A 267,684-nucleotide genomic window follows, 5' to 3' on the forward strand; every position below is an offset into this window, starting at 1 on the left:
TCCATGCAATCCATGCATACTAATATATACTGTACACTCTATGTAATCACTTCGGAATACTTAGTTGGATATCATTTCAGTACTGTGTTATGTCGCAGTTTTGAATATGTATATATATCCGAGTAGTTGAATGAATGAATTATTTTTAATCGTCAATAAAGTAGAATATACCAGAAGTTTGTAGAACCGAAATATTTTCTTCTTTTTTTTCCTGTTTAACCTCCAAAATCACCGTTAGATATTGCTTCAGATGATGAGGTGAACGATTTTGTAGCGTGTGTGAAAATGCCATGCCTGACCGGGATTCGAATCCGGTACCTCCGGATGAAAGACCGAGACGCTACCACTCGCGCCACGGAGGCCAGCTACGTGGCGTAGAACTAGCTCTGTAGAACCGAAATCCTAACAGATTTTTCTATGAAACTGTGAGAAAAAATTTACAAAAAAAAAGAAAATTCAATTTTATACTATTTTTGTTATATTAACTGCTTAAAGGCAAAACTAACATAAGCTTTATTAACTCTGGGATTTAGATAACGCAGTTAAATAAATTTATCTATCTTCAAGAGCCGCTAATAACCACATACGTACTATTTTTAATCGACCGATACAATTCCTTGTTATTAGCGCAGGAATAACGTTGATATATTCGTTAATATTTAAAACAAAAATATTTTAATAAAACCGTTTAAATATTATAAAAGAAACTTTTATTGAAAAAAGTAGATAGACTTTCAGAAAACCCAAGAAAAAGTATACATTATTAGTCATTTAAATTCTGAATTTTATGAAATTTTTTAGTCTGTACATATAATAAAATAACTAGGGTCGTCCCTGCGCACACATCACTAAAAAAAAAACTACTGGACAGATTTTAATAAAACTTAGCAAATTTTTACCTAAGAGGCTCGCTTAGTAGTTATCTCGATTAAATTATCCCGATATCCTAATAGGAGTTAAGATATAAAAGAAATTCATTAAACGAAAAAAATAATTAATCCGTTTACTTCATTATATTTCTGTTACCGCGGTAAAAGAAAAAAAATCTCTCGACTTCAAATCTATATACTTTTAAATATTTTATTAAACGATTACAGTTAAATTAGGCACACATTATTACGTTCAGCAAAGTTTTATAGATTTTGATTATTTATTTTGCCTGCCGATATTGGATCGTCGAAAGTAAAAATATAGGAAGTCTTTTTTCTCAATTTCGAATCGGTTTTAATGTAACAGATACGATTGGAGTTCAACGTTTCAGATTCTGAAATCTCCAGAAATAAAGCTTTAAAGTTTGAATATTTCCGTACCTGAACATGATGAAATACGACAGTAATATTGAAACCGGTACGATAACTTGGATCATTTGAACAAAATATTATTTAATTAATATTCGATTTTTAATACAGTACCTACATATAAGATAGATTATTTAATCGGCCGATTCTATTATAATACGTTAGAGATTAAATTATATTATTAAGCATTTACCGTTTTCAGAAAAAAAAAATTATATATTTAACCATATATCTTCTCAATTTCGGAGGGGAGGGTTGTGCAGACACTCAAGAACCATGCTAATCCTTTTTTTGTAAATTTTTTCTTGTTAAATAGGAAAATTAAGGAATTTTCTTATTACATTTAAAATACTTTTAAGTAATAATTAATTTAACATGTAATATGATATATTCGATGCTGTGATTAGACAGGGAGTGAGAAAATCACAAACTCAATCATAATATAATGTTTTTTTAATGAGCATTTTTTATCGTTCGTGAAACCAAACCGTGAAGTAATTAACAAATTTTTTTAAGATTCAATTACTAAGTTATCCTTCGGCGGTTGAATTTTTCTAAAAGAAATTTGTTAAGTTAAGGTGGTTGTCAATCCAATATTTAACAAAAAAAAAAATTATTTAAAAAAAAATTTATTTATTCATTAACATCTGATTTTTATTGTGATGTAATTATTGTTTTCTATATTTTAACTCTAAATATAAAAAAAAAAAAAAAAAATATTGGTCGTTTTTAGGTGAAATTTCTTTCTCTTATTTTCCTCCGGTTTCAATAGTGATAAGCAGTTTATTTTGGAAAACCCGCTGGGTTGGTCTAGTGGTGAATGTGTCTTGGCAAATCAGCTGATTTGGAAGTCGAGAATTCCAGCGTTCAAGTCCTTGTAAAGGCAGTTACTTTTTCTCGGATTTGAATACTTGATGGCAGGTACTGGTGTTTTTGGTGGTTGGGTTTAAATCAACACAAATCTCAGAAACGGTCGAACTGAGACTGTACAAGATCGCACTTCATTTACACCCGTACAATATCATCGTCATTAATCCTCTGAAGTAATAATATCTGAACGGTAATTTCCGGAGATTAAACTGGATAAAGAAAAGTTAATTCCCGGAGGATAAACAGGAAAAAGTAGGAAGCTCATTTAGAACTCATTTTAAGCTTCTGTCTTCTTTTAGTACAAATTTTTTCCACCTGATAGTAGCACCGTACTTGAGTAGTATAGTTATTTGTCCTAAACTGTTGTTTACTGTGTAATATTTTGACAAATACAGTTGGATTTGTGACTTAAATTATTAACATTGTATCATTAGTTACTGGTTTTTCATTTTACTTTTTGTAGTTATTTGGAATAAATAAGGTGTCGTTTGTAAAAATAACATTGTTCACATGTGATTGTAGTATGTAGGTTATGTATTTGGCTATAGGTTATGTGTTGATAATAGGTAAAGACATTTGCTTTGCTTTTTTTTTTTGTTTGCGTTGTTATAATTTTTATTTGATTAGTTTATTAGTGAGTGTATAAAGTAAATTATAATATGGGGAAGAAAAAACAACGTGCTTCACAAAAACAAAATGTATGGACAAAATAAAAAAAATTAAATTATGAACGAAAAATGTTTGGCAAAAAATCTTGTTTTCTTGGTATTGCTTGAGATTTAAGATAATGAACCAAAGGTTGGCCTTTCTCATGTAAGTATAGATGACATTAGCGCAGAAAATGTAAGTATACGGTTGCCTGATTTTCAAAAAAACGAACTTTAAAAAATTCATGATGAGACTAGATTTTATTAATTGATTACCTACTAAAAATGTTTTTTACATAATCCGAAAATTTTTTTCCAGGATTTTAAAACGCTAGAAACGTTATAACTAAACTTGTATGTACGATATTTTGATGAATTTTTTTTAAATTGCACATAAATTCTTGATCTGTGATACGTAGAGAGGTTATCAGAAAAAAAGTTTTTTCTGACAGAGTGAAAACTGCTAAACAAAAACTTGTCTCTACAAGTCACGGAACAAAGCTTTATATTGGTTAAAGAATTAGGTTTCTAGGATAAAATTATAAAGGGTTTCTCGTAAATGACGATTATTTACTTCCACCCTCAATTGTAGGGGTTGTAAATCAAATATGAATATAATTTTTTGTAGCATAATTTTTTACATTTAGGTACGAATTCATTTTCAGAGTAGAACAACAAAAGAATTTCAAAAACAAACATTTTGGCTGCTACCCCTTTAAGGATGGAACTTAATTAAACTTCTCGGTTGTTTTTCAGTTTCTACGCTTAACAGGGAATGTTATATTGCTGTGTATTAATGAATTAGAGATTTTTATTACGTTATGAAACCGGTTATCTGCTGTTAAGTAATCTGTTGTCTGTGTGAATATGTAAAACAATAGAGATCTCAGTTAAAATTTCTCGGAACAAATTTTTTTCGATTCTTGTAATTATATTCACGTCGGCAGATCGTGAATTACCGATAAATAAACAGGATATATTTTTCCTTAACGTAATAACTTTGTTTATAATTTTACGTCTGTATATTTTTTCGATTGAATTTATATTTTTATATCCAGAACGTACAAAAATACATATATGTGGCTGTTACGATGATGGGTTCTTGTTCAACGGGATCGGTGTATAGTCGGAAGCTGATGTTATGTTTTCAGTTCAGTTCGGTGCTGCCTGCGGGATTCTGATAATAATGATGGATGGGTAGGCTATGTGAAAAACTTTTCTATACCCTAATAACATTATACCTCTCTCTGTTTTTCTCCCTGCCTTAGTGGTACCCCTTAACATTACCTCTCTTCTTTTTTAACCTTATCTTCTATCCTTTTTCCTCCTTCTATAGTTCCTTTCTTCTTCTTTTTTTTTCACCTCCCGTTCCACTTTCTAACCTTATCCTGGGGAATTAAGTTCTTTCACATGTCACATATTCCTTCTCTCGGTTTTTTTCCAATGGTTTTTTCTATATATATATATATATATATTATACGTGCAGGGACTCATATTACTTTAAAATTTCTCTAATTACTTTAGGAAATTAAAATTTTATCGTTAAGTTTTATCTTTGTTGCCTTTAATATAAAAACGTAAGAGATCTTAAAATTATACAAGCTACAAAAAATTATATCACGAGAATTTTTTATCTCGGAAAATTTTTTTTTTTTTTGAAAAAAGTTGGTAATTTATATAAATATATGTTATTATTTTTATTAAAAAATTGATAAAAAGAACCTTTGTTTTAAAAAATAAACAATTTCGAAGTGGCATTAATGTCATATAAAATAGCATCATCATTCATATGTACGATATGCAAAATGTAATGCAGTTAAAATATTTTAATCATATATATAATAACTTAAAAGAATTTTTTTTTTTTTTTTTTTTTTTTTTTTTTTTTTTTTTTTAGTACTGGAAATGTGTATACATTATTAATTCTTTTACGATAGGTAAATAATTATTTTAGATGAAAATCTATTTTTATTTAAATATTAAGGATATTACCGATATATAAAATGTTTAAAGTTCAACATCCTAAAATTAAACTTAATATTAAACCTAATACAAATTAGGAAACCCGTCTCTCTCTTTGATCTTTTGTCTGTACTGTTATTTCCTTAAAAAAAATTTTAAAAAAATTGTCAGCATAGGATTATGAATTATTTTTTTATCACTGTATTTATCGAATTTTGAGCAACGATTTAAATGTAAAATGACTAGTATCTTTCGATGCGGCTTAGCCAGCGCTATATCTGTGGAGAACTTAAAACATTGGAAATAGTCTTTTACTTCCTTGTACGAAGTAAAGGATCGTGAAAATGTCTGTTTTCAGATTTCAACGGAAATATCCATTTTGACCATCCCTGAATCAATTTTAACTAGTTTCGGCATGACGTTTGTACTTACGTATGTACATATTTATCTCGCACAACTGAAAAGCGATTAGTCGAAGGATGTTGAAATTTTGGAGTAACATCTAGTTTTGCACCTCTCCTTTTGATTGTAATCGACTTGACCAAAAATTTCCAAAAAAGCCCAGAATCCAAAAAATCTGGATTTTGGATTTTTCTTAATTGCAGTAATAAGCCCTCATTGAGATCTTTTGAACGATATATCATAAGTGGTATTCATTTTCATTATTTTCAGAGTTATAGGCAAATAAAACTTTAATTAATGAAATATTTGGATCTTACAAGGGGAAGAAGACACATCGGTTCGAATCAGACTTTATTTCCTTTTTATTTTTTTTGGACTTTTTTTAGTTTAAATATATTGATTTATTAATAATTATTAACGTCTGATTGTAAAAAAATTACGATAAATAATAATAAAAAAATATCAGAAATTTTCAGTGAAATAAATTTTATGTACTTTTCATTTAAAAAAAGTGTGTATATATAATTTAATAGGCGTACAATGAAGTCATGTGGTGACCACATCAGTTTTTAGTAATTATCTGAGGGTAATTGTTGTGAGAGTTATCGCTACTCGCAAATTACTCCGTAGAAGATCTTCTTTCTGTCTTTGACCTCGCCTTCCTAGGCGTTATGGAAGTATTAATATCATATTGAGTCAAATCTACGCCGATTATGTGTACAGCTTACATCGATGGAAGTTCTTAGTGTTCAGGATATAAAAGTCTACAGAGTGCTACTTGTTCGTGAAAGGACAGGTATGCATAATTTATTCCTGTAAATGCTTTTTCGTATTATTTTCAATATAACAGCTTAACAGAAACGTAAATGAATACGGAAATCTAATAATTTCATCATAGTTATTTACCTGTATGTCAGGGTATTTTTAAATACCCTGATTTTCTTTTCGAAAAATCTAAGTTTTCTATAGATTTTCTTAGAATTTTAAATTTTCAACTTGAAAGTACAAGGAGGTGAGGCTGTAGAGCAAGGTCATCCTCGGTATCTCGAGATTTCTATATTTTTATTAGGCTCATTTGTTAATAATTGAAGAATAACAATATTTGCAAAAAAATGTTTTTGCAAAATCGTACCCCCACCCCAAAAAATGCTCTAAACTACTGCTATGTTGTGAGGTCATAGGTGAGGAGTACAATTAAATAAATGAATAATATTTAAAGTAAAAAAGTAACTCGATCTGACTGGGTCTCGAACCGATCATCCGACTTGGTACCTGATGCGGTAAGCCTTGCGGCTACACCAGTCTGCCGACCATACAAGCGAAATTTGTTCTACGTAAGTTGTGAACTTACATTAGTTTAGGTAAGGCCGCCGGCCTCCGTGGCCTCAGCCTTTCATCCGGAGGTCTCAGGTTCGAATCCCGGTCAGTCATGACATTTTCACACGCGCTACAAAATCATTCATTTCATCCTCTGAAGCAATACCTAACGTTAGTCTCAAAGGTAAAAAAAAAGGTAGTGCCAACCGTTGCCGTTAGAACCGCTACACTCATGCGAATTATAAATACGGTATGTGCGCTCGCTTTACTTAGAATCATTGAATTAAATAAACGGAAAAATATTATATTTAAATAAAATGATAAATATTTTAAATTAAGTTGTGTGTACATGTATGTGTAAGCCATTTATCGGAAACTACCCACAGTCGTAGGAGTTTCCTGGAACACGGCTTTTCGAGTGACGGGGAAGTCCTACAACTGTGTTGTCAGCTTTTTTTTTGTGTATTATCGCATTTCACCGCATAATTGTCGCACTTTTGTACCCAAAAATTTCCCGTCAAACTTGGGTGCGACCATTATGCGAAATATTTTTGTAGCCTACATGAAAATTGAGGATTTTTGAAAAAAAAGACAACTTGAATAAGAGAAAACACGTCTATTTTCACATATTTGTAATAATTTTTCGTCATCTCATCAACTTTTCACTAACAGGAAACTGTCGTTCGGCAGCTCTGTTACCATGTTGTTCAGCATAATCAATCAATAATTGTTTGTTTAAAACCAACGGTATAACTGCTGCATTTCTCCATTTTGAAAGTTATAGAATCACATAACAAAACACTAAACACATTATTACGAAACAGGCAGAGACGGGTTGTTCACGGTACAATACATACTGAGAAACTGACAAATATGCAATAACGACCGGTTGTGAGCGTCAGTGACAACTTCCCTACGCTTTTTGTTAATTGACGGAGCGAGAGAGTTAAAGAAAGTTATGGCAATTATACCCGGTACAAATGTCAGACTAACAGCGTTGTCAGTTTCCTTTTTACAGTTCTGAGAAAACCTATGTAGTAGGTTATCTAAACCAAATTACATCAGTTTGTAACAAAAATTTTTAATACCAGTTTTCGACCTTAAGGATTAGGATGCGATCATTATGCGATGTCGACCATATACGGTGAAACGTGGTATTTATGAATCGTTGTTTATTTCCACACATTTTCTGAGTTTGTAACTTATGAGTATCTGAACACAAGAATAGCACTTTTCCAATCGCTCACTGCGAGTTTAAAGTATAGCAGGACAACATTTTTAAGTATTGTAAACTAACCTAAACAATACTTCGAATATTGGGAAATTATTATGCAGGCACATTAGTTTTTGTGCACAGAACAATGAGATATAACATTGCGTAGAAATAGACAATACCAGATGGCTACAGATGGCTATCTTACACACCGGGTTGGTCTAGTGGTGAACGCGTCTTCCCAAATCAGCTGATTTGGAAGTCGAGAGTTCCAGCGTTCAAGTCCTAGTAAAGCCAGCTATTTTTACACGGACTTGAATACTAGATCGTGGATACCGGTGTTCTTTGGTGGTTGGGTTTCAATTAACCACACATCTCAGGTATGGTCGAACTGAGAATGTACAAGACTACACTTCATTTACACTCATACATATATCATCCTCTGAAGTATTATCTAAACGGTAGTTACCGGAGGCTAAACAGGAGAAAGAAAGAAAGAAAGATGTCTATCTTGTCTGTAAGCCGTACAGACCAACAAAAGTAAGTTTTACAAAATTATTTATCTACGACATTATTTAATCGTTTAACATTATGATTTAAACGTTATTAAATCATTTTATATAAACCCACAAGATATAACAAAAAACAATGTGCGGGGCGCATACCAGAAAAGACCCCTTACGAATTCAACAATTTTTACAGGGAATTGTTTAATTTTTTTCATACAAAATATAATAAGTTATTTCTGGTAATTTTTCTTTTTATTTATTGTTTTTATAAAACTGTCAAACTTATAGTTAAAAAGTTTTACCGTAAGGTTTCCAGGTGTGTGTCTAGACAAAGGTGGAATAAATTTAGTAGTATTACAGACAGCCCGACAACTCATTTTTGGTTTCTGTGACATTCAACAAGTAAAATAACGGTCTTATCATTTATCGATAATATATAAAAGACATTCCATGTCGGAAAGAATTGAGGAGGTTGATAGTTAAAAAAAATGCCTCGTGAACGCGTCAGGATCGTAGAGATAGATTGTTGAACTAACGTAGGAGTTAACCTATAAAAGATATTATCAAAAGCAAAAACAAAGCCTATCATTTTCTATCTTATCTTTTCTACGTCACTTAAAAGTCCTTTTGTTTTTATTAAATTTTATTTATTTTTTGTTTTTCGTTATGATTATATTCAATCTCTTTTAATTTGAAATTAAAAAGGTATTTAAACGATATCGTAATTTGGGTATTACTGAATACATAAAAATTAACCTGAAAAACTGATAGTAAAAAATAAAATTACTTTTAAACGGTTTGTTCATCGGTTATAATGACTTACCTTGTATTATATTAATATTTTTCGGCTTGCAAAAAAGCAATCTCTTCCCGATTTTTTTCTAATTAAAAACGTTTAATAGAATCGTTTCTATATTTACTTATGTATTGAATAAAAAAGTGTTTTGTTTATAATCTACAATAGACTCCAGACAAAACGCATAAAGTTATTTTAGAATGAAATCATGAAGATGTATAATCATATAGATGTACTTAAAGCAGAAAAATTGCAGATATGTTTAAAAACATATCTTCCAGTAATCATTTTGATAAATATCAATATCAAAAATATCATTAGTAATTAATTCGTTATGAAGAGAAATATTTGTTTCCTTTTAATTTTTTAAAAATTTATTTTGATATATTAATGGGTAAATAACCTTTAAAGGAAAAACAATGATAAAAACAACATAAGCTGAATGCAAATCTACAAGATTTGTTGCAGGATTGGCACGGCCGTTATTTGTTTAATATGAATGAGATAATTTATTTGTGTATTTGTTTATACAGATGTTCCCTTACCTTTTTTTTTTTTGTTTTGTTTAACCTCCTAGACCACCGTTAGCTATTTCTTTAGAGGATGAGATGAATGATGTGTAGCGTGTGTAAAAATGCCATGCCTGACCGGGATTCGAACCCGGGACCTCCGGATGAAAGGCCGAGACGCTACCACTTGCGTCACGGAGGTCGGCGATGTTCCCTTACCTTTTCTTTTTCCTGTTTAGCCTCCGGTAACTACCGTTTAGATAATACTTCAGAGGAATAATGAGGATGATATTTATGAGTGTAGTCTTGTACATTCTCAGTTCGACCATTCCTGAGATGTGTGGTTAATTGAAATCCAACCACCAAAGAACACCGGTATCCACGATCTAGCATTCAAATCCATGTAAAAATAACTGGCTTTTCTAGGACTTGAACGCTGGATGTTCCCTTACCTAGGGAAGGCTGAACCGAACTATAATAATTGCATTTACTGAATTTTGAGAAATGTTTTTTGTAAAAATTTGTTCATATAACTCCGTTATTGGTTGAGAAATAAGGTTTAAAACTTATTTAATAGGGTTTTCTTTTGTAATAATCTTTTTGGTTGTAGATTAAATCACGTTCTGTTAGCTGTAATAGTACAAATTGAAACCTAACCGCTTAAGAACACCGGTATCCACAGTCTAGCAATCAAATCCATATAAAAACAACTGAATTTACAACCACTCGAACCTTAGAACTCTTTGACTTCGAAAAAAACAGATTTTGCGATAACGAGTTAAAACACTTGAGTAATCAGTCGGCAGGTTTTTATTTTCACGCGCGCGCGCGCGCGCACACACACACACACACACAAATTAAATATAAACATCGGTTTACAAAGTCAGACGCTAAAGAACGGCTTTTCTAGCGGACCGCTCTCAAAGAAGAAATTTCGAATGAAAACAACCTTGAAAATGTTTTTGATAATGTTATTTTGAATATTTATTAATAAACAATTCCTTAGACCGCTTTTTGTGTTTGCCGATAATTTTGAAATTTAATAACTAGCTTCGTTATAAAAAAAAAAAATAATAAAAATTATTAATAGAAGTTTACATCTTTCTTTACTATTAACTTTTGTATTTCATTTATTACTAAAAATCGTTTTTCTAAAAATAAAAAATTGATATCTAAAAAAAGAGAACATCAAAATATGCTAATGAAAAGCAGCTTTTTCAGCCGAATTTCAAAGGAGAAGGTTTATAATTTGATCCGTATGTAAAAAAAAAAAAAAAAAAAAAAAAAAAAAAAAACTTGAATTACGTTCAAGGGTTACTGTTCACCAAATTGGCCAAGTATTACTGAGGAAAGTTTTTTTCGTAATTTATTTGGTCAAAAATTATATAATTTTCATAAACTATATGAAGATATTTGCCATCACTTTTGAATTGTTAATTTGTGATGATGTATCCTAATGATATTCTTTTATTTAAAATACTTTGAACAAAAAATCCTTCTAAATTCAGTTAGTAAATTGCCTAAAAATGTATATTAATTTGTTGTTTTACGTAATCATTTTTTTTCTTTTAATGGTTGTGGTATATGTAAAATATCTTTTATATTAATAGTACTAATTAAGACTGATATTTTCTATGAAAGTAATGCTTTTTTTAAAATAGAAACCATTTCGCTAATATTACCACCATTTCGAATGGATTGGCATATTGAAATATAAAAACTATATACGTTTTTTGGGAAGACAGGAAATCATTTCATTTCTTAGTTAGCCTGAAATCAGATTTATGTTATTCTTACTTTCTTGTACGAAGTAAAGGAAGTATTGTGATCGTGAAATATTTCGTTTTTCATTTTCATTTTGACCATCCCTGAATCGATTTTGACTATTTACGGCGTGACATCTGTACTGACGTATATATGTGCGTATGTATCTCACATAACTCAAAAACAATTAGCTGTAAGAAGTTCAAATTTTGGATTTAGCCCTGTTGTAACATCTAGTATTTTACCTCCCTTTTTGATTGCAATTGAAATTAAAATTAATGAAATATTTAGATCTTAAAGGGAAGGCAAATTGGTTGGAATCAGACTTCATCTCTTTTTGTTTTTTAACTTTTTTTTAATTTATTTTTTTAATTTAAATATATTGATTTAATAATTATTAACTCGTGATTGTAAACAAATTTTTAAAATAAATAATAATTCATTGATAATAAAAAAAATGAAAATAACTATTAGTGAAATAAAATTTTATATACTTTTAAAAATGTGTAAATGTAATTTAATAGGCAATATGTATGTGTATGTGTAAAATAGATATGGTGAAACATCTGATTATTTAATATTAATTGAACACTAAAATTTAGAATCGTATTATTTTTGGATTTTCATGACTATCTAATAAAATCGTTGTAAGTGACCACAGTTCATCATTAAAAAAAATTGTATATTTATTTAAAAAAAGAAATAATTTTATTTAATTATCTGACAGAAAAATAAAATACGTGTTTGAATTGTATTCAATTTAAAGTGGTTGTTGAAACTTCTTTTGACTTGTGCGTAATATGCACAAGATTGCTGGTGTGTCGTATAAATAAAAGTTAATCATATTTAACTATTCCGTTTAGTGAACTATTGTATACCGGTTACAAATATTAATTTTGACCTTATGGTGTTGAATAATCAGTTTTTATTATGGGATTATTTGATAAATAATTTATTTAAAGCGTAATCAGAGACTTTTACTCTAACCTAATATTTCAGGTAAGATTGTTGAATTAATAATCGTATAAATATTTGATGTTAAAAACTAATATTTTAGCAATTGTGGAACTGTCCACTTTTATTAAAGAACTGGAGGATCGTATCTCACTTTCAAATGAAATAAGTTTAAATAATGTGCAGAAAAGTGTATATGTAATTTAATAGATGTACAAGGAAGACATGTGGTGTCCACATCAGATAGTTTTTTTTTATGTTGTTCATAAATACATACAAAGAATAAATGAACACGTTATAAAACAAACTATAACATATATATTCTACAAAAATTATAAGCCGCATTACGTGCTACTTGAGTCAAAAGAAATACTATTATAACTATTAGTTTTAATAAAAAGACAAACGCTATAACTTATTAAGATTTCAAGGGCAAGTGCTAGAATATAAAAGACTATCTAATAAAATCCTTGTAAGTGACCACAGTTCATCATTAAAAGGGGCAGTGAGGGATGTAAAAAAAAATAATAGTTATGAAAGTTTTTTTATTTTATAAACCAATACCGCTGTCTAGGAAAAGAAATTAGAACTACAAGCAACTTAGTATACAGTTAGCAATCGTTTACATCATTTATGTTAAAGTCACAAAGTTTGGTTTTTGCTTGAAGAAACGTTTAATTGATGAAAATTCAAAGTTTATATTAAAAATAAATTTACAAAAGAATTTGAATTACGATGATTTTTTTTAATACAGTTTAGTTTTTAGAAAACATCATTAGTTAATTTCCGTCATTAATGTGATATATTGCAGTGAAACAATTTTTTGTGAAGATGTTTTTAATATGTAATAACATAATGTTATAAATTGATAACACGGAAAATACAACTTTAATAAAAGAAGTAAGTGCCCTATACGATATATTAAGATTTGATTTATAAATTTAAGCATTACATTATTGACTCATATTATTTAATGGAAATTTCTAGATGTTTACTTGATTCGACCGCCATTATCAGATCCAGTTATCTCAGTTACTCCTGCGATTAGAGTACTTATAAATTGTTACGTAACTAATCACCAGAGAAAATGCATTATTAATTAGAACCAACTACGAAATAGTGATCGGAAGAATTTATATAGAAGCCATTAGTTTAAAAATATGTCCGGTCGAGTCTCGAACTATTGATCTCCTACGTCGAAAGGCTTATTCTAATATCTGCACCGTTTCGATACAGATATAGCATTTTATTATTTCGATTAATTTTAATGTATATTCATTTTGATCTTTTAATATTAATCGTTTATTTTATTTGTAGAATTAATAAATTTATTAAATCTATTTGATCATTAATCGATCTATTTATGTTACGAATCGGCTGAGGTTAATCCAAAATTTAATTACAATTTTATTCGGTGAAACCCAGTAATCTGAGCTAGCAATCTTTCGATTAAAAAATCAGTGATCTACCGTTTTGGTATCCTAATTTTTACGAAAGTAATAATTTCAATATTAAAACAAACAAATCTTCTTTTCGTAAGATTTTTATTTTTGTCTCTCCCCTCAGTGATTTTTCTCGGATTAATTTTAAATTAAAACTGTAAACATTTCTGAATTTTTATAAAAAATAAATGAAATGAAAAGTAATGTTGGTAGGATCCAAAGCACTACATTAACAAATATTTTAGCAGAAAATGAGAAAAATTTATCGAGGTGGTTTGTTATCTACATTATTATATAAAGAGGAAAAGGGTTTTTGTTTGTTCAGGATAAACAAAAAACTACTCCATCAATCGCAACCAAATTTTGATCTATGTTTCTTGGCACTGAGAAGGTTTTCAGATATATTTCATCTCGAAAAAAAATATATAAAAATATATGTAGTAATGGAGATTTGCCGGTTGAAGCAGAAACCTTAATGAATTTAATAAATGAACTGTGAGTCTCTTTCAGTGTGTGAGCTGAGTTTGAGCTGAATGATTCGAATCTATCGAATGAACAATATTACAAAAATAATAGAATTAAATTTACGTTTAAATAAAATAATATTAAATAAATTTAAAAAAAAATCTGCAATGGAGTGCTCTTATAAACAGTAGATATTTCTCTGCAAACAATCGTCCGATTTTCAAAATTCAAACGGGGTATTTGTTAGTAGGTTGAAGGCTAACTTTTGCATGCATCAGGTACACTCTCAATCTAACAGATCACGGTTATTCGAAAATGTATAAATATATAAAGTTTGTTTGTATTTTAAACATCACGCGAGAACCAACCGAGCGATTATTTTCAAATTAGCAGGATATTCGCGTTATCGGAGCGAAGGTTTTAAGCCATCAACTGAGGCCCTAGCTCCCTTGAAGGCTAAGATATTAAAAATATTAATTATTTCTTCGCCTCGGAGAATGAAGTTGTGAATTAAAGATATTCCATTAAGGAAAAAACGGATAAATCCTTTTACTTCATTATTATATTTCTGTCACCGTGACAAAGAAATAAGTTATAAATATTTCGTTTTCAAAGTTGTGTGTACTTTAATTACCACAGCCTACTATTATTCTCTCTTTTGTAATTTAGTTTCTTTTTCAGGTTTCTACAAAGCCTTAATACTATAATTATTATTTATTGATATTATTCTCATAACCATGAGGATAACGCACAGTGGAGGAGTTTAGGGGGGTGGAGCCCTCTGGGTAAATGAGAATGGCAACGGAAGCAAATATGGCGAGGGAAGCGTATGACCATGGGGGTAGGCTCCTTGGCCTCAGGAGTCCCCGAGAAACCCATGATCGGCTCCGGGATTCGCCTGGGCTGACCTGAGCCCCCGAGGGTCCAGGTTCTGTCTAGACGGGCCGGCTAGTATCTTCATATTAAGTAACGATAAATTTCACAGATCGATAGATCGATTCATAAATCAATCTTGTTTTGATTTTATTATCAAGTAATCTAACTATTCAAATAAATTGTCTTCCCAGCGAATTTTTTACCGACCCTTTTCGATGAAAAGTACGGTATTACCATCACTTGCATGGCGGGATAGTAGAGTGAAAATAGATTTTCTTTACGTTTTTTGAGATATGAGGCGTACTAAACTACCTTTCACTTAAACTGTGGTTTCCTTATATTATAGGCCTATATATAAAATTTTGTGACTCCAAAAATATATAAAATTTCCAAAACTACTAGATAAATTTCGTTGAAATATAGATATGCTGTAGGCGTGTATCTTAAGTTGTCCATGTGGAAACTTGATGAGGATTGTTGAGTCGTTCTTGAAATACGCTCAATTTAAGATAAAAAAAATAGAGCGGGGCAAGTGTGATTCGTGGTTCATTATGATACTGCAAATTGGATAGTTGACGTTTGCGGACAAGATATCTCGGTGCAACGAGGTATATGCGGTATCTATTGTTGAATTAAACATGACTTATTTATCCAAGTACTGTATTTTTATTTAAAAAAAAAATTATTGCAGTGCTTCTTTGATTTTTAACTATTTTTTTATTTTTACTATTACTTACATTTGACAAAAAGTCTGTCTCCTTGCGCAGAACGACGAAAGAATCTTTTCTCTGTTCATACTGTACTTTTCCCAGTTGCAATTAAAAGTTAATAATTCTTATTCGTTATCTTTTTTAAAATAACGAATAAGAATTGAAAGTTCTCCTTTCAGATAACTTAAAATTGTAGATGCTTAAGTTAATTTTTATATCATTATGACATATAGCCTGATGTATTTCTAGAAAATATTTTACAACTTTGATTGTTTACAACAAAAAAACGAAGGCATTTATGGAGAGAGGGTTTTCGCCATCGTTTTACGTCTAATGTTTTACATTAAAATCACGTAATTATATTAGATGTCCACTTTTCTGTATAAAAAAAAAATAGTTTCGATGTGGCGGATCGAAGGTGGCTGACAAATACACCATAAAATAGTAATTTGGTAACTATGTACATCGGCACTTTTTCTGCCTCCTAGTATCTCCTCAGTTGAAATATGAAACCGTTTCCATACTTTAATATCACTCTGTGTATAACGGAATTTTACGATCGCGTTCTTATCTAACGTTAAATAATACTAATCATTAAATAAAATAAATCTCCAAAAATTGAAAGAAATAGGTAAGTGCACAAAAAATATATGTATGTATGTATAAATAAAAAATATTTATATAATTCAATTCTTAAAATAATTATGATTCTTTAAATTCGGCTCCAAATTAAGAGTTGATAAGATTTCGTTTTAATTAATTCGTTAGCATCAATTTAAAAAAATATATATTTTCGAAATTTTTAGAATTGAATACTATTAATATAAAGAGTGGCGCACGAAATATCCAACATTTGTTTTTGTTAAAAAAATATTTATCCGAATCGCAAGACAGAAAAGTAAAATAAACGTGTTTACTATATACCTGGAGATTATATTCTGCATATTACATATTCAATATGACCACCATCACGTCTAGCAATTACTTCAACGCGAACTCCTATGTTGTAAATAACTCGATGACACATATTCTCGGTTATCTCGTTGCACGCCTCAGTGATCAGCACTCACAGTTCCAATGCTGTACAAGGATGTTAATGGTAAATCTTTTGCTTTAGAAATCCCCAAAGAAAATAATCACACGGATTCAAATCGGAACTGATCGGGGGCCAGTTCTGTCCACACACAAAACGATTAAGAAATCGGTTTGAAATGACGTTTGCGTTAAACTTTTCATGCAGAAAGTCTAAAACAACATTAGTTGTGTGCGGTGTGGCTCCATCCTGCATGACCACACATTTTCTAATTGAAACTCGTTTGTAAGAAACTGAGGAACAAAATTATTACGCAGCTTGTTTAGATAACGTTCACTATTTACTGTGTCTTCAAAAAAGAATCGTTCTATAACCCCGTGATTTGAGATTGCGGCCCTTACCGTAATTCTTGGAACGTGATGCATCTTTTCATAAAGCTCGAGTGGATTTTAGAAAGTCCAAAAACGTACATTTTGTTTATTAACAATCCCGCCTAGGTGAAAATGTGCCTCATCTGAAAACCAAATATTTTTCAACAATACGTCCAGAGCCCGTTCAGCGAAAGCTTTGATGTTTGTTGTCGACCGTTAATTTAAGCAACACTTATTTATACGGATACAAATGCAAATCACTTTTTTAAAATTCGTTGCACAGATCGCCAAGAAATCCCAAGTTGTGCTACTGCTGTTCTTGTTGATATACCCGGACTCCTCAGCAACGCTGCTGTGACGGCTTCGATATTCTATGGAGAACGAACATCGACAGTCCATTCGCGATTACTCTTAAATACTGAACCATCGCTATTAAATTTTTCGTAAAGTCTAAGTATTGTTTTAAATGAAGGCGACCACCGAGTTTGAAAATGTGTATGAAACCGTCTAATGTAAGGACCACGCTTTTCGTTTCATTAAAAAACAACGCAATCTTTATGCGTTGTTCAACAGTCAGTGTTCCTTTGTCAGCCATCTTGGTACGATACACAAACAGCGCACTTGGAAAGAGAAGAAACTAATATTCATGAACTGTTGCCAACATAAAACACATTAATAATTATTAACTAAACAATTATTGCCAAAATAAGTATTAGATCATTTCGTGCACCACTCTAAATTTTAATGAATTTTTTAAACATGGTTATTTCGTTAATTTTATTTTATTAACGATGTTCATACAGTGATTATTGTCATTTATCTAGGTGTGTATTTGGTCATATGGTTTTAATTAATAAATGGCTGTTACCTAGCTTTAAAACTTAAAAGTAGCTAGCTACTTTAATAGGCGGTTAGGTGGTATAATGTGAGAAAAAAAGCTTAAATTAAGGTTTTTTAAGCGTTATATATTATATAGATTAAATTTTAGTGTAAAGAGAAACATGTAATATTATAATATGGTTGGATTTTTCTACGAGAAAATTCTTATCAAAAACTGGATAATATGTTTCCTTTAATAAATTTTCTCCTAATGTTTTACTGTGATTATAATTTTTGCTATTAAAACTAGAATTTATTTAAGAAAAAATATCTAAATAAGTAAAATTCAGGATGACGAATTAACAAAAAAGGTGCTTTGATAATTATATATAATTAAGCATAGAAAATTATCAAATTTATACTACAACTTAAAATATATAACAATATTGTTGTTAATTGACAATATAACCGATTAAAAGATTTAGTTAAGAAGACAGTTACATCCCTTGGGATGTGAATGACAGGGAAAATAAAGGGGTTGAGCTAGAGAATCCCTGGAGAAGAAAAGGGTTGTACTATGTCCAAAGATGTCTACAAGGGTTGAACTTGTTTCCCTTGAGATACTCTGCCACAGGAAACGTGTTTCCTTCAACCCTCCCACAATGCTTTCTTGATAGTAGCAATTCTCTAAGGGTGAACTTTTAAAGTAAAATGTTTATTCTTAGGCTTTATATATATAAAATTTCATCATTAGACGATGTAGTTTATTACTAAATAAATTTAATCAGGTATTTAAATAAAAGTAAACTGGTGATTATTTATAATTTTTATTTAATTGTCTAATGAAAAATTAGCAGTTACTGAATGATAAAAATATCTGTGATTAAGTCAACTCATATTTTTTTTAATAATTTTTGTAAATTATTGAAGACTTTTGTCAAATTTTTAACCACGAAATTCTAGAAGTTGAATTCCATCTTAGAATGTCATTTTTAATAATTTCTAACCAAATTATTACGTACGAATATTTTCGGGACCTTTTTCGGTAACCGGGTAGAAAAAACTACCACTCTTTTCTTTTCTTTTTTTCAAAGTTTCCTGTAATAAATAACACATAATCATAACTAAAAAATGCTATTGGGTTACTTAGCAGAGATGTTATAAATATAATTTAACGAAATTTAACCTACGTCGCTCTGCTTGCTAACCAAGATTAATTAATAGTAATATTTTGATTATTTAAATAATAAATAATTGCATAATTACTAAATTTATTATTTAAATAATCAAAACATTAATGTTAATTAGTCAAGGTTAGCGAGCGTAGGTTAAGTATGGTTAGATTATATTTGTAATATCTCTGCAAAGTAACCTAATAGCATTTTTTTAATTATGATTTTTTTTTAAATTTATTACAGCAATGTTTCTCAACCTGAGGGGCGTGATAATACTAAATGGGGGGGGGGGGGGGGGGGGCACGAGCATATCGAAAAGAAAATATTATTTTAAAAAATCTATTAATTTACTGAAAGGAAAGCATAACAAAATACATTCTAATATAATAAATAGCAAAAGACACATTTACACTGATATAATACACTTATAAATAGGATTGTATCAGAACAAAAAAAATTATTTTTCTATATTTAGCTAAGATCTATATTTTCTCTTCAAAGCAACCACCGCAGAAAATCTGGTTTTACAAAGGTAGGATGTTGAAAATGGTAATAGTATATGAAATGATCTTGTTTTCAGTGCAGAAAACTCATCATCCACCCCTGCCAAATTTATTATTAAATTGTTTTTTGATTTCACCACTTGCCGTGAAGTTTATGAAGATTTCATCTTCGGCAGTTGAGAGCCCTTCGGGAGAATTTTGAAATGGATCATTAACCCACTCATAATTTGCTACCAAATTGTCAGCAGGAATAAAATTCTGTGCCAGCATGACTAAATGATTCTCAATGGTTACAAAAACAACTTTCACATGTTCTTCAGCCTTGTAAGTTTTAACACATTCAACCACATTTACAAACATTTCTAGGTTATTTGGTTTTAAATTTCTTTTCTACAATTCCAGTTTTCTACAAAAAAACATTAACTTTATCACTCGTATCCTACATATGTGAATTTGCTCCTTGGAATTGAAGATTTAGGGTATTTAATTTCTCTAATATGTCGACCAAGTAACTCAATTCAAGACTCCATCTCAAAACTTCTCCACTTCCGGTCGGTTATCCTGTTCTAGAAAAATGGTGATTTCATCTCATAATTTATAAACACGTTGCAAAAAATTCCCACATGATAACCAACTTGTCTCGCAATAAAATAGCAGTGCTAAATGTACTGCACCCATATCTTTACAAAGTGCAGAAAAGATTCTTCATTTTAGAGGTCTCATTTTTATATAATTTACTACAGTTACAACCGTCGTTAGCACAATATTCAGTCAAGGACTCATTTCTTTGGAAGCCAGAGCTTCTCTGTGGATCATGCAATGTGTCAAGATACACTGTGGAGATTTTTTATCATAAGTACTTGTATACTTTGGAATCTTCCAGACATTGAACGAGTACCATCAGTGCATATTCCGACGCAATTTTTCCACTCTATGTTTGCCTCGTTTATAAAATCATTTAAGATAGAAAATAATGCCAGTGCTGTTAGTTCTATTGGTTTGTATAAAAGTAGTTTTTCTACTGCTAATATACTATCACAAAATCGAGAATGGGCAATGAAATGACCATCTTTATTGCTATCTGTTCCCTCATCAAGCTGAATTGAAAACAATTTCTCACGCAACTTCCCGAAAAGCTGATGCTGTACATCTTCAGCTATAGCACCAATTCGACGGGCAACAGTATCATTTGATAGAGGTATGGACTGCAATGTTTTGGCAAAATTATCTCTAAACATAGTTTCTACAATCTAAATTGCAGGTGGCAAAATAAGCGCTTCAGCAATGGCGTGAAGATTTTTATATCTGGCTATTTTGTATGAAACTTTGTAAGAGGCAAGTAAAGCTTTTCCATTCACAAACTTTTTTTTTAAAAAATGATATTTACTTTTCGTATGATTTTAATTTTAATTCGAAGAATTCTCTGGGTTTGTTAACGTGCTCGCTATGAAGCGTTCCCAAATGTCGTTTATTAGGTTTCATGCTGTCTGTTGCCAAACGTTTTGAGCAAATGAACGGGCCTTTCTTCCTCATTTACTTCAGTACTAGTAAACCCAAAATTTAAGTATTCTTGAGAATATTTAGGTGATTTTATTTTTAGAACCACGCTCGTCTGTGCACTTGTTGGTGTTTCACTATAGTCTAATGCTCGCTTACGCCTACTTAAAAATTTATCCATGATTCTGTATATAACCTCTACCGTGAATCGCAATTAACACGCATATTACAACATACACATTCCCGACAGATTCGTTAGCGGTAGAAGGATCGACTCGACAGACTGGCTGGAATTGAAGAGGTGCAGCATTTATACACGTTTGCGCAGACGGTCGCACAGACGTCCCAGAATGTTCGATACAAATCGAAACTTCTCGCGAAGCCGCGAGAATGTCCAATATGGTGGACGTAATACAGAGAGCAATAGAAAAGGATCGATTCTGGTTTTTTCAATGCAGCGGATCGGTGTTGCCAAATAGTAATAAGTTTACTTATTCTTGGTAATTTATAAGGTTTGTAATTAAGGTCGTAGTGTAGCTTTAGCGTCAAAATACTCAAAATACATTATTATTGTATAATAGGGGGGGCGCGATTAAAATTATGATTGAAGATTGGATTGCAAATAATGAAAGGTTGAGAAAGCTGTATTACAGGAAATACAAGTATATTTCAGATTATTTGATTATTAAAGAACAAGAAAATATCGGGTTATTTTGTAAAAAAAAAAGAAAGAAAAAGGTGGTACCTGCTTACCGTAAAACATCTATATTCTATTTTACGCCAACAATAAAATCATTACTATATCGTGATAATACACTTCGTGGTACCCAGCGAGAGCACAGTTCCGATAATTTAAGCGTACAGACACAGTTTCATAGAGAATAGTTTGAAATTAAAGAAAATTCGTTTCACAGCGATGAATTCGTAAACCGATTTTCATGGACTTATCCATTAACTGTCTAGACCGTATAACCAGTAATGACAGACGGTCGTCCACTCCGCGTCACATCATATACGATTGTACGGCCATCTTTAAATGCTCTAGCCATTTTCTCCGTTCCATCGGACGTAACGTTATCCCTGAACTCTTCACTAATCTGTCGTTGAATTTCGGCCGCTTTCGTACTTCTTGCATTTAATAAACGAATTACAGGACGTGTTTTAACTGTTGGCGGTACCGTCTATAGTCAAGCGTAGGAAACAAAGATTAACAATCACTTAATGACGTCTGAGTAACATGTAGTTACTCAGTAAACATGCGCAAAACGACGAAGCCGCGCGGCAGCAGACATATATCAAAACGGTACTTAAAAAATATACCTCACATTTTACGTAACGTTTCAATAATATATTAGTTTTCCGTCTACATAGCACTAAAGCAGAGTTATAGCTCTAAAGGGAAAAGGATTGTAATTGTTTCAATCTGGGAATATGCTGTTTTCACCGAATTCTTGACGTTTTGACACCTAAGGAACCCAAAAAACCGGATGGAAATTTTCCGAATGTTAATGTTCGTATGTACGTGTGTGTATTCGGTTTCGGCTTCTAAATGATCTTATATCTCCAGAACTATTGGACCGATTTTGATCAAACTTGGTCAGATTACTTCTATATATTGGGCAATGATGCCATTAAATTTTCAAATTAAACGGTCAAGGGAGTGAGGCTGTAGAGCAAGGAAGCGAGATTTCGCCTAATTAAGGTCATATTTTTCTTAGGCACATTTGTTAACAATTAAAAAATAACAATATTAGCAAAAAAAATTTTGCAAAATCGCACCCCTATCTCAGAAAGATGCTCTTAACTAGTTGCTATTTTTATAAATGTTAGGATATTACAACGATGGTATCACCGCTAAAATCATAAATATAATGTGGGCATCACCCCATTAATTATTACTCTGAATTGTAAGTATGGTAGATGTTATCACCAAAACTATAGTAGGTAAACCAACGTGACACCATTTTATCTTGAAAATAGCCGGACCATTCTCATGTATAAGTATCTTCTTTCATGCTTACTCAAAGAAATTGTAAAAGTTAACTGGTTTAACTTTAGATGAAAGGTGTACCTTACTTCTTTTATATACACCAGATTTGTATGAAATGTTATAGTATAAGAGAACAAATTAATGCACTCCGTCTGTGGAAGATATTGATTTTTCTAGGCTCCACATTATACGAATATAACCATTCAGTAAGAAGAATGAAGAATTACAGCATTATGATTCTTTACCTGGATCTTTATTATCTTTTTTGTTTAATTTAAAAATAAATAAGTTGCTACTTAGGGATATATCTTTAAAAATTTGAAACCGTATTTATATTATAAAAGAATATATATATATATATATTTAATATTATGTATTGTTTACACTTAGTTTTTGCGCGACTTTAAATTACAACTAATACGAGATCTGTTCAAAAAATAACCGAACTCTTTAATTACGCGCCAATGGAGTTATTATGGTTACGTAATAAATCTAATTATAGTTACGTTACCGCACGTAATTATAGTTACGTGCGGTTGGCAGTGCTGCATTCCCCACAACCTCCTCTTTAATCAAATGATTAAAGAGGTCTCGTTTGTTGATATCTCGTTTAGTTTTTGTGTTATTGTTTGAGTACAACTTGTTTAAGTGTTAGTAGGGATTTTTGTTTGTTACGTGCGATTTTTTAGTGATTGAATCTTTGTCTCAGTGTCGTAGCCGCAAACCCGGCTTTCGTCCCCCGTTACGATTTTTTGCATGAATGTTTCATCGTCATCGGCTTGTTCAAATAGTTTCAGTCAAAATGTTATGGCGTAATCCAATCGAGATGCTAACCCTTTCTGCATGTTCTCTGACAGTCAATCGGCGATTTGCACGCACCAGATCGTTGATTTTCTGAACATGTGTGCCATCAGTTAATTCGAAGGCTTTCTTGGTCGAGGGTCATCTTTAATTGACCGACGACCACCTTTAAATCGTGAAAACCGTTCGCAGCATTGCGTACGACCCAGAGAACCATCTCCATAAGCTTGTTTCAAAATTTTAAAAATTTTTGTGAAAGTTTTCCCCAGTTTTACGCAGTTTTTCGTTGCATCTTTGCTCCCGAGAAACGCACATCATAAAAATAACACTAACACTTAAACATGTTACATTCAAATAACAATAACACGAAAACTAAACTAGATATCAACAATGCAAGAACATTTTCTTACAGAGTAGGTTATGAGGAACACAATGCTGCTAACCGCACGACACTAAATATCTCCGTCGGCACGTAATTAAAAAAGTTCGGTTACTTTTTAAACAGACCTCGTATTTTACTTATGCAGATTATTTAATTGACTCGGATTAGTTTTTTTATCTGTCTCCAAGTACATCAGGCCAATAGAAAGTGTTCCACGAGTTAAAGTGAAACTAGTCGATATGTTATAAAAAAAAATTGCGTGAATATATTAATACAAACCCAATTTGTTTTGCACGCAATAGTGTGCCTTATACAATATTAATTATATAGATTTATATTATACCAGAAAATTAGGTGTTTACTTTACCGGCTATAAAGTTATGCGATATAGCTATACATTTTACAACGTTAAGTATGCTAAATGGATCAATAAAATTTTGCACGTCAGGATTTTTGTAGATCTTGATGTTTCATGGCTCCTTCTAACCAAAAAAATTAATTTTAACAAAAAAATTCTGAAAGGATGTATATATAACATACTTATGCATTTATATATGTTGGCACGAGTTTTCTATATTTAGAGAATTGATACCGTTTAATTCTATTCACTATTGGTCAAGCGGCCAGGGAGAAATGGTTCTTTTACTTTTTTTTTTTTTTTTTTTTGTCTTCAGTCATTTGACTGGTTTGATGCAGCTCTCCAAGATTCCCTATCTAGTGCTAGTCGTTTCATTTCAGTATACCCTCTACATCCTACATCCCTAACAATTTGTTTTACATATTCCAAACGTGGCCTGCCTACACAATTTTTCCCTTCTACCTGTCCTTCCAAAATTAAAGCGACTATTCCAGGATGCCTTAGTATGTGGCCTATAAATCTGTCTCTTCTTTTAACTATATTTTTCCAAATGCTTCTTTCTTCATCTATTTGCCGCAATACCTCCTCATTTGTCACTTTATCCACCCATCTGATTTTTAACATTCTCCTATAGCACCACATTTCGAAAGCTTCTAACCTTTTCTTCTCAGATACTCCAATTGTCCAAGTTTTACTTCCATATAAAGCGACACTCCAAACATACACTTTCAAAAATCTTTTCCTGACATTTAAATTAATTTTTGATGTAAACAACTTATATTTTTTACTGAAGGCTCGTTTAGCTTGTGCTATTCGGCATTTTATATCGCTCCTGCTTCGTCCATCTTTAGTAATTCTACTTCCCAAATAACAAAATTCTTCTACCTCCATAATCTTTTCTCCTCCTATTTTCACATTCAGTGGTCCATCTTTGTTATTTCTACTACATTTCATTACTTTTGTTGGTTCTTTTACATACATTTAAATCATGTTAATTTAAACCAATATTTGTTTCGGTTCCGCCTGGCAGCTGATGAGCTGTTCGTCTGCGGGAAGATCCAGTCAAATTAACACGTGATATTTGACTGCCCTGCTCTTGGGGGGTCAGAGACTGGGCCACCCTGGAATTTAGAGGTCAAGGGGAAAATTGGCCACTCACAAGCGGCGAGTCAATCTGGCGAGAGCCGCATTGTCGGACCGTTTGGGAGTTCCTTGATGCGGTTGCTTTGTTCAACCGACATCAGTAGTTTACCTCAGGGGAAAAAACTCTTTCCGCACCTCTGCGGGAAGCTAACCTAGAGATATATATGACTGACCATCAGCCAATTAAGGTTCCAAGCGCTTTAATATGGTGGACAGGTACTTGCTGGCATTCAGCGATCCAGGCGTGACAGCGAATTGCTGTCTAAACGAAATGAATTTTATTTAATGTATGTCATATATAGTTTTAGTAGTTGACGGGGTGCGCCTACCCATTTTAGCAAGTATATCACAAGTGAGCGGTTGGGACACGTAAGCCGGTGGTGTATGGCACCGCACTTAGTTGGCTCACGCTATTTGGTAAGCTCTAGGAGCTATTTAGGATACGGACCGCTAAACTGTTTCGAGGCTCAGTAGCTTTTTGTGTCACAGAAATTTGGTCGTATGTTTTAAGGCCAACGAATGAGTTGGTGACGGGAGAAATGCCAAGCAAACCAACACATTTAAGTTTTGTTTTTAATAAACTTCAAAATTCTTACTTTTATATACAGTTTCTGTAGGCTTTATTCATACCATTTTATTCAGAATCAAATTCTCTACAAATCTTTTGTAGAATACTTTTATATATTTATTACTTATCAATGTTTTTGTATTTTAGCGATTGGTGTTATCATAGCTGATTTTTACCCTTTATATGTGATTATTCTTTGTTGTAATTAAAAATCATGCTTTAATATAATTTTGGAATCATCAAACATAAACCCGTTCTCAAAATAATCCATTTAAAAAAATTATAATTTCGGGTGATAAAAACCATCCTTGAGTACTCCATAGGCAGTCCATGACCATAAAGTTAAAAATGTTTACTCGCTCATACTTTTTATGACTAAATGTTTTTATTTTTGGAATATATTCCTGTAGTAAAAACGACTTTGGATTTAAATGAACGTATCCTAGTTAGTATTTATATAATGACGGCAGATTATGTAAAGCGCCGTTAATTAAAAGAATTTTTTTCAATAACAAAGATTAGTAAAGAATATAAGTAGGCCTATGGTATATAAAAATAAATACAATGTCCCACGAAGAAAGGAGAAACTTTCAAGACATGTTCTACTGGTGAAAATAATGAAAAAAGTTCACATAAACATAGATTTGGAAACGCTTTGTTTTTTAATTACGACTAGCAAGATTCACCGGGATTTCAGTTCTTCTAATAAAAAGAAGCCCTACTGTAATTTTTTTGACCAAAATTAAGGATCAAATTCGATAGTTTCTTATGTAATTTGAACTGGGAAATAGGATAAAACAGATCCCAGAAGTGTAACTCCAGTAGTTTTTAAGATATCTGACGTACAAAATTCGTTGTCGAAAAATTAAACTTTTTAGGTTTGTAGTACAGTAGCTTCGTTAAAGGAGTAATGAACACGGGATTGTAGGGCAGCCAAATGACTATTGAAGGCCAGGAAATGGATTTAATAGAAAAAAAAATTGTATACTAGAAGGAAAAATTCAATAAAAATAACAATTTATGAGACTTAAAATTTTATTTTAAAATTTATATCTTATATTAATTAGATACTGATATATCGTTTTAAATAAGTTATTCTTACACATAAACAAAGATATCTATCTATAAATATTTTTTTTATTAATTACATTATTCTATAACATAATTAAATTTTTATTATAATTAATTATCTGAAAACATAAATTTTATAATAAAACATTTATTTATTCATTTATTTAAATATACACATTTATTATGTTTAGGAACATTTCTGAATACCTATAAATATTTTATATATAATAATATATTATAATTTATTCATATTTTAGAAGTCGCATCCATATATCATTAATTATTATACGAATTTACACAACAGCTCCGTTATCACTTTTTCTAAGAAATCATTCCTCTTTGTTCCCGAATAAAAGAAATTTAAGAAAAACAAAATGTTTATAAAAATTACAACGTAGATATATTATACAGTAATTGCTTCCTTCCTTTAATAAAAATGCGCTTACCCAACTACCTTAAACTGATGTATTTCGGTAACAAAGTAGCTCGGCCAATAAAAAGAACGCGTCTATAACATATGTTACATCTGATTGTTTTAATAAATCACTTTCGCTTCAATTTTTTTTTACATATTTTTTTTTAACTTTGATTCTCCGCTTGTTTATTTAATAGATTTTAACATTATACAGTACTCTTTTAAATGAAATTAATACATTCTAAAGAATACAGAAAAAATATATTAAGTTATTTATTCTCTTAATAAAACTTTTCTCTATATTTCTTAGAGGCAGATCTGTGTGAGTTCTGTTTTTGTAAGATCTAATCTTTTTTTTTTTTTAATTTGGGAATTAGCTTTTGAAAAATATTTATTGTTCCTACTATGCAAAAAATAATAGTCATTTTTGTTTTTATTAATTGCATTATCGTATATTTTTTTTATAGTCGTAATCAACAATTAAAGCCATTAGCTACTCATCAATAACTGTGTGAATGTACCGGTAAATGTGTAGTCAGTGTGTAGACAGACTCAGGCCTATCATTACTGTTACGTTTGTTAACTGAAACGACCAAGCTACCAAAGAACACCGGTATCCACAATCTAGTATCTAAATCCGAATAAAATCATATTCTATGTTATTCTTTATTATTTCTATATACTATTATTATACTCTTAATATAGTAGAGGAGTTGAATTTTTGGCTTTCATCCGAAAGGTTCTGAATTTGAATCCTAGTGATATTTATCGTTTTTCATGTTTCACAAAAATTCACTTCTTTTATAAAAAAAAAGGACTAAGGTCCTTCCTATAAGGCTTGTAGTCAACGGAGAGAGAATAAAAAAATAAATATTACTATTTTTGGCTTTTGATATCATATTTTTAAGAGAAAGTACTACTTGACGAAACGATGCATTTATTCAGCTGGTACAGGAGTTATGCAAGATTGATTGTATACGAGAAAATTTTAATTATTACAAAAAAATTAAAGCAGTTTGTATAAATCGATCGCGATCTATTTTAAAACCTTAAAATACATTTAACTTCATGGAAAATTATTCATTCATCTTCCATCGGTCATATTCTTAATCCTTTTTAATATTTAAAGCGAAGTAATTTATGAGCGACTTCTAACATTTTATGTTACGATTAATTTTATATTTACAACTTTCAAAGGTATCTATTTATTTTATACATTATATAAATACTTTTTTTATTCTACACATTTATCTTGTAATTATAATTAAATACTATAATTATTTTCTGATGAATTGTGATTTTTCTAAATAAAATAATTAACCTATACATGTGCAAATGCTTATAAATTACGTTTTTATTTTACAATAATATTTTATTTTTACTATATTAATTAAATTGTATTTTACATTTTTTTGCGTTGCAATTAATTAATTAATTAATTAATGACAATTACTAGATTACAAAGTATTTTTCCTTTTATTACAGATTTCTTTGTTTTTTTTTCTTAGTATTAGTTAATGTAGATCATTTATAGAACATAATATTTATTTCTTTTTTATATTTTAAATAAAATTTATTTTTTAAATAAGTAAAAATAAACCGACTAAAAATATCCTACTGTTTTTGTTGCCATGACGTTCAGCGATTATAATTTAAAAAATTTAACTTTGTAACGACGATATAACCGAATCAAAATTTATAATAAAGAAAAAAATATTAAGGTTTTATTTTTATTTTTAAGTCATCTTTGCTATCGTCTTTAGAGGACAGTTTTCCCCTGGTTTCAACTGATATTACCTACTTTCTGGTGGTTTGCAACATCTGCCAACCATCTCATAAATACAAATTACAAAATCCAACAACAATTTGGCATTTTATACGCATACATACTCTCTCTCTCTCTCTCTCTCTCTCTCTCACTCTCTCTTTCTCTCTCTGCCTGTCTATAACACACACTGCATCTAAATAGGTTCAGCCGTTGAGCTGCTAAGGTGGAACAAACATACACACACACACTAAATACATTACACTCCAATTTGGGCAGTCGTGTAAAAATAATTATATCTTTACATATTTGAAAATTATGATATACTAATACACAACAACGAAATAATATAACACAATACCCAGTTCAGATCCAACATACACTTCCACCACATTCTAAATAAGTGTCTATCTTATTAAAAGTAAAACAATTCTGTTCACACTAACATCACCTGACGTCAGACTGACTACAGCAGCACCAGTCGCAGAAGATGGTTGTAAAAACGACTGATAACATACTGCAGTGAGTTATTAAATGTAATTTGTGATAAAGTTTGGTTCATTTTGTCATTATAATGGTTTATATTTTTAAAATAAAAATGCTCTAATAAAATTTCTGGAAAGTTTTTTTATGTTTATAGTAATTTTTTGTTTAAGTGGATATTTAGTGTAATATTAAAATATTGTTAAACAAAAACCTTTTATGTATAGAAGTAATCAAAATAATATCAGCCTTTCTAATAAAAACTAATCGTTTTATTCAGTATTTTCTAAATCTTGAAAAAAAAAATTATCTGTTTAAAGATATACGTTAAATGTAGGTGATTACAACCTAGCCGTTTCTTCTTTAATATCTTAATTTTACTTTAAAACAGTCTAAAGTAATACAAACTTTAGTTTACGTGAGTTTAACCGTTTTTATTTTTTTTTTTTCTTAAATATTTTAGAATTAATTTGTCCGTACGATAACAATTAGTTTAAAAATACGCGTTTAATTTCATTATTTTTATTAAAAATAACTGAAATATAATATGAAAATAATAATAATGATAATATAAAAATTTAGAAATGATAATATGAAAATTTCATATGATAGCGTATTTTCTTTGAATAAGTTTTAATTTTTAATTCTTTTTCACTTTTTTTTCCAATTATAAGTAAAGATGTTTTGTTTTCTAGACAATTATTAAATAAAGGTAATATATTACTTAAAATTTGAAAAATAAATTTCCTAGAGAGAAAGATGTTTTAAATATCGATAGTTATTGAACTGTGTTCAGAGAGAATATATCGATCAAGTTGATAAAAATACAGGTGGCGCCCGAAATGAACCAACATTTGTTCTGGAAATAATTGTTTAGATTAGTAAATTATTAATGTATTTTATGTTGACAGAAGTGGCAGCAGTTGGTGCTTTTACAAAGACTGTTTCGTACACATTTTCAAACTCGGTGGTCGCCCTCATTTAAAACAATACTTAGACTTTACGAAAAAATTTAATAGTGATGGTTCAGTATTTGAGAGTAAGCGCGAACAGACTGCCGATGTTCGTTCTCCACAGAATGTCGAAGCCCTCAGAGCAGCGTTGCTGAGGAGCCCAGGCATATCAACAAGAAAAGCAGCAACACAACTTTATCTGTTCCGCGAATTTTAAAAACTGATTTGTATTTGTATCCGTAGAAATAAGTGTTGCTTAAATTAACGGTTGACAACAAACATCAAAGCTTTCGCTGAACGGGCTCTGGACGTATTGTTGAAAAATATTTGGTTTTCAGATGAGGCACAGTTTCACCTAGGCGGGGTTGTTAACAAACAATATGTACGTTTTTGGGCTTTCGAAAATCCACTCGAGCTTCATGAAAAAATGCATCACGCTCCAAGAATTTTGGTAAGGGCCGCAATCTCAAATCACGGGGTAATAGGGCCATTCTATTTTGAACATACAGTGAACAGTGAACGTTATCTAAACATGGTAAGTAAAAAGGGTTTCGATTAAAAAACGAGTGGTTCATGCAGGGTGGAGCCAGACCGCACACAGCTAATGTTGTTTTAGACTTTCTGCACGAAACGTTTAATGCAAATATCATTTCAAACCGAATTCCTTGAATCCGTGTGATTATTTTCTTTGGGATTTTTTAAAGGAAAAGACTTTCCCTAATCATCCTCGTACAGCGATGGAACTGCGAGGGCTGATCTTTGAGGCATGCAACGAGATAACCGAGGATATGTGTCGTCGAGTTATTAACTACGTAGGAGTTCGTGTTGAAGAAGTTTCTAGACGTGATGGTAGTAATATTGAACATGTAAACGTAGAACATAATCTCCAGGTGTGTAGTAAAGATGTTGTATTTTATTTTCTTTATTGCGATTCAATTAAATATTTTTTAACAAAACCCAATGTTGAATCATTTCGTGCGCCACTCTGTAATTAAGTTGTATAGACTTCTTTTTTTTTACATACTTTTCTTTTTCTGTTTAGCCTCCGGAACCACCGTAAGATATAACTTCAGAGGATGATATGTATGAATGTAAATGAATATAGTCTTGTACAGTTTCAGGTCGACCATTCTTGAGCTTTTCTTTAACTTAGAATGGTTCAACCGTCATCAAATCTTGAAATCTTAATTAAATTCATTTCCCGTCGTCATATGACGGTGTAATTTTACACAGCGACGTAAGTCGGGTGACAATTCAGTATTCCAATGTTAATTTCATATATTTATGTATTTTATGTATAGAAAATTTATTTATAAATTGTCGTAGATACAAAGGAAGCATCTTTAGGAAGGCAGCTGAATCGATAAGATGTAGCTATCGATCCGATTTTAATTTTTAATTTTTACAGTCGATTCATTATGATTAGATCAGGTGGCTGTTGAAGCGAATTTTAACATAGCTACTGTAAATTTACCTTCTAAAATTTATTTACGCTAATCACGCTAATCTGACAGTTATATATAAACTGGAATCATTTATAATAATAATAGAAACTATTTCTCCAAGTTGTAATGTAGAATTAAACACCATATAAACATTTTTTCTTTGCTAAAGAATTAAAACAACTAAAAGTAAAAATTTACTTCTCAGTTTAAATATTTATAATTAAAAAAAAAAGAAAAAAAAATAGTGGTAAATTACCAATTTCCGAACAGATTTTATAATCTAATAGAATTTAATTTGTTAAAGTACGATTTAAAACAACTCAGTTCTGTGGAGGAAATAAAAAATGAATTGATATAATTCCTCGGAAATTTTAAAAGCGAGCTTTTCTTAAAAAAAAAAAAAATAAACTAAAAATAAATAAATAACATTAACAAAATAAACAAATATTAAAAGTAAAAAAAATAATTTTGTTTTCAAGAAAATTACTTTTAAAAAATTTTTCTTATTAATTGATCCTGGTATTTATTTCTTTCATATTCTTTTCTAAGCGTTTTGTTTTGAAGATTAGTTACAATTTTTTCAAAACATTTTTCTTTACTGAAACATGTTACAACGAATTTAATCCTACGTACACCTGTACTATAATATAATTACAAACTTTTTAAAAGTGGTAATTATCGACAAACAATTATTCTTTTTGAAAGAGATAATACTAATTTTGGAATAGCAATAAATTTAGGAAGTTTTATCCTTTGTGAATAAAACCATATTAAAACATTTCATCAATATTATAATTTTTTAATTATATATTTTATTCTTAGATGTAATTTTAGCATAGTTCTCTATTTAAATTATTGCTTCATTACCAGATATTACGATTTGTTTTTTGAACATACTTTTTTTTATTTAAGTTCAGAAAATCGAAGAGACGTAATTACACCCCAAAGATAAAATAATGAAGAAGTATACATTTTAAACTGTGATGTACATAGCAGTGTTACAATGTATTTGGCTAATAACAATAAAACTAGTAATGATTATTATAAAGTAATTTAGTAGTAATTAAAAAAAATATATATATATTTAATACATATATGTCATAAAATAATTTCTAGTAACGGTTTGAGAAAATTCGTATTTAATAAAATTTGTAGTTATTTAACAATTTATACGGAACGGGTACTGCTACAACTATGTATCTGGACAAATATCACTTATGTAATTCTATTTTACTGTAGGTATTAATTAGTTTAACTGAAAGTATATAAATTTTTAAATAAATACAAAAAACGAAGTTTTTTCCATATTTTGGTGGTTTTAGGATTACTAACAAAATACCCTTCTAATTTTGAATATCCGTCACGGGATTACTTTAATATGCTATAAAATTTAGCATTGTTAAAGTAATAAAGGTTTTTTCATTATGGTGAATGTAAGTATCATTTATATAAAATACTATCTATTACAAAATATATATTTTCAGAATATTTATTAGACTGGTATAATTCTGTATATTTAAAAAAATTAAATAATATCTTTAAGATATTATATATTTCATACGGTTTGGTACAAATGCAGACATAGTGGGTTAGAATTTTTACGGTAATGTATGGTTATTACAATATTAATAATCATACAATAAAAATTAATGTAGACATAAACCTATAAAGCTTCAGTATTTTTATAAATAAACTAATGCCAACACTAACGATTTAACATATTAAACGATTTCACTATAATTTTCACTGTGCGCAGAGTAAAATTATTTTTTACGATTTGCGCATTACAGTTTTTAATTTTCTGATCTTTATTATTGTTACATTTGTAATAATCTTATTAGTAGTTAATAGATTTATTTTGCATGAAACATTGATACACAACAAATTTCAGTGTGACAACTTATAAGTTAAAGCTACGTCACATCTGTTATTTTATTTATGATTTGTCTATTTTAATATTTATTTTAATTTTTAATACAGTCTGTTTCTGTTAATTTTTCATTTATCACATAGATGAAATTATGTTAAAAGTCTTTTTTTTCTAATAACACACAATTAACAGTAAAAACTATCCGTATATATTATACTTCACGTATCACGTGATTCTTCTTGAAGGTTCGTCGCAATAGGCGAATTACTTGTACTGCTCGTACCACTTATAACACAATTTTGAGCACTATTATTTAGACTTTCAGCCGGTACAAGACCTTCTTTCATCCTTTTTTTTTGCTTCATTCTTCGATTTTGGAACCATATTTTTACCTGAAACAAATTCTATTTTTAGTTACCGTATAATTATTTTATTAAAATTTTTTAACTATTTAATTATGTTTTTGGTTATCTAATTTCTATTTACTATTCCTTCAACCAATTAGGCGTAATTAGTTTATTATTTAATAGTATGTTTTTGTAAAGCTTTGCTTTTGAAAGAGGTTAAAAGCAAAACTTCTAACAGCTTTTAAGAGAGGTTAAATGAATTATTAACTTAGACGGTCGCTTCATTGTATTGTTTGCAGACAAACGTTAACTTCTTGTGGTTAGTAATTTAATAATATTAAAAACAAAAATTAATAGAATTTTCATATTTTATATTTCCGCTAGAATTATCATAATTATTTCCTGCCCTTCCTAGTTTTTTAAACATTTCGGGAGTACCTCCATTCTAAAAACTATTTTTAGCACTGAGTCTTCCTGAGTTGAAATTGTCGAATAAATAGTGATTCTAAGTTCCTCCCAATCACCACTCCCCTACTATCATGAGAAACGATTTTTGAAACTAATTCTTCTGATTTTTTATTTTAACAATTTAAAATTTTTAAATATTACATTGGATTGAGTGTTTACTTGCTCATTAATTCTTCTGATCTTTTTTTGGAATATTTGAAATATTTTAAAAAACATGAAAATACTCAAACTAAACTTAAAAGACAGGAGGGTATAATTAACGAGCAAATAAATATTCAATCCGATATAATGTTTAAAAATGTGAAATTTTTAAATAAAAAAACAGAAGAAATAATTTCAAGAAGCTGTATAACCGTTAGTTATAACGGGCAAAGCAGAAGAGGCTATGACAGTCAGGATTGAAAATGGGAGGAGCTATTCTCCTTCCATTTTCGGAAGAAGAGGAGGACATTCTTCGTCGATATTCATAGCGTAGTGGTAGCGTCTCAGTCTTTCATCCGGAGGTCCCGGGTTAAAATCCCAGTCAGGCGTGGCATTTTTCGTACCCTACAATTTCCATATTCCACGCACAAGCTTCAAGCTTATGTGGTGATATCATCAAGCAAAAAAAAAAAAAAAAATCGGAACTTACGAAGACTCAGTAGTGCTAAACGTAGTTTTGAGAATGTAGGTACTTCGAAAGTGTCAACTACGAATTTTAGTAACAATGCAAGGAAGGGCAGAAAATAACACTCGAATCAGAAATTAATAACTTAATATCTAAAAGAAATGAAAAAAACGAATGAAATTATTTTATTAGTAGAAATAGATTTCCAAACAATCATTTTAATGACGAAAAAACTTACCCCATAATATATTATGTTATAGCAATTTATACAGTATAGTTTTATTTTCCCAGCTGCAGCTCTATTGCTGCTGCAGATTCACAGCTATAAACAGAAAGTATTACCAAAAATGTTGGGTATTGGAATTTAGGCATACTTCGAAGTTTCATCCCCCACTTAATTAAACAAATCATAAAACAAGACACAGAAATATCTATGTACGTATGCGGTTTGGCCTTTATTTTGATTAATATCTCGGGACTGATTCAACAAGTATTCTTCGAAAAATGCTCAAAAAACCTTCTGTATATGGGCTACTGATGGCATTAATCTTTTTAAAAAACCTAAATAAGGGAGACGGGTATTTTTCGCCGCTTTTTAATTTTTGTACAGTAGAAGTAAGTTGAGTTTTAGAACGAAAGAAAGAACTTAAGTTATTTAAAATTTAAAGTTTTAAGTCAATCGTATATACGGGTGGAGATATTCACCATTATTTCTTAACAGCTTTTACCTTAAACTTCGAAAACCCGTTGAAAAAAAATTAAAATTTTGTAAAACCTTAGGCTATTTACCTCCTTTTTTAGCCTGACTTTTAGGCTAAAGCCTGAAAATCAGGTTTTCTGGAAAACCCATATTTTTTTTGCTCAATAGGATGTCAAAAAACAAAAATTTTCATGCGGACAAATCCCCTACCTCGCTTTATTTTCCCTTTGTTAGCCATTTGTAGATTTTAAAATTTATAATTTGTAACTTAAGAACGGATATAATGAAACTTGTACGTGAATCCAACAAAATTTACAAGAAAATAAGTAGTTTGCAAAGTTTACCTCTCAAAATTCAAAAATGGCAGCCAATTTTACTTCTAATCATTGATAGTTCTGTAAACATTAATTTTACTTATTAATTATTTTACTTGTATTTTTTTCTTCTTCTTTCGTTATGACAGCCTAAGGACCACTTGAAAATTCCATGTTCTTCTCCTTTGTTTCTTTACCTTCCAGTAATCTCATATTTTCGCTATGCGTTTTTTTTCTTTCCTTAGACCACTTTGTTCCTGTTCTCTTATCTCTCCTACCTTTGAATCCTTCTATTTTATACGAAACACATCCTTTTATGTTATTTATTCCTCTTTTCTGTTACTTCTTTCTAGATCTTTTTTTATCTCTTAGATCAACTTCTTTAACTTCTTTCCCCAAAGATACTTGAAAATCTGTTTTGTTAACCTGTTTACATTCATTCTACATAAGTGTCCAAAGAAAATCAATTTTATTTTTCTTATTATTTCCGAAATTTATTCTACATTTTTATGTACTAAATCATTACTTTTTATTTTCCAGCCTTCATTGCTTTTTAATGGACCTAATATTTTCCAAAAAATATTCTTCTCTCTAATAATTCTAATTTATAATTAAACGATAGGCATTTACAAGCATATAAATAATTTAATTAAAATATTCTGTTTTAATTAAATTGCATTTTTTGATAAGAATTTTGTGCAACAGATATCTTAGTTAGAACATACGCTCTTTGCATTCTATGAATCCTAATCTATGGCAAATTACTCTAATCCGTTTTCTTGGATTGTCTCTCCTAGATATTTAAACTCTTTAATCTTTTCTATGTAAATCGTATTCTTCTTCTCCAATTTTACCGGTGATATTTTGCATTCTTTTAGTTTCTCATTACAAATGTTAATTATTTTTTCCAACTAACAGTTAAAAAGAAGCGGAAATAAACCATCATCCTGCTAAACGTCTGTTTTAATTTTAATGGATTTAGAATTTTCTCCCATGAATTTAACTTTTGACGTTATGTTTGTGACAGTTTTACGTAGAAGGTTAAAAATATGGTGAATTTGAAATAAAAATAGCGAATTGTGTTATTGTATTAGATCAAATGTTTATACTTTGTTAGATAAAGCATTTTTCTGTGAACAAAATGAGATCTTATTTGTTTGAATCTGTTGTTAATTGTCTGGTATATGGCTAAAATCAAAGAAAATCGCTAAACTTTTGTGGGAAAACAGATACAGAATTGTCAGAATCCACATTTCACATTTTATTAATTTTCTTCAAATATCATTAAATATATATTGTATTAAAGCGACATATTTAATAAAAATATCTTCCTTATAAGGGAATGGTACAACGGTTTATTAATTTTTACACGAGATAAACAGTGTTACGTTCATTGCCCTCTAGTGAAATAACGCCAAAACTTCTATAAATACTCTGTATAAATCGATTTCTAAAATCTGTTATTGAATTGGTTATCTAAAATAGACTTTCAAAATTATTCTATGTATATTTTATAATCGATTTGTTACATTTAAATTCACGATAATAAAATCATGAATATTTAAAGAACCAATGGCGTATTTGAAATAAAAATCTGGCACGGACGAAGCATGGAAAATTATGTAACCCTGTTTGCCAGCGTTTTTTAACCTTGCACTGAACTAGATCTGTACAGGATGACCAGAAAATGGTATTTATCGCATAATTAGGGACTTTCTAGACATATCATGCAGTAAGGTTAAATTTAATGAGTCCCATTTTTTTACCGCAAGATGAATCTAAATATGGACCGAGCGTGCCGTTGAAAAAATTTTCAACTCTCATATCAAAAACACATATATCACGCAACCCTTTGTCGTCCAATCTTCTTTATGTTAAATTAATTACTATTAATTTCAAAGTAAATTAATAAAGTGAACTTTTATTGATAACTACAATCTTTATTTTATTTTTTGCTTGATATCGCCACATAAACTTTAAGCTTGTGCGTGGGATATAGAAATGGAATTTTGTAGCGTATGAAAAATGACATGCCTGACCGGAATTCGAACCCGAGACCTATAGATGAAAGCCCGAGACTCTGCCACTCCTACCATTTTGCATATCCGTGGCGAAATGGTAGCGTCTCTTTTAAATTTTTAAGTTTAAAAATTATTTAAATAATTTTTAAAAAAATTAACGAAATGATTGACGGGCTTGTAAAATAAATTTGTGATTTTTTTAATTTTAATTGTTGTAAATCGCAAATAAATGATTTTCCTTATTAGATATTCTTATAATTTCAATCGGTATTAAACCAGCTGAACTGCAGAGAATATCCATTAAACTTTATTACCAATTTTATTAAAGTTTAAATATTAATTAAACTAAATTATTTCATTTAATTTTAATCTTTTTTCCTATACGTAATAAGTAGGTTGCAATATATTCAACTTTGTGAACAATATGCAACCCCGTGTCCCAACGAGATGAGGCTGATGTGTGTAATATCAGCAGATGTGTATAACAACATATATATGTATAATATGTAAATGAGGTGGACTCTTTGAACAAACTCAGGCCGACTATTCCTGAGATATGCGGTTAATTGTAACCCAACCGCCGAAGTACATGGGTATTCATTGCTAGCATTCAAATCCGTATAAAAGTAATTTTACTAGGATTTGAATTTACCTTCTTCGATTTCAAGAGTCAACTGTTAATCAACTGATTTACGACGATGATTGTACCATTATTTATTGATATGAATATATCAATAATTAATGTGATTAGCTTATCAATATCTGTGGTTGTACCGGTAAACGTGTTGTCTTGAACAGATTCAAGCCGACCATTCCTGAGATGTGTGGTTAAATGAAAGAAATTTTAATTTTTCGTTGATCTAGTTATTTTTTTTTTTATAATTAGTTTACAATTAATATTTTTATAATATATTGTTTTTTTAACTATTTATAATACAATTTGTTATTTTTTGTTACCTTTTATTATTTTTTCCAGTAATACTCGTACTTTTTTTAAATAATTATCATTAATTTAAAATTTTTTAATTTGTAGGACGGAAATATTTAAAATATCAGTTATATGATAGACTACAATAATAACATTTTTGTTTATAAAAATTCAAGATTACAGTTTTATTTGCGTATGTATTTGTTCATTTTAATAATTTTTATATAGAAAGTTTATTATTTCTTTCACGAGATTTACAATTTTATAATGTTCTTTTAAAATGAAGTAAATTGTATATATACTCTCATTTCCTTGAAAAATGTTTTTTTACTTATTAAACGCAATAAGTCTTCACCTAAGCTGATTGAAATGGATTTTAAAAAACTTCTTTACAATGGGCTGCGAGTTACTTGTAAGGATGTTTATATTTATTAGCACAGCTTACGGTATTTTTCATTATAAATTAAAATTTTTCCTTTACAACAATATATATAACAGAAATAGTTTTTAAAAATTTAATAGATTAATAATTATGATTTTGTTTTTTTACATTAATTTAAACGATTACCTGAGTTTCATTTAATTGTAGCGCTGAAGCGATTTCAATTCTTCTCGCCCGAGTAAGATATTTATTAAAATGGAATTCTTTTTCAAGCTCAGTTAGTTGTTTATTGGTAAAATTTGTTCTTCCACTGTTGTTTAATAAAGCATTTGTACCTAATATTCCTCCTCCACCTCCAGGACCACCTAATAAAGATCCACTGCCTGGTCCACCTATCGTTCCTCCACCGTAGCTTGTACCTTGATAATCTTGTGTTGGGCTCTGTTTTGGTACTGAAACAATTTAAAAATATATATATATATATATTATTAAAATATTACTTTAAAATTATTAAGATTATACCTAAATGTTTCACTTTCAGATTAATCTAACTATTTTGCAAAACACATAACGGAGATAGACCTAATAATTTGTCAGAAATATCTGAAAACTGGAAATTTTACTATAGAGAGTCCCATTTTTACATGACTGCCCAAAAAGGAATCTAATGTATACGTATGTATGTTTTTTCCAACTTAGCAGCTCAACGAGTGAACCGATTTAGATGTATGACCCCGGGTTGAATCCTTATGTTATCGGGAGTGTCATAGGCTCTTTCTCGCTCTCTCTCTCTCTCTCTCTCTCTCTCTCTATATATATATATATATATATATATATATATATATACAAAATTGTCATCAGAACTCTCTTTAAATATCATATATTAGTATAATTATTCTCTATTAAAGAGAAATGTTGTCACCCGCACGCGTATCGCGCTCAGAATCCGCTCATTTGAAAATCAAATGCGAATTTCAAAATCCGTGTCCAGAAGTTTCCGAATTCGACCGTTAGGTGGCGAACTCTATTTGCGTTGATGCTAATAAAATAAAAAATGTGATGTGGACATCACATGACTTTCTTGTACGTCTATTATACATATTTTTGCTGCACTTCATTTAAACTTATTACATTTGAAAGTGAGACACGATCCTCCAATTCTTTAATAAAATGGACAGTTACACGATTGCTGAAATATTAGTTTTTATAAATATCAAATATTTATACAATTATTAATTTAACAATCTTAGCTGAAATATTAGGTTAGAGTAAAAGTCCCTTGATTACTCTTTAAACAAATTGTTTACTAAATAATCCGATAATAAAAACTGATTATCCTACACCGTAAGGTCAAAATTAATATTTGTAACCGGTATACAGGAGTTCACTAAATGGATTAGTTTAATTATTATTAACTTTTATTTATACGACACACCAGAAATCTTGTGCGTATTACGCACAAGTGAGAAATAAATATTCAACAATCACTTTAAATTGAATACAATTCAAAAATGTACTTTATTTTTTGGCAAATAATTAAAAAAAATTATTTAAAAAAAAATAAATACAATTTTTATAAGAATTTGCTAAGAAAATCGAAAAATAATACGATTCTAAATGATAATTTTCAATTAATGTTAAATAATCAGATGTTTCAATAAAAATATATTACATATACATATATGTAACGCCTATTAAATTACATTTACACATTTTTTTTTTAAATTACATAAAAAATTTTATTTCACTAATAATAGTTTTTTCATTTTTTTTTAATATCATTGAATTATTCTTTATTGTAAAAATGTTTTTACAATCACGGGTTAATAATTATTTAATCAATATATTTTAATTTAAAAAAATAAAAGTTAAAAAAATTAATTAAAAAAAACCTTCCTTCCCTTTAAGATCCAAATACTTCATTAATTAAAATTTTAATTTTAATTTCGATTGCAATCAAAAAGAGAGGTGCATAACTAGATGTTACAACAGACCTAAATTGAAAATTTCAACATCCTACGGCTAATCGTTTTTGTGATGCGAGATACGTACATACAAACATCATGCCGAAACTAGTCAAAATCGATTCAGGGATGGTCAAATTGGATATCTCCGTTGAAATATGAAAATCGAAATGTTTCGCGATCACAGTACTTCCTTTATTTCGTACAAGGAAGTAAAAAGGCGCTTCAATGGCTTTTACATAACACATCACTTGTATTCTAATGTGCAAGTTGGTTTCGAAATGAAGTGACGATATAAACGAAGCAATCTTGCAATCAGTCACCACGCAGCAAAATCAACTCGTCGAAAAACGAAATGAATTTCCAGTATATAGGCTCGGGAAATCTATAGTAAGTGGGCATTCTACAAACAAATTAAATATTTTAACCAAGACATATTAGCGTAAAACCTTCATGGATCTGACGGTAATGGTCGTAAATTTTGCGGTTCCGCATTTTTACATTCGTGTAATGATCTGCACTGGCCGGACATCCAGTTTTTTTTTACCGTCGTGTTTTTTTAATTTTTAACAAATTTAAAACTTATCATCAAAATTCTAATAAACTTTTGTAATTTGATCTTCATAGATTTTATTTGTGCATTACCATTATTTGTGTACTACAGAGGTTAAAGCTTAAATAAATATATAGATGTAAATAAATTCTACCACTAATGGTTTCTACAGTTCTGTCATCCAGCCATCACTTATAGTTAAATTAACGATACTGGCCGATTAAACTAAGCATGCAATCCATGTACATGTACAAAAAGGGATTTGTTTAATTTACTTAAATATTTTAGACAGTATAATACTGACCTCATAACTACAGAAATGTAGTTAAAAAAAATGAAATGTATTTTTCAAGCTAAAATTTTTGTTGAAATGCGTATAATTATTAAGTGGAGAAGGAAATATCAAATTAGCGGCTTGGTGAACTAAATACCATTATATTATTTTATAGTAAAATACCTTTTCATGATAAATAGACCGCAATAACATTTTTATAAGTCCCATCTTTCAGAAGTATTCGATAATTTAATTATTTTATTACTAATATTTGTTGTTCCGTTCAGATACACTACTTATTAATTATTTTAAATTATATACGTTGTTTTTATTATAAAATAATAGGGTAATTGTGAGCCTGAACGTCCTCAACCTTAATTTTTTTCAAATTGAATTATATTAAAAAATATGTTATACAACTGATAAAAATACAAGTATCAAAAGTCGGAAGAATGAAATTACCTCATTATTCTTCATCAGAATCTGTAATGGCAGTACCGTTGTTAATCCCTATTGAAATCCAATTGTTTGCGTATAAAAAATAAAATCACCTACACGTATCTTATTGTATATAATTTTTATTTTTAACGTAAATCAGACGAGGTCAGCGAGCGAAACGAGCGTAGGTTATGTTTGATCAGATTATGTTGATTCCGTGTAATGACGTATCGCGTACCATATCAATATAACCTAACCAAACATAATCTACGCCCGCTTCGCTCGCTAACTTCGTATAATTAACGTTAAATATACAAATTTTACCTATTTAGGTGGCCAGTAGACAGCTTCATTGTATCCTGACTATATGATGGAGTTGCCCAACAACAATACTGTCATTACACATTCTGAGGAAGAATTATGAGGTAATTTCACTCTTTCAACTTTTGAAACTTGTATTTTTATTAATTATATAACATATTTTTCAACATACTTCAAAAAATATTAAGGTTGACTACGTTCAGGCTCACAATTACCAGTAATAGTAAATTATAGTTTATTAATCATCAGTTCAAGTAAATAAAGAATAACATCTCAGTATTGCATATAATGACCATCTTAATTAATTATTAATATCAATTGACTGATTGAGCAAGTAAAGATTTCATTTATTTCAATAACTTTGATAGTCTCTATAGTACAATTATGATTAAGATATAATGTAATCGAATATAAACGGTAAAAGCAGCTGTACCATCCTGTTTAATATATTTTCCTAGCGCAACGTAAACAGAACTCGTACAATGTTTTAGTTTGGATAAATTCTTCGTTTAGTCGATTTATAATGTCAGTAAAACTAATCTTAGCATTAGCTTGTTCACTGTTTAATATAATAAACTCTACTTTGTTATTCAACGCATTTTTTTTTTTTGGATAGATTGCTAATTCAAGTAACTGGAAATTTAAATTACGTTCTGTTTCAAAATGTTTGTATTAATGATTATTTATTATTACTATTTTTGGTTCATAGACATATAATTATAGAAACTAAAGTAAAAAAAAAACAACTGCATTTCTTTTTTATTCCAGAAAACTTTACTTGTCATGTAAACAAAATAGAAACAAGATTAAACGATAAGTACTTGACACTAACTGTCTACGTTTAGTCACGCATATTAGATTAAATATATTACTAATGTTATTACTATATAGATAATCTAACATTTTTATTCTATATTATTATTAGACCAATATTACCATAAATAATATCATTTTAATCAAAAATTTAATTAAAAAGTTAATTGATTTTAATTTTCATTATTTATATTTATTAAAATTACTTAAATAATATCTAATACTTAAAAAAATTTGAAAAGTAAAATATGAAAGCCTAATTTCTTATAAACATGTCTTTACTTCATCTTATTACTTCATAAAGGTTTTGATAGGAATTTATAAACAACAAAACTTAATATTATCGTTATATAAGTAAAAATTAAATTTATTAAAATCTGATACAATAATCTATACAAGACAACTTCTTATTACATCTAATATTAACAGAATTTTTTGGAAAGTTATCGGCCTTACAAACAGGTAGGCGAAGACATGACCAAATGAGTACAGTATTATCAGATATGATCCTTTAGATGGATGCTGCAAAATTTCAAAAGCCTGCGTTTAGTTATTTGTTTTTGATGATAGAGTAAAACAAACAAATTTTGACATTTAGTGAAAAATGGATAAGATTAAAGATCAAGCTGTTATTAAGTTATAAAGTACTATAAACGTCTTAATAAAGGTTTATAAACGTTTAATTCAAATGGTCATACAAAAAGAGTTAGATTCCAAAATAATTTCCCTCCTTCGTTTTCGGTGGTATAAAAGTGGGCTGTTGAATTTAAACTTAACTGAATACAAGATGGTGAACGCTCGGGACGCTCGAAAAACCTTTACGACCAACGAAATTGTCACAAAAACCTTTTGGATCTTTTTGAAACTACGTAAAGCCTTTTTTCATCGGTGTTTTAAATGATTTTTATTATAAACTGGGTAGGAAACCGATTTTAAAATATCGTAAAAATGCCGTATTAAGTCATCGCTGACTGAAGGTGGTACGTTTGCTGAAATTACATACATCTCAGTAGGCCGGGTCCACTATATTTTACACGTCTTTTTGGTATGGAAAAGCTTTCCGCTCGAAGGGAGCTGCATTTATTAACAGTCGATGAAAAACGTATATCACTGAACACTTCTTAAGGTTATTTAGACTTATTTAAACGCGGTTCTCCTGAGTTTTTTCCACGTTTCATAACAGTATTTAAAATAAGGATAAACCGCCAGTTTTCAAACAGCAGTCCAACAATCGATAAGAGTAGATGAAAACGCCCAAGAAAACGGTTACATCTTCAGGAAGTCATGGGAACGGTTTTTTCTTGAAACTTCCTGAAAAAAAATCAGAACCATCACCTGGAAGCATTACACTTTACTATCGGACCATCTAATGGGCGGTATTAGGTTAAATATCTACATCAGACGTACCAAAAAGAAAGTGCTCATCGTAATGCGCTTGCACATACATCTCGGGTTGTTACTGCAAATCTTTATGACCTACGCTTTAAACTACTTTCACATGTGCCGTAATCATCGATTTGGCTCCTAGAGGTTACTCCCTCTTTCCAAACCTGAATAAATGGTCTGCTGCACTAAGATTCACTTCAAGTGATCAGGACAAAGCTGAAAAACCCGTTTATTTTGTAGAGTTGGACAGAATCATATTAAAACAGATGAGAGTTGGTTAGAATGAGGTTATTAAATAGTTGTAAATTTTTGATTTAAATATATCGATCTGCATTTTTGTTGAAAAATTTAAAAACGTTGTGAGAAATCTTGTATTTTCTTTGTTAAACCGAAAATTTTTCGATTTCGTATTAAACACAACTTTAAAGTGATTAATTTTTTGAATTCACGGAACGGTGGTTCCGGAGGCTAAAATAGCAAAGGAAAAAAATAAGTAGTTTTTAATCGGTAATTTAGTAGATGGTTTTCATCTTAAATCCATTTTAAGTATCTTATCTTAAATTGCTTTAGTCTGAATTTGGTCTGTGCAATGTTTACTCGCTAAGTTTATAAAACGAAAATATACGAATACAATATTATGAAACTTGGAAATCATCTCCCAGTTTTTTTGAATCAACGGATTTCATTATAAAAATCGACGAGGCTACTTTGAGAGTTATTTTTTAATACATTATCTCTCATTATATAACAGTCGGAAAAAACTGAAAGGTGAATTTTATCGTTTTGAATGAGTTTCTTCAAAATGATAAAATCTGAGGAAAAATATACCAAAAAAGATCAAATTGGAATTGAATTAGTCAATTCATAACTCTTAAAAAAAAGTCCAAAACAATTACTTTGTAGCATTGTTATACATTAAAAAAATATTTCATTAATGCCCCTTTACCAGTTAGTGGACAACTCTGTTAGAAGTTTACTCAGATATTGGCTACGGAAAATCAGTAAGGTAAAAATCGATTTTATAAAGTTTAAATAAAACTAATTAATTTAATGTAATATAATATTCATTTGAAGTAACAATCAATTTTCGTTAATTAACAAAAAATATTCTTTAGTTTTTTTAAATTAAAAAGTATATTATTTGAAGGCCTACTGCATTCTAACAGTTCTCGTTTTCTAGATTATTCTTATAAAAAAAAATTCCAAAAATTATTTTAATTTAAAAAAAAACTTGTAATCAAATAACCTTGAACTTTATTTACTAAATTTAACGTCCTTGTCAATATCAATTGTCATTGTCTACATCAATTGTTGTTTAATCTAAAGTTATTATGTGATTTACTAAATTTAAAATTATTATCAATAAAAGATCAATTTTTATTATTTTCTTAATATACGTAAAAGTAAATTAGTTTGATAATAAACTTGTAGGGAATGACGATTATTTACATATATAATAGTGTTTTGATGCTTTGAGATATATTGAATTTCGATATCAATATCGACTTGGAAAGTCATATGAGTTATAGTAAATTTAATGTGTCGTGTATAATTTGGCGGCGACCGGCGAGAACTTATCCTCACGCTGCGAAGTAGCACTCTGTAAATTTTTATATCCTAAACTAAGACTGTTCCATCATGCTAAGCAACACGTTAATTGGCATAAATTCGATTTTAAATGAATTATATATTTATTTAATTCAATATAATGTTTCAACGCCTAGGTCGGCTAGGTCACAGATAGGAAGAACTTCTAGGCTATTTGTGGTTAACATGAATATAATCTAAATGAACGTTCTCAGAGAGTTGAAGAGCAATGTATATGGTCAGCTCGGAATCGAGTTTAATCTTCGAGAATATGTTAATTCTCGAATCAGTTTTTGATTATCAATCTGAAATTAATATGTGAATTTGAAAGATGTTTAAATGGTAAAACGCTTAAAATATGTACCCATTGCACATCCCTAAAAAAAAAAATAAATAAAAAAATGGAATGATGAAACTCCTAACTTTGTTTTACTAGGATCAAAATAGTTCTCGAATAATTTTAATATCCTCCTGATTTCATTAAAAATTTGATTTTGGGTATACATCTTTTACCCAAAATTTTTTATTTACATCTTTATTTTATTCGGTAAGTTGTAAAGAGCTATAACTGTGAGAGCAGCAGACCAAATCCTATCCTACTAAACGGCATTTTTATGTGTGTCTGTGTGTGAATCTTCCTTGGCTTAGAACTGGAATGTACTATCACTAGCGGAAAATCCCGATTCGTTAGTTTATGCCTCGTGGTGGTCAGGTGTGTATACTTGTTATATTATTATATATCGATATACCGTGTATATATATATATATATTAAAACATAACTTGATGTTTTTGCCAATTTTTAATTTGAAGCTACGACTTTCACATAATCTTACATATCACCATCAAAACTTACTGTGAATCCATTCTGAGATACCGTCCTAAAATTATTTTTTACATTTTACTGCGTTTAATTTAATAGTGGTGTTTAAAACTTTTTTTTTACTTATTTTTTATTTATTTATGTGGGTCTTTTTCTTCACAAATCATGAACTACAACCAAAAAGTAGGCACCGGAATGTACCGAACACTAGTGGAAAATCCCGTTTCGTTTGTATCAATAAAAAGTTAAATTTCTAATTTAACTTTTGTTGCTGGTTTGCTTGGCATTTCTCCCGCCACCACCCCATTCGGTCGCCCTAAATCATAAGACCGAATGTCTGTGCCACAAGCGGCTACTGAGCCTCGAAACAGTTTAGCGAACAGTGCCCTAAATAGCACCTAGAGCTTACCTAACAACCGTGAGTGGACAAAGCGCGGTGCCCCGGTTTACGTGCCCCAACCGCTCACTTGTCATATATTTACTAAAATAGGTAAGCGCACCCCGTCAACTATTAAAAATTCTTATATGACATTCATAAATTAAAATTTACTTCGTCTAGACAGCAATTCGCTGTCACACGTAGATACCTGAATGCCAGCAATTACCTTATCTTTCTTCCGTGTTTAGCATCCGGTAATTACCGTTCAGATAATACTTCAGAGCATGAATGAGGATGTATGTATGAGTGTAAATGAAGTGTAGCCTTGTACAATCTCAATTTGACCATTGAGATGTGTGGTTAATTGAAACCCAACCACCAAAGAACACCGGTATCCACTACCTAGTATTCAAATCCGTGCAAAAATAACTGACTTTACTAGGACTTGAACGCTGGAACTCTCAACTTCCAAATCAGCTGATATTGGAAGAAGCGTTCACCACTAGACCAACCCGGTGGGTTGCCAGTAAGTACCTGTCCACCATATTAAAGAGCTTGGAGCCTTGATATAACTGCCTGATATAACTAGCCTGATATAACTTTCGTTATCAATTTTCATCATTCAAAAAAAACATCATTACTAAGTGGTAATCAGTTTTGGACACCTAATAATAGGATTCCGAGACGCCGCCCGCCCGGGCAATCCGCGTGGAGGGCCTAGCTGCGAAGGCGCACCGTAGACACGCCTTGCAGCTTGTATAATTACTAAAAGACTTTCCAATTTTTGAAGTTCAAAAGGTTCAAGACGGTGAATGTAAAAGTTATTTTTAAATACTTTTATTTATTATTATTAAATTATTTTACTTTTGAAATACTTATATGAATCTGCGTTTGAATATTTAGTCGCTACTGTTTGATTATTTAGATATTCTGTAAAAAAAATTAAAAATTAGATTTTCATGAAGTTAATATAGACTAAAGTCTATATTATATACATATTTTTTTTTATTAATTATATACTTTATTAATTATATACACATACTGCGAAGTATGTGTGTGAAGACAGAATTCATTAAAGTGCTAACATCCATCTGTCTCGTATTAGTTAGGAATTTAGAATTTAATTTATAAACTTATCCTTCATTTTATAGAAGAAATTTAGAAGCCTACGTAAGCCCTAAGATCTGTAAATGTACGTCTTGAAGATAGATAAGGTAGTAAAGTTACTGAAAGTTTTTTCTTGGATTTGCAGGTTTTCATTTATTAAGAACACCCATCCGTCTTTTGGGGATACAGTCAAGGTGCTTTTAGCGGACTTGTGAAGATCCGTTTAAAACTTTAATGTCTTTTTTCGTAGTTTTATACGTAAAAAAGTATTTATATATACTTTTTTATATTAAAAGATACAAAGCAAATGCATTGATTTAGAAATAGATGTTCCTTATTTAATAGAAATTCTTTTTTTTTAATGTATACAGTTCGCACACATTATCAGACATATGATAATAAGTTATTTTTGTGCCGGCTGAAAAGTCATTGATATTCATTCAAAAAACATTACGCAAATGTCGTAAATAAAGAAAAATTGAAACTTTCTTTAATATGTTATTGATAACTGTAACTCACGAAGAGGAATAAAGATTATTTTTTATGTGGAGGTTACTACCCTATAAAAGGCTGTAAGCTCAATTAATTATTACATCAAGTTAGTAATTAGGTTTTATCAAGTCCCTGAGACACTTCCGATAATTGAACACAAATAATTAGGAAATATTGACTAATCAAGGAATTAAATCTATTAAAATTACAAAAATATATAATGTTTAATTATAGTTTTAAGAGACAAAAATAACATCTCGCATATTGAACATTAGCGTAAAACATAACAGAGAAAAACGTAAATTGTGATATTTAATCACTTTATCTAGATCTACTTTTCGAATAAAACCGTGTCGATTTTAAAATTTGCTTAAAATTTCATTTGTCTAAAAAATCTATCTACTTTTGTAATTTTGAACAGGTCTGAAAAATACATTACAGAGGAACAGATAGTCGGCCGATAAATTAGAAATTTATATAATGAATTAAAAAAATTTGTCATAAAAATTTTGAGACAAATACGTATTAGATACTTTCTAGCTTATTACAATAGTTTCAATAAACTTATATATTTTAAATTAACGTGGAAAAGGATGTCGAAAAATATACTTCCACGCTTTCAGAGATTCAGTCGGTTGTTACCTCTGATTATCTACAAGAGGGAAAGATAATAATAACAAATGCAGCCTTGATATTCTATTGGTTAAATTAATTATATCAGTGTTTATCAAAGAAATAAAGTTTCTGTACAGGTAGTTGGTCAGCCGGAATTTCATTTGCTGTAGATTTATTATTTATTATTAAAACTTGAAATTTAAAAAAAATTACTTAATTCTTCCCAATCAGTAATTACTGACAAGCGATATAATTATAATTAATATTAATTTGAAAAAGGATGATGAGAAATCTGCATACAGAAATTAACTCTTGTGTTATCGTCCTCCGTTATTTTCAACTGTTACTAGTTTCTATAATAAGTTAATAAAATCACATGCATTTTATATTGCATTAAAAAAGGTCAGTAAGAAGTGTAATATCCGAAGAATGACTGTTACAATAGAAAATATTCTTATTACAATAATCAATATTTCTTGAAAGCTTACTGGTTAACCAATATTTATCAGTGTTTATCATTTGTTGATTTAGTTTCATATATTTTTACATTATCTCGTATCGGGAAAAATATTAAGGTGCTCTTAAAAAATCTTACAAAAAGGTCTTAAGTCTAAAAGGTCTTACAAAGTTGATCTGTTGCATTTTCACATTAAACATAAAAAAAAAATATTTCTGAAATCTTAATCAGTTTTCAAACAAAAATGATGTGAATCATGTGCAGTTTCCAATAACCTGAAAAAAGACCTACTCCACATTCTTAAAAATAAGAATTCTATCAACTTTTATTTTTCCAAAGTAACGACTTAAAAAAACAAATATGTATATCTACAGGGTGATTAAAAGAAGACTTCACAACTTCAAAAGCATATTAAAATTTATTGAAATAACTTACAGATGCGGTTGAGATCTCATTTCATAAAAAACGCATCAAGTTTGTTACCCAACATTCACTTTCTTTCGATACGGCTTCCATTTGTAATGCGACATACGTCCCACCTAAAGTCGATTTCATTCGACATATTACGAAAGGTATACATATGTTATTTATTAAGAAATGTAGTCAGCAATTTCGGCGTTACCTCTGCAGCTCCGGCGTTAATTCGAAGTCTTAACTCAACAAGATCAGCAAGCAAAGATGGTATATAAAACCGATCTTAAATGAAACCCTCAAGAAAAAATCTAGTGGGATCAAATCTAACGAGCGAGATGACCTTCAACAACCAATGATGACGACCAACAAAATCTCGGATTTCTAGTGGTAAAGAGATGGTATCCCGTCTTACTGATAATAATGTCATCCACCTTGGTCATCATCATCATCTAAATGAGGAATTAAACAATTTTGTCCAGATAAACGATATTACGGTTAATATACGATATTACATGTCCAGATATTACGGTTACTTCCTGGAAGAAGAACGGGCCGTTCTGTCTGGAAAAACAACCTGTCCCAAAGAAGGTTTGGTGCCAAGAGTAAATTTATGCCTACAAGAAGGCTCCCTACTGTACTCTTTACGAAAATTACGTTGAACTGGAAGTTGCTGACTTCAAATCGTGAGACCAAAACACAGCGAGCATGTTCCACACCGGTAAATGGATCCATTTTTAACAACAGCGGAGGCCGAATTCGGTACTAATGAATTACGTGACTCAAAACTTGGTGTTTTGCTATGAAATGAGACTTTAACCGAATCTGTAAGTTATCTCAATAAATGTTTATAAGCTTTTTTCAATTTGTGAAATCCTTTTTGAATCACCCGATGTACTTGTATATACGAGTATTATATATATATATGTATTTATGTTCTCTGAATGAAGTGTCATTTGCGTAAGAAGAGTAAAACGGAAGAAAGCTTAATTAAAAAGTTATAAATAATAAATCTCCACGTCTACAAAATGTGTTTTATAATTTTATTAACTTTCTACTGATTCAGTTTATTACAAAAAAAGAAGTTATTAATGAGTTATTAAGTTGAAAGTAGTTTTCAGTCTTTACTACAGAGGAAGAAGCAAGCAAATTTTTTAATCTAATAAAAATTAATAATTTTATTAATTAATAATTAATAATTCAGTTAGTTGCACTGTCATTATTTAAGGTTGTTTTTGTATGTTTTATGATATCGTAAGACAAAGTACTATGATTGGTTTATACCAATTTTACTTATGATTTAAGAAATCCTTTAAGGATATTGTTTTATTATTTTTCTTTTGATAAGGAAACAAGTAAAGTCATAATGGTAATTACAATTATCAACTTTATCAAAAAAATTTAATATAATTTTTTGGAAATACCGATAATTTTCATTATTTTTATTCATATTTGTAATCTATAAACGATTATGTGGTAAACTCATGTATCCCATATTCTGTACACAATTTTTCACTGTAATAATATTAAGAAATGTATGTCACTTTATAGATAACGTAGTAAAAATATATTATCTTACATTATTTTCTCTCCTTTTTTTACTTTATAAGTTGGCAAGAGTGATGTCCTACATAATAATAATAAGAATATAAACGCATTAGGGTCTACAATGTTTGCAGAACTGTAAGATGAGGGAGGAAAAAATCGCTTACTTACCGTATTAAGCTACTACCCTTTACGATGAAAAAACAATTTTTTTGTTTAACGATAATGCTATGCAAAACAAAATAGAAAATTAATGTCGTTCTACATATAAAAAAAAAAATATTAAGGTAAAAAAACAATAGATATTTCAGTGTTCCAGATACTTAGGATGGTTTACTTCATAATTTTCGTATTTTTATCAAGAGGTAGGGTTCTCACTTCTATACAACTTTTTAAGGTTTCTTTTTAAGTCAATGGCTCCTTTTTTAGATCTTTTATTTTAAATTAAAACAGGATAAACATTTTTAGATTAAATAAACCTTTTTAAAAAATCCGGCATTGCTGCATAACTTTTTCACCGGGGACATTTTTGAAACTACCGAGAGCTTTATCCTCAAAGTTATGAAAATTAAGTGGAACATTAAAGTATGTAAGTGTGCAAGTAAAAAATTATATTAAAAAATTATTTACTTTTCGAGTAAACGTTTGAGTTTTTGGATCTGTGAAGAACGTACCTCCAATAACCTTTTAAGTAATCATAACTAAAATTAACTGGCATTAATAACCCTTTTTCAGAAGTAACGTAACCTTACAAATATGATACAATCCAGTCAATCCAGTCTGAAGACATCAACAAAAATGATAACTGACGAAAAAATTGAAAATTAATAGGCATATTATTCCTGCAACCCTAAATGAAATAGTCTAAATATATTACCAAAGTGATATAGTACTGTAATCATTTAACTAGTACAAAAGTGTGACTTTTAGTCCAAAAACGATAAAAAAAGGGGTTTTTTGTCACTATCGCTCTACAGCGATTTGAATAAAGGAAATAAAATTATGTGAAAAATGTAGGCTTACCTAACCGTTTAGTAAAATTTTAAGGGATATGCATAAGATCCATATTTCCCTGCCCGCTTGAGCAATTGTGATCAAAATTAAACGGCATCAATGCTCCATTTTAAAAAAAAACTTCAACCCAAAAACGCAAATTTCACCCAAATTTCGTTTCATCCAGTTTGAAGATGTCAAGCAAACAAAAGGCCTACGTATGTAACGTGCTTCCAGAATGTTTCAATGATAAAGTGTGTTTTTTAACACATTAAAACGTTTTTTTTTTGCTTATAAAAAGTCATGATTTGCAAAAATCCAGACATGAAAAATTTAACCGATTAGTACACTTCCTCTTATACAGAATAAAGATATCCAACATTAACAGATTATATTAAGAAAACCAGTTTATATAATTTATAATTTTTTTTTTTTTTAATAAGCACAGAAACTTATCAAGTTTATATACACGTTAGTCAAGGTCAATATGTTCACCTTTTGTAGCTCGGCGACGTCTAGACGATAAGATGTTTAGGAGAATCTGAGGCGTTATTAGACCAACGCTTCAACAATTCTCCATTTTAAATCGTCCAAATTTCGAGCTTATTTTTGGTAAACAAGTTAAATCTTTGATACACAATTTAAATCCCCAAGCAAAAATGTCGAAAGGAGTGATATTTGAAGATCTAGGTGGCTGTGAACTTGGAACTCCTCGTTCGATCCAACGTTTAGTGTTCTTTCTAGAACTAAGGATTCTTCATCGGATGTTCAAGGAACACCTAACCAGTCATTGATTTTCGACGTGTCCTTTTCATTTCCGATTACAGTTTGGTGTTTTCAGTACCCTAAACTCGACAATAACTTTTCCGCACGTATGAAAGCTTGTGTCATCACTAAATAATAACGTTTCAAGATAATTAAGTTTTTTACTTAGCGCATTACCTATGTAGTAAACTGATATTGTAGGCGGCGGATTTGATGTAATGTGATGAAGGAGTTGTACATTGTACGCTCGCAAACGAAGCCGCTTATGATTAATGTCGTGAACAGTGGAACGGGGAATTTGCAGTTGGTAACTACCCCGCCTAATTGACTTTCCAGGAATGGGAGTGAATGCATCGCGTACACGATCCATAGTCTCATCATTAACTGGAACTTCGGATGATTTCCAGTTAATGAAACCTAGCTTCCAATCTCTCTTATAGTTGTCTCCCACTGATGAATAGAGTTGGATGTAGGAGGATCGATACTTTAAATTCAGTTCGTACAGCGTTGAACACGCGTAAAGCACGCACTAAATCTTCATGGGATCCAAATCTCGATTGACTCCAATTGCATTGTGAGTCGGCTTGCCCTGACTTGAGCGTATATAGAAAAGATCTTGGAGCTATTTCCTGTCGATTGAGCCTATCTCTAAGAGATTACAGCGACTGGTCTTCTAAATATAGGCCATTACTTTTGGATATCTTTAGCCCGGACACTCCGTATATATATATATATATATATATATATATATATATATATTCCAATATTCCACTAATTAAAAAATAATACTCTTTAATCTTTCATATTTCGAGTTTTTGAAGTCGCTACCCAATTATTATTTCTATGATCGAATGTTCAAAAAAATTCAAATCTAAAGAACAATTAAATACATTTTACATACTATTCAATAATTAAAAAAAAAACATTTTTATTTATATTTTTAATTTTTTTTTAATATTTTGATTTCTTTATTATTCAAAATCAAATGACAAACCGTAATCGGTAAAATTGAATGAAATTTGAAAATCAGTAGTTACATATAATATTATTAAAAGTTAAGCTTAAAAGATTTCATACAAAAGGCTACATAGTTCAAATTAATTGTTATTTTCTATTTTCATCAGGAAAATTACCAGAATGCAGAAAATAAGCTATAAAAAGTGGAATGTAGATTGATGCTTTAGAAAATGAAGAACCAAAATTCTTTTTTGCAGATTACACATTATTGATTGACATTTCATAATATTTAAAATATTATTTACTAATTTCAGTGGTTGAGAAATATATACATAGATTTGTCTATATTGCATTTCCTATTAGATTGTATACCAGGAAATAATTTAGTGTTATACAGCGTATTTGTTTGTTACATAGTGTTGTTTTTTAAAGTTTAGTCTAATAATAATAATAAAATGAGTACTAAACTGATTTGAATAATTACTTCCATTCTATATTATATTTCCTGAAGGGTACCACTAAATAATCATATACCGTCAGGAGAGCTTTTCCTAATACTTTCCCTTCCCCGCCGGAAAACATGTCAAGTTGTTGGCGTGCAACTTGCACGAGTACTTGAAAGACTTTATGTCGTTAACTTTTAACCACTTGAGAAGTGGAGGGTTGATTTTTAAACTCACCCGGGTAAAAAAAGAAAAACAATTTGTAGTATTAAATTACAATGATATGTATAACAGATAAAAACACAATACACGTACTTTTAAATATTGCAATTAGTTCATTAAGTATTAACAGATATAAAAATTTGATATCGAAGTAATGTTTAAATATAAAATATGTATGTAATTATATATATCAAAATAACAGTATTTTACAGTTTTAAATAAAAATAATTATATATATATTTATTTATATCCGAAGTATTATATGTAGCATCCCTTATTACCTAATATTTCCGTAAGAATTGAAAAATTTCAAAATAGCATCATGGAGAAATAAAGGACGTTTCATCCTTTTTACGATGATTAGTGAAGTATCATAGGCTCAAACATCCTTTGATTTTTAATGAAAAATTTAAGTTGGTTATAATGTAATAATTACTATCTTCTTATAATACAGTTTCCTTACGAAGATTGGTTAAAATTATAATTTTTTCCGATAACACTGAACGGAAAACGTGAAAAGGAATACATCCCAACCATTTTCGTAAATGTCTCGAACATGAAAATTTACTTCGTCTGACATAGTATATTCAGTTTTACTTTGATAATGATTTGTTTTACTATTTTATACTTTTTTCCTTACTCATTCAAAATAGCTTTCTTTATTGAGGTTAAGTATTAATTATGTTCTTTTATTTCTAGATTATTCTTTCTGTGCATCTTTGAATCCTCCCGGATTATTTTTTATGATTCGTTGAGTAATCAAAAGATTCTGTCCTTATAATGACTTTTCTTTAAAATTTAAGACTATCTAATAATAATTTATAGATTGGATGATGATGAAAACGTAATTTACAATTTTTTTTGGGTAATATTCAATCTGTCTTACAATAATGCAATGATATATTTGATGCAAAGGAAATCCTACTTAATCAAAATTAAAAACTTTTGTAAGGAAAGATTTTTATAAATTTTTTAAGCGTAAACTTAAGAAAATAGTAAAATAAAAAAAAAAACAGATAATTAAACATTACAGTAATTAATAAAATGTGCCAAAACAATTAATGTTACCGATCAGGTAACTATACAGAATATCTCACAAAGAAATGGAAAGTGTTTCAGGACACTTCTACAAGTGAAAATAGAGTAAAATATTTATATAAATATGCGTACGGAAAAAATTAATTTTCGAGTTATAGCTTGAGAAAAAATTCACCGTATTGAAATTCTGAAAACGTACTAAAATTATTGGGATTTTAATTAAGGGGGATTTAATTAAGGGGTTGATGATTTTTATATTTTTTGTTGAAATTGAATAAAATAAGGTCCACAACTATATTTAGTAGGTTTTAAGAAAATTATTCTTAAACACAAATATTCTTGTTTTGGTTTAAAATTATCATAAATTGCTTTTTTTGGTGTTTCGTTTTTAATAAAAGTAAAATTTCTTAAACTCTTCTGTAGTGAATTGATATAACTTAAATTAATTATCTCAAAATTAAATTAACAACAAATTTTATCGCGAAAATTTATTTTTTACTGCCAATTTTATAAACGTATTTGCAAGTCAAGCCTAAAAGAATTGTGGTTTGCGATATAAGTTTTTGTGTTCAGCAATAATTTTCTAAAACGTTACTTGAAACATACGTATGAGTAACTTGAAAAGTTAATTTTTTATTATTATATGAATAATTACTTAAAATATAGTTTTGTAACCAGTTTTATTCAATTTTTCAGATTAAAAATCAAATGAAACCATCAAATTTACCCCTTATTAAGTTCAAAAATTTTAGAATGTCTTCATTTTATCTTGGTGCACAAACAGGGAAACGTTTTTGCAAGTTACAACTGGAAAACGAATCGTTTTTTTCTTTATTTAAACTTCTTTCTTTATATTCACTCGTAGAAATATGTCCTGAAATAATAGGTAGTCGAAAACGTTGTAAGCCTTTTGCGCATGATATAAGATAGTTTTCCAATTCTAAGAGTATATAAAAGTCCATGAGACGAAGGCCTTATCCATTCTTAACCCACCAGGTTGGTCTAGTGGTGAACTCGTCATCGTAGATCAGCAATTTCGAAGTCGAGAACTCTAACGTTTTATACGAATTTGAATACTAAATCGTGGATACATTCTTTGATGGTTGGGTATCAATTAACTACACATCTCAGGAACGGTCGACCTGAGACTATCCAAGCCTACACTTCATTTACATTTGTATATATCATCCTCTGAAGTAATACCTTTCGGTAATTCCGGAGGCTAAACAAAAAAAAAAAAACAAACAGGGTATATGAGTCACAGTGGGTCAGACCAAATATCATTTGATAGCTGGCAGTTGAAGCTAGTAGATATGCAAAAAGTGTTGGGATTCTTATATTCAGAAATAAGATATTGCGCCGTGAAGATGAGTGATCTTTCCGAAAAATTGCGCTTTATTTTACAATTTTATTTCGATAAAGGCGTAAATGGTGTACAGGCCCGGGAAAAAATATGTGTTGTTTATGGGCAAGATACGTTATCAAAGACAATGGCCAAAAGATGGTTCAGTCGCTTTCGTTCTGGAAATTTAGATGTCCAAGATGCTCCTCGCAGTGGATATCACAGAAAAGTCAGAAAAAGTGAATGATGTTCTGGTAAAAGACAAGGAAGACTAGCATGTTAGCAGTTATGACATCCAGTGAAGCCAATCACCTAAACATCCATCACTAAACATTGTTAAACAGTTTGGAGAAAGCTGGTTACAAAAAGAAGCTCGACGTTTAGGTGCGAATCATCTGACTAAGAAAAATTTACTCGATCGAATCTCTATCTGCGAATATTTACTGAAACGTAATGAGCCGTGAGGTGTAGCGTCATTTTGACGAGTGCAGTTAGTAAATGAGCAAGCATCGCTGTCGGCGTGATGGTGACTGCACTGCCGAGAGCATGGATCCCCATGCAGCCGTGAGTTGTAGCGCCATCTCGACGATTGTAGTTTATGTGATAAAGTAGATGTTACGCGGGACTCTGCGTTGGAGCTGAGTGGGAATAGGAAGTCTGTCCCTCTATCCCTTGTAGACCAGATCGTAGTCCGTAGTTGCAATCAAATTAGGTGTTCCAACTATAAAGTTGAGTTCACTAAGAAGCTAGGGATAAATTCCGTTGTTGCGAACAACATTTCTTGTGGTATGAAATTTATTGAAATTACCTCGAAATTATGACACATTTACTCACAATAGCTCAATTAAAAATAGAAGTAGGCGCGGGGTTCGTGCTTCCATGAACTCGGTTAGCTAGTTCAGAGGGAAAAGAAGTAGAACAGTCAAGATGTCCGAAAGAAGCCTACAGTAAAGGCGAAGGATGAGTCATAAATTGATGTAAATGTTTAACGAAGCATTTACATCGGTGGCATCCCAATGAGGCCTGATTTATTACTGTGTGAAGGTTAGAGGGTCAAAATACGACCCCCGTTAAAGCCATTAGGGCTTTGGTGGGGGGGGGAGTCATCACAAGGCGGGTGTCTTCCCCTACATGGGTTGGGATGAATTGGAGCTATTTCTGAAGCGGTTGATCACGAGTGATGAAAAATGGATAACCAATGACATCAGTGCCCGAAACAGATCGTGGACGAAGCGAGGAGAAGCTCCACTGTTTATGGCAAAGTCCAGACTTACACCCAGGAAGGTTATGCTGTGTGTTTGGTGGGATTGGAAGGGCATCGTGCATCACGAGCTGCTAGATAGGCACATAGGCTCAGACCTGTACTGTCGTTAATTGCAATTAACGAAACGGCCTAAACTGGTTACCAGAAAGCGTGTCGTATATTACGCTGACAACGCCGACCGCATACATATTTAAACACTCGTCACAAATTAGGAGAACTTGACTGGGAGACTTTAACGCATCCACCTTATAGCTTAGACCTGCACCGTCAGACTATCATTTATTTCGGTCTCTACAGTACTGCCTTAATGCTGTTAAGTTATTTTAAAAAGAGGCCCGTGAAAACTTATTGACCAGTTCACTATTTATTGACCAGAAATTACAGAAGTTCTATAGCGATGGGATTATGGTGTTGAAGGAAAAATGCAGAAGGTAATCGAAAAAAATGATGCATATGTGGTCTCAATGTTATTTTCCAGTAACAATAAATATATTCTCAATTTTGGCTTCCAAAGGCTCATTACTTTCTGAAAACCTGATATTTTCAGTTTTTTCGTGAGATGCTCTGTATAATGTTGCCTCCACCCTTTAAGGTTCTTTCTTAAGTTTCCATAATGTAGAGAAATACATTTCTCCAACCTGATTCTAATGGAAAGACACAAATGACCTTGGTAATTATTACATTAATTTCTAACGTCTAATTACTAACTTATTTTATCTGTTCTACCGTATATTTAAATTTGATAACATGTCGATTGGCTCGTTAGTTTATGATGATATTTGGTAATCTTATTAGTGTTTTGCTAGCTATAAAATAAATACCTAAATATTACATACAAGTAAAAGAAATTTAAACTAAAATAGAAGTTCTTTATTTTTATATAAATCGTTTTCAACCTTAATATCAGCTATCATCATTGACACAACGCCTATTTACTTGTTCTATTTTGATATCAGCTGAAATTTTCTTTAGATTTTTTCACATTTGTCAAAAAAAAAAAATTATCGTAATTTTCACCGTCAAACATCAGATAAAACGAAAATGTTGAATTAAAAAAATATATATATTCCCTTTCTAGTATAATTTATTTGATTTTTCTTGTTTTTTTTCTTATTGTTATTAAAAACACTTAGAATGTATTAAGTTTTTTCACTAGTCGTTATGATTTATCAAACTTAGATAAAATATACTGTCGATAAAACTAATCTAAGAGCAAATTGTTGACTGACTACCTTAAAAAAATATTTTTGCCAGATTTCTATAATATTTAAAGGTAAATTTTATATTTAATTTATCCAAAGTTTAATTTAACCAGTTTATCTTGCTAACTGTTTTATTTAACATCAGCAGGGTAGATACATGGTTAATATTCTAAACTTGAACTGACTGCTTGCTTATGTGTATGTAGTAGCAAATTAATTCGTAACTGAACTATCTACCAACCACCTGTCTGTCGTTCTGAAGCGCGTTCAGGAGACAACTTGTATTTGGGTCTCTGTAATATTTGGGCAGGTTTATCTTTCATCTGAGACGATACGATGTCGGTATACAGGTCTACCGACCTCGTATTATTCAATACCAACTGTCTGTTTCAATATTAACCTGTCATTTATTTGGTTAGATATGTTTGTTATCGTATAATTGTTTACCGATATGATTGGCGTATAATTTGTTGATTCTAATCCGACAGTATCTTAAATTTATATTAAGAAGCTAATGCGGTTTTTTTATTGTCGTTTAACGTTATTGTTATTTAAAATATGATGTTAAAATTAGTTTTTAATAGATTTATTTGCTCTTAAAAGCTTCACATAAAGAAAAAACCTAGTTTATTATATTTAAGAAAACAAATTTTCCTCTGGTTAACTTTATAGTTTATTACATTTTAAAATAATAACAATAATTAGATCTATCAGGAAGTTTTACTGAGTTATAAAAATCGTATCATGAAATTCAACTTTGAAATTACATTAAAAAAAAAATTGTAATCATAAAATAAGTTTTTAAGTAGAAATTCGATAATAGTATTGAGGAAGGGTAAAATGTGCTTGATTTTAATTTTAATTAATGTAAAAAATGTTTTAATTAATGAAGTTCTAAAAGAAAAGGAGGTAAAAAAATTATTGGTAAATAATTAACATAAGTTCTATGTTGTTAGGTTATTCCTTAAAGCATACAAATTTAGTAAATCCAGTAACAGAAAGAAGTATAAAATGAAACAGCTGTTAAAGTAAATGTCACCTAAATTACAAGAAACAAATAAAGGTTATAAATGGGTGTGCAGTGATGATTCATTGGCACTCCTGCATTAAAAAGGCCGAGTCCCGGCGAGTATGTACTTTTCCGAGGCATCCGCGTTAGAGGCATTATTAGCATAAGGACCAAGCCCCGGCCTCTGGGGTGGAGGCCCAGGAACGGCATTGTCGGACCTGGTTTACCCCACCATGGTGGTTGGAGGCAGGCATGGTAACAAGATCCAATCGGCGGGCCAATCTGTCATGCCGAACGTACTGCCGGCAGCCGAGGAGGCCTGTTAGAGTTTCCTTGACACTCCCTTGGGATGAGTTATACTTGATTGTAGTTCCGGCCCAGGGGTGTAGGATAAAAAAAAATAAAAATAAATATTAATTTAAAACAATGATGTTTTTCTTCAGAATTTTTATGCTTCATAGAAAAGTGACAAGGTAACAGTTTTTTAAGTACTGTAATTTGGATTAATTGATTTGAATGATCAATTAGAGGTCTTTAGGTACCAAGTGCCTCTCCAGACGGGCTTCCAGCGAAGATAATAAAGGTGATGGTGGAGGTTATCCCGTTTACGATTTTGAATGTATTTAATCATATCCTGAAGGTTGAGCATATTCCACTGGGGAGGAAGTGTGCTAGGTTTGCTCTTTTCAAGAAGGAAGGTGGATGATCCAATGGGTTACCGTAAAGTTCTATTGGCAAGTTGTTTGAGAATATTTTGGAGAATCGTTTAAGAGAGGAATTGAGGTCTATCTGAAAATCAGTTTGGTTTTAGAGAAGGCAAATCGGCAGCGGACGCCATTGCAAGGGTTTTTACCAGAGCTGATAAGGCTGCTAGTGGGTCTCGACGCACCAGAAGGATAGCTGTTGTTGTCTTGTTGGATGTGCGCAATGCGTTCGGGAGTGTAACCTGGAGTGCGATAATAATGGAGTTGGAAAGGAGAAAGTTCAGTCCGTATCTTATTAGAACTGAGCAGTAATGGTTGCGGGACAGGTCAGTTGTGGCCTCGGCGGAAGGAGAAGAAATGGTTAGTAATATGAACATGGGAGTCCCTCAGCGGTCCATTTTGTGTCCATTGTTATGGGATATTGTGTATGATAGCGTGCTGGATCTTGGGCTACCTTCACGAGTAGAAGCAATCGGATATGCCGACGACTTGGCTCTGATAGTTACTGCCAGGGAGATTGATCCAATGGTGCAGATAGCAAATTGTTCGATATTGCTACTATGGTCAGTGAATGGCTAGCAAAGGAGGGCTTTCCCTGACGGCTGACAAAACCAAGGTGATCACAACGACAGGTCGTTGGATGCAAGATGACTTTGTCATAGCTTTATCTGAAACCTTATCTTCAGGTTTTTAAACCCCAATCTACATTTCATTAACACTAAACTATGGTCGCTATAAATGTCTGCTACTGAATATGCTTTGCAGTCGACGAGTTGATTTGTAAACCTTTGCTTACCGTGATATAATCTATGTGATACCTTGCAGTATAGCCCGGCTTTTTCCATGTGTATATGCTTCTATTATGATTTTTAAACTGGGTGTTGACAATTTCTAAATTATACTTCGTGCAAAGCTCAATAAGTCGGTCCCCTCTTTAATTCTTTTTGCCCAGCCCGTATTCAACCACAATATTTCCTTCCTTGCCATTCCAGTCTCTAATTATTATTGAATTTTCATCTCCCTTAATTACTTCGTCAATTTATTCGTATACACACTCTGCCTCACCTTCATCATGGGTGATGGTGATACCTCAGCTTTCTTCATCACCATGATGAAAAGAAACTAAAAACTAAAATTAGAGTAACTAAAATATTTAAAAAAAACTAAAACTCAAAATTAATATCACTAAAAACTTACGATAACATCACAGTCGGTATCTTAACAATAAGATAAATTTATTTAAAAAGAAACAGAAAAATATAAAATTTAAATTAACATAAATCAAATAAACAAAGTCAGAGAGGGGTGTAAAGGTCCCCTTATCGAATAACAGAATAAAAAATAACATAAAATTCGTAAAAAAAGAAAAAAACAAGTACATTAAAATAACTCTTCAACACCGGTACAAAATATTTACAAAACAATATTAAATTTTATGTAGAGTTTTAATACGGCATAGCAATATCAATATCCGGTCCCTTAAGTTATTTTAAGTTCCTTAAAATTGCCCAGGATTCGACGAATATTTCCGGGTTATTTTAATTTACGACGGTTGAATAGTTTTCGCGGTTATCGGGAACAAACGAAAAAACATATCTGTTTTTATACTAATGAAATAATACTTCAAATTTTTGTAAATCATACCTTATCTGAAGTTTTCTTAAAATTAGATTGTTAATTTAGTGAAAGCATGAAAAAATATAAATTAAAATTAGATATAAATAATCTTTAGATCTGTTTTATTTTCTAGTGTATTCTTCGCGTTCCGTACGTACATAACTAAAGCAAAATATTTTTACTTCAACGGGTTTGTTTATTTGAAATGGTGTTCGTGTCTAGATTTTTGTCTGGTTTATTTTTTATATAAATTTACGCATGGATGACTTAACCTGTTAAAGCTATTTACACGATTGAAATCTTACTTAACTTATGCTATTTCATAATTTGAAATATTTACCAGTTAACCTTTAGACAAAAAAATTATTTTTGTATTAACGAAATTTGCATGAATGACATAATCTATTAACCTAATAATTATATATATATGGTTAGTAGATTCATAAGAGACATAAAAAAATAACATTTTTATATATATACATTTATTTTGTTGTGCTTGTAACGGGATATAGGGTATATGAATTTCCTTATGTTTAAGAATGTAAAAAAGGTCATAAAAGATAATACATAATTTTCTATTCCTACATGACATATTATTTCACTTTTTAATTATTAAGTTGCATTACGTTTAAGAATGATTTAAAATTTTTTTAAGGTAATACATTAAAAATGTAAATGACTTTATTTCGTGTTATGTGATTTATATATATTTATCAACATGGAATAACAGCAAACTACGACTATAATAATAATAATAGTAAATTCAATTAATTTCATTCAGAAATCTATATTCAATTATCTGTTCATATAATATGTATTCATCAGTATAATCATTATGGCGTTATTGTTAATTAAATGCTTATTGACTATTAATTTATTACTATTGCTAGTATTATTAAACATAGATAGATACCGCGTTAATAATAATTTGGCAGTAGATGTCTATTTGGCATCATATATTTAAATTAATATAATTGCAATGAAAGTTAGGTAATTATTTATTGGTTTTGTTTATTTATAATTTATTAAATAGTAAAGTTAATTAGTACAATTAATTCATTAATTATAATCAACTAATTAATTAGTAAAAATTAAAAACAGTAATTTTTGATTAAAAGAAAATATCTTCAATTTGATATAATTAAACAAGGTAATTTTGTAAAATGTCTTGAAAAAAGATTGAATTATATAAAATCAGAGCAATTTCTTTCTATATTGTTTTATTAAGAAATTCATTTAAACAATAAGAAAAGTGACGTTTATATTTGTATGAAAGATTTTTCATAATATAGCTTCCTAACAATAATAAAAAAAATCAGAATTAATGTGAATTAAAAGATCGATTAATTTTATACTCATAAAATTTTATATCGTATTGTGTCGATTATTTTATCGATGGTAAATCTGTAAAAAACAATTCAAAATAAAATATCGATAACATTGTGTACACGTATTTTCATTTTCCTTCTAAATTCAATAAATAAAAACGTTAACAATGTAATCATATCTGTAAAACTAAAATTATTAATGATTTAAAAAAAATTAAATTAAGTAAAAATAAATCTGACAATTTTTTAAATTTAATTAAAAAATATATCTCGATAATTAAATTGTAAAGTTCAACTAACATTCCGCCAGGTTTGTTTGTATTAAAAATAAGCTTTGCTTAAAAGAATAGGAAGCAATTTAATATCACCGAATAAGGATGAATATTCATTATTTTTTGTTTGTTGATATCGCTAAATAAGCTTGAATCTAGCAATTGGGACATGGAAATAGAATTTTGTAGCGTATGAAAAATGCCATTCTTGATCGGGATTCGAATCCCGGACGTCCAAATGAAAATTCGACACGCCACCTCTCCCTTAATTTATAAGTTATTGTTTAAAAAGAACATTTAAGCTGTTATAAGCTAATATTAAAGCAGGATGAAATTATATTTGTTATGGTGTTATATGCATGTGAGCAACACCTTAATTAATAATTCTATTTTTTTGAGTGTTTTAAAATATGAAAAAAATTCATTTTTTTTCTCACTCACATCCCTTGCAATTTTTATACTCAAAATCGTCGGCGATGTATTATGTTGCCCTCACTCAGTTTTGGGGTTTCAAAACCGCCAAAATTGAGTAAGATAATGAGAAAATATTAATTTTTCAGACTTTTAAAATTAACATTTTGACATTAAAAAAAAAATTTATTTTAATCGTTCCGCGTGATACGTATAAAGTAGAGTCAATTAAAAACAAAAAAAATTAGTTTGTGGTATTAATTCAAGTGAATAAAAGAAGATAATATTTTTACTCTGGGTTTTTAAAATAAACCCCCACATTAATAGATAAATGATTTGAGAATGAAATTAGACTTTTCTGACCTTTTTCCAGTTATTTTTATGCAAGTTGTTAGTTTTTTTTTTAAGTATCAAACTCACCGGTAAATTTATAACGTGACTAATTTTATATATGAATACTTTCAGTGCTTAATTTAAGGATAAATTATTGGATTTTTTTACAGATCTTTGCTGTGGTCTGATTAAATTCAATTTTGTCTGAACGTAAAAGAAAATTATTTCTACACATCTATCGTTGTATGATCTTTAAGAAAATAACATACTCTATAATCGCCAATTAACTTTACTTTTACTGCTTATTGTTGTCCGAGAATACTCGTATGGAGGATTTTGTGAGGGGAAAGGGTTTATAATATAAGTTAGTACGTGCGTTTATATACATGTAGGCTAATCGCGTATCTGTGTGCGTGTATGCGTGCACGAACGTTAGACTAATCCTTTATATTGGAAAAGAAACACGCTGCCTGTTAACTTACCCCACTGGTCATCTTCATCTACCCAATATGTTGCTCATTTTTGGCGTTTTACTAAAAGGGGAAATTGACCCTTACTCTTCGTCAGATTGTGTATTCTCTTTCTTTCTTTGTTTATGAACAGTTTGTGACGACAATTTGTAACAAATGTTTACGACATGTCTTAGGGATTACAAAAAGAAATCTTATTATTGGATGGTAAATCTTGTTTTAAAGGAAAATTAAACTAACGAAAATATTTTCCAGTTTTTTATGTTTATTTCTTGGTTTATGTTTCTGCTACTTTTGTTTTTCCTTTATTTAATCATGCTTTTTCGCTTATTTGTTTACGGGTCGTTTTGGAAGGATAATTCTTTTTTCGTAAATCTTTGAAAAGTTTTTCAAATAATCTACTTTATATTGCATTTATGTAACATGACAAGTAACAATTAACAAGGCAAGAGATTGCCTTAGTAATCTGAAGGATAGATTCTACATCCAAACAAACCTATAAAATCTGTTACAAGTTTCTAACTATTATGACTGTTCAAAAAAATATATTTAAAAAAAAAAATAAAATAGATATAGTTAAACAATGATATAACTAAGCGTTATTGGAATAAAAATTTTAGCGTATTCTTAGATTCTTAAGAGTGATATTCTTGCAGAGGAAGATTAGTGAAGTTCTGGGGTAACAAAGCCTTTTAAAAATGAAGCCAAATTTCCTCAGTTCCTCGGTAATTTCGTTTTTTAAAATTCGATGTCCTCGCTGATAATTGTTTTTTTTACTGTCAAAAAAATTACTGCACCGCTTATGTAAACAATAATTTAATATAACTTTTAATATTATTATTATTTTTAATGTTATTATTAATATTTCTAAAATTATTATTGTAGTTTTTTAATATTAAAACATAGTAAATATAATGTTTTTTGCTACTCTATACTATAAATTGCAATATATATATATATATATATATATATATATATATATATATATATATATATATATATATACACAACGCCTTAAAGAAACTCCAAAAATACAAATCACACCCTACCACAAAAAAAAACTAAACAAAAACCCACTTTTTTAAATCTAAATGTTTTACTGATAGAGGATACCTCCAAATGTTGTTCTTTCTATCTTACCATAAAAATTCACATCCTTTTTGGGAAACGAATCAAGATTTTTATTTAGCAATAAATAATGTTATGTCGGAACCACTAAACATATACAAAATAACCATACGTACATTATCAAAAATGCTTGTATAATATTGAAAAACAATTATTGCTACGTCTTTTTCTTTTTTTTTACCAGTTTAGTCTCCGGTAATTACCTTTCAGATAGTACTTCAGAGGATGAATGAGGTTGATATGTATGAGTGTAAATGGAGTGTAGTCTTGTACAGTCTCAGTTCTACTATTCCTGAGATGTGTAGTTAATTGAAACCCAACCACTAAGGAACACTGATATCCACGATCTAGTATTCAAATCCGTGTAAAAATAACTGACTTTACTAGGACTTCAACGCTGGAACTCTCGACTTCCAAATCAGCTGATTCAGGAAGACGCATTCACCACTAGACCAACCATTGCTACATCTAGGATGAAATGATATTTATAAATAAAAATGTGGTTTTTGTATTTCTCATTATGACGGGAAATACAGAAGCACAGTAATTTTCGTAAAAAAAATGATATGCTGGTACCTTGAATTATATAAGCTACATCCACAGTAGCAGTTAGCGTAAGTCTTTCTACGTTGTTTTAGGAGTACATCCTTTCCGCAGCAGTTAATGTGGTATTTTTTTTTTAATAACTTTTTGAAATGATTCACTTCTGCCTTAATAATAATAACTTTTTATTATTAAAAAATATTTTCTTCTGCTGTTTATTATAAAAGTGTTTAGTTCTGGGTCGAGAAATTAATTAAAAATTAAAAGTTTCAATTCAACATCTTCAACGGTTAAAGAGTTTGGTAGGTTTTCAGATAGGTTTAATAATATGTTTACAAAGGAACCGATTTTCTTGTAGGTTTATCAATAAAAATAGCACGTTAAGAATTTCTGACTGACCTTTAATCTAATCTTTCATCAGTTTTTTTTTTTTTTTTTTTTTTTTTTTTTTTTTTTTTGAGGGGGTGAGGCAAATGAGAAATTTGTGTGGGATTTTCTACGAACAGATAATTTTATGGCTTCCGTGGCGCAAGTGGTAGCGTTTCGGCCTTTCATCCGGAGTTCACAGGTTCGAATCCCGGTCAAAATGGCATTTTCACACACGCTACAAATCATTCATCTCATCCTCTGAAGCAATACCTAACGGTGGTCCCGGAGGTCAAACAAAAACAAAAAAAAGAGAATTTTACGGACTCCAAGCTTCCAGAGAAAATTTTGTTTGGAAATTATAATTTACATTTGAGAAATACAATTCTGACTGCGATTCATACCTGGAACTACCGGACAAAGAATAGAAAAAAAGCTTCTGTTCCGAATTTTTTGGTCAAGTGGTACCTATCACCTACGTAAACATTTTTATTTATATTAGCAATAAAGCCTCTAACGGGAAACATTCAAGTGCTTTAGAAAACTATATAGTTTTTGTATAATTTCTTTCATTAAAATTTCAAATGAGAAATCGTTTGCAGGGTGAAATTATCCCAGAAAAAGGAACGTAGATACCCTTTCACTTTATTCTACATTTTTTGTTACGAATTTTTAAACATTTATATTTTTTTCTTAAGATGAATCAGTTATATTATAGTTATTTCCAAATAAGGGGTACAAGTTTTAGTTCTTTGTATAAAATATTCTTTGCAATGATTTTATAAAGAAGTAAATGGACAAACGATTGCACAAGTTGACTTCTGACCTCGCCCTGGCTTAGCTGAAATGTGATTTCGTCTGAAACGGTGGGAATTGATTAATGTGGAAAGAAGCCTATGCTTACAATCGAAAAAGGTTTATAAAATTAATTTTAATTTTATAAACACTTACAGGAAAGCGTTTGATATTACACATTCAAAATACTTTTTAACAAAGTTTACATAAACGACAAATTTTTAGTTTCCACACAAAAAGTCTTTAATTTTCGGATCGATTAAAAATAAAAGGTTCCAATTCGATAACGATTAAGAAGTTTGATAGGTTTAATAACATGTTTACAAGGAAAATTCATTTTCCAGTAAAATACATTGAAGAAAAGGTATCGAATACAAAAATTTCTTAAATCGGCCCGGTATAAGCCTAAAAATAAGAATATTGACATATTTTTACGAAAATCTCTAGATTTTAAAAAATTAAAATAAATGTACCTTTAAAATAGAATTTCAAAGAACAACATTTTACTTACATTTTAAAGGTTTTTAAGCGCTTCAAGTTCGTAAAAATTCACGTACAAATCAATGTTGTGTAAATGAGTTTTATGAATTTGATATAGGCTACAGGAAAAAGTTTACATATACGGAGTAACCAGGAAGGTGCGTGCTCAAATTTTATAAAAAATTATTTTTAATTCATTTTGAGAAGCAAGTGAAAACCGGAAGAAAATTGTCACATTGCATAATTTTTGCGACATATTTTAACCATTTCAGCCATATCTGAGCGCTTTTTATCAATTTATTTGAACAAATAAAAGGTGTTATTTGTTTTTCAAAATAAAAGGTTTAACATATTTTTGAATAAAAAAAGCATTAGTTGATATATCTAATATTTGTTAGTTATTAAAAAGTTTAATGGCCGCCATTTTGTAATTTCCAAACTGTCCAGTGCTCTTTCATTCGACATATTTCTATAGAAATTAATTATTCTGACATGTATTCCATATAAGCTTTGCATGTTTCTCCTCAATTTCCGGATATTTCGCGTTACCGCGAAAACATGAGAGAAACATCTTTTTAAAACATGAGAGCATATACGATGCTCTCCAAGAAAATCAATATACGATGTGCAGACTATTTTTTCCAGTAGTCTTCCGGTAGTCATTCCGGACAAAATGGTGCGAATGGTACATGGATGTATACGATAATATACAATGTTGTATATATTGTATATATATACATAATATACAATATATATATATATATATATATATACAAATCTGATTTTAAATTCCATGAAATTCTTTATTGAATGGTATATAAGCTTATATTTTATTCTACACAAACAAACAAACGGAAAAATTATTTACTTACCAGTATATTATTTCTGCATAGAATTTAAAAACTATAAATTCTAAGAGAATTTGGCTGATTTTCTAACTCGAATAAAATATTTGTGACGTTTAGGAAAATGTAATAACTGTCGGATAAACGGATTATCTCTTACGGAAATACTGTGTAAAACATTGAATGTCCGAACAGTTGAACTTACTGACTATTGTGACTCGTACTTAAGAAATTATTTATTACTGATATCGAAAAATTAATTGGAAAAATGAATCGGAAAATTGAAATATTTTCATACTTTCTTCCTTAGAAACAAAATTTCATTCAAAACTTGAGAAGTAGTATCCGAATTCCAATAAATTTCACTAAAATTCTTCCATTCATAGAAAATTACAATTTTTTTCGGACACTTACACCCGCACACATCAAATATTAATTTCCTTGTCTCCTGAATTCATCGCATTAAATTATTTACAATAAAATAAAGTGCTAGTATAATATGTTCAACGTTTGCTCATGTTATTTTTTTTCTACGGGATGAATTTTTTAAATTTAATTATGTGAAATTGTTGGTTTTTTTTTCATCTTGAATATCTTCCCTTATTTTGATAATATATTCAACAAGGAGGCAATTTCAGTAATGGTTTATGAAAACCTCCCTACTACCCTCTCTACCATAGCTCCGTGCTTCTTTATGTTTATTATGTACTTTCTTGTACGATATTCAAGAACTTGAAGCCTATCCTGTTACAGATGACATCAAGGGCGCCTTCTTTTTCTTTTTTGTCCTTCACTTTTTATCTTACTTATATTAAAATTATTGGGTGTGCATTAGGCAAAATGTTATTAAAGTTATTGTTTTTTTTATATTTTTTAATTGGTTTACAAAAAGTAAAATAAAAATATTGTAATCAGTGGATTTTTCTCTAAAAAAAATACATTAGTAAATTAATGGAATTGTAATAATTCAAAAATTATTTTAAATAAATATCGTCACTGATTTCTTGCATAACTGGTTTTAGAAAACATTTATCAAAGAACATTGTATGAAATTTGAGTTAGTCTACTTGTAATAAATTTTGTTAAAAATCGTAAGATATCATCACCCATCGCGGCGCACTGTATGCGTATAGAACTTTATTGAAAATATTTAGTAATTTATACATGCGCTATTGTTCTCAAGTGTTATCGCTTTTCACAACTCCGGATAAAATAAAATGTTTAGACAAAGAATGTGCACTCAAAATCAAATGTTTAATGAAATCAGGAGGAGATTGAAATTGTACAAAATTTGTTAGACTTTCAAGTTCAGGATGTTCATCATTCCATTTTTGGCATCGCAATCGTGACATATTTTAACCGTGTTAAGTATTTGAATACGTAACACGGCTTACCTTCATGGAACTTCTTAGTTCAGGATATAAAAATCTACAGAGTGCTTGCTACCTTGTTCGCGCGGGGACGAGTTCTCGCGGTAGGCTGCCGAATTATACGATAACATTAAATTTAGCTAAATACATTACATTACAACCTTTTGAAGAAGTAAATATCGATATTGAATTTCAATATTCCTCTAATCATCAAAAATTTGCTAATCATCGTTTCCCTTAATTTTATGGTCAGATTAATTTATTTTTACTTATATTTCGATAGTAATGCAAATTGAGCTTTTGTAGACGATGACATCAAATTTAGTAAATCCAATAATAACTGCCTGAAGCAGTAGATATTGACATAACTATTGATATAGACGATTACCATCGATATAGAAATACGTATCGTTAATTACAACGGCATTAAATTTACTAAAAGAAGTTCTAGGAATTTAAGAGTTTTATTTATTTATGATTTCTATGTTAGTGAGACCGGTGAGTCGGAACTGCGATAAACATACCGGGGGTTCATAAAACAGCTGTATTTACAATTCGTAATGATTTTTAAATAGTTTTGGAGGTTATCCGGTACAAACGAAAAAAAATATTGTCTCATATAGCAGTGAGGTAAATCAAATTTTTTATCAAATTAAAGTCCGTTCTCTTTCTTACATTATTTTATTGAGAATTAGTTTACAGAACAAAAAATTTGTAATATATATTACAAAAATGAAGAAACCCATTGTTTTTTCTTTCTCTGTACGACCTCTATAACGTACAAAAAGAAATTTCACTTACGTTAAAATATCGGTTTCCGTCTTTATTCTCAATGTATTTCAAGTTCATTATTACGGGAATGGTAGGATTTAAAAAGTCTGAATTTTCGTATTCAGGTATCAAATCAAAACCATTTTTCACAGTTTAAAAAAATATTTGTAAACATTTATAGATTCTAAATAATAATAAAAAAAAATTAGATATCGCATGGATTTGTATACCATACCAGCATAGCGTATCCATCATATTCAGTGTTGGTTAGTGGAATAATTTAACAAAGTTTTATAATCATCATTTTAATGGGTTACCGTTTGCTTGAATTCTCTCCCAAACATTAACGTACTATGAATTATAAAAAAATAAAATATATATTCCATTCTTTTATTACAATAATTCTAATTTTACAGAGGGAAACGTTTTTTTTTAATTTCTGTAGTAAAACTGCTCATCGTAGTAAAAAAATAAATAGTTTTTAAACTGCAGGCTGGGAGGTACATTATTTTTGCAATCATTATTATATAAAAAATGTTTATCGAAGTTATCAGATTTGAAAACTCTATAAATACATAAAAATCATAAACCCTTTCTTTTTGAATTTTTTCTATAAATATATATAATATTCATTAATTAAACAACGAATAATCATAAGAATTATATTATTTCTGTAAATGTGATATGTATTACATATAAAAGAAATCGGGCCGGTAAGAGATGTAACAATTTTTTTTTTTTTTCTTATTAAATGGAACGCTTAAATATTGTTTACTATCTATTATTGTATATCTATTGTCTGTTACATAATATGTATTAGGCCTTTAAGAAAACGTTGTTTTATTTCTGGAAAGCATCGAATTTGAGTATGACATTAATCACATTAAAAATAAAAAAATATATTTTATAAAGAAAATTCTGAGTGTAGTACAACGTAATTTTATAAATTTTTCCCAAGAACTGGACATTAAATCATATATCATCACTGGACGCGTGTACAATATTATCTGACATTACCTATGCCCGTGATCTTATTCAGTCATAGAAGAGAATTGAAATGTTTCATAATAATTGAGTAAAAACCTTTTTAATTCAAAATAAATAGATAATAGCCAGAATTTGTAAGTTTAATCTTTTTATCTATCATTACAATAATTATAATTTCTTATTTACGTTTTTGGGATTCATTGGAAACGATTTGACGAAATTTTTATAGCAGATTATCGTTCATAGGGCCAACTTAGTAGACTAAGTTTGCTTAATAAAGTGCAACGAACGACCTCCTTATGATAATTCCGTACATTAAAACGACTAAAGTAGTTTAAGAACCGATGTTTAATAACTTAATAATATATTTCCAAATATCTTAATTTATTAATTAATTGTGAAAAATTAATTATAAATGTCATCCCGTGAGGTGAGTACGTATAGTTTCAACCAGCCACAAAATTTCTCATTTTATTAAATAACATTTATGATAACAATTTTATTATGGAAGCCATGTTTTAGAATTACGTATAATTCTATTGGTGGATAAACAACTATGAAACCCCATAGTCGTCCATACCCTCCTTTTACAGTACCCCATTCATTCTTTGTATACAAAGCATTATTGTGATGTCTTTTGTTATATGTATATATATGTATATTTATACACAAAAAAAAACACATGTCCTTTTCTGGTGAATTAATTATAGATAGAATAGATATGTTAATTTTTTCTTAAATATAACCTAATAAAAGTCACTATTTCTCTATTTGGTTATATGCCAAGCAATATTGCAAATATAATTTAAAAAAAAATTTAATTAAATTTTTTAAGAAATTAAAAGGTACGAGTAATCCAGTTGGCAATCTTTCTTTAAACATCTTTCTGTTATAATTTTCATTTAGATTTTTCTGTACTTGTTAAAGTTAAATCATTTAATGAGATCACCGCGCTGGTCTACCGGTAAACTCTTCGTTGCAAATCAGTTGTTTAATAGCTGATTTTCGAAGTCCAAGGTTCTCAGGTTTGAATCCTAACAAATGATTGTTACTTTTTATATTGATTTGAATACTATATAATGGTTACCGGTGTTCTTTGGAGATTGTGGTTGAATTAACCATACGTATCACAAGTCTGCATCTCATTTACATATCGTACATATCATCCTCATCTTTTCGGCAGAGAGGGAGTTGCTTATTATTCATAGTTGAATAATAGTTGAACAGATTGCAACGTACACATTATAGAAGAAAAATATATAATTCAATGAATTGTTTCAATTATATAATAAAAAAAAAAATTATATCGGTAAATATTTACGATTAATTTTTTATAAATTTCAAATATTTTAAACTGCATTAAATGAGCTTGAAATAATTCACTGAGAAAATATTATATCTATAGAGCTTTGTTTAGCGATGAAAAATTTGATTTCCTATATGTTTCCAATAACGTTCATATGTTAATATCTTAGCTGATTTTAATTTTCAAGTCAGATCTATCGCCTATTAAGTAGACATAAGTTATATATTTAATTATTTTTCAAATAATACAGATAGGCATACGTTGGCCCTTACTTTATATACTAGTACCGATCTTTTTTTATATATGTGATGAATGTAAAACACCTGTTATACAATAGATAGTGATTAGAGTGACTTTCTCTGAGAGTAATGATATTCTAACCCGCCGGGTTAGTCTAGTGGTTAAACTCATGTTTTGAAGTTGAAAGTACAAGGTTCGACTGCTTGTAAAAGCAGTTGCGTTTAGATGGACATTGGGAAGGCAATGGCAAACCAACCACCCGTAAAAAAATCTGCCATGAAAATTCCAAGGAATTGGAATAGCCAACAGTCGAAATGACTGCATGGCAAATTTTTTTTGTTAATTATATTCATTATATAATCATTCGCTACGGTAAAATACGCTTAAGTGGTTTTTTGTAGAAATGAATAATCATATGGATTTCCATAAGCTTAGAATAACTATGTAAAAAAAAGTATGTCCTGCTCAGGGATGAAGTGAAGCCAACTGGGCTGGTTTAGTGGTTAACTCGTCACGGTAAACCAGCTGATTTTGAAGTCAAGTTCTAAGGTTCAAATCGTACTTTTTTCAAACGAATTTGAATACTAGATCGTAGATACCGGTGTTATTTGAAGGTTGGGTTTCAGTTAACCGCACATCTCAGGAACGGTCGAGATGTCTGAGACTCTACAAGATTACACTTCATTTACATTCCCATACATATCATCCTCTGAAGTAATACGTTACGGTGGTTCCGGAGGCTAAACAGAAAAAAAGAGAGAGATGAAGTGAACGTGGAACCACTTCATTCCTCACTTTTAATAGAAAGATTGGCACGTAATGCATATTATTTTGAGAATAACGGTGATATTTTTTAAAGTAACGCGTATATTATGTGAGTAGCAAGGTAATCAATCAGTCTTCCCGTAGTACCTAAGTTGCCCCGAAAGCTCTGTCAAATTTATTAAATTTATGTTTTATAAATATTACTACTTAATACCGCGAAACAATCACAGTGATTTTAATTTCAGAATCTTTACTGTTGTTCCAGAGAATCAAAATTCAGATAGATTTTTTCAGCTGTAAACAATTTCGTGAATTCTGTAAAACAAGGAAATTTTTTTTTTAAATTAACATTTTTAGCTACAACAAGAATTAACAATTTTATATTATTGGTTCAAATCAATATTGTATTCATTTTGTACTTGTTAAGTTTGTTGCGACGTTTTTTATTATTATATACCGATTTTCACAGTACTGTTCTCATTTTCCGAAGACAATGTCGCTCTCAAGTCCGTATCGAGTCGATTATCCTCTTCAGTAACATTCAACTTTTTATCTATAGTACCTAAAAGACAAACCAACAATGATTTTGTAGGAGAGTTGTGTTAGAACAACTGAGTGTACATAGATTTCGTGAATTACTTTGTACCGCTATGAGCGGTTGAACCGAATTTATTTAATTTGGAATCAAAATGTCTTAAAAATGTTGAAAGTGAAATACATTTGGTTACATTACGTTAAGCTCTACATATCGATGACAGGTTTATTTTATTGAACACGACGACTCGAATAACAAGTCGGTTTTTAATTTATTTCCTCAATAGATTTATGTTACTATTTTAAAATATATTCTATAAAAGATAAAAATATGCTGAAATATGGTTTGTTTGTCGTAGTCATGTTATTTTATTATCTTGAAAAATCTTAATTGTTTTGTTAAACAGTAAGGGGTATTCAAATTTCTTGCCTGATTTCGTTAAAATGATTGACTTAATAAAAATAAAAAAATTCACGGTTTAATTTACGCCATCGGTACAAATAAATTTTTTTAATCATCCGTTATCATTTTTGGTAATCTTAGTTTACGGATATCATAGCAAACGTTTTCATGTAACCTCAAAAACAAACTGTTGATAGTTTTTGAATAATAAAAATTAATCCGGACTTATATATTGTATATTTATATAATTCGTTGTAGAATCAGTTTCCTGAGGGGCTTATTAAAGAATCGCCATCAAAATTTCGTGTATTAAAATGACCGTGATATAATTACAATATGCTAAAATAAAACCTGATCCACGAGAAAGATCTTTCTTTAAATATATTTTCTGCATGGGGTAGGACTGCAGAAAATATATTTATAACTCGTATACCAGTAGTACCATGAAATATGATCTTATTTTACCAATATTTTTGTTATGATTAAAAATATAACATGTTCTATCTTTTTAAATTATAATAATGTATACATATTGTTATTTATGAAGAAACGAATTAACTGTAAATTGATTGATAAAAATAAAGTAAATGTTAAAGTAAAAAGGTATGAATTTTTACACTTTTTGAAGCTAAAAATTTTTTTAAAAAAATATTTAAAAAATTCATCGAAAAATTAAAAATAAATTACAAATGTTTTGACTAATACAAAATATCGCAATAAAATAATATTCGTTAGGTCAGTTTTTGTCGGTGTTAAATAGCACATTATTATCGAATATTAATTTCGTTAAAATGTTATCTTTTTTCTACCAATAGCTTTCTTTCTTTGTTTTCTTGAATCTATCAAACAAATTTTTATAAGTTTTGAGATCCGATACAAGGTTGTTCATTTGAAATTATGAGGAATGACAATCTAGCGCGTATTCAAATTTACAGTAATTATATATATATATATATATATATATATATGTGTGTGTGTGTGTGTGTGTGTGTGTGTGTGTGTGTGTGTGTGTGTGTGTGTGTGTGTGTGTGTGTGTGTGTGTGTCTGCTGCACACAACACTATTTACAGAAATTTGACTGAAAATCCCTTTCAATATTAACTGATAAATTATATTTAATAATACATTATTCAACGAGCCTATTATAGCCATTAATGCACGAGTGCGAGGTAAGTTGCGGCATGAGTCTTGGCGAGTGCCGTTATAGAGTTTCATATTGTATTTTTTTCTACGGCTGAGAAAATACTTGGATTATTCATTTAAATCAATTATAGAATAGATTATTTACGCAATATTTTTAAAACCTTTTTCTGAAAATACATTATACAAAACATTTCTTTGGCAATAGGCTATTAGCCTTAAGTTCTGTACTTTCTCTTTAATATCGATCGGTGTTAATGATATTTCTTATCTAGAATCCGACATAATTAACAAAAGATAAACAGTGAACTAAAGAAACTTAGTTACCTATCGGTGTAGTTTCATATTAACCTCTGCTTGCTAACTACTAAATCGGATTAATATCAAAGTAAAAAAAGTAGCCGATACATTAAACAATGTCTCGCTTCTGATCGGCCAGTGGTTGAAAAGAGTAGGTTTTTCATCGGTTGAATACTGAAGAAATGTTTCATCATAATGACCCTCATCATAGAAAAACCCGTTTAAACGTTTAGATAAAAACACTATAAACTAAATATTCATATTTCTTTAAAAATCAGGGTATCATAAAGAAGGCAGTTCTTTTATCCAGTAACTTTGTTTTAATATTTAGTTGATTCCCCACAGTGATAATAATAATAATTTATATACGAGGTTTCAAAAAGTAACGAACATTTTGAAATTTCACGGGTTGTATTAGACCGATTCTCGGGATTTTTTCGTTGTTGTTTTGGTAACATGTCTGAAGCGTATGCGTACATTTTTAGCCATATTGGATGTTCAATCTTTGTTAGCTGTCAAAAGGATAATACGTGTTTTGGTACGATCGGCGATTTTTTATTTGCATAAATAATGGATCAGAGAATTTGTATTAAATTTTGCTATAAGAATGTAATAAAGTTTAGCAATGTTTAAAAATGTTAAATGTTGCTTTTGATGAGTCTGCTATGAGTAAAGCAAAGGCTTACGAGTGGTATAAGCGTTTCTAAAAATTCGTGAAGACGTTAAAGATCACGAGCGCCCCAGACGCCCCAGCGCATCAACAACTGATGAAAACGTGGAAAAAATGAAAGAAATGATTATGAATGATGGCAGAATCACAACCAGAGAAGTCTCTGATGATCTATTTCGCTTATGCTATGAAATGTTTTTGGATATTTTGGGTATGAAAAGTGTGACAGCAAAATTTGTTCCAAAATTGTTGAATTTCGAACAAAAGCAGCGGCGAACGGAAGAGTTGCTCAGGAATCGTTAAATGAAGTCAACAACGATGCAGAACTACTGAAACGTGTTATAACAGATGATATAAACATAGTTGTACGGATATGATGTAGAAAGTAAGGTTCAATCGTCCCAGTGGAGGCATTCTGGATCACCAAGACCAAAAAAACTCGACAAGTACGGGAGAATGTGAAGGTTATCCTCATCGTATTTTTCGATTTTAACGGCATAGTGCATCATGAGTTCTTGCCACAAGGTCAAACAATCAATACGGAGTATTACCTACAAGTTCAACGCCGTTTGTATGAAGCAATCCGAAGCTGAAAGAGCAAAACACTATTCCAAAGATCGAGTTCCAGAAGTGTTTTGGGGATTGGAAAAAACGCTTGTATAAGTTTATAATATTTAATGCGGACTATTTTGAAGGGGATAACGTTAATGTAGACGATGGAATAAAATTCTTTCCAAAATACAAAAATTCTCGTTACTTTTTGAACACACCTTGTATATTGACTTCAACACTTGATAGAATGATACATGAGGTAAAATTAGGAAATAAATTCATAAAAATGTACGTATAACATTATTTTTAATAATAATGAGGACAATTTAAATAAATAGATAAATGTAATTTTCTCTTCAAAGTAAATAATTTAAAAAACTTATTTTGTCTAAAATAATAATTGAATTCCATTTATAATAATTAAATTTGTAAAAATAGATACAAAATAAGCCATTTAAAATTTATATTATCATTTGAAAACACTCTGATTATTTTGATTTTTTTCTTTTTTAGTTATTAGCACGATTTTAAATCGATTTCTCGTAAGAAAATACTTTTTTTTGACAATAAATTATGTACAGAGTGAAGTGTTGTAACTTTAGATAAATTAGATAGTGTAAGATAGTGAGATTGGTAATTCGTAATTTTTTTTTTGTGCAAAATGTATCAAATTAATAACACAGTGTCAAAATATAAATTTAAGCAGGATTTCAGATTTTTTAACTTATACCTATTTGAAAGCTAAAAAATGATTGAGCGAGGAAACATTTTAAGTGATAACATATTATTATTACATATATTCAATTCGATGATTTATCCATAGTGAAAAGAGGTGTATATATATATATATATATATATGCTTATTGTGGTCGTGATGAAATTTAAAGTGAGAGTAGTAAAAAGTAGGGACAGAACAGTCTTTTTATCTGATCAACAGAGGTGCTATAGGGTGGAAATATCGCGTGGACGCGCGTCTGTTAGCGTGCGTGTACTTTTGCGTCCACTCTCCGGCCAAATTATTTTATCAAGCCTGATAAAAGTATACTGATAAGAATAGAATGAAAAGAGACCCCCCTCCCTTTTAGTACCACTATGAAAACACGAACACTAAATATACTCTATTAACCGCCTTAAGGGAATTTACTTTTTTCCCGCACATTAAAACCGAATATTTCACCTTCCGTTTACTTTCGCATCACTGAGCAAACATTTTATGTAAATATTTTACGTAAAAGTATTATATATCATTGCATATAATTAAAATATTTGTAAAATATAAAAATAATATTATAAAAACACTTAAAAAATTGATAGTTTATATAAATCCATACATCTACATATTTATTTAACTATCGATTTTATTAGAACCTTTTGGTATATTTTTGAAAAATCGATAAATACTTTCTCATAATAATGAAATGCAAAAATCTAGTCGTTAAGTACGCTTTTTATTGTATATAAGACCTCGATATCTGGTCGGTAACTATAATTTACAGACATTAACAATAAACTGTTCAGGGAAATAGCAACTCTCGTGCTATTAAATGGATGGATTTTATAGTTCTCCTACCGGCCAATCGCGAGTGTAGTCAGTAATTAGAACAAATGAGTTATGTAGAAAGACTTTTCCTTAATAGAGATAAATGTATTTTATAACGTTTCCAATTTTGAATTATATACGTGTAGGTATATGATAAAGATGCTTTTGAATAATTACAGTTTCTCAGAACAGGTGTATGTTTATCGAAATTTTAACCAAAGTAGTATGTATGCTTTTACTTTCCTAACTGTATAGCTGGATAGTTTTGAAGTATGAAAATCGGATTTGAATATCAGGGTCTTTCCAGGTCTTGACATTTGATGAATCCCGTAGTTTTAGCGTAACAGTTATAGTATTCAAAATTCAGGAAAGGTGTAAATACATAACGTATGACTGTTGGTTTGTTTTTACTTTCTCGTTTAGGTAGCGCTATAGCTGTAGAATGTAAAGTATTGTAATCAGTCCAATTTGGGCATATGCGGTTCTCACCGGATCTTAACGTTTTGACACCTAAGGAATCCAAAAAATAGGATAGAAATTTTCCAGATGTTAATGTTCGTATGTGCTTGTGTATGTTCGGTGTTGGCCTGTAAATCACCTTATTACTTCTAGAATAACTGGACCGATTTTGACCGAACTTAGATTACTTCTATTTCAGGAGATTACTTCTAACATCAGAGCATTGATGCCATTAAATTTTCAACTTAAAAGGTCAAAGGGGTGAGGCTGTAGAGTAAGGTCACCCTCGCAATCTCGAGATTTCACCTAATTAAGGTCATATTTTTCTTAGTAACTTCTTTAACGATTAAAACATAATAATATTTGCAAACAAATTTGTAAACTCGCACCCCCCCCCCCCCAAAAAAAAAAGGCTCTAAACTACTGCTATGTTCTGACGTTAGAATTAAATAAATGAATAACATTTAAAGTGTAAAAAGAAACTCGATTTGACTGGGTGTCGAATTCGATCGTCCAGTTGATTCGGTACCCAGTACATTAAGCCTCGCGGCTACACCAGCTGCCGATCGTACAAGAAAAATCTGTTTTATGTAAGTTTTATGTTTGTAGTTTAGTTAGTGCCGACCGTCGCTGCCAGAACCGCCACACCCGCGCGAATTAAATACGTTATGCGCGCGTGCTTTTATTAGAATCATTGAATTAAATAAACGAAAAAAAATTATATTTAAATAAAGTGATAAATATTTATGATAAGTTGTGTGTGTGTGTGTGTGTAAGCCGTGCATCAGAAACAACCTGAATTTGTAAAGTCCTACAAATGTGTTGTCGGCTTTTTTGTTTGATATTTCCAGATTCGATGGAATTGAATTAGATTTTTGTTTCTGTATCTTAATAGTTTAGTCAAAGAGTATAATCATTTTATTACATAATTCTTTAGTTAAAAAAAAAAGTTAATATAATTTAAGATTAATTGTAAGATTTTTAATTTCATTTTTAATATATGTCTTATATATATATGTCTTTAATATATATATATATATATATATATATATATATATATATATATATATATATATATATTCAAAATAGATTTCGAAGTATATTCAGTTTTACTATAAAAAACTATTTCTCTTTAGTTTTTGAACGTAATTTTTTTTGTCAAACAAGTTGTGAATTTAAACTCGTTCCGATTAAGGAACCAGAAGTAAATTTCAATACAAAACCACGAGAAGATGGATTTCCAGCGAACACCTTGAATAAAGCGTACATACGCAAATAAAATACTTATACATAAAAAGTTCATATAAATAAACACACTTGCATTTATTCTGATCACAAAGATTCAACAGATCACAACAGTCTAGTGAAAAAATAAATCAAAAAAGAATCCAAAAAATTATTGGACAATATTTAGAGATAAACAAAGTAGTAGCAAACAAATTCAGGGAAAGAAATGAAATTGCACTAGGCTCCTCACTAAGGCATAATAAAGGAATATATCACATTTTTGATACCGAACCAGTTTAAGGGTCAATCAAATACACAAAGTCCAGCACGTATTGGCGTTTCAGTCGTTTCTCATGTTCACTGTCGTATAGTAGATGTCTAGAAAGTTCACTTGAATGTCTAGTCGCTATTTGTAACTTAAACCCAACTGTTTGATCTCGTCACGAACATAAGATAATCTAAAATGAAGTTACTCATTGTCGTGAAGTTACTCATTCCGTGCGAACCACGGTGCCTCTGCAATGGATTTCGCATTTTTTCTGAAAACGTTGTGTAATCTCAACGTTACATTTATTATTGCTATTAAAACAATAATAAAAGTAACGTATTAAGTTTATGGCGTGCCCCATAGCTACGATACATGTCCAAGCCGGCACTTAATATTTGTGTACAAGTTAACATCAGTATTTATCGATATAACTAATCGATAATTGTATGTCAAATAATTGTATATGACTAATTGAATTAGCTAGAGTTAGAATTATCATACACAATCGATATAGTTGTACGTCAATTCGAAATCGATATAATCTGCAAATTATTCAAATTCCTTCAAATTTTTACTTCCTTGTAAGAAGTAAAGGAAGTAAAAAGTATTAAGATCACGAAAAATTTCGGTTTTCAGATTTCAACGGAAATTTCCATTTTGACCATATTTGAATCCATTTAGACTAGTTTCGGCGTGACGTCTGTATATAGATATGTAACTCTCATAAATCAAAAACGATTAGCCGTAGGATGTTGAAATTTCAGATTTAGGACTGTTGTAACATCTCTTTTGGTTGCATCAACTGAACCAACCGTGTCCAAAAAATTCGAATTGTGGACTTTTTCAACGATGTATGATAAGCGATACTTATTTTCATTGGTTCCAGAGTTATAGCCAAATGTAATTTTAATTACTGAAATATTTGGATCTCATAAGGGGAAGGCACATCGGTTCGAGTCAGACTTCATCCCCTTTTTTTTAACTTTTTTAATTTAAATATATTGATTTATTAATAATTATTAACCTCTGATTGTAAAAAAAAAATGTACAATAAATAATTCAATAATAACAATAAAAAAATATATGAAAAATATTAGAAGTTATTAATGAAATAAAATTTTATATACTCTTCATTAAAAAAAAAAAGTGTATATGTAATTTAATAGGCGTACAAGGAAGTCATGTGGTGTCAACATCAGATTTTTTCCTAATGTTTACGTTGCAATCTGTTCTGCTAGAGAACAAGATTGCAACCCCTACCCGTGGCCCAAAAAATTGATTCTTTTTTGGTTCCGGGTTATAATATAGAGGACAAACTATTTAATTTTTAATTGTCCTTAAAGTGACAAAGAAAAATATAAAAAAAAAATTAATAATAAAATAGAGTTTGAGCCACAAAATATGCTTTAGATGTAGAATAAAGTTTTTAAAAAAAATTATTCAGATATAGGTTAAGCTTTCAAGTTGGGCTTGTGCAAAGTTTTCTCTAAATCTAAGATCGTCTCCAGTAAGACTAAATTAGAACGTGATTTTCAAAAACCTTTCTATATTTAAGGTCTCGGATTTATAATTTTAGAAAACCGTAGACATTTTTTGATACTCTATATATGATATTTAAAACACCAAAAAATGATATTAAATATTTAAATATATTCGGTTTTAAGATATTAAAACCGAAGGGTGAGAGAGCAAAAACACAAAAATATTTTTTAAATTAAGAGGGGGAATTGATTTTTTGGATTATTTATATTAAGCATTGTGGGTAATAAATGTTCTTTAATAAATTTGCAAAAAAAACGGCTTTTTTTACACAATCAGCATACTTTTCACTTTTTATATTCTAGTTATATATTGGCCGGAAAAGTAAATATAAAAATGGTTGGAAACCGTTAAGAAATATTAGTAAATAAGAAATAATAAGGTTAATAAGAGACCAAAAATATCATTTCTGATAAGTAACTAAAAAAAACAACAAATAAATAGTAAATAAAAAGAATAAATTATTTAATTTACATTGATTTAAACAAGATTATCATCCAATTTACGCCGCATAGTTTGTGTTAAACCTAATCTTATAAGGGTTAAAAAGTTGAGGTATTAATGAGACCATTAACGACGTCTTTAACAAATACTATTTAATCGTGTCTAAATTACCATCATTTTTCAAAGAGAATTAATTAATATTGAACAACATCAACGTGGATTATTTATGGAAATTAGTATTGACCGGCTGATTAAAATGGCACACTAGGATAATTACAGGGATTAATTTATCTATACCGTTTTACAGTTCATATGGATATTAGTTGTAATTGTAGGCTATTGTGACCATAGCACTGTTATAGATTATTCAATATTATTTTTGTTACAGCCCTTAATTTACTAATAAAAACTATTATTTCAAAAAAATTATAACTTTTATGATATTTTATTAACTTACAATTATTAACTTAATTTGTTATTTATTTTCGTGTTTGAAAAATTCCGTCTACTCTATGATCGAACTAAGTTCTGTACATCTATAATTTGTAATCTGGATTGATTTTTCGTATATTAGTGTCAGCGTCTATAAAAAAAAGTCGGCAAAGAGTTGCTAACTTTGCTGGTTTCATCAAGATACTAATGCAACTCTGGTTACCGCCATTGATCGACCACTTAAGAGAAATATTAAGCGAGACATTAAAGTATGTAAGTGTGCTAGCGAAGCAGAATTACTTGTTTATTTGTATGAATCGTTTCAACCGGTCTGGTTTAGTATTAAACTCGTGGCAAAATCGCTTGTTTAAGAGCTGATTTTCGAGTCGAGGGTTATAAATCCTTCGTAATAAATTAGTTAAAGCTTCTAATTTTTAAAGATTAGGTTTAACACAAACTATGCGGCGTAAATTGGATGATAATCTTGTGTAAATCAATGTTTTTTTTTTTTTTTTTGTTAGTTATTAACTTATCGGAAATGGTAAGATATACGGTATCGAGGAGTAAAACAGCAGATTTTTGGTCCGTTATTAACCCTATCATTCTCTTATTTTCTAATATTTCTTACATAGTTTCAAACCATTTTTTTTTTATTATTATATTTACTTTCCTGGCCAATACAGCTAGAATAGCTAGGAGAACGTATGCCGATCATTAAAAAAAGTTTTTTTTTTTTTTAATTTTTACGTTTTAGAGTCCAACTAGTTCATCAAAACCACAAAAAAAACATCTATTTGTGGCATTTATTTTGGTGTAGTATCTCAGGATTGACCAAACCGATTTTTTTCAAATATTTCTATATATAGGGGGTTATTGATCATATTAATTTTTTTTTCAAAGTTCGTTAACGGGTGGGGAATATTGTGAAAAGTTCAATTTCGATTTTCTTCAGAGGCATTTTAGAGAAAATTTATTAAAGTAAATTTATTACCTACGATGCTTAATAATATAAATAACCCAAAAAATCAATTACTCCTCTTAATTTAAAAAATATGATTTTGTTTTTATGCTCTCTCACCCTCGCTTTTAATATCTTAATATAATTTTTTGGTTTTTTTACATCATATATAGGGGTATTAAAAAATTTCTACAGTTTTCTAAAATTATAAAACCCGGGACCTTAAACACAGAAAGGTTTTTTGAAAATTTTTACGTTCTTATTTTAGTCTTATTGGAGACGGTGTTCGATTTAGAAAAAACTTTACACAAGTAAATTTGTAAGCTTAACCTATATTTGAATAATTTTTATAAAAGTTTAAAAAAACATTATTCTACATCTTTTTTTCCCTCTACTTAGAGAAATAATTCCATTTACGGACAAAGTGTCGGGCTCGCTAACAGGATTCGCTGATGTTACGGCGTATGTAGCCTGCGCCCTACCGACTAAACCTCACCAGCCCCGCTCCCGAGGCCGGCAACCGCATTTAAGCATTAGTCAGCCCTAGGAGGTGCCTTTGAGCTCAGTGTGTTTAGAGTCCCCGTGCGTCATCACTGTCGCCTATCCATGCAAGCACAAACGAATGCCAGCTCTGCAGAAGACTGTCTGTTCTTCCTTCGCTCTCCAGTCCGGTATCCTACACTTCACTACTTGAGGTTTTCGTTGGTCTTCTGTGTTCTGCTGAACGGTCCGCATGCTATTATCGGGGAGCCTCGCCTCCTCATTTGGGTTGAGTCAGCCATGGCACCCTAGACATGGTTGCATTCCATTTCTTCTCACTATCTGTTCAGGTGTCCACCCTGCTCCTTGTCTCGCAGAATCTTTGTGGCTAGTTCTGCTAGTGCAAGCCACTCTCTATCTCTCATGAGCATATATTCCAGTATATTGTCTGGTGTCAGTTGGAGGCCCTCGATTAGTTTATGCTAATGTAATTATTCTATTGTAGATTATTCTACATTTAAAGAATATAATATTCATTTTTTGGGGCAAACTATTTGTTATTAAAGAAATTTTTTTATATTTTTCTTTGTCACTTTAAGGGCAATTAAAATTTAAGTAGTTTCGCTTTTATATTATACCCCGGACCCAAAGTAAGAACCAATTTTTTTCATTGCTATCATAAACGTAATACATTATTTTTAAACAATTCTTTTTAATTTATTTTTCTTTTTAAGGGTCACTTCTTTAAAAAATATTATTAAATTGTCCTCCCAGAGTAAGGTAGCTTTCAAAACCAAATATTTTTATCATTAATATGAGGGGGGAATCTTTTAAAATTCGTAGATTTTTATCGAATTTTGCAATTTTTACCAAAATTTAAATTAAACTATTACAAATTATAATTTTCACCCCTACCTCAGCGTAGTATAATAAATTTTTGTCATTTTTGAGAAGAAAGTTTTAAAATATCTTACTTATTTAATGATAATCAAAACCCTTTGAAACCACTAATTAATGAAAAAATATTTAGACCAATAAATTAATGAAATTACATATTTTGATTAGATAAAGAATACAGTTTGAATGTAGCTCAAATCTTAATTTGATCTTGTTATTCACCTCACAATCCTAGTTTTAGGTCTTGAAAATTAGAGTATATTAATTAGAAATAAAAATTGCCTAAAATTTAAATTAACTAAATTAATAAGCAGAACAATAATTTGAAATTAATCTTAAAAGAATTAACTAAATTTCTATTATTAATAAAAAATAGTACGAGTAGAAGTATTAACCAAACAAAATGATTTGTAAAACATAATTGATTGCTGAAATTTGTTAATACATTTTCTAAAATACAACAAATTTGTAAATTGCATTATTGAAATTTTATTATGCCGTTTTTTAATTCAGATGGCATAATAAAAGTAACTGGTAAATTTCGGTAAAATCGTTAATTCTTCATAATGCAGATCGTTCGGAAAGTTGCTGTGCTCTCGATTATATTGGGAAGCAATGATGAAACTTTCTTAATTATTACCTTTCATTTTTATTTCATTATTTTATAGAAACGGATATTACAATAACTGAAATAGTTTATGAAAGGTGTTGAAAATGACCTCCTCAAACATAAATACGAAATTCACATGTTTCAATTTGTTTATAAACACTTAACCAAATGATGTACTGGAATATCTCGTATGCCGTTATTCGGTTTTTAATTCATCAATTGTCCTTGGTCTGTTGCGATACCTTGCTTATTTTACTGCCCCCCCCTCCATAGAAAGAAATCTGGGGAAATTGTATTGGGAGATCGTGCAGGCTGAAACCCCCTCGAAATGATTTGTTCACCAAAGACTTTCGTAAAAAGTCATCGACCTGTTTAGTTGTCTGCGCTTTGACGTCATCTTGTTGGAACCAACCCTGATTTATTTCAACTGACTAATGAAGTCAGTTGTGCTAATAAAACAGCATTATTATTTATTGTGCTAATAAAACAGCACAATAGCGATCACTATTGACTGTATTTTCAAGAAAGACTGGACCCACAATATGCGTTCTACTCACACCGACCCAGACTCCAAATTTCACTTCGTGAAATTCACGGAGGTTAGTTGTCGACCATAGTTTTGTATTCAGTGAATTAATATACCCTTCAGATAAAACCACGCTTCATCTGTGAAAAAACGTAAATGCCTACGGAATTTTTGTCGACAAAACGTTTAAACCGTTGAAAATAATTTAGTCTTTTGGCATGATGTGTAGGTTTCAGTTCTTGAACACGCATTACTTTGTAAGGGAAAAGTTTCAGTTCTTTTCTTAACAACTCGCGTGCGGTAGCAAGTCCGATATTTTGCTGCTGCGCTAACTAACCATCGACTTTGATGGACTTTCAGCTATAGCACCGAAGTATCAATCAGCTTCAGTTCGTTTAGTTTAGGTGTTCTTCCATTTCGATCAGACTCTTGTACAGAGTCTGTTCCCCGACAGTTTTTGATAAGAGTTTAAACTGCATTGCGTTGAGGTACAAAAGTATTTCCAAACTTTTCAGAAAACTTGTGCTTCATTAAATAATACTTGTCACCTTCACGAAAGACGTGCTTAACGAGAAAAATGCGTTTTTTTACCGAAAGAACGTTTCTCACAACTATTGATTCCGATAAACGAAACAAAATGAAGCACGTTCAATCACTGTTGAAGAAAGGACGTCTTTTTTTATTACTTAGCATCGTCCATCGAACCCACAGGGCAACCAACCTAACGCCGAAAGAACAGAATGCACTCACATAATTCTAAATCATTGCAGAGTGACTTTCCAAACGCGCTATATTGATGAAAAATTAATGAAATAAAATTAATTGAAATGCGAAATTACATCCTTTCTAAATCCTCTATCATTTTTGACTAAATTTTTCACTAAAATTCCATGATTAAAATTAACCCTATATGTAAAACAAAAACAAAAAAAAACAACAAACTGATACTGTCTGCTTTATTGCTCTATAGTTAATATGGTGTTAAATATTACAAAACTGTTCAATCCATAACGAGTAGGTTAGTAAAATATTAACAAAAAACCGACTGCTTAACTCCCTTCCCATCATTATTAAAGTTGACTAATGGAAATGTTCGAAATTAATCGGCTTTACTCAATTTTGAAATCGGGAATTCTTCAGCTTCGTATTAGCAGTATGAAAATGTTATAGTTATTGAAATCTTTCTTCCAAAATTAGAATTCATCCATTATTGTTCATAGAATATAAACTAGGAGTTTATTCATGAAAACATAAAAAATATTTTTATATCGATATCAAATAGTACTTATTAAGTGTAATTTATAATATGTGATGTTTTTGCCTTATGGTATTTTTTACGAACAATTTTGTTGTATTCGTAAAAAATCCAGAAATTCAGTATAAATTTATTTTAATTTACTTATTCAAATAACTTACATTATAATCTTAAAATTTATTTTGATTAATATTTTTTTTATTCTAATAGTAGTAACTAGCTATTCTTTTCGGTTACTGAAATGGAGCTATCAAAGATAAACTTTTAAAACAAATAAAAATATATAAAAATCTAGTTATATATAATGAATGTATATATATATATATATATATATATATATATATATATATATATATATATATATATATATATATATATATATATATATATATATTCAAATTGTGAGCCTAAACAATCATGGACCAGTCTGTGTAGAGGAATTACTAAAAAAAGAATAATAAAAAACTAAAACTTTACTACTTAAGAAAAGCTAACAATAAATATATAGCCTATGACACAACGCGGGGTCATACATTTAAATGGCTTCAGCCGTTGAGTTTGGTGGAACAAACATACAAACATAAGCTTTAAATAAATTTCATTCTTTTTTGCGCAGTCGTGAAAAAATTACTGCTTAACTAAATAAATACAAAAAAGTTGTTAACTAAAAAATCATATGGTAATATCCTACTTTGATAAGTCCAAATTGAAAGTAAAAATTACAATATATAGGCAATAATACTTCTTTTATTTTCACTTTCATTGGACATTACGGATAATAAATTGAATAACCGTACAACAAATTGCAATTCAAGTTAATCACGATAGGGAATCTGTTTAGTTTTTATTGAGACCTACTATTCCAGAGACAATGCCGTTAATTATATTTAAATCATACTTACATACACATATCGCGTTAATTTTGGTGGTGTATTCCATAAGTAATTTTAATTTTAACCGATAATAAATGAATTTAATGTGTATATTCTTGCAACGAGATTATAAAAGTAAGTAAACACTTATTTTTCCTTTATTTAGTAAAAAAAAAATTATATAGTAAAAAGAGGTTGTGGTTTACACTAGGGAATAAATATTAAACAAAAATCCATATCTATGGGATGAAAAAGTTGACTTTTCGCCCTGAACGAATTAGTCACCCCCCAAAAGGCATATCGAAAGTGTATATAAGCTTCGTCGTATTTTAAATGAAGGCGGACTGAGTTTAGAAATCCCCTTACAAACAACGAACGTGAACATTAAATCGGCTCCCTGGGGTCCATCCAAGTCGGTTTGCTTCAAGCAAAAAGGGGGTTGACGGGTGGAAGAGAACGGTATAAAGAGAACGAGTAAAAATTGGAAGAGAGATGCTGATATTTCCCTTAGTTCTCTGAAACGTTTTTGTAAAAATGTATCTCCAACTAAATTTTGGGTCCGTCGGTTTGAGGGTAGGCGGGTGTGCGTTCAGTCGAGAGAGAAAATATGAGTGCTGCTTCTGAATAAAGCGAACGTATAGTCGAGTTGTGAGTTACTGTATTCGCTTATCTCAGTGCCACGATCCCGAGCCGAGACTAATACAGAGTGATTGATGGGACACTGGACATTTCACCCCCGGCTGTACTCAGAATTACCCCTCTGCCCCTCCAACGACTACCCTTCATAACACCCATTCCTATTACAATCATCCATTGTGAATTCACTTTCCCTTACTACTCACTCGTACAAACGTGTGCGTGCGCGCACAAAATCAAAGAATAATGAAATCATCAGTTCTGCCACCAGCCGGCACAATAAGCGGCACAGGAATGAGTTATATCATTTAAACGTTAATAAATGCCTTTAAGCGTAATAATTGTGGAATATTCTTTAATACACGTACATGTTAATATCTATTATGTAACATTATAAGAACAAATGTCATATAACCAAATAGAAAAATGTAATCTTTTTTATTTGATTACTGGTAATAAAATGATTTGAAATTCTAACAGACTCAAAAAGAAAGAAATTTTGTAAGCCATCTATATTTTAAACAAAAGAACTAACATTTTTAAAATAAGCGTAAAAGTAAAATAGATTTCAAAAAATTCATTAAAATTATAAAATAAACCTTTTTCAATCGTTGTTTAAATTTTAACGGTTATACTCGTAAATCAGACTGATCAACAGTTAATGATTCCATTTTAATTATTGAACTTTTAAGAACGCAAAAATGGTTGAGTTTTCAATGAAAATCGGTACAAAAATACTCACGGATGTATTCTGATCTATTTTTAAAAACAAGGATAAACGTTATACACCCTGTTTAACTACCAGTTTTGATAATTGTTATTACAACATGAAAACGTAGAAAATTTAATTTTTCAGAACGTCTATTAATATAAAATTCGGGGCTCTCAGAACACTGTAGCTAATAGTAACAATAATTTCGATGTTACTAGTAAAATTATTATAAATATTTTATAAATTAACTAGAATTCTGTACAGAAGAATTGAGAATAGAGTGGAACAAGTGTTAGGAGAAGACCAATGTAGTTTTAGGAAAAGTATAGGGACAAGGGAAGCAATTTTAGCGATCAGATTAATATTAGAAGGAAGAAAGACCACCCATATACTTGGCATTTATAGAACTAGAAAAAAAGGCATTCGATAACGTAGACTGGAATAAAATGTTCAGCAATTTTAAAAAAAATAAGGGTTCAAGTACAGAGATAGAAAAACAATTGCTAACATTTACAGGAACCAAACAGTAACAGTAATAATTGAAGAACATAAGAAAGAAGCCGTAATAAGAAAGGGAGTCCGACAAGGATGTTCCCTATCCCCGTTACTTTTTAATCTTTACATGGAACTAGCAGTTAATGATGTTAAAGAACAATTTAGATTCGGAGTAACAGTGCAAGGTGAAAAGATAAAGATGCTACGATTTACTGATGATATAGTAATTGTGGCTGTGAATAAAGCAAATTTAGAAGAACAATGAACTGCATGGATGAAGTCCTACGCAAGAACTACCGCAAGAAAATAAACAAGAACAAAACGAAAGTAATGAAATCTAGTAGAAATAATGTAGCTGGACCACTATATATATAGACAGGAAAAGAAAAGATTACAGAGGTAGAAGAATTTTGTTATTTGGGAAGTAGAATTACTAAAGATGGACGAAGCAGGAGCGATATAAAATGCGGAGTAGCACAGGCGAAACGAGCCTAATTTAAAGGTTAAATATATTTTTTTTTATACAAACTACGAATTTTTCTATGTATCAAGTATATAGTTTTGTTATCGGAAGTATCCACAACACTATTACTAAAATCGAATAACTTAATAAAAACTAATTTTTCTGTATTATTATGTGATAAAATATTCTTTTATTTTGAGTTTGACTGACTGAGGATCACATGAAGCAACATTTTGAATTCAATTCTCTTTCTTATAGGCGTTTTCTTTCCTAATCTTCTAATAGTTCTTCAGGTAAAATAGTCTTATTATATCATAAAATAAGAATTAAAAATAAAGCACACTAAATAAGTAGTAATATTTTTTAAATTAAATTTTGATTCTTCAAATTGACAGTTAAAAACAAAATATTTTCTTTCCTTCATGAATTAATTTACCGCAGATCCTTGTAGGTTTGAATATGGAAATGGAATTTTTTAGCGTATGAAAAATGTCACATACGTGACCGGGATTTCAACCCGAGACCCCTAGATGAACGATTGTGACACTCCGCCACAAAGATTAGCAATTTTATAAAATTTAAAATATATTTATATTTAAAATATATTTAAATTAAGTAATTTAATAATTATTATTAGCAGTTAATTAAGATAAATAAATTTTAAATAAACTCACTCAAGGTTAAAAAGTAAAAAAGATTCTTGCACAGTTCTGCGTAAGACCTTTTTTTTATGTTTAACCTCCGGGACCACCGTTTAGATACTGCTTTAAAGGATGAGATGAATGATTTGTAACATGTGTGAAAATTCCATGCTCGACCGGGAGTCGAACCCGGGACCTCCGGATGAAAGGCCGAGACGCTACCCCTCTTGTTACGGTGGCCGGCTGAGTAAGACGTTTCGTTTCAGACACCTCACTATTTCGATCACAAACGTACTGATTTTTAGAGAACAACGCACTACAAACGTTTGATTAAATACATTATATATATAAATTCAATAATTTTTTTGCGAAAGAAATATACAAAATATAAATTAAATGAAAGAACTAAAACAGGTATAAATTTTTTTTAGCTTAAATATTTTCTGTTTTAAGAAAATTAAATTATTATAACCGTAATTTGATGAAATAATTATAAAATAACGAGTAGACGACTACACACAAGCTTACATCACCATTGTGATTCAGCGTATAAGCACGTATAAAAAATAACGTCAGTACAAAACCTCAATTTGAGGTTATGTTGTCTGATGTTGATGTTAAATTGAGCGTAACTCAAGAACGACTCGACCGATCATCATCAAAATCTCACATGGGCAACTTTAGATATACTAATACAATATATCTAAATTACAATGAAATTGATTTGTTTTGAAGATTTTCAGGTTACAAAACCTTTTACATGAATGGTATTTTTGTAATCCTCGTACGTGAAAACTGAGAGAAGATTCATTTTCACCGTCCAATCCCACCATACCACTGAAAAAAAAAACCTCAAATTTAAGTTATGTTTTCTATTGTCGACCTTAAATTGTGCGTAACACAGGAACGACTCAACCAATCACCATCAAATTATTTTAACATGCACAACTTTAGATACATTGGTACAACATATTTAAGTTAAATTCAGTAATTCAGTTAAATTAATTCAGTAATTTTAGAGTTGAATAATTTAGTTCAGTAATTTTAAGTGAATAGCTTTTTCGTACAACTTATACCTTAAAACGTAAAGAGAATTCAATTTCACTCGGTAAAAAGTCGGTAAAAATAATAATCTTTCAATAGCTGGATTTTAATTTTTACAGTAGACTGCAAATTAATTCTTAATAAGTAGTTAGTAATTAATTGTTAATTTAACTTTGATATTTAAAACAGAATTTTAATTATGAAAGATAATTATTATTATTTTTAGTACATTTTTTAAATCAGTTATATTATTTAAATCTATATATATATGTGGATCGTAAACAGTATCAGTACTTTCTAAACCGACTTAAAGTTGAAGTAAACTAAATAGAAAGACGGATGCTTTTTTCTTTGGAGTTATGATGATTAAATGACAATATCTACTAAAATATATATATAAGCTTTTTTTTTGTTACATTATTTGCGGGAGGTCTCTTTACATTAAGACTCTAGAATAAAGATTAAATTTTTGTTGTTTTATTGGTGATGTTTTTCTTAATAACTGTATTTAGCATTTACGTTTTTATATAATACAACAAAAAATAAGTAGCAAAATACAGAGTTTAACGGGTTTTTTCCTTTTCAAAGTTGACAGATAACCTTTCTTTAAGTGCATAGATTCTAATTTTTTCTAATAAAGAAAAAAATTAATTCACGTTCTTTGAAAAATGATATATTTATGACTTCGACGATTGTGTTTAAATTTTATAAGCCGTACAAATATATATATATTTTTTTCTTATCGCTGATATAACATGAAAGTAGATGTAAAACAATATTTACAGTATTTAATCATTAAACCTAGTATTATTCCATTGATAACATTCAGTCTAAAATATACATAAAACTGTAATAAATCATTATAAAATTGAACACTTTTACTTATTGCGTAACGTAATTAATAAATACACATGCGTAAGTAAGTTAAGCGTTATTAAATGTACGACTGTCATATTTTATTTTTTCATTAATTACAATAAGTTAATAAATAAAAACAAGTAGCGATTTTCTTTGAACTTACCTAGCATATTATTTTTTTACTTACCTAGTGTTAAAAAAACTACTTTACTATTACTAAAATTAAGACGCTTTTAATCTTATTGTATGTCATCAGGTATAGTAAAACAAATTTACCTCGAATAAAAATAATTTTAGGATATGTACTCGAAGATTCTTTTTTTAAATATTTAAAACGTTATTACCTAACTGCGATAAAAATTGAAAACTATTTCTACCATTATAAAATTTAATTTAATAAAATATAATAAAATAAAAAAAAGCTGACAACACAGTTGTAGAACTTTTCAGTCACGCGGCTTTCTGGTTCAAAGTTCTATAACTGTGGATTGTTTCTGACGCTTATACACACAACTTAATTTAAAATATTTATAATTTTATTTAAATATAATATTTTTTCGTTTAACTGAATGATCTAACTAAAGCGCGCGCATATATCGTATTTAATTTGTGCGGGTGTGGCGGTACTAGCGACGACGATCGGCACTAACTAAACGAGGCGTGGCCAACAAACGGCCCGCGAAAATATGTTCAATATTAGTTTTTTTATAAGCAATTGAATAAACGGAAAATTAAAAAAAACTTGCCAAGAAATAACTATTTAGTAATCTTCAGCTCAACTTATATTTTCTTTAATGAATTTAAATAAAAGTACAAAAAATTGCGTAATAAAATTTTGTTTACTTAAATGAATCGTTTTTATAAAAAAAACATTTTTTAATTTTAATATTTTGTTCGGCCCGTGAAAATTGTTTTCTTCCGATTCAGCCCGGAGACAAAAACTGTGGCCACGCCTGAACTAATCTAATCTAATTTCACATAGAACAAATTTCGCTTGTACAGTCGGCAGATTAGTGTAGCCGCGAAGCTTAACGCACTGGGTACCGAGTTCGAGACCCAGTCAGACCGAGTTACTTTTTTAAACTTAAAATATTATTCGTTTATTTAATTCTACCGTTCACTTGTGACGTCACAACATAGACTAGAACAACTCATTTTTTAGGGTGGTAATGCGATTTTGTAAAATCTTTTTTGCAGATATAGTAATTTTTTTAATTATTAACAAATGTATCTAAGAAAAATATGATCTTAATTAGGCAAAATTTCGAGATACTGATACCTTGCTCTACAGCCTAACCCCCTTGACATTTTAAGTTGAGAATTTAATGACATCAATGCACCATATATATAAATAATCTGACCAAGTTTGGTCTAAATAGGTCCAGCTGTTCGGGAGATATAAGATGATTTAGAGGCCAACGCCGAACACACACACACACGTATATACGAACATTAACATCCGGAAAATTTCCATCCGGTTTTTTAGTTTTTTGGGTTATGTGTGAAAACGACAAGATCAGGTGAAAACCGCATGTGTCCAAACTGAACCGATTACAATACCTTCCTTCGAGAGCTATAGCGCTATTTAGACGGGAAAGTAATATTCAAATCAAAATCATAAAAACAGATTTGAAAATAAAATATATCAGATAACTTCATCGAAATATAAAAGGATTCGAGTTATGTTTTATCATTCGCTGATCTCGCAAAAGAGGAATTTAATAAATTTTTTCTCGACGGTTTTTTTATTTCCCGTCGGTAAACATAAAAAATAAGCATTCAAACGAGTATGATTGAAATTCATGACGATATTGTCCCTCCCGATATAAGTTTTATAAATTAGTCTTTCATCGTCTGATTATTTTTCAACCGCCTTAAGAATTCCGTCGTTATCCCTAAGAACGGTTAATTTACTTTCTTATTCTTAATACTTACTTGCTTACACTTTACTTACACCTAATTCACAAAATCATAGGCCAATTTCGTTATTTTCCGTATTTTCTAAAATATTTTAAAAAATTATAAAAAGTAGACTTAACATTTCTTGAAAAGCATATCGTATTTACAGACGTTCAGCGTGGTTTCATGTAAAACATTATCTACAAACGCAGCAATTTTCTACTTCTTAGAAGATAATTTAACTAGAATAGATAAAAAAAAAAGATTACACTTTCAATTTTTACAATCTCAGTAAAGCAGTCAACTTAATTACATATTTCTCTTACTAAAGAAAACACTAGCGTTGTGTAGGGTTAATCCTCCAATACAATTGACCTCACCGAGCGGCGGCATAAGTTCTATTCGGTTAAGAGAGCTCCGATCAGAGTCTTCCAAGATGCCAATTTTGATACCAGATAGCGTTTGTCCCGTCAATCTTGTTTGTATTTCTTCCTACAAATAATCGATTGATCAACTATCGATTAACAGTGTAACCACTAATCTGCTAATTTTAATTTTTTATATTGGTCATTATTGTGCTTCTGTTTTAATTTAGCGCCGTTCTGAACCATTTTACCACCGGTCTTTTGGCTTTCTCCTTCAAAATTATTGACTGGGAACACTCAGTTTTTATTCCTAATCCAATCGAACCAAACGATGAGAACTGAATCGATAACAGGATTGTTTTTTAATTCAAAAAGAATAAAGAAAAACGAGATAGTAACAGAAAAATATAGATATATTGGTTTAGTAAATTATGTACATGTTGCGCTACAATTAATAATTCTATTATAAATAAGTATTGCAGTATCTGTAGTACTTTCAGCATGGTACTTTGTTGGTGTCTATTAGTGGTGATAGTAAGTAGTACATACGAAAATAAATTAAGCGTGCGATGAAAAATATTTAATATAATTAATGAAAAAAAATCGTCGCTGTTTTGCTTAGTATCATTTATTTATTTTTTGTTTGGTAAAATTATTATAATGTAGAAAAAAAATACTTTAATAAATTGAAGAACAGTAATGTATTTTTTTATAAACCGATCCATTTTCTGGTATATGACACATCGGGATATTAGAGGTCAGCCATTTTCAGAAGTGAATCGTATTTCATATTAATTGAGGTTGTAGTAACTATAGACAGAATTCAGGCTATTAATTTGAAAATAAGAAAATACTATTATAAAACCTTTTTTTTTCTTGTTATTATTTACTTAAAAAATTTTAGTTCTATGTGTTTACTGGCTCGTAAACATTTTTTTTATAGATATTCTTAACTTCTTAACTTAGTAATCAGTAGACAAATTTTGATATTATAAGCTTTGTCATAAAAATGTCAAGAAGCTTACAATGTATTTATGAAGAAACAATTTTAATCTGTCTAATACTGAATGACAAAACTTCACCGATCAAATAAGAAACATTCGTGACTTGCCGAATCTAAATATTTCCTCTTGATGTAATAGCTATGTCTGAAGACAGTGACTTCCGATAGGATACCACCAAGATGTGGACAAAGAATACACAGATTCCTCCTGAGTGGTCCATTGTTTATCGATAAAGCGTAGAATCTTAACCGATCTTAATCTCAAAGTAAACAAACTACATCTTCAACGGGATCGGTGATTTGAAGAGAGACCCATTATGTTTATAAATTCTAATCTTCTTCAGATTTGTCTGAAAGATTCACTTAATTATTATTGTGATCAGCTTGGCATTAACGCTAAATCAGTACACCGTTTTCATATTAATAATAATACTCTTTTGCTAGTCCACCGGTTTATATATTTTATTTTTTCTGAGCGTTTAAAATTCGTAAAAAGACATATATATGTAAAACTAAATATAATCCCTTAAATCCATGGATAAATGTTAATCTAGTACGTAGAATTGGAGAAAGGAATATATTTTCTAAAAAGATAAAAGAGCATGCAAATAATATAGATATAAAAAACTATTATGTAAAATATAAGAATAAATTAAAAATTTATTTACAAATCGTTAAAGATAAATATTTCTAATCTTACTTCGAGATCCAAAAATAATGCAGTATAATGGATTGCCATAAATATTTTATTAGGAATAGCCGTATCAAAAAATAGCGAAATAGAATGTTTAAAACTTATTGATGATGAGGTTATACGAGAAAAATGTTTAATCGAGGAAAAAATGTAATTATTACTTTTTGAATATAGCGGAGGAGATTAAGAAAGAACCAAAAGCAAGTGACATTCATTCTGATAATAAATAATAAAAAGTACATTTTCTCTGAAGAACCAAACAAATCGTTTTCTTTTTTATGTGAAACCTACCAGTAATGAGGAAATAATTAGTATAATTAAAAGCATGAAAAATAAAATATCAACGGGAATAGCTGTAATAGTTATTAATATAATAAAAGAAGTAGTGATATATTGTTATTAATGTTTTGACTCATTTATTTAATTTGAGTACGAGAAAAGATAAATTTCCCTCTATATTTATAAAGAGCGGTAATAAATGAAATATTAATAATTCCTGACCTATCTCATTATTATCTATGGTCACAAAAATTCTAGAAAAAATTATAAAAATTAGGTTAATAGATTTGCTTGAAAAAAAAATTCTTAAAAAATTCAGTAAAATCAATATGATTATCGTAAAGGAAAAAATACTGAAGATGCCCTTTTGAATTTTATGTCCAATATAATAACAGGTAAAAATAAAGCTCAGCAAGTACTGCGGTTGTAAAAAAAACTATTAACGCTACGTGTTTTATTTACTGTTATGTTACGAGTATTAATATATTTTAGCTTAATTTTTATTGTTTCTTTTTTGATGTTATACATAAGGCAAACACCTCGGACGGTTCATGTCTACCGCTAGTTATTATTTTGTAAAATATTTTGTTTGACTTATTATTAAACGATAACAGTTAAATAAGTCGATTGAAGCATCAGCTTGTTTTTTTCGAATTATGTGAACTAAACTGTTATTTTATTAATATTAAATTTAAAAATCAAAGTTTTGTAGTACCTTTTTTTTAACCTCCGGGACAACCGTTAGGTATTGCTTCAGAGGATGAGATGGATGACAATTTAGTGTGTGAAAATGCCATGCCTGACCGGGATTCAAACCCGGGACCTCCGAATGAAAGGCCGAGACGCTACCACTCGCGCCACGGAAGCCGGCTTTTTGTAGTACGTAGTTATTTAATTAACTATACATTTTATTTTTTAAATACAGATTTATTTATGTAGACGTATTTTGTTTAATTTATTTTTGTATTGAAGAGGATTTCATTGTCGACTCATCTCATTTGAGTTATTTTGTTTTTATCGGTTTCTCTGGAAATTACATACGTTAATATTTTGCAAGACATAAGAGCTTTTTTAATATGTTTATAATTTTTTTTTTTTTTTTTTTTTTTTTTTTTTAATACGTATACGTTTTAAATCTATAGAAATATATTCCGTTTTTATTATTGTTATAAAATTCTACTAATTTCTAAAATATTTTTTTATTTAATATCTCAATTGAGAAGTACCTAGAAAAATTGGTTTTTCAAATTATACAAAATATTTACTTTTCTCCATTTTTTAAAAAAACTTTATTTTTATTAATTCAATCACTAGTGTGATTATCAATAACTTTTTGATGTATTTATTGTTAAATCGGTTCTTCAGTTCTGAGCTTCCGGATACAAAAAACATTCAACTGATACATATTACCCGCTTAAATATAAATATTTAAGCGTTATGATAAATTAATATTTATAATACGTAGGTATATTTTAACAGCTCAAGTTTATTTTTTCAAATTTTATAGTCGTTTTAAATAAAAACTTCTACATAAAGTTTTTCTAATAATTTTTATTAGTAAAATTTTAATTTTATAATAAACTCAGAGAAGCTAACGTTTACGACTGAATAGAGGTTACGTAGCAGCCTTCAAACATTGCGTGAGTTTGTGCGTGTCCTTTTATATAAATTCGTTAGTTTTCTGAGTGTAAAAATATTATGCACGCGATTGACAATTTCCATCGTGCCTGATGGTCAACAATGATATGAATTTTATAATGGAAAATACAATGCGAATAGTAAACGTTTTTAAATATTTTGTTTTATTTTATTCTTTTTAATGCTGTAAGACTTAAGTTACAGAATTAATTCTGTAACCGTTTAAATAAATGTTATTAAAAATTAGATATCTATACTTCATAATATCGCTTTTAAAAATATCGTTAATTGATATTCTGTGTTTTAAAAATAGAATATTAAATAAGAAAACACCTTGTTCTGCGATTTTCGAATTATAAAAATACAATTGGAGAATAAAAACAAAATTCATATTTCCTTTATAATCTATTTTTCGTAAACTTTTCAGACAAAAAAGACATTTTTAACTATTACAAAAGCAAATTGAAACCGACTGAAAAAGTACGTTGTCATTCCTATTATTTGTATACAGAGTTATATAAAAATATGGAAACGGCTTCATATTTCAAAACTGTGTGATGGTAGGAGGTAGAAACAAGTAGCGGATCTACATAGTTACAAAATTATTACTTGATAGTGTGTTTGACATTTTTTCCGTCATCTTGGATCTGCCTTATTGAATCAAACTTATTTTTTAAATAGGAAATTGGACAGACTTATGGTGAATTATTCTAAGATAACATTTTATGAGCATAACGATAGCAAAAACCGTCTCTCGATAAACGCCTTCGATTTATATCCAATCAAAGTTGCAAAAACGGAAATAACGCGATAGTAATAAACGAGGTGAAACGCCCCTTAGTAAGTTTTAATTTCGTATTACCTTCAGACTTACATCCAATAACAAACTGTAAATAGTTTTATTACAATTTTAAGCGCGGGCGCGCACACACACAAAGTAGTAATTAAATATATAATATATAAATGCGAAAGTTTGTGGATCTGTTTGTAGCATCACTCAAGAACCGTATTTTCAAGATACATTTTTGTTATCCCGTGGAAGGTTTTAAGCTATAGATCAAGGCTGTAGCCCCATTTTGGGTTAAGATATCAAAGATGTTAAAGATATTCATTAAATAATAAAAGTTAATTTTTTTTATTTCATTATATTTCCGTCGTGCCAACAAAAATATAACGAAGTAAAACGACTATTTTTTTTCTTCTTTAATAAATATCTGTGAAATATTTAATATTCTCACAGCCATGAGGATAATGAACACGTCGAAGTTCAGGGAGCTCAGGCCCCTGGCTAAACGGTCGGACGAGCGAAGTGAGCCCTGACGGGCTATTATAAAATACATACACATATATATAAAAGTTTTTGGAAATTCAAATAATCTGTGAACTTACTGACAGCTGTGCAAATTAATCTCATTTTAACAATAACAAAATACGAGTATATACTAAAATTTAATTATTTAAATTTATTTATATATATATATATATATATTTAAGTATATATATATATTTAATTAAGAAGTTAAATGAGTTTTTTAATAAAATGAGTAAGTAAAGTATATATATATATATATATATATATATATATATATATATATAAGAAAAAAATTCATAATGAATTATGTTATATTGTAATTTATAATGAATTTATTGATTATTACAAATTTCTTCTCTTAAAGTTTTACGTTTTATCCTTTATGTACCGTAAAATGATTCAAAATTGGACACCATGGGAATTGATTTGCGAATATTAGTATAATCAAAACTGAAAGTTTTGATTATACTGATATTCGATAATTCAAATTTTCGAATTAATTCACGCTGATCTCTGCTTCATGGGTAAAAATGAAGCCATACTGAGATTCGAGGGATCCAAATTAAAGGAAAAATTAGATGTGCATTTTTGATCTGAAAAATTGATAAAAATAGTGTCCTAGAACTGCAAAAATTTCTGCAAAGCCAAAAAAAAATATGAATCGAAAAACGCTTTCTAGGTTTTTAAATGTGCTTTGTTAAATTAGATATAAATAAATAAAGATTTCTTAAGAGAACTAAAAAAAAGATTAGTTAAGAGAAAATTGATAGTCTATAAATAAATAAAAAATAAATTTCAACTTCAGAAATAAGATTTTAATTCAAAACAAAAGAGATCAAAAAATGTTGCAAAAAATTATTTAATTTTAAATAGAAAAAAGATCAAAATGTAAAAAAAATATTTCAAATATCTAACTGTATATCAAAAACAAAGAAAATCTTTAAAAACATATTTATAGAAATCTTTTTAATTATACGTTCCTTATCAGTTCCCGAAATTTTGAATCGCTAACATACTAACTAAATTATAATACTTTCGGCTTCTGAAATACACAGAATGATTAACGAAAAGTGTAACTAACTCTTAGGATATGTTCTACTGCCGAAAATAAAAAAGAAAATTTACATAAACATAGGTTCAGAAACGTTAGCGAGTATCGGCTGGTAAAGAATTTCGCTCTGATTCTGCGCCTTCGGTAAAATTAAGCAAGAGTTTAACTGTTGGGATCCAATCTAAGGGTTAAATTTTACTAGTCTTATATCAAAGCTGATTGAAAACACAATCTTAAAAAATAGCAATTAATTTACAGATTAATAATTTTTTTGGGTTTATTATTTTTTTTGTTCTGAGGTTTTTTAGTAGGTCTAAGAGCTGTATTTTTAGTAGTTTTTAAGAAATCTGGGGTAATATTTTTCCCAGACTTTGTTTGGTGTAAAATAATTTTGTTAACTGGGTAATAAATACATAAAAATTTTAAACAAAATTTGTAGAAAATTTGATTCTCAGTAAAATGGTATTAATAAAGTACATAAACTTAGAGAACGATCGTTAGGATTTTGCAGTTTATTAAAAACAAAACGCATCAGAATGTGACAGATCTTTTATAGGTATTTAACGATACAAAATTTTGAGTATTACAAAATAAAATATATAAATATTTTAGAAAACAATCAAAAGCTAAATAAAAAGAATAATCAGATAAAATAACACTTCAATATAAATAGAAAGATAAAACATAAAATATATATAATATATAATACAAAGATAAATTGTTATTCGTTAGATATCTTTAAAGGTAATTAAAATTAATTTTATCTAAACTTGTTTGAAATAATTTATTTCATTAGTTGGCAATACTAGTAACAACTGATACCTACAATTAAGTTTTTTTTTTTTATTGCATAGTAACAGTAACAATTAAATAAGTGATTTGAAGAGTTCGTGTATGTAATTATCTAACAATGCCTTATTAATTTTGCAATAAAAAATTTCAGAAATCATATTTCTTTACGGGTAATGGATACACACGAGCTGCACAGCGACAATATCATCAAAGATTTCCGAATATGAGGATTCCAGGCTACAGAACCTTTGTTTCAGTATTTCGGTGATTACGTACCATTGGAATATTGCTGTCTTCTTCATATACTGCTGAACGGTAAGAACAATATCCTATCAAGGAAGAAGAAAACGTTATTCAGGACATTGAACGTAGCCCGGGCATCAGTACCAGAAGAATTTCTTACCCAATTGGTTTAACACAAAGATACGGCGAATACTACAACAACCTTTTAATCTACAAAATATATTTACTTTTGACCACGTAATTGAGGCGGGGATAGCGTTCTTCCTTTACTAAGTTGAATATGCAATGAGGAAACTTGCCAATGCGTACGATTCTAACGGAATAAAGACTAAATATAAGCAAAAAGCTAACTTCTAATGTGAAAAAAAGCAAAGAAATTTTTTATGACGATGATTTTGGTATTTAATTGTATATAAATAATTTAATTATTAGAAGACGGCTACTCGAGGCAGGAAATAAAAATCAGGAGTGGATAAACCAGATAGGCTACACCAAAACTAAACGGCTTGTTTTGATTGAAAAATATCAGCCCAGCAATATTAAAGTCAGAGTATACTTATATAATAGTATAATGCAGAGCATATTTATGCATTATTATAACACAAGGAATGACGGAATAAGATGAACAGAAAATTAATTCAATGGTAATGGACATTTTGTATAGAAGTTGCTCTATGTCTAGGTTTAGAGCGGTTCAGGAATAAAATAAAATACAGAGAAACATGATACAACAGTTATGATATTCAGAATATAGCCGATATACTTGTATTTTACATGATCATGTACTAAGAATAGAAATGAAATATCCCCAAAACGGATAATTGGAGTCCACTAGAAAAAAAAAGATGTGTTAGAGCGACTTAGATGTGAAAAAGTATTGAGTGCAATAAATCATAGGAGTTTAAAGAAGGGTGAACGAAGAGGCAAGAAATAATATAGTAGAGTGCTACTCGTACAACTAAAAAAATTGGCTTCAATTAAAAAATTTTTTTTTTTCTATTTGTAACAAAAGGATTTTTCCAGTGTTTTTGCATTACACGTAAAGAGCATTAAGAAAACACAGGATTAGAATACATTCTTTCCCCTGAAGATAGTATCTGTATACCAAGTTTGAAGAAAATCGGTCAACGGTGTCCAGAGTTATAAGACCAAATACAGTACGTATGTTGATACCTCCGTCTCACAAAAATAGGTTTTTGGATTTGGCAACATTGGAATAAAAAATTATTTCCCAGATTATTTATAATTTATTTAAATCTATAATTTTGTAATTTTTTCTTAAATGTTTCCTTAACGTAAAAAAAGAAAAAAAAAAGAAAGACTAATTTTTTTAGATTTTTTTTTTGACCGATCTATATACTTTTTCGTGATGTAGCAGCGTATATCACTTTAACCAAATAAGTAAAAAAAAAAAAAATGTAGAAATATTTTTAAAAGCTTGGTAATTGAAGTATATATTTTTTTACAGGATTGCAAATTTGAAATGGGTTTTAAAAGCATTTTTAATTTAGTTTCAAAAATGTTATATTAATAAATATTAAAATTAATATCATTTATTTTTTGTTTTCTGTTAGTTCCAAATACGTAAGAGATTTATGCATTATACTTAATATTACATACTTGTATATCGCAAGTTTTTTTTATGCAATATTTTTGATCTTTTAGGTGTGTGATTAATGTAAAATAATTTAGAGTTATAAAACAAGATAAGTATATATTATTTTATTCCTAATGTGTGTTGCAATCTGTTCGACTAGCGAGCAATAAGCAAACCCACCTCATCTAAAAGGCCCAATGAGGTGATATGTATGGCATGTAAATGAGATGTAGTCTTGTACAGACTCATGCCGACCATTCCGGACATGTGTGGTTAATTGAATCCCAAGCACCGAAGTACACATGTAACATTTACTGTATTCTAGAAAATGACAAGAAAGAATTAGATCAGGTGCTGTTATTCCTACGGAGTATAAATATGTTTCACAAAATAATAATAATAAAAAAAATAATAATAATAATAATATTTACCGAGTTCGGGCGAAACTTTATTTTATTATTATATTTTAATCAACATAGTTTAAAACTTAGAACGTTTAAGTTTTGTAATCCGTGAAGGAACCCTTTACGAATTTTGTTAGATTTTATTTATGATTACTTTAAATTTTATTTATTTTCGTGTTTCTTTTTAAATAAATTTATATTATTTTTAAGATTCTGGCTGCGGTACTAGTTGTAAATTTTTAGTGATATTAGTTTTTAAGTTATGTTTTATCTCTAGTGTTAGCTTTAAGTTGTAATTGGTTTTTTTTATACTTTAATTTTAATCTACATTTAGTTTTAATTTTTCCCCTGTTATAATATGTTTGTTCCCAGCGATGATAACGCGAAAGCGTTTTTCGCCCTCCAAAAAAAAAAAAAACAAAAAACTAAACTACACCGATATCCACTGTCTAGTACTCAAATCCATATAAAACTTACTTTTTCTTACTTTTATTGTTTTTGCCTCTGTAACTACCATCAGTCACGTATTGCTTCAAAGAATGAGATGTAGCGACAATTTTTGTAGCGTGTGAAAATACCATGCCTGACCGGGATTTGAACTCGGTACCTCCAGATGAAAGGCCGAGACGCCACCACTCGCTGTAATATAAAAGTAACTAACTCTTATTAAGATTTGAACCTTCGAGTTTAAAAATCAGGTGTTAAATAAGTGATTTTCACGACGACGAGTTTACCATTAGACCGACCCAGTGGGCAGGTAAGTAGATCGGAATATCATTTTAAGAACTTCAATACAGTATTAAAAAAGGAAATCCCATAAAATTTCACTAAAACTATCTTTTCTCACGAAATTTTGAAGTTAAATATTTTTATTTTATTCTTTTGTTTGCAATATAATTTGTGCAAAGCATATCTCCGTGGCCGAATGGTAGCCTCTTAGTCTTTCATCCGAAGATCCTGGGTTCAAATCGGTCAGACATGACATTTTTCATAAGCTATGAAATTTCAATTCTAAATTTCCTCGTAACTTCAAAAGCTTCTATGGTAAATTAATTAAAAAAATAAATAAATAAAATACAGTAAAGTAAAATGAAATGTGGTAAAATATACATTCGCGTGTGTGTGTGTGTGTGTGTGTGTGTGTGTGTGTGTGTGTGTGTGTGTGTGTATATATATATATATATATTAATATTTTAATGTTTATGATTCTACGAGTTCTTGAAATTTTTTGCTGATTAATACGTATATATATATATATATATATTTTTATTTTTTTTTTCATTTATTTATTTAGCAAGGAATAGAATATACCAATTACGTGATATGGTGAATTTTTTAAAAAGAAGACTTATAGTAGTTTAGTTACACACATACACACCCGCACACACACACACACACACACACACACACATATATATATATATATATATTAAGCTTTGTTATTTTATTTAGTGTTTTATAACTTCAGTAGATATAAACATAAGTTAATTGACAGCAGAAAATGGATTTTTTAATTGATTAAAAAAAAATTATATTTATACATAATAATTATTGTTATATTTGACTAAAAAATAAAATAAAAAATTTAATAGAATTTTGACAAGTTTCTCTGATATTACCGTAAAAGAAAAAAACACACAAAAATGATAACGGAATGTCATCAGTTACATGGATAAACCATTAATAATATTTAAAAAATAATACTAATAATATAAAATGAGCAGACTAATGAATGAATCAGAAGGATATGTTTTTTTTTCAGTTTTTATTTTTCTATTATAGACATGTTTTTAAACTACAACACGTGTGTCTTAATTTATTATAAATCTTATACAGTATATTAATATATTATATAGAATCCTATTTTATATGTATTTGTATATACAGAATAGTGGGCATGTTGTTTGTATTATATGTACAGCAACACTGTACAAAGACACAAATCTTCTTTTATGTCTGCAGTATAAACTATAACTTGTACCTTGTAACTTTGTACGAATTCATCAAAATCTGTAAGTCATTCAGTCTCTCAATGGTATTTATTTCATTCATATAACTTGTGTGTGTGTGTGTGTGTGTGTGTGTGTTTGCGCGCATATATATATATATATATATATATATATATATATATATATATATCGCTAAACAGGACATGAACTATGATTAATGGTTGTATAAATCTCTTCACTACCTGATATACTTACATAGTACCATTGTGATGTTTATCATCACTATAATAATCTAACCATATATCTTTCTAATCGTACAAAATCTTTTAAGATACATCAACCAAATTGTTACATGTTTTTAAATTAATTTAATCCCTTTTTTCTCTTCAATTATAATATTTTTTTTTAGTTGTTGCTTACTAATATAAGATCAGATTGAATTTTTTTATGTAGCTTATATTCAAGGCTTACTCTTTATACTGATAAGGTGATTTTTTTCTTTTTTTTAGAGGAAGATCCTTCGTGGTCACATATAAGTTTTTTTTTCAGATGACCTATATGGAAAATTTGAAATTTTATACAGAGTTATCAGAAAAGAATGGTGCGGTTTCAGTAATTCATAGGAAGATTGTAGGGAAATTTCTAGATGTTATATGGGTATCCCTGAAAGCCTTCAACCCAAAAGTTAGTTTATCAGCAGTTGTAACCACAACGTCAGTTTTTGTATTGTTGTTGCGGTGAGTTTAGCGAGTTACTATGTTCTCGGATAAAGACAAAGCAAAATGTGTTTTATTGATGGCCAAATTAAAATCCGTGATTTTAGTTCAACGTGCGTTTCGACGTGAATTCGGAAGAGATCCACCACACAAAAATAACATAACACGTCGGTTCAAACGATTCGAAGAAACCGAATCGGTTAAGAAACAGAAATCAACCGGCAGACTAAGTGTACCAGAGGAAACGGTTGAACTAATTAGACAATCGCCAATTAGAAGTCCCGGGAAGTCCACCCCCGTCGAAGCCCCCCCGTCCACCCCCGTCGAATAGTCGAATTAGGTATTCCAAAATCAACAGTTCACAAAGTTTTACATAAAAAACTGAAATCACACGCTTATAAAATCCAGATACTGCAGGAATTGAAACCCGATGATGGTCTAACACGTTACAATTTCGCTGTTGAAATGTTGGACAGAATAAGTGAAAACGAATCGTTTTTAGACGATATAATTTTTACAGACGAAGCTACATTCAATGTGAATGGATGTGTTAACGCACACAATTCACGAATATGGGGCTCTGAAAACCCACACGCAATTATCGAGAAACAACGCGATTCGCCTAAAGTTAATGTTTGGTGTGGTGTGATGAAAAATCGTGTAATGAGCCTTTCTTCTTTGCTGAAAAAACAATTAATGGAGTTGTGTATCTTGACATGTTAACCGATTATTACTTTCCTCAGCCGGATGAACTCGAAAACATTCATCGACTTCATTTCCAACAAGATGGTGCTCCCCCGCACTTCAATGCATCGGTCACGGACGCTTTGAACGAAAAATTTGGAGATCGATGGATAGGCCTGCAAGGCCCCATACTTTGGCCTTCAGGAATCCCCAGACCTTGCGATTTCTTCTTGTGGGGTTACATCAAAAGCGTTGTTTATACATAAAAAATTCGCGACCTAAACCGCTTAAAAAACAGGATTAATGAAGCAATGACAACCATTAACGAAGAAATGTTAACTAATGTTTGGAGAGAAGTTGAGTATACTTTGGACATTTGTCGAGCGACTAAGGGCGCACATATTGAAATTTATTAATTATGTAAAAAAATGTTTGAGACGACAAATTTGAAAAATAATAAAACATAAACTGTAATTAATTCTGTTTTAATTTAAACCATGTTCAAAACCGCACCATTCTTTTATGATAACTCTGTATATACATATTACTTTCCCGTCTACATAGCGCTATAGCTCTAGAAAGGAAAGTATTATAATCGGTCCAATTTGGGCTTTTGCGGTTTTTACCGGATCTTGACGTTTTGACACCTAAGGAACCCAAAAAACCGGATGGTAATGTTCGTACGTACGTATGTGTGTTTGGTGTTGGCCTCTAAATCACCTTATTTCTCCAGAACTACTGGACCGATTATGATCAAACTTGGTCAGATTACTTCTATATATAGGGCATTGATTCTATTAAATTTTCAACTTAAAAGGTGAAGGAGGTGAGGCCGTAGAGCAAGGTCAAAATTCTCTAAAATAGTTCCGTGTTATGACGTCATGACGTGTTATGACGTGTTATGTGAGCGGTAGAATAAATAAAAGAATAATAAGTGTAAAAAAATAACTCGATGTAGCTGGGTCTCGTACTCGATCGCCTGGTTGACTCAGTACCTGGTGCATTAAGCTTCGGGACCAGTCTGCCGAACTTTCAAGCGAAATTTGTTCTACGTAAGTTATGAAATTACATTACATTAGTTAGTGCCGAATGCAGCCGCTAGTATCGCCACATCTCTAACCCATCGGGTTGGTCTAGTGGTTAACGCGTCTTCCCAAATCAGCTGATTTGGAAAGTCGAGAGTTACAGCGTTCAAGTCCTAGTAAAGCCAGTTATTTTTACACGGACTTGAATACTAGATCGTGGATACCGGTGCTCTTTGGTGGTTGGGTTTTAATTAACCACACATCTCAGGAATGGTCGAACTGAGAATGTACAAGACTACACTTCATTTACACTCATACATATCATCCTCATTCATCCTCTGAAGAATTTTCTAAACGGTAGTTACCGGAGGCTAAACAGGAAAAAAAAAAGTATCGCCACATCTGCGCGATTGAATACGATATGCGTGCGCGCTTTATTTAGAATTACTGGATTAAATAAACGAAAAGAACCAACTGCATTGTCAGCTTCCTTTAGATATATAATTAAGATTTTATATATATATATATATATATATATATATATATATGAGGTGGTGTTAGGCCAAAGTTAACGGACTGATTCAGGACATTAAAGCAAACAAAACATTGGTCACGACAAATGCCCTTATCTTACTTAATTTTTTCTTCTGTCCACCATTTTATGGTTGTTTTTTTTGTCAATAAAAATTTATATTTGAAAAAGATATTTTAATGAAATTTGATGTATGTATGTATGTATATATACCGAAAATGTTTTTCTACAAAATAAATAATTTGGAAAATTCTAAAATAGTAACCATTTAAATCATTAATAGCTCCGTAAATTATAACTTATTCCGATTATGTTTATTAGGTAAAAATCTTAAACCTTTTGCTACGAATAAGAAAATTTTTTATTCGTTTAAATCGGTGGATTGAACAAATGAAAAACTGAAATTGAAAATTTGATTTTCAGATGTAAAATTTTCATACTTATTTACCTTTTCAAAGATTTTGGGTACATGTACACAAATTTCATTAAAATATCTCAACCTGTTCTTAAAATGTACATTTTTAATGAAAAAAAAAACAAAATGGCGGACGGAGAGAATTTTTTATATATATAATTGGATTTTAGTTCCTTGATATGATGTATTGTCTAATTTTATTCTGATATTAAAGGAACTTTCACGTAAAATTTAAAAAAAAAAAATGATAAAACACTGATGGTTAAAAAATATATACATATTCCGTAATATATAGAGGAGCCTTAGTATAAGATTCATTATAGTTTCTTTCTCTGAATTATTATTCTTATTTTTATGAAAACGAGTTATTCATTGTCTTTTGGTTTTCTTACAAACTGCTTTTTTTTACACAATTGTTTTTTTTTTTGTAATAAACTTATTGAAAAAAAAATTTAGCTAAATAAAGTTAAAAAGATAATATCAAAATTATTTTAAAAACTTGACTAAAATGTAAAAAAATAATAATTTTTCAATTATTCCTCAAATAATGATTTAAAGTTGACCCCAAATTAATATACTATAGTAGTCATATATTGTTTACGTCGTTTGTTTATAGCTTAAATTAAAATTTAGCTTAATTAAAGTTTTTGAGATTAAATCTTTTGTTGTAATCAATCTAAAAAAACTATACTTTTTTTTTTCTTTATGACGATTTGGAAAGACAGTAGTAAACAGTATCACTTACTACTTGCTGGTTTGACAACTTTTGGAATGCCTTATTAATAACTATAGAATGCTATTAACTGAAACTATTTTTATTAACCGGCGGCTTTAAAAAAAGAGGTTATTTATTCAACCCGTATATACTCATGTATATATATTTTATGTTTGTTCGCTCACAACCTTTTTCCTAATAATCCGATAGAAATTAATTTTGTTACAATCGACACAGCTGCTTTTCGCGGTGGTACCATGATGTTGAAAAAAATTTTTACACCAAAAAAATCGGTCTGAAAATTGACAAAAGGAATATTTTCGCCGTCCTGCGGGTAGGTAGGGACTGTGAGAATCCTGATATTCTGGATGTATACGTCACGTTAGATGATGTTTTATGGTGTTTTGTAGGGTAAGTAATGTGAGTTTCTGCACATGATATGTAGCACCGTTAATAAAATCATTAAAAATCGAGATATCTCGTTTTTAAATATTTCAGACCCAATATACGTTATAAGTTTACAATATACAGTATCGATTGGCGCAGTGGGAATCTTATAATTCTATACATGTGCATCACATTACATAGTCTTGATGTTGGTTCCATTTTTTTTTTTTTAAATAATTATATGTTATAATGTTAAATTACAATAGATATAATTCTCTTTTTGAAACGTAAGTTTTTTGAATTCACCTTAAAAATAGTAATTAAGATGATTCAAGTATAAGACCGATATTTCACTCTGGAAAAAAATAATTAGGGGGGATTTCATGGTACTAAGTATGCTATCGAATTTACTGTACTGTTGCTCCTGCAACATGAATATTGAAAAGCATTAATTATTTCTGAAATACAAAGCTAATATAAAGAATATTTTTAATTTGAGGACCTATTTTTAAAATACCGTTATTAAAATCTTTTATTTCTTTTCTATTGAAATACAACTTTTTTTTTAATTTTCTAAATTAATATTTTTTTTTGGTACTACTGATTTCGGTACTCCATATTTAAAATTTCCTGAGAACATCTTGCTTCCTTTATCTCAAAAATTTACTCAAAGTGTAGTTAAAATGTTTCACCTAATCGATCGCCCCTTAGGTACATAAGATATTTTCCGAGAGGTTTTTATCTTATTCAAACCACCCTTTAGGGGATGGTTTGAAAGGCAATATATATTTTCTGCCGTTTTTGAACTCAAAACCATGTCCTTTTGCTAATTAGGTGAATACGTTGCATTAATAGGACACTTTTGTTAAAGGCTGGGCAATTTCATTCAGAGTTGGGGATAATAACCTTTTGTTTGACAGTTATCGTTCGGCTTGATATCTTTAGACTGGATGAACCGATTTTTATGAAATTTTGTACGACGACTTCTGTCATCAGTACATGAATATGAATCGTTGTTGCCATTTAATTTTGGTTACAAGGTAATGTAATAATAGTTTTATTAAAATTTCTTTACTTGAATATTTATATAAGTTAATTTTCTACTTAATTTTCCTCCTACGTAGTTATCAATGATGAAGTTCTTGGTCAAGAGTTACATAGTTTTCCCAGTAAAACCGGGAAAATTAACTCTTGCCGGCTTTTTTTGGTGGGTATTTTCACGCACATTATAGTTTTTCTCTTATGAAAATTCAAAATCAAAGTTTATACCATCAAAAAAAGTAATTTATGTTTCGTATTAAGTCTTCATTACTTTATAATAAAATTGAGGAAGACACAAAGAAGTTTAAAAACCTCTTCTGTTATTTCCACCTTTATCGAACGGATGGGCTTATAGCGACAGCCAAAATTCTGAGTTGTTTGCTGCGCAGTTGAGCAAGATCTTCCAGCTAGATGAGATATAGAGAGCTAATGAGGAGGAGTTACTGATTTCTTGAATAGCCCGATTCTTATGTATCTTTCAAAAAGACCCTGCTCATCTGTAGAGATATCACAAGGATTCTGAAAAATAGAGAATTTAGAAAAGGTTCCCGCATTTCACTCAGTTACTTAAAAGATATTATTTACACTGCCATCTAAATTCGTAACACACCTTTGAACAACGTATTTCCTGTCAGAGTTGAAAGCATCACAAATAACAATAGTCTTAAAACTTGGCAAACCTGTTCAGGATATATCCTCTTACAGACTTATAAGCGTATTGCCGACTATGTCTAAGATATTAAAGAGGCTCTGACCTATTTTAGCAAGCATAGGTGTAACATCCGACCATCAGTCTGGATTCAGAAGTGATTATTCAACTATCAAATTCTTACAATTATTAGTGTTATCATCAGGTTTCTAGAAAGGAAGGAATACTATTCAACGGCATTTTTGGACGTGCAGTAGGCCTTTGATTAGGTTTAGTCATCTGATCTTCTTTATAAATTGTCGAGCCTACCCCAACCATTCTATTTAATCCTACTTAGCTACTTGCTACTTTCGCAAGTTAGCTGTCTAATTTTTTTACGTAATTCAGGGGTTTTAAAGGTTCAGTTTTGGGGCCTATTTAATACCTAATCTTCAATGCAAACTTTGACAATTGGATCATTTGCGGATGAGATGGCGATTTCGGCGATTGATGATGACCCGAATCTAGCCTCGGGTAAACTGCAATCAGCGTGCAACTACGTAAATGGAAGATAAAACCCGGCAAAGTTTACTCACGTGACGTTTGCGATGAGGTGAGCAACTGCCCACGATTTGGCCTGGATAATACGTATATTCCGCTTACCAACAGTGTACGGTACCTAGGTTTGCACCAGGATCATCGTATGACATGGAGAGGTCTCGTAAGAGAGAAAAAAAGCAACTAAACATTTAAGGCGGATTGCTCACTGGGTAGGGGATTTCAGTAGTCTCTATCATAAAAAACCTATTGTTATACAAGATATTCTTAAAACCGATTTGAAACTATGGTATTCAACTATGGGACACATCTTGTGCAGGCTATCCAGCGGATCCAGAATAAAATATTCAGCAATAAAATGGAACCGTCATGGTTCGTGAAGAATAATGAATCCTCGAGCATCTGGATCCTGTACGCATGCGAAAAGATTCAGCGGCTAAACTCGAAATATATGTATATATATATATATATATATATATATATATATATATATATATGTGTGTGTGTGTGTGTGTGTGTGTGTGTGTGTGTATTTATATATATATATATAATATATATAGACTAAATACGCATGCGAACCATCTTGCTCTAAATTTGTTAGAAAATAGTGGAGGATGTTAGAAGGCTCAAATAGAACCGTATGCTGGACCCGGGTGATATAACCTTATGTTAAAGATGAAAAGTCTCTCGACTAGGATAATATCATGTTAACTAGGATGATAATGTGTTTAATGATAAAATTATAAATGTTTATTTGACTTAACTTATTTAACAATTGTTTCATTGTTTTAAAACATTTTTTTAGTTATTACTTTATTTATCAACTGTCTACTTATTGTAATTCCAGTAATTTATTGTATTTTTCAAATACTTTATTTATCTACTGTTAAATTGTTCGCACTTATAGTTATTTGTATTCTTCGATGTTCCTCCTTCAGTAAATGTTTTTCAAACGATTTTCACATAGAAGGAAGCAATTGTAAATAAGGCATTAGAGCAAATATATATATATTCAACCTCATAAAGTTTTTTTATTTATTTATAATTGTTTTATCTTAACGTTTTATTTCCGTTATTTTTATTCATTTATAGTTCAATGTGTAAAAATATTAATGAATTAATATTCATTACAATTATAACTTACGTGAACATATTACTGTAAAATTCTATTACATATTAAAAACGTAATATTATAAAAATTGTCATAAAATAAAAATTGTTAACTGCACTATATGAGTAACGGTGTAATTTAATTAAAACATATTAATTGTACTGAAATTAATTTCTGTTTCTATAGAAGGGGTGAGGGTTCTTTTCGTTCATAAAAGACGATGTTAAGTGAAGAGTAGCGTGATTACTAACCATGAAAACTGTTAAACGTAAAAAGAAAAAAAAAACACTTAAATCGGTATCGTGTATTCATTTATATTGTTTTATGTTTTGTACAACTTGAATGAACTTATTACAAGAACGCATCAACAGCTTTGATACAAAATTGTTTTCCATTTTTCGTGTTTTGTGTGTCATATTTTTATTATTAGTACTAATAGAAAATAAGAATTATCTCAAACTTGTAAGTTTTTGACAGTAGGAATTGAGAACGTCATACTCAAATTATTCTACTTAATATTGCCTAGTTTCATTTTAAATTGTAACTCGTTTTACTTTCAGTAAAATTTCTATTAAAATACACCTTATAATTATAAAATATAAAATAAATTTTTTCTCGTTAATAGACAGTACTTTTTAACGCTAAAAATGTTAGCGTATATTTTATTCGGAATTCTTAGAATTACGGATTATAGATAATTCAACGTTACAATATCCAGGTCAAATTGATAATTATTTTCTAATCTGTTTCAACTGTATATTTATTTTTTATATTATTATCAAAAATCAATTTTTATTTTGGAACATCAATTTTTATTCATTAACATGAATTTTAAATTTTGGAATACAATAAATAATTACATATTCGGACACGGATATATGAATTCTACTTTTCGCGTTATTTTTTTAATTAAAAAGATCAACATTATTTTATCCTTGTTGCCATATATTTTCAACAACATAGGAATTAACCGTATAATAAATGTAACGGATTGTAAATAAATCAATTTTGTAAAAAATTATTTTTTTTAGATTGTAAAAAATAAGTAAAAATAATTTCCAGCGCAATGGGTGTAAAACGTTTGTACAGCAAGTTACCTCTAGCCGGTGATTCCGTATCATATAAGCATATTTGAACTTTTTACGTAATGTTACAAACGATTCAAAAAGGATTTACAACTTTAAAAGCATATAAAAATATATTAGAATAACTTAAAAATTTGGTTGAGGTCTCATTTCAGAGAAAAATACGTCAAGTCTGTCATCATCCAACACTCCCGTTGGTTCAACATGGCTTTCATTTATAATGCAACATGCATCCTACCTGAAGTCGACTTCATTCCAGACAGCAGCCAGCAAGTCGGGCACCTCTGCATCTGCGGCGTTAATTCGAAATCTTACCTTAACAAGATCAACCGGCAAAAACCAAACTTTAATAAACCCCACCAAAATATTCTAGCGGGGTCAAATCTGGGGAGCGAGGTGGCCATACAACTGGACCTTCACGACCGATCCATCGACCTGGAAATCGACTGTTAAAGAAAATCTCGGACTTCTAGGCGGTATTGAGGTGGTGCCCCGATTTGCTAATAGAATTGATTCCATCTTGATCATCATCGTCTAACTGAGGAATAAAAAAATTTTGAAATATGTCCAGATAAACGATATCATTTACGGTTGCTTCTTGGAAGAAGAACGGCCCCTTCTGTCTGAAAGAAGAACAACCTGACTCAACAAAGGTTTGGTACCAGGATTGTAAACTGTATGCCTGTTAGGAGGCTCCAAACCTTACTCTGTACGAAAATTACGTTGAACTGCAGTTGCTGACTGCGAATTGTGAAACCAAAACACACAGCGAACACGTTCCGCACCAGTAAATTTATCTATTTTTAACAAGACTGGTGGGCAAATTCGATAATGAACTACATTACTCAAAACTTTTTTTCTATGAAATGAGTCCTCAACCGAATCTCTAAATTATCTGAATAAAGTTGTGTATGCTTTTAAAGTTGTGAAGTTTTTTTTTAATCATAGGGTATTACTGTGAAAGGAAAATACCAAATTTGTATAAATACTGATACTATAAAATTTCCAAATTTTCTATTCTTTTACCTCTGTCTATTTTGAAGTAAGAAATTTTTGACATCTTAGAAAGTTTAAAAGTAGAATAATTATTTTCCTTTGTTGTAAACTGGTGAAAAAAAAAAATATATATACATGATATAAATGTTTCACTTGAGGATACGAAAATCAGGGTATTTCAAATGGACTTAAATCTTTTAAAGTTAACTTAAAGCTTATTTATTATTACAGAAGTTTTACTAAAGGATTTATTTTTATCACCTAAAATCAAATAACTGCATATATTCAATAAATAATGCGTGGAAACTAGAAAACTGACAATTTTCAAATCAATATATACACTCTGTATGGTGTATGTATGTATGTATGTGTATATATATATATACATGTTACATTCAGAGTATATCGCGAAGTTCTCCTGGGGCTTTCGTAACCTATTCTACTTGGGAAAATAATGGAGAAGTTCGGATATACAAATGTCCTAAAACTCTTCGTTTGCGAGTGAAAATTTCGCTCGGATTTCTGATACTCCGGTGAAATGTGGTTGTACTGAAATTTTTAGGAAGTTAATAAAGGAGCAAAATCAATGACTTTTTATCGATTTTGACCTGAAATATCTAATAAAATAGGTCTCACAAGTGTACCTATTTATGTTCAATAAATTATTGTACCTATATGTGCAATAGTGACAGAGAAAAGTGGATTGAAAACCAATAAATTGGGGTCAAACTGCTTTTTTTTATGTTTGACGTACAATAAATTTGTTAAATGGATATCAAATGCTCAAAACTTTTAAACAAAACTTGTAGAGAATTTAATTTTAAAAGTAAGGTAAGTTGAATAAAATAGAGAAAAGTTAGAAAAATTCAAATATATAATAATAAAAAAATTACGTATTTGTGTATCAGAGAATGATGTTTTTTAACCGACTTCAAAATAAGAAATTATCATTTCTTTTCGTATTGTAGGTACTTTTTTGTATACGTTTTTTAGCCTTATAATTAACGCTTTGGTTTTGCTGATTCGTTTTTGTTTAACGTTTTTTAAAGGAACTAAAAAACGTTTGGGCGTTCGAATTATTTTTTGTATGTTTTGCGATTATTATTCGGCTTCACATTTTTAATACGCTTTAAAATTTAATTATTATTAAGTAACTATAATTAAGGAGTAAAAAAATAATTAATCTCTTAAGTATTATACATTTGTAATGCAATAATTAAAGTCATTCTGTTATTCGAAGTATTTTGAAGCAAATATGTAAATAAATCGATATTGTAAAACGTGAGGTTAAAAAATTTCAAATTCCTAGATTCCGTCGGCCTCTGTGGCGCGAGTGGCAGCGTCTCGGCCTTTCATCTGAAGGTCTCGGGTTCGAATCCCGGTCAAGCATGGCATTTACACACACGTGAAAATGCCATGCCTCAATGCTATGCGTGATAATGTCACTCATCTCATCCTCTGAAGCAATACATAACAGTGGTCCCGGAGATTAAACAAACAGAAAAAATTTCTAGATTCCAGATAGCTTTAGCTCATGGTCAGTGACAGTCTTTTTTATATTTTTAATTAAATAATATAAAAAATGCAAAAAAAACATTTAAAATATCTTCTTATTCCTGCATTCAGAAGTAGTCTTTATCTCATTTATGTTCAGTTTTGAAAATTTTATACTTTTAAAAATTTGTGTTAAATTAAGTAGGAAACTGTTGAAGTTTTATTTTAATTAAATTTTTTTTCTTAAATTGATGAAAATTTAAAATTTCGGATATTAAAGCAGAATATGTTTAGCTCCATTGTATAAGAGGAGTTTTTTTATCCATCTTTGCATTACGTCTTTATCCCCGAGATTTTTAAAGTCGATTTTATTTATTTTTTAAAGTTTATTTTATTTAGTTTCATAATTACCTTTTAATTACTTTATTCCAATTATTATTTATTTATTTGTTATTCATAATAAACTAAATAATTCTGGTTATATTTAACGTGAAATTGAAATCAGAAATCGCTTAAAAGTAGGTATTAGATTAAATTTCAAGAAATATACTCGTATAACGATGTAATAAAATATCAAAAAAATTCTGCTGTTTACGTGTATAAAATTATTTTATACGTTTCAGTTTTATTTTCTTCTTTTATTATTATTATTGTTTTGTTTTATTGATGGTAACGTTGCGGTATAAAACAAAGTTATTATTTTTATGGGATTTTTAAAAAAATGTTTTTATTACAGTGTATAATGATGTATTAAACAAAAACTCCCATTAACTTATTCAGATCGAATTAATTAATCTTGAATTACCCTAATGAATACCGACAATTGGAATAATTTCAATTAAATTACTCTAAATTTAAAAAAATTTCAGGTTTTTTTTTTTATCAATGTGATACAGTTATGCTTAGAAAAATTTTGAAGAACCTTTTATAACATACAAAAAAAAACATAAATCTGTTCAACTTTACAAGTTGTTCAAGTGCAAAGAAAAATGTTTATAGTAACTTTAAACTTTTAATATTTACAGAAATATAAATTAATGATTTCTTTTAATTATTTTTTTTTGCTAACGAATTTTGACGGGATTAAGGGGGGGGGTATAAAAAATTAATGTAAAAATTAAAAAAAAATGGCATTATGAAAAAAGTTTAATATTAAAATTAAATCTGAGGTAATTATTTAAAAATTTTTACAATTTGATTTTCATTGTCATCCTCATCATATCGTTTTTTAATTTACTTTAAATTAAAGATTGTATTAATTTGTATAATAATTATTACAATTGATTATAATTTTTTAAATAATTGTTATGCTTAAAAAGTTTTTTAATACCATGAAAAACGGAGAAAGTTATAAGTTAAGGAAGTGGAATTTAGTTTTTTTTTCATTATAACGTCATTATGCAAAATTGCCGAAAATTATTCGATTTATTTGCGTCTTAGGTAAATAAATCATCGAAAATTATTAGCAGCCTTGCTTTAATCCCTAAGAAAAAATCTGATGTGGGTACCACATGATGTCCTTGTACGACTGTTAAATTACATATACACATTTTTGTAAAATGAAAAGTACATACATTTTTTTTTTTTTTTTATTATTATTATTGAAATACTATTTATCGTAAAATTTTTCTTACAGTCAGAGGTTAATAATTATTAAAAAATCAGTATATTTAAATTAAAAAAAAAAGAAGAAGATGAAGTCTGATTCGAACCGAAGTGTCCCTTCTAAGAACCAAATATTTTTCATTAATTAAAATTTCATTCGTCTATAACTCTGGAACCAATGAAATTAAGTACCATTTATGATATATCGTTTAAAAGCTCTCAATGAGGGCCGATTACTGCAGTTAAGATAAAGTCCAAAATCCAATTTGTTTTTTTATTTTGAGATTTTTTGGACTCTTTTAGTTCAGCCGATTGCAATCAAAAAGGGAGGTGCTCAACTAGATGTTACAACAGTCCTAAATCCAAAATTGCAACATCATTTGGCCAATCGTTTTTGAGTTATGCTAGATACGTAAGTACAGATGTCACGCTGAAAGTAGTCAAAATGGATATTTCCATTGAAATTGGAAAACCGAAATTTTTCGCGATCACAATACTTCCTTCACTTCGCACAAGGAAGTAATAATGATAGTAATTATTGATACGTGTACTATGTAATTATGGAAGATATATTTACAATCTTTTTATCTTTATAGTGAATTTTTTATAGTGGATCTTTTAGTTGGATCTTTATAGTGGATGACAATCGATGTTTAAAAACAATGTATTTTTTTTATGCAAAAGACCACGTAAATATCACTTCTTTCTAGTTTCTTTTCTCTTCTTCCATGCGTTTCTCATTTTTCGGTAGGTTTTGTTTTTGTCCATCTATCCACTTTCTGCCACAAAAACGTTTTATATTGTAAATTATTCTTCGAGATTTATCCCTACAACAACAATCCTCTTCTTTCAAGCCTATCGTTTAGAGAGCCTCTTCCATCTGTTTCATGTAATTTGATCCGATTTGATTTTCTTGTTCCATAGCTTGGCAAAGATTTCTTTATTTCATCCTGAAATAAAATTTTGGGTCCATCCTTTTCATATGTTCTAAGAAATTTAATATTATTCTCCTTATCTTATCTTAGGTTTTCTTATTTCTGGTAAATTTCCTTGTTAGATTTCAGTTTGTATCCCTCTTTAACCTTTGAACCGTGGATTTCCTTTAGTAACCTTCTTTCAATCTTGAGCAATTTTTCAAGCACTGTTAGGTGTAATGTTTAAAATGTCACATATAAGATTAGTAAGTAATCTTAATAGATTTATTTATGTCTTAATTTCGCGATCTTGTTGTGAGAGATTCTTCTTATTGTAGACGTCATTAGCGATAAATCTAAGCTTCTCAAAATAATATTCTGCTTTCAATTGACGCCTTATCTATTCCTGTATTTCTTATAATCTCTTCTAGGTACTTAAAGTGGTCGGTGACATTTATCTTTCTGTATTTAATCCCTATTGTCTTTTGTGTGAATGATTTGATGTTGGTCTCGATTTCCGAGTTGGTAAAGGATACCTGTTGGCTTACGTTTTGGGCTGTTCCTGATAACTTTTCTATCTGTACTACTGTATTTTCCTTCGAGTTATCTAAAAGATCCAGGTCATCAGAAAAGGCTAGGTAGCTTATTCCGTCGTTACACTTTTTGGACCCTATCTTTGCATCCGCATCCTTCATCTGCCAAAATGTTTTCATTATTTTGTTCAAAACCAAGTTGAATAGGATCGCTAATAATCCATTATCTTGCCTCTACAATGTTGTGAATAGAATAGGTTTGCTTATTTCTCCCATAAATTTAACATTAAAGATTGTATTTGTGAGAATGTTTTAAATGAGATTCAAGATTTTCTGATCAACCCTGATTTTCTGATGTAAATTTATTAAAAACAATATTAATTATTGTTATTAAATTTTCTTAGAATTTCCTTTTCGCTATAATTTTGTTACCCTGTAATTTACCTATTGATTTCCGTGTTTTTTTGCGGTTTACAAAATACCTTATTGCCACTGATATTCTTTAGTTTATCTCTCTTTTACGACTCTTTTTACGTGTTATTCCTATAAACCGATTGATTAATGAATTACATATTAATGAAATTATGTTACTAATAATTAGCATGAGATATGGGATGTAAAATAATGCCAGAATATTACTATTGGAAATTTAATTATTTATTACTTTAACGGAAAGGAAAATTTTTACCTACAAAACATTTCGATCTCTTTTACAAAATGGAGTTTCATATTCATTGCATTCGAATACGAGATCATTTCAATTTTCCTATGAATCAAAGAATAATCGTAAAAATTTTCTTTGAGATCTTTTTCCCAGTTTACATATATACCAATATTTGTGCCGATTTTCACATCGAGGTCCGTAAAGTTTTTGTAGGAAGGTGTATTTTCTAAACGTCTTAATTGACCTTTAGATTAGAAACAATATTTATAGTTTAAATTTTAATTAATGTTTTCGTTAAAAATTTATTGTAATTAAAAATACCATAATAAAAAAAAATTAATAAAAACCCAAGATGAATCAATAACGAAATTATTTTAAGTTGAAATGAAAATTAAAAATAAATACGGTCTTCTGTTATTACAAATACAATACTTGAGGTAGATTGCAAAAAAAAGATCATTTATGATGTTAAATGTGGATTATATATTAAAAAAATAATTAAATTTTGTTACAGTAAACATAACAATAGAGGGAGTAAAGTAATATTATATAGATAAGCAAAGACTATCAAAATAAAGCAGGGTTACCAACCTCATCCTAAATAAACTAACCGAGTTTACTTTTCAGAATGCGTTTACGTGTTTTGGTTTCCATTGACGTAACCATCTGTATTTGTTTTTAACCCTTTCTGTTAACATAATGCAATAATAACATCAAAACATGATATAAAATCGCTATTTGCGAGTTGTATTTTGTTTATTAAAAATCTTCCATTTGACTGTATTTTAAATTAATATTTCACTTAAAATTATTTTTTCATTTTTTCTAAATTAAAAATAATGTATTTATATTTACAAAAAAGAATATGTATTATTCGTTTAAAAAAATATTACACTAATATTAATAGAACGAATTATAAGCGTAGATAATTTTGAATTAAATCTTTTTACGCTATTAAAAACAGAATTATGCCAAGTACAGTGATAAAAAATTGAATCGGATATCTTTTTAAGATGAATGTCAAAGAAATACAACTCGATTATATTTATTTATTTATGTAATACCTAGTTACATAATAACAGCACAGTGACAGGTCAACAATATTCTGGAGAGATGCCAAGGCATCTGTGCGCAGTCTGGCGTATAAGTGACTGACCGCTCCTCAGATGTGCGGTTAATTGAAACCCAACCACCAAATAACACCGGTATCCATATTCTAGTATTCAAATCCATACAAAAGCAACTGTGTTTACAAGGACTCGAACCTGAGAAATATTATCCAGGAAATATTAACGATTCCTTAAAATATTCAATAATAAATACGCCTAATTTTATAATCTCTTATATATTATTTTATTTATAAATTTTTGATGAATTTTCGATAGTATCTTTAAATTTATGCGGAATTTGCAACCGGATGGATTTTTCTTGATTTTTAATCGTTCTCTTTTTAATTATTCATTAATTTTTTTTAAATTTATTTTTAATAATGTGAGAGCAGAAGGATTGTTAATTTGATTAACGTCTCAGACGTCTTTTTATTTATTCAAGTTTTCACTGAAAAAATTAATATACAGAGTATTGACGAAGATGTAACAATATTTCAGAAAACGTTCTACTGATGAAACTAAAAAAAAAGGTTCATATTATAAACATAAGTTCGGAAACACTTCGTTTTGTCAAGTAAAGATAACCGCATTCATTGTCAAAAATATTGAAAACGGTTAAGAAAATTGCCGATTCAAAATTTTACATGGTTCATATCACTTTAGTTATTTTTTATCAAGACGTTTTTTCTTATGCGATACGCTTAATATAGTTAATAATATCTTTCATTAAATTGAATAAACAAAACATCAATGAAATGCCTCCTTTTGTCATTTACTTTTTATATTTTTCTAAAAGAAAAGTAGTGTATATGGAATGAACGCCAACCCATTATTCCTTGGTATGAAGGAAGTAACCATAATGAAGATACTCCATAGATGGTTCGATGGATACCATGATGCCGATATCCATAGAACTACGCGGGAACACATCTTTCATCGTCCTTGAAGGATACTAAATTTTATATATAAAGCTGTATAAGCAAACTGTAGACAATAAAGATAGTAGGTCTGAAAATTCATCGATTACTTTCATTTCACTCATGTTCTCGTCTTTCCAAGTATATTTCACGCAATTACTTCATTGGACGACTCTATAACCGAGCCTTCTAAAATAACAGTCATTTTTTTAAATATACGAAGTATATTTGTTACTAACTGGTAGTAAACTTTTCAGTTATCAAAAGAAAATCCTTTTCGGTACATCGGAAGGCGGAGGTAGATTTCACCGGTGCTAAGTAGAGGAAAAAATAAATTTCCACCTTAAAGTTAAGAAAAACTTCAAATCTACTTGGACAATGGTTGCATGTGAAAAAAGTTTCACATGTTTGGCATACGACAAACCCATCTTCTTACAATTCCAGCAACTTTTTGGTCATCCCTTGCCGTAAGAGTTGGTCATATAAAAATTGTTTCAGACAAACGTTTTAGGTAATGTTTAGAGGACTAACGACCACTTTAAACCGATTCGATGCTGTACCAATTAAGGTAGGTATGGTTATTTTTGTCTTCAAAACCCCATTTTTCCAACCGAAATTTTCCGGAAGTCTAATCATGTTATCTATTACAATAGATAGCTTTCTTATGAAATCTACCTAAAAGCTGGCGAAGAATTACATGACTTTTCCGGCCGTCGGACAACTCACAATTCTTTGCACAGGTTTTTCATTGTAAAATGTTTTGAAGCTACTTTAATTTTAATAGACCTTTAAGTAAGAAGAAAAACACAAAGATATTTTTTTAATAATATAAATGAAAAGAGTTAGAGCAAAAAAACAGAATATATATTTTTTTAGAGGTGGGGAAATAGAGTTTTAAAAATCTATCTAAACGTATTCACATGTAGATTAATCTTAAGTAAAGTTTTCTCTAAAAACTTTTCGCTAAAATAAGAAAAATAAAATTTTCAAAAAACCTTTCTGCAGGTTAGGTCTGGGATCTATAAGTTAAAATATTTTTGGACATTTGTTGAAAGCTCTATACATGAAGTATAAACTTTCGAAGAATTTTTAATAAGTATTTAAATCGAAGGAAAATAGAGGAATAAACATATATTTTGATTTTAAGAGATGGGGGATTGTTTTTTTTGAAAAAGTTTTTCCTATTTTTGGATTAGTTATATATAAATCGTAAGTAACAAATTTGCTTAATAAGATTTTCTATAAAATGCCTCTGAATAAAAAAATCGAAATTTGATAATTCACGATAACCCCATTTCCATAACAAATTTTGAATAAAACTTAATATGATACGGGAGTTCCCCACATATAGAAATATTTAAGCCAAATTTGAAGAAAATCGGTTTGGTTAGTCATGAGATATAAGGCCAGAATCAGTACGACAAACATTTTTACATTCGTATCCACATACGTACACATGTTTTGTTTTTTTTATCTAGATGAACAAATTGGACCCTAAAGCCTAAAAATGTACAAAAACCCGATACCACTTTTTTTGACATGATCACCATACTTTACCCTTTAATATTGCTATATGAGATATATCCTCCGGGAAAGTAATAAATAAATGAGAATGGAAGTAATCAGGATGACAGTAATTCACTCTTTATGGCAGAGATAGAAAATATATTTTATTTTTAAACTTTTTACAAATTGAGATTTGAGAAAATATAAGCAATATATCGCAAAAGGGTGTATGAAGGCATGGACAAGGGGAACGGCCAAGGAACTACTACGGCAGGAATGGCAAGAGGACCGGTCGGCGACCACGAAGGGTGCGTGGACGCACATCCTAATACCCCGGATGGAGAAATGACTAGACAGAAAATATGGAGAGGTGTCATACCATCTGACACAATTTTTAACGGGCCACGGGGAATTTAAAGAGTACTTCTACCGATTCGTGCAAAAACTATTCCCCAACTGCGTATACTGTGACGAGAATGACACCCTAGAACATACGTTTTTCCACTACCCAAGATGGATGGACCCCAGGAATGTTTCTAACACTCACCGACTGACACCAAACAACGTAGTTATACACATGATAAGAAGCCGAGAAAACCGGCAGGAAGTAGAACTGGCAGGTGACGTCACCCTGGTTCTAAAAACAAAAGAGGTGGAATCCTAGGATTGGATCGCCTGATGGACACAGAAACGAGAAGACGGGACTACATGACGGGGTTTCATAACGTTTGATTTGAGGATTGGTTAATGTAACAGAACAGCAGACATTCTGCTACACACGGCTGGGGTCGCAGGAACAGAGGAACCGGGCTCCCTCTTCCAAAGATCAGACGTGAGCAAGCGCATAGTGGAACAAAAAAAAATAAAAAGATCCAGACGATACGGGCTGACCTACCATGCCGGACGTACAGCTGGTAGGTGGGTAGGGAGGCCCGTTAGTTAGAAGGACACCTCTCCGAAATGCTATATTAATTGCTTCATTGCGGACCCGTCTCGGAGAGGCATCAGAAAAAAAGGCATTTTTTTAAAACTAATTTTTATGATAACTTTAAAATAGAATTCTTTAACTAGGATTGAAATGTCCTAATATTAGAATAATAGAATCAGCAAATAATTTTGTAAGTTCAGTCCTTGACTATATCCTTCCATTCGTTTTAGCCAACTTACATAATTTTCATACTTTACTTTACTTGCCTAGTCCTTAGTTTATCCCTTTCTATCGTTCTAGTCATCCGACCATCTTTCGTTCTTTCATTGGCTTTTATCACGTGTTCTATCCATAGTACCTTCCTTTTTTTATACTATCAGTAATTTTTATCAATTGTGTGATTCTTTCAGGGTTTTTTTGTTTCTATTTCTGTATATCTCCATCTCTTGTGTGTATTTCATATTTACAGGTATTTAAAAAGTGATGCAACCGTGTAGAAGAAGGTTTCCTTCTTTTGATGCACGTTTAATTGAGGAAAATGGGTTTACACAATGCAGCACAGATTATTCATTGTCTCCTAATATATTACACGTGCCAGTAATACTCAGAATTCCTTCACAGAAAATTATTATCTGGATCCACCAAACATGTCCTCCATCAAGCGGCGGTACGACAAGTTCCAAGAGACAGGGAATGCGTCAGATGTAGCTAAAAGCGGTCGATCGAAAACACCAGAAAAGTTTATCGATGTGCAAGCTACATATTCTGTTAGTCCCAAGAAATATGTGCGACGGCTATCTAGCCAGTGCGGTCTCTCCGTTTGTAGTGTCCACACGGCATCGCGCAAATGTTTAAACATGCATCCGTATAGAATTCGTGTTGTTCACGAGGTGTTTAGGCGATCAATCCGCCTCTCCCTAGTAGACCAGACCGGAGTCCGTAACTAACCTAGGTCAGGGGTTTATTTAAAGCGTAAGCTGAGTTTCACTAAGGGAACTAGGACTAAATTTCGTCGTTGCGATCAACATGTTTAGCGGTATGTTGTATTGTTTTTTTTTGCCTCGAAATATGAGACGTTCACGAAATTGGTTCATAATAAGTAGAACTAGGCGCGGGGTTCGCGCTTCCACCAACTCGGTTAGCTAGTTCAAAGGGAGAAGATGTAGGACATTCAAGATGTCCGGACGAGGCCCACAGCGAAGGCAATAAGCTGAGTTATTAAATCACCGATGCAAATGTCTACCGAGGCGTTTGCATCGGTGGCATCCCAATGAGGCCAGGCTTATTACTATGTGATGTGAAAAGTCAGAGGGCGATAGACGACTCCCGTTAAAGCCCAACAGGCCAAGTAACGGAAGGGAGTGGTGTGGCGACCGGAACGTCACTAGGCGGGTGTCTTCCCCTACGGGGTTGGGATGTTCACGAGCTGTTACCTGCAGACACTAGAAAACGTTTACATTTCTGTCAACGGTCGATGTCATCTGTCACGACAGATAGGGAAGAACTCGAAGATCGGTTTCGGTCTGTCGAGGCACGGTTTCACCTTGATTCGAAACGTTACATAGAATTCGCGGATTTGGTGTATGGAAAATCTCGATCAGCTGCACGGACAAAAAAATAGGTATTTGGTGTGCAATGTCATGTAAGCGAACTTTGATGACATTCTTTCACGGCACAGTGAACAGTGAGCGCTGTATACAGATGGTACAATAATTTACAAACACTATACTTGCAGACCGGCTGGACTACACGCGGTTTCAGCAGGACAATTCTACGGGTCGTTCAGCCAACTACACTATGACTTTCTTGGATCAGTGTTTTCATGGACAAGCGATTTCAAAGAGCTGTGGCTCCCTCGGTCTTCTGATTTATCCACTCCTGATTTTTTTTGTTGCTATTCCTTAAGGATGCCGCTTAAAAAACTCATCCTCACACGAATTCGCGAATTACAGATCAAAATTGAACGATGTGTCGCTGAAATTCTTCAATAAACATTTTAACATGTGTTTAAGAGCATACAAGATTGTATTCAACTATATGAATCGCATATAGGAGGCCAATTTCAACAACTATTATAAATTACTTTTGCCGATAAGATTGCGTCATTTTTTGAAAATTCTGTTTAGCTCTATCTCTTGTAAAGTTAACAATAATTTTAAATTTATCACTTTGGAAAGGATTACATCTTGAGTTCTATGAAAATATCTGTATACTTCAACAGTATTAGATTTTTTTTCAACCGATTTAACTCGTTCTGAATTGTCAACCGTTATTTGTGTAAGATGTTGTTACCTGAGACGTATTCGATTACACTGTATTGTGACATAATACTTTATAGCTTTTTCGGAAAAATTTATCGTCTAATTTTTTAGTATTTTCTAAAATATTGATGAATAAGTACCATTAAGAGTTATATGTTTTGTGACAGTTTCAAAAAGATATCTTAATTGTCTCGTTAAATTTTACGGAGCTAAAAAACTTTAATTTTATATTAATATGACAGACTTTTAGCTACTTTTTATTTTAAAACTTGTTTTTTTTTTTGCTTCACTTTCAATTAAACAGTATGAATTTTGACACGACCAAAACAAAACTATTAGATTAAAATCGTACATAATTGACAATATAAATAAATAATATTCTTTTTTTTTCATTATATGTAAAATATTCTAAAATGTCAGTCGAGTCGCTTATAATATATTTGATATTAATATGACAAGGCTGTTACTGAAAAGCATAAATTTTTAATTTGAAAACATCCATGTATTTTTATTTTATTATTATTATTCTTTTTTTTACTTTATTTACATTAAAATTGGTCCAGTCTTGGTATTATAAGACTAAATATTTTATAATAATTATTACAATGATACGCCTGACTGATATGTGTGTATATATGGTGTCTTGACTGTATAATAGGTCTGTATATTATATTATAGTAAACTACAAAAAGAAGGGTCCGTAAAACAGGTTTTATGGAGAAAAAAAAATATATATATATTTTAAACCGTTAACTGTGTTGTCTTTAATGTAACCACCTATAAGGAAAAAAGTCATTGTTGATATTTTTGACGTGGGTTTCGGATTGCTGAAGATGGAGGCATAAAAGTGACAGGGACATGGACACCGTTTTTACAAAATAAAGCATAAACAAATATAAAAAAGAAGACTAAACATGTCATATGTCTGTATAGTTTAAAATTATTTCATAAGCATAAAGATAGCGCTGTAGAATATCCTTTTAATATTACAATTAACCAAGTTATAGATTTACTCTTACAATGTCACTCTTAAGATATCACTCCCTTCTGTTATCTCATTCTCTCTCTTTTTGTTTCAGATGTAACAAATCTTATGAACGCTTATACGCGCACACGCATACATTTATGTCTACATCACGTATAATCAAGACCTCATCAAACGACAGGAATTTTTTGTATAAAAATTGATCATCGCGGTTTGTTATCTGTTACCATTTGTTTATAAATATTCAATCAAACATCTTTAAACTTTGTAAAGAAAAGATATACACTTTCAGGAAGCGATTTTGGGCAATAAAATAAATAAGAATGTTCCGATAACATACAGCAGTAAGTTACCTGTAAGTTTTTTTTTTTTAAGAGAATTCGAATCTCAAGAACAATTGAAATATTCAAATAAACTTACGTATGCATATTCAAATTTTTATAAAATATAAAAATTTAATTTGATTAAGACTATTTTCATTGTTAAAATCATTATTATATCGGTAACTAATATATTAATCAAAATATGTTTTTTGAAGTAAAATTTTATTCAGATTAATACGACTATCCATTTATTCAAATATAATTTCAAGTAATTGAATTATTTCGGAAATTTGTTTTAAAATTGTAAACTAAAATTCCAAAAGAAGGAAAAAGTGAGATCGTATTTTGAATTAAATTTGATTTTCTTCATCATAATAAATAATAATTATTAATAAATTATTTAATTAATCAAATTAACTGCTGTAAAAATAAAATTCAATAAAAAATAATAATAATAATAATAAAACCAACTGCTGATTTCCGTCCCGTCTCAGCTGCCTTTTAGCCGGAGGTCTTGGGTTTGAATCCCGGCCAGGAATGGCATTTTTCATATGCTACAAATTTCCATTCTCACAGGGCAAAATGACCAAACCAGTCGATACCCGTCATCTCAAAAAAAACAATTAAAAAAAAAAAATCTGCAGTAAAAAAACAGTAATAATTTATCAATCTTCTTCAACTCCCGGTTTTTTTAACCGTCATGAAATGTCATGAAATTAAAAACTACCACTAGCAATTTACTAACTGTAATTTGGCGCCAAACTAAAATTCGTTGAAATTTAAATAAAATAGAAATGTATTTAGCGTATTTTTTTTTTATTATAATGGATTCTATTTTGTTAAAAAAATATTATTTTATTTTACATTTTTTACTTATATTTTTACTTTCCCGGCGAATAGGTAAATATATACTAAGAATAGCTAATTAAAGGGAAAAAATGGTGATCATATAAAAAATGGGGTTTTTGGTTTTTTTAAATTTGTCCGTTTTAGGGTTCAACTAGTTCATCTTTCTTTTTTCTGTTTAGCCTCTGGAATCACCATAAGGTATTACTTCAGACGATGAATGAGGGTGTTATGTATGAATGTAAATGATACGTAGTCGAGTACAGTTTCAGGTCGACCCCCCTAAGATGTGTGGTTAATTAAAACCCAACCGCCAAAGAACACCATTATCCACGATTTATTATTCAAATCCGTATAAAAGTAATTGACTTTACTTATCAATTACATAAAAAAATGAAAATTTTATTTCGTTAAATAACTAGATAAAATATACCACATTTTGATGATATATTTTATTTTTAATAAAATCCGAAATTCTTACGTATGTATTTTATTTCTTTGGATATTATTCATAAAATTTTACACAAAATTAAATTCGTTCAAGTTCTGTTTTAACCATAAATATACAGTTGTGGGACCTATTTTTTCAGGTCTGATTTTATACAGAAATTAAATTAAATTAAATTTATCTGTTAATTTAGGTCCCAAGAATTATAGTCGGACTTAATTTTACTGAAGGCACAGAAATCAGAGCGAAATCTTTCACCAACCGATAATCACTAAAGAAGCAGTTTCCGACCTACGGCGTGTGTTTATTGAAATTTATTTTTCACCAATATAAACATGTCCTGCAAGTTTATTACATTCTTCGTGAATCTTTGTGCGTGTCTGCTGTATGTGTACATATATATATATTTTTTATTTCTTTTTTCAATTACTTTTTTGTGATCGTTTTTACGAGTATGTACATAATATTTTTGTTTCAATTTATTGATGTCACAGTGATAAATACTTATACACAAAAGAAGTTGTATTTACATTGAATGTAGGTCTATTATCATGTTACTTATTTTATCACATAATAATTGTTACACAATCCTTTTTGTCGGTTGATATATCATTTTTTATGTTATCTACCTATAATTATGATTACGTGTAGTCATTTTTTATCCTTACACAACAAGATTTTACGATAAGATATAATTTATCTTACGTAATTACATTTGTTAATATTATTGATATAATGTTATCTTCTTTTCACGTTATAACAGCTTATGTTTATTTTTATTTATATTTTATTAACGATCCTTTTTTTAATTTTTATTATTGCGCTATGAAATCAATAGTAAATATTTTTTATTTATATCTTTGTTATCATTATGTATATAAATGTATAAACATAGACGGTAAACTTATAATACCGTATGACTCATAAACGACTTCACTACTTTAAAAGCGTATAAAAATTTATTGAAATAACTCGCAGATTCGGTTGACGTCTCGTTTCATAGAAACATCAAATTTGTCACCCAACAGTCCCTTTCGTTCGATTGCCTTCCATTTGTAATTCGACATACATCCCACCTGAATTCGATTTCATTTCAGACTGTACCACCAAGTCGGGCGTTTCCTCAGCAGCTGCGGCATTAATTCGAATTCTTAACTAAACAAGATCAGCAGGCAAAGACGGTGCATAAACAGGAGCTTTAATGAAACTCCACAAGAAAAAATCTAGCGGGGTCAAACCTAGGGAGCGAGGTGGACGTGCAATTAGACCCTCACGATCATTTCACCGACCTGCGAAGCGAGTATCAAGAAAATCTCGGACTTCTAGGCGGGGTTTTGGTGTCCCACCTTACTGATAGTGATGGATACTGATACCGATCTTGTTCATCATTGTGCAACTGAGGAGTTTTGAAGGACGTCCTGATAAACCATAAACGATAAACTTGTCCTGATAAAGGACAAGTTTTGCAGCACAAATATGCAGAAAAATTTCGTGAAGGTTTTCGCTACCCCATATTCGGCAATTATGGATGTTCACCTTGCCACTGATGTGAAACGTTGATTCATCACTAAAAATTACGTCGTCTAAAAATGCATCGTCGTCCAATTCTATCCATCATTTCCACACAAAAATGCAGCCGAGCATTTTTGTCGTCATCTTTTTTGTGTTGATCACGGTTATTTTGTACATCAACAGATAAAGTCATCATTAGCGACTCATCAACATTACATTAAACCATTGCTATATAACTAACAAAATCTAAACTCAATCAAGAAAACGATTAGAATTCATGAGCAGTTCTTCAATTAAACAACGAACATATGCACTGTTTAACATCGTTAAACATCAATAAACGATTCCGATAATAATCTTTGTTGAGAGCGCAAAACAGTAATAATAACAAGCAAACATTAAAATGATTCAAACAGGAGCAGAGCAAGTAAAGGTAAAATTTCTAGATTTAAACATTGTTTCACACCAACTGTTGTGTAAACACAAAAGGAAAACGAAATTGAATTTTCATTTTTATAACGTAAACAATTTTAACGTTGTCTTGAAGTCACACTCATGACTAAGTAAATTCTTATTTGGGCTCAATTCTAGTTGCTGGCGTCCAGCTGAAAATTTTGAACATTCTAGAAGAATATTGACTACCACGTATCATGTTAGTCCATGGCACATTGCATATCTGAGTATAATCGTGTATTGCACTATCATTATCGATTAAATTATGCACAAGATCTGCCTTAAAATTACCGTTGATTCTATTAATTTTGTTCCAGTTTTTTTTTTAAAGAGGTGCGATATTAAGCGAAGAGATGAAAAAACACCGTGAATAATGCTTAGTTTGTATAGTTTTCTAGCGTTTGAGCGTTTTACTTTTTTTTCCTGTTTAGCCTCCGGTAATTACCTTTCAGATAATACTTCAGAGGATTAATGAGGATGATATGTATAATTCTAAATAAAGTGAAGTCTTGTACAGTCTCAGTTCGACCATTCCTGAGATGTGTGGTTAATTGAAACCCACTCACCAAAAGAACACCGGTATCTACGATCTAGTATTCAAATCCGTGTAAAAATAACTGACTTTACTAGGACTTGAACGCTGGAACTCTCGACTTCCACATCACCTGATTTGGAAAGACGCGTTCACCACTAGACCAATCCGGTGGGTTTGAGCGTTTTACTTTAAAGTTAAGTTATTTAAAATATAAAATAGTGTGTTTTACAACACCAGCCTTTTGTGTTTTACCCCAAATTTCTCAATAACTATTAAATATATAATTCTGGGATTTTTTTTTAATTTTTCATGTTAGATTTCATATAAAACTACTAAATTTATCTATTAATTTGGATTATAAGAATTACAGTTTGGTTAATTTTACCGAAGGCGCAGAAATCAGGGTGAAAGATTTCTCCCTGAAACGAAGCGTTTCCAGAAATTGAAAACGAATATTTTCCGAAACGGTTTATTTTCAAACCTATGTTTATAAGAACTTTCTTCTTCATTTTCGCCGGTGTAACAAGTCCTGATAGTTTGTTACATTCTTTATGAATTATTCGGTATGTTACATTCCAATTGAATATTTTTCATTTTCATTCTTCGTCTTCCTTTATAGATTTATCTTTTATAAATTTAAATTTATTATTAAACTTGTGTGTACACCAACCTAATTCGTCATTTTACAAAATTTTGTCACAAATTTTTTTGCTGTTTTATTTGTTTTAAAATTCGTTCATTTCGAATTTAATGAATTTAAATAATTTTCAACATTTTTTTCTATAACATCACATTTTAGTCATCTATTTTTCTTTCTTATTTTTCTATCGCCTATCATTTGTTTCCAAAACACCGCTACATTCTACACAAATATTTATGATTCTCTCTTTTAGGCTTAGATCCATACTAGGCATTAGCAAACTTCTCAACAGCGTGAAAGTTCTTTTTGCTTATACCAGTCTGTTTTTTATAACTGCATTCCTTCGACTATCCCATGCAGTTTTACTATCTAAACAATAAAAACAACTCGCATATTGTGTTCTTCTATTTTAATATTTAATTATTCATTATTCTCCTTTGTGTCTCATTTCATTAGTTTTATTTTAGTGTTATATATTTTTAGAATACTAATAAAATTTAGGAAAAACTTATAAAAAAAAAATTAATGTAATTTTGAACCGATATTATTGATTTTCTAATGTAAAGAAACAAAAAAGGTTTAACTATAATTTGAATAAATATAAATTATATGGAAATTTTATTCGATTATAAAATATATATAATTTAATGTATTTTTGTTTGTTTATTCATTTTTTTTGTATCTATAAAAATATTACGGTACTAAATTAAAGAGCAAGTTATATGAATGGATATTATGGAAGCTTGACCAAGTAATTATAATACTGGTTGCGTGTCATAGTTTTCTGTTAAGTTTATGTATGTGTGTGTTTTGTATGCGTCACTCCAGCAGTTAGTGGTCATTGCACACCAAGATATTATTCACTTTATTGATTTACGAGTTCTACATGCATCAACCCCTTCTATCCCTTACTTTCTTTACTTTACTGTGGTCTCTACCTTTATAAATTCACAATAAACTTATTTGTTTTTTTAAATAAAATTATTGATAATTTAATCTATTTTATTTTTTTCCATTATTTAAACGAAAAAATCTATAGATTATATAAATAAAAACTTAACATAAAAATAAATAATGTCAAATAAATCGATCAGTTACTTTATTTTAAATAACGTAATAAATTACTGTATTTAAGATTTTAAATGTAATCCTTACATAGAATATTGTAAGTAACCACACGGATAGCATTATTTTGTTAGTAATTTCCGAAGTATTTTTTAATTACCTTTACTAGTATTAATAATTTTAGTCTGCAGACATAGGCGTAAAGAGGGGAGATATAGGCAGAGTATAAATTTCAAAAATACCAAAATTTTTGTTTCTTATGTAGCACTATTTTTTGAAATATCGTTTGTTTAATGATATGCAAGGATCATTTAATAATTAAAGACTCGAATTGTTCTGGAGCTAAATCTGTTTATTTAATTAGTGTAACTTTTTTTTTCACTTTTAACAAAATCTCCAGCAAAATTATTACACTTACCCCACCTCTGATTCACTTTATTTAAGTCTACGGCAAAGAAACTTTGTGTTGATGTCGAAGCCAGTTTTGTAGATTTTCTTTGACGTTGTCCATGCCACTAAACCTCTTTGAAAAGACACATCCTTGAAAAGACAAAACAAGTGGAAATCCGATGGAGTCAAGTCAGGAGTGTACGGATGTGAGATAGTAATTCCGATACAAATTGTCGATGATCTCTCGACTTATCTGAGCTGTTTATGGCCAGGCGTTATCGTGAAGCAGAATGATACTTTTGCGCTGAGATCAAGGGGGTTTTCTCAACCACTATTGGCTTCACTTTGTTAATAAGTATGACACAGTAGTATGCGCTGTTTATTGTTCGCTGATCTTCTAGAAAATTGACAAAAACCGGGTCTTTTGCATTTCAAAAGATTATCATCATAATTTTTCCTGGTGACAGTCGGATTTGGAATTTTTCCTTGACAGGTGAACTCGTGTGCTTCCACTTTATGATCTCTCTGTCTTTTTGATGCCGGTTCATAATAGTGAATCCATGTTTCATCACAGGTTAGAATTTTGTGCAAAAAAATCACCTTTCTACTAATACTATTGTTTCAGTTCTGTGCACGTGCGTGGTCTTGTCTCCTTATGGTGATCCTGTCAACTCCTTGGAATCCATCTTACGTTTGTTTTACGGTATTTAAGGCTGTTGGTGATAATTTTGTTAACTGTTTAAATACTTATATATTATGTTTAGGTATAACACGACTGTAATCCAACTCTGATTTTAATACGATTGACTGTAATCCGTCCGTTCGACTTCTTGGATGGTAGAATCTATGCGAGATTCAAGAGCTGAAGATGAAACTTAAATCGAACGTCCAGAACTGTGCCGGTCAGTCACTGAAATTATAAATTTTTGTACCCGCTAGTAAAACTTTCTGTGGTTCATACAATTTTGTTTGGTATACAACAGTAAATGTTTAACTGGTTTTTCACCTTCGGAAAGCAAACAACGGACACTAAACGCTGTTCAACTAATTCGCAAACTTCAAGAGACTCAACATCGTAAAATGAGATTTTGAGGTTATAAAAAACCAAATTTACTCAAACAGCTGTTCAAAATCCACCTCAGGGTTACCGAATTTCTTTTCTGCAAGTATTGTAACTTTATAACCAACTGTTTTGCCACCACAGTTATTTGTTTCTTTAATTATTAACTGAACCTCCTAATTTTAATGAGTTAAAATTTTGTATTAATTAAAAAAAAAAAAAAAATGTTATACTGTATCGAAATAAATTTAATTATAAATTTAAGTAAGTTTATAAGCTTTTTTTATTTTTAACCTTCGGGACCAGTGTTATGTATTGCATCAGAGGATGACATAAGTGACAAGCAGCGTGTGAAAATCCCATGCCTAACCCGGATTCAAACCCGGTACCTCCGGATGAAAGCCCGAGACGCTACCACTCGCGCCACGGAAGCCGGCTGGTTTATAACCTTAATAAATATCATCTTTCCTCCATTTAGTCAAGTTAATAAAGTGAAATTTCTTTCAAAATTAAACAAAAATTTCATACATTTTCATTCATTTTTTACAAATATTTCTAGTAAGTATTGTATAAAAATTGAGATAAATAAAGTAAAAAAGAGAAAATTTTACATAGATGGATTTCCTTGATGTTTTTATAAATGGACTAACTTTTTTCTTTTTTTTAAAAATATAACTAAAATTAAAATTTTTCATATAGAATAGATGAAGTAGGAGAATATGTGAGAAATATCCTTTCCAAGACAAAAGGTTTAGCTTGCAATCTCGAATATTGTGTTTACTTTATTTTTTTCCATTTTAATAGTTATTTCGTTAAATCGTTTCTAAAATCGTGTACCTTTTTTTGATTTACGTAAGTGTAGCCTTTACAATACAGAGAGTTTTATTTTTTGTACTAGCGGATTCAAGCACATGGAAGAATAGGTGAAATATATAACAACATCAACAAACTATTTCATGGTTGTAACTAAAAATAAAACGTTGTATCGTGATTAAAAAAAAAGTCAGAAGTATTTTTACAATATAATTATAATGCCGAGTGGTGGTAGTATTATTTTTATTTCGAGAAGTGAATTATATGGAATTATTCACTATGGGATGTTGTAATGTACCACAAGCTTATGTTTGCCGTAAATTTGCTTGTAAAAATGAACTCCATTACAGCTACCCATCATGAATTTCGGAAACATTTTAATGCACGAGGCGTGCCTTCTACAGCCTCTTTGTTATTGTGGGTAAAAAAAATTCATAAAGAGGAGTTAATGAAACATTCACAATCATTTAGTTGTTTTATATAATTCTATATTTCGTTTTCCGTACGCCTGAAAATATAAACTGTAATGTAACCTATCGATTCCCTAAGTCCGTCAAGGCTTGACACCGCACCATGGCACTTCGCATATCATCTCAAAGTCTTTATTGTATTCTACATAATGAGTTTAATACTTCATCCGTATAAAATTTAACTTGTTCATGAGTTATAGAAAGAAAATATCAAGTCTCTTTTGCAAAAGTTCTTAGGACTGATAAATAGAAATAACAAATTGCTTGATTATCGTTATGCCCGATAAAGCCCGTTTTTATCTGAATGATTTTGTAAACAAGCAGATTGTCGCTATTGGGCATAGAACAACCCTCGAGAAATACACTAAAAACCGCTACCACAACAAAAGAATGACAATGTGATGGGCTTTGACTTGAATTATTGAACTTTTTTTTCGAAACAGACAATAAAGTTTGTGTTCCCGTCAATAGTAAACGCTAGTGTGCAAAGTTGGAAAATTTTTTATTGAATCAATTTCTTGATTAATTTTGTTATATCAAGCGTAGACTTTGGTTTCAACAAGATACCGTTCACAAAACCACCGAGTTGGTCTAGTGGTGAACACGTCTTCCCGAATCAGCTGATTTGAAAGTCGAGAGTTCCATCGTTCAAGTCCTAGTAAAGTCAGTTATTTTTATACGGATTTGATTACTAGATCGTGGATACCGGTGTTATTTGGTGGTTGGGTTTCAATTAACCACACATCTCAGGTATGGTCGAACTGAGACTGTACAAGACTACACTTCATTTAAACTCATACGTATCATCCTCACTCATTCTCTGAAATAACACCTGAACGGTAATTCCCGGAGGCTAAACAGGAAAGAGAAAAAAAAAGATACCGTTCTCATGTCGCTGAAATCATGTACACATTAAGAAGAAAATTACCTAGGTGTCTTATTTCATGATATAAGCTGAGCTAGATGTTTCTGTAACAGATTTTTTTTTCTTTTAGGAATGTTTGAAAACTGAAGGAATGTATTCGAGAAGTCATAGGTGACATTCCACAGGACCTCTTATGAAGAGTCATAGATTAGATTAGATTCAAGGTTAGAACAATGTGTAGGAAATGATGATGGATATCTAATGGAAATTTAAAAATAAATTCAATTAATTCAACTTCAATTCTATTAAATTTTATAGTAATAAATTGTAAGTTTCTGAAAATATAGTCTTATAATTTATAAAACAATTAGCTATTTATGCGTTATCTAATTACTTCTGTGGCGTTAACCAATTACTTATTTAACTTAGGATTAATTATTTTCACTGGAGAAAAATATCTATGGATCAAAAAACCCTCGTTGCTTCCTGTTGTAAATACGTTAGAAGATGTTTATTAAGTTAGTTAAAGCGTATCAATAAATTATTGTATTTATCTGGTTATAAAATTAAACTGATATGATTTAAAATACGTACTTTAAACCTTGCTGCTTGGCAACAACGCTCCAGTTTTATTATAACGGAATACCAATCGTACTTGGTTTTCTTTTAAAGTAGTTTTTATCTTTTTCAAATGTTTTAGGAATGTAAAACGTCGAAATTTTTTAATAAGTTACATACTAATGGCCACAACTAGTATATATATATATTATTTTTTTTAATTTACGTAGTTTGCGTATTGCAATATATAATTAAACAATTACATAAATTGTGCAATTTATAAATAACATAAATTTTTATAAATTACACATTTTCCAATTGAATTTTGCCTCTAAATCGTCTATAGTTAATACGTTTAATAGTTAACGTTTTGTGGATATTTTTATTAACAGCAACATCGGTTAATTATTTTTCGTTTTGGCCAACTACCGATCACATTCAAAACTTTTCTTCGCGCCCATTTCCTTCCTTTCCTTTTCTTTCTTTTTCCTTTTTAGCCTCTGGAAATTACCGTTCAGGTATTACTTCAGAGGATGAATGAGGATGATATGTATGAATGCAAATGAAATGTATTCTTCATTCATTTTAGTCTCAATTCGATCATTCCTGAGATGTGTGGTTGTTAATTGAAACCCAACTACCAAAGAACACCGGTATCCACGATCTAGTATTCAAATCCCTATAAAAATAACTGTCTTTACTAAGACATGAACGCTGGAACTCTTGACTTCAAAATCAGCTGATTTGGGATGACGCGTTTACCACTAGACCAACCCCGTGGTTTTCATTCTTTCCCTGCCAATAGTTTTCAAGTATATCACAGGCCCTATTCCTGAATTTCTCTGGTTATTACTTTGTTTTTGTTTTGGAGATTCTTCGAAGAAAACCTTCCATTCCGAGATTTGTTTTAATTTTATGTTGATTAATTCCCAAATTTTTAAGTTTTCTTTCTGCTTTTAAAGTTTAAATTTTTCTTAACTTTATCGCAATATGTGCTTTTAGTGTTTCTTTCTAGATAAAGGAGAAGGATTTTTTGGGGAATTCTGTTATCACTAATCATTAAAATTTAGCCTACGAAGTTAATCGTCTGTTATGCATTATTTATAGCATTTTTCGGGGGCGGAGGTTATTATAAGTATATATATATATTTATATATCAGGTTAATCAGGTCAAATAAGGATTTCAGCAATGTTTCTAAAACAATATTTATTGTTTTGCCTTTTTTCCATGTTTATTAGATTACTTTCACAAAGATCTCTCTTTTATCAGAACGTTTTATTATGGAATTAGAATAAAAAAACTAAATTAAAATATTAAAATTGTAAAATTACAGACTTATGTTTACCATCTCAGTTACCGATATAAAATCTAGATTTTTACAATCTAAGTAATAAAATTTTGCTTTTCGGTATGATAACTTAAATATATTTTAAATATAAATTGATCAAATTAAATTAAATATATTACTCTTGTTACTCTAGCATCATATTTAAATTTTATTTGTTTTTTGTGCGAATAGACCATCAGAGAGATTCACACAATATAATTTTTTTAGTTTTCTTTCTTTCTTCTCAGAATTTTTTCGGATTTAATCTTTTTTCAGCCCGTTTCTCAGAACTGAGCTTCTTCTTTTCCACATGTATGTTCACATCGTACAAAAACATTCTAAATTCATCTATGCTTGAGAAACTTTTCTGAATTAGATTAAAGTTTTCTGTATTTCTGTTTTTATTTATTCGTTTTTAACCTTGATGGATTTTTATTACAAAATTTTATCAAAGATTTGTTTATTTAATTAAGATTCGTTCATCCTCATCATATGTCCAAGAAATTTTAAAGTTCTTTTTCTGAAAACTGTTTCCAGTGAATTGATATCTTTTTAAATTTCTTTATTTAATCTTAATCAAATAAAGACCAATTCAAAAAGGACTTCACAACTTTAAAAGCACATAAAAATGTCTTGAGATAACTTAAAAATTCGGTTGAACTCTCATTTTATAGTTAAATCTGGGAAGGGAGATGCAATACAATTGGACCTTCAGGACCAATCCACCGACCTGGGAATCGAATATCAAGAAATTCTCTGATTTCTAGGCGGTAGTGAGGTGGTACCCCTTATTACTGATAGTAGTAGCATCCATCTTGGTCATCATCGTGTAACTGAAAAATTAGAAAATTTTGAAGCATGTCCAGATACCACTTGCCTTCTGGAAGAAGAATGGACCATAAAGTCTTTGTTTGCTTAGGTTACAAAAAATATTTACTTTAGGGCTATCACGAATATGCTACAGAGTTTCGTGAAGGTTTTCGCTACCCCATATTCGGCAGTTATGGATGTTCACCTTGCCGCTGATGTGAAACGTCGACTCATTAATAAAAATTATATAGTCGTCATTATATGTATCGTCGTCTCCGATACTATTACATCCATACAAAACTGCAGCCGAGCAGCTTTGTCGTCATTTGTAATGTCTTGAACCACGGCATGGCATTTTCACACACGTTACAAATCATTTATCTCATCCTCTAAATCAATACCTAACGATGGTTCCGCAGGTTAAAAAATAAAAAGTGCAATAATTTACATAGTACAGAGCAAACAGTCGTTTGTAGAATGCCAGTTTCACGTGACGCAAATCGAGTTGATTTCTTTGGACTACGTACAAAGTTTTTTCTGAGTTGTTCCATAATATCTTCGGGGACGAGTGGGTCCTAGTAATTTTGTATTTTTAACATAACAACCTGTCTCAAGTTTAGTGCCAAGAGTAAGTAGTACAAATATTAGAAATATGCTACCGTATTCTCCACGAAAATTACGTTGAACTGCAGTTGCTCCTTGTAAATCGTGAAACCAAAACACACAGCGAGCAGATTCTGACCATCAAATATATACACTTTTACGAACACTGGTGACAACATAACCAAATTCGGTACTAATAAACTACGTGAGTCAAAACTTGATGTGTTTTGCTATAAAATAAGACTTCAACCGAATCTGTAAGTTATCTAAATAAATTTTATATATGTTTTTAAATTTGGGAAGTCCTTTTTGAATCACCCGGTATTTTGTCCTTTTTATTAGTAATAAAAATTATTACTAATATATTTTGGTCCTTTTTAGGTCCTTATATGTTTTCTAAGGATTCTCCTTTCTATTAATTTTTTTTTATAAATTTTTAACGTGAACTGTTTCTATACTATAAATAATGATAGATTTAATTACTATATTATAATGTCTAATTTTGTCATTGATGAATACCTAAGTTAAATGAAGATTTTTTTAATTTGTAAGGAATATTTCTCTGATCCATTATTATTGATTTTTTCTCCTAAATATTTAAAGGTATTTGTTTTTACATTTATAAATTTAGTATGGATTATTTTCTTCTTGAAATTTTTAATGTTTGTCGTAAGATTACTTTCGGTACAAAAAATTTGTAAATCGGCCTGGTTCAGCTACAACTTTAAGGCCTTTAATTTAGGTAATTCTACTGCCTTAAAAGAGAATCCGAATAGATGTCAAGAGTAAGGGTTTAAATTTTGTTGTTTTTCTACTTTTAAATGCGTGTTTATTTTTCCTAATTCGATCAGTAAAATCAGATTTCTGCGTATTAAGTATTAAGTATCTTTCCTAAAGATTTAAAAAAAAATCTTTTTGTCATTCTTACGGATTTTTTTTGCAAATTTTCTCTTCCCGTTCTATTTTATGAATTTCTACATCATTTTAAGTATTTTAGTTAGATTATTTATTTAATATTTAATTGTAAGTTTAAAAGACAATTTATGAGTAGCTATATATATTTTTGAGATATTTATACATGTTAATATTATAATTTAAAGGACCATAAAAATAATTTTTACTTTCTTTTAATAAATTGTAATTTTATATATTTTTATATTATACTTAAATAAACGTTTATTAATATCTTTCATACTATAATCATTTTTTAATTGCTATATACTTCATTAAATTCTTTATTTAACTTAAAATTTATCTTCTATATAATTTATGAACGTTTAATCGGCACTACATTATGTCAGTGTTTTTGATACTATAGTTCTATTTGTTTTATTAATAATATTTGTTGCTAATGGTATATTACTTTTTTTATATTTACGTAATCTTAAATTATTTTTATAGATATAGTAATTCTAGGCAGAGTAAAAAAGATTTTTAAAAAAATGAACGGCATGGATGAATTCCTAAGTGAGAACTACCGCATGAAAATAAACAAGAACAAAACGAAAGTAATGAAATGTAGTAGAAATAATGTACATGAACCACAGAATATAAAAATAGGAAGAGAAAAGATTACGGAGCTAGAAGAATTTTATTTTGTGGGAGTAAACTTACTAAAGATGGACAAAGCAGGGGCGATATAAAATGCCGAATAGCAGAGCCTTCAGTCAGAAATACAATTTGTTTACATCAAAAATTAATTTAAACGTCAGGAAAACATTTTTGAAAGTGTATGTTTGGACCGTAGCTTTATATGGAAGTGAAACTTGGACGTTCGGAGTACTTGAGAAGAAAAGATTAGAAGCTTCTGAAATGCGGTGCTATAGGAGAATGTTAAAAATCAGACGGGTGGATAAAGTGAGAATGAAGTGGTGTTGCGGAAAATTGATGAAGAAAGAAGCATTTGGAAAAATATAGTTAAAAGGAGAAACAGACTTATAGGCCACATATTAAGTCATCCTGGAATAGTCTGTTTAATATTGGAGGGACGGGTAGAAGGGAAAAATTGTGCAGGCAACGTTTGGAATATGTAAAACAAATTGTTAGAGATGTAGGATGTATGGGGGTATAACGAACCCCCATACATCTTGGAGAGCTGCATCAAACCAGTCAAATGACTGAAGATAAAAAAAATTATTTTTATCCGTTTTGTGCTAATAATAAAAAAATATTGCAATGTATTTATTCTATTTATAAAGTTTATTCGATATTTTTATGAAAACTATATAGTATATCTGCTAAATTAATTTATTTAATGTAGATTACCAAACTGGCAACATATCTAATCCATAATTTCGGTTTTCATGTCAATAAAATATTACTATATATTTTGTCTTTTGTGTATCGTAAAAATACTTATGAATTATGCTACTTAAAGGTGAAATAAATTTTAAGTCGGCCATAAGTACTTAACATGAAAAAAAAATTAATTTTATAAATAATACATTCTTCCGCTAGAATGAAATTTGCTAAAACATTTTTTCCTGAAAAATTTAGGAAAATAACATTATAAAAAATATTTAATATATGTAATACATTGAATGATAGGGTTGAAATTAAAGTCAACTTTCTTGTAGGCTGAAAAAAAAGAAATAAAGCGTAACGCCCCTCATCCCGGTCCATTAACCGTTATGAATAAAAGCTTAAAGAGATTTTGATAGCCGTTTATAATATATAACACGCAGGATACATGCCAAGCCTTATTACTAGTGTGGTCGATAAATGTAAAAAAAAAAAAAAATACGAACACGTTTACCCCTTTATAAATCCAAATTCTTTTACGTTTCAGAGATTTTTTTTATCAGCTCTTTCATATTTTTTCTTAGAATAGAATATTGACTTTTATCAATTTTTTTTTATCATCAGTCATTTGATTGGTTTAATGCTTTTCTAAATTATTTTCTAATGCGGTATGAATATTTTAACCACAATAGAATTAATTACACTGTACATCCTCAATAATCTGCGTTCTACATTTTAATCTTTGTCTTCCTCGAATTTTTTATTCTATGTACTTCCTTTTATGAATAAATTAATTCATTTAAATGCTTTAAAATTACAGTCCACCAGTCTTTTACTTTGTTGTTTGGTATTGTAATCTACGTTAATTGAAAGAAAGATTTGCTATCGGTCAAATATTTTCAACCCTGCTGACCCTGTAAAATATGAGACCCTTGAGTGAAAACATACTAATTTTTTGGTTAAAAAATGGCGTTCATGTACGCATGGATGTGTGTGTTGGCTTTACATCTCAAGAATAGTTAAATGGTCGTATTATTTAATAATAATGATTAATTGTATATAAAGATATAAAGCCGACAAGCTGAGTGAAAGTTCTCGGCCTTTCACTCGAAGGTCCTGGGTTCGAATCCCGGTCAAGCATGGCATTTTTTACACGCTAAAAAATTCCATTTCCATATCCCACTCACAAGCTTCAAGCTTGTGTGGAGATATCATATCAAACCAAAAAAAAAAAAAACACATTTCCACGCGTACATATACGATACTTAAAAAAAAAACATTTTTGAACTCACAGGATTTCAAAATGTCGAAAAATAACAACAATCCATCAGGGGTAAAAATTTTGACCGATAGAATTCTTTCGTTCGTAATTAAGTACGGTCACCTTCTCCTGGACTTTGTCGGGTAACGCTCAGACCCGATTAAATTTTTTTTACCCGTATAGAAGGATAGATAACCAACCAGTTATAACTTCTATTTTTACCCGTTTAATGGAGGCAATTAATCTGAAACTCTCTTACTTCAGAAAGTTTCGAGTCCTATGCTGACCAAACTGTTGCTCTGAAGAAATTACAATACTCTGATAGTTTTTATAAATTTTACCGGTATTAATTGGTATGTATCAGTAATATTATCACAAGTATGAGGATAATGAATACAGTGGGGGTCTTCAGGAAGAGTCTCCCTGGCTAGACGGTAAGCGAGCCCTGACTGGCTGGTATATAATAAAGAAATATTTTTTTTTTAATCACCATTATAGATTAATATTATGCTACCTTAAATCCGAAATAGTAAAATTGGTGAATATACCATATAAAACACGGCATCATGAATAATATTATAGACAAAGTGTTATAAAAACAGATCTTCAGAAAACGCATTTCAGTATTCGTGATCAATAACTGAAACGCCCTTTTTTACAATTTACTTTTATTTTTTAATTTTAGCCACTTTTTTCACCAGTAACAGTGAATAACCTTAATTATTTTGCTACAGTTATGTAGCTATTGGTTAAAAATTCCCAAAATAAAATCTAGTTGATTTACAAAAGTTTTGCTTTAACTCGACCTTTTAGAATTTTGTGTGATCGTTATGTTATATTCAATCCCGGTTTTTAACTATTAAAAATATTTGTATTAAAATTCCATTTGCTAGTAAATAGAACACTGTATGAGATACAATTTTAAAAAGGCGACCACAAAATAGCGGTCAGTATACGTCTAGCCCATATAATTTTGAAACGTAACACCTTAAGGAGTGAATTAAAATTTTAAAAAGAATATTAAAAGTGGACTATTAAACTCTACAAAACTGCTTCAGTAATGATTGTTTATCACTAACACGTAAATAAATGAGAACTCAAGTTACAAATGTTGATTATATATACAATACAATCCCATTTAACCGGCGGACCACATGGAACCGGAAGTTGTCCGGATGAACAAAAGTCCGGATAATCCGGAAATGTTTAATATACGTACACTACAGCTTAATGTAATCATAACAGTATTAAAGTAATCTTCTCACTTCAGGGACGAAGAATGAAGAAAACCATTCTTTAAATATTTCGCAAGACTTGATATTTTTGTGACTTATATACCCATAGAAGTGCATTCAAATTACTAATATTCTTCAGTGCTCGAGGTTTAGCCGATTTTCCTATCACAAGAAGCGGGAGCTTCAAGTTGCCTGACTCATTACTGCATAAAAGAATCGTCACCATTTGCTTACAAACTTTATGCCCTTTAGCAGCAGAGTCCAATTTTGGGGCGAGAGTTATTATATGTAGCATTTTAAAAAATAATTCCGTCTCATCAGCGTTAAAAATTTGAGATGGTGACAAATTCTGTTCTGTTATAAATTTAGAAATTGTCGTTTTATAATTTTGGCTAACAGCATGATCCCCGATAAACTCTACTCTGTTACACTGAGCTGTCGTATTCCGTGGTAAGCCTTCTTTCTACCTATCTAACCAACCTTTATTTTTTTTCCTGTTTAGCCTCCGGTAACTACCGTTTAGATAATACTTCAGTGGATGAATGAGGATGATATGTATGAGTGTAAATGAAGTGTAGTCTTGTACAGTCTCAGTTCGACCATATCTGAGATGTGTGGTTAATTGAAACCCAACCACCAAAGAATACCGGTATCGGCACGATCTAGTATTCAAGTCAATTAACCACACATCTCAGGAATGGTCGAACTGAGACTGTACAAGACTTCACTTCATTTACAATCATACATATCATCCTCATTGATCCTCTGAATTATTATCTGAAAGGTAATTACCGGAGGCTAAACAGGAAAAAAGAAAAGACACTAACTGCCAATAAAATGGATGCATTATACAATAGGCCTACTGCTACTGTGTTTCTTTATTTAACCCTTAACTGGTCGCGTCGGGTCCATATGACCCGAGTAACTATTTTATATTTAATGTTTAATATTTTCTTCAATGGTATTAGGTTGGCAAGCCTGTAACTGCTAATCTCCTATCGTAATCTGTTCTATCAGTCAGTATCCAGCTTCCCTTATTTTGTGTAATATAAGTAACAAAAATAAGATATTTGACCCGACGCGACCAGTTGTGTTACACTATTGCGGGGTGATTTCCTTAAAAATGTAGGCCACATTCTAGTACAAAATTTGCTTGCTAAAAGGTATCTCACTCCGGGAAACCAAAAAAAAAACTTGAAAAAAATAAAAATATATTTTGAAGAACACGACATTACTGTATTTGATGTTCAACAACCAGAGGAGTGAGATGCGAAAGTTAGAAGGAAACGTAAACGCTGTCACCTCTGCCCGAGCACTAAGGACAATAAATATAACATTGTTTGTGTGAAATGTGGACACCATATTTTTAAAAATCATACTTCCTTTATTTTTTAAGATTGTGATTAATTTTAGTGATGGAAGTAAATAATTTCTAACTCTGAAATAATAAATTTAAGAAAAAATGTATATAAATGTACTGTTCAGGATATCAATTTGTCATTTAGACAAATTGTGCGTTGTTTACTCGTAGATGTTCGGCTCAGTTGAAATATTTTTATTTGAAAACATATTTACAGAAGTGTTGTAAGTTTGTCTTTAATAATCAATCGGTAATAATTATATTTTTACGCCAGCAAAGTTCAACTAAAATGATGATATTTATTTTTTACAAGTTTTTGTAATTTTTTTCTTCTCGCATCCAGATGTTTCATTACAGTATTATTTCTTAGAATATTTGATTAAAAAATATTAGGTATTAGTAATATGTTTACCAATTTCAGTCATCATAACATTTCCAGTTACAAATATATATAAATTAAAATCATATAAAAAAGTAGTTTTCAATTATTATTATTGTTATTTTTTTATAGATCCATTAGGACGAGTTTAATATTTTTAATAGGTTTTAAATTATTTCCATGATGGATACTTTTAATTTACTATTATTATTTTTTGCATAAGATATAATTTGTAAAACTTCTTTCAAAATAGATAAATGAAACACTTAAAAATATAACCTGAAAAAAAAAGATTAAAATTTTTTGTCGTAAATCGTGGTACATAAATGGAATTGTAAAAAAAAACTTTTAAAAGAAAGAAATATATATAACAACTCGGTTATTTAACTTCTTTTCTTAATCCTTATAACAGATAAAATCGGAAGGAAACCAATGTGATGACGTATTGATATCATAATCCCCATTTTATACCTACCTAGCCTAAATATACAAGCTAACATATTTACGGAAAGGGGGAGAGGTAGGCAGATTGTTAGGAACGAGTAGAAGTATATAAAATAAGAAAAGTGAAGCGGAATGAATGATAAAAGTAGTCGATAAAGAAGACAACTAATTCACTTATACTCCATTGAAATAGCTTAATGTTCTATATCACCTTTCAACACGTGTCAATATAAAATACTAGTAATGACTACGCGCTGTTTATTTATTTCATTTAAAAATTTTTACTAGCAGTTTTACATATTAAAAAAAAAAAAAAAAAAAAAAAAAGAAAAAAATTAAAAGCTAAAGGTATATACGTTTATTAATTTATTATCAGTTTTCTTTATTTTACATTTTATCTGTTTTATTTTCTACTGTATTTTTTATAGCGAAAAATAAAATGTTTTATTATGTTTTACTTTTTATGTTTTATTTTCTCGAAAGGTCTAACCCGTGGCTACATTTTATAATTTTAAACGATATTGAAGAGAAAAAAATGTTTGCAATCGAAAGCAACCTATTGTACCTAGTTCTAAAAGTCTAATAATCCCAGTGTAGTATTATAACTGAATAACAAGGAAAAAACTTCTCGGTATTTCATACTGTTGTGAACCTGAAATCATAGTTTTCTGAAAATATTAATTGGGAAGCAAATTTATAAATCCCATACGGATACGCTGATCGTATTAGCGTTAAACTTGTAATCAACTTATAAAATAATGTTTTTTAAATACCATTATTTTCAGAGAATGAGTAAATATTTATAAGAAGTTACTTTTTATTGACACAGTATGTTTCTAGTCACCTTGCTACCAATTTGCACAGTACACACAGAGTAATTTAAAATTTCTCTGCTATATTTTGGTTCCTTATTCCGGACATAATATAAGCAAAAATAATTATATAAACGATTGCCCGGATAAACTTTGTTTTCGAGTTACGGCTGGCGAAATAGTTTTCTCTGATTTCTTTTCTTAAGCCCTTGTCACCCGCTGGTCACTGTATTAACCACTGGTAATCAATTTTTCAACTTCAAATTTCTCATGAACCATTTAACATAGAAAAAAGATTTTTATATGGATTTAATCACAACACCTTGAATTATGAGAAAATGCAATAATCATAACAGCCGTGTATAGTATTTCACAAGGGATCAAACACACAGTACTTTATTTCACTGACATCATTGTTTAAGTCGTAGTATTTTGGTATTTTTTTATTTGATTCTTATATATATTTGCGTTTTCTTATCTTTTATATAATTGCTATGCAAACGTTAATTCAACAGAATAACGAGTGAACGTGACTTTTATGAAAGGAAGCAATCATTTTAAATTATTTTTTTTTTAAACCATACTTGTTCTTTATTCAAATTTTTTTTTACATGTATCAAAAGCAAAACAGTTTTATATATATATATATCAAAGTTAGATTTTATACTGTTTCAATGGCACAAACGTACGTACGTACGTACGTACGTACGTATACTCCTTTACCTTTACTGAAATCTCAATTTTTTTTAGTTACAATTTTCTGAAATGTAGTGTTTTTTTTTTTTATTTATATAATCAGTTTTATCGGATATATATAAATTTTACGTCAAATTAACCAGAAACGTCTATAGTTTATATAAATATAAAAAAAACAAAGGTCACTGAACATTAAAAAAAAAAAATTAAAAACTAAAAAAAAATTGTAATTTTTTTATACCATATTTGTACGCGCGCAACATAATCAAATATTAACAAAATTAATTTTTGTTGAACAATATAAATTAATAACCCACTGTTAACATACCCTAATTTTTTCAGATTTTTTGGAGGAAAAATAATTCAATAATAGCGAGATAAACAAACGTTTACCGAAATCTCGATTCGCGCGCGAAATAAAGCGGGAGGTTAAGGGTTAATTGTAAAATAAACGCGTATTAAAATGCATAGAGGTCAAGATGAGTTTGCATTTGACAGTTTTTTTATTTTCTTTTACCTGAAAAATGAAGTGAACAAGTCGTAGAACTGTATTTCTTGTAGTTCTGAAGAAATTATTATAAAGCCCTAAAATATTAATCGAAAAAAGTATTTTTAATTTTGCCATAAATTAGTTTTGTTGAATTTTCAATAAAAAAATAAACTTTTCTCTTAAAATTTAGAGGAAATTTAGTTCCGAATAATATTACAAAAAGTTTTCAAAATTTTTAAAAACTTCATACTTTTTAGTCGTGCTTTAATCAAATTATTATCATACATTGCACGAGTTTAATTAGTAGCTTAATTTCGAATTCAAAATATAACATCATATATTGAAATTTCTAATATATTTATAAAATATCAAACAAATTTTCAATCAAACATTGACTATACAAAGTAACGAAATAGTGAAGTTTTTATTCCATTTACTTTATCACAATTTTGTGATATTTAATTTTATTATAAATATCATTATTTTGTGACATTTAAACAATTTTGTGTACGTTAAATTATTGCATCTGCACCCTTAATTTATCCCTGTACGGGCGGATGTTTGTAAAAGTAATGGTGGAATATTGTATTGTCACCCGATCTTAGTAATTGTACAAAATTTCGTGAGTAGAAATTGTCAGGAAATATGTTAAATTAAGGATGCAAAATTTGAGGATAAGATGAAAAAAACATTGAAAAAAGCAAGTAAAAAATTGATGGAAGTGTAATCAATAAAAAAAGTACAAGTTTTAGAAATTCTACTTTAATTCAAAACAAATAACTCCTGAATTATTGGCGTACAATTTTGAATACCTGAACATGACGAATTAGTTTTGTCTCGACACGGTTCCCACTAAGATATTACTCAGAAATGTACTTTAACATTTAATTTACTAGTATTTATACAGAGGTAATTGTACCATTTTAATTGACTTAAAGTACGAAAAACATAAAATAAAAAATTTGGCTTTTCGGAGATAAAAATAAAACCCTTTGTTTTTTAAAACATAAAGTTAATATTTTTTAACAAATTTTAGTTTTAAAATAAATATTTTATTCGACGACTTTTAAAGGTTTTCTTGAAAAAATTTACTGTAAACGTAGAAATTTTTTCCATAATTTTAAAATCTTTTACTTCTATTTCTTTTCTTTAGAAAATTATTATAATCATAGAGCCACTGCCATTGTAACTATACATGAATTTGATTGAAATTGTTGGAATAATTGTTTAAAAATAAGTACAAGTATTTTGTTTAGAGTTTTAAATCCTTTTCTGAGGTAGTGTATCTTCTACCTTAGAAATTGTTTATGTATTTTTTTCACTTATTTTGTATCCTGTAAAAAATTATGAATGAATAAGAATTAATGTAGCTTTCGTATAAAAAATTGTTTTTCCATACTTTTTTGAAATCTAAAGTCGGGATTCCACCTGCACCTCTTCTATTATATTTTTTATAATTTTTTCAATATTTTATTCTTTCCAAAATTTTAATTAAAGAAAATTTGAAAGCCTTTTAAAGTAATTTTTATCCAAAATAAATTTTGATCCACATTAGATTAAGAAAACGATCTATAATTTTCTCGTTACTTTGTATTCGATCAAATACAAATACTTAATAAAAAAAACAATTATTTATCGTAAAAATATTTATTTTTTTCTTTAAGAGAGGACTTCATCGTATTTTGGATTAAGAAAAATATTCTCTTTTATTACGTGAAAAGTTTCGCAGATGGTTATTGATCCAAAACCAGGTAAACCATGTGGTCTAAATACATTTTGTCTAAGATGTTTGACAGACTTTTTCTTCGGTGGCGTGGCCTGTTTTTGAGCACGGTTATATAATTCCTGATAATCACTTCGGCTTCCGAGGTGATCACACCACTATGGAGCAGAAGCATAGACTTGAGGAGAGAGGTTGACCCACCGGGTTGGTCTAGTAGTCTTCCTAAATCAGCTGATTTGAAAGTCGAGAGTTCCAGCGTTCAAGTCCTATAAAAGTCGGTTATTTTTACGGATTTGAATACTAGATCGTGGATACCGGTGTTCTTTGGTGGTTGGGTTTCAATTAACCCCACATTTCAAAAATGGTCGAACTAAGACTGTACAAGACTACACTTAATTTACACTCATACATACATATCATCCTCATTCATCCTGTGAAGTAATACCTGAACGGTAATTCCCGGAGGCTAAACAGGAAAAAGAGAAGACTTGAGGAGAAGAAATTCTGTTGGACCTGCTGAAGAACAGGTCCAACAGTCAGGTCCAAACAATTCAAAGGCCTGTTCAGCAGGCCTTTGAAAGGCCTGACATCATGGCCTGTTATACTAGTTAAAAAAGAGCCTACCTAAACCGTAAAATTTTATTTTATTTTGAGAAAAAAGAATGTTGTTGCTTTGTACCTCATAAACAATTTCTTTCCGTACAGTTTTAAAAATTATACTTTTTTCAAACAAAGATTTTACAATAATACTGTTTCACAGGATGAAATTTTAATTATTCTTTGTGATTACAGGTTAGAAACTACCTATCACTCGATTATCAAACACAAATCATATTTATGTTATCAGTGTGGTAAGTAGATTAATGTTTATTATTTCTAATAAAAACTAATAACTCCGAACGCTGCTCTTTAGAAAAGCTCACTCTGAAATGAAATACTGGTGAAACACAATAATATAAATAATATATCTAATGGGGTTATTTTAAAATAAAAAATCTGTTGGATTTATAATCTTGTTTAAAAAAAAATCATTTGTAAAAACCTTTTTTTAGGTAAGTACATAACGTGTTTCATTATTCGTAGATGATTATTGTAAGTATTTTTGTGTTATTTTCTGTATTATTCGATTGATAACAAAAGAAGAAAAAGAATCACAGTTCTTTAGTTGCCTTCATTAGTTTTCAGTATTTAATAAAAAAATACTGGCAACGATTTGTTCTACTGTTAATATATGTTTAAAATTTTACAGAATAAATTTCATAAATTCATTTTTTGTTGGTTTTTTAAACTTTGGATTTTACTGTAATTGATTTTATTAATTATATTTTTTCCTAAAATAATTCGAACAATAAAATAAACAATAAAATCTATTTAAAAACGTATTAAAAACGCCTAATATTCTTTCTTTCTATCTAATGGGTGTTCTAAAAAAGGCTTTAGTTTTTTAAATGAATATAACTACAATTTTTTTTTTTGTTTCAGGTAAACTTTTATACACAACAAATTGAGTGGTGTATAAATCTAACTATGGCCGCGCCTTCGAAAAAATAGCGTATTTAGAGCATACAAACATATTATGAAAATGGTCAGTCCATAAAAGAAATGCATCGTAAAATTCCTAACTTTTTCTGGAGCTTTTTATCGTTCATCTGAACAAAGAGATCGAGACTTAATGAAAATATTTGAAAATACTGGATCTGTTCACAACAAACTTCACTGAAAGAGGCCTTAAGTTCACGTTGTGATGATAACATTGCTCTTGTAATGAGAAAGTGTCGCAAAAGAGCCATCAAATAAGTTTCCCGGTGATCTCAAGAACTACATATTCCACGGAACACTTTATGGATAATTTCAAAAAGGGTTTGCATTTACACGCATACAAAATGCAGCTGAATCAAGAGTTGACCGTGACAGACCGTGAGGAATTCTGTTATTTGGATATTACAGAAAAAAGCAAATATTCACTTTTTGTGCATAAAATCACTTTTAACAATGAGGGTCTTTTCTCGTTAAACGGTACAGTTAATAAACAAGACTGTCGAATTTCTGGGGAAGAAAATCTTTGAATAATTGACGAAGGATCGCCTTTTTCGCAAAATTATACGGTTTGGTGCGGTTTAGGTCTGGAGAAATCGTCGACCCATTTTTATTTGAAGACAATCCTGTTACCGTGAATACATTATATGAATATAAACGAATACGTTATAATGAGATGTCATACATGTAATTGAGGCCATACAAAGGTATAGTCTCAATTACATGAAATTAACACGATTGATATTTATTTCCAACAAGATGGCGCTACATGTCACAACACGAGAAAACATCCTGTTACTGGCACTAGATTGCTTGGAAGTGTTATCTCATGAAATAGTGATGTTAACTGCCGCAAAGATCTTACGACCTGACTCCTTTTAGACTTTTGTCTTTAGAGTTAGCTGAAATGTAAAGTTTATACTAATAATCCAGCAAACATTTTATTCCTAAAAGATCATCCGAGCAACTATAAGGGAGATTGAAGTTCCCGTGCTCGAAAATATCGTACGAAATTTTAATTTTCTCATCGATGCCTGCCAATTTAGTCAGTGGTGGACATTTAAACGATATTATCTTTCACGTTTAATTGTAGCCAGTATTACTTTAATTTTAAATAGAAAAACCCGAAATATTTCATACATTTTAATTTTTTATACACAAACAAAATCCTAAAACCATTTTTGGAACACTTAATATTTTTATGATGTTTAATTAGAGATTAATATTAAGAACACATTATAATTGCATTAAAAATCTGTAAATGTGATTAGTTTGATTTATTCTAAGGAAAAAATAAAATTATTTTTTCTTTTTTATTCTTAGATATTTTTCAAACGATACTACTAATTGACTAAGTCAAGTTATGTTTTATTTGAATTTTTAGCTATGAAAAATACTATGTCTGACTGGGGTTCAAACCCAGGACCTTCAGATGAAGACGGAGGCCCTACCTCTCCGCCACGGAGATTTTTATTTTGACCAGAATTTTACCTCGCTTATTTAAATACTTCTTTAACCGAGTCTCGATGGAACTCTAAAATAATATTTCAGTCTGTTTTAGAGAATTGAATTTTTTTTATTGTAAAAATAAAAGATAAAATGGCATAAGTGTGTTTTCGAAGATATATTTGTAATAATTCTTTTTTTCAAATTTTAACGTATAAAATTCAGTTTCCGATCTATGGTATTTATATCTGTTGCTATCTTTATTTATTTTCAATATAAAAAACTGTGATATCGGTATATCACCAACATTAATGTCAGTAGGTTGTTTAGTACCGTCTTATCAAAGTCCTTGTAAGAGAGTACAAGAAGATTATGGACAATCGAAACCTACCGATACATGAGGACATTGAGGATGCCAGTCATGGTCGCTTTCGATCTAGAAACCCACCTATCAAAACAGCAATTGCTGCCACAGAGGACGGATTTAACCTGACTAACGCCTGGCGTCAAGAATGGACCACAAAGCAGAATAACCAAATCCCATGTATTACTCAAAGACCGCCGGGTTTTGACTTGCTACGTAAGACATGGTGAACGCTAAACAGAATACGAACTCAGCACGATAGGTGCGCCTATTTCCTGTATAAATGGGGTAAAACACCGACGCCCCTTTGTGAAAATCAAACTGTTAAACACATCAGAGAAGTTTGTCCTAGGACAACTTATGAAGGGAATCCTGAAGATTTCTTGATGGCGACTCCAGAATCAGTAGCTTATATTAATTTGTTAAATCTTTGTTTGTAAATGGTGTTGTGTTGTGGTACCATACGCGAAATAAATAAATCAAAGTCCTTTCTGCATGTCGATCAATGCTAGTATAATTCAACAGAATCTGTTATTGAAACTTATAAAGATCTCACCCGTTAAATTTCAATCGTTTTTTCTTCTGTTTTGTAGTTTTATTCGGGTAAAAGTATTAGATACAGTTTTGAGTACTATAATCTATATGATTTTAAAACAATCAGAATTTTTTAACAAGTAGGACATGCTAAAAAAGGCATGACCCACTTTTAAATTTCTGGGATCTCTATTTTTTTTAAATATACTTTTTTAAGTATGTATTTATGAACTGTTGAATCTAATACACCGAGTACGATTCCCTTTATGAAAATTAAATATTTTTAGGAATGTTGAACTGCGTTTTAAAAAAAATTCAAATATAGATATAAACTGCATGCCTTAAAACTGATATATTATTACTAATGAAACAATTTAATAGCATAGTTACATATTTTATTTAAAATACAATTTAAATTTATTAATAAAGAAAAGCCAAGTCTTTTAAGCAATTATTATAAGCCATTAAATTTTTTAACATCTAGTATAATAATATTATTTAATTTTATTTATTTATTTATTTATTTTTTTAATAAAAATGAATAAAATTTAATCTCTTTGTAAAAATTAAGTTATTTGTTGGATGGTTTATGTTATCTGAAGTGTTTCAAATTAAGATAATCAGAATAAGACTTTAAATATTTAATTACAAATATTTAATATAACACGTGGTGGTACAATTTTCAAGGCTATACCGCTATACTATTTGATTAATAACACAGCCTATTGTTATGAAGTAAATAAAATAGTTCCGTCGATTAATCATTTATAATAACGTTATAAAGTATAATTCTTTACGTAAATTTAAACGGAACGTAAAATGAAATATATATCCTTGGCTTAAACCAAGTTACAAGTTACCAACTTATAATGTATAAGTCGAATGATGTAGGAACATTACGAGTCAGCTGAGTTGTATCCTTTTTATAAAAAATGAAGTAAATAAATACAAAAAATTATTAATTATTACAAATTTATCTAATTTCCTCAACGAAGTAAATTGTAGTCCAGTGTTCGCTATGAGTGGTGAACAATAATTCAGGAATAGGTGTCCTGCTGGCTACTGTTCTCTTCCTAAATTGTTTATGTGAGGCCTATATGAGGTGATTTCTAATCTTTAGAATGGCAAAAACAGCCTATCAATAATCCTGTTTCAGTTATTTTCATATTTGCAGCTGATTAAGTTTTTTTTTTTTTTTATTGAGATATTATACGTAACGAAATAAATCTGTCTTTAATTCTTGCTTTTTACACAAAATTTGTCTCTTGTTAATTAATTTGAATGATTACTGGCTTTAGTAAAACGATAAAATATTATTAATCAATAAATTTAAAAATAGTTTTCTAAATAATATTTCCTTTTCTAGTTCGAGCAGAACTACGGTACAAAATAAGCTATTTCCCGTGGAAAGTAATTTAATGTTACCGTATGTTCCAGTTATATAATCGACAGAACTGACCAGGTTGTACATCCTAACAGAAGGACAGTTTTCTAAAATTTAAAATAAATATATGTTTAAAAAAATTATTGTTTTAAATTTATATCAGAAGATTTGATCTATATTATAATTACATTATGTCTTTTCCATTGTGTTTGAAGTTTAATAATCAGCATCATAAAGATTGTAAACTTTCATGAACGGTTCCTTATTTCCTTTTCTTATGTTTTTGCTGATCATTTTTGAAATTTTATCTCATTTTATCACTGAAATTTTCCTTTAAAATAACAGATGAAAATTAAATAAAGTTTTCCTTTTTTATTACTTTTACCGTGACAATTTTACGCACATGTGAAACAAGCAAAAAAAGGATTTTTTAAAAATATAACCTCGAAAAATTTGAATGATTAACGATCAATTTGCCGATATCCGTGACGGAGTGGTAGATTCTTTCATCCAGAGGTCCCAGGTTTGATTCCCGATCAGGAATAGAATTTTTCATACGTTACAAAATTTCCATTTCTTATTTCAACGGCACAAGTTTCGAGTTTATACACTGGATTAATCATCAAAAAAAAAATAAAATCCTGCTGTCGGCTACCTTTCAAATTATAACATTTTAGTCGGGAATAATAATTCAAAAAAAAGAAAGAGAATTTGGAAAATTAAAATGTTCATTTTTACTTCCTTGTACGAGTGAAGGAAGTATTGTGATCGCGAAAAATTTCAGTTTTCAGATTTCAACGGAAATATACATTTTGACCATCTCTGAATCCATTTTGACTAGTTTCGGCGTGATGTCTGTACGTATATACCTAGCATAACTCAAAAACTATTGGCCGTAGGTTGTTGAAATTTTGGATTTAGGACTGTCATCTAGTTGTTTCAAAAATAAGAATAAAACAACAAAAAATATGAAAAAATATCAGAAGTTATTAATGACATAAAATTTTATGTACTTTCCATTTTAAAAGTATATGTATATGTGTAATTTAATAGGCGTACAAAGAAGTCATGTGGTGTCCACATCAGACTTTAATAAGGTGAATAAGATAATTCTCTTTACAAAAAATAAGAAAAAAGGAAAAAGAGAAATAAAAGAGAATAGGAGAAATAAGTATAGGTAAGTGAATATTTTATTTCTTGCCTCTAATATGAACTTCGGTTTGATTTCGTATAGTTGAAGAAAAGCTGTTAAAATATAAGCGCATCTGAGAGTTAAAACGCGTCATATATAAACAGGCTATTACATTCAGATATATTTATTTATTAAAAAGCTTTATATGAAATGAATCTAATACTTTCTCATTTAATTTGGTTGTTTTGTAATCCACTTAAATAAACCGCATATTACAGCTACCCATCTTCGATTGCATTACACAATTAAAATACAGATACACCAATTACCTCTTTTTAAATCTCATTTTTAATTCAAATAACACGTGCGTAATACTCTTCAAAAAACATTTCAATATCACTAGTAGTTGTTCTGGTAAAATACAAAATTAGTTTCTGGTGCTGAAAAATGTTACTCCGTCATTGTCTTTTTTAAAGATTTCAACGAATTTTCCCCCAAAAAATTCACTTTTATATTTTTCTATTATATTTTAATGAAATTATTAGAATAAAAAAATTATGATGATAAATATAATCCCAATTTCGAGGCTCTAGAGATGCCTGTTTCTATAATCTGTATAATCAGTTAAATAAAACAAAATATTTCTCTATGTTTTTGCAAACTTTCGCTTAAAATGTAACTACGCTCATCCAATTTTAATTATTCGAAATTTACTTTTGTATTTATTTAACTTTTAAAAGTTAAGTTTTTAAAAGGTAAGCTAAATTTATCGAAATAACTCTAGAATTAAATATAAAATATCCATAAACTGTGAGTTTGTTGTATTTTAAAACATTTTTTTTTCGTTTAATATTACATTAACTATATTATATTCTATACAGAGAAGTGCAATTGAAAATTTCCCAGTACCAGAACATTTGATTTTGTACTCTGATTCGTTTTGTAGAGTAGAATTCAAGAATTTAATCCACAGCTACAGGCGGCTACAAGAAGATTTTATGAAAAATACAAATTTATTTCAATCTTTACTTTGATAAGAAGCAAAAATTATATTTTTCAATTCAAATTTTAACTTTTTTCGTGAATTAGATTTTTAACGACTTTTTTCCGCCATTTGCCTACGGATATACAAAAGCAAGGACCATTTTCGTGAGGTCTGATTTTTATAATTTAGAGCAGTGTCCTTCGTCACGCACCATTTAAGGAAGCGATAAGATCTTTCATTAAGAGATATGATATCACTGAATACGTAATGTTAAAATAACTTAGGCCATACTTTAAGTTAAAACAAATTCTACGTGAAAGGAAAATTTTTCATTTCCCCTAAAAAGCAGTACCAGAACGGCGTTTCGGGAGCAGTGCACTTCTGGTTCTCTAGGATAGAGAACCATAACCCACCGGGTTGGTCTAGTGGTTAACGTGTCTTCCCAAATCAGCTGATTTGGAAGTCGAGAGTTACAGCGTTCAAGTCCTAGTAAAGCCAGATATTTTTACATGGGTTTGAATACTAGATCGTGGATACCGGTGTTCTTTGGTGGTTGGGTTTTCAATTAACCACACATCTCAGGTACGGTCGAACTGAGAATGTACAAGACTACACTTCATTTACACTCATACATATCATCCTCATTCATCCTCTGAAGAATTATCTAAACGGTAGTTACCGGAGGCTAAACAGGAAAAAGAAAGAAAGGATAGAGAACCATGGTTCCCGCAATGTCAATTTATTAGCAATTTTAACTTTTTCCTTTGTTGTTAATTTAATAAAATCGGGCTATCCGTTCTGAAACATCGTAATCGAAAATCGTTGTTAGTGCAATGCAATTTTTTGTAGCAAACACAATACAACATAATACTATTGGATTTGTTTGTAAAACGTTTTTGGAATATGTTTTTAAAGAAGAGTTATTAATAAATAGCTTTTGTTAAAGTTTTATAAAACAATTAATCGATTTTGTTGTTTGTTACAAAATAATAACAACAAACCTTTTTTTAGAAGTACAAATTATTTTACGTAGACAGAAGAATTAAGTATTATTTTGTGTCATAGGAGAAACCTGTTTATTTTAAAACATTACATACACGATACAAGAATTTTCCATTGTATGATTACTTAAACCAATTTAGTATTGTTAATAAAGAGGCAGTTAAATTGGAAAAAAAAACCTTTTTTATTACACTTTCTTTTAATACATTTTATACACCTTTATTATTTGTTTTTATTATCATGCACATTTAACCTTTCTACTATTAAACGTATTATAATTATATAAATATTAATGACAATTCTTATATTACCAGGTAAGGAAATTTCTGTAGCACTAATTTTACGTAGAAGATAACAAAAATGCTTAATACATTATAATTAATACTAATTTTTATTTTAACTAAAACTAGAAATGAATTAAAAGACATAATGACTGATATGAATTCAGTCCTGTAGAATAAATTCAATTTACATGCTCTTGATTACTTTTAAATTAAAATCAGGGGTGCGCTGGTACCGGAACACCGTTCCAGTACTGGCTTTGAGGAAATAAAAAATTCTTTTAATTAAAATTATTTTTAACTTAAAGTATACTAAAATAACTTAAGTTATGTTAACATTTAATATCCATTGTTATGTTTCTTAATGAAAGATAATTTTACACTTTCTTAAATGGATTCGTTAACAAATATTCATGAATTAAATAGATTTGTGGATATTAAAATGGTTTTGATTCCTAACCCTCACTTTACTTTTATTTTTATTGATTTGTTATTAAAAAATTATGAGGCGATAAAAAATGTAATCAAATTGTAAAAACCACACCCCACGAAAATGGTCCTTGATTTTGGATATCCGTAGGTAAACGGTGACAAACTAAGACATTAAAAATCTAATTCACGAAAAAGTAAAATATCTGACAAGAAACAAATAAGGCGTGCTTCTTATCAGTGTAAACATCGAGATGAATGAGTATATTTTATATCAATTTCCTGTAATCAGCCGACTGTGGCAGTCGACCATTTTCTAGCGGTCTGTTATAATACAAAATTAAACGTTCAGGTGCTGGAAAATTTAAAAACGCACCCCTGACTGAAATTTATCTATTTTTCAGGATAATAAAGGAAACGTCTCGGTCCTTTCATCCGGAATTCCCGGCTCGAATCCCGGTCAGGCATATCATTTTTCATACGCTACAAAATTTTAGTTTCATATTCCCATGCACAAGCTTCGAGGTAATCATTAATAAAATATGTTAAGCTTTTTTGGTAAATTAATTCATTAGTAAAAAAAAAAATGCTAAAAATAAAGAGAAAGAAAGATGTTAAATGTTGAAATAGAATGAAATACTCTAGAAAGTACAGAATTTTGATATTTAGTTATTAAAATTTCAAAGGACGGACGAAGTAAATAAGATATCAATAGCAGACTTTTGAAAAATTGACAGATTTTTTGTACAGAATAAATTTACTTTAATTACATATAGACTTAATATTCTTAGAAAATTCTTTAAAATATTTTTATGCAGTAAAGCGCTTCATAGCAATAAAATATATATAATTGATAAATCAGCAAAATAAAAAAAAATTGTGAATGTAGAAATGTGGTTTTACAACATTACATTGAAGATAAGATGGCTTGATCAAGGAAATTATGAGGTATTAAAAGGAATCGACTAAAAATACTGTATAAACGAAAATAAAACAGCAGATATCTCGGTTAGTGAATCTGGTTCAAGAAGGAAATATAAAAAGTAAATATACTAAAAGAAAAAAAAAAATTGGAATATATGTAGCAGATAATTAAGGATGTAAACTCTTTTACTTTTTAATCCTTTTACATGTTGTGACTAAAAATTAGCAAAATAGAAAGGAAGTTCATTTATAAAATAAGTCAGATACCTGAAGAAAAAAAAAATGTAATGTTCTGAGAAAAAATTAAATATAATATATTACAAAATTCTGATGAACATATTTGGTAAGTAAAAGAAAGGTTCAACGTAATAAATATAGAAAAACCCCTATAAATTCCTTGTTTTAATTTTTTATTTATTTATTACAACCAGTCTGATTTATTTTATCCAAAAAAATGTAATGATTTCTGCGAGACTGTTAGTCTTTCACGCAAAAACAACTCGACCGATTGAGCTAAAATTTTGCATGAACATTGTTTTTATACCTGGAAAAGACCTAAGATTATTTCCGTTACCAAACGTTTCAGTATTTAAAGATGGTAACCGTTTTTAACGGCTTGCGGTAACAACAAAATCATGTATGTTCCTTGCCAATATTGAACTTTACTATGGCTAAATCTATGGTTAAATAGAATTCGGAAACCACTTGTAGTATTTGAAATTAAATTTTCTACAATTTTTTTTTCAGGTTCTCTTTTGGTTATCGAAAAAGGTAGCTTTAAAGGGACGACGGTATCCCTTTACTTTCAAGCGGCTCCATTTTCCACTTAAAACGGCTTTTTTGTTAAATAAGTCAGAAGGACAGGCTCTCTAAGGAGCTGGTCTCCATTTAGAGTCAATACTTCTCGCACGGGCAACTATATATGGTTTGCTTCAGAGTCTCCTGTGGGAACAATCTGTATATATAAACTTCAGAGAGAAAAGCTGTAAAAATTGTCAACAAGTCCATTCTTTAGATTATATTATTCACAAACTGTTCCACAAAAAAAAAGTTAAAAAGTAAAATAAAAAACAAAACGTAAAATAAGAAAACAAAAAAATTAAAAAAACGAGAACCGAATTCCGCTTGCCTTCTAGTGATGTTTGTCGGATAATTCTAAGAACAGTGTAAAATACTTTTTTTAACCGTATGAAGGACGAATAACCAGTTGTAACTACTATTTTTAACACCAAAGCTACAATTCTGAAACCCTCATACTTCATAAAATTTTGAATTTGCTGACCAAACTGTTGCTCTGAAGAAATTACAATATACATACTTTTTATAAATTTTACAGGGTTTAATTGTTACTTATAAGTATTACTCTCGCATGCATAACGATAATGAACACAGTGGGGGTTCAGGGGACGGAGCCGTTTGGCTAGACGGGAAGGGGGAACCAAGCGAGCCCTGACCGACTAGTTATTATAATTTATTGTTACAATGTTATTACGGTTCAACAGAATTTTATAATTGTAAAAACTAAAAATTAATAAAAATTAGACTTAATATTTTGATTAGATAATAACAAAATAAATAATCTACTTGTATTGTTTTGAGACCTTCACTAGTTAAGTGTATATTGAAAGTGGGCTCATTTACCAAATAGCAACATCCTTTTAATTTCGCTTACATCGGTTTAAAGATAAATTAGAATAATGTTTGTTAATAAATACGTTTTTTAAACAAAACGACCTATGAAAAATAAAACCGATGTCAAATTAATTTTTGACATGCTAACTTAAATAAAGTAATTTATAATTAAAAAAATAAAAATATAGAATGTTATTGCGTAACCTTTGATCAACGCAACTTTTTAATAAACGGAACATTCCTTCGATTTTTATACAAGAAAAAAAATGCTATTTTAAAAATAACTAAGATAACTTTTTTGTGCCATGACTAATCGATCAAGAATTTTTGTTTAATATTTTCAAACTTATGCTTAGCATAATTCTGAACAATAATTTTTACATTCCTTTAGGTTTTAAGTGTTTTATTATTTTATCAGATTTCGTGTTGTACATATTGATCTTACAAGTCAACTGCACATAATTTTTTTTTTGGTTTGGAGTTTCATTTTATATATAGGTTATATGTAAGATTATTTAAACTGTTTTTTTTTTTCATTTTTTATATTTTTATAGTGTTGTAAAATTGTGTGCCATTGACGTCCGTGATAAAATTACTTTTTTCTTTATTAGTAAAAAAAAATCAAGTTACGTGACTATTTTCTCTTCAATCACGCAATACTTTGTATAATGTAGATTTATTATATTTATATGCATACTATTATGAATTCATTTTCGTTTAATTGGCATTGTATGGTTTTTTTTTAATATTATTACTTTAATAATTATTAAAATTATTATCTTGTAGTATTCATGGAATTACCCAGTACATAAGTCTTTAATTTTATGAAGAAAAAGATTAAACGATAAATTAACGTTCGCAAATTATTATTTAAAATTCTCTGAGATAGTTTTAAGTTTCTGTAGTATTTTAAATTTTGTAAAAATTATGTAGTATTAAATATAGTAAGTCTTCAGAATAATAAATAATTAAAACAATTACCCATTTTTCTCTGTTCACAAAATTAACATTTAAATTAAGTTGATTTTTTCAAATATGCCGCTAAGAAATTGACGTTGTTAACAATGAATTTCTTGTATTGTGTGTTTTCTATTACCCAGAACGTTCGGAAAGTTGCTGTGCACCGAAATTATGGACGTGCAACGACGAAACCTTTTTATTATTACTTTTTATTTTTATTTCATTATTTTACAGAAAAGTATATTAGAATAACTGGAATAGTTTATAAAATATGTTGAAAATGACCTCTATCATCAATACAACACCGTACACGTTTCAATCTGTTTTCAAAACATTAACCGGCTGATGTACTGGAATGTCTCGTACGTATGCCGTTATTCCTGTTTTTAATTCGTGAATCGTTCGTGGTCTGTTACAATAAACTGCTTGTTTCACTGTCCTCCATAAAAACTAATCTGGGGGAATCAGATCGAGCGATCTTGCAAGCCAAAAACCCCTCGAAATGATTCGTTCACCAAAAATATTTCGTAAAAAAGTTATTAACCAGTTAGCTGAGAACACTTGACGCCATGAACAAACCGTGATTGGCATCCACTTTAGTTAACTGAGTAATGAAGTTTGTTAAAACAGCACAATAACGATAACTATCAATTGAATTTTCAAAAACATTTGGACCCGCAATGTGCGTTCTACTCGCACCGATCCAGATTCCAATTTTCTCTTCGTGTAAAGATTGTTCGTATAATTGGGATTATTTCGACCATAGCATCCGAAAAATCTAGCAGCTTCTGTTCGTTTACTTAGGTGGTTTTCCACTTCGAATAGCGGCTTCAACGGAGCCTATTACTCGAAACTTTTCGATAAAAGTTGGAACTGCATTGCGGTGAGGAACAGGAATATTTGGAAATTTTTTAGAAAATTTGCGCTTCATTAAATCTGTATATGAAAGACCTGTTCAACAGAAAAATACGTTCCTCTGCCGAAAGAACCTTTACCTTTCTCGCAAATATTGATTTCGATAAACAAACAACACGAAATCACAACTCAACAAGTGATGTTTGGGTTTATTACTGAACTAAACCCAATGAACTCACAGGGCAACACTTTCACCTAACGCTGAAAGAACCGAATTCACCACTTAACTCTAATGCACACTGCACATTTTTTATTATTAACTTGTTTACAAATCAGGACCTGCTAGTATCTTTCTGTTGAAACCGTGTACTTTAATAAGAGCGCTGCAATTCCACGCGGTTTTTTAATTCGTAAAATAATTTCATATCTATGTTGTTCATGCGTTTCCATAATTATATTTCTATTTCCAATTGTTATATTCAAGTTTGTGTTGTACTGATAATTTATCGCGTAACTCCCGTTAAACCCCTGAATGCCTTTATTTTCTAGAAAAACTTCATGGAAGTATTAAAAGGAGTCATTTAACCGAACACTCGACAGAGAGATAAAGAGCATTTAGATGGACTGTATGTTAGGATAACAGATTTTTATTGTCGTCTGTTATTTTTTTATATCTGTCTAAATTTTACTTTCCGTAAATCTTCTACTTTCATGTTAATGAAAAAAACAAAACAAAAAATTGACATAAATTCTTGTTTTTTTTTCATTAAAAACCGAAAATGTAATGATACAGTTAATTTTTTTTAACTATTATTTTGGACGGCACAGTAACGCGGTAAAGTCATTGGCCAAATACATATGGTGTGAGTTTAGCGCACTCACGGTAAAAAATTAATCACGTATTATTGAATACATCTTACTAGTAGTTTCCTTCACTATTAATGAATAATAATTATTCGTTAAAACTGAACTAACAAATTAATAACAAAGCTTTCTTTTTCAAGTAATCACGCACGAATTGCTGCTTCTATGATTAATAAATTATATAACTTAATGCAAACAAATTCACAATGTGTATAATAATGTAATATTACTTAATTGTTTTCAGTCTGACTTTAAATTCATTGCGTTCAAAAATCATTTTCTGTAGTGGCGTTTGCTTTAATATTATGCGAGTAGGAATAATGTCTTATTATTTTTAAATTTATTTTGTTTATAAATTTTGGATCATTCATTATTGTTTTGTTTTGATTTTTGAAGCTTGAAGCGTACGTTATAATATATCAAAATTACCTGAAAAAGATTAATTCACAGACAGATAAATGAAATGCTATCTAATTTATTAGATTACATGATCTTATTGATATTACTGCTGTATAACTTAACAATTTGGTAAGTAAAAGTGTTTCTATACTATTGTCATACTTCAGCAGAATAATTATGAAATATATTATGCTAAGTAATTAAATACTACAGATTTATACTTCATACGTTATTTTTTTATTTTTTTTTGTACCAGTCGGCAATTACTAGCTTATTGAAATTTGACTACTTACGGCTGATACATTTATTTATTTGGTTTCAGCACTTTATATAACAATAATAAATTCAAGTAGTTAAACTGTCTAAGGACGGGCGGTGATATGTAGTATTCTCTATTGTTTGGTGTTCACTCGTATTAACAGTGTTTACAGGCTACATATATAAAAAAAAGCAGACGTCGCAAGCACTCTAGATGTAAAAACTACCATGTATATGACGATTTCTTGTTGTACTTTTCAGCACGTCCTCTCTAGACACTAATAATAAACATTCAATACATGCTCATTGAGACTGAAGACAAATAAATAAAGCGTCCCTACGTTAACATATGATAAATTATATTATGCACATTCTTTCTTTTCTTTTTTGTTTTTTTTTTGTATTACTTTTAGAATGTTAGCAGTTAAAAAATTTTTATTTTTGCATAAATAACGACGTAATCTGAGATTCAAGTAGAACTTATAATTTAATAACTCTTCCATTGAAAAAGAAAATCATAACTGTTATATTTACGTCCTTTTTATCTGTTTATTTAAATAAATAATAATAAAAGCAGATTCCATTTTATTTTATTAAACTTCTGTTACACCTTTTAAAAATTATAAAATGTATCGTAAAAAAAAACAAGTAAAATTAATTATTTTGTATTAAATGAACAATTTTACTTTTAATTTTAATTTACCTCTGTCACTATGGTACAAATTGAAGACTATTCTCACTCTGATAAGCTCTTCAAAAAAATAAATAAAAAATTCCCGATCTCCATGGCGGAGTGGTAGAAATCTCGGCCTTTCATCTGGAGGTTACGCTTTCGAATCTCGATCATTCTGGCGTTTTTCGTACGTACAAACTTCCATTTTTAAACCCACGTACAAGCTTCTTTTATAATTTTCTGTGGTGAATTAATTCGTCAATCGAAAAAAAACATTTTAAGACGATGTCTTGGAACTGCAATTTTTAGAAAACGTTTTTCTAATTAATCTTTTTAGACCAAAAATGCATTACACGTTATCTCTCTGATTATTTATTATAGAAAATTGTTCTTACTACAAGATAATTTCCAGTCAGAATTATTTTTTTAAATTTGGTAATTTGAAAAAGTTTAAAAATATTTAAGATTAAATTTTTAATGGTAGCGGTCTTTCAATAAAAATTTATATGGTTATTACAAATTATTTTTCCGATTCTAAAGTTGAATAATTCACGTTTAATAACACGTAGATATATGAAAATAGTATCAATGGAAAGGGAAATTCAAAACGTTTTATATTACATTTGGTTCACAACATTACATCACACGTTATCAATGTGAGCTGTCTATGTCACTCAACACACATTGTGCCTGTAGTCCAATTCCGGCCATATACGTTCTAACATTGAACGATTCACTAATGTAAGGCCTTTGCGGTGCAATCACAAAGATCCTGGATGATAGGTGGTAAACCAAGATAACAAGCTAAACTTGTTATCTGACAAAACCCCAGAGAAAAAAGTCGCAGGTCAAAAGATGGGAGAACGTGGAAGCCAACGTAAAGTTCACTATCGTCACAGCCAGCATCCTCAATCCTCCAGCTCTTTGGTAGTTGTGTATTCTGTTCACAATCTTCCATACTATTGGTTGCGGGATGTCTAATTCTCTGCTGGCTGTGAGGGGTGTGTGAACTTTTGTTGACTTTGTACCATTGTCTCACACGATCCGTAGAGTTACTTTGGTTACTAGTGGACGGCCTATTACTGTCGCTTGCAAATGCATTCTCTTGCTTAAAATCAGAATACCATTTACGGATACTGGGTGCATCTTCATCAAATTTCCTTATAAAATTACATTATATAGTGATAACAAACTGGCACACGTGAAAATCCAGCACACAAAAAGTCTTCCTGTCTTCGTTGGGAGTCATTTTCTCTCCTATCCCCCTAGCAACGAAATCAATAATTACACAATAGCTGTATCAAACACTGATAATCTTTTTCCTTTCTATTGATGATACTTTTATGTATCTGAGTGTTATTAGACGAGACTTATTCAAGTTTGTAATCGGAAAGATCATTTGAAATAATCCTAAATTTTTGGAAATTGTTTTATTACAACTATATTGCCAATGATTTTATATATATATATATACGCGTATACAGTAAAACCACGAAAAAGTGGTGTTGAAATAACAAAGAAAGAGGTAATTTTTTTACAGGTAGCATAAGCCTACTTTTTTAAAATTCTGTAATAGATGGGGGAAAAAGTAAATAATTAAAGCTCAGGATTAAACATAAAAGTTGAAAACTATTTTCGAGTTATAACAAAAAGAATCGATTATATGGAATAAAATCGATTTTTTTTATAAAAGTTAATAAAAGCTGAACTAACCACATAGTATTAAGTGTATTTAAAGAGTATATATATATCCTTAATAAATTAATATTGAATAGAAGTCTGAATGAATGAATATATTAAAAAATTTCTGAACGAAATGCAGTTTTTTAGATTGTTAAATTCTCCGGTAAATTTTATTATAATAAATAATAACAGTTGAGCGCCACCGGTAACTCCACTAAAAAAATGAGATGTATAATTTAATTTGAAAGATTTTCTACAAGAAAAATTTCCATACAATTTGAAATCGAGTTGTTTAAAAAAAAGGTCTTATTACTTTTCGTTAAACCGTTAAATGGTGCCATAATTAAGAGTTAATTTGTAAAATTAATAGCTTAATAGCTTAAGCTTAATCCTTAGCTTTACTAAAGACACCACAAATTAATTAATATTTCTATAGAATTCTCTTGAAAATCAGGAGAAATGCTCTGATATTTAATAAATTTTTATTGTCTTTCAATTCAACCGAAGTAAATTTTTACAGAAAATTTAATAACGATCGCATTTGATTGTTAATTTTGACCCATTAATTCAAAATCTATTCACATTGTGAATGATGGTAATTTTAATATTTTTTAATTGTGTGTGTGTGTGTGTGTGTGTGTGTGTGTATGTATGTTTATTTTCGCTTTGTTATTTTAACTTATTTGTTATTAATTTATTCCAATTTTATTTTTTAAACAAATTAAACTATTATACAATTTTATTCGTTACTAAACAGGGCTGTTAGATTAAGAGAAAACTCATTAAATTTAAGTTTCAATAAAATTTTTCTTAAAATTTATTCCTACCTCTAAAAATATATATTCTCTTTTTTTATTTTTCTGGCTCTTTAATAAGAGTTTTCTTATAATTTTTTCATCACTTGAAGCGTAGCCGGGAAAGGCATGCAACACTTTGTCCGCTTTTTAATCAGTACTCTAAAAATTATTTTTTTTAAATTTGAATGTTTTTAACCTTATCCAAACAAAAATAACGAAATGAAGTTTTTTTTAAATGTTGTGTTAAAGAAAAATGAATTGTTTTGTATTACTCGTAAAAGTAGAACAGGATTTACCTTTTATATATTCCAGTTAATTCGACTTATCGTGAGAAGCTAATTACTGTTTAATTACGCCATTATTTGAATTTTTATTAATTAATCTATACTGATAATATGAATATTCAAAGCTTAATTGTAAGAGCAGTTATATAATTCTAAATGATTTAAATCTGGATTTCAAAACTACTAAAAGTTAAGATACGATTTAGTATTTTTATATTAAATCAAAATTGTGTAGACTTTAAATAAAAATAAAATATAAATAAAAATCATAAATTATAATTTTCGTCTCATTTTTAATTATTTTTTGTAGCCCAAAATTTCTGCAAAAAAAATTTAAATTAATATTTCTGTTTAATGAATGAGTTATGATAATTTAATTAAAATTTTTCGTGATTATAACAAAATTAAATAACCTTATATGTTTATTAGTTAAACACAAAAAATATAATTAACATAAAATAGAAATAAGCCTAAAAAAAGAAATAATAAAGAGATAGGAAAAACAACACTTTTTTTGTCTTATTTTTTATAATTATTCTTTGTTTAGATTTTTAAAATTTAATTTTTAATAATAAAATTAGTACAGGCTAAATATAGGGGCTATTCGTTTTTCTTTACTTAAGCAACGATTTTTAAAATGCAATGACAGAATTATCTTAGTATATTGTCAAGGTTGTATGGTAGAGTCAATTAGTTACTGAATATATGAATAAATTATGAACGCATAACGAAAACTATGAATGACATATGGGATAAGAAGAAAACAAAATACAAAATGTTATTGATATGTCTTTATATCTCCTCCCATTTTACTTTCTTTCTTTTTTCTTTTAACTGCCTCCCTAATTTTTTTTCTTTTTTTTTACTGTGTTATCTTTTACTTGTATTCAAATGTCAAAGTCATGCTAATTGAAATTTTAAAATTTAATCTACAGGTTAATTTAACTTTAGATTTTTTTACATTACAGTAGCCGACATTTAAAGAATAATTTAACTACATTTAAGAAATTTTAGCTCAAGAATAAATTACGCTTGTTTAAAAATGAGGTAAATATTGATGAAACATATAAAATAAATTATTTATATACTTGTAAAAAGGCGGGCCATAGGCCCGCTGCGAAAATGTTATCCGGTTTATGTCTCATTATACATGATTTTGTTATATGTTTTTGCCAATTGTAACTAAATAAAGTTTATGAATTTAGCGTACTAACGAGAAAACCTTTTCTAACGAAAAGCTTCAAAATCCTGAACATTTTAGCTGTTTCTTGAGTTGTGATTTTTTAACACAGTTCTAATCCCAATATTTTCCTTTTTTATCTTCAAAATATGAATATAATTTTAGATAAATCTTTCGTATCAAGAAGTAGAAATCGTTCGAGAAGTTCGAACGAATGAATCATTCGTGCGCTTTATTCAAAATAAAAATATAAGTACATACAGCAAACAAGCGAACCAACGCACCGTGCCTTTTTACTGGAGATATATTTTTTTTTGAGACTACGTCGGACGACTTAGTCGATAGACTTCCAATGTTCTTTGAAGAGCGCACCGCCTTAACCTTCCAGTTCTGCCCGAACTTTTACGACGATCTGATCATTGTTTCCGCATTTCTTCTGTAACTTCCACTGTGCGTCTTCAGTTCTTTTCTGTAGAGAATCTGTGTGTTTTAAGACTGTTGTTTATTTTTGTCTTGTCGAAAGCATCCTCGATCTTCAATCCGGTTTCTTCCAGATACTTCTTAATGGTCTGACGTATTTTCCACTAGTTCTCTTTTCCGAATTCCTGAGAACCACTTGTTTCAGAATTCGGTCTTCGGGCATTTGTAAGATGTAGAAAAACGATAAATCTTTCTCTTCTTCATCGCGCTGATAATCGGGTCGATTTATTTTTACACCGTTTCATAAATTGGAATTCGGCGGACCTCATTCTTCAGATAATTTTTCTTTAACAGGTTCTGATGACCCTGCGTTCTGTTTTAATTAGTCGGTCGGTTTTAGCTTAATTTTTAATTTACAATAATAGTTTCACAGGCGTACAGTGCCTATGGGAGAACGAATGTTTTGTAGTGGCGAATTTTCGAGTGTATTGAAAAGCATTTTATTACCTGATTTATATTATTTTAATATAAATATTTATTTAATTACGAATTAATATTTTAAGTCAATGTATGTTATATATATTTAATAAATATTTTTGTTCATTATTTATAGAGGTTATGCGTTTATTTATTTTTTTACATATTACACATATTTATCTGGAATATATTATTCAAAAGAACAATTAATTCTTTTAATATTTTAACGTATTTAGGTCTTTAATTTAAAATTTTAGTCGAAGGATTTTCCCTTCTGTGTAGATATGATGCAAGTATCATCATATTCCCTTTTATTGATTAATTCACTGTAATAAGCTTAAATCCCACGCGAGGAAATATGGAATAAAAGTTTTTTAGCGTAATGCAAAATTCTATGCCTAACCGGGAATCAAACCCTGGGTTATTCTAATGAAATATTATTACTTTATCGATCCACCATAGAGGTCGGCCACATAATTCATCGTTTCCCACAAAAAGGAGTAACAATTTGTTATATTTTACCATCTTTACAATTTTTTTCTAGCTACAATAACTTTTTATAATGCGTTTAAAAATTTTCAAGTCCAAATATTATTAGTCGGAGTGGTTTTCTCTGAATGTAAGGATGTTTATTATGAAGCTGTTAGTAGAAAGATGTAATCTAGCTTGTAGGGCTGAATATTAGTTACTGGCCTTTCGATGGACTTAGAATACTGTAACCGTTACTTAGAATGTAACCGTTTAAATCAGCGGTACGGCGGGAAATAACTTCAATTTTTACATTTCCTACAGTTTCTAGCATGGATTCCTTTTTGTTCTTCAGAAATTTTACGCTCTTTTTTTATTTTTAATTGACTTGTGCAATATTTATTAAATAATATCTAACAACGAAAGATTCTTTTAACAGAGAGGAATTTCCTAAAATACTAAATTAAAAAATATATTTTCCAGAGTTTAAATTATTATTTTGAATGTGCTGAATAGCTTTTTTATTGAAATTTTTATTTTATATTGAAATATTAAATGCGCTAAGTGATCTCAAAGACAATGTATACAGTAAGAGAATTAAAAATCTGATTTTTTTTTAACAACTGTTACGTTCAAAAATCATCTTTATAATGTTTATTCAAAATATTAAAAAATAATGAAAAAATCTAAACAAGCTTTAAATGACAATGTATTGATTTTCTAAATATATTTCACATTAAATGATTATAACATGGATTATCTTGATTATTATTTATAACATAAGCTGACAACACAGTTTTAGGAGTTTCCGTCACGCGGTTTTTTTCTGATGCACGGCTTACACACAACTTATTTTAAAATATTTTATTTAAACATAATATTTTTTTAAATTTAATTCAATGATTTGAACTAAAGTGTGCGCGCATACCGTATTTCATTCGCGCGGGTGTGATGGTACTAGCGGCCATTTTAAATAATTTTTTACACTTTAAATATTAATCGTGTATTTAATACTACCGCCTAGTCACAACATAGCAGACGATTACAGCAGCTATACGTCAGTGCTACACTAGCGCTTCTTGTGATGAGACGGGGTACTAATGATGCAGTATACCCACACAGCTGCAAATTTTAGAGCATTTCTTAGGGTGGGGATGCGATTTTTTTTTTTTTTTTGAAAAATTACTACTTTTTTATTATTAACAAATGTGCCAAAGAAAAATAAGATTTTAATTAGGCGAAATCTGGAAATACTCTGAGGGTGACTGCTCTACAGTCTCACTTGACTAAAGTTGAAAATTTAACGGCATCAATGCCCCATGTAAAGAAATAATCTGACCAAGTTTGGTCAAAATCAGTTTAACGGTTCTGGAAATATAAGGTGATCTAGGGTGCGACACCAAACATACACACGTACATACGAACATTTGGAAAATATCTATCCGATTTTTTGGATTCCTTAGGTGCCAAAACGTAAAGATCCGATGAAAACCACATATGCCAAAATCGGACCGATTACAATAGTTTCCTTTCTAAAGCTGTAGCTATCCTGTAGCGCTAGACTGGAAAATTAAATATGAACTCCAAACTCCAAAAAAAATAATAACTTCCTACATTTTCGAAAAACCGTTTTAAATCTAAATTTAAGTCATATACTTTCAAATGTATTGTGTTAATTTAGTAATGTATTCTAATAAAATAATATATTATTTTACGGTATTTTGAATTCAAAATATATTATTTTACGGTAATGAAGAATAAAGTAGTTTATAGTTCCAAAAACAAAAACCTATGTGACAATGAAATTCCAGGTACAAAAATGCAACTGCTTCATAAATACATACCGTTTTTTTTTACATTTTATTTTATCCATTATATTCTCATTTTTAACTGTAACATTTTGTAATTGAGTTACAATATTAACTCAATTAGCATTATTTTTCTTTTTTTTTTGTCAAATTATCTTAGAAATAAAGTTCATTAGCCTATAACATTTAGCCCACCGGATTGGTCTAGTGGTGAACGCGTCTTCCCAAATCAGCTGATTTGGAAGTGGAGAGCTCCAGCGTTCAAGTCCTAGTAAAGGCAGTTACTTTAATACGGATTTGAAAACCAGATCGTGTATACCGGTGTTCTTTGGTGGTTGGGTTTCAATTAACCACACATCTCAGAAGTGGTCGAACTGAGACTGTACAAAACTACATTTCATTTTCACTCATACATATAATCCTCATTCATCTCCGAAGTAATACCTGAACGGTAATTCCCGGAGGCTAAACAAGAAGAAAAAAAAAAGAAAAAAAGCCTGTAACACTTGTCTCATGCCCGCGTTATATAGTTGGGGTCGTATATTATTAGTTAATCAGTTTAATTTTAATTACCGTTTTAGTTAAACCGATACAAACAGTTTAATTGGTGGTGTCTAATACAGTAAGCAGTCTTCAAAATAGAACCGTAATATCTTTACTTTGCCTATATAAATAAGACACACCCGTTACTATAGCATAACATAATCAAAATAATTTCCCTGTGTGTATAATATTCCTTAAAATATTCTAAGCTTAGTGTTAACGATCTACGATTTTTGTACTTAATACAAACATTAATGCACATACAAAGATTATTATTATTATGTTATAATGAATATTATTTTTTCAACAAAACGAACAGTTTTCAGTCAGGTAGTTAAAAAATATTTCAGTAAATGTTATAAATGTTTCATTTTATCGAAGAAGCATTCGTTATACGTTTTTTTTTAAATTTAAATCTAATGATTTTTGTGTCGAATTAGACTGATGATGTGAAAATAAATGTTTTTATAAGTTTTAATATTTGAATAACTTGGCTGTTGAATAGAAGACTGATTACTAAAAACTGTGGATGAGTTTCTACATTTTTTGCTATTTTTAATTTTTGGAGCAGTTTTTACTTTCTAATACGAAGTAAAGGAAGTATTGTGATCGCGAAAAAATTAAGTTATCAGATTTCGACGGAAATATCCATTTCGACCGCCCCTGAATCCATTTTGACTAGTTTCGGCGTGACATCTGTAACATATATATCACTGATAACTCAAAAACGATTAGCTGTAGGTTGTTAAAATTTTGGATTTAGGACTGTTGTACCATCTAGTTGTGTAGTTTCCCTTTTGATGTCAATCGACTTGACCAAAAATGTCCAAAAAAAGTCCAAAATCCCAAAAGATTTAATTTCGGACTTTTTCTTAATTGCAGTTAAGTCCCATTGAAAGCTTTTCAACAATATATCATAAGTGGTATTTATTTTCATTGGTTCCAGAGTTATAGCCAAATAAAATTTTAATTAATGAAAATAATTAAAATAATTATTAACCTGCGTTTGTAAAAAAAATCTACAATAAATAATAATTCAATAATAACAATAAACATCTATATGTATATATATATATATATATATATATATATATATATATATATATATATATATGTGAAAAAAATCAGAATTTATTAGGGAAATCAAACTTTATGTACTTTTCATATTTTTAAATAATAGAAGGAATATATGTAATTTAATAGGCGTATAAGTAAGTCATGCACTGTCCACATCAGATTTCTTTCTTTTATAGTTGAGATTTTAAAATTATGAAACAAGACGTAATGTTTTGTTTGTTAATTACCAAGAAAAGTTACGCAAAAATTTATCGCGTTAACGTCTGTAGATCGGCTTTAATATAATTTACTACATTAGAATTTTTTCTTAGAAAGAGTGCTGTATTTTGTTGTCCACTAGCTAACGAAAATCGATGAGTTAATTTCAGTTGTTTTCATCAATACATGTTTTTTCAACGAGAGACGTCTATCCAGTACGCAAAATTTCATGCCCAAATTTGACTTCTTCTAACTTTTTAGACTCAAAGTTCTTTCTTTCTTTTTCCTGTTTAGCGTCCGGTAACTACCGTTTAGATAATTCTTCAGAGGATGAATGAGGATGATATGTATGAGTGTAAATGAAGTGTAGTCTTGTACATTCTCAGTTCGACCATTCCTGAGATGTGTGGTTAATTGAAACCCAACCACCAAAGAACACCGGTATCCACGATCTAGTATTCAAATCCGTGTAAAAATAACTGGCTTTACTAGGACTTGAACGCTGTAACTCTCGACTTCCAAATCAGCTGATTTGGGAAGACGCGTTAATCACTAGACCAACCCGGTGGATAGACTCAAAGTTCTAACTTCCTCTAATCTGACTTTCCTCCAACAGTTTTAGCATTTATTATTAAAGTTGAATGTTTCTTTTAAATAGATGACATTTATGCTAACCTATCCTCACTGAGGTAAGTATTTACTTACCTCATCACGTTTCGATGTTGTTAAACTTAATTTGGGGTTTAAGTAAGGTTTGAGTCGATGACTTATTTGTTCCCAGTATTTCCTTATTATTTACAAAAGTCGAAATTATATAAAATAATATTTTTTTAAAGTTTTTTTGTTAATTTAAAAAAATTAATATTAATTGTGTAGAATTAATTAGTTTTGTATAGTAAAACTGAACTATTTCATCAGTGCATTTTAAAGGCTATTTCTAAAAATGAATAAAAACCCTATTTCATTTTCATCAACATTCCCACATAATTTAAATTTAAAATTATTACAATTTAAATTATATTCTTATATCTTTTCCACTTATTAAAATAGTATAATTTCTAATTATTTTTTGTGTCGTGGAAACGAAAATATGAATTATTTTTTTAAAGTGTTGTAACTGGAACCCCATACACAAGGAAGGTTTAATTTAGGTGATATAGTCAAAAAAATATATAGGAATATTTTATCCAACGGGAATTTTTCAATTCAAATCCAAAAGTTATTTTTTTATTGGTTATTGAATGTTATTAATTTTGGGATTTTTTTTAATGAGCTTAATGTAAAATTTTAATGCGTTTTCATTTATGATACACTGAAGCTTCATATTTGTATGCTGAATAAAACGAAAAATTGAAAAAATAAATAAATAAGATTCTAAAAGAAATCCTTCAAAGAATCGCAAGTATGGTCTCCAAGGTTCCCGTGTAAAAATATAATTCATTAAAAACATTTTAGACTTTTCCAAATGTATTCCATTCAACAACAATCAAATCTCTAAAGTCAGAAAATTTAAGTACCGCGGGGAAACCATCACGCCTAACATTTCCGAAAAAGCAACGACGAATGAACGAGCACGCAAACTGATACACCCATACGACCTCACCCGCTACAATAAAAATGGATCTCTCTCGATGTCAACATCCGCTACTGCTAGACCGTCATCCATTTCGATAGTTTGTGTGGAGCAGATTGCCTGGGTTCAATAACAAAATGTGACACCCAAGTAGTTAAACCCAAAGGAAGAAAGATACTCAAAAAAAAAAATAGTTCTAAAGAAAACCGATGACAACTACTAATTCCAAACTAACAAGGAACTCTACACCTACTGTGAAAAACTCATTGACATAATCCGAAACGCAATATCCAAATCTACGGCCACTTTCTTGCATGAATGATGTAAAATTAACGAAACGTATCCTTACGTACATCAAATCTCAGAAGAACGATAGATTGATCGACGATATTCATAAACATATAGAAGAACATCACTGATGAAGAAATAAAACACATCTCGTGACAAAATCAAAAATTCAGAGGGGTTTCAAGAACTAAGAAAACAAGTCAACGACAACTTGGTGTGGTCTGAGGAGAAAAAACAGTTTTATTCACAAAAATGAAAAAAATTACTAGAGTAAAAGATTAGAATTCATATTTAAAGTTGTTCTCGCGGTCCATAGATGGGGTAAATCGAAGAAAAAATTATAAATCTGAAATTAATTTTGCAGTACGATATTATTTATGCACAACATTTTTTTTTTTCTTTGGATTATATAGCATTGGCTGCAGTGGTTATTAGTCATGTAAAATCATTATACGTATCTGGCCGGATGAAACATTAATTATGCTTCTGGTCAAAGTAATATATTTGTAAAACATTTTCGAAATTAGTGTACTTTCCTCTTAGTCTGCTGTTACGACAGGTACAGGAAACACCAGGGGACTATTATATCCTACCACCTGCTTCTCCATCGGTAGGAAGAATTAGTATTTTCCTTTCAGTTAACTGTTTTTTAAAAATATATAAATAAGCCAAATCGATCAATATATTATAAAAAAAATTATTTAATTAAATGTTACGGGTAGAAAAAGAGAACGTAAGTTCTGATTATTGCAATAATCGTAAATATTAATAATTGGTAATGTCTAAAATTCAATGTTAGCAATAAGAAAATAAGGCTGTATTTTTTGATAAAGTTAATGTTTTTTCCGAAAAATTGACCATATATAACTTTAAAGAAAATAACATGTATGTAATATGTTAAGAATTTTTTAATTACAAATCGAAATTTACAATAAATTCCTTCCTACCGCATTCATTAGTAAACTATAGTTAAATATTTTTTTTAATACCATATGAAATTTACAATTCTTGTAATGCAGTACTGCGTAATGATACTTTTTTCAGATTAGATTTATTAATAGATGAAAAAAGAGTTCTGTATTAAATGAAATTAGAATTATTTGATAATTTTTTTTTCAGTTATGTGCTTAATCATACGAGTAACTTAGTTATAAATCTTCTTGAAAACGAAAAAATATTATTCTTATCTTATCTTTTGTTATTGGGTCTATATAACTTATACATATGTATATATCATAGATTTAATTAAAATAAAAAAAGTAGCAATAATGATTAAAATTAAAAGCATTTTTTAAAAAATCCAGTTAAAACAAAATGACTAAGTAAATTTCATTTGATCTTTTTTAAGATAGCCTGATTTCATAAATTATTAAGAATAGTTTTTTGTTAAATAAAAATACATTTTTTAATTTTTTTCTATATCTTAAGTCACTTTTTTGTTGCATTTAAGCATATTTAAAAAAAAACAGCTAATCGAATTGAGTTAAAATTTAACTAAAGCAATGTTTTTCCCCTGGAATAGTTTAAGCAAATTTGGTTTTTAGACTTTTTTTTAACTGCAGTAATAAGCCATCATTGAGAGCTTTTCAACCATATATCATGACTGGTACTTATTTTCATTGGTTCCAGAGTTATAGCTAAATAAAATTTTAATTAATGAAATATTTAGATCTTAAAAGGGGAAGGCACATCGGTTCGAATCAGACTTCATTTCCTTTTTTTTTTTTAATTTAAATATATTGATTTATTAATAATTATTAACCTCTGATTTTAAAAAAAAACATTACAATATATAATAATTCAATAATAACAAAAAGAGAAAAATTATAAATGAAATAAAATTTTATGTACGTTTCATTTAAAAAAAATGTGTATGTGTAATTAGTTGGCGTACAAGGAAGTCATGTGGTATCCACATCAGAATTTTTTAACAGTCGAAACTGATGTTTTCTGTTAAGCTTTTAAAATATAAATATACCTAATGTAAAATTCTCAATAAAATACTAATGTTTAATATTTTAACTAAGTTTAATTTTTTTTTTTACAAGTGAAAAATTTAAAACTTGGTTAAAATAAATTCCAACCATTATATAACTTTTCTACAAACAAGATTTTAAGTACGAAAATAAATCGATAAATCAAACAAAGTTGGCAAAAATATTAATTAATTTATTTAAACGCCGTTAATTTCTATTATTAAAATTTTTTAAATCTAATTTTCTTTGACGTCCTTAACTGCCGACAGAATGGTAGGGGTTATTGATATGTTTATTTATTCAATGCTCAATCTATTGGTAAAATATTATTAAATTTTTATAATCATCATTTTTTTTAATAATCAATCAGTTTCTTACACACTCTTGAATGTGGTCAATTAATAACAGAACCTTCACTTATACAAATAACATACATAGGATTTCATCCTGAAAAGATGTTCTACAAAGCAGTCATGACCCGTAGTCACCCTGAAGACTGCCACAAATTCACTTCGAAGATTGTCATCAGGAATTATATCCTTACCATTAATAAGATCTATATTCTGTTTACTATTCATCTGAGTTGTTAGATAATTCAGGAACTTTCCTTAAAACGTATGGAGTGGTAAGTCAAGCTAACGTTTTAGTCATCATTATATGTAAGCATCCTTGCTTTCCCAACGAGACAGCCTTCTTATTTCCTAAGAATTCAATATGAGATGGTATCCGTTGAAAAATAAATGAAACGGTAACGTCACCTAATCTACGAACAGACTGCCTAATTTTCGATATTCATGACATTATTGAGAGACGAAACGACGAGATTTCTTGGAGGGCAGATTTAGAATTACGAGTACAAAACAGTACAACTTTCTTGGACATTTCAGATCTTGCCAACTGCTGTTGGCCAGAAGTACGTAATGGTTATTGTGGAAGTACGAGATTTTCTACGCTGAAAAGAGGAAAAAACTCCCGTCTTATCTCTTTGATCTTCTGTATAAAAAACCCTTTTGAGTTTTTAAACGACGTTTATATGGGGCATATTTATGCCATTAGTCGTCAAAAGACAATCTATTTAATTTCTCTGGAATGATTAGCGATTCTTCAGTATGAAAAATTATTGTGATATATTATTTTGCGTTTTTTGTTATTTTTTTGTATTACTCGTCAAAGTTTAGAAAGCGTTAACACATAGACGCATAAGAGTTTCTATCTGGGGATTCTGAAGTAGCGTTTAATGGTTAGACATGTATCTGACTTATGACCGATAGCAGAGTGTGATAGCCTTAATTTCCGTCTTTCATCAAAAAGATTTCGGATACGAATTTCGAATTATATTTCATATATTCTCTTTATTAGGCTGGATACTCTTGTCTAATAAATGTATTAGGAAAGTAAGACTCCAGCCTAATACAGGAATAAAAAATTTGGAAAATATCCCGAGTATGCTCAAAAAATAATGAGAAAAATGGATATAAAATTTACATCCGTTAAGATCAAAATTTAGAATAAATACATATTTTTCACTATTCTTTCAATTTTTTTGCTCTATATCTTTGTATACAAAATAATTTTTAATTTCACGCTGCATGACTATAATTTTGCGATATCTACTAGAAAATACCGCTATTAAAACAAACTGAAGAAGAATTAATGTATAGTATATCCTGAATATTGAACGTTTTCTCTAAAAGGTTTTCTTCATTTAATTTCTCAAACATGGTTACCGCTGATATATATTTAATTAATTATTAAAAAATGAAAATCTACGTTACCAGTAAATTAAGTGTGACTCGACATTTTCGGTTTATTTCAAAACCATCATCATGAGTTAAAATTTGAGTATACTGTTACAATGTAAATAGTCACGCCTACATAAGTATTTTAACCTTTGACATTATTTTAATTTTTTAACTTAACTGTAATATTTTAATTCTTGATGACGGTTTTGAAATAAACCGAAAGATCTCGAATCACACTTAATTTGCTGGTAAAGTGGATTTTCATTTTTTAATAATTTTCTTCACTTAAAAAAAAAGCAATACAATACAGGTGTTCCTCCACCCAGCTTTTTCTGATGTCCCGGTGTTCTTTGGTGGTTGGGTTTCAATTAACCACACATCTCAGGAAAGGTTGACCTGAACTTGTACAAGATTACACTCATGAGGATGAATCCTCATCATCATCTGAAGTAATACCTTACGGTGATTTCGGAGGCTAAGAAAAAGAGAGAGAGAGAGAGAGAGAGACGACTGCAGCAGCTGTACATCAGTGCTACACTAGCGCTTCTTGTGGTGAGAGGAGGTACTAACTGTACCTCCTGTGAGACACTCTGTACTCACTCACCCATTAGTTTATTTAGAGCATTTTTTGGGATGAGGTGCGATTTTTCAAAAAAACGTTTTTGGAGATATTATTATTTTTTAATTGTTAAAAAATGTGTTTAAGAAAAATAAGACCTTAATCAGGCGAAATCTTGAGATACTGACCTTGCTCTACAACCTCACCCCCTTGACCTTTTAAGTTGAAAATTTAATAACATCAATGCCCCATATGTAATGTGACCAATTTTGGTCAAAATAGGTTCAGTAATTCTGGAGATATAAGGTGATTTAGAGGAGATTTAACACCGAACACACACACGTATATACGAACATTAACATCCGAAAAGTTTCCATCTGTTTTTTTGATTTTTTTTTGGGGGGGTTCCTTAGGTGTCAAAACGTCAAGATCGGATGAAAACCGCATATACCCAAATTGGACCGGTTACAATACTTTTCCTTCTATAGCGCTAGGCGGGAAAGTAAATAAATATGAAAATTTTTCCCATAAAAAAAATATTTATGTAAAGAAAATGGATATATTTAAACAATACGAGTATATTTTACGTATGATAATTTTCCTTTAAAAAAAAATATTAACATTATGTTTATTACCTTTTATTAGGTTGACATAAGAAATAGTATTCTATGTATATGGCCAAATTTATTCCGCACGACCGCAAAAACTAATTTAAAAAAATGGACCTATAACATTTTTTTACGCAATAGATACTCGTAGATAAAATTAGTAGGATGCAAATAAACGGGAAAAGATAGCCTTACACATACCTGATTCGAAATAACCTGAGAAATTGTATGATAAAGTCATAATTACAACAAATAAATAATGTATAGTTAACAAAATAATGTACGTAAATTTTATATTACATGAATACTAAGTTAGTGTAGCTCAGTATTGAATCATTCAAATCGTAAAACTTTTCAATATCGACTTCGTTGTCGGTGATCCGACAGCTAAATTTATTATTATTATTATTCCTAATGTGTACGTTACAATCTGTTCAACTACTGAACAATACGTAACTCCCCGATGACCGAATGAGATGAGAATAATATGTACGATATATAAATAGGTGTAGTCTTGCACAGACTCGGTCGACCGCCACTGAGTTTGTGGTTAATTGATCCCGACCAACAAAGTACACTATCCATTATCTGCAATTCAAATCCGTACTAAAGTAACTAACATTTATTAAGATTCAAACCTCAGAATCTTCGATTGGGAAAATCAGCTGTTAAACAAGCGATTTACGAATACGAGTTTACCACTAGATCAGCCCGGTAGGCTCATTAGATAAATTTGAATTACATTCAATAAGAATTAACTTTACTATTATTAATAATTATAAATTGATATGTGTCAAGAACTTATTAACAACCAAAACGTTCTTGTACCATGTTAGACGGAATATTATCAGAATATTGAAAAGGAAAGTTTATTTTATTTCATACAGTTTTAAAAAAAACCTTATTTATTAATATAATATTATATTATATATAGATCGGATTCCAAAGTAATCGCGGTTATAATAAAAAATTAATTGAATTTTCATAAACATTCATATATCAAAGTTAAGATTTACGTTTAAAATTTATTCTATTTTTTGTTTGCTGAAATTCATTTAAACAAATGTTGGTATTTCTCGTATTTGTTAAAGTAGTAACACAAGCTAATTTTGTTATTCCCTTTATGATGTTTCTTTTTGTTAAACAGATAATCTCACTATTACACAAAGAGAAATGTCTTTTTCATTTGTTCCCGATAATCGTGGAAACTACTGAACCAATTATTACAAAATTTTAAGTGTAGCTTTCTTATGACCCCTGGAATGTTTACCACAATTCAAAGTTCACTAAACCATAAATAAAAAATAAACGTGTAAATTAATAACCTAAACGGGCTAATGATTAGCTGTTGATGCCCGCTCTTTCATAACAAAAAAAAAATAAAAAATAAAAAAATCAAATAAAAAACTTAAATTTTCCATACCGAGCATTGTCTTAGACAATATCGACTTTATCAGAAAGTTAAGTTGTTTAATAAATTTAATGTTATTATCCATAAAACATCAGTTTATATTATTATCGTAGTACGCGTAAAAACAAATTAGTGTGATAATAGGATTAAAGGGAATGACGACTATTTACACATTAGAAAACTACAAATTTTGAGCAATATTGATATCGAGTTCTTCCGAAAGTTATTATCATGTGATCTAATACGTTTAATATCATTGTTGAATCTGGCAAAACTCATCCTCGTGCTAACAAAGCAGCACTCTGTACAGATTTTTATCCTGAACTAAGAATTTCTATCAGGGTAAGCCGTACATATAATCGGCATAGATTCCACTTTCAATTTATAATACTTTTGAAATATTAAATTAATTATTTATATATCATATAATGTTTATTATAATTGAATTATGAACTGGAACTGTTACTGACTGCAATTGTGCAAGAATAATGCGATTGCCATTTGTAAGCGACTGGCTGGAACTGAACAAGAGTGATGACTGAAAAATGAATAATGAATGACCACAAGAATGACGATGAACTTGCTTAAATAATATTGCGGGAGCCGCTGCTTCGTCAGGAGCCGCTGAAGAATCGTCAGTACCCGAATGCATACGAAAGGAGCCGAGTGTACTGTAACAATCTGACCTAAGCCGTAGATAACTAAATTTTAAAATCCTATTAAATATATTAAAGCTCAAAATTTAAACGATAATAACAAAATATAAGTTTGTAAAGAGTATTTAGAAATTAAAGAAACTAGTATTTCTTTATTATCACTTTATCTGACACTTTAATAATTATATTATAATTTTTTTTGTATTTTTAACACAACGTTGGTACTGTTATATTTCTAGCGAATCCCTCGTAATCGCTTCTAAAAATTTTATTAATAATTTACATTTAAATTTAATTTGAGTTTAATAATTTGTCCGAATTAAATTTTTTAAAGTAAGGTTATTAAAAAAAATAATGAAAAACCAATTACAATTTCAAAATGGTTTCCCCGATTTTCAAAAAATATCTAAGAAACAAATATATCTTTTTAGATAAATTAGATATATTAAATTCAAAGACAATACGACAATGGACGCACCCTCCGTTGGTACACCAGTGCCGGAACGCCGATCTGGTGCCGCTTTTGTGAGAGAAATAAAAAATTGTCCTTCAACATAGAATTTGTTTTAAATTAAAGCCTCGCCTACGTTTATTTTAACATTAAACATTCAGTGTTTTCCTATCTCTTAATAAAAGATATTATTACTTCATTAAACGGTGTGTGACAAAGGACATTCCCGTAATTATAAAAATTAGACCGCATGAAAATTGTCCTTGCTTTTGGATGTCCATAGAAAAACGATGACAATTAGCTAAAAATCTAATTCACGAAAAAGAGTTAAATATTTGACGTGAAAACGTTTTGCTTCTTATCAATGTAAACATGAAAATGAATGTGCGGTTTTCATAATATTGTCATGTAGCCAGCCGCCTGCGTCTGTGAACCATTTTCTTCCACTCTGCTATAATGTAAAATCAGACGTTTCGGTACTGAAAAATTAACTAGTGTACCCTTGTTTATTACATTTTCAACAATTTAAAAAAATATATATTATTCCGAAATCATCATGCGGTGTATAAATAATAAGTTATTTGATAGTGAATTTCAAATATCTATACACTACAACATTCCATAAATAATATGCATGATAATAGTTGTAGAATAAAAAAATATATGAATGCATATATGTACATATAAACTCAGTATAATTGTTTTAAAAAGAAAGATAAAGATATTAACAAACGTAATTAAAATAAATTTGAATATCATTTAGAAAATCGATATATGAAAATTAATATGAATGAGTTTAAAATAGATTTAATGAATTTTAATGAGTAATGTATTAAACTCTTCGTCAATATATATATATTTTCCGAGTTACCCAGGGAATATGCCAATTAAAGAGAAATGTATAAAAATTTTTTAAGATTGAAAATTTAATTTAGTATTTTTTAAACCCCTGAATCCTATTCCGGGTCATCAGAAATTATACGGGGTTTTTAACTTCTTATTTAAAGAAAAAAATTATTTGCTTGTTTGATTTTAGATAAATTTTGCTTAAAACCTATCAAAATGCTCTCTCTTTTCGTACCTAAATTTTCTGTTAATTTTTAATACATTATTATTTAAATTATCATGTAATTATTAAGTAAATAAAAGTACATTAATATTAAAACTAATTAATTTATAATTGCATAACGTTTTTTATAATTAGGTTGTTTGTTGTAGAATTTTTAATTGAAAAAAAACCTAGTATCAGAACGTCAAATCTTTTAGTTCCTTGAAAAAATTGCCACATGTATCGTACAAAGAATTAGTTTATTTCATCTTAATTTCTTTTTAATTTAATTTTTCAAAAAAATTAATTACGGTCAATAATTTCAGCATCTTCTTTATACAAATCTTCTTCTTTATCTCCTTTTGTTATTTAATTATTTTAACTTACTACTTAATTTCTTTTGTGGCTGTTTTCAGATGATCAATTCTACCAAACCTCTGTAAAACCCTAGTTACAATTATATAATTATACAATTGATACAAGTTCAATTTTAATTATTTATTTTAATGAATGCTTACGTCGATTGATTTAATCGATGTCAATAGGAGGAGAAGGTTCTTCTTAATTCGAGCCTTGTTTTTCGTTCGTTTATGTATTTTGTTATTTTATTTGTTATTTATTTTTGTTGGTTTTTTCTTTATTTTGTTATTTAATTAAAATAAGAACGATATCCTTGCACAATAATTAAGTAATTTATGAAGAAGAAAGGATCATCCGAATATTAAAATTATTAAATTGACAAAAATTCAAATTTTACACCTGTTTAAATGTTTGAATCAAATTAAAACATTATACCAGATTCAAGTCTACGGACTTAAAATAAGGTAATTAATTTGTTATAAAATATTCTTGAAGGGTTTTTATATGTTATTTTCCAGTTCATTTCTTTATTCATATGTGATTCTTTACATAAAATTGAAAGAAAAATTAAAGACTTTTTATTTTAGTTAAAAAATTATACGTAAATGTAAAAATATATTGTAGCACTGAAATGGATACCGTGATTAAATAAATTATTAATAATAGATACTTGAAAAAATACGGTATTTTCTATGTCGGACATAATTTTTACCATAAAACAATTTTTTTTATCCGGAGATTTATAAAATTATCAACGAAAAGACAAGTGTTTGACTTATATTCATCAATGTTTCTATTAACGCAAGAATTGCTAAAATCGTCTAAGTACAAAATTTAAATCTATTAGATTCATTTAAAAAAAAAACCTAAGGTTATATTTTTAAATGATTATCAAACCACATTTTAATTGTTCTGCTGAAAAAATTAGCGAGGAAATTTTTATTTATTTGTTAATTTTACGAAAATTGAAAGGATTTGGGAACGTCCATTTATTTATTTATTTTTGTTAGAATATTAAAATTATATCCATCATTAATCAAAACTGGAGTTTTTTTTAATAAAAAAAAAAAAATCCATATTTCATTAGAATACTACTACTACTGTAGGCCTGAACTTAAAAGCATAAGAGACTATTTAATAATAATTATTGAAAGCTTGGATGTCGATAGCTCCAAATTGTGTACGAATATTTTATTTTATCAACCTTTTCATAAAAAGTGCAAAATTTCTCTACATTTGTTCAATGATGATGTCGGTCACACCGATATAAATTAGTTTTTAAATAATGATAAATTTGAATTAATTAACAAGAATTTTTGCCGAAAAATTGTAAATACGTAAAAATAAATTTTAAACTAATTATTAAAAGAAAGAAAATATTATGACTATGATTGCGTGCAAAAAATATCCATTTCTAATTATTTCTTTTGTCTATGTTAAAACATGACGTAATATAATCTAACTTAAGTACCTTTCATTAAACCATATCGGGACGACTTCTTAACGAATAAAATAATAATAGTTGGAAACTTTCAAGAAGTAAGTTAAATATGTGTTATATATATAAGCGCCTAGAAGCATAAGTAACATTTTTTGAATGAAAGAAAATAGAAAAATTGTTTTTTTTTGTTTTTTTATTATAAATAAACACTAAACTTTGATTTTTAAGTGTAGAAATTATTTAATATTGTTGAAGGAAGATAAATGTAAAAACTCCTAAATAAATTTAAATGAAGCTAGGAAAACATCTAATTGTAAAATATCTTTAGATAAAACAAACGTGATAGCGTTCTGTGAGGTTGAACTTGTTAGAACAAAGATGATATTGGATGATAAAAGTCCTAGAAGAAGGGATCGATTTTAATTATTTGCGTTTTAATATCTCACTAATATCTAACAAAGGAATAGAGGAAAAATAACATACATTAAATATGTACTATCATTAATTAGACATAAATAACAAAAAGTTTGCACTCTATGAAAAATTCGGTAAAATAAAATAGTCAGATACAATCTTCAGCTATCAACGTTCAAGCTTTGAATTATTATTAAGTAGCCTCTATTGTCTTAAGTTCAACACTACAGTGGTGAATTCAGTTCATATTGTAATGATAATGGATTTTTTTTATCTAAAAAAAATATAATTTTATTACCCCAAAAAAAAAATAAATAAAAAATGTACACTCTCAAAATCCAGTTAAATTTTGTAAATTCAAAACTATGAGTAAATATTTTCTTGATAATTTTTTCAGCAGAACAAAATCTGCTTTGATATTCATTTAAAAATAACTTAAGGATTTTTTTTTTAATAACTTTAATAGATTTAAATTATGTACTTTATAGATTCTTTTAACAATTTTTGCCTTAATCGTTGATAAACTTAAGTCAAAGATTGTTCTTTTCGTTGCTAATTTTAAACTTAACTTATAACTTTTTATAAAGTGAAACATCTTTATTATACGAGCTAGAAATATGGACAACATCAATAGGAAATAGAAATTCGGTTCAGATTAGAAAAATTCGTTTTTCTAAAAAGCGATTAACAAAATTCTTTAGGAATGTGTTGTTTTAACAATGAAAACATTCGAGAACAGTTATATGCAGAACCATTTAACGATAAAATAAAACAGTATCGGGGTGATTTGATGAAGAGACCATTTCAATTTGTACCTAGAGATGACGCAGATTGGGTAGACCGAGGCTGCGTTCACGGAACAATTATGCGTCCTAATCTTTGAAGGAAAAAGAGGAATATAAAAATTAAGAGCTAGTCTTAAGATTAGAATAGTTTATTAAGAAACAGATCAAACTTTTAATCTCATTTATTGATTTTAAAAATTACAAAAACGTTTTTAATATTACTTTTCCCGCCGTGTATTAATAAATTATTATAAACAGAACAAAATATTTTTAGTTTCCTATTGGGAAGTATTTTCTTTCTAAAAATTTACTTGGGTGGCTAGAAAAATTATACTCATTTTAATGTAGCTGATTCATGAATGTAAAATTCTTTTTTTATTTTTACCTAATCACGCTTGAAATATTCAACGCAATTAAAAATAAAATTCAACTAATTTTGAAACTTTTTCGTTAACAAAATATAATCAATCAATATACAATGCGGAATTTAAGCTATTATATGAATAGCTGTAGGTTACTTTTACAATTTAACTTAATTTAAACGAAAAAAATGTGATGTGGACACCACGTGACTTCCTTGTACGACTGTTAAGTTACATATACACATTTTTAAAAGTACATAAAATTTTATTTCACTAATAACTTCTGAATTTTTCATTTTTTTATCGTTATGGTTGAATTATTAATTATTGTAATTTTTTGTTTTACAATAACAGGTTAATACTTATTAATAAATCAATATATTTAAACTAAAAAAGAAGTTAAAACAAAAAGAAAATAAAGACGGATTTGAACCGATGTGCCTTGCCCTTCTAAGATCCAAATATTTCATTAAATTCATAAATTAAAACTTTATTTGGCTATAACTCTGGAACCAATGAAAATAAGTACTACTTACGATATATCGTTGAAAAGCTCTCAATGATGACTTAATTACTGCAGTTAAAAAAATTCCCAAATCCATATATTTTTGATTTTGGGCTTTTTTGGACAGTTTTGGTACAGTCAATTGCAATCAAAAGGGAAAGCGCACAACTAGATGTTACAACAGTCCTAAATACAAAATTTCAATATTCTATTACTCATCGTTTTTGAGATGGAAGATACATACGTACAGACGTCACGCCGAAACTAGTCATAACGGATTCAGGGATTGTCAAAATGGATATTTCCATAGAAACCTGAAACCGAAATTTCTCGCGATTACAATATTTCGTTGTACGAAGTAATAATTTTGATAATAAAAGTATTTTAAATTTTACTTTTAAAATAATTTAATTAGAAAATTTAAGGTAAAAAAAAAACTTATATATATTCCCATACTACAGTCAGACTTAAAATTAAATCTATTACGAGACCGTAGCGGTTTGTTTTTGTACTTTATACTTTTTTCCTGCTTTTATCAAAACACAATTTTTTCGTTTCTTCAGAACGGAGAATTTTTCATACACTCAACATTTGTTTTAAGACCTAGCCATATTTTAAATGAAAAGTAGTAACTAAATAAAAAACAAGAAAAAAATAATTTTTTCAAAAATTTTGATATTTTTATGCCGATGTCTAATTAATTTAATTAAATTGTTTGTAAAATTTTATTTGTATTAACTTCTTAAGTATAAATAAATTAAGATAAATTTTATTAACCAGTCTCTTATATATAAATATATATAAGACCTATTTCATAGATATAAGATATAACCTATTTCACGTATAAGCTTTTTATTTTTCAACAGCTGGACTGATTTCAATGACTTTGTAAGTAAAATTCTTTTGTTGATATAGTAATAAGTTTTATTCAGATAACGCAATCGAAAAATTTTTTCAGGGAATTGTTATGCTGCTGTCTACACAGAAGTTATGAACTTTATTTTGATCGTCATCTTTGTTTAGAATCGGATAATTTAACGTAATAATATATACTCATTTACATCAATCTGATATTCAAAGTATTTTACGATAAAAACTAATAGAAATAGTTACTGGAAATATATGACTGAATAACAGGAATTATAATAATAATAGATAGTCGGGAACACGGGCTGTTCTGCAGCATCATTAAGTAAATTAACTTAAGTTATAATAGATAATTTATTTTATGGTTCTTAAGACCTTTCCAGACAACATTAGCTATAAGTCGACCCCGAGGTTTCATCTCCACTTCCTCATTTTTAAAAAAATTTGCGCGTGAAAGGGCAACGTAAAATCAGAGATCACATATACGTCCTTTCTTATATGTTAATTTAATTAACGTCCCTCAAAACGTTTTTAGGAATTGAACGATCAAAGTGGATGTAGGCTCATTTGGAGCCTACATAATCCACGTCAAAGTGGATTGACGTGATAAGAGCGTTTTAAAACCCGAATGTATTCTGTATTTCAATTAGTTGCTGAAATATCTCGATTTGAATGCCATTGAGGTTAGGCTTTAAGTATGAGAAAAGCTATGTTCGTCAAAATGTCTCTCACAATTTAGTGTACATATTCGATTCATTACAGCAATGATTTAATAATGTTTTAAGATTCCAACAAAGTCTGTAACTAAATTATTTAATGAATTGCAGGAAAACCAATTTTTTTTTTTTAATATATAGATTCTTACACTCCAGGGAAATTTATTTCATGCTTGTTTTACAATCTTGTTTAAAATACTTTTTGATTTTAAGTTTTTTCTACGGTTTTTTTTTTCATTTTTGAAGGCCTATCCAAATTAAGATAAAAACCTATTACCAATTAAATAAATTACACTGAAATTTCAAAATAAATTTTATTGTTTTTTTTTAAATTTGAAGTGGGTCAAATTAAATCTTTTTCGGTTGTTTTTTTAATTTTTGTTTAAAAAGTTAAAATTTAAAGATAGATTCAAATATTATTTTTTATTCTTCATTGCTTGTGTTATTTATTACAAATTTTTAAATCGGATTTTTATCATTTAAATATATTAATTTTTTTGCTTGCTTTTTGGAAAAATATCGAACGACTAAATAAAAGGATTAATGAATAAAAATAATAATGATAATAAAATGTTCGTACCTGAAGGTTTAGGAACATTTCTTTTAACTTGCATCCATTTATATGTCGGTACAGTGGTTGTTGGTTGTTGTTGATGTCCACGATGATGTAAAGGAAATTCAAAATGATCAGAAATATGGGTTGTCGATAATAATAATCTTCTGTTATCTTCTTCTTTTATGGTATGATGATATTCTTGCCCTATCGACATGGACGATTGTTGATGCGGATGATATTGACTTTGATCGATATCCGGTATAGTATGCTGATGATTATGTTGATAATCCGTCGCGTATGAAGTCATATTATGTAAATCATGATGTAATATATTTTCATGTTTATTCGTCGTCGTCGTTCTTGACGATGTAGGTGACGTATTATGTTGTTGATGATGGTGGTGGTGATGATGATGATAATGCGTACATTCCGGTAAATATTCTGATCCGTGATCCGGTTCTGTTTTTGGATTCGTCGTATAAGATCCGTAATCGAGATTCGTATAACTTAATCCGTTCGATGACGTTATTATATTGACCGAATCCTGTTGCTGTTGTTGTTGATTTTGATGCTGATGGTGTATCGATTGATAATAATTATGATTTTCTTGTGCGATATTATTTACACCGTTACCATTATTGCATGCCGTTACCGATACCGATGACGACGAGGAGGAAGTTGTAGAATTATGTACAGCGTAATCGGTAAAATCGTTATTCAAATAACCGTTATCGATCGGATAATACAATTGTCCGTATTTACCGTGTTCACTTCTAGTCGGTGATGCCGTGTAATGATCGTTAGATGAACTGTGTTCGTCGTAATTAACGTAAGTATTTTGATTATTCGTCGGCATCTCATCGTAATTACTAGCACTGCTACAATAAGTTTCATTATTTGAACTGTACATTCCCCCGTTACCTCCTGTTGTATACATACCTAAATTCATTGTCATCATTTTTATTAATTATTAACAGTTTTTACTATTATATAAATATTATAATTAAACTTTAAGTATAATAATATTAAACTTTTTTGACTAGAAGATATAACATAAATTCACAACCATTATTAAATACGATCACTTATATTTATTAGTTACTGTCATAAAATTTAAAAAAGGACTACTCTTTATTAATTAATATTTCGTCTCTTTCGATAGTCCGTATTATTTATACGTCCCAGAACTTTATTTATTGTAATTTTTAGCTTCACACATCACCTATTAATATATATACAAAATATTAGCAAATAACATCGTTTAGTAAATAAAGCTGTTATTTTTTATATAACGATAAACATTGTTCATTAATTTCACAGTTTACGTAATTATTTACAAAAGTAAGGAAAATAATAATTTATAAATTTGTCTCCTGTTGATTAATTTTTTTTATGATTAAAATTCTTCTGTTTTTTTTTATCTTTTTATTTTTTTGGTTTGATTATTATATAATTACCTTTTCTTTGTTTGAAATCTTTTAATTAAACGTTATTATGATGACCTTTTTTATATTCATTTCGTTATTGTATAATAAAACTATAGGTTAAACGAGAAACTATTTTATTTATTTAAATTACAAAAAAAAAGATTAAAGCAAAATACAAAAAAAGTTTTTGTTTTGTTTTATAGTCCAATATCTTAATAAAATATTATTTTTTCAAAATACCTCAGAAAAATAATTAAAAATATATTTTTTATATCCTGAAATTATTACTAACACATTTATATAAGTATTTTTTATAGTTTAATGTAAGCATATTTTCACTGTTCATTCTTTTAAATAAATATTTAATATGTTATGTCTATAAAATGATAAAACACAATAAAAAAATAATAACTAAAACACTTCACTCTAGTTTGGTTCTTTACCACAAATATATAATATTAAAAGGAACGGTTCGTTAATATATTTATTATAAAATAACCGCCCGTAAATATAACACATTTTAATAATTAAAAGTTATATTTAATAACATATGTTGTTGTTATGCAATACGTTGTCGATAAAATTCTAAAAAACAATGAAAAAATAAAGAACTATTACACGGAGTCCGTTTGAAACGCGCGCGTGGCCAACACTACTTTGAAAGTGTCAAGCTCTAACTGACAGGAGGTTGATCACGTGGGAGTGTTGAGTTACGAAGGAAGGGGGCAATATATGGTGGGGATAGTTTGAACCAATCAGAATAACGGTATTGTATCTCCTATTGAGATGTCACAATTTCTCCGGGCCCACTATGATGGATTATGTACGGTTTGTTTTGCTCTGGTTTTTCTTTCTTTATTCTTTTCCTTTAATTCCATACGAAGATCCTTGCTTGTGCTGCTTTTCAATAATACTTTTATACCGTCCATAACTGTTCCATGTTTTTCTCTTATGTGAAAAACACACGCGCACACACACACACACACACACACACAAATAAGAGAGGGTGGAAATGGCTGCGTTTTGCAGTAACGAACAATACAATAATCACATTGAACCCAGTTTGCCTATTGTTATGTTAAATATTTTGTACCAACCTAGTACTCTGATTTGATTTCCCTTTTTGTTATATGTTGTATAGACCTAGAATAAAGACCAATCGTCTGCTAAAGCTTATATGCTTACTAAAAGCACCACCCTCTTTTCAAACACTCTTGAAATGAACTATTATTCGTCTTTTTTTTAAAAATTGTATGTCAAATGGTGTCAATCTTTTGTGATGAGTATCAAATTGTAATTCATATTTTTTTTATTCAGCCACTTTCTTTTTTCTTTAAATTAAAAAAAATGTTAGTCTTAAGAGTTGTAAATTAAATAAAATTCTATTAACGTATGATACGCAAAAAAAAAATATATGTATATATGCAGGGTGATTGATTCCAAATTGCATGGAAATTTCTCGGGAGAAGATTGTACAGCCAAAAGTAAGAAACAAGTTCATATAAACATAGGTCAGAAATCGGTGCGTTAGCGAGTTTCCGATCGTGAAACGTTTAGCCCTGCTTTCTGCTCCCTCTGTGAAGTTAAACCGTTCTAAAATTCTTGTGATTCAAATCGAGTGATAAATCTGGTGCTTCCTTATGGTTTCTTATCTAAAGTAATTGGATAAAAGTATACCTAGACTTGTATCTCGTTTAAGTTTTAAGAAAATACAGGTAAAACACGAAAACATTTTGTCGGAAAATACACTTTTCTTCGATTTGAAATAAAATAATTTTTTTAAATTTATCAATGAATCATTTTATTTTATTACAGTAAATTTACAGTTTTTATTTTTAAATAATTCAACAGGTTTAGTTTTAATACCTAGGGTACTAGCTATAAATTACATTTATCGATTTATACGGATTTTTCATTACACTCTTTGTTATTCTGCAAAGACATTTTTCCACTTGGCGCAGATTTCCATGGTGAAATCTAGATTATCATCTCTGCCTTTCATACGAAAAATTCCGGGTTCGAATCTCTGGTTTGTTTTACTATATTTTAGTTTCATACATTCATTTCCTGTAGTGAGTTGATGGCAGGATATATAACAGGCTGAAAAACAAACCGTAAAAAAACATGGGATAATTAGCATAAAAAGATATTTAAAATTTTCTATTTAATATTATCTTTAAAGACGATTTAGCTATTTTATCAGCATTAAAAATGAAAATACCATTATAAAATTGTGCAAAGACCGTTTCAAAATTATTGTCGTTGAAGCGAAACATCTTTTATTTGGTTAACAAAACTGAATTTAAATTAGATAGATCAAACTGCGAACATCGAACCTTTTTGCAACCGCTTTAGAAAAGAGTCCAGATAAATCCATTAGGAAAATATGCATAGAAGATATAACTTAATAAAAAAATTTTGATGTGGGCAACACGTGACTTCCTTGAGCGCCTATTAAATTACATATACACATTTTTTAAAATGAAAAGTATATAAAATTTTATTTCATTAAAAACTTCTGATATTTTTTTATTTTATTTTTGTTATTATTGAATTATAATTCATCTTAATTTTTTTTTTTTACAATGAGAGGTTGATAATTATTAATAAATCGATATATTTATATAAAAAAAAGTTTAAAAAAAAAGGAAATGAAGTCTGGTTCAAACCGATGTGTCTTCCCTTGTTAGATCCAAATATTTCATTAATTAATATTTTATTTGCTTATAACTGTGGAACCAATGAACATAAGTACCACTTATGATTTATCGTTGAAATGCTCTCAATAAGGGCTTATTACTACAGTTAAGAAAAAGTCAAAAATCCAATTTTTTGGAATTTTGGGCTTTTTTGGACACTTTTGGTCCAGTCGATTGCAATCAAAAAGGGAAGTGGACAACTAGATGTTACAATAGTTCTAAATCTAAAATTTCAACATCCTACAGCTAATCGTTTTTGAGTTATGCGAGATATATACGTACGTACAGACGTCACGTCAAAATGGATTCAGGGATGGTGAAAATGGATATTTCCGTTGAAATCTGGAAACCGAAATTTTTCGCGATCATAATACTTGCTTTTCTTCGTACAAAGAAGTAATAAAGACTTTATTTATCGAGTAATAAATTGAATTTAGGTGAAAGTAGGTACATACGTAAAACATTCTAAAAAGAAGGAAATATATATTATTTTTCATTTTTTTCTTCAATTTTCTATGTAATAAAAATTCCAAAATACAACAAAAATTACATTTTCGTAAGAAACGCATTATAGTGGATGTATTTTTATATAAGTCATAATATTATGAAGATGAATTTTACCACGTTTATCGGTAACACTAACAATGATGAAAACTACCAAATATTATCGAAAATGCTTTGATGTAAGTAATACGAGTAGGCTTACTAATTTATAGTTTATATTCGTTTGAAGTTGTTAAGTATGCATTATCAAGATTAATTTCCCCATTAGTAATAACTTGAATATACCATTGGTTTTAGTATTAAAGTTATAGGATTTAAATCGATAAGAGTGAGTTCTGTCTGTAAAAAGCAAGTAAATTTTTGCGTAATAGATAAATTTAACCTTTATTCGTTGACAAATTTCGAAAAAAGATCCAAATCACTTCCCGTTTAACGTGTAATTTTATAAAATAACTGCAAATATATTATTTTTATTAAAAATAATTTTTCTTTCCTTTAAATGTTTATTAGGAAAATATATTTATAAGTAATATTTTAGATAAATTAAAAAATCTACTTATAGCTACGATATATCTTTCCCGATAACTTAGAGATTTAATAATTAACGTCAAATAATAATAATAATAAAATAAAAAATTATGCGAAGGATTTATTTTATTCTCCAATCACTTTTTTTTATTAATGCAACTTCTTTTCAATTAAGAATTAAATTTATCTTTTAAAAAACAAAGGAAAAGTAAAGGAAAGTATTTTGTCTTCCTTTGCTACATTTTAACCTAAAAGTTTTATTGCCCCGTAAAATACGTAAAGTAATTTTTTTAAACTTTCTCTAATATTTAATTTACATTATTTTTTTGGCTTAATTTGGGCTTTTACGAATTAAACATTTTCTAATTATTGACCATTTAAATAATTAATTAAGACCTTTTTATACGCTTTTCTTTAACTTTTAATGATAATGATTAATGATAATCAACCGTGTTCTTAAATCTTGTAACCTTTAATTAAACTCATTTTCCGCCCGGTTTATGCGGACTGCCGGCTGTGTGGACGTTCTTGCGTACCCTTCGGCCGGCCGGGCGGCGTCCGTCAGAGGATTTGTTCGCCGACGGACGTACAGCGGGTGACAATACAATATTTTATTGTCATTGTCATATATTTTAATATTTCATATATGTATGAATATGTCTATATAATACAAGGGGGTCGATAAGATGCAGTTATCGATCCGATTGATTTTGACTGTCAATTTAGCATGAATAGATCAGGTGGCTGCTCAAAAACGGATTTTAATATATAACTAATGTATCCACCGGGTTGGTCTAGTGTTGAATGCGTCTTCCCAAATCAGCTGATTTGGAAGCCGAGAGTTTCAGCATTCATGTCCTAGTAAAAAGCCAGTTCTTTTTACACGGATTTGAATGCTACATCGTGGATACCGGTGTTCTTTGGTGGTTGGGTTTCAATTAACCACACATCTCACGATTGGTCGAACTGAGAATGTACAAGACTACACTTCATTTACACTCATACATATCATCCTCATTCATCCTCTGAAGTATTATCTAACCGGTATTTACCGGAGGTTAAACAGGAAAAAAAAAAAATATATATATAACTAATGTAAATCTACCTTCTAAAATTTATGTAAACTAATCATCTGACATTTATAAATAACTGGTATAATAATAATAATAATAATAATACAAACTAATATCTAGGTTATAATATATAGAATAAGACTGCATATAAATATTTTTTGTTAGCTAGAGAATTAAAAGAACTAAAATTAAATTGTCAGTTGTGTTCCTTATTCAATTAAAAAATAAAGTTAATATTTAAAAAAAAATGATTTTCTTAAAAAAAAATAAATAAATAAAAAGCAAGAAATTACTTTCAAGAAATTTGCTTTTAAAAAAAATTTTCTATTTGTTCGTGACTAAAAAGAAAAGCGTGGGGAGCGCCCTAATTATAAAAACGATTTATATGAGAGCACGCCCCACGCTTTTCTTTTAAGTCATACATAAATAGTAAATTTTTTTAGAAGTAATTTTCTTGAAAATAAAACTTTTTATTTTTTACGAATTATTTTTTTATGTTATTTATTTATTATTATTATTTTTTTTTTAATAAACTACGTTATAAATCTTTTAAAATGAAATTTATAAATCGTTATTAAAGAAAAGTGGTTTTATATTTTTACGGATTAAATAAGAAAATGTAATATAATAATTGTATTACATTAGGAATGAAGTGAATTTGAAAAAAATTCTTTTAAAATAATTGTTATATTAAATTCTATGGAGAGGAAAAATTTCTATAACGATCATGTATACCCCAATTCTGCTGGTTGTTGGTCATAAGTCGTAAGTTACGGATTTTTTAATGACTTATTTAGAAAAAAAAAAAAACATTCTATATTATCCGGATTAGCGTGAAATATTAAATCATATTTTCATTTAAATATAAATTCATCTGTGACATTATTTTTTTTACTATTATTATTATTATTTTATTTTTTTTTTTTGAGGATTTTGAGGTCACAGTGGACCACTTTAGTCAACTCTGGTTCGTCTTATATTTGAACAAATACCCTCGTTGTTGTTTTTTTTTTTTAAATTTAAATCTGGAGTTTGCTTCTTTTAGTATTTTTATATTGTCAGTTTTGTTTCGTAAATTTTCTATTGTGATTTCTAGTTCTTGCATATCTTGTTTAATTTCGGAGATTCAGGTCGGTGTTTTGGACATTTTCCAGTATTTCTCGACCAGTTTCCTGGCAACCCTGTGCGGTTCTGTTATTATTATGTGTCCGAAGGAGATTCTTTTCTTTCTAAAGTAGTCTAGAGCTGGTTCTACGTCTTGGTTTGGTATGAGTCTCAATTCTCCCCCATCAGCAAGTCGTCTTTTATTTATGCACGTTCTTATAATTCTTCTTTTTATTCTTTGCGTCTCTTCTGAGTAGGAAATGTTGGATCTTAGTTTGAAGAGTGTTTCGCTTCCATATGATATTATAAGACTGATTACAGTTTTGTAATGTTTGAGTTTGGTATCTATTGAGATGCATCTTTTGTTATATGTTGATTTGGTGGTATTTTGTGCATAACTGAGCGTTCCTTCTTTCCCGTTTATTTTTTTCTTTGAGGTCATGTGTGATATTTTCTCCTAACTATTTAAACCGTTCAATTAGCTCGACTTTGTTTCTCTTTATGATTGCGTGGTTCAATACTAGGAGATTTATGGCCATTATTCTAGTCTTTTCATATGATTCTCTTAGGCCTATTTTTCCAGCTAGTTCTTCCAATAAAATTTCTTGGATTTTAGCTTCTGCGATGTTATTGGCTAGAAACGCTAGGTCATCTGCACAGTTTACTTTGACATGGTTTTTTCTTGATTCCTTGTTTGTTTGTGTTTCCTTGCTACAATTGTTTTATTATTATTATTATTATATTTACACTCCTGTGTTACAGATATGAACGTAAATTTTAAATTAATTTTCATATTAAAAATAAAACTGTTCTTGAATGAAACAAATTTTAATTTAAAAATGGCTGATAATTGATCGAAAAATATCAGAATTGGGAGAAAACTATGAAAAAAATATACTATATATATTTTTAAGACATTTTTGTGCGTTTAACGAGGGCGTGTAAAGACAGCTGCAAAAGTTTCCACTGCTCATAGGTTAATTATTGTAGGCCCCATATAAATTCGAGTTTGGTTGACAAACTATCGTAAAAGAGAATATTTTTGTGTCTATTTAAGATAAACTTTTATTGAAGATAAAAAGTTTTTATTGAAAAAATCCATTCACAGGTTAATGACGATAGAATTGGGTAAATAAAATAATAGATTTTTTTTAATGTTATATTGAAGCGAGTTATTATGCTCTAAATACGTCGGGAAAATTTAACACGATTAATACTGTCTTGTAACAGCATTAATTACGTGTAAAAGATTGTTGCTTCACGATATGCTTTAGAGATAAATCTAAATTTAACTTTTTTTCGTGTAATTTTTCATATCTAAAATGTCTAATTTAATTTTTATGTAGTACTATGATGTCAGACACACTTTTGCACGAATTTTAACGAGGAATTTGAGATTAATGTAGTGATTGATCAAAAAATTGTCAGATTCCTACCCTTAAGAAAGGTTGCTAAGGAATCACCACTTCATCAGCAAAATTTGATACATATATATATATATATATCAACGTCCAGCAAAAACTATTGAAGATAAATTAATGAGAATTTGAATACAGGTTGTTTTTACGGTATAAGTTCACACTAGGAAAGGCATTTTTAAAAGTCCGGGTTTTAAGGGTTAAAATATGGTAACATAAAATTTTAATATTTTTGTTTTAAATTTTCTGTAACAAGCCCAAACCTCAACATTGGAGGAGTAAATTTTTATATACTTGTAGACCCGACAGTGCTTTGCTATTATTAGATTTGAGTATATAATATATATATATATATATATATATATATATATATATATATATATATATAGATTAAATGAACACAATTGAAAGTTTGATAAAACATTTAAAAAATGAACATTACGGAATTCACAATATTTTACCATTCACTTTATAACTTTTTCACTTTTCAGTCTATTTCCTTTTTTCTTTTTCACCTTTCTCTCTTTTTCCCCGCCCGTAAATCGGTTCAGTAGTTTTTCAGTCTACAGTGGACACACATATGAACATTGGCCTTTTATATATATATATATATATAAAATGGGGTAAAATTAAATTTTACTTTTTTTTTAAATTCTCTGTAATAAATGAAGATATCAACTTGATTATTGGTGTGTATAATCTTCATGTAAATATCTAAAATTCAATTTCTAGATTTTTTGAAATTTGATTTTGAAAAGGGTGAAGAAACGTAAAAACATTTCGAACAATGATTCCAAATATTCCCTATTTTTGCCTACACTAAACGAGATATTCACTAGATTTGGGCTTTCTAATGATCTTCAGATAAATATCTAAAAACCATTTTCCGATTTTTAAATTTCAATATTTGAAGAGATAACAAAACATAATTTTTTTTTACATATTTACCGTTTTATTCGACCGCTTTTAAATCAGTATTTATAAGATTTGGTAATACTGTGATTTTAATTTATGTTTATAATTCTGATTACGTATTTCGAGAGAAAGCTGCATCGGGAAATCTGAAAACCAAACGGTAAGTCCTGTATTGACCAAATTGTTCTGAAGAAATTACAATACACTGATAGTTTTTTTAAATGAACAGGCTTTAATTTTTATTTATCATTATTATTCTTACAAGCCTGAGTTATTTTTCACATTAAACAGAGGGGGTCCAGTGGGCAAAGCCCCTGCCTAGATGGGAAGGACGAGAGAAGTGAATCCTGACCGGCTAAATATCCTCTAACCGCGACGGAAAACCATACTGTGTGGGCGAAGCCGCGACGGGGATGGTAGGATGTATATACTCATAAGAATTCGTTCATACATTGCCTATTGCCATTTATTATGCATTTTATACTATTCTTCTTTTACCTCTTCTTTGGTAGCATACTTCTTCTTGTTACGTCTATTCGTTTCAGATGTTGTCAACCAATATTGTGATGCTGAATTTTTATTTCTTTAGTACTATTCTAAATTAATCCAAATCTTGGGACTCATATACATAAAAAAAATTTAATATATCGATAACATTCAAGTAATGTATTACGGCAATATAACGCCCCTTTAATATATTATATCAAATTTCCCTTTTATGTTAAAATATACATATAAATTAATTTGTATTTTTTTATAAAATAATTATTAATAATTTTAATTACGATATTCATTATAATTTATTTATATACGTTAGGTAAAAAATTGTTGATCCGTGAATTATTTTAAATGAATCGTAAAAACAAAGTATAGTTTTTAAAGATAACAGGTAGATAAATTAATAGAATCACTGAAATATAACATGAAGTAAAGGATGGTTATAATCTAATTGTTGATCCAATTAAAGAAAATCATGATAGAAGCTGGTCGGTTGGTCGGCGCGGCGCCAGAATTCTAATCGGATAGGATACGCCTGATTTAGGATAACATATACCGTAAAAAAATAAAAACAAAAAAAAAACAACCAAGGGGAATAACGATAATGATGATGCATGCTAAAGGCAAAAAAAAAAACTATGAAATGTGATGAGGCGGAAAACCAACAGACAGTCTAAGCGAGATAGACAGACGACTAAATGGTTAGGTTAGAGAAGGACGGATGTCAAAGTTTCATCGAACAGTGAACTGCTTCTGCTGCTGCAGGGAATGTATTTGCTCTTGGGGATAATAGAGTCAATATTTGTATTTGTTACAAACGGGCAGATGCGGTAAGAGCATCAGCTTCTGCGAACGGATGGGGTGTCATTGAGTATACTAGATTGCTTTACTAAGCTCCCGTTCAGGCGTTCACACTAGGAGGCGAAATAAGGTATTTAATATTTCTTTTTGATTAATTAAGTACAGTTTTCTTAAGAAAACAATATTTTTAATTTATAAGAATTAAAATAGTTTGAAAAAATCAAAAGTGCGTATAATTTTTGAGAATCAAAAACTGTTATTTCCAGAAGAGTAGTTTTACTGAAAAAATGCAATATATCAAATAAAAATTAAGTAAAATATGATTTTGAGATAAAATATGAATTTAAGAGTTAGATTATACAGTATTGTCCGTCTTATACTTTCTTTTTAAATAAATAGTAGTAAAAAACGTATTTATTATAATATTTCAATAACTTATTACACGTAAATCTAAGGTTTCGTTACTTTCTAGTGTGTTCAGTTAAAAGTTTCATTTACTTATTTTCTACAGTAACTAAAGGCTTATGCTGTTTACACTTAGACTCTAAAAAAGAATAATTTTGAGATGGAGGAGGATGTTCTTATTATGCACTATCAGTCCCGGGAAATATCCCTTATTTATTTTAAAAAAAGTGTTTATTAAAAGAGATTAAAGGAGAGTACTTATAAACAAGAGAGCTTAGTTTTGTAGGTTTGGTAAGTTAAAATTATATTTGAAATTAATTATTTTAATGCAATTTTTATTATAATAATCACAACTTTTACTTACGTAAAAGTTTTTTTTCATCCGGAGGTCCCGGGTTCGAATCCTGATCAGACATGACATTTTCACACGCTAAAAATCATTCATCTCATTCTCTGAAGCAATACCTAACGGTGGTCCCGGAGGTTAAAAAATAAAAAAATTACTTAAGTTAATCATAAAATTTAAAGTCCAGTATTTTGTAGCTCCAGGAAAAATCAGGGGCTGGGCCTTATTTTTGTGATACCTGTCGGATATTTTAAAAACCGGAACGAACTACAGTTTTTCGGGTTTAAAATTCGTATTAAAACTGAGTGTAAACTCAGTTGAAATTTGTATTAGATTTAAATTTATAAAGTATAAAAAATAATAATGTTAGAATTCAGTGATTACTTTAAGATTTGGTTTGATAATAATGTTTAATTTTTAAACATAACCCACGCAAGAAATTAATCAAGATTTATTTAATATTGCAGTTAGTTTTCATCATATAAATATTATATTACATGCAATTACTTGTTCTCTGCCCACAACAAAATTATACTTTTTTATTAGTTTTATAATTAAAATACAACAAATAATAATTAACAGAAATGGGTCTAACTAAAAAAAAAAAATATTTTAAATTGATTTTATTTTGTGGTCCTGAAAGATGAAATTCCTCTTTCGAGTATATTTTTAAGACTAAATAAAAAAGTGGTATGATAATTTATTTAGTAATTAAAGAAAGTTGATTTTATTTATAATTTTAATTTTGCAATAAACCGTTTTAATTTTGAAAGTAATTTTAAAATTACTAGTATAAACAAATTTTCTTTTCCTTTTTTTATTTTGTTAGTTTTATGTTAAAAAAAATAAAAAATACAATTCTATTCTTCTCCTTTTTGTTTCATAAAATAATCAATATTCTTATTCCGACCTATTTTTGTCCACACTGTTTAATTTACAATCGATCCCAATTTACCGGAACCAGAGTAAATTTGAATACAAAAAAAAAATCTGATATTGGCACTACATGACTTCCTTATACGCCTATTAAATTACATTTACACATTTTTTTAAAAGAAAAGTACATAAAACTTTATTTCGTTATTAACTTCTGATATTTTTTTCTTTATTATTATTGAGTTACTATTTATCGTAAAACTTTTCTTACAGTCGGAGGTTAATAATTATTAATAAACCAATGTATTTAAATTTAAACAAAAAATTAAAGTTAAAAAAAGGGCTGACTCAAACCGATTTGCCTTCCCCTTGTAAGATCCAAATATTTCATTAATTAAAATTTTATTTGGCTATAACTCTGAAACCAATGAAAATAAGTACCACTTATGATACATCGTTGAAAAGTTATCGATGAAGGATTATTACAGCAGTTAAAAAAAAGTCCAAAATTCAATTTTTTTTTTATTTTATGCTTTTTGGATACTTTTGGTACAGTAAATTGCAATCAAAAAGGAAGGTCCACAACTAGATATTACAACAGTTCTAAAACCAAAATTTCTACATCCTACGGCTAATCGTTTTTGAGTTATGCGACATACATACCTACGTACAAACGTCACGCCGAAACTCGTCAAAATGGATTCGAGGGATGGTCAAAATGGATATTTCCGTTGAAATCTGAAAACCGAAATTTTTCGTGATCACAATATCTTTTACTTCGTACAAGGAAGTAAAAATGACATACAAAGAGGGGGTTCTACTGAATTTCAACAGAGACTGTTTTTGTATGCATTTATAAACCAGTTTTATGTTATTAGATTATATAATAATTATATATATCTTATGCAGTATACAAAAACATATAATATACATAAATAAGAACATACAAAGATGAGCCCAAAGAACATTGATAAAGTTCAGCAGACATAAAGCAAAGGAAACACGAAAAACTAGTATTTTCCAACACACAAAGAACTAATGAAAAATGAAACAGAGAAATAACTAATCAAAATGGCAAACGAAATGAAGAATTTTGACGATGCGCAACATCCTAGGATAGCTGATTCACTTCAAATCTCGGAGAACTTACAGATCTAATATATTTAGTCGCCTAACGTTCTCGCTTTATCCAGAAGTTTAATCGCTAGCCAATTCACATAAATGTGTTCAGTTTCGTTTTTTATCTTTTACCAAATCCCCGAATCTGTTGTCGAACGGTTGGAAATCCGAGATAATTGTGTATTTTAGTATTTTTCGCAAATCACGGCGCTTCTGTTATATTTCTCAATAAATTTGTTCTAGAATCGTTGTACGACCACGATGTTACTCTCACTTATCGTGCCCCATAGTTGGATTCCGTAGGTTTCAGGATCGGTTTGAAAAATCGGTTTCAGGATCGCTTACTACAGCAATTGCTTTTAGATAATGATAGTTGCGACCCCCTGCCTAGCAACCAGTAAATCTTCCTGATCTTAATGTGAAGCTGCGTCCTTCTTTCCCTGATATGAATCTCCCACGTCAGACGGTGATCCAGATGCAGTCCCACGGTATTAACTTGCAGGATGAAAACGCCATTAAGTTGAACTCGTGGGCGGTCACCCCTTCTCATCGCAAACGTAACATGCGTAGACTTAGCCGGATTAACCTTCATCTTTAGTCTGGCTAGCCACTCGTTAATTAGATCCGATACTATTTGTAATTTAATAAAAACTAAGATAGGGTCGTTTTTTGTTCGACCGTATCTAGGGACATTTATTTGGCTACCTCAACTATCGAACAGCTATGCTGATACCTTTCTGGAATTATTTCTTTATCTGGTCTATCTATAGACAGTTATCCGTTACAGGACGACTACCTGATTCTCTAAAGTTATGATAAGCTACATCGGCTTATTTATTGATAGGCAATTCCCATCTGAGATATAGTATCCTTGTCGACTCCTTTTAGGTGCCACCTTTTACAATATTTACACAGTTTAGGAAAAACTAGTACACCTAAAAGGTAGGAGGTGTCTTCGAAAGCATGACTTCTTACGCGGCGCCCGTTTGGCGCATAGGTTGGATATGAATAGAGAACTTCTTCAAAATTTAAGGAGTGTCCAGCGCAGAGTCTTAATTGTATTCACTAGTGTTTTTAAAACAGCCTCCTACGAGGCTACCACCGTATTGGGAAAAGCTCTCCCAATAGATTTAGTGTTGAAAGTTCGGGAGGCCGAGGTATTTGGTATGCGGTTTCGAGCCAGGCCAGTACCAGAGCGGAACAGCGATCAAAATGCACCGGATCTAAATTTCGTTCAGTTGCCCATCTCACGTCTGCGGAAGAGGCTGCAGAGCCTCGCGATGGATGCATGATAGCTGGAATGGGACACCACAACTAAGGGAAGATGCTTGTATAAATTTTAAACAGGCCCTAGGGAGATGGTACGCCTCAAGCTCGTTTTTAAGGGCAACGGGTGCCCAGGTGCTCACCAACCACGTTAATTTAAACCAATATCTGATCCCTGGCAGCTGATGAGCTGTGCCTCTATGGGGAGATCCAGTCAAATGAACACCTGATGTTTGACTGCCCTGCTCTTGGGGGGGGGGGGGAGACTGGGCCACCCTGGAACTTCAAGGTCAAGGGGAAAATTGGCCACCACAAGCGGAGAGTCAATGTGGCGAGAGCCGCGTTCTCGGGCCGTGTGGGAGTTCGTTAATGCGGTTGCTTTGTTCAACCAACATCAGTAGTTTACCTAAGGGGAAAAGACTCCTACCGCACTGCTGTGGGAAGCTAACCTAGAGATATATATGGCTGACCTACAGCCAATTAAGGCTCCAAGCGCTTAATGTGGTGGACAGGTATTTGCTGGCATTCAGCGACCTAGGCGTGGCAGCGAATTGCTGTCTAAACGATATGAATTTTAATTTATGGATGTCATATATATTTTTACTAGTTGACGGGGTGCGCCTACCCATTTTAGTAAATATACGACAAGTGAGCGGTTGGAACACGTAAGCCGGTTGTGTATGGCACCGCGCTTAGTCTGCTCACGCTGTTAGGTAAGCTCTGGTACTCCGTCACACTGGTACTCCGTCATATTTCAGATCAGGTCACTGCTGCTACAGCGTCTATTTATTCGGATTGGTCTAAATTCGTAGCTAATTATCATAGTATTGGTTTTTCTCCTATTCACAAAGTTTAAAAATTCTGTTTCCTACAGATAGACGCCAACCCGTTTTCCAGACATTATTAAGTTATGGTTAAGATATTAAATTGTTAATTTTTACGTTTTTATTTCTACTTTGATTTTTTTGTCGATGGTGAAATGCGGTTCTGTACTTTTTGAATAATTAAGTTTCTTGGTCTTGGTAGGAATTATTTTACTGACACCCTTTCACGCTGTGTTTGTGCACGTCAGTTTCAAAAATAAATGAAATGGATAATATATTTCTTTGTCGTTAGTATACTTTGTTATAACTATTTAACTGATAGATAATTAGTATACAGTTGGTATATAATTACAGTTGGTTGATAATTAGTGTACAGTCGCAAGGTGTTGGATACAAAAAAACAATTTCAAACATTTTTTTCAAACTAAATCCACTTTTATGTAAAGATTTATTTGAAAGTCTAAGAACTATCTTTTTTTTACGCACATGATTCTAGAGGTAATGAACAAGCAGGGGTTGGAATATATAAGATCAAATCGGGGGACTGCCAGTGATTAAGTCTTAGCAAATATACTGTTCATTTATTGGACCATATTTACTCCATTTTATAATTCGTAATTCGAGCCACTGACGGACTGCAAGAGCAAGTGAATTTCTATCTGCATCGATATTCACGCAATACTTGGAGCACTCGATTAATATCGTTTAAATTCTGAATTGTTACAAAAGTGCTGCAGAATTTACTAATTTTCTCTGAACTCGGTGTCAGTCCAGATTCATTAATTCTATAGACGTAGAATTAAAATTGCACGAACAAGGCCCATAATGAGTACTCTAATAATTGGCCTATGTATCCCAGAAAATGTTTGCACTGGGTAAACTTTAAACCCGATAAACCCCCTCGGATTCGGTCTCGGATTTTGTCGATTAGATAAAAGAAGGTTGAGTAACATCCTATACCTTATTATTGGACAGGGATCAAAATATGTTTTACATAGGTTTGTCGGATATTGTTCGCAGAATTTTCTATCGGTCGTCTGAATTCCGCGACGTTGAGTGCAAAACGTTCGTTAGAAAATTATGAGACCTGTCTTGGCGAGTTGCGGTTTTTCTTGTTTTATATAGGAAGGTTCTGGCATTCCTTAACAGATACTGAACCGGAGAGATATTGAACTAGATTTTAAATATGTGGGAATTTAAAATAAGTCCTACCGCTCAGGTGTTTTTAAAAATAAACTTCTTCTACAACAAAAAGTAGTGTAACTTTTCTTCTAAACTCAATTCCTACTCCATTGATGATCGTTCTGGTAGCAATCTATTTGAGTACTACACACGCACAAAGTTCTGAATAAGAGCGATCATGACTGTAGTATTTCTAATAATTTTTATTATTTATTATTAGTCATTTATCTGGTTGCTTTAATTTATACCTATTTATAGATAATAAGCTTTCTCTTCTACTATCTAAACTATAAAAATAAACATTGTACTTGTGTACGCACAAACGCACAATCTTTGAGCTTATGCAATGAATTAATCATAAAAATAAACAATTCATGGAAGTTGTTATTTGGTGTTCATGTTACATAAAATACTTTTCTGTTAAATTTCTTCTTTAGTATCAAAAAATTACATTTAAATCGCACCTTATAAAAATTGCTACACTATTTATAACAATTTTTATCAACCAGTTTTTCTGAATAATCCAATTATGCACAGTGATAATGTATTTAGACGTCAAATTAATGTACCATGAAAAACGTTGGTCAGATTTAAACAGACTAAAAAAACTACATTTTTATTTTTAAAAAAGTAACATTTCTCTTTTTTCTGCAGTTCCTATTTCTCTAATTTAATATAAAAAATGCTAGTATCCAACCAAACGTAGTGTTCTTTTCTTTATCCCTTCTACTGAGAATAGCTAGATAGAATTTTTTTTCTAAAAACGTGAGAAAATGGTAATTTTAATTGAAATTCTGGATTTACTTACTTTCTCCTTTTTAGCCTCCGGGAATCACCGTTCAGGTGTTATTTCAGAGGATGAATAAGGATGATATTTAAAAGTGAAAATGAAGTGTAGTCTTGTACAGTCTCAGTTCGTTCCACCATTCCTGAGATGTGAGGTTAATTGAAACCCAACCACCAAAGATCACCGGTATCCACGATCTAGTATTCAGAACCGTATAAAAATAACTGCCTTTACCAGGACTTGAACGCTGGAACTCTCGACTTCCAAATCAGGTGACTTCGGAAGACGCGTTCACCACTAGATTAACCCGGTGGGTAATTGAAATCCTGAATTAGAAAGTATTATTATCTAAACCTAGGGAAAAAAATTTCCAAAAATCCAAAGTTATTAAAATCTTTCAACAAATTTTTTTATAGGTTATAAATAGCAATTAGAAAGAAAATCTATCGTAAGATAAATTAATTGCTGCAAGTATTTTTATTAAAAAAATATCGCTATTGAAAAGCAGATTAATTTTAGTTAGTTATATTTAAGTTTAAAAAAAATCTCTGCTTTATTTAAAATTTTATAAACGCTTCATTTAATTAAACTCATAAATTCTACTTTTATAGAATAGTAGCATTCAGTTAAATATATTTTCTATATGCTCTTTTTGTTATTCATTCATTTTATTACGTTGTCTGATTATTACTTTTTACTTATGGTTCACAACGTACATTTATACTGTTCAGAGACATTTATACCCTGAAATGTATTAACTGAAGTTAACATATGAACTATATGTATATAATTTACACACGTACCGGTAGCAGACCGATAAGATTGCTTGTATTGGCTTATAGGCGATGATGTTAGCTTCTCTATTTTATCAGTAGCAGTTATGTTTGTAACACTCGAGTGTTCAGATAACGTTAGTGAATTGTTGGACATGGGATTTACTCTATCAATAATATGTACAACCAGCCCACCAAACATAATCCAGCTATCAACATACTAGTACATAAAAAAAAGCTACTGTTCGTTCGCTTTCAGAAAATCAATAAATATAATTTTTAAATAAAATGTTTATAAGAATAAAAAGGTGTTTTTAATACTTTAATTTTCTACTTTAAAAAAACAGTAAAAATACAAAAATGAATGTATTAAGTAGTTCGTTTTTTTTAATTTTTCAATTAATTTTTAACTTTGTGCATTTTTTCGTTAAGCATCTGATCGTATAATTTTTGTGCGTTATAAGCGATAAGACTGGATATCAGCCTTTGTGTTGAGAACATATTTGGTTTTATTTTCTTAATAGTTTTTTGACTATCGCCATTGACTTTAAATTTCTACGTTCCTTTCAGTTATTAATGTATCGATCCAACTACAGAAAATAGGTGGAATTTGGATTAGTATTACTAACCAATCTATTAACATTATTCTCTATTATTTCTTTGTCGATACGTTTGAAACTACAAATGCTTCTTTCATAATTATGATTAAATATTGAAAAACAAAAAAAATAAAACTGAAGTAAAATGATTCTCTTTTGTTTGTAACAAATAAATGTCTGTTAGTTAGGGTAATTAATTCGGTTGATCCGAATTACCCTAATATATATATAAGGGTAATTTGGTTATTACCCTGGTAAAATAAATATCTGTATTGTAAAATAAATATCTTTACTTGACTATTTATTTTTCTTCATCCAAGTTGGGCGTTTGTAGATCAATCTTTTACCTGATTATCAGTAATTTTACAAGAAATATGTATTTCTATAATCACACATGCGAACACACACACACACACACACACACACACACACACACACACACACATATATATATATATTTTTAAATAAAAAATAAATAATTTTTTCTTTGTTTACACGAGTTAGTGTACATTGCCCGGTCTAAGACAAATCATAATTTTTATTTACAAATGACTTAAAACAAATATGCTATTTTTTTTTAAATTTAATACTAATTATTTCTGATTGAAATAGTGTTTTGGACTATTGGTCCAAAAATGCACAGATTGGTTTACAAATTGATTATTACGCTGCCGATAAAGTAGATTTTAAAAATTAATCTTCCGTGTTACGTAAAAACTTAAAGTCGCTCTGATTATAAAGTGATACAGAATGATTACTTTTCTTTAATTTTTGTAAATTTTTTTAATGCTGTAAAACCAAAATTTAAACTCGGTTTCTCCTGACGAAACCATAAGTAAATAATATTTTTAAATATCACACGAGAGTGGACCAACCAATGATAGCCCCGCCGCGAAAACAAACAGTAAATGATTATAATAGTAATTATAACAGTATACGATGTTATATTATTATAACAGTAAACGTCCACGTTAATAAACAAACTTATATTAACGACTAAGATCCAGTAAACACTCATTATATTATTAGCACTGGATTCTACAACTTGTCCGATCTACGGACCACTTGTTTCTTAACACATTCAGTTAGCATGCGATGTATTTTATCAAATCATGCATATATGAACACAGGAAGATGAACGAATGAATGAAATATTAAATAAAAAGGCTGAAATATAAGTGAGTAATGGTGAAGGCAAAGGAAGAATACGATACACGGTAATACCGTTAAAACAACAGTAGACAGCAACAATGGAAACAAAAACTAGTAAAAGAAGTAGAGTATCTTCAATGACCATCATAAAGGTCCAGCACATGAATCCTTTTCAATCGTCTAATACCATTATCGTTGTCTAACAGGTTCATAGCAAGGGAATTTACGTGTCTATTAACCTAACCATGTATTTAATACTGAAACGGACAATCTTATCCCGAACATACGGAATCCGCAAGTATTCATGTATTTCAGAATTCCTGACGAACCAAGGCTGTTGGGTCACTTTCCTCAATATCTTGTTCTGTGATCTTTGGACCACTTTAATATTGTTGTCACCATTTATTCCCCAGAGCTGAATCCCATGTATCCATATCCGTTTCAAGAAAGTCTTAATAGAAGGACCTTGTTAGAGAGATACAAATGAGAACAGCTACCCTCAATCTGATTCTTTTTCTCCAGTTCATGCCTCCCTATTTCATACGTCGATCAACGTGTAAGCCAAGGTATCTCACAATAGTTCTATGAAGAATTTCAACGTTGTCCAAAAAGACTGGAAGGTAGTATCCTCTCCTAGTCGTAAACATAACGTAGGTAGATTTCACCCGATCGAGTTTAATCTTCCATTTGTGCAGCCACGTACTGATTGTATCTAACTCTGACTGAAGCTTCTCCGAGGGTACATCCGGTCATCGTCGATTGTTAAGATTACCGTATCATCTGCATGCGATACAATTGCAACAGATCTTGGTCAGTAAAGATCAAACGTATACATTAGGAATAAAACCAGTCCCAATACCGAGCCCTGCGGTACTCCCATGGCATTTTCAAAGAAGTTACACAAATTTTGACTATACCTAACCTGCGAAAAGCGAATATCTAAGAAACTTCGCAGAATCAAATAATAAGGTTGAAAGGCAAGATTTCAATTTGAAGAGTAAGCCTTGTAACCAAATCTTGTCGAAAGCCTAAAAACGCCGCGGAGCAGTACATCTTTCTCTAAAGATATCCGATAATAACATTATATATTTTATGGGTTTGCTCTATAGTTGAATGGCCACTTCTAAAACGAAATTGATAGTCAAGCAGCTTTCCGCATAGTTGAGCATAAGATTCTCCCGTCGATATGAGGTAAGTCGTCGCTAAAATCACTTCGCGACACTTTTGGTGTGCTTCAAACAGGAATCGTTTTCCACTCAGAAGTCACTACACGAAGGTCCGTGACGTTCGATACAGATCCATTTTCATTCCCTGAAATTCTAGTCATGTGATCAACTGCCTTATCCCTAATAAGTTTGAGTAGAATGACTTTCCTGGTATCCCTTGTGAAATAATCCAAGACACGCGTTTCCTAGTAAGCGTTGAAGAAGAGTTCACATACACCGTATGACAGTTTTTATCCGGATTAGCCTGAAGCCAAGGTTGTAACTCAGTAAGGTTCACTCTACTGATAAAAAGAAAGAACTTTTATTAAGCTCTAAAATTATCACAACAGAGAAGATAATATTGTTTTATATAGTACCTGATAATAAATAACTATCCTCCCCATTTGGCAATGAAATTAAAAATAAATTTCGCTTGGAATAAACTAACACATCCGTCAATAAAAAATAACAGGTTAATAATGAAATAAAATTATATAGCTTAATAGAAATGTGATTTGGGAGTAAAATAAGACAAGCTTTAATGTTTTATTTTTGCAATCAATGATTTTTATCTTTTCCAAATTTTTCAGAAAAGATATCACATAAAATATAGTCAGGAATGCTTTGAGTTGTTGTATTGCGTTTATTTTAGTTATCAAATTTCAAAATATACTCGTATATACATTAAAATCAAATATAAAATCTAATAAGCGATGTGAAATAAGTTCTAACTTCTGTATTTAAAAACCAAACTATTAATACCGTATTAAAGACCGAAAACGAAAGAAAACTGATTTATTTCCTTGGTGATTTTATATATCCTGATCTATTTTTTTATGTATCGATTATGCTTTATGATGATTTTTTGAAGATGTTCATTTTCACGAAGCTCTTGATTTAGTTTCATGAAAATGGAAATGCGGCCACATTTGTGCCGTAGATATAGTGTTGCTAGATTAAAATAAAAAAATAAAATGTCACTTATCATACGAATATTGATGTAATAGTTTCTTTGACTAACCTAGATTCTGCTTTTTTGTGTTATATTTATTTACTTTAGTAGTAAAATAGTCCTAATGCAGATTTCAATTTAAGAAAATACCTCCAACGTTTTTATCTATTATAAGACTGCATCGTTTAGCCATTTAATAAATGGAAAAAGACAGAGCAGCACCGTACTACATACCCTACTGATTATAAATCTGGTATCTTTTAACGAAATTAGTGTAAAATAAAGACCTTGTGAGTGCCTTCATTTAAAAATTAAATAACAGGGTCTGCAAAATAAATATTGTCTTCTCTTCATCACGATGAAGAACTTGTCGTTGTATTTAATATACTATTATTACTTAGAGGAAATTTATCATCCAGTCTGAATCAACTCGACTAAGAATTTGGTGTTTTGAACCAATAAAATTAATTAATCGATCATAAAGACAAAAAGTATAACTTACTCAAATTATTGGATCGTACGAGATTCGAGAAGCGACTGTACTTTTTAAACCGAGTTATTTTAAATTAAAAAAGTGTTAGCTGTTATCTCTCTTGTAAATCTTTATCGAATATTATTTAACGAACAAAACTGTTGAATATTAAATAACGGTAGTTTAAGGTTAAATAAAGGAAATGTAGTACAAGTAATATCGTGTTTCAAAGAATAACATTACGACTAGGTGGATTTAATGTTAAGGAGAACAGTTATGTGATCTTTAGCAGTTAGGTTAAATTGAACTGTCGCGTGTCTTATTTCGTTATACTTTGTTTTAGTAAAATTATGTCGTTTGTGTGCAAATCGTTGTCCAGTACTTTTTAATAAATGCATACTCCCACATCTGACCGGTTACTATATTAGTTTGACTACATTTTGTAACGCACCTCTAATTTTTCTTTTGTTTTCGCTTTTCATAGTGAAAAAAATATAAGTGCGAGCTGAAGAAAATATAGTATTGTTAAAATTATAACTTTCATATATTTTTTCCTTTTATAAATTTTCTATTTAGTCTAACTGTTTTCTTCCTTCATTCTAGCTTTTGTATTTCGTCCAGTACTTAAATTATGAGTAAATTTCAATTGCATCGGTTTAAGTTGACTGGTACGATAGTAATCAGAAATTTAGTTTCACAGTCACAAATCCTACTCTATTATTCCTTTACGAATTTTTTCTTGATCATGCCAAGACCAGCCTTCACAAATAGCCTACTGAAAAAAATTGAAGAATAACGTTCCGTGCGATAAAAGGAATAAAGGTGATAGTTACTTGTAGGATTGAATGTCACTTCGTTTTAAGTAGATTTGGCATGCTATTGTACGACCAAGTGCACTGAACTAAATATATGTAATTCTATGAAAAAATCGACGGAAAACCATTCCATTCATCATCATAAACATGAGGCGCGACCTCAGTTCTATTTTGTACCTTAACTTTAGTTCATCTAAAAAGATTTACTGTATATTGTACCATATTTCAGTTCCTCTTGAATTTTCTTATAAGTCTGGGCTTTCGATTTTTCCATTATTTCTTCATTCTATCGGGTCGTTTCTTCCCGATCTAGTCTGTGACCTTCACTTTGTTATCCCTTTCTAACGTTTTAACGTTGAATCTATTGTTTTGAAGTGCGTAGTTAATTTTCTTTTTATCACAGGCGTCCTCAACTCTCAAGCTAATTTCTTGAAGATCTCTTTGGATTTCTCCAACATATTTTCCACAGGTTTTTATGTTAATATTCCTTGTGACCAGTTGCTTTAGAATTCGGTTCTCAGGCATTCTTAATACGTGAAACATATAAAACATATAAATTGGAAATCCTTCGGTTTTTCATTGTACTGAGAATCGGGTCGACTTGTTTGTAGACTGTTTCATTTGTTTCAATTCGCCAGATTGTATCCTTTTGATAACTTTTATTTAAACAAGTTCTGATAATTCGCCTTTCTGTATTAAGTAATTGGTCCGTTTTACTTTCATTCGTAATGAGAAACAAGCGTAAAGCGCCACCGGAAGAACTACTGTGTTATAATGGTGAATTTTGGATTTTATTGAGAGACATTTTTTATTGTATGTTTGCCAAGTTAGACTTTGTGCTCTTATAATTTTAGTTATTATCTTTTGCGATGTTTGTTTCTCCTTCAATCTGCAGTGAATTATTTCACCTAAGTATTTAAATTGTTGACTATTTTTATTTCTTTATCGTTAACTTTGACTTTGCTTATACAGAGGGAATCCATGGCCATTATTTCTGTCTTTTCATAAGAAATTTTCCTTTGGGAAATTTTTTCTAGGCTGGAGATTTGTTTTTTAACCTCTTTTAAAGGCCAAATCATCAGCAAATCCTAATATATTAGTTTTAATTGAATTGTTACCTGTTCCTATTATTGTTTTAACGAGATTTTCAGTTATATATGTTATTTTGTTGAAAAAAAAATTATTTTTTATTTATATTTACTGGGTAATCCATTGCTTGGATAATTTTTTTCCTCGAATTGAATTGTTTCGTATGCTAACCTTAAATTTTCAGTAGTCCTTTACTTCAGAAAATATTATTTTTTACTCTTTAGTAATATGTTTAAATATTTTTTTTTAGATTTTCAGTTTTTATAGAAAAATATGTTAATTTTTAAAAAATTTTATACTTTTTAGTCACAATAAATAAAATTTTTATGAAACAACATTGGTTTATTAGTAAATTTTATACAAATTTTACATATTACATAATTACAATATTTTTAGTAAAATTTCATTTTTTTCTATTGAAAAAAAAACCCTGATATTAATACTAGTCTTGTGGAATGTGTAAGTGTAAAATGTATAAATATTTTATAAACATAAATATATTATGGTAGCAAAAACTGCGATTATCACTGGTGTTTGGTTTTATTAGAAAACACAAATTTTTAATTTATTTTACTTTTTTCATATTAAATAAACTAATTTAATTAATTACATTTAAATTTTACATATTATATAATTATAATGTTTTTTTTGTATAATTTCATTAAAACTAAAAAAAATTAATATTAATACATTACAAAAAGCTGACAACACAGTTGTAGAACATTCCTGTCACGCGGCTTTTTTTCTGATGCACGGCTTACCCACACAACTTAATTTAAAATATTTATCATTTTATTTAAATACAATATTTTTTCTTTATTTAAATTTAATGATTCTAACTAAAGCGCGCGGGCATACTGTTTTTCATTCGCGCGGTAGAGGCGGTACTAGCGGCCACTTTAAATATTGTTCATTTATTAATTATACCGCTTACCTGTGACGTCACAACATAGCAGATGATTACAGCAGTAGTCCGGTCGAACCCACCGGATTGGTCTAGTGGTGAACGCGTCTTCCCAAATCACCTGATTTGGAAGTCGAGTTCCTGCGTTCAAGTCCTAGTAAAGGCAGCTATTTTTATACGTATTTGAATACTAGATTGTGGATACCAGTATTCTTTGGTGGTTGGATTTTAATTAACCACACATCTCAGAAATAGTTAAGAGTGTACAAGACTACACTTCATTTGTACTCATACATATCATCCTCATTCATTCTCTGAAGTAATACCTGAACGGTAATTCCAGGAGGCTAACAGAAAAAAAGAAGTAGTCCGGCCGCTAAGTGTGATGTGGGGTTTGTAAGGGAGGGATTGGTTGGGTTAAAACCCTACTACGTTGGGAAGCAAACTTTTGGATCCAACGAGATGCAAACTGCAACGAATAAGACCCACTGTTTCTACAAAGTTTCAAAAAGATTACTATTTTTTGGACTTAGGTTAGGGGTGGGAGTAAAATTTAGGAAAACACTTTTTTATAAAGTTGTTTACTTCATTAAAATTTACAAAATTATAAAAAAAAATGTAACCATAAATATGCAAAATCTGGAGATGATTTTGATTTTTCCCGTGTATCCTCCTACCCTAACCTTTTGAATTGAAAATTTATTAGCATCAATGCCTCATGCATAGAAGTAATCTGACCAAGTTTGGTAAAAATCGGTCCAGTAGTTCTGAAGATATAAGGTGATTTATAGGCCAACACCGAAAACCATTTTTACGGGTGGTGGTGAAATGTAGCAAAAACCTTTTTTTACAAAAGTTGTTTATTAATATTCAGAAAATTATCAAAAAAATATATATAATTTTAATTGTACGAAATCTGGAGACGATTTCGTTTTCTCCCCTGTAACCCCACCACTGATCTTTTGAATTGAAAATTTAATAGCATCGCATTGATGCTATTAAATTTTCAATTCTGTAGTAATTTAAAATAATTATAGAATTATTGTAACCAAATTTGGTGAAAATCGGTCAATAGTTGTGGAGATATAAGGCGATTTACTCGCCAACATACATACATATGTACGCACATTTTGTCGCGGAAATTTCGATGCTTTTTTCAGTTTTCTGGAGTCCTTAGTGGTCAGTTCATCAAGAATACTTCCCTTTTATACAGCTATAGCTGCTATATAGACGGAAAAATATTATACCGAAACATACTATTATGTACCGCTGATGTATTATTTGATTGTGATTTCTCAACTACTCTTTTTGTAAATTGCCATTTACAAAATTTATTGATAATTTTACGATGGCAAAATATTAAAAATTTAACATTTTTTCCAGTTTTAAATTTTATCCCGGTTTTCTGAGAAATTTTTGTCGAATCAGTGATTTTTCTTTAATTTTGAATGTTAAGAAATTGAAAAGAGGAAAATTTCATATTGCTCTACAGATGAAAAAACCTTCAATTTATTGGATTGGTGCCAGATTAAAAGTTTTTAAGTTGATTTTTGTGTTTTATTTTATAATTTTAATACGGAATTTTAAAATGAAAAATTAAAAGAAGACAAGATAAGTATTATTTTTATTTATTAAACAAATAAATTAATAAATAAAAACGATATGATTTTCTTGGAAGTTTTTTTTATTACCTTTATTGTTTAAAATATAGATAGACGGCAAAAAATATTTCCCGCACAAATAAAGGATACAATAAATAAAAAAGTGGAAACCTGATAAAAAAAAGAAACTGTGAAAAATAATTAATGAGTTAAAGCTGTTTGTGGTGTGGGATATGAGTAATCTTTTTCCCCTGAGTTTTCCAGTGATTTTTTTTCAATTTTTGCATTTTTTTAACTTTAAAATTGTTCACACAATGTAATTTCTGGTTTTAAAAATCAACCATTAAAGTTATATGAAGCAGTACGTTATACAAAGAGCGTATAATAATAACCATTGATTGAAACACGAGTGCAAAGTAATTTACGACACGAGCCTTGACGAGTGTCGTAAACTTTGCAAGGTGCATTAATAACCATTATCGAGAGTTGCATACTGTATTTTTTCTACGGAAAATACATTAAAAAATAGTATTTAGTAATTTTGTAGCATTAGGTTATTAATCATAAATTCTGCCTTTTCTTTAATATAATTTCTGCCTTTTCTTTTCTTTTTTTTTTTTTTTTATAAAATTTCTTTAATAAATTTTCTTTAATAAAATTCTGCCTTTTCTTTACATTCCAATTAATCTCTGCTTTAAATCGGATTAAAATCAAAGTAAAAAAAAACCGATACATTAAACAATACCCGCTTTTGATCGGTTGAATACCTGTATCATAATGAAAATCTGTTTCGTAATTACCCTCAATATGATACATGTTTCAGCCGCGTAATTTAATAGTTATAATTCAGACTTAGAAAAAACCTTTAACGATTTATCCAAGACGTTTCCTATCAAAATGTAACAAAATAACTAAAATTAGTCTATTTATTGAATAGTAAGGTTAGAACGCACGTGTAAAAAACATATATCTGTCTACTAACTTTCTTTTTTTAAGGTCTTTAAAAATGAATACGTTTTGAATTCCAAAAATACGGTACCGATAAGAAAACGTATTTTATAATCTACATTTGAAAATATTTTTTGGTTGAAACCCTTAAGTTGAGAATCTTGGTGAATTTACCACTGATAATTGACTTATTTTTATGTTTTAACGTATTTTTTAATGTTTTCAATCTTAACTTTATTTAACAATTATGTTTTAAGTGTTATGGATATATATATATATATATATATATATATATATATATTCACAAAGGACTTAACAACTTTAAAAGGATATAAACGTTTATTGGAATAACTTAGAGATTTGGTTGACATCTCTCATTTCATAGAAAAACAAATCAAGTTTGTCACACGAAATTCACTTTGGTTCTTTATGGCTTCCAATTGTAATACAACATAAATCTCACCTTAAATCGATTTAATTTCAGATTGTTGCAAGTCAGCTGTTACTTCTGCAGCTGCGGCGTTAATTTGAAGCCTTAGCTCAACAAGATCAGCAGGCAAAGATCAACAAGATCAGCAGGTGGTACCCGATCTTCAATGAAACCCAATGTGAAAAAATCTAGCGGAGTCAAATCTGGGAAGCAAGATGGGTGTGCAATTGAATCTTCACGACGGATCCACCGACCTGGGAATCGAGTCAAGAAAATCTCGGACTTCTAGGCGGTAGTGAGGTATGCTCCGTCTTGCTAATAGTAATGGCGTTCATCATGATCATAATCGTCTAACTTAGGAATTAGAAAATTTTGAAGCATGTTCAGATAAACGACTCCATTTACGGTCGCCTTCAGGAAGAAGATTGGGCCGTACAGTCTTTGTTTGCTTAGGAGACAAAAACCAGTGACCGTAAGGCTAACACGAATGTGCTACAAATTTTCATGAGGGTTTTCGCAACCCCTTATTCGGCATTTATGGGTGATCACTTTGCCATTGATGTGAAACTATGACTTATCACTAAAAATTACATCGTGTAAAAATGTATCGTCGTCTGAAATTCTATCCATAATTTCCACACAAAACTGCAGCCCAGCAACATTGCCGTTATCTGTTATGTATTGAATCATCGTTGGTTTATACGGCTTCAAGTGCAATATTTTACGTAATATACGCCAAACAGTCGTCTGTAGAATGCCATTTTCTCGTGACGCACATCGAATTGATTTCTTCAGACTACATGCAAAGCTTCCTCTGATTTGTTCCACACCAGCTTCAAGACCGCGTAGGCGTCCTGATGATTTTGTATATTTAACAGAACAACCTATCTCAACGAAGGTTTGATGCCTAGAGTAAATTGTATGCCTACTAGGAGCCTCCCTACCGTACTCGCTACGAAAATTATGTTTAACTGTAGTTGCTGAATGAAAATCGTGAAATCAAAATACAAAGTAAGCACGTTCAGCCACCAGTAAATGTATTTGATTTTAACAACAGTGGTAACGGCGCTAGAGGGCGAATTCGGTACTAATGAACTACATGAGTCAAAACTTGATGTGTTTTACTATAAAATGATACCTCAACCGAATCTGTAAGTTATCTAAATAAATTTTTATATGCTTTAAAATTGTGAAGTGCTTCTCAAATCAATCGGTATATATATCTTTAATTACTTAAAGAGAAAAATACTTTTTTTCTTTCTAATATAAGTATCACATTTTGCTTTAGAGGATTTGATTACGTTAATCAAGAGAAATGCTACTTTGATTTGAGGTATTCGTGATTGAGTAAGTGAAAACATTCATTATCGTATATGTAATATGTCATACGTACATGAAAACAAATCTGTTATTTACTAGATTTTTTTAATACTATTTTTTTTTATACAAAGTTTCTGATTTTTCATCACCAATTATAAAAAGTTCAAGTGTTGGTTGGGGGTGAATTAGTAGAAAATTTTCATTTGATATTCCACCCACTACTTTTGTTATTTTACAATAAGTAGTTATATAGCTGCTAGTAGTATTCAGAGGTAGGTAATAATTCCCTATTCACAAAACGTAATAACACTTAGACCGGTCATTAAGCATTGAATCTTGCACGCTACCATCGCGTAAGCTAATATTGCTAGTGTTACGAGTAGTTTCAACATAGAGCTAAATTTACCTACTAAGGCTAAAGGAGTATTACCTTGCCTTTTATGATCGGCTCATATTCATATTCTTACAAGTTTCTACCCTGAAATTATAAAACAACTACCAATTTATCCATCAGTTAATGTCGGTTACTTATCTATATACATATCACAAAGTGTAAAATTTAACTTGGTTTTTGAAATAATCATTTACTGTTTGCTTTTTAGTCAGCACATTCGTGTGTGCGTAAAATTGTACTTTTTATTTTTTGCTAACGCGTTACTAGTAAAAAAATAACTGGATTTTTTTAAAGATTTAATTTTATTATAATCATAGGAAATTTTATTTTAATCGCTTTAAACAGAAGCCTACAAAATCTTATTATTTTTAAATCATGAGAAAATGTCAATAAAAATATATTTTGTTCCTATTACTGCATTCAAAATTATTCTATTTTAAAAATAAAAACTGGTACAAAAACAAATATGAAAAAGAAATAATTTTTTTTAAATTTATCTTTCTGAAGATTACTATGCATTGGAAAAAAGCTATATTCTGATTATTGAAAGCTTAATAATAAAAAAAAATATATATTAATAAATATAACATGTTTAAGTACCTTGAAAAGAAATTTCGCTTTGCCAAATTTTAGGAAATGAATTTTTAAATGATAAAAAATTAAAATTATTTTCTTCTTTGTCATAAAAAATATAAAAATTTCTTTTAAATATCAACTAACTAATTTTACTCTTTGAAAATGTATACTGTTCCATCGCTAATCAAACATCATCATTGTTGAGAATTTGAGAAGTTACATGATAACGTTGTATCATTCCTAAGTTTTTCGTAGCAAATCTCAACCATAATTCTACATTAAACCACATATTAAGAAAAAAATCTTTGTATATTATCTGAAAATTCATACATTTGAGATTCAGGTGAATAATATGATGAGGAAGAATTTGATTTGTGAATGTAGAATTCATAGCCTCTCAATGAAGTAGAATATAAGACTGATTGTTGAACAGTGACTTAGCCTCAAAACTTTGAAAATAATTAAATATATGAGACACGAATGATTTTTTCTTTCGCTGTATCGAGCCAAGAATATTTCATCAAAGATGTGCATATTAATTATTATTAATATTATTAATTGTATTAATATTATTAATTTTTATCAAGCATATGTCATTATAACGGCGTGCGAGGAATGGTTATGTTATTTTTTATTTTTTGTCTTCAGTCATTTGACTGGTTTGATGCAGCTCTCCAAGATTTCCTACCTGGTGCTAGTCGTTTCATTTCAGTACATCTCCTACATCCTACATCCCTAACAATTTGTTTTACATATTCCAAACGTTACCTGCCTGTACAATTTTTCCCTTCTACCTGTCCCTCCAATGTTAAAGCGACTATTCCAGGATGCCTAATATGTGGCCTATAAGTTTTTCTCTTCTTTTAACTGTATTTTTTCAAACGTTTTTTTCTTCATCAATTTGCCGCAACACCTTTTCGTTTGTCACTTTACCCACCCATCTGATTTTTAACATTCTCCTATAGCACCGCATTTCAAAAGCTTCGAATCTTTTCTTCTCAGGTACTCCAATCGTTCAAGTTTCACTTCCATATAAAGCTACGCTCCAAATATATACTTTCAAAAATGTTTCCCTGACGTTTAATTTTTGATGTAAACAAATTAGATTTCCTACTGAAGGCTCGTTTCGCCTGTGCTATTCGGGATTTTATATTGCTTCTGCTAAGTTCATCTTTAGTAATTCTACTTCCCAAATAACAAAATTATTCTACCTCCATAATCTTTTCTCTTTCTTTTTTATATTCAGTGGTCCATCTACATTATTTCTACTACATTTCATTACTTTTGTTTTGTTCTTGTTTATTTTCATGCGGTAGCTCTTGCGTAGGACTTCCTCCATGCCGTTCATTGTTTCTTCTAAATATTTTTTACTCTTGGCTAGAATTACTATATCATCAGCAAATCGTAGCATCTTTATCTTTTCACCTTGTACTGTTACTCCGGACCTAAATTATTCTTTAACACCATTAACTGCTAGTTCTACGTAAAGATTAAAAAGTAACGGGGATAGGGAACGTCCTTGTCGGAATCTCTTTCTTATTACGACTTCTTTCTTAAGTTCTTCAATTATTACTGTTGCTGTTTGGTTCCTGTAAATGTTAGCAATTGTTCTTCTATCTCTGTATTTGAACCCTAATTTTTTTTAAATATTGAACATTTTATTCCAGTCTACGTTATCGAATGCCTTTTCTAGGTCTATAAATGCCAATTATGTGGGTTTGTCTTTCTTTAATCTTCCTTCTACTATTGATCTGAGCGCTAAAGTTGGCTCCCTTGTTCCTATACTTTTCCTGAAATCAAATTGGTCTACTCCTATCATTTCTTCCACTCTACTCTCAATTCTTCTGTACAGAATTCTAGTTAAGACTTTTGATGCATGACTAGTTAAACTAACAGTTCTGTGTTCCTCACATTTATCTACTCCTGCTTTCTTTGGTATTATTTTTTATTATTTAACTTTTTTTAAATTTATTTTTTGACATTTTAAAAAAAATTAAATATACTGATTTATTAATAATTATTAACCCATGATTGTAAAAAAAAATTACAATAAATAATTATTTAATAATAACAATTAAAAAAAAGAAAAATTCAGACGTTATTAGTGAAATAAAATTATGTGTACTTTTTAAAAATGTGTATATTTACAAGTAATTTAACAGACATTATTACATATGTATACATGTAATAGAGTTGATGAAACATTTGATTATTTAATATTAGTTGAAAATTATAATTTAGAATCGTATTATTTTTGGAAAGAAAGGTTAACGATTGTAAATGAAAAATAAAGTATAACTAAACTGGTACAAAGGATATATTTAATAAATTCAAACAATAATCAAATATTGTATAAGGATTGCCTACTAGAGTACATGATTACAAGTTTTTTCGGTGTTCTAATTTTATTGATGTAAATGAAGTGAATATGGAAATATGTAATACACTCTGAATTTTAAGATGTTCGAATTAAAAAACTAAACTTAAATAATTTGTGGATGGTCAGGAAAATTAATATGGTCACAGATGATATCGATTGTTATCGATGGTATCTATTTGGGTTATATTATATTGTATATTAATTGTAATTGTGTACTTTTTTATGTACACAATGTACACAGTTGTATTGTATATTGAAATATTTATAGGAAAAGACACCTGTGCCTGATAAAAAACCCCACGGTGTTTTATTTGGGTATGGGGAGTTACAGTAAAATCCTTACGCACTGCATTCCATAAGCCACGTGTGCTTCATATCAATTAATATTTAGAAATCTTGAATCTGGCCCCTTAGACCGCTCGACCATCCTGACATATAAATCTGGCCGTCTCCGTGACGGGAGTGGTAGCGTCTCGGCCTTTCATCCGGAGGTTCCGGGTTCGAATCTCGGTCAGGCATGGCATTTTCACACGCTAAAAATCGTCCATCTCATCCTCTGAAGCAATACCTAACGGTGTTACCGGGGGTTAAAAAAAATAAAAATAAAAATATTTAGCAATCCTACCACATGATGGAATACAATGCAGCTGCATTCTGTATAAAGTGTACAAAATAATTATTCAGTTCTGAATAGACTTTCGTCGAGTAAAGTTCTATTGCAGTACTCGTTCGATGCACTTCATCGTTCTATTTAAATTCATCATTAACATATTCACAAAATGATGTTAAAAGTTAATTATTTACAGTTATGTATACAACTTGTAATAATGTTAATTTTATAATTAAAATGCATTTTTAATTTATTAACTTGTGATTTTAAAAAAGTTTTACGATAAATTATAATTCAACAAGTTATTAATGAAATAAAATTTTACGTACTTTTCATTTTTTTAAATGTGTATACGTAATTTAATAGTAGTACAAGAAAGTCATGTGGTTTCCACATCAGATTTTTATTATTTATTTGTCAACTCTTGTAATTCAAGCATGATTTCAGCGATACAGAACTTTCCTGCTGTTATAATCTATCTACTGCAGCCAGGAAAGTATAATAAATTATAGAAACGTGGTAATTTTTATTGACCGTGTAATTTTTATTGAATGATAATTTTCATGCAGTGAAATATAAAATTATAATTATAAATTTAATTAATTAGAAGTACAATACTGCCGATTACGATTGTATCAGTGAATCCTCTTCTGTAAATACATTTTTGAGGATACAAATCTCAACGGACAGGAAATAGCTTGTCTCCCTCTACATTTATACATGTAGTTTAATAAACATCCGTAGTCTATTATTACTACATTAAAAATTGTCAACAAAACTATCTGACAGCACGTTACGCAATAGTTATATCAATATTAGTAGGTAAATGATAACCATTTACGCTTACCTAACCGTATCAGCTTTTTTTAAAGCTTTGATGTTAGCCTCCAAAACTAGTTTATTTTTTTTTGAACATTTTAATTTAATAATAGGATATCATTTTTTTTTAATATCAAAAGATAAGTTTACATTTCATTACATAACTGTTTTCCAGTTTATATCGCTGTATGTAATATAAGCTGTTCTACCGCTTTTGTATCTCTACTACCTATGTCTTATCAATACTCGATAATTATTTCTTATCAAAAGAACGTGTTATACAGCTTGTATTAATTGAAAGGTGGGTTAAGTTGAATTAATTAGACATTTAAAAAAGATTTTCATCTTAATAATTCGACTTAACTCATGAAAATTATAACTGAAATGCTAAAAATCTCATTTAACACTGATTAATATGTGCGGAAACGTAGAAATTTCTACGGTAAGAAAGATAATTTTTATAGAATTTTCTGAAATAGTGGGTTTATTCAACTTTTTATACTATTTTTCTACTTACAGAAGCTTTTATAATTTGGTTTGTAAATAAAAAAGTGTATTAAAATCAGTTATAAAAATTTTAAATATATTTCCGTTAAAAAAAACTTTTGTTCTTCGATTAATTATTTTATTTTGATATCAACATTTTTAAAACAGAATTTTGTTGTCCTAATAACTATAACAATATTAAATTAAAGCAAAAGTCTTTTATATCCAGTAATGCACCACTTTTTCAAAAAATAATACGCTAGGAAAATTTTTTAATTGACTTAATACTTAGGAAAATTTAAATTAAAATTACAATTTTCATATATATAACTTTTCATCTTTGTAGTTATTTAAATTTGAATTTTCCAAAAATATGTTACACAAATACAAAATAAATTCTACACTTCTTGTTGTAATAATCAATCCTAGGATTGGTTTGCAGCAATCTTCTTCCTCCGGGTAGTTCTGTCTTGTGCTAATCTGTTCCCAATATGTTTTATAACCGACATTCTTTATGGTCTGTTCTTATACCTTTTTTTTGCTTGTTTAACCTCCGCGGCACCGTTAGGTATTGCTTCAGAGGATGAGATGAATGATTTATAGCGTGTATGAAAATGTCATGCCTGACCGGGATTCGAACCCGGGACCTTCGGGTGAAAGATCGAGACGCTACCACTCGCGTCACGGAGGCCGGCTTGTTCTTATACTCTAGTGTTGTTCTTCCTCTTGAATTGTTTCCTTCAACTGTACCCTCTATTATGGTGTGCAACAAACTGTTATGCCGTAGTATGTCCTATCGGTCTCGCCGATTTATTTAATAATCTTTCTAAACATGGTATTTCATCAATCTTTCGTAACTTTTCTTCATTGGTTATTTTCTCATTCCGTGTAATATTCAACATCCGTCGGTAGCACCACTACTCAAACTCATCTATTCTCATCTTCCCTTCTGCCCATATGGTCCGTGTTTTACTGCCACATAGGAAAACACGCCATAATAATGTCTTCGTCAATCGCTTTCTCAATTTTTTATTTACATTATTCGAGTCGAATATTTTAATCTTCTTAAATGATAATTTCACCTGTTTTATTCCGCTAATAGTGACCTTTAAGCGTTGTCCATCTGATGTAATTCTGCTTCCAAGAAAGGTGAATATTGTTATTAAATCACGCGCTATTAATAACTAAACGAAAAATGTTATTTCACTGTGCACTATTTTTCTTCGAATAAATTTGTTTTTAGGATGCTATTACACGGCAAATTAATGGAAAAAATATGATTAGGTATAATTAATGTAGAAAGGAAGCAGGACAGCTTTCGTAAATTCATTTACAGCTATTTCCTAAAAAATCACAAACATTGGTAACGTTTGGGTGCCAATAAAAAAAATCTGAGGTGGGTACCAAATGACTTCCTTCTAATTCTAAACTACATTTATACATTTTTTTTAAAAATGAAAAGTACGTAAAATTTTATTTCATTAATAACGTCTGGTGTTTTTCATAAATATTTTTTTTATTATTATTGAATAATAAAAGAGTTAAAAAGTTTTTACAGAGGTTAATAATAATTAATAAATCAATATATTTAAATTAAAAAAAAAAAAATTAAAAAAAAGAAGATGACGTCTGATTCGAACCGAATATTTCAAACAAATATTTCATTAATTAAAATTTGACTATAACTCTGGAACTAATGAAAGTAAGTACCACAGATGATATATTTTTTAAAAGCTCTCAATGAGGCCTTATTACTGCAGTTAAGAAAAAGTAAAAAATCCAGAATTTTTGGATTTTGGGCTTTTTTGGTTCAGTCAATTACAATCAAAAAGGAAGGTTCACAACTAGATGTTACAACAGTTCTAAACACAAGATTTCAACATCCTACGGCTAATCGTTTTTGAGTTATGCGACATACATACGTACGTACAGACGTCACGCCGAAACTAGTCAAAATGGATTCAGGGATGGTCAAAATGGATATTTCCGTTGAAATCTGAAAACCGAAATTTTTCGCGTTCAAAATACTTTCTTGTACGAAGTAAAGGAAATATCAGGATTTTTTTTAAAAGTAATTTTAAAAAGTAATTATTTTGATTTTTAAAAAGAGACAGAAAGGATTCTTTAAATTTATATTATTTTAATGATAATTGGAGTTGAAAATGGTAAGTAGGGATCCGGTTTTAAGCACTGTTGACGGTAAATGTATGCGCTCTTAAATTCGCTGTCGAATTAGACTAGTGTAGTATACAATGATTATTGTATGTAGGAGAAATTATCTTGAAATGGTAGGACACTTACAGTAAGGTAATACAGCAGTGTAACAATGATAAAAGAAGATAATAAAATCGCTGTTACGTCCTTGACGTCATTATTTAGCCGAGTGGAATTAAAATGCAACGCATTAATATTTATGAAAAGGTGTTACACAGATCTATTATTATATTAAAATTGTGAGAAGGTTATAAACATTTACCACTCATAGTAGACCAATTGATTTAAATTAGTTATGTTTTAGTTGTATTTAATAGAAAGAACATTTATTTATTTATTTATTTAATTAATTAATTAATTAATTATTTATTTATTTATTTATTTATTTATTTATTTATTTATTTATTTATTTATTTATTTATTTAATTTATTTTTACTTGATTAGATTTTATTATTGAATGGAATTTTAATAACGCAGTTTTCTCTAACACAATCTAATTAATAGTGAAACAGAAGCAAACTATTAAGACTATAATGATAGATGTCCTAAAAAAAGTTTCAGTAAAGTCAAAAAGTATAAGTAATCATGTCTAATAACATGAAGACATTTACATCGGCGGCGGCATCCTTTGTGAGGCCAAATGAGACATTTATTCAATAATCGAAGGCTAATAAATCACCTCCATTTCATTCCTTAAGGGTCTGGAAAAGGAAGCGGCAGGAAATGTTACAAAGTTGATAGGGACCGTACTGTTCGTTGTTTCAGGATAAATAAATTTCGGAAAAAAATTGAAGAAAGAATGTAATTTTAATTTTAATTTTTAAAGGAAAACAAGTTAAAAAGTCAAAACTCTGGAAAGTATGGTGTATAATAATCATTACTATAAAGTAATACAACGCATACACCAATATTTTTAAATTCAGAGCTCAAAAAAATTACCGAATCGTTTTTATATGATTATTGTAGTGGTAAGTTATTGTAGTATATATATATATATATATATATAAGAACCTAAACTTACTCTTACAATATACTTATATTCTGTCAATGCTCTCGTATTTGAAATGTCAATATCATTTATACCTGTATTCAAAAGTCGAGTCGAGTATCGTAAACTTTTATACAAATGGAAATGTTTGCTTCTGAACAAAATAGTGAATTGTATGATTTTCAGAAGAAAAAGATGACACTAAACTGACACATATTAGGATTTTTATTCTCTTGTGATTCCTTTCATAACATCCTTCATTTTATTTTTATTTTGTTATCGGTTCCATCTTCGTTTACATATACATCTGTTGTTTTATTTGATAAAGAATCTTGTTAAAAGTGTGTTTTTTAGGGCTGTAATTTATTCAAAACATTTATTATACAGCACTTAATTTATGGTACTAATTAACCAGTAAGGTTTAAATTTAGTGGTTTTGTATGAAATCTGACCAGAAAAATTGAATAAATAGATCTAAGAAAAATATTTTTAGAGGTTTTTGAGATACCTGAGGTAAATGACAAAACTTGGGGTTGAAAAACATAGTTTTATGTTTTACGTAAAATAAGATTGTTAAATGAAAAATAAACACATAAAAATTTTAAACAAATTTTAACTATGTATCAAATGAAACAAAATTTTGTTTCATTCTTATATTTTGAAAAATTGTTTTAAAACGAAATAATAAAATAATTAAGAAAAATAAACAATATATATATATAACATGTATATATAACATATATATATATATATATATATATATATATGTGTGTGTGTGTGTTAATTGTTATGTATATTGTTACCATATGTATGCCTAATTTAATGTAGGCGCGTGATAACGGTAACAGCTCAAATTTCAGGTGTGATTCCCTGACCGCCTCAACTTGAGACTTACCGACATCCCCGCCGGAGCAGCAGGCCTGCCGGCCCGCCAAGTGAGCCGCTGGACGCGAACTCTACCTTCCCGCTCCAGCTCGCCGGGCTTCAGTCGCCCTGGCTGGCGGACTCAGCAGCAGGAGCCGGCCCAGCATGGGATCGCTCGGGGAGAACCGCCACGGCCGGGCCGGCGAAAGACGACCGACGCCGAGCCGACACTGCGGGGCTCTGCGGGGCCACCACTGCCACGCTGTAGTGGGGACCCAACTGCCATTGAGGGGAAGCCCAGCCTGATTTATATGGCGAGCCGAAAATCCCTGACTTTGCCACACTGAGTAATGGATCCTCTTTTTCAAGTTGATCACTCTATATATTTAATCATTGGCGTCAGGATTCCCTGGATTAATATCATTAAAACTAACCCACCGGGTTGGTCTAGTGGTGAACGTGTCTTCCCAAATCAGCATATTTGGAAGTCGAGAGTTCCAGCGTTCAAGTCCTTGTAAAGCCAGATATTTTTACACGGATTTGAATATAGATCGTGGATACCGGTGTTCTTTGGTGGTTGGGTTTCAATTAACCACACATGTCAGGAATGGTTGAACTGAGAATGTACAAGACTACACTTCATTTACACTCATACATATCATCCTCATTCATCATCTGAAGAATTATCTTAACGGCAGTTACCGAAGGCTAAACAGGAAAAAAAATCATTAAAACTATTATTAATCGTTATCCGTTTAGAAGCTAGAACTGCTCAACCGGCAGTAGTTTATTTAACTGATCGTTATAATTAGGAGTAACTGATTCTACAAATTTAAAAAAAAAATGTCTCTTTTATTCAAGTATTTCCAAAAATGACTTTTTTCTCTGTTTATTCTCTTGCTAGTGTCCTCTTTTTCCAACATAATTTGCTTGACTTTATTTTCGGAAATTAAAAGCACCCTCATCGTTTTATAATTTTTCCGATACCGGCAATATTTTTAGTCGCAATAAGTTAAACGAATAACAGTTCACTGAACCCGCTTATTAATATTTTTGTAGTGTCTGTTTGCATATCGGTTCCCAAAATCAATATCTAAGTGAATTATTTTAAAATTTCACCAGTGAAAAGTAAATTACCATTCCAAGAGGTATTTTTCTTTCTGAAAAAACATGCTATCGATCTGTTTAGGAAATCGATGTCTACATCTTGTAAAGTTACAACAAATAACCGGATTTCTTTTCCTAAAACGGGATAAAGAACAGATAGAAATAAATTTTCTTTTTACTAATTATTCGTTCAACTTTCAATCACAATTTAAAACAACTGTAAATAGGTTGTTTGAAATAGAATTCCATAAAGTTAAATTAATTTTTTAACATTCACATGGAATTATAAAAAATATATACAAAAAGAAACATATATCTCTTTTCTTATTTTTATTTTCACTTCATTGTAATATTATTTTTTTATAATCCTACATAAAAAATACTATCATAAACTATTTAAAATTAATTTTCTCTATTAGATCTATTCGACTGTATTCCTATATTTCCACAAAAATATAATTTGAATTTAATCAGAAATTCACTCATTATACCATAGTATTTTTCACATTCTGTTTAAATTTAAAAGAATTCCATTTTTTGATAAGAGAAATTTACGATAATTCTAAAATACGAGGTGTGGCTATTAAATAACGAGACTAATGCTGCTACAGAAGAACTGCGCATGCGCCAAATTTGTACCACTGACAGCTATGTAGCGTGAAGCCTTCTTTCTATTTTTGCCATTCCAGTTTCTGTAGACATATTAGTCTGGCCGTGGCCTTCGTTTGGATAATATCTGCTTTTTATTTTTTTCCGAAAAAATGGCAAGTGTTTTATTAGTACAACGAATTGACGTGAAATTTCATATGAAACTTGTAAAAACCGCTACTGAAATTTATCTTTTATTAAAAAAAGTATATGACAATGACTGTTTAGCACGTGCGCGGGTTTTTGAATGGTTGAAGCATTTCCAAAATGGCTAAAATGGGCGAGAAAACGTTGATTGATATTTGCCCGGGTCACCCTTCCACGTCAAAAACGGATGAAAATATTGAAAAATTGGTAATCTGATCCGATCTGACCGTCGGTTAACTATTCTTGTCTTTATTCAAGGTCCTTGTTCAACTCCGTGAAAAAATAAGAAAAAAACGACCCGAATTGTGGAAGAACAAGTCATGGGTTCTTCATCAGAACAACACACCGGCTCACACTGCATTGTCTGTCAAGACGTTTCTAGCCAAGTATAACATTCCAGTGTGACCATCCACTTTATTCGCCTGACCTGGCATCAAGTGACTTTGATCTGTTACCCAAGGTCAAATTTGCATTAACAGAAACAAGATTTCAGACCGTTGAAGCTGTGAAAGAAAAAGCTGCACGCTTCATGAAAGAGCTCACAGAAGAAGACTTCCAGCACTGTTTCGAACAATGGAAAATTAGTATGGAGCGTTGCAGGAATAGAGGAGGGGTGTATATTGAAGGGGGTAATAACTAAATATGTATAAATTTAAAATAAAATATTTTACAGCATTAGTCTCGTTATTTAATAACCACATCTCGTACAGGGAGTCCCACAAAGAAACGGAGAAGCTTTCAGGACATGTTTTACTGATAAAAATAAAGAAAAAGGTTATTTAAACGTAGGTTTGAAAACGTTTTGTTTTCAAGTTACGGCTAGTGAAAGATTTTGCCCGGATTTCAGCTCTTGTAATAAAAAGAAGTCCTACTGTAATCTCTGGGACCAAGATTAAGGATTAAGGTATATGGTTTCTTATGTAATTTGAGCTAGGAAATAGAATAAGATAGGTTGCAAAACTGTAGCTCTAGTAGTTTTTAAGAAATTCGACATAAAACCCGAAATTCAGTGTCAAAAACAAGTATTTTTTAGGCTTGTTCTACAATAGCTTTGTTAAATGATTAATAAGTGCGGAAGATTTAGTAACAACTTGTAGAGGATTTAATTCTGAGAAAATTAATGTAGACGCAGCCAATAAAAAGTAACAAAAACTTTTAAAAATAATTTTTTAAAAATATTATAATAACTGAAGTAACATAACTTTCAATTCAGTTTTTTATCTAAATTTTGTTTTACCTTTGTAAATTATTGAATATACACAGCCAGATATTGTTTTATAAATTTTGTATTTCTTTTAAAATTATTTTTAGCAAATAACGTTTTAGTTTTTGATAAGATACAAAAAGAATAATACGATTTTTTATCTATCTTTTATGTGTTTCGCTTTAATAAAAAACTGATTTTTATAAGTTTTTATTTGTTTTTTATTGGTTGTATATACATTAATTTTCTCAGAATTAAATTCTCTACAAAGGTTTTTACTAAATCTTCCGCATTCATTAGTCATTTAATATAGGTATTCCGACAACAAACCTAAAAAAAGCTTGTTTTGCGATACCGAATTTTGTGTTTTATGAGTTCCAGTTCTTTTAATGTTTTATTTGGCCCCAGAAATTACTGTAGAGTCTCGTTTTATTAGAAGATCTGAAATCCGGGCGAATCTTTTGCTAGCCGTAAATCGGAAACAAAACGTTTCCAGAGTTTTCTTTATGTGAAGTTTTTTCTTTAGGTTCACCATAGAGCGTCCTGAAAGTTTCTCCGTTTCTGCATGAGACACCTGTATACGAATATTATATAAATTATTGATTTTTAAAACGTTCTTAAATGAGCATTTGTAACAAAATTTCTCGTTAAAAAAAGATTGTCGTCAGATTTTAACAAAAGTATCTTTAGGTTAATTAAAAATATAAAAAATTGCTACGTTTTTTAAGCCGTCTCTTGTTCCAATTTATCTTTCTTTAGCTCAGTATTAGTCCTTAAACCTTGTTTATCTTTATTACTGTAATGCTTGTAATATTTCCTGTAACTACTGTCTTGTATGTAATTATTATAAGATGGACCACTGAATCTGAAAATAGGAGGAGAAAAGATTATGGAGGTAGAAGAATTTTGTTATTTGGGAAGTAGAATTACTAAAGAAGGACGAAGCAAGAGCGATATAAAATGCCGAATAGCACAGGCGAAACAAGCCTTCATTCAGAAATATAATTTGTTTACATCAAAAATTAATTTAAATGTCAGGAAAAGAATTTTGAAAGTATATGTTTGGAGCGTCGCTTTATATGGAAGTGAAACTTGGACGATCGGAGTATCTGAGAAGAAAAGATTAGAAGCTTTTGAAATGCGGTACTATAGGAGAATGTAAAAAAATCAGATAAGTGAATAAGTGATAAATGAAGAGGTGTTGCGGCAAATTGATGAAGAAAGAAGCATTTGGAAAAAATATAGCTGAACGAAGAGACAGACTTATAGGCCACATATTTAGGCAACCTTGAATAATCGCTTTAATATTGGAGGGACAGGTAGAAGGAAAAATTTGAGTAGGCAGGCCACGTTTGGAATGTGTAAAACAAATTGTTAGGTATGTAGGATGTAGGGGGTATACCGAAATGAAACGACTAGCACTAGATAGGGAATCTTGGAGAGCTGCATAAAACCAGTCAAATGACAACAAACAAAAAATTTACTGTACCGAAATATTCTAAAAATAATATTACCTTGATATGACACATTTTCAAAACCGGATAAATTAATTCCCGTTATTAAATTTGTATTAACCGTTGGAAGTCTTACTTTGAGACTATTTTGTTTAACGATGATTAATTGTAGAATCTTTTACATTTTGTTTTAAAAATAAATCGAAGTCATTTTGTTGATTATATTCTAAAACATCTAACACTCACACACTTAATCTCATTCATACTTTTCATGTATGTTTTGTGTGTGTGTGTGCGTGTGTGCAAACAAAATGGTTAAATGTTGATGAGGGTAGTTTGGTGTTGACATGATATGAGGAATGTGGTAAGGAGATCTATGAAAAAAACCCATAATGATTGTATTTTAGACCTTAAAGATTTTGACTTTTAACAGACAAACTCTCACAGGTGGGCGAAAATATTAGACACCCAAGGGACAATAGTCATATCATTTTTCATTGTTAAATATTCTTAAAAGATGTAAAAAAAATAATAAAATAAAAAATATTCTTCTTTTTAATATATCCTGGGAAAGTATTTAACTTATGTCAAAACAAATCATTTAAACGCAGTAAAGTTAGATTTTTATTGTTAAAATTCTTTGTAGAAAAATTCTGTATTTTATTACTCTATGTAAGGTGTAGTGACAGTTATTGGTATGAGGCAAGGTTTCGGCTATATTTTTAATTTCTGGTCACTTACGAGCATTAGTGGTGATATCTAATATACCAAAATGAATCTTTGAACTATGAGTATAATTAAATAATGAATTAATTACTCTAACATTTAAACTTTCTTGTTCGGTAGCTTCTAATATCATACATTATTTTACTAAAATTTTATTAATAGGAAAAATAATAAACATTATTACAATATAGAAATATAATAGATAAATGCATTAATTTTTGAACTGAAATGATTGATTCTTGATTTTGCTGATTACATTTAATCAATGTATTATAACTGTTAATGAAACACTACGTTGTTTATATGTGGAACATCCTAATTTCATTAACACTTTGATAATGTAATTATTAAATCAATGCTCATTCAGAGTTAATATGAGTCATTTGCGTTTAATAAAACAGTGATTCCTGAATATAATGTTACAAAATATATTTAGTACATATAATATATGTGTACTATATATATATAAATAATTACACTTCCAGTTGATAAGACTGTGTATAAACTTTTCTACAGACAAAATAAATATTTATAAAAATACTTTTGTCCGTATACTCGTCGCCAAGTAACAGCGAGCTTGGAGTGGCGACAATTACTACCCAACGTAAAAACATGTTCCTCGCTCTTAATAATTAATTTCCCTAACAAATAATTGTTCTATTTTTAACTAATGAATGCAATAATTTTGAAATAAAATACAGTTACCAAATTCTGTACTGAACAATGTAAAAGGTAATAACGAATGAAAACATATTATCTATTACTAATTACACGGTAAATATTGCGATAGTTATTACTGCAACTTTAATTACTTACTGGAAAATGAATTATCCGTTTAATTCCTCAGCTAGAAACGCTCTCCTCGCTGTCATCACTATCTTCAGTGTACGAGTAATTGTCTCTACTATCACTGTCAGTACATAAAAAGACAATGAAAGATTCTGTCAGAGAATATATTAACGATTCTTGGCTCCAATATTCACCTTCGATTTTTTTCACTTTTCACAGTAAGGTGTCCGGTGTTCATCGTTCATCGATTCATTTTATTACTGTTCGTTAATTAATTTTATCTTCACACGGTTTCTGCACTTCTGATATCTTAAACGTTGTGTTGTTGCTTGCAACATGTCGTTTTATCTTTGACCAAACCATCTCGATTGCATTTAAATCAGGACGGTAAGGTGGAAGCCTCAGTTCTTGATGCCCACTTCTTTTCAATCATTCCAACCATATAGGAATCGTTTTCTGTATCTTCATTCAACTTAATTAGTTCATAGAATTGTGGTTTAACGATTTGAGACGAAAATGGAATATGATATTTTTGTAGCCAAATAATCATGTCTTGTTTCTTGCTGGATAACACTGGAAGTTATTCAAAAAGGGTATTTATGATACGGAGCATTGCCAGAAACTACTACAGACTCAGGAGGAAAGTTAGGAACTAATTTTTCTTCACGTTGGAGGCCTCTGAGATGGCAAAAAAGTCATGCGGTTGATCGATAGTTTACTACCTAATTGCGGTGGAGCCAGACAGCAGCGGAGGAGGCTGCTGTCTAGTGTGGTTTATTCCACACTCCTTTACGGCGCTGAGATATGGGGTGGGGTGATATGCTAAATATGAGTGCACTTGAATCACTGCATAGGAGAATCTGCCTCCGCATCACGGATGCATACCGTATTGTTTCCCGTGATGCAGTGGACGTTATGGCGCGATTGCTACCCACAGATCTGGCTATCATTCATCGGAGGAGGCTGAGAGACCACCTATAGAAAAAAGGAGAGTATCACATGACATTATGAAAGAATGGAAGGGACTATGGCAGATGCGTTGGAATGCGAGCGGTGAGGGTAGATAGACTCACCGCCTGATTAGCGACCTGAGGAGTTGGGTGTGCGAGATCCTATGGTTCGTTGGATTACTGTTTCACACAATTTCTGACGGGCCATGGTGTTTCAGAGAGTATCTGTTCAGGTTCGGACTAGATCATACTGCTAGCTACCCGGTGTGTGAAGTAGATGAGATGACATTCCACGTGTTTTTTAGGTGTCCTCGCTTTGATGAAGCGAGAAGAAATATCCTGCATTCCATAGGCTGTAGGGAAATATTTCTTCCTGAGGACCTGCAGCAAATTATGTTGGAAAGTGAGGAGAATTGAGTGGCTGTTGCTAGGACCATAAAGGAAGATCTGCGCGTCTGGGAGGAGTTCCGCTTGAGTATGAGTCGTCTGAGCGTGCGGGGGCTGACAGGCTCCCTACGGAGCTCCTAGGAGGTACCCCGTGCGTGAGGGGATCGCTTAAGCGCGATGAACGTGGGGGCATTTCGCCCGTGTACTCGATGGCGGCCTCGGGTAAGTAGTTGTATGATTTGTGTGCTTAAAGTGCCCGAAGTCGGTTGATCGAATGTGATGTGCGGTATTGTATGTAATGAGATTTGTGTGATCTACTGTGTTCTGTTGTTCTTTGTGCATAATTGGTGTATGACTGTGTGTTACGGCGTATTACCCCCCTCCTGATGAAATTCTTCATTAAAACTTCCAGGTGGGGGTAGCCAGGGTATGGAGGTTTAGTCGGTAGTGCGCAGGTATAGATACGCACCTAATAACACCTTGCGGAACCTGTTAGCGAGCCTGACACTGCCTAGGCGCTCGTAAATGGAGTTCCTCCACCTCTTTAAAAAAGAAAAAAAAACCATATCGGTGTATATATCGATATAGACTGACACACACAACACCCAACAGAAAGCGTTCTGTGTTTTAGAGTTTGCAAAGTGTGAATCTGTAATTACCGTTCGATGTGCGTTCCGTTTGAATTTCCGTTGTGGTTCTACGAGTGACAATAACATTCGTAAATGGTATACACAATTTGAAACCACTGGCTGTATTTTTAAAGGGAAGAGTACGAGGACGACCAAATGCGACTGAAGATAATGTTGTACGTCAAGAAAGTCTTTTGTGCGTAGTCCTAGGAAATCCGTTAAGAAGGCTAGCCGCGAATTAACAATTCCAGTGACGACTGTGTGTCGTCACACACAGTTTTAGGGAAACGCTTACAACTGAGTCCATATGGTTTACGATATTACAAGTTCTAAAACCTACAGATTACAATTTGCGTGCTAGCTTCGCAAATGAAATGATGCAACGTGACCACGAAGAACTTTTTTATCGTTTCATATTCAGTGACGAATCAACATTTCATGTTATTGGAAAAGTAAACACTCATAATGTATGTATCAGGGGCCAGAAAATTCTCACGAAATATTAGTGTGAACGAGAGTCCCCAAAACTGAATAGTTTTGTGCCGTACCCCGACGGCAAGTTTACAAGCCGTTCTTTTTCGTGGAAGCAACTGTATCTGGAATGAATTATTTTGATATCCTACAACTATGGCTTATTCCTGATCTGATGATAGAGCTTGTTTACCGTGGCCTCCATGTTCGCCCGATCTGACCCATGCGAATTTTTTTTTAGGGGGGTTTATAAAGAGTACGTGCCGTTTTAGGGGGGATCAAGGGTACGTGCCACCGTTATGAGCTGACCTACGCGACTTAGGTCACAGGGTTGAAGCACCTATTGCATCAATTACTCCATACTTGCTGATTAAAGTATGGAAACTCTCCTATCGGCTGGATGTGTGCTGTGTGACGAATTATGCTTACATTGAACATTTACAAGAAAATCTGTCTGAGTTTCTCTTTTATTTTACGTATAATTTATTAGTGTATGTAAAACTTAATAAATATTACATAACTTTAAAATCCCGATATTAATTTTGAAACACACGATATATATATTCAGGGTCTTTCACGGGAACCGGATGTTTTTGAAGTGGGTTGTACTCGGGCGTTCGTGGTGGGAGGGGCACGTGGCTGGTGTCTGACGTTTCCTTTGTTAATAGCATTTACATTTTAGTCGTTGAGATGGAGCCGTAGACGCTAGACCAACGCATATGACAGTTTTATGCGAAATTACGAATCCGTAAATGCTGTTCAGCGAGATTTCCGCCGTCAGTTTAATATCCATCGTAATGCAAGTGTCCCTTCTCGTAACACAATATTGCGATGGGTAAATAACCTTCGAACAAGCGGTTCAATATTGAAGAAAAAACCACCGGGTCCCCGACGAACCGCTAGCACTCCGGAGAACATCGAACGAGTAAAGGAAGCCATTGTCAGAAGCTCACGCCGCTCTATTCAGAGGCATTCAGCAGCGCTTCAAATGAGCACAATTACGGTAATATGAATTCTGCATACAGACCTGGATTTCCATCCTTACAAGATAGCCGTCGTGCAGCAGTTAAACGAGCAAGATTTCACGCAGCGATTACAATTTTGTCGACAAATGCTTACCGTTTTTGAAGAAAATAAAAATTTATTTTTGTTAATGAGTGACGAAGCCCATTTTCATCTGAATGGCTTCGTCAACAAATAGAATTGCCGGTATTGGGCAGAAAGAAACCCACATTAGCTTCACGAGAGACCACTTCATAGCCCAAAGGTGACTGTCTGGTGTGCAAGTTAGGAAAGGTCGGTGTTATTGGACCATATTTTTTTGAAGAAAATGACGCTGCCGTAACTGTAACAGCTGATCGTTACATTGCGATGTTGAATATGTTTTTCATCCCTGAGTTACAAAACCGGGGAATCGATTTTCAAAACGTGTTATTCCAGCAGGATGGAGCTACAGCGCACACAGTGAGGGCAACGATGGCTGTTCTCCGTAACTTGTTTCCGGGATGGATCGTTTCCAGATTCGGCGATATTCCTTGGCCCCCTCGGTCCCCCGACTTGACTAGTTGTGATTTTTTTCTGTGAGGGTTTCTGAAATTGCGTGTGTACGGCAATAAACCGCGTACGTTGGAGGACCTAAAGATCGCAATTCGTCATCACGTCACCCAGATTGATGTAGACATGCTCCAAAGAATTGAGGCCAGTTACCGTGAAAGGCTACAACAATATATTGCCCAAAATGGACATCACTTGCCGGACATAATTTTTCGTTCATGTGTAAGTAACAAATGCTTTGATTTAACAAGTGTTTCAGTACCAATAAAACCTTTTTAAAGTAAATATTCAATTTTTTATGATTATTTTAAAAACATCCGGTTCCCGTGAATGACTCTGTATATATGCTACAGAAAGGTACAGTATATATATAAATATAAACAGATAGGTACAGTATATATAAATATAATTAAAACGTTATTTTTTAAGGCACTTTGAGAAACAATAAAATTAATGCCAACGATTAAAAGTTGTTAGGTTTTATGAACTATAGAATTTTTATAAAAATTATAGAAAATACAAAATTTCTATAGAATTCTTATACTTATAATAATAATTAACGGTAATCAGATAAAAAGAAAAGTTTTATACGGTTTAGTTTATATTAATTACGCCTACAACGTACCCGCAATGAAAGTCAGTCGACTTAAAATTCATCTGCTCTAACTTTAATTTAAAAAGTCATTCTTCATTAATATAAGTTTCCATTTCTAAATATAAAATTATATTAAAATAAAATTTACGAATCGTATCCGATTTTGTTTGGCATCGCATAAAAGCAGATGTATATTCGCATGAAGTTTGAGCTCCTGTTAGGTTATACGGTAGGGACGGCAAAGGGTATTAGTCCAGGTGATCCGATGAGTTGTGTAGATGGTGGGGTGGAGGGTGCGGTAGTGGCTGCTACCCTCCTGGGTTTTTGTAGAAGAGAGGGTAGTATCAGCAGCAGGGACGATCCATCACCCGTGTCACTGGCCATTACCTGCCGCCTCCCAGAGCACCGCTTCCACATTCACTTGTCCATATTGCACCTAGCAGCTACCCGCCGTTACTATATTGCAGAATCATGTCACAATCAATCCCGACACACATATGTAGTTTACAGTACCATATACCCTGTCATCAGCCATCCGGCTTCCTTTATACGCATCTCTCATCCTCATCAAATTCAATTATCAGGGCTATATTAAAATTCTTTATACACCAAAGAATTATTTATATATATATATATAATTATTATTTTATTATATTACTTAACACAACATAATTTACTTAAATTAAATTTGAAAAATAAACACGATAAAAGTATAATATATATATTAAAAATAAATAAATTTTGTTTCATGATGAAACAAAATAGTACATTTAAATTAATGTACAGAGTGATGTTAAATTATGAAAACGGCTTCATATCTCAAAACTGTGGGATACTAAGAGGTAGAAACAGAATTAGGTCTACATATTTACAAAATTATTACCTTACGGCGTTTGGCATTTTTATCCCCCATCTTAGATCTATAACGTTGAATCAATCTTTTTATTTTATATAGAAGGGTGAACATGTAATACGTAATTTTAATGTAAAATTTTATAAGAAAAACAATGGTGAAAACCATTTCTCAATAAACGCCTTTGTTTTTAAACTAGTTGCAGGGTGTGTCTAAGGCACGTCTCCTCAGCTAAGCCCTCTGGACGGGTTGCCTTGGCGGGCGGCGTCTCGGAATGGAATTATTAGGGTGTCCAAAATTAATTACCTCTTTGTAAAAATATTTTTTTTTTTTAATAATGAAAATTGATATAACGAAAGTTAAATTAGAAATTTAACTCTAGAAATTGATACTACAGAATCGGGATTTTCCGCTAGTGATGGTACATTCCGGTGTCCACTTTTTGATTATAGTTCATTATTTTATGAATAAAAACAATCACATAAATAAATAAAAAATGTAAAATACCACTATTAAATTAAACGCACTAAAATGTAAAAAATAATTTTAGGAGGGTATCTCAGAATGGAATTGTCACAAGTTTTGATGGTGACATGTAAGATTGTGGGGTGCCGCGGCACCCCACTCTTTAGGACATTCATCACGCATATGAAAAAATTGGCAAAAACATCAAATTTTTAATTTGAAGCTATACCTTCACATAATCTTACATATGACCCTCACAGCTTGTTGTCAAAATCCATTCTGAAATACCATCCTAGAATCATTTTTTACATTTTAGGTCGTTTAATTTAATAGTGTCGTTTTAAAACTTTTTTCGTATCTTTTATATTCTACTTTTTAGTGCATTTAATATACAAGTGATTTTTAAAAAGTTACTTTTTATATATTTCTTATTTTCTAATTTTTAGTCTTCATAAGTTTATACTTTACAGCTGCGCTAGCGCACAGGTTCGAGCGTATTTAGCGAAAGATCGGGTCGGTAAGTTTTACGGTGGGTGTGTACAATCAAAAAATAGAGCTAAACAATTTTATTTCCGATAACCAAGATCCGGTCGATCAAGAGTGTACCCGATGCGCTAAACAGTTAGCGCTCGACTCGATGATACATTCGCCGTTTGAATTGTGGAAATCGGACGAGCGGTTGACGAGATATTACGGTGGCACCCCGTTGCATCTCCTCACCAATTTCCGAATGGCGCCCCGGGGACACTTGAAAATATTACCATTCGACCCACTGGGAGCGGATGAGGTTATCATAAAAATGGGTCAAAAACTTTTTCAGAGCGCTAGAACCGACCGGTTTCGAGATATTTGCGATTTTCTTCCGAAATTTTGGATCCGGTTAAAAAGTACCAAATTTTCCCAAAACTTCGATATATATATATATATATGTAAATATATAATAATATAACAAGTATTCACCTGACCACCATGGGACAGGTACTAGAGAATCGGGATTTTTCGCTAGTGAAAGGTACATTCCGGTGCTAAGCTAAGGGGGATGCACACACAGCCACACATACAAATGCCGTTTAGTACTAGACTAAATGACTAGGGCTACTGATATTAAGTACTTTAATTTTTTTTTCTCCCGGTGCGAGGATGAATTCTTACAGAATCGGTTTCTTCAAATTGTACTGTATCGGTCACAGTTGATACACTTATTAGTTCTTTGTTTTAAAATCTATTATCAAATAAATCACATACCTCTTGTAAAGACCTTGTCTATCATTTTAACCGTACTTCATCGACAGTTATTCTTTCGGTTTCGTCTAAATGATGTATTATTATTATTTAATGAAACTAAATGCATACCCAAAGATTATAATAATAATAATAAAATTTTCACTAGAGAACAAAGATTTGATCGCCTCAACTTAATTCTCCAACACGTTATTAATTTAGAGACAATATAATGCTGTACTTGTATGTTGAAGTAAGAAGACAAAATGAGAAATGAATAACTTGCTTGTTATAACGTAATACAAATGATATTGTTGTAAAGTAATGGCTGATTTACTATTCTAAATTTGTAATACATTTTTTAAATTTAAAAATTTTGTTAATTTTTTTCAAAATTTATTGAGTTAAGTAATTTAGAATCGAAATTATAATTATAATAATTATAAATTATAATTTTGTATTATTATTATATTATTGTGAAAGCTGCTTATTATATTATTAGTGTATACTGCTACTAAACATTAACTGTTTAAAATTTGTTGTTGGATGAAATTTGGAAGATAATAACTAATAAAAATGTTACTGCGGGGCGTTATATTATTACCACAATTTTTCCGTTTTTGTAACTTTGATTGCTTTTAACTAAAAAATCTGCCGGCCTTCGTAGCGCGAATGTTAGCGTCTCGGCCTTTCATCCGGAAGTTCCGGATTCAAATTCCGGTCAGTCATGGTATTTTCACACGCTACAAAAATTGTCATTCAACTCATTCTCTGAAGCAACCTAACGGCGGTTCCGGAGGTTAAAAAGAAAACCTAACGAATTATCAACAAACGGTTTTCCCCGTCTTTTTTCTTGTTAAATTTTTCATTAAAATCATCTATTAGATTTCCACCTTTCTGTTTAAAAATAAAAGTTTGGTGGATCCAAGACGGCGGACAAAAATTGAAACACTTCATAAAGTAGTAATTTTGTAACTATGTATATCCGCCTTGTATCTACCTCCTAGTATCTCTCAATTTTGAAATATGAGGTCGTTTCCTTTCTTTAATATCACCTGTTTAATTATAAATGCTTATTTTATTATGTAAAGAAAATTAAGAAAAAGTTAATTAAAAATTTGTACCATTATTTCTCCTGTAAAGAAATGTATTAGATTTGTTTTGCTTAAAATGTTATATAAAGATAGATAAAAATAAATAATATATAATAAAAAATAAATATATAATAATATAATATAAAATAAATATATAATAATATATTTTACATAAATTTGTAAAGTAGGCAGCGCGTTTTAAACGTTATCATACATAATGTAACATTTGATGAGGTACTGCGCTCTAAGGTATCATTTTCAAGAATAACAAGCATACCATGTCAGTATTACGAAAAGTGAATAGTAAAATAATTTCTAGTTGCCTTCTTCATTGAGCTGTTGTACTGTAATATATTATTACGTCAATTCCATCGAAATGTAGACAATAGTATATTTACTTGAAAATTCACGCATTTTTTTAACTTTTTAACTAAACACTTTTTATCTAAAATTAGGAGCATGATTTATGCGAGGAAATACATTTATGCAGGTGTGTATTGAAATTAAAACGTATTCAATCAGTGAGAAAATGATATTTGACTGAATATTTAAAAAAAAAAAAATTTTAATTCAGGTACGTGTATTACGCGAATAAATACGGTACTTATCCCTTAAAATCGTATAACCAAATAAAGTGAATAGATACTATTATAGTGAACTTTCTAGAAGAAATAACTAATCAATGCCGCTTGTATTTCATAAATTCTTCATTCATCATACACATATAAAAAAGGCTACTGTAAATTTTATAAAGCATGTTAATGTAAGGCAGGGCATTATAATCTGTCTTAGTTTAGTTGGGGTATTAAGGTTGATATCAGAAGGTGTAACACATACTCCGTAAGCATCATAAAATTAATTTTAAATTAGTATATTTTGGGATGTGTAAGTTATTTTTTAATTTTATTGGATTTTCAAAAAAAATTAAACGTGTATTTATCAAAATAACTCCTGAAGTCAATGAACAGCAAGGTTTAAATTGAGACCGTATTGTATTTTATATCCTCAATTCTCGTACTGAAATATTTTAATCGCAGAATCGCGTTCTGTAATTTACAAATATATATATATATATATATATATATATATATTTATTATATATATTTATGGGATATCTACCAGCCGATCTAAAATGATCGGCTGGCTTTACTTTTTCGGATTCTACTTGTAAAATTAAACAACCTTAGGAAAAATGACAGTTTCTTCTTCGTTCTCCCACTGTCCGCCATTTTGTTATTTTTATATAAAACTTCATATCTCAAGTTCGAATAGAGGAATCTCATTAATATTTTGTAAACGTCTTTGTAACAAAGTTTTATAATTAGCAAAAAAACAGGACTTAAATACTCTCGCAAATTACAAAATGGCAGCCACTTTTCTTTTATTTTTCAATTCATTATATCTCAACAAATATAAGTTTTATAAAAATGTATATTTTACTAAAATATTAAGCCTTTTATTTTAAACAAAATTATATTTAATTTTTTTAAATCGGTTGACAAATAGCCGAGTTATGGCAGAAAATTTATGTAATCTTGTGTCTGTTTTCATGTCCTCCACTTTACGTTCAATTAAATAAAATATTGTATTTATTTATTGTTAAAATAATTTTCTCACAATAAAATTTAACATTTAACAATGTTAGAGCAATCGAAATTAATTTTACACAGCGAATATTACTGCTGATCGTGTTAACAATGTAAAAATGAACCTTCTTTCAACAGTGTTCAAAACTATCACAACCAGCGTATCTGGAGTGACGAGAAACCTTATGGTACCGTCAAAAAAGATTTTTCTTGAACATAAGGGCAGGTATTTTTACTAAAAAAATTACATTTTATGGTACTTACATATTAACGCCACCGCAGCTACAGCTTTATTTAAAAACAAAGTAGTCAATCAGATTTCGGTGGAAAATGGGCCGATATAGAGTTTAACATAGATTCAAAACTTTTTATTAATTTTAATATAATTTAACCAAACTTAACCAACGCTCGCTTCGCTCGCTAACCTTGACTAATTAACACCGTAATTTTTTGAGGTATTTATTTAATAAATTCTGTAATTATTGTTATTTAAATAATAAATAATTGCAATTATTACTGAATTTATTAAATAAATACTCTAACACCGTAATTTTTACGGTGTTAATTAGTCAAGGTTAGCGAGCGAATCGAGCGTAGGTTAAGTTTGGTTAAATTATATTTATAAAATAAATAAATATAAATAACCATTTCTTAAAATTAATAAAGAGACTCAATAAAATAAATACTCTTTAAAATAAATACCGAATTTTAAATAAAGCTGTAGCTGCGGTGGCGTTAAAACGTAAGTATCCATTTTATTTTTTTAAATCGTTTAATAAATAGCCGAATTATGGCAGAAAAGTTATGTAATTTTGTGTTTGTTTTCATATCCACTTTACGTTCAATTTGATTAAATATTTATTGTTTTTATTTATGTTAATTCTAGTATTGTAAATTATTATCAAATTAAGTAATACTAATGTTCTCACAATAAAATTTAACATTTAACATTTTAATGTCTATCTTCTAGATTTTCTATTCTACCAAATCATTTAAATTGAAAAAAAATTCATCTTGCTCATTTACCGAAAATCTTTCATATTTTTTGGAACCTATACAATTAACAGGAAATATGGGGTTTCACCACAATAAAGCTCCAGCACATTTCAGACAGTTGGTATCAGATTTCCTGCATGAAACTTTCCATGAAAAAATTGATAGGCCGCGGAGGGCCAGTGCACTGGCCTCCCCGATCACCTGACTTAAACTCTCTTGACTTCTACTTGTGGGGCCATTTGAAATATATTATTGTTTATTCAACTCAACATTGAGGATCTTCAACAAAGGATCCACAGTGTATTTCAAGAAATTAGGAATACTCCCAGAATTTTTGAACGGTTAGACAATCTCTCAGAAAAAAATTGGAGATTTGTGTAATCTCTGATGGTGGGCACTTTGAACATCTCGTAACTTTTAACATTGTTAATTGTTTATTTTAAAAAATATATATACCTGACGTTCTACAACAATTAATGTGAGTTATCTCAGGTAGTTGTTTTATTTTTTTAATTAGGTCTATTATTGTAAGAAAATTGTTACTTAACTTCATATTTAAGACTGGGACTCAGTCTTTATGCCAACGCCTCTAACGGGGCGTCCCCCCTTTAGGTAGTGAGTGAAGCATCCCCGCCGGGTCTCGGTCTTCTTCTAGTTTATAATGTTGTTAATACTAATTTACAATATTAAAATTAACAATAAATAAAAACAATTACAGGGTAAAGTGGAGGACATGAAAACAGATACAAAGTTACAACAATTCCTGCCGTAACTCGGCTATTTGTTAACCGATTTAAAAATATAAAATGTCATTTTGTTCAAAATAAAAAGCTTAATATTTAGTAAAACATACATTTTGATAAAACTTATATTTATTAAGATATAATGAATTGAAAAATAAAAGTGGCAGCCATTATTTAATTTGCCAAAAGTATTTATTGCTAATTTTAAAACTTTGTTACAAATATGTTTACAAAATATTAATGGGATTCCTCTATCCGAACTTAGGATATAAATTTTTATATAAAAATAACAAAATGGCAATCAGGGGGAGAACGAAAAAAAAATTACCATATTTCCTAAAGATAATTTTTGCTTAGTTTTGTAAGTCGATTGGGAAAAAGTAAAGTCAGCTCACCATTTTAGAAACATTCTGTGTATAAATCCAATAAATGAAATTGGAAAATAAAACTTTTTTGAAGAGGGGGATATTTTGTTTAGCAGAAATGGGTTAATAAATATTAATATTTAATACTTTTCAGAGTCAGGCGCATAAAATAAAACAAACCAGTTTAAAAAAGAACTTATATTTAACGGGAAAAATCTTTAAACGGTGTTTTTGAGAAAGAAATAAATTCGAAAGTTCAAAAAAATTTTCATGTAAATTTATTTAAAATTATTGGCTAAACAGTGCATTTTAAACCAACTCATTTTGGTTTACCAATCTGGGAATTGAAATTTTGAGACAATTTGAATTTTCATTTAGTTTTGGATGTATCAACAAAGAAATTTATGCTATCATTTAAATTTCAGTCACGAGAATTTACAAACACAACTTAAAATGTTTAAAATATTTTATCGCTCCATTTTTACTTCCTTTTACGAAGTACAAGGAGTAGAAGGAAGTATTGTAATCGCGAAAAATTTCGGTTTTCAGATTTCAACGGAAATATCCATTTTTACCATCCCTGAATCCATTTTGACTAGTTTAGGCGTGACGTCTATACGTACTTACGTATGTTTCTCGCATAACTCAAAAACGATTAGCCCTAATATGTTGCAATTTTGGATTTAGGACTATTGTAACATCTAGTTGTGCACCTCCCCTTTTGATAGCAATCGACTAAACCAAAAGTGTCCAAAATCCACATTTTTTATTTATTTTGGACATCTTCTTAACTGCAGTAATAAGCCCTCGTTGAGAGCTTTTCAACGATATATCATAATTGGTACTTATTCTCATTGTTTCCAGAGTTATAGCCAAATAAAATTTTAATTAATAAAATAATTGGATCTTACAAGGGGAAGGCACATCGGTTCGAATCAGACCTTATTTCCTTTCTTTTTTAAACTTTTTTCTTTTAATTTAAATATATTGATTTATTAATAATTATTAATATCTGTAAAAATTTTTAAATTAAAATGAAAAGTACATAAAATTTTATTACTAATAATTTCTGACTTTTTTCAATCGGAGGTTAATAATTATTAATAAATCAATGTATTTAAATTTAAAAAAAAAATGTTAAAAAAATATTTATATTTATACGAAGTCGGATTCGAACCGATGCGTGCATGGTTACAGATCTGACACGTTCTCTCTTACACCACATAACTACTTGAGTGACGTGAAACAAAATAAAAATATATAATAATATAAAATGCTTATACGGATACCACAAAAAAAATGTGATGCAATATTGTGTCCACCACAATGCAATAGTGTAACTGTCCACTTTATTAAAAAAATGGAGGATCTTATCTCAATTTCAAATGAAATAAGTTTAAATGAAGTGCACCAAAAAATGTGTATATGAAATTTAATAGGCGTACAAGGAAGTCATGTGGTGTTCACAAGGTTCAAATCCTAATAAAGATAGTTGCTTTTATTCGAATTTGAATACTAGATACTCTTGGATGTCGGTGTTCTTTGGTAGTTGGATATCAATTAACTACACGTCTCAGGAATGGTCGGCCTGAATTTGTTCAATACCGCACATTTACCGGTATAGTATATTACACTGATATGTTGCCAGTAACTTTAATTGTTGATGCGACTATAAATAAAAGTATTAAAAAAATAACACATACAGAATTAACTTATGGCCCTACAGAGCCCTGAAGAAAGACTTGCTTTAAAAAAACCCAAACTTTTGGTCATGAGTAAGACGTAACGTACATAAAATGTATCTTAAAAGTACATAAAATAAAAGTTACATAAGGGTAAGATTAAGATTTATTTTTCAACTACGAAAATTTTACGCATAACGTTAACTTTAAATGTAAGTTATGAAATTTTATGGATCATAAAAAGTATTTTTTTTTAATATATATTACTGAAAGATAATGTTAAAAAACTTTAATAACAATCCCACTGAAGTCGTCTCAAAATATGTTATCAGTTTAAACATAGAATCGATTATTTTCAAAATTGAATACATTTTAACCGCTCTACGTTTAGTGTTGTATTACGTTAACAGATGTAGATGCGTGCGCAGCGTATGTTTTTACTGCAGCTCACTCCCACAAACATGATCAGACAGGTATGAAATTATGACTTCGCAGCGCCGCGTCTTTTTTGTTGAACTTAATGTTTAGTTTAATAACTAAATCACCTCATAGAGATGGTTTAGTCAGTACTTATTGTATTGTGAAAAGAAATGGAGTTTAATAATTAGGTAAGTATCAAATAGTTTTATCTGTTCATAACTGTACGTGTACCGGTACTACACTAAAGTAAATTTACAACTGCCTTATTCAATAAGAAAATCGTATAAACAGAGATAATTTGGTTATAATTATTCTGAAGAAACGTTTTTCTCCCAGAATTCATTATTTTAATTTCTTTGTGGTAGTAGTACTACAAAATAAATTGTAAGTACTGCTTTCGGTCAAAAATACTCCTTCCACGCCAGGCTAGTAAAGATTGCGATGAGCGAAGTGGTTTCTTGTTATCTTTTACTGAGTCACTCATGCATTGCTGCATTACCAAAAATTCGTTGGGATTGAAATATATTAATATGAATTGTTGGTAATATTTAGCCTTACAACTGACACTTTAAAATTTTATTCACAATAGCACCTAACCTATATAATATACATTGTTATTCTCGGAGAAATCAGTTCTGATTAGTTCCACTTCTACCTAGGTGCTTTACAAACATTATAGAAAAACAAAAACTGTGAAAAGTGAAGTAAAGCAGCAAATTGATGTATTACTTTTTGCAGGAAACAATACATTATAGATAGTGTTTCCATGTAGTAGAGGAAAGCAATCTTTATTACAGAATTCTGTGCATATGTATTTGTTTGTATTGGCTCTTTTCACTTTATATCCAAGGAATTTTTAATCTATTATATAAAATTTGGTGTTAGTTTGTTACTTTACTAATATCAGGAAGATCTTTTTGTTTAATTAAACAAATATAGATATCATATCTTGAAGTGGGTAAAAGTTTGGAAAAATTATTCATACTTCTTTTTTAGTTTATAAAAAATTAACATCTTGAGAAGTATTGTATCATTAGAAGTAATAATAATGAAAAAAATTATAAAAACACAATTTTTTTTTTAATGAGATGTGTAGGCATGACTGCTATGATCATTTAGCCTGGGTAGAAATTTGTAGTGTACGAAAAATACCATACCTGATGGGGATTTGAATCCAGGACCTCCAGGTGAAAGGCTGGGATGCTACCACTTGTGTCATGGAGGCAAGTCTTTTGTTTTAACTTATAATTGTTTTGAAATTTCTTTATTATTCTCTAAATGAGGTAAAATTTGGGAAGAATATTTATATGATTGTGGTAACACACTTCACATTATTTGTAATAATAGGAACTAGAAAAAAGGTGAGCCTAAGGCCCATCACATAAATGTTATGTGGTTTATATATCATTACACATGATTTTATTGAATATTTTTACCAATTGTAACTAGATAATGTTCATGAATTTAGCATATTAACAACAACAAAAACTTGTACAACGAAAAGCTTCAGAATGCTGAACATTTTTAGCTGTTTCTTGACTACAATGCGTGTCTTTAAATAACGATTCTCGGATATACGAAACAATAGTCAATGTGAATGGTTTTACTCCAATGAAGGTGCCCAAACACGAAAACAAAATTTATTAAATATTTGTAATTTATTTAATATTTTTTATTTTATTTTATTTTACGTAAATTTAGTTCTATTATTTTTGTAATATTATTGATTCTAATCATTCAGTTCAAACCCAGCTCACACAGTGATAGAGGCTGACAGTATACAGTTCATAATTCAAGTTATTAAAGTTTGTGCTTCAACTAGCAACAAAATGTGAGCACTTGCAGCAAACCAACACACCATGCTTCTTGATTGGAAGGATGCTATATCTTTTTTAATGTTTTACTGCATCAGTCTATTGACTTGAATTATTTGTACTGTTATTTTTCTTTTATCATTTTATTGGTACAACAAAACATTTATAGCATCTTACTTCCCCAAAAATTCCACACCATAGTAAAGAGTAAAATACATTTGGTATACCAATGGTATACATTTACACATCAAAATGCTGGTGATATCCAATCCTTCATGAAATGCTATCACTTTTTTCAACCAATTTGTAAAATGAATATCCCTGTTTTCAGATAAAGTAGTTCGATTAGTATCAATTGTAACTCAGATGCTTTACCTGCACCATAATAAGAAATATTAGAGCATAAATAAGAAATAACAGAGCTTATAAAAAAAAAACATAATGTAGCCCTTTCTTAGAAAAAATACACATCTTTACTCACTTGGAAATTAGTTGTTAATACTCATCTTGATTTTAAAAACAGCAATTTTATTAACATTTTTTCAGTATTTAAATATGAAATTTTTAAAATGATTTTCTCTAAACCATTATCATGGTAAAACATTATCATTTTAAGTAAACCATTATCATGGTATGAAATGTTCACTATCAACCTAATTATGTTAACTAAAAATTCCCTTAAATAAATACATAGATTTATTTTTTTAGGAGGGTGAAACAATCTAAATGGCATCAACACTACAAACATTAACCATTAAATATAATCTAACAGTATTAATTAACACTAATTTCAGATTTGTATAACATCAATCATTGGGAACAGATGTTTAATCAAGGTTAAACTCTTGGCATTTAATCCTTCTACTTCTTGGGTACTAAATACATCCTTACACATCACAGTTGTTTGGAACAATCAGGTTTTAAGGAATGTGTATTATTATATTTTAGAAACTGGCAAGATTTTTATTGACTTAATATCCATTGTATTGAAGGGAAGGACTACAGATAAAACAGGCATAAGTTAAATCTGATTTAAAATCTAAAATAAATTGCAGCTGTGTTACCAGTGTGACAATTGTTTGTAACAAATCAAATACATATTATTTGAAAACTTTGTAGACTTGACTGAGTATGAAATCAATTGACAGATCGTATAGTACATACTATCCTCACCTCATTGAGCGAGTTAAGGATTGAGGAATTCTCAGTTCAATAATCTATTTATTTTTTTATCAATGGCACTGGCTATTGGTTGTCATATTCTTTTATTTTCTAAATACTTCTTTATTTATTACACCCAAGGATTTTAGAAACATCTGAACACAACAGATAGAATTTACTGTCAGAACTCTTGAATAATTAACTATAAAAAAATTAGAATATTATATACAAATACTTGAAATGTAGATAAAATTAGAAGATAAACTTCAGTATTGTCATTTCATATTTTTTTTTTGTCTTCAGTCATTTGACTGGTTTGATGCAGCTCTCAAAGATTCCCTATCTAGTGCCCTACATTCTACATCCCTAACAATTTGTTTTACATATTCTAAACATGGCCTGCCTACACAATTTTTTCCTTCTACCTGTCCTTCCAATATTAAAGCGACTATTCCAGGATGCCTTAGTAAGTGGCCTATAAGTCTGTCTCTTCTTTTAACTATATTTTTCCAAATGCTTCTTTCTTCATCTATTTGGCGCAATACCTCTTCATTTGTCACTTCATCCATGCATCTGATTTTTAACATTCTCCTATAGCACCACATTTCAAAAGCTTCTAATCTTTTTTTCTCAGATACTCTGATTGTCCAAGTTTCACTTCCATATAAAGTGACACTCCAAACATCTACTTTCAAAAGTCTTTTCCTGACATTTAAATTAATTTTTGATGTAAACAAATTATATTTCTGAATGAAGGCTCATTTCGCTTGTGCTATTTGGCATTTTATATCGCTCCTACTTCGTCCATCTTTAGTAATTCTACTTCCCAAATAACAAAATTCTTCTACCTCCGTAATCTTTTCTCCTCCTATTTACACATTCAGTGGTCCCTCTTTGTTATTTCTAATACATTTCACTTTTCTTTTGTTCTTGTTTATTTTCATGCGATAGTTCTTGCATAAGACTTCATCTATGCCATTCATTGTTTCTTCTAAATCCTTTTTACTCTCGGCTAGAATTACTATATCATTAGCAAATTGTAGCATCCTTATCTTTTCACCTTGTACTGTTACTCTGAATCTAAATTGTTCTTTAACATCATTAACGGCTAGTTCCATGTAAAGATTAAAAAGTAATGAGGATTGGGAACATCCTTGTTGGATTCCCTTTCTTATTACGGCTTCTTTCTTATGTTCTTCAACATAATTTCATATTAGCAGTGAGATTTTGTTGGAATAGAAATATGGTGACCACATTGCCCATTGTTTAGACACTGCAGATAGTCTGGCCAAGTGACTCCCAGGATAAGCAGTCTCCCAATACAAGAGCCAGAAACCTTCTCGGAGGACAGATGAGAATGTAGAAGTCAGAGCAATCTATTGTCCTTAGTGTGAGAAATTGCTCCAAAATCTGAAGGAACTACAGAAGGTGATCAATGAGATTGGGATGCAGAAGACCACAGAAAACCATTGCATTAAATTTCCAATTGATATTCCTAAGGTAATGATGAGGGTGACACCAACACGATAGCCAACATTCACTGAATGTAAGAACAAGAAGGTGACTTCATCAAACCTTAATAAGATATTTGAATTATAAATCTATTATGTGCATAAAATGTGTGAAAAAGTTCCAACAAGTAGTAGCAGTCCACAGTTTTTATTTTTTACTAAAATGATTTTGTTTTTGAATTTCTTTATAGGATTCTAAAGATGTCATTGATGTAACATTATTTATACGTTTTTATTTATTTTCTGAATTTATTAAGTAGCAGATAATTTGATTGTTTGAGATTTATTACAATTTATATATAAAATCAGAATTAATTTCTCAAACATAGTACCACTAATATGTTAAATAAATAATATTAACAATTAATGAAATCTACCTTACCAGCACATTAATATGAACTCAAGATCTTTTGACTTACTTAAAGCCATCATCAGATAAAATTGTTGCATTAAAGTCAAAAATTTAAAAGATCACAATTAAAATGTAAAACAGTCATTACTGTTCAGTCCTATTCCGTTAAAGCCACTACTGGCTAGGAACGGAGGGGGTGATGTAGCGACCGGACACGCTACGAGGTGGGATCTTCTCCCCTCAGGGGCGAATTGAGATGTCCAGTCCTACCGTTCAGTCAGTATATTGAAGGAATATACATGTACTCCGGTGGATTAAATTGAAATCAAAAAAACCATCTTATCAAAGACATCCATCTTTTCATGATTGTATTCTGTTATAAGTTTGGTAATAACAGTTGAAATTTTCTGGTTTATTATTTTTAATGCTATTTACGTGCTTTTTTTGCAAGTGTGGAAAATTGCAATTGGTCATACCAACATATATCTCATGAAAATCTTAGATATTTCTTATAATTATTGTATTACTCTCATTTGGAAAAATATCATATTTCCTGTAATAATACAAATTTAATGAATGAACAAAAACTTTTTTTAAAAACGATATATTATTTAAAAACATACTAAATATAAATGTAAAGAAGTAATAATTTAATCTAATAATTATCTCTTTGATAATTTAGTTTCATTTGATTTCATTTTAATCCACCAGAGTAAATGTATATTCCTTCACTATACTGGTAGGACCAGACGACAGTCATGACTGTTTTACATTTTAGCTGCGATCTTTTAAATTTTTGACTTAAAATAATTTTATTTCCTGATGATGACTTTCAAGTAAGTCGAAAGATCATGAGTTCATATCAATGTGCTGGTAAAGTGGAATTCATTAATTGTTAATATTATTTAAAGACTTTACAGAAACTTATTATTTTGGGGGCTATCTTTCTTTGAAAATATTAATAGCAATAATTTTTGGGTAATATGTTATAAATTTCATCAGTCAAATTAAGAAGTGGAAATAGATCAGATTTGATTCCAACAAAATTTTGTCAGATAATTGGAACTGAGACATTTTTACGTAATTTTAATGACTATTATTTCTAAAGGTTTTTTAGTCCGTTTATCACCAGTTTTGAGCATAACGCAATAATCTAGTATCAGCATATCAAAGGACATTGCAACTGATAAAGCAGGCTTGAACAAATTATTCCTCAAATACAAAATATTTCAAAGTGTTATGAAATAACCAAATCATACCTAATATTGAACATTCATATAAGGATTTATTTATAAGATCTTTTGTTAATTTCAAATTTGTAATGAATGTAATTAATCTGTAAACATCTCTATCCCTCTAAATAATCCAGTGGACTGTGATCTTTCAGATGCATTGTAAAACATAAATAATTATAAATTTTCATTTAATTATAAGTATAATGTTAAGTTTTAAATAAGGACTGCTTGTATATTCTTGATTTGTAAGTTTTAATATTTTCTTAAAAAGTGATACATTCTCCATGAAAATAAGTAATAATAACTGAGCCATAGGAATGGTTAGTATACCAACTACAACGCCATCGTAACCTAATTTCAGTTAAAGTGATAAACTAAAATTTCATTGGTTTTCTATGCGATTTAAATTTTTTATTCACCTCATTCAATAAGGTGAAGATAATACGTATGATTGATTTATTAATTTTTTTATCCTTATTCTTTTATGGAATTATTGGGTACACGACCACCACTATTAGCGTGAGCATTGATTTCAATCTTTCTTAAAATGTTTATGTTTCAGTAATACATATTAAATTATTGTCTGTTCTAAAAAAATATTAAATTAAGTTGTTATGGGTAGCCATTAAGTATTGCAATATGAAACAATCTGGCACAACCAGAAATTTACTCGATTACTACCTCTGTGAAGTCTTTTGGCGACAGAAGTACAAGGGTCAAAAACTTATAATGTCATAAATTCTACAAGATTAAAAAAATATATATATATATATTTTTTTAAATTATCAGTAATACATTTTTTATATTTTAAAATACAGATCGTGATTGTACATATGTTCATGATGTGTCACCTTGAATAACTGAAAATTTGTCACAGCAGAAGTGATGTCATATAATAAATAAGATAAAAGTTTATATTCAAAATTATAGAGATTTTGTAAAATTCAGAAAAGATTAATCGAACAATGCCCTGAACCAGCCAAAGATAGTGTTCAGTGAAGGACTACTCATGGTGTTTACCTCTCTTCAAAATGTTTCCTTCTTTATTTCACACTGAACAATTAAAATGACATCTTTGTGATATTCTGGATTTATAATTTATTGATTCATGTAATATTCCAGAGGTCTTTAAAAGTTAGTGCAGTATTATTGAATTTGTGCTTTCATGGAGCTTTATCCCTTCTTTTTATAATCTAGTATTTACAGATTAAAAAAACCTGCAGGGAAAAACTGTAAAGTTTATTTTTTATAGTGTGTGTGCGGGGGGGGCGTGCGCACACACACACACACACACACACACATATATATATATATATATATGAATTATATAAGTGAAACAGCTGTTATTAACTGATGGATGATGCATTTCAATGTAAAAATCTTTAAAATAAATGATTCTATAACCTATAAGGTTATCCATTGATGTTTTGAATGGTTCAGAAAATATTTGAGTTGATTTGGAAAAAATTTATAGCTTAGAAGTTTCCTTCTTTTGAAGCTAATCAAACCATTTATTATTAATGTAATTGTTAAGGAAATAAATTGAACCCTGATGTATATATAGATATACATGGTACATATCTGTACTGCCAGGCTAAGGTGTATTTGCATAAATGACAGTATTTAAGATTTATTAGTGTTAAAATAAAGATTGTTTGCTGAACCTCAAACAGTCTACTTCTCACTCTGGAAGACAAATGTTATAAATAACCCTTTTTAATACCCAGATACAATTTATGTTTTACTTCAGATTACAGTCATATAACATTTGGATGGTGGTGGACATTTCTATCGTTTCTGCCAAATGAAAACAAACTGTTCATTGAAAAAAAAACACAAAAAACAATTGTGTACAAACTGTTACACAGTTTTTGTGATTTAAAACAACAGTTTCATTTTTAAATTTCCCAATGGTTTGGCTGCTGACTGTTTTGGTCAATGCCAGCGAATACCGTACATGATTTTATCCAAGATTTGATAGTGTTATGACCCTTTTATACTGCACTTTAATATTTGCTTACTTTTAAAAGTTAAATTCTGATTTTACATGAATAAATGCAGGTTTTGAACTACTAAACATTTATTTATTAATATTTAAGATACACCATAATTCAGGAGCTAATGAAAAAATGTTGAATTTCAGAATAAAGGCCTGGGTGACTGTCTGTGGGTATTCTAAATTCATGTAGTAAAGGTTATTATCTCTAGATTTTATTATTACTTCATTTTTTTTTTTTAAATAAAATTAAAGTTAAAGAGAGCATTCATTCTTGTATGTGTATAAATTATTTTACAATTCATTGACTTTTGAAATTATGAAAATGTATTTCCAGAAGAATATTTCAAAGATTTTATTTTGGTTGTTGAAGTATCTGTTTAGAAATCGCCAGAAATTACTTTCATATACAGTCAAATACTTTCTGTGTTCATAAAATTTTATTTTTTTTTTTTTACCAAATTTTGCCCATAACTTTAATATTGTTTGGTGATAGTTTTTTTTTATATGTTTAGTCTTATTTGTAGTTATTAAATAATGAATTTGCCAAACTTGGAGAATATTTTGTGTCTATGGTTGAATGTACAATTGGTCTGTACAGTATAATGCTTGTTAGTATATATAAATTATAACAATATAATTTACTTCTTGATTGTGGTATATTTTGATATAGAGGTATTCATAAATTATCAACATAGAGTGCATCCTTTTTTTTTTGAATGCAATATGATCTTGTTAGTTTTGAGTGTAATATAATAATACTCTTTTCTGAAGATTATTATTTACATATGTCTTCTGATATTTTGAACTGTTACTTGTTCACAATCACAAATGATTTTCAATGGAATGGTTTTCCATTTGACAGATATTTTAATATTTCATTAATATGGACTAATCAAATTTATAATAACAGAGGAAATGAAGCAGGATAAAAAAATAATTAGATATATAGTTAAAATATTTAAATTAATATTTCTATGGTTAGATGGCAGAACCTGATATGTGTGTTTTTGTAAATTTTACTGAAGAATTTGAAAGTTTTATAAAGTTTGACGATTCATACCAGTCCAAGTTAGTACACTAAGAATATAAAGATTAACTTAGCTGTCCAGAAAAAAAAGGGTAAACAAATGAACACACATTGAATTAAAAGTAACGTCAACAAAGTAAGATAATGTTGATTTTCTGACACATAATGTTTTGCCTTCTGAAAAATGTTTACTTTTTAATGTTTTCAAGATGCCAAAAATCAATATGAAGAAAAAATTTTCATTAGAAATTGATGATATTCTTGTAGTAATAAAATAAACAAAATCTTCTGAAAAAGAAGTTTATTACAAAATATTCATTAATATTATCACACTAAAGTTATTTACAATCTAAAACGGTAAACAGCTGACTACTGAAAACTAAATAAAACTATTAAAATGTGGATTTTCAGCTGCAGTGTGGTTTTTTTACGTTTTACAAACATTTTGCCATTGAAATAAAATACGCGCTTATTAAAAATTATTTTAATAAAATGCTGTCATGTTACAATCAGCTGTAATGTGGATTTTTTATGTTTTACAAACATTTTACGATTGAAATAAAATTCATGCTTATTTCAAATTATTTTAACAAAATATTGTCAGATGTAGAAATATATTTAATATAAATTATTCTAACTACAGAATTAGGTTCTTTTTTGGAATCTGACAGCCACTTCAAGTTTTTTACGCTTAGGTAATTTTCATTTTTGAAAGATTTTACCACTTTTATTTCTTTCTTTTTTCAAATCGGTGAATATTTGTAGGTATTTGCAGAAAAATTGTAAATACAATCTAAGCAAACTTAACCTATGCTCACTTTGCTCGCTACTAGAGAGCGAAGTGTGTAGGTTAAATTTGGTTAATTATATTTATAATTAACCAAATTTAATATATTGCTTATATTGGACTTCTATTGAAATATTGCTTATATTGGACTTCTATTGAAATATTGCTTATATTGGACTTCTCTCAGGTACACTTGTAAGACCCATGTTCTGTGAATTTATCATTTTACGTATTAAGTTAAAAAAGATTTTTAAAAATTGGCTGTCTGATTCCAATGAAGTACCCATATTATTTTCATCTTTGTAGAAAAAGAATTTCATTTAAGATAAAATTCAATAAAAAAATGTTTAAAAGAAATGATATTGGCTTATATTTACATATTATTATTACAATAATTATAACATAAGTACTTTTAAACATAAACTCATATTAACTGATATGTACTTTAATATTACAATAATATTAAACATAAAAATACTCAATAGTCATAAATTTATTCTAACTGCAGACTTAAAATATTATAAAAGTTAATGATTCTAAACAATATTTTTTAGTAATAAGTACATTTATTTTATTCAATGGATATAACAATTAAACAAATTGCACCCATCATTATTTAATTAGCAATCTCTTTGCTATTTTTATTTGTACTTATTTTTTAAAGCAATTTTTTCTTACTGCCAAACTTGGTCTGCTTCTTCTTTTTACATTTTGTGGTTCACCTTCTCGCACTTCCCCTTCATCTTCCAGTTCTTCAAATTCAGCTATTTTTTTTGTTGTCTGTAATGTTTTATAAAAATTATGACAGTCCTGGTC

The 267,684-nt window shown here is 29.8% G+C and overlaps 1 protein-coding gene across 1 annotated transcript; it reads right to left on the bottom strand.

Annotated features, from left to right (window-relative positions):
- Positions 1 to 34,594: 34,594 nt before the first annotated feature.
- Positions 34,595 to 198,493, bottom strand: LOC142330721 (uncharacterized; the record flags this gene model as incomplete). Its single annotated transcript, XM_075376167.1, has 3 exons — positions 34,595 to 34,768; positions 40,330 to 40,595; positions 197,557 to 198,493. Coding segments are annotated over 3 exons (1,377 nt in total), but the record flags the coding sequence as incomplete, so codon positions are not given.
- Positions 198,494 to 267,684: the final 69,191 nt, after the last annotated feature.

The sequence above is a fragment of the Lycorma delicatula genome, chromosome 9, assembly GCF_047948215.1.
Source record: "Lycorma delicatula isolate Av1 chromosome 9, ASM4794821v1, whole genome shotgun sequence".
Lineage (NCBI taxonomy): Eukaryota > Metazoa > Arthropoda > Insecta > Hemiptera > Fulgoridae > Lycorma > Lycorma delicatula.